Raw genomic sequence first — 288,358 nt, forward strand, 5'->3', positions numbered from 1 at the left:
TGCGAGAAATGAGAAATTGTGCGAGAAATGAGAAATTGTGCGAGAAATGAGAAATTAAATATTGTGCGAGAAATGAGAAGTTGTGCGAGAAATGAGAAATGAGAAATTGTGTGAGAAATGAGAAATGAAATATTGTGCGAGAAATGAGAAATTGTGCGAGAAATGAGAAGTTGTGCGAGAAATGAGAAATTGTGCGAGAAATGAGAAATTGTGCGAGAAATGAGAAATTGTGCGAGAAATGCGAAATGAGAAATTGTGCGAGAAATGAGAAATGAAATATTGTGCGAGAAATGACAAATGAGAAATTGTGCGAGAAATGAGAAATTGTGCGAGAAAGGAAATGAGTCCTCTCACTTGAACTGCCAAGTCTATAACCCAACATAAAAGAGCAATGAGAAAGCGAGAAATGAGAAATGGAAAAGCGAGAAATGAGAAATGGAAAAGCGAGAAATGAGAAATGGAAAAGCGAGAAATGGAAAAGCGAGAGGGAAAGCGAGAAAATGGGAAAGCGAGAAATGGGAAAGCGAGAAATGAGAAATAGAAAAGCGAGAAATGGGAAAGTGAGAAATGGAAAAGCGAGAAATGGGAAAGCGAGAAATGAGAAAGCGAGAAATGAGAGAAATGGGAAAGCGAGAAATTAGAAAGCGAGAAATGAGAAATGGAAAAGCGAGAAATGGGAAAGCGAGAAATGAGAAAGCGAGAAATGGGAAAGCGAGAAATGAGAAAGCGAGAAATGAGAAAGCGAGAAATGAGAAATTGTGCGAGAAATGAGAAATTGTGCAAATCTGCAATTTTTTTGAATAGCCAACATATAAATGTTATGTTTGTTTAGGCCTACCTCTGAGTCACTCTCTGCCTGGTCCGAGGCTAGCCATGCAGTGGCTTGACGTGGAAAACACAGCAACAGCTCACAGAACGAGAGTAGTGCAGCAACAAGGAAAATACAAAACAGAGCACAACAAAGAGTTTTGCTATCACTCTGAACAACGGTTGAATATTAAATCTATGTTACTTTTTTTTCCAACAGATTTTTTCTTTCCTGCTTGCTGCATACAGACTGATGTTGACATATCCAGGGAAAGCCAATTAAAAACTAGCCTGTGGCTACAGTAGGTTGTGCCCAATAAAATCCCATAATGTGACACATCCATTCTTCTGCATCAAATCATAATACACCTGTGGAAGTGTGTGTGTGTGTGTGTGTGTGTGTGTGTGTGTGTGTGTGTGTGTGTGTGTGTATATATATATATATATATATATATATATATATATATACACTGTGTGTGTATATATATATATATATATATATTTACACACTGTGTGTATATATATATTTGTGTGTACACACACACATATATATATATATATATATATATATATATATATATATTAAACTGTTATCAGACTAGCACATTATAGGAGGGCGCAAAATTGGCTTGTTTTTGTTGTTTACGCCACTGGCTCACATTGTAGCGGGGAAACAGCTCTCAAAGTCACTCTTTTAGCACATGAACGAACGCAACAAAAGCTGATTCTGACAGTTTATGTGACATCAGGAAAACTCATGCGGTTTTATTTTTAATAAAAAATGTCAACGTTGTCTTGTTTTGACTAATTTGTGTAGAAATAAGATCTGGTAGGTATGCTTACGCCAACCGAATCACTTCTGTTTTCACGTGACGTGGTACTACGATCCGATTGGTCCAACTCTAACTGCAACAACCTGTAACAGCGCACTTCATCCTCCGTTCTAAAAGTATCGTAAACCTACAAACTTATGACTGCTTGCCGTGGGTGTCTGTGTCGGGTACTGCTCGACTGCAGATGGATTGGGTCACGGGTGCTCTCAGCGTACAACACAGGCAGCCAGCGTGCATCCTTGTTTACAAATTAAACCGGAAACGGAAGACCGCATTGCAGCTTCAGTGTCTCTCCAAACAAAATAGTACCTTTATAAATATACGTTAAAACACAAAAATAAAACCGCATGAGTTTTCCTGATGTCATAAACTGTCAGAATCAGCTTTTGTTGCTTTCGTTCATGTGCTAAAAGAGTGACTTTGAGAGCTGTTTCCCCGCTACAATGTAAGTCAATGGGCTCATTGGGCTGGTATTTTTTATAAAGTTATTTTCTATAAACTGCACAATGGAGCGAAATAACTCCTGGACTGGACTAGTTTGACCATAATAAGGTAAGAAAACAACCCAAACCCAAACCTTTTGAGGCACAAAAGATTTGTACACAATTGTGTGTGGGGCAAAAAAATGAAAAAAGAGAGACTTAGGGATTTGGCTGTGGAGACCCCTGGCCTCTACCCCCTAGTCTAAAGTGGCTATACCACTCACACGCTATTAAGCAAAGCTAAATTTGCGCATATCGCACCGGGGATCAGCTGACTGTAAAAGGAAATGGCACCCGCCAAGCTGGAGGTGACGCCCTAAACACACCCATGACTAATTCAGGGCCATTTGTGCAAGCAAAGGTGTCTCCACCATGTCGGAAAGCGCACCTTACCGTGATCATAATTGCAGAATGACATTGGCCACACCTCCATCTCTTAAATCCTGTCATATTACATGGCAGAAAATATGAAGTTCTTAATGGGACTTCTCTTGGTAATTCGACAACGATCAGTATGTGAGTATATGTGAGTATAGGATTGAGTATATTAACGTACGGTACAGCTTTTGGGCCAGCACAAAGACCAGTCCGTTGGCCTTCCGTGTTGGAAGGATGAATCTGTGTTCACCACATGGTACTCGGTCACTCTACTAATAATTTCCTTCTGGAGGGGATGGGATGGGAAGGGTTAGCCATCATAGCCACCAGCTTCTTCATTGTGCTCACCTCCACACCATACTGTTTATAAGCTCCAACAACACATGTCTGCTCCCAGGTGCCCTCAGAGATGCAGGCCCTTGGAGACGCAGAAGTACCACAACCAGTCCCTGTTCCACGTTACTGGGATAGATTGTTTATGTTTTTTGTTGTTTATCCACAACTGCTACAGTATATAGCAGTTTGAAACTTTTATATCCGCTACCTCCACACAGAAATGATTTCCTCTCCATTTCAAGTAGTATCCAGCATGTGAAAAGTCAGCACCCGCAGAACCCAGCTGGGAGAGGCGCCTGTGCAGTCCGTTCTCCAGAGCTCTTTGCCTGCCCATAACAGCTCATGTGTATTACTCGCTTACACCGTCCGTCGCAGCCCAAGAGCTGCAAAAGGACAATAGCACTTTTTTATAATATCAATAAATAAGATTTGAGCAATGCTGGTGTAATTAAATGATTCACTAGGGAATATACATTTTATATACACAGATTAACAATGAAAAGAAAACCATTAAGTGCTTATTTGGTTTTATTTTGGTGCTGTGGAGGGAAGAGAATGTTTCTGCTTGCCTGGAGGGTTGATGTTTCCACAGATAGTTTATACAGGATAAATGGGCGCAGGACATTACAAATTCAATAATAATGCATAATTTGTGTCATCATTTATTTATTTTTAGCTACATTTTCTTTCCCTAAACAACTACTTAGTAGTACACACAGCATCGCTACTTGAACCTCTAAAAGAAACAACAACGATATAAAAACATTTTCCTCAAAATAGAAAATCTCCTTGCTTGCTGCGTATGCTGGCTGATGTTACAGTACATGTCCTGGGAAAGCCAATTAAAAGCTAGCCTGTGGCTAGGTTGCACACAATAAAGGAACATAACTGACACATCCTGCATATTCCTCTGCACTCTTTGACTTATGATACACATTTAGAACTCATAATCAGCAGATCAGATGGTAGGCCTATTGGAGCCTTGGAGTCTGTGTTTCCACATGTTTCTTCAGAGGGCTTCAGAAACATGGCATCAACTGCTGAAGAGCTAAAGGGCTGCATTTACCCTTATGGTCAGATATAGATATGCAGAAGTAGATCATCAGCCATTTTATCAGGTAAGACACACACACACATGCATTGCACAACGCATACGTGCATGGAAGCTGCCTTGAAGTCTCACTTGTGCTTCCCCCCCCCCCCCCCCTCCAAGCCAAGAACACTCGTCTTTTCATTGAGTCACAACTCGCTCAGATCTAGCTCGTTTTTTTAATTTCAAACTACTATGTAAACTACGAAATGGAAAGTTCGGGAAAACGGATTAAACCCCATTTGCTGCACTATGGGGTGATGAAACTGAATGAGCAAATGGAATCACGCACGCCGCACAATGCCTGGCACAAACTAAATAACTTATTTGACTAGACAATTAAACACAATTGACACAAGGAAGTGACAGGCACTCACCTCTGCTGATTAGCCTATAGGACAATTACAAAGAGATGCGTAGGAGAATAAGGAGAGATGACCGCAGCCTAGACATCTCCATGCAGGCGCGCGCCGCTCTTTATCAAACTAATTTGGCATACAGTTTACGGGTGCTTTTAAACTCCACTATCGCCTTCCCAAATGTTTGTGACCAAAATAGCAATTTAGGGGAAAGCGTGCCAGCACGCCCATGACCACAGCTCTAAGTGCAAATACCGGTGTCTGCAAAATAGATAGCGGGTGATGCTGGACCAAAATAACATTAAGGGACAGAGCAAGCTCCTATATTCGTAATTTCCGGGCAGCGGCTGACTTGCGGGCCGTGTCGCAGGTAAAGGCGGCGACAAAAATGGAACTTCAAGTCTTTTGGACTCTCTCTCTCTCACACACACACCCTGCATTGTAATGCATCGTCTGACGTGGGAATGCTGCCATGATTGTTTAAAGACGCAAATTTGCCATTCACTTTACAGTTCCACAGCATCGACCTGACTTCTACAGTATCTAACTTTCGAGGAAGCCATATCTGCTGACAATATGCAGTACACGCTTCTTGAGCATCTGTTCAACAGAAATTCTATTTTGCATGGCCTCATAGAAAATCATTTGTCAAAACACTTTGTTTCAAACCCCTGTGGACATTCGGCACTGTGACGAGAAAGTAAACACTCCATTTCCCCAACACTGGCTTGTTCCGTCTGTCAGACTCTATCATACTCACTCACTCTCACATGGACACACACACACACACACACACACACACACACACACACACACACACACACACACACACACACACACACACACACACACACACACACACACACACACACACACACACACACACACACACACACACACACACACACACACACACACACACACACACACACACACTCACTCACTCACTTACTTGCCTAAGGTAGTCCATCCTCCAGGTGTCTCGGGATGATGACTTCTTCTACTATTTGTGGGTCCTTTAATTGATGACTGTACAGTGCGATGCGGGATGCACACTGTCTGCCACAGACAGGGCAGGTGAAAACCTGACCTGGTGGGGCAGGTGCAGACTGGGCCAACTTCCACTTTTGCTTCCTCTTTTGCCAGGCAGGAGGAGCGATCCACAGCGGCATCTTCAAGGGAGGCAGGCTTAATGCCACACTTCTTTAGAGAGGTCTTCAGTTGGTCCTTCAACCTCTTTTTCTGTCCCCCCGCGGAGCGTTGGCCTAGCTGGAGTTGGCCATATAGGGTCTTGAGAGGCAGGCGACTGGCTGGCATCCTGATGACATGTCCAAGCCATCTCGGCTGGTGGTGCATGATGGTGGCCTCTATGCTCCTGCAGCTGGTTCTCTGGATGACTTCAGAGTGTGGCATGCTGTCTCGCCAGGTGACTTTTAGGACGTGTTGGAGGCATTTGATGTGGAATGCCTCGAGCATCTTCAGATGGCGGGAAAAGATTGACTCACAGCCGTATAGAAGGGTGGACATGTTGCCTGAGACTGCTATTTTCGTGTGGAGGTTGCTGAAAACCCTTTTTTCTCAGCCGTCCGAAGGAGGATGTGGCCTGCTTGATCCCATTTTGGATGTCCTTGTCGATACTGCAGTCTTCTGACAGGATGCTTCCAAGGTACTTGAAGTGTGGAACAACGGTAAGTGGGGAATCTGCGACGGAGAAGACTGGTGGTGTTTGTGGGGGTTCTGTAGACCACTGGCAGAGGACTACTGTCTTTGAGATGTTTATAGACCAATTTTGCTGTAGGTGTGTGTGTGGCACAAGGGCATAATCATCAGCATACTGGAGCTCAAGAACACATCGCTGTCTTACACCAGTACCTACTCCAAAGGAGGCAGATTCAAGTCACCTTGGCCCTCATCTCATCATGGAACTGCCGGAGGATGTTAACAAACTTCAGCGGGCAGCCATATTGCAGGAGTACTCGCCACAGAAGGTCACGGTGGGCGGCGTCGAATGCCTTGGAGAGGTCTTGTTTTTGTTCACGACATTTTTCCTGCAGCTGCCGTGAGGTGAAGATCATGTCCACTGTGCTTCTGGTTGTCCGGAATCCACACTGGGACTCCGGCATCAGATCTTCAGTGATGGTCTTGATAAGCCTGTGGAGCATGACTTTCGAGAGGACTTTCCCTGCAACAGAGATAAGTGCTATGCCCCGGCTATTTCCACGCCCCTATTTACAGTAAACACCCTCACACTCAGTCTCTCTCACACACACGCACACACTTTTAAGCAACCATGTTCCTTGATGTATAAACGCACATTAATAATGGAGAGCTCCTGGATGTGCATTGTCTATCTTTATGCATACGCTCTTCTCTACTGTACTTTCACTAGGACAGTTTTCAGCACAGTAGCACTTATGCAGTGACACCAGTGGCAGTTTTCAACTTAATTGTAAAACGATTCATAAGTATTCAATGTAGTCAGACTTTTGGAGTAATGGAAACAGACTACAGAGGGAGACAGGTGAATCACCTATAACTCATAATGTGTTGTGGTGGTGCTTAATTAACAGTTTGGCACAAGCCTCAATAAGATGCACAGAATGTTAGGGAGATCACTTAATTTACAAAACCACTAAAGCAGTGGCTTCCCAATTCAGCGAAGTACAATACTATCTCATGCAAATATAAAGTAGTAAAACTCCACTTGCTGGTTGAATAAGTCACTTTTTTCTCCTTTTTTTGGCGACTAGTGGTACTGGTACTAGTACCAGCTGTTTGGGAACCCCTGCACTAGGCAATGCGTGTGTGTGTGTGTGTGTGTGTGTGTGTGTGTGTGTGTGTGTGTGTGTGTGTTTAGTTAAATTTAGTTTATTTGATCATCCTTCAGTTTCAAATACAATATTAAAAGACAATGAATGGAAGCTGTTACAAAAACAAAACAAAACATGAAGGTGATCAAAAGGAATAGGCAGAAGCTAAAAGCTTATAAATGCCTATCCTACTTACAACAGAACACGATTCGTAATACTCATTACATTAACAGATTCACAAAACAAAAGTCAGATACTGTGTGTGTGTGTATGTGTGTGTGTGTGTGTGTGTGTGTGTGTGTGTGTGTGTGTGTGTGTGTGTGTGTGTGTGTGTGTGTGTGTGTGTGTGTGTGTGTGTGTGTCACTGCTTGCCCATGTTGTTAGAAAGGGTTACAGGTGAAAGAGAGTGTGAAGGCAATTGAAAAAAAGGATTGAAATGGGCCAAAGGCCGGATAAATTACCCTTTCAAAAAAGTCACATTTATGGAAAGCACAAGTGTGGACACGAGCACGTCACTGTGTAGATGAGGTGAGGTTAAATTAGCAGGATTGAAAAAGAGACTAGAGATTAGAGAGAACATGGGACAACTAAAATAAATAAAATGAAATATGCAAGTGGAGAAGAGAGAGAGAGATAGAGAACAACATTCCCTTAATTTCCTTCCAGTCTAGAGGGACAAGAGAGCAAGATGAAAAACAGAAAGCAGAGTTTCAGAGCAAGAAGACGATGGAGAGGTAACAAGGGGCATGCACTGATGAGTGAAGAAGTCAATGTCTCGTCAGTCCATCTGTGACACTGACGTCTATCCTTTACTTTCTTTCCACTTAGAGTATTTGTCTCTCTATCTGTCTTCCATTCTCCAGTGCCTACAGGATAACAACATGACTACAATAAGCTTCGGAATGTGAACTAATCTTATTGATCTGAAAAAAAAAAAACAGTTCGACACTTGACCTCGCGCATGAAAGATGGGTTTAAAGGAAACACAGCTATTGATAAATACAAATTGCGATCACCTTGCCACATTCCTCCACAGCCGCATCGGACCTCAGCAGATGCTGAGATAGACTGATTGTCTATCTTTTACTTTCTTTGCACTTATTTGTCTCTTATCTGTCTTCCATTCTCCAGTTCCTGCAGAATAACAACAGCCACGAGGGGATAAGATTTGGAATGTGAAGCAATCCTATTGATCTGAAAAAACACTTCCAACACTTGACCTCGCGCATGAGTGACGAGTTTAAAGGAGAAGCAGCGATTGATTTCCAAATTGCAATCACCTTGCCACATTCTTCCATGGCAGCATTGGGACTCAGCGGATGCTGGCTCCAGAACCCTAAACCCTGTAATGTTGGAGTTTTCCTCTTTTTTTTCTCTTAATCAGTAAATATGAGAGAATGTGCTGAATGTATATTTCTGAATCTGAGGGTCTGCAAATATTTATTTTTCACCAGGCTGTATACTACTTTGTCACCTTCTTCTTAATATCCTCCCCTACAGTATACTGTCTGCCATGCAGTGACTTATGTGCAGTTCATGAAGTTCTTCACAGGGAAGGGAAATTAAGTTTGTTCAATACTGGATCGAATTGAGATGTCCTGGATTTGGAGTACAGTACTGGATGTTGCAATAACATTCCATCCTCTTTGGGAAAAGTCAATACTATCTCAGCGAAACTCTCTTGTGTTGGTGACAAATTGATTATTTTTCCTGCAGTATTTATATTTGACTTCCCCTATTGGCCGCAATATAAGACTACGTTTTTTTTCCAATGGAAATATCCCAAAAAAGGGGTTGTTTTATAATCGAGGACTAGACTATTTGACATTCAATGTTCTTTTTCCATAAATGAGTCTTGACAAATGGGGGTATATTCTATTCTCATTGGTTTTGTTTTTGTGATTATGCTTAATTATGTATGCAGATACATAGTTGTTTTTTAAATGATAACGCAATGTAAACTGTAAGAAATGTGCAATATACAGTAGAGTTTATCTATCCGGTTTACCCGTACGTGATCTCCCCTTCGTACCTTTTCACGACAACACTTGCCATTCCTTGGACATTTCAAGGTTGTACGTCAACAAAGCAGCAGCAGAGGGAAGAACACATGTATGCCACTGCTGGTGGAACCTGCACTTCCCAACAACGCAGTCATGCTGAAGCGTGTCATCCAAACTTTATTTGAACCCAGAGTTGTTGCCTCCACCTCTCCTCACTCAGTCTTCTCTTTTCCTTGTGTTACAGTCAAGGTTACAGGGAGCTCAGACACAAACACAGCCATAATGTTGTGTCATCAGCATTATCTGAGGATGAATACACACTGTTTGGTATTGGTTTCACACTCAAGTGCTCTGATCTGATTTAACAACCACCTGCCGATAACAGGCATCGCCTACTGCAGGGGTCGGCAACCGGCGGCTCTAGAGCCGCATGCGGCTCTTGAGCACTCCCCTGGTGGCTCTCTGTAGCATTACAAAAAAATCGATGAAAATGTATAAAGTTTATTTTTTCACATTTTTATTTTTCATTTATGGTTTCTGTAGGAGGCAAAACGTGACAGAAACATTCTTAAGTTTCCCAAATTTGTAAAAATGTGTAGAATAAATATTAAGTTTCAATAATGTCAACTAAAATTCGCGTCATAGCATGCGACGCATGCTGCGCGCCAGACACTATTATAAACAAACCGGTGGGTGTGTGAGGCTGGTGCCAGCTGCTACGCTATGGCTTCTACAGGGAGAAAAAGAAAGATAGCAGACGAAAACAGAGGATTTAACAATTCGTGGACAGACGCTTATGCCTTCACAGCCAATGCAGATGGATTTCCTGTATGCTTGATCTGCAGTAGCCCATGACGCAACAGCAGCCTGTTTTCGCAATCGCAGTCCAAACGTGTATATAAACATTCCGATTTCAAATATAAGGTCCTCGCCACATGTGCCACGGGGGTTAGAAATTTGCTGGTACAGTGATTAGCATTGCTGCATCCCGCGTTGTTTAATAAAAAGCATTTTTATCCGAGCGCCCCGGCTACTTTTCTCAAACGGGGTTGGGAAATCCACAGTTGCACACCGGTTGGGGGCGCGTAGTTGAAAGCCAATGGCAAAATAACAGCTCGGATAAAAATGCTTTTTATTAAACAACGCGGGATGCAGCAATGCTAATCGCTGTACCAGCAACATTTTAACACCAGTGGCACACGTGGCGAGTACTTTATATTTGGAATCTGAATGTTTATGTACACGTTTACAATGTAAATGTAGCGATTGCGTAAAACAGGCTGCAGTTGCCATGACGCACCATGGCTAAATCTGCAGTGACAAACTTATCAAACAATAAATAAAACGTGGCAAGCCGTTCAGACGGTGACTACAGTATATGAAGGAGTCATATAGACGTTGAAGGAGTCATATAGACGTATTATCTCCCGTGTTGCAACGAAACTATAGCAGCAGCCAGCATGAGTGGTGGAGTTTAAAGCTGGATCCACTTCTTAAAAGTTAGTTTGCTGACTTTGCTCCCTTCTGCTTTCTTCAGCAGTTCTGCGACTGCAACAGCCCTCTTTCTCTCATTCATGCAAACTTAGCATGCTTTCCCTGGAAATGTCTTTCAACGTTACTTTTTTATTGTTTGATAGTTTGTCACTGCAGATTAATAAGCATACAGGCAAATACCGATATTGTAAACCTCCCAAAACACGACACACTTGTGTGGAAAACATGGAATGCTCTTCCAGACAATTACGGAAGCGCACTCGCCTATATTAGTTTGCATTGCACAGTGCGCTCAGTGCGCTATTTCCGAACGTGCCCGTAATGAAAGTTAAACCATAGCGCACTTTTTATTTTGATAGATAGGCTAATATCCACTTGCAGCCCTTTTGTCTTCATTATATAAGCATTTTAAGGCTTAATTTTTTTTGCGGCTCCAGATAGATTTTGAATTATTTTTTTTGGTCGAAAATGGCTCATTCAACATCTTGGGTTGCCGACCCCTGGCCTACTGTATGCAGCATGCAGCCAATGTTATCTCCCCGACTTAAGTAATTGATTCTACGGGCGGAGGCATGGCACAGAAAATCTGACACGGTGACATTTTTAAAGCTTATTGATATATTTTACATCCGCTGGATGCATGCATACACAACTTGTTGTTTTGGGGTGACTGTGATGAGTTGTCAACCAGAACCACGTCTGATCAATGCTGTCTTTTTATAACCTCTTACAGCACCTCTTGAGGTTAGATGTTCTTATCCCTTGAATGTAGCATGCAAATGAAGCAGTTGGATAGAACTTTGTAAGCAACACAGTTGAACTAGTAATTTAATAATGGGCGTTATATTTTCCAATATGCAAGCATTGATTATTGTCATGATCACATTGGCACATATAAATCACACCCATGATTTACTAGAGCTGCCGTGTCTCCAAATCTGAGGCCATGGTTCTCAGCAGGAAACCAGTGGATTGTGCAGTCCAGGTAGAGAATGAGGCATTACCCCAGGACAGGTGAAGGAGTTTAAGTATCTTGTTCATGAGTGAGGGGAGGACGGAGGAGTAGATCAGCCGGTTAACGTAGCGGCAGGGGCGGTATTGCAGTCGCTGTACCGCACTGTTGTGACGAAAAGAGAGTTGAGCCAGAAGGCAAAGCTCTATGTCTTCCGAGCAATCTTCGTTCCTACTCTCACCTACGTATGGTCATGAAGTGTGGGTCATGACCGAATACAAGCGGCCGAAATTAGTTTTCTTCGACGGGTGGCTGGCATCTCCCTTAGAGATAGGGTGAGAAGTTCAGTCACACGAGAGAGACTCGGAGTAGAGTTGTTGATTCTTCGCCTGGAAAGGAGACAGCTTAGGTGGTTCTGGCATCTGGTTAGGATGCCTCTCGGACGTCTCCCTAGGGAGGTCCTCGAGGCACGTCCCACTGGGAGGAGACCCCGGGGCAGACCAAGGCGCAGTTGGAGGATATACATCGACTCACTGGCCTTGGAATGTCTCGGGATCCCCCATTCACTAATGTTGATCTGGAGAAGGAAGTCTGGAGTGCTCTGGTGGAGCTGCTGCCCCCGCGACACGACTACGGATAAGTGGTTGAATATGGATGGATGGATTGATGTTGTGTTGCTTACATAATTGATATCACTGTGCTCGAAGGTCAGCCTAGCCCTTTCAATATTTGTTTTACCTTCGGATAGCAGCACACTCACAAACTTTGCTTAGGGTTTAGTTCCTCTTTTAATACTAAGACAAACAATAAGGTCAGTCTCGTCAGAATGAAATCTGTCACACAGAGTTCATGGCATAAACCAATGAGCATCATCTGCCTCCTAAATTGTCCTACTTCAGCAGGATGCAATATTTCTCTGGGTTCTTTTGGTCAGTGCATCATCCCATTTATTAGACCATCAGTCACTCTCCACACACAAAACAGGATGTATGAGCTTATTTTTCTCTGCCATCTGGGCTGTCTGCAAGAAAACTCCTATTGTGACCTATTATCTTTGTATCAGACCGATCAGGAGAGTGCTGTTGCATTACAATCTCAGTCAATTAAGAAGCCAGAGTTGTGTAATTTCATGCCCTCAATGTTATTTGTGCATTTACAAATGGACTCCATACACTGTAAAAGTCCAGTGTTCATTTAACTCAGAAGAGAGCGTACCATAATTTCTCTTTGGAGTTACATTAATCACTAAGTGGCCTTGGGAACCAATGGCACCCAAGTCATGTGACCGATAGGGCAGGAGCCCAGGGCTTAAGGATTGTCCTGTTATCTGGGACAATAATAAATCTGTCCGGTGTGCATTAAAATTATCAGTCAGTCCTATCCATTTAAACCTTTGTGTGTACTCACCCAGAAATGAATTACTAAAACGTGTGTTAAGTAAAATATCCCCACTTTTCCATGAGGAAAAGCTGGACTGAAAATGTGAAAACATCCTTTGGGAACAATCGATTTTTGGGAGGCACAAACATATGGGGCACACAATTGATGGGTGTGTTGCGATTAGTGTGGGTAATGATCACATCACCTATTTTGTGTGCCCCAGGCCCATACATTTGTGCTCCCTAAAGAAAGCTTTGATATGTTCAGTCCTGCACTCATTTCGGGCTCATCTAACTATAAATGCACAAATGTGGTTGTAATCCACGTAACTCGAAAACCGTTTGCCCCACCGACTTCAAATTTGACACACATTCCACACCACCACATGGAGTGCAGTGCCCGGCCTTGAGTCAGTGGGATTCACTGTTGTCCAGAAACACCACAAAAGGCTCTGGTCAGGCTCTGCCAGTGGACCTAATGAGCCTAAGTCCCCTCACCTGTACAATACCCAGCCTCAGCCAATTGATTGCCATGGCAACACCACACCTGCCATTTGATTACTTAACCAGTCCACTTTTTTGTGGTCAGTTTGCACATCTTCAGACACAGGCAGACAGACCGATACAGAGATCTCCATATGGGACACAAACTGGCTATTAACTTGTTATTAACTAGTAATCTGAGAATATTCATCTAATATTCAAACATGTATTCACCAAAATAAACGTACTTGATTTAAAATGCATTTGTGTGTGCTCGTGTTCCAGCACAAAGTGTGCTGGTCAAATGTATTTTCCATTTCCTGTGGTCCATAAAATGTTTGTCTGAATTTGTATTAAATTATTGTAGCTTAACTTTCATTCCTGTTTGGAACTATCCGCTTCTGCTTTGCACATAATGGATGAGACTTGACTTATTCCTGTAGGCTCCTAGGTGGAGCATAGGGCCGCAATCACAACCCGCCATCGGACTCTGTTTTGAGCAGTTTTCTTCAGCTGGGCCCACGATAATCCGGTCGACTTTGCCTCACTCTCCACTGATCTTCTCCAGGTTTGTTTTGGCCTCCCCACTTTTTTCACTAATGGATGAGATGAGGGAAGTAATCGCCGGATCAAACATTTTCTTCTAATCTTCCACTGCCATGACTGGCTTTTGATTTGTGAGTGTGTTACGTATATGATTGTGTGAATGTGTGAACTAGATTGTCAAATAGCAGATCTGCAAACTCACAGCACTGTCAGCTTGTACTGTAGATTGGCTATTTTCAGTGCACGACACCCAAGTGATACTAACTCAGGCTTTACATTAGCATGCATTTGTATTACTCTTACTGTAATAATCCTGGCCATATTGACACAGTGATGGGCTGAATTGAGTTCATGATCGAGGCCGCTCATGTGCAAGAGATACTAGCACACACCTCTGTTTGAGTCAGCAGAATAGCATCAAAACTAATCACATTGTAATGGATCTCTCACTGTCAAGGTCAGAGAGTTGTGAATAAAGCATGGCTCCGAGCAGTCACCTCTGATGAGCTCAACCTGCTTACTGGTTTGGCCACAAGTGGACTCGGTACCCCCTGGGCCTGAATTAAATATTTAACTTCTCAGCAGGCACCCCTTCAGTAATATCCATATATGTGAAGACCTGCCAAGCCCTAAACATTCCATTTAAAGCCTCACCACACCTCAACAGCAAAAAACCTATATACTAAAATATACAGTGTATGTGTATGTATGTATTAACTGATTCATTTTGATTAATTAATTACAGAAACAATAACATGATTAAATATTTTTACAAATTCCAGGTGTACTGATCATAAGCAATGTGAGAATAAGCCGTTCAGACCACTTTGCTTGGCCCAGTGGACGGGGAATTTATATTTAAATTCCGTTTTAATTGAAGAAAAATGCTTCTCAGGTCAAGTAGGCCGGGCAGGCCCTAGAGTAAAATAGTTTGTGTGTTCTTCAAGGCCAGCCTTTGCACAAGCAAGCACGAAGCTCCCCACGTTAAAATATTGATATCCAGGATTTAGCCGGTCAATTTTGTATTGGAGAATTTTATACTATAGAGACTACTACTTCTTCTACCTTTTCTACCTAATCGCAATTATTTGAGATAATCGCAATTATCTTTTTGCATAATCGTCATCATCATTTCCGTGTGGAAAAGGTTCATGTAACATTTCAAATAGAAAATGTGGAAATAACAGATCTACAAGTTCAAAACGCATCACAACAGGAACAATTACATTTTTTATAGAAATTATTTGAGTGACAATAATAGTCAAGTAAAAATCATAATTATAATCATGACAACCCTAGTTATGATAGAGAGAAGGTCAAGCATCAGAGTTATTTCACTCCACTAAACAAAAAACTAAGATAAAATATTAATGCATTGGCATTTCAATAACCTTTTGTTTGCATTTACAGTACCAATTTACACTGTAATTTTCCCTGCTGAAATCACAAAGATTATCCCTTGGCAATTTATTTAATATTAAAGCTGAACTATGTAACTTTCATCTTCTATCCGGGATTTGACACTGGTTCCCTGCGCAAGTCCTGAAATGTTTACCATTGAGCTAATAGAGGCCGAAGTCCTGAAGTAATTTCTCTATGGAGAATAACATTAGCCTGGTAGAACCACTCCCCCTGCTGGACAACATTTGCATTGGGAACTTGGGAACTCAGTAGTGCCGCAATCTGGCGGAGTCAGGTTAGAATAACATGGGGTCATCTTAAAATCCTTTCATATGCATTGTGGTCCAAACATAAACAAGCTGTCTCGCTGTTATTGTCAGGGAGGTGTCTCTGTATCGTTTGCGACAGTCAGTCACTCATATAGTCGGTTTCTAGCAAAAATGTAACTAATTCAGTAGCAAGTAACAATAGAGTTTTCTCTCAGTCAGTTGATTCTTCATATCCATATGAGTGAAACAGCCGGGATGACATGTTTATTTTTCAAACAGTTATTATATGAGGCGATCTAAAATCCCCCTATGTAAATTATAATGCAAATAAAAAGTACATGAACCCGTGAATTTGCGCCCTCTACCGATATTGAGGTCAGACTTCGGTGCTCTATAGAGCCTGCCTGCTTGCTCAGGGGATACATTTAATTGTGACTATCAGGTCAGAATTCGTGTCAGATCCTGTGTCCAGGTGAGACATGACCATGCCACAATCTGGGAGACAAAATAAAACCACCCTAATTGTAGTCTAATTCTAGTTATTACTTATTGTACTAACATACTCTACCATACAGATTGGACAACATTAAAATGTATTCATAAGTGACAGTGCCGCTGAAATGCATTGGCTTTCAATATAAAAAACCTTTTGTCTGCATTTACCAATTTTCACTGCAAATTTCTCCTCTGAAATCACAAAGTTTTCCCCTTTTTAATGTTATAAACAGAACCTTTAGTCCCAGACAGTATTGGTATATTGCACCCAGAGTAATCTAGTAAGAGAGTGGCACATTCCATTGTTACAATGGGAGTCAACGCTAATGTCGCCACTCTCCTACTAGATTACTCTGATTGCACCTAGCCGTGGTATTTATTTGTATCAGATCAAAAGGAAAAACTGTGGCATATCGCAATATTGAGTCTTTGTTACAGGTAACAATGTCTCCTCTACAGAGGACTGAATGTGGGTGGAAATCACATTATGGGATTGCTGACAATTCCCTCATTAAATGAGGGAATTGGACACATTTTGTCTAAGAAATAATCCAAAAAAAGAAAATAGGAAAAAAGCAAACGTCTTGAGTGAAGTGAGAGCATTCCTATTTGTCTTTCTTTCATTTCCTCTTTCTGTTCTGCCCACAAATTGGAGCGATATGTTACAAGCGTTTTGTTTTGTAGGGCTGTAAACTGTAAACGGTAACATTCTACACTGCTCTAAGCTTTGCAGAGGCAGACAGTAATGTATCCATCTCACATAATGAATTAAAGTCTGGCTCTGGGTAATTAATCAAGGACAAAACAAGTTAAATGCAGTTCATATGCTACTGAGAGACAGAGTACTTTTGTTTTTTGTTTTATTCTCTCACAGTATTGGGTATTCAATCAATTCTCAATGAGGACTATAAGACGCACACATACTGTACATGCAGTATATAAATGTAATACATTATGCAAGTATCACTACTTTTATCCTGCTGTGTTAAAAGCTAATAGCACCTTGATGGTTATTATGGGATTCAATGACAGTGACATAATGCAACTCTGGCTGCTCTGCTTTATGCATGAAAATAATGTATTGGTCTACAGAGCCGTGTTTCCCCCATTCGCTGTAGCTTTGCCTCAGGACAAATACATTAACAAGATTACCATGCTTACCTTGGCCAGACCTGAAATCAAAATGTCTGTGGGGAAAGTTGTTTTAAAATTGTATTTATTTATTCATTCGGGGGTCCTGCTTTGTGATTTTAAAATGACCGTAGCACAAAACCACTCGGACTGCTATGTTTTTAATTTGAATAATGCGATTGCCAAAAACGTTCCACTGCCTTGAGCCAACGCCAACTCAGGACACCTGATCCGCTGCCCACCACACACTCCTGTCTAGCATCAGGGTCTAGAGCTCTTCAGTGTTAAGGTAGTATTTTACCAAGAACTGGTGGCAAGCAAACCGACACTGTGGGAGCTAACCCAAGGCACAGCCAAGGAAGGGAAAGAGGCGCACACCTACGTAGCAGACACAGTATCAGTCTGATCAGTGTATAGCAAAGGTTCTCCTCAAACTCTTTCATGCCAAGGACCCCCAAACTTATATATATTTGACCACAGACCCCCATCTGAAAATATTTTGTGCCAGGGACCCAATAAGAGAAGATTTGTGTTTAAAAACTGTGAATATCCTTAGTATAAAATAGGGTTAAAATGGGTTAGTGTTCCTTATTTTGCTGGTGACCCCCTGGAACTCCCTCAAGGTCCCCCACTTTGAGAACCACTGGTCTAATAGCAACAATTCCCAACCTGTAATTGTTTTATTACACAAATGAAGCACACACTTCATTCCAACTCCACACAGTGTTGTAGTTCCTTCAACTACTTTTTCTTTTGCACCCCCACCTTCCATCCCTCCAACCAGTGCCGTCGCTACCTATACGCACAATACGCACTGAGAGTAGGGCAACACGCCAAGGGGGGCAACAAAATGTGCCAAAAAGTGCCAAGCCGACCCTCAAAATAACAAATTTCTCTGTAGCTCTGCCGCGTAACAACGAGCGGCCGTGTGTGCGTCCTCACAAACAGCGAAAATAGCCGATCTGGATGAGGAATAGCAGCGTTCTTATCGGGAGGGGGGGCACCACAAATATCCTACGAGTAGGGCAACCAAATGGTCAGCTACATCCCTGCCTCCAACCGACCCTGAAATAAGTCGTTAGCCCAGTCGTCTCGCAGACCTGATCCACAAACAGGGCCCCTTCCCTCCTGCTTGCTGCACAAACAACAAGACGGCCAGGTGGCAATCAACTGGCAAATTGATATTTCCAAAGTCTAACAGACACATTGCAGGTTGTCATGCTTGTTACATTCAGTAAAACACAGCGTAAGTTTCTTATGTGTGAGTTTCCTCTACTGGGTTGTCTTTTCTTTTAATTACTATGCTTCAGTGTCAGTTGTGGAATTTACTTAAACATTGAAATATAATACATTATACTAGTGGGTAGATGGTCATCATTCTCATACTGTCATAGTTAACACAACAGTTGGGTTCGTTCTCTTTTAAAGATGTAGGACAGGCGATGAGCATATTTTGACTGCTCCATTTCAGTTGTGCTAATCCTGCAAAAAGTAACTGCAACCCGGGACACAGTCAGGTCAGGACTTTATTAATACAGAGGTTATTACTCCCAACACCCACTCACATGCAGACAAGTTTGAAGACTACACAATATACAGTATGTATGTAATACAACAAGCAGAAAATTTGCTTGCCCAGCATTGCTGGAGTTATTGCACAGGCCACACGTCGATCAGTGTGTTAAGATTTTTGAACCCAGCATTGGCCGGGTTATTGCGTGGGTGAAATAGGCTCTCTCTCTCTCTGGGTTATTAGGCTCTCTCTCCCTCCCCTGTCCTGTTTCCTCTCACTCTTCTTTCTCCCTGATCAAGCTCTGGTCAGACAAACCACAAGAGCTTTTATGCAAATGACATGATCGCTTCTTGTCTGGATGGGAAGCCAATCCAAGAATCTACAGATTCTTGGATTGGCTGATTTCTTTCTAGTTATGTTGAGAATGCATGAGAATCATTTGGACATTTTAATTGACTGTAGTCACTGCACAGATTATTTTGGGAGGCTGATGGAAAGAACATTACACTAGTAGGATTCATTTTCCAGAGTCTGATTTTGCCTTAGAATACAATCAAATGACCCAGACCCGAGCTTTTTGTGATAGTGTATGCCTGTAGGTCTAGACTACATTCCTTCGTTAGGCATCACAAAAACCCCTCAAATCCCCTCAAATCCTCAAAAAGAATCCTGAAGACACAACCTTGTGCCCTCAACAGGGATGACTGCAGTTGTTCCATTGAAAAAGAACAATGTTGCACAGTAAGTAAGTCTGTGTTTGTTTGCACAAACACTACATTGGTGACCCCGACGCTCTTGGATGGTTCCTCTCCGGGTGCATAAATAAATAACAAATCCCTCGGCAGATATAGATTGGTTTTCCCCACACTGCGGAACAGCTCGCCCTATGAGGACTATCAGCGAGGTTGACATGAAGTACTATACACTTCATTCAACAGCTCCGCTGCAGCCAGGTCACCTCTGACATCTGTGTTTCTCCCAGTCCATGAAAGCCAGCCTCAAGGACAATGGATGTTTCTTAATGTCTGGTACGCGGCCCACCAGGGGTCCAAATGGACTCGGAGTATGTACAAATGGAAATTTGAGAACCAGTGGTTGGTACGATCCACTTCCATAGGTGCTGCTGGGGCTCAGGACAGCACTGAAGGAAGATCTACATGCCTCTTCCACACAGCTGGTGTACATATAAACAATCAAGGGGCCCTGTGAATCTATCCTAGACTGTTCCCTGGCCTAAACCCCTCCAGAGCTCCACCCATCTGAACAATGCACAACCTACTGTAAAACAATAAAGGTCTGCACAACAGCATTGCTCCTTAAATGTTTACCGATTAGTTTACTTTATAGCACAAAGAACATGAATTTTAAAACTGCTTTTAATATATTGTCTATGTCCCTCAAAGTTATTTCTAATGGTTTGAGCCTCAATCACCACACTGATATAACCAGTCCTTGTCATTTCTTTCTGGACTTTGAAAGCAGTTTTAGCTGCAGTACCACAATGTCCTGAGGTGGTGGGGGTGCCGATATGCAGATTATTTCATATTTGAGTCATTATAATACTGATGCTTGATAAAACCAGGCTTGTTTCCATTCAATGCCAGCTTGGAAAATCAACAATGGTGGACATTGTAAACAAGGTGGAAATGCAAATTTGGAACAGAAGACTGAAGAAGAGGAGGAATTATACAAAGTAGGGTGACATTGATGACATCATGATGAGGACAAAATCAGTTGAGCTGTTCCTGAGAGCAATTTCCATTAAAGCACCCATATGATGTGAAAGCCTGATTGTTCAAAATTGGTAATTTGTGGGGATAGAAAAGAAATATGGGAGCCCCAAAAACACAAAACACAAAAAATGTTATGGTATATGTCCCTAGTTTAAAGCACATGGTACAATGTCATGGTACAATGTTTCGACCACAGTTGGACTTTGTACAGACTTGTATTCTTTTGACCTGTCACTTTGTGTCCAGCACCAGCAACGAACTGGATGTACGGTACGCAACACAGTTTTGAACAACCTTAAATGTATTGTATGTATTGTGAGCTTCTTGCCGGTTTGTCATACTACATCCCTTGGTACTATAATCTCTGCTCACAATATATCCTATCACTGCTATGCCGATGACACACAACTGACCGTTTCTATCCTCCTCCCCCCCCCCCCCCCCCCCCCCCCCCCCTGCCACTCAAGTGGAAGAGCGCATCACTGCATGCCTGGCTGACATCTCACAGTGGAGGTCTTCCAACCACCTCAAGCTGAGCCCAGAAAAGATTGAGCTTCTCTTCTTCCCACCTAAGTCCTGCCCTATGCGGGAGCTAACTATTTCCGTAGACAACGCCCTGGTAACGTCTGTCCCAACAGCCAGGAACCTTGGTGTTGTCCTGGACAGTCAGCTCTCGTTCAAAACACACATCACAGCTGTCACTCGATCCTGTAGATTCACACTATAACATACGACGAATTAGACCGTTCCTCACCCAGGAGTCAGCTCAGCTCAATCCAGACAACAGTCTTGTCACTTGACTATTGTAACTCCCTCCTTACTGGCCTACCGTGCACTTAAGCCTCTCCAACTGATCCAAAATGATGCAGCTTGCTTGGTCTCCCCCCTTCTCCGCTCCCTCCACTGGCTCCCAGTCGTTGCCCGCGCAGAATACAAAACTCTGATGCTGGCATTCAAAGCAACCAAAGGTATGGCTCTCCAATATCTTGCAAGTATGATTGAACCCTACAAACCGCGCACTCAGATCAGCCAACGCAGGGAAGCTGTAAGTACCCTCACTAAAAACGCTGGGACAACGCTCCACACGTCCCAAACTCTTCTCCCTTCTGGCTCCAAAACTGTGGAACTGTGGAAGCAGCATCACTCCCAATCTTCTGTCGTAGTCTGAAAACCCACATTTTCAGACTCCATCATGACCCGTAGCACTTACCCTACCCCCTTAGATAGCACTTTTTGTAGACTTGGATAGCATTTGATACAGACTTATATGCATGTTATGTAGACACCACTAAAATTGCATTGTATATAGCACTTCAGTACAGTATATGTATAGCATAGTATAGTATATGTATAGTTTATATGTATAGTTTCATTATATAGATATCCCACTATTACGTTCTTAGCTTACGCATGCTTCATAACTACTTTTTTATGTATGTGATGTATTGCCATGCTTTTTGTTCTTGCTTAATGTAAATCGCTCTGGATTAAGAGCGTCTGCTAAATGCCTAAATTGTAAATTCCTCTTCAATAAGGTCACCTCGATCCACCCTCCTTCTGTTACCTTACTAAAAGTTAGTCTGACTGCAGCTTCTTAGAAGAAACATTTTAGATGCCATTTAAAAGCTTAGTGGTAGTATCTTTAAAACATTGTGCTTGAGGATGTTTGATAAAGTTGGCCGGTACAGTACGCCATCTCTCAGGAACTGTGCCACACAGACACCAAGGCTGGCATTTCTCCTTTTTTACTCCTTCATAGAAAATTCGTTAACGTCTTGACTATTTCAATGTCATTATGTCTAGTCTTCTCTCTCTCTCTCGGTGTGTGTGTGTGTGTGTGTGTGTGTGTGTGTGTGTGTGTGTGTGTGTGTGTGTGTGTGTGTGTGTGTGTGTGTGTGTGTGTGTGTGTGTTTCCAGATGTGCAGTAGTAAACCTCAATTTATTCTATATATTACCTTAATTTATGCAAAGCCGCTTCCCCAATGACTACATCATCATTATTGCTTAGACTGATGTCTCTTGGTAGAATGAGGCAATACAGCAAGGCATCACACTTAAAAGGGATACCGCAACATTTGAAGTCATTTCATTTCACCAGGCGCAAGGTCTTATTTTGGAAAAGAATATGCGCACCTGCTGCACAATAAAGCCTAATTTATACTTGGTTGCATGCCACTGTATACATGCCGAACATAGCCCATCTATAAGCGAGCAACATATTATGATGATAGTATGAACATAGTATAATCCTAGTATGATTTTGTACTAGTGCTGAGGGTTATTTCAAACTTCTGCCTCAATTAGGATTAATTGCTGGGTCTTAGAGGGTTAATGCAATTATGATTAAAATAAATTTAACTATTGTGAGCTTGTAGATCTGATATTTTAACTTTCTTTGCTTCTAGATCTATTATTTAAAGTTTTCTGTACACTACCATTTACATCAAAGTATTATACAGGGTGGATAATCAGACTAATCGATTTAATCAATTATAAAAACAATTTTTGAATTTTATTGTGACGATTCGTTGGTATCCTAATATAAATGCACCACATCTCTGTGTGTTCGTATGTAATCCACATAACTCGAGAACCGTTCGCCCCACCGACTTCAAATTTGACATGCGCGTTCCACACCACCACAGGGAGTGCAATCACTGCAGTGCCCGGTGTCACCACAACCAGAACCAGAACCAGGACTAAAGCATCTGCCCGGGCTCTGGACAGGACCCCTGCCCAGACTCTGGACATCTCCATATATGGAGCTAGCCTGTTATGACATCACAATGTTGTTCTGACATCTGCATAATACTCCATATTTTGGAATGCCTGCCAAATAACTCCATATATGGCCATAAAAGGGACACAGATGTAATAACTGGGTGGGGCATGCATTTCCAATTTGCATCATTCCAAGTAGGCCAGTGCCCAACGGGCGCCGCTCTAGTACACACGAACATGCACAGAAGACAAAATGTGCAGTTGAAACACAGGACAGCAGGATGGCAGCAGCACTAATTGCTCAAACTAATCAATACATATCTAGTTCAAAGATGCTTAGTGGCATTTTTCTCCTGCCATGTAGCCATTCCTCCAGTTTACAGTCCCTATGACAAGATAAACGGAGCCATTCAGAATAATGAGAGCCCAAATCCCAAATAACGTAGTTCAAAAGCCTGATTTGTATTGAGTGACAGTCACAGGTTTTAAGTCAATTGAAGGGTGGAATTTGCATGCAGCCATGTAATTTAGGATCATGACACTACTGGAATTGGACCGATACTCATAACCTAAATTAGGGAAATTAGAACTATTTGCTATGTAAATGGCCTGCCTGATATGGCCTGCAGAGAGTAGGGTGACAACATATGGTAGAAAGAAACACTGAGACAATGATCAGTTCATTCTCTAGACTGGCAGATATTAACATTCTAATTGGCTCCATGTGGACAATCCACTTTGAATATCGTTGCCGTCAGGCAGAAACCTTGTATCTTAATTTCATATATCAATGTCCTATTTTATAATTCGTCATAATGACAATATCACACAAAAGAAGCAAAAATAGCCGGTCTACAACCTCACACAACACATTGCATCATGCCATGCCCCAAAATATACTAATGCCAGATTGAAAGTGTCAAAAACCTTGTGACAATTAAAGGGGGAATGTCACGGCCCGAGATTAACATTGCTGATAAGGTACATCACGTGGTCTGAATGAAAACGATTTCAAACGGCACGTAACTATATCTCAGGCTCTGACGTGACCTAGCATCTAGGCAAGCTGAGTGGCTAGCGCACTAAAGGCTACTAGTTTTGAGGTAACTTTTTGCGTCATACTAGGTCAGTGGTAACCGACCTTTTCAAGCCCAAGAGCCCATTTTATTTCCAATTGTAAGCCATGATCTACCACTAAAATGTGTTAAAAAAAACACGATTTCTGACAGGCTCAATTCATGTGCACACATCCAGAGACTATAGTTTAGCCTAATCATTATGATTGACTAGTACTATTGGTATGTCTGTAAACCTCGTCCTTCCAGTCACTTTGTAGCAAAGAGTAGCGAGCACTGGTTTGTTTTGGGAAACAGCAAAACGCAAAATGTCTTTTTCAAGGCAAAGATAAAATAATTCAGAAGAAGAAGCTGTGAGTCGGCTGTCAGAACTCAGCACCAGCACCAGTGCCCGCACGGTTCACAGTTCACACCACTGCAGCAACACTGACACGTTCAGCGGAGTGACTGCTGTCTCTGTGCCGTCTGTGAAGAGCCATGAGCCGCGACTCCCGGAGGGGCAGCAACACCGTCGGGTAATCTGCACTGACTGACTCGAGACTTGAGAAAAAGACGTCCAAAAGTCGTTCTGTGTATAGGCTAATTCATTGGTAAAAGTATGCTAAATAACTCCTTTTTAGACAGACCATCTGGGAAATAAATAAATCCGAGTCCCCCCCAACGCAATTATATTATAGCCTACCCAAAGGTAAAACGCACCCGCCGCCTTTGCGCCCCCCCATATCGGTGTGAGAGAGAGAGAGAGAGAGAGAGAGAGAGAGAGAGAGAGAGAGAGAGAGAGAGAGAGAGAGAGAGAGAGAGAGAGAGAGAGAGAGAGAGAGAGAGAGAGAGAGAGAGAGAGAGAGAGAGTGAGTGAGTGAGTGTGTGTGTGTGAGAGAGAGAGAGGAGAGAGAGAGAGAGAGAGAGGGCTCAGGTTAGCCCGGCGCTGTGGCGCTAGACAGGCAGTGGTAACCTGTGAAGCTCCAGGGCTCCGCAGCACGGAGCCCTGTTCAGCACTTAGCCGTGTTTGAGGCCATGTCAGCGGGGGGAGGACGGAGAACATGGAAATCGTCACGCGAAATTGCGATTATGCAACAGTTTACCCTAAAACTTACACGTCAACTCAATGTCATTGTAACGAAGATTTCTGAGCGAAAAATAATATTTTTGGTTGACACTTTCAACCATTATGAAGCTAAGTCTGACACCAAAACCACTAGCATGAGTTGATAGCCACCAGGAATGCTAACTCGCAGAGCCCAGAGGCGCTCTGCCCTTAGCCCAGATAAAATATCAATTTCATTGGTCAAATTGTGCGATCCCGATCTGACGTCATAATCCAAGATGCTAATTTTAATAGCCTTATTACCTCCCGAGGGCCGTGTCATCCCCCCTTTAACTACATCGAAACACAGGTTTCCAATTCCTGAAAATGAAAATGAAATTTTGGACGTATACCAGGTTTCCTGCAGACAGTGAAGATATGCTACACCTACAGACTCCTATATTTAGTGTGAAAAATTAATTCAGAATAATCCATTTCAGAGAACCAAAGGAGGTTCCAGCACAGGGGAAGAACATTTGCGTATTACAGGAGCTTTGTCAAACTCCTGCAGTAAGGATGGAGAGAGCTCTTGTTCGTGGCCTATGCCCAAGGTTGGACGATAGGCGTAAGTAAGTAAGGATGGAGGGAGATACTACGGTGGTCTTTTGTCAGCATGAAAAAGAAAAATCCTACAGAACTAATGTGCTGCGTCATAATGGACAGAAATGGAGCATTAGTTTCACTGATAAGGACGTAAAGCTGTGGCATTCAGATACAGGCCTCTCTGACACACGGCACCCGATGGTATACACAGGCGAGCGTTCTATCCTAAGAATATATTGGTGTCAAGGCCGGCTGATTGGATCAGAAGGCTGTACTGATGCGATAGGTCGGGTTGGGAGTTAAATTATGATAACCTTGTCGTCACTTGTCAGGTCTGTAAAACTTCTCCCTGTGTTTATATTTCATCGATATACTGGAATTCCCCCTAGTAGCAATATTTCATATATACTGTATGATGTGAAAAATGTACAATCTTTCACTATCCTCAGGCTGCTAAGAGCACTCCCACCCACTGTTTAAATGCTGTAAATAAAAATATAAAAATAAACTCTCATTACCAAAACACAAGCCATGCATCAGTATCTGATTACTGACAGACAGTTGTATGGTGTTAAGGACGTAGCCATGGCAACAGCAAATCTAAACCACACGTACAGAACATTATGCATATATGCAAACCACACACACACACACACACACACACACACACACACACACACACACACACACACACACACCTAGCAAAACTCACATAGGGCTGTTTTCTGCTGCTGCAGTAAAATTACATAAACATTGTTATGCCACTCACGAATTAAGATAATCCATCTCAGGGGTTTTTGCATTTTGCTGATGGATGGTCACATTGATATTGCTAAAAACGAGTTTAGATGCAAGCATGTCATTTGAACTACTTGATGATTCAGCCGGTGTGATTTAATCTATGTGATTTAATCAACATTAATTGATTCAACATACTGCACTATTGATCGAGTCTACACACTTTAATAACTTAGCCATTAGCTGAGCCTTGGTTACCCATAACATCATGGCAATCATTTCTGTTCTGCCAGAGAAAGTTTTCAGCATTCAAGACTAAAATATTGGCAGCCTTTCAAGAGACATCTATCTTTAATTTATACAGTGTCTCTCTACCCGTCTTGGAAGAAGAAAATGACTTGGCACTTTTTGGAACACCTGAGACCTTAGACTTCACAGAGAGCCTTATTTGCAAGCAAAAGAAACCCAGTCCTTGTTTGGGATATTTCAACAGTGTGCTGCTAATAGTTTTTAAAAGAGCAAAATTAGCAAGTGAAATCCAGAAGGACAACAGCAACATTACATTACCCAACTTAATGGAAACTGTGTCCATATCTGTCTTTGATAATCACCTCATTATCTTGCTATCAATCACCATCACAGGTCGACAAATTATATGAATTCCCCAAATGCGTACAAGAGTACATTGCAGATCTTGCATTATTCACAAACGCTCGTCGACTGATTGCTGAATACAGCAGCCAACTGGAGTGATGGATCTTTAGGAAGTGGCTGCCAGTGTCACTCCATCATGGGTAATGGGCTAGACAGAGGAGCGAGTCAACAGGGACTGAGGTAGTGCTCATGGCGGGCAACAACAAGGCCAAGGTTGCATTCAATATCATTTATTTAAGTTTATATGGAGCGGAAATATTTTGTGATGGTGCCGGACAGGAGTCATTGACTTCTTTGCTTCTCATGTTTAAATCAATGGAGCTACACATAGACTGGGATAGTGTTATAGAGGTGTAATATATCAACTCGCAATGCTTTTGTCGTCATGGATATATTATGCTGACATAAACTAGGACTACTCAGTGTCCTACAAATTTTAATCTGGAGCTCCTCTTTGTACACACGACACCGAATTTGTTTGCAGAAGCACACAAAAAGCTTGTTTATACATATGGATCAGGAGAATATATTGAAATCCCAGGCTACAACAGTGAAACATCTACAATTCTTCCGAAGGACCATTACGACCATACCTACCCTCCCTCTGTGCCCATCTCCGCTCCTATGTTTGTGTTTTAGATGTGTGTGGCCCTCGAGGCGATGTGTTTGTTTTGCATGTGTTTCTTTGTCCTGTCCCCGGTGTGGGTCCTTTATCTTACTATGGCACAGTTTACAGAGGCTCACAGGGGAGGGACACAAATCTGTGGAGAAGGGGCTGTGATGAATGACGTGCAATCTCTCCCTCTCACCCGCTGTCTGCGTGCACAAGGCATTGAAGACTGCCTTCATGCCTAATTTATGCTCCGTCGTACGACGGCATCGTGCGCAAAATAGCAGATCTACAAGCTCACGTTGTGGAAGCGACGCGTTGAGTAAGGATGTACCGATGAGCCATTTTGGTCGATATGGATATGGATATATGGATATGATTAATTGCCGTTATGGCTGATATAACCAATATAACCGATGTGGATTATGATCTTAAAATATAATAATTTAATTTTGTCCATTCTGAAAAAAGGCTACTAAGAAAGCAATGCCTCTTTATTCCAAAACTAGGGATGCACTGTTATTGAAATGTTGGCCCATATCACAACATAAACAGCTTGAGTTTTTTATTTAAAAATGTTCCAACTTGTTGACTCCTTTGAAAGCTTCCCCAGAAAACACTGCTAGAATTTGCAGCCTTCATCATCACAAAAGGCTTTTTTAGACTTTTTAATTTATTTTTTTGTATAATTATTATAAAATATGATATCTTCTAAAACCGATATATTATTTTTATATCAGTTCAATACCGATATATTACTTTAGGCCAATATCGTCCGATACCAATATGATGACCGATTAATTCCCCACCCCTAGTTGTGAGCATGTGGATCGCCTATGATTTGGCAGGCGTCAAAATCAGGCATTCATCTGACGGGCATTCACCAGTTTAATAACGCAGCCTCTGTGATGCTGGCAGACAGAGAGAGGGGCCATGTAGACACAGCTTCAAGACTGTGTCAGTCTCTGCCATTTAACTCAAGGACTGAGGGGGTGTTCAAGGCCAAGGAGCTGTGGTGAATATAAACACACAGGTAACAAATGAAAGGTAAAACCTGACTAAAGTAGCAGAGAAACATATCAAATGCTGATGCTTCCATATAGGGGTACATGTGTGGTACAATCCGATCAGGCTCTGTTGCATGTACAGTATGGCGAAAGAAAAACATCCAAGTGACCTTGACAGGTTTGTTAGTGGGTAGTCTCACGTTACCAGACTGTTGCCTCCGCAATTTCCAAATGCTTCATCATACAGTCTGGGCTAAACTATAAAGCGAAAGGGGAGCCTCCTCACCACTTCCGTTTCGCCTTTACAGTCGCGCACATTTATCCTAATATATATAGAAAACATCTAAGCATATATAGCTTGTTGCTTAGGAAATAAAAAAATAAGCTCTAAAGATATTTTAAAATATAACGGGAAATGGCAGCTTCCGTTGCTCAGCTCATGGGGGCTATACAGGTCCAGACTCTATATAGCATTCGGAGATTGTGGAATAGTTGTCTGGCTACGCGAGACTAGTTAGTGGGGCACGGAACAAATGGCATGAGATTCACTCAAAAGACTGCTTAACTGCAATGTGTTGCATACACCAAGACAAATGGTACACTACAGGCCTGACTGTTTAAAGCTTACAGTGAGGTGGTCTGATGGCTGTTATGCTGCTGAGTGCCGAGTCCTTTTCTTGGCATGGTTTGGGTCCACTTGTCCCTTAGAGCAGGGGTTCTCAACCCGTGGGTCGCGACCCCTCGGGGGGTCACCAAATGATTTTGGGGGGTCCCCAATTAATTTAAAATAAAATAAAATGGAAATTAAGAGTTTACATACACATAGGTGGATGCATAAACTTTCTTTAATGATTATATCTGGTTTCAGTATTCATTTATGATATATTTTCTCTATTATTAAGGCTATTTTTGCAGTCAGTTTGGTGGTGGGGAGGGGGAGGGGGTCGCGATACATGGCCAAAGCATTTCTGGGAGTCCCCAGCCAAAAACGTTGAGAACCCCTGCCTTAGAGGAAAGGGGAGGCTATGCAAATCAATAGATATTTATTTATCCTGTTATAATGGCGTTTAACCCTCCAGTAGAGTTAAAGAGTTGTAGAATCTTCTGTATGCCAATGTGCACTTCAATATGACTTAAATAGCTAGACATCTGTGAATGTTGGACTGAAGCCATCTAGGAGATGTGTATAATTGTTGGTCATTGTTGGTCAAGTTAGTCATTTGTGTGTGTGTGTGTGTGTGTGTGTGTGTCACGTGTGTGTGTGTGTGTGTGTGTGTGTGTGTGTGTGTGTGTGTGTGTGTGTGTGTGATGTGACTGTGTGTGTCTGTCCCTACATGCGTGCTAACCTGTGCTAGGCTGTGTGCCCGTCTACATGTCGTGATTAGGACATTGGGTGTGTTGTGTGTCGCTGTTCTCCCTGGGAGTGTTTTCAACTCTTATACCTGAATATAAAAAGGATATTTCCAATGTGCTTCTGTGGATCAAGCACTCAGGACTGCCACCGATTGGAATGTTAATAAAAACAAGTCCCCCATGGGAGACCCCGAGCGGATGGCGCCACCAGTGTGGCATGCATACTGAGCATCGGTGCTAAGACGGGAGAGGGCACAGTTTTAGGTTTGACTTGCTCACGCTCCGTGAAAGCTCTACTCACTTCTCTGCTGACTCACGGCAGCTCACCACCTCAGTTCAGGGATGTCAAGCACGACATGTCTGTCTGTGTCTACATCCAATGAACCCTGCAGCTTCTCAACACTGACAAACCATGCATACTCACTGTGGTTGCACTAAATAACCAAATGCAGGGGAATGTCAGATGAAGCTCAATGAATGGAGTGCATAGCAGACATTAGTTTGAAGGGAATTCAGTGAAAATGTGATTCATGGTAGTTTGTTAAGAACACCTTAAACTCATTCCACAGGCAAATTCAGGTTGTTACTCCTAAACGGTTACGATTTATGGAGGGTAAGTTGATCCGGGATAGACCATTGAGGGCTGCCTCTCTCCTTTTCCCATAGCTGCTTTAAGCTAATGGCATAGCCTCCACTATTAGCACTCGTGTCATGATCCCCTCAACAGCAAAGGGGAGGGAATGAGGGAAGGGAGGTAGAGTGAAGGAGACAGTGGGGTAGCGTTGGGAGGTGTGCGGCCAAAGAGAGAGAGAGATCACTCTACAGTGCCGGAGTTGTGTAGTTAAGCAAATACAAATAAGACTGAACTGAATTTCGGGGTCCCCCTTCAAAGAGTACCCACTGAGAAACTGATCACGTTCGGATGCTGTTCATCGACTTCAGTTCAGCATTCAACACCATCATCCCATCCAAACTCATCACTAAGCTTGGTGACCTTGTGGCAACCAAGGACCTGGACATCACTCCCTCCATCTGCAACTGGATCCTCGACTTCCTCACTGACAGGCCTCAGTCTGTTAGGATAGGCAACCTCACCTCCTCCACCCTAACCCTGAGCACTGGTGTTCCACAAGGCTGTGTGCTGAGCCCCCTTCTCTACTCTCTCTTCACCCACGACTGCACCCCTATGCACGGCACCAACACCATCATCAAATTTGCAGATGACACAACGGTGGTGGGTCTCATCAAAGACAACGATGAGACGGCCTACAGTGAGGAGATCCTGCATCTGGCGTCGTGGTGTGCCGACAACAACCTGGCGTTGAACACCAAGAAGACCAAGGAGCTCATAGTGGACTTCAGGAGGACTAGGGCTGTCACTCACGCTCCAATTCACATCAACGGAGCGGAGGTCGAACGGGTCCCCAGCTTTAAATTCCTGGGGGTCCACATCTCTGAGGACCTCTCCTGGACCCTCAACACCGCGGCTCTGGTCAAGAAGGCCCACCAGCGTATCTTCTTTCTGAGGAGACTGAGGAAAGAAAACCTATCTCCTCAGATCCTGGGGAATTTCTACCGCTGTGCCATCGAGAGCATCCTCACATACTGCACCACGGTGTGGTACGGAAACTGCACAGCCGCTGACCGGAAGGCACTGCAAAGGGTGGTGAAAACTGCCCAACGCATCACCGGAACATCTCTCCCTGTCATTAAGGCCATCTATGACAGTCGGTGCCTGAGGAAGGCCCATGAAATCATAAAGGACCCCTCTCACCCCAACCACAGTCTGTTCGCCCTCCTCCCCTCTGGGAGACGTTTTAGGAGCCTTGGTTCCAAGTCCAGCAGACTTAGGAACAGCTTCTTCCCCTCCACTGTCATCTACCTAAACTCATCCACTGCTTTCCCTCCTCCAGTGCCAGCCCCCCCTCCCCCCAACCCATCCACCATCCCTGTCGTATCCGAGACTCTGGACACATCCTAGTCTACAAACACTATGTGGACTTGTGTGATATGGCCACTGGACTTGTGGAACATGGTCTCTGGACCTTAGTTTAGCACACTGTGCACTGGGCCATGTGCAATAAGGGCTACTTGCAATATGGACAGATCATGTTTTTCTTCTGCTCTCATATCATTATTTATTTATTTATTTAAATGACTACTGCTACTGTTACTACTGTACTACTGTAAATAATGTATCCTCCTTACTGACATGTTTGCACCATTGGTGAGATGCGAAAATACTTTTCGCTGTGCTGTACTTGTACTGTACATTGACAATAAATTGAATCTCATCTCATCTCATCTCATCTCATGGCTTGGCTCTGTAAGTGTGCGAGTGTGACTGAGTCAGAAGGAAAGACGAGACAAGAGAATGCAATGGGAAGGTTTCACTGTCTGCACGCAAAAGCATCTTCTTTCTCGCTCGTGTCACCGTCTAGGCTACATGCACCCAACGCGCGCACACACACACACACACAATGACAGCCTATTCCCACGGGATAATCTGTCATTATATCACACTTCAGTCATACATTTTTAATGGAACTTACAGCGGGGCTGAAAAGCCTGCATCATCCTAACCAACCCCATACTCCACTGCCACACCTGAGAATGAACAAGTCCTCCTTCAAGGTTTTTCACTACTTAGAGCATCCAAGCCTTAAAGAAATAAAACAGATTATGGATACACTTGCTCCATTTTGAAATCTTAGCATAAAGGAAACCTTCCCAAGATCATTTGTGACACTTTTGCAACTTCTCTATGCGTATTTATCTTTCACATCCATAGCTTATAAGATACATTTTCTGCCTGCCTGATCTTTTATCCAGCCTCACACCCCGCCACATTTTTTCCCCTCTCTCTCCATCCGACACATTTTTCATCCAGTGTGGCGCAATTCTGCCCCCTGCTGTGCAACTGCTGTAATAAAATTGATTTTATGCACCCTTTCAGTATTTCCCACTGGTCCAACAAAGACAAGGGTTGATTTAACATTATGGTACATCGAGTCAAATCTATTCTAACTTTATTTTTCAGGTTTGCTTATAGTCCCATTTATGAGAGAAATCTTTCATGAGACGTTAGTAATGAACACACATGACAGAGTACACTTGGAAGTCAATTAAGACGCATTGAATAACAGCCACCCTACAGATATTGTACAGTTTGTACCACGCACTGGACTGCCTTCTATCCAGTTTCAAGTAGAACAGTATTTTTTGATCATCATTATCTCAATGGAGGGCTGCCAAATACCACTTACTAAATCCTCTGTGGAACAAATCTGAGACTATCTGCCGCCAAATAGCAAGCTTACATGTATATGTCAAGTCTGTAGCAGTAATCAAAAAAGCTCTTAAGTTCTAAGGCGTTGCTATTCCCATCTCTGTTCCAAAGATGAAGCCCCATTTCATTTTTAGATTATGTCAAAAAGAGAAGGACTGTAGGGAAATAACATTACAACACCAGGACCCATTACAACACCAGGACATCTACAGTATGAAGTCTTGGATCAGCTCATAAAAAGGATAAACAATACAGATCTACAGTACTGTGGGTAGATCTATACCTGTGTAACTCAATTGTGTGACATGAACTCAGGACAGCACAAGGATACGTGCCCCATCTTCCATTATAGCAATATACTAGCTATAGCTATTCAACAACAGACATGATGTTTAAATTATTGACGAATTCAACATTAAAGAGAATTGCGTCTGGCAAATAATGATACAACAAATCAGGTACATACAATATCTTATATATGAGACAACGTTTTCTGTGAGCCTCCATGGCAGCGGTGACATTGAATTAAATCATCCAATGTACATTTGCTCGCTCTTGCGTTTAATTCAACACCTTTTTCCACATGTGAGGCCTGTTGCCATAAGCTACTCTCCGTATGCAGGCCCGGCCTAGAGTGAGACATGTTGCTCATCTCTTAAAAGGGATAGTTCTGAATTTTTTAACTTAAGCTGTATGAAATACTTGCCATTAATATAGTGGTTGCAACTGTATTAATTGATTGCCCGAGTCCCGTGGTGAGAGTTCTGCTCTGGTTTTGGTGAAAAATGAAGTTGCGTTCATTTTGTGGGGTGCACAGGGGACCACACAGTAAAAGTAAATTAATTCACAAAACTAGCATCATTTGTATTGTTTTTTTTTTTTTTTAAGAATTTTTTTTGCGGCTTACGCCTTTTATTGATTTTTGAAGGGACAGACAGTAGGCTGACAGGAAACGGGAGAGAGATGGGGGGATGACATGCAGTAAAGGCCGTGTCGGGCTCGGGAGTCGAACCCGCGGCACACTGCGACTGGATTACCAGTCAGGTGCCCAGACCGTTACGCCACGGCCTGGGCCTTCATTTGTATTGTTGACTTATTATTTCTACCATAGTGCAACTTTCTGAACCCTCTGTCATACAGAACTGTTTTTTGTGTCCATATGACTACGCCCAAAAAATTGTTCCATGTGATAGAGGGGTCAAAGTTGAAGGAAAGTTGCGCTAATATTTTAGAAATAGGTCAATACAAATGACGCTAGTTTTGTGGATTAATTTACTTTTAATGCGTGGCCCCAGTGGCCCCATCCAAATGACCAAACTACTAAATATTCACCAAAACCAGAGAAGAACTCCCACCACGGGACTCAATTAATACAGTTGCAACCACTATAAGGCTATGGCAAGTATTTCATAGAACTTAAGTTCAAAATGTGTGAACCATCCCTTTTAAGCCCATTTAACGGCTCGTTTCCCATCACTCTTTCCTCTGTTCCAGGCCCTCGCGTCACTTCTTGGTCAGATTTAATTTAGCTAATGCATTGGAAATGAGCCGTGGGCATTGCAAAGCCAAGCAGAGACAGTGGCAGTGTTTTCCACTGCACACTGTGAGAGCACACACGTTGTTGGAGACACAAGACAAGACAGAATGATATGGAAAGCATAAGGGCTGGCCACAAGTAACCGAGTCCTATAGGGGTTAACCACTAACCCTATTTTGGTCATGTTATTATAGGCAAAGATGTAGCAGTAGCAGAAGCAGATATACAAGCTCACAACGTGTCGCTTGGCGTGCATTGTTAGAAATATTTTGGGGTTAAGTGATTCACAACTGTGAGATGATGCGTTTTGCCTCAAATAATAGCTACTTGAAAAAACACTTCAGTTAGCCTTCAGTTATTAACAAGGATAAATCACTGTGCAAACAGAAATAATCCTTTAATTTGTTAGAGTTAATCATCGTAATTAATCCTCCTAACAACATGAATGTGACCTTAAATTGTGCACGATTTGAACATAATCCTACATTGCACGTAGAAAATTGAATTACTAAAAATAATGAACATGACAGGGAAGAATCACAATTTCTCAAATGAAATGGCAAAACTTTTTTAAAACACTTGAATAAAATTATTTAAACTGATAAAGCAACCATTCACCAATATGAATCAGTGTGGTTACTGAGATACTCAAGAACGTTCAAGGGAATTCCGATATGTGACGTCACATGTTGGAATCCAGCGCGTGCTGAGGATCTGATGACGTCATCATCAGAAAGAGACGCTTGGAAAGCTCAGGCCCAACCCGGCGTGTCGTGGAGGTCACGCCCGCACCGCGGCGAATCAGGAGCTCTGACAGCAAAGAGGCCTTTTCACGGTCCGTCTTGCATCGCCGGTAAGCCTGAGGCCGACATTATAGAGACCATGTAAGTAGTATGCCACGCTTGAAGACGCACTGTGAACATTTATACTCGGTAACTAAGCAGCGATTCAGTATTCAGAGCGCTCTGTTTTCGAAAGAATTTGAACAATAATGAAAAATTATGTTTAGGAATTATCATTTTGATCTAAAGCACTTCTAAACCTATGTTCCACTTCCTGCAGTACTACAGAGTACAGACCCACTTTGACATATTACGTTTCTCTGAAATATGGAAGCTGCTGAGAAAGCATTCCATTGCAATTTTGACAAATTCAAATACTAAATAGAGCTCATCCACATGATGCAGCAGTGAAAAGGGTGATTTGAACGTGTGGTGTTGAGGACCAAAAATAGCCGATGTAGAAGATCACAACACATCTCACTGCAATGTTATGTGTTGTGAGCATTAATGTGCTCACACACAAATCAGGCAATCAAGTTGCAAGTACAGACTCTATGGAATCCAAATGACTGAAGAGTTCTGGCAGTAATCAATGTACATTACATTCACACATCGACCGTGGACGCAACAAGCAACCATGCAAGACACCAACCTGTGCATCGGTAGCAGTTAGCTAGGGTTCAGTTCAATCTTCTTCTTTTATTCATGTCAGAAAGACTGACTGACATTATCTGGCTGGTGTATGATTGAACCCTTTCATGGTTTATATTGTTTATAATAGTTTTAAATCGTAATACCGAATCGCAACAACCGCATTGCAATATAACTCAAATAGGCACCCTCGTCCCACCCTTTCCTGCCCGTCCATTCATAGAAGGAAAGTCCCACAACGTGTGCGTGTGTTTGTTGACAGTGATTACCTGATTCAGGAGCTGTGGTGATGGGTAGGCAGCCAGGATGGTCGAGGCCATATCGGGGCTGACTCTGTTCAACTGTTGGATCTGTCTCTTCCACACCTGCAGTAGCCCCTTCCCAGCTCTGTCCACCCGCTGGCCTCCGGCCCACTCACTCTCCAAGTAGAAAGAAAAGACCGTGTTCTCCCTCTCTCGTCTGCAATGCATCACACATTTAGTTTGAATGTTATAATTTGTGAGAGAATGTGAGAGTGACTGTATATTAAAAGACAAGACAAGACCGGGTATAATAACAGTGTGGGTCTGAGACTCCATGTCCATCATGTATGCAGTCAGTGCCATGTCTTCTGGCCAGTGGAGTCATTGACTTAAATTATACATTAAGTTATAAAAGGAAATTACGGTAAGTGTAAGTTTCTTACTGACAGCGGAAAACGTTCTTGTGACCACCGCACTCTGACTGAAGAGGTCGCACACACCAAGAATACATTTTCAACAGGTTTATTTCTCTACATCAGGACAAACGTTTCAGCTATCCAGCCTTCATCAGTGTCCAGTGTACTGGCAGCACCCACAAGACATTTGGCAGCTATTTGTCCAGCCGTTTAGCAAAATCACCCCCGGACAGACAGATAGAATCACAGATATTCAGACCTTATTGTAGATGAATCGCCCCCGAGGAGCCACCCTGTAAAAACATTATTTTCTGATGCCTTTGAGAGTGAGACACATGAGTGAGACACATGGCACATTGGCAGAATAGGATTCTAGCAACAAATCTGCAGTTGCCCTTTAACCTAATTAAGCACATTTTGTACACATTTTCTAATAGCACTTTGGTCAACTTTGTTGTTTTTAAATGTGCTTTATAAATAAAGTTGGATTGGATAATATATATTTAGTCATTCTTAATTTGTTTTTATAAATAAATCCAAAATAGCAAGAATATCCAATTGACTATTTTTGCTATTTGTCGCATAACAAAATACTATATAGGACTTAAGTTGTTAAAGAGAAAAATACTTGCTTACTTGAAAGGAGCTTCTGCAACTGCTTTGGTTGACATGGCAATGTGATCTGAAAACTCTTTCCAGGACGTCAAGGAACGGACGGAGACTCCAGTATGAAGCTGGAGGTGCACCACAGCCTGAGTGGACATTGAAAGACAATTGAACACAAGCTCGCATTGCAAGCTTGCCGTCTATTTTCTCTAAAGTCTCAAAGGTAGGCTCTGGACAGTTCAGAAACCTGTCTACCAGTGACATCGGCAGGCAATGTATGATTTGTAAATTCAAATACAATTTAAAACGTTTTTTTAGCGATGCAAGTGTACTGTAGCAGAGTGGCTCACAACCTCAGCCTGATGGCCTAAAAATCTCCCGAGTCATAGAGATATCCCTTAGTGATCAAAATGTTGGCTTTCCATGCAGGAGACCCGGGTATGATTCCCGGGTGTTACACAAGAACAATGGCTTCTATTTCAGTGTGCCATCTTTCTAGGTAGAGAAAGGCTGTGGTTTCCATTAGCCCCCATGTTTCTGTCCACCGCCCACACCCACCTCTGACACATAAATGGTGTCATCTTATAATGAGCATTAGTGAGGAGGACCAATTATATGGAGATAAGGTTGAAAAGTGCTCTTTAAGTGTTTAACAGAGAAACAAAGAAAAGACTCAAGGAACAATTTCCTGGGTTATTAGTGGTAGGAGAGGCCATGGAAAAGATACTGTAGTAGTAGTGTCACAGCTACTGTATATTGGTAGAACACAAATGTTGTGCCGGTTAGCAATGAATAAATCGTCACACTGCAGAGAAACTTGTAATATCTAAATAGTGTGAATGGACTGCCTCCCTAGTTTACACCGCACACACTACAGCAAGTCCTACCAAGAAAGATGATGAATTATGGTGGATATTTATTTTCCTATGCATACATTTCGACTAGTCAACCTACCTCCTCCACTTCAACTCGTGACACTTCAGGTAATGTCATCTTTCCATCCTTCTTCCCCTTCTTTCTCACTGCTCCTTTTCCTGCACCTTGCTCCTCCCTCAGGACTGCTTCTCGAAACTTCTTCTGGGTTTGGGACTTGTGAGATCTGGAGTAAAATAAGGTCCTGTTTAAGAATCTACTACACACATACTTTTTCCCCCCTCTCTCAATTAGATTTTTTTTCTTTTGTTTCCCTTTGTTAGTGGAGTGATATACAGTATATAAGAAATAACATTTATAATCATTAATAACAATTTACATCGTTACAATCGTTATTTTACATAATCTAATTTAGTTCCATTGGAACACAGGTTATTCTTTCCATTTCCTGAAACGTAACAAGCAAGGTTCTGTATTCTTTTTTTTTTGTAAAAGAAGCTACTTGCATTGACCCATCAGTGTGCTGCTCAGAGTGAGCACAAAGGGAGGGGGGGGGCAGTTGGAGGTAGCGTGATTTCTTTCTACGTCCGAGCATAGACATGGTAACGCCCCGCCTGCCTCTGATTGGCCTACCGACACTGCCGACGTCTTGCCTGTCCTCCGAGATGTAAGGCTACTCCGTGGTGGGAAATAATACAAGTTACAGTACAAGAGAATGGCAACACGCGACAGTAACTTGTAATTTTGTAGAAGAGGCAAACTAATATTGTTTGTGCCGTTTGCTTTGATTAAATAATTGATTGAACAACTATGATTTGATTTGGCTGTGTTCTAAATGAAAGTGCTAGTGTTGATTATCGTGTATTAATCTAATTATAGTAAACTACCGTTAATACTAAAAAGATATTCATTTATTTCCCACCACGGAGTAACCTCGTAGCCTCGGTCCCATCCCATGCTTACTTATCTGCAAAAAGAAAACCTCTCGGCAGACTATCCAGCATGTAACCTCGCCTCACCAGGCTTTCCACCACCTCGGAGGAAAGCCTGGTCTCTGCTTCAAAAGTCTGTATGATCCGGTCGGGAGCTCTTCTACAAAAATTTAAGTTACTTCTCTTGTATTATTTCCCACCACGGGATGCTCGGAGGTAGAAAGAAATCACGCGTTGGAGGTAAGTGTCTTGCTCAGGGGCACTTAAAAGGTGAGGTGCGATGAAGCTGGAGAGGCCAAGAGTCGAATGGTGAATCTTCTGATTCACAGACGGCTGCTCTTCCTCCTTAGCCCCATTATGTTTCCAGACTTTGTGTAATGGGTTGATTATGCAATGTACCGAGTCATTGCACAGTTACACAGACAGCCTCAGCCCTCATTACAATAATTGTACAATCTTCCTAAGTTGTATAATTATTAGTAGGCTACGATAGTTGAGTTTGCTTAACTTCATTCCTATACTACTTTACCATCACTCTTACAGTACGTTTTAACAGCGGGAGACCAACGGCGAGCATCGCTTGAATTTCATTGGATATCGACCAATCGCCAACTATCGCCGGACGACGTCGCCCAAAGATGAATTATTTTTATCTTTTCGGCTGACGTTCCTCCACCCACTTTTCGACCATCGCCTGCTATCGCCTCTATCGCCAGTAGTTGCCGGGTCCCATTGACAAATAATGCACTTCCGGAAAATTCGTCTGGCTGTCGCCTGCTGTTAAAACGTACTGTAACAGCTGTTTTAACCACTTGAACTCTATATGCTTCGTTGAAGCATTGCAGCTGCAATTGGTCACTTCCTTAAATTGCCGATCTGCAATCACGTGTTTCAACATGACGCATTGTGAGCTTGAAAATCTGCTATTTTCTCTAAATGTTCAGCCATTAAGACATGCCCAGAATAAATATGCTATGGTTCAAGTGGCATCTGTGAATATTACAGATTACACTCTTAACTATTCTGTTCAAACATGGATAAAGAAATCATGATCAACTGCAGTCTTCTCTTAAGACACAACAGGGAAACACATTTTTTCTTTTGCTCTCATTTTGTTGTAACAGTGTTGTTAATTTGTTGGGAGTCCAATAAGACATCAGAATTGTGCTGCATCAGCCATAACCTGCTGTGGGCGCTAATGGAATATAGAGCACAAATGCTCACTTTATTATGTGAAATGTTGATGTTTGTTTTGCTCATTTCACAGTTCGTAAAGGAAAAGTACTACACAATTATAATTACTTACCGTATATGAGATTATTTTTTCAACACTACTGCAGTACTGCCATGCTTTCACTTCACTCGACATATTTTTAAATGTTTGCTTACCAGGAATTCCTTTGTATTCAAACTTAATGAAGCAACTAATTTTAAAGCATCTCTGCCATCTCCCCAGTTCATATTGTAAAGCAGAATTCCAGAACACACCTGTAATAGTTCTCCAAATCAATAACCACCAAGCTAAGGATCCTTCCAGGGTTATTGGTCTGCAGAGTCCGGACCCAGGAAGTGAGAGTAGGACTACAAGCTGCCGCTCCACACTTCTGTTCCTGGGTTAGGTAAGGGTGAAGGCAGAGACAAAAAGTGGAAAAGATACTATTCAAATATAAAAAAAACATTATATAGAAGTTGTTTTCCTTTTCATATCAAGGCCCATTATGTATAAAGATTGAGTGCCTTTCAAAAACGTGTACAGTATTTGTTAAAATGTTGTTATGTGGGCACGCCCACCAGTTCATTAAGTATGCCTGGTTTGCCTGATGGGTGGCAAGGTTAATTAAATAAGGTTAGGAAGCGAAGACCGTACGGTGTACTCCATGTTGCTCCCTGGAAGGAAAGAAACATGCGCAATTGAGACCAGGAAGTTGTACATGCCCAAATTTGTGCATGTACCAACTCTCCATCATTTAGCTGGGGACCACCTGGAACGTCCTAAAAGACCACTGATGGTCCCCGGACCACCGGTTGAGAACCACTGTTATATAGTACAGACTCTATACTGTAAATGTCAGGAGGACATTGTACAGATATTCTGTTATGATCCTTTATGACTATTTCTATGTATTTGGTGTATCACCATGTGTTGTTTTGCTTACTGTAAATTGCTCTGGATTAAGATAGTCTGCAAATTGTAAATTGGAGGAGATGGACCATTAGATAGATTATACGTAGTGCAGGATATTTCAAACAGACAGTCAAACAGAGGCCAGGTTATAAGTCAGTATCACAACATACAGAAGCAATAAGGCCAATCGGATGTGTGCATAACTGTATTCCCAGTTTTCGGAAGGTGGCATACTTGTTTCCTGGTCCAGTTCTGTATCCCATAGCTTTGTTTGATTGGCTCAGCAGCAGCGGGTTTGAGCTGGACACACACATCACCTTCACCTGAGGTTCAAGTTCAAATCTGCTGCTGATGTATGCCACGTTCTAAAAATTGGGATTTAAGTTATGTACAGAGCCGTTTATGTTATGTATGTTATGTAGCATCACCACCAACCTGAGTGTAGCTGTGGATCAGACTTATGAAGTCATCAACTGTTATCTGCATTACAACCTGAGCTTCTGGTGCACAGACCACATCATCTGACTGAGAGAGACAGACAGAGAGAAGGATATTAGTAATTAGTTACAGCATGTAATATTTATAAACTACTGAATTTATACAGAACTTTCACAAAACAAGGGTTACAGAGTGCTAAAATACAATAAGACAGAGGCAGTAAAATAACATACTGTAAGTCTGTAAGAGATAATAAGATCACACCCGTGTGAACTGAGTGGTGCAACTCCGTGTGGGGGTCCCAGGAACTTCTAGACCGACAGGAACACGCCCAGGGTACCGGCCCGGTTCCGGCGAGCTACCCCGTGTCCGAAAGGGTCGAGAAATTACAGTTACCATGTGGGGGTCCCCAGGGGGTCCCTCAACTGTACTGTCACTGTCCTGTCACACCCGAAATCACGTAATGGCTGCTAAAAACTCGGCTTCCCGTCATGCACCTGTGCATACTGCACAGTGTGAAGCTCAACAGCGCCACTTTGTCACCTGTCTGAACACGCACGTAAGCATACAAACAAAGGGACACACATTGCTGTTCATGGAGTGGTTGCACCACTCAAAAAGAAAGCGAGAAAAAGCTAGTCTAAAAAAGAGAGAAAAAATCACACCCGTGTGAAGTGAGGCGTGCTCTTATCATCATACATCATGTTGTAAAATGCTCAGACACTATGACATAAAATTCTCCATTCATTGTCAATGGGAATTTTGTCAATGATTTGTTCAGATTACGTTTGTGGACGGTAACGCAAAGCTGGATGTAGAAGGATGTAGGAGTGAAATGAACTGCCAATATGATCTCCTCACCAGCTCTTCTTGTGGTTAGAGTGTCCGCTTTGAGTCTGTGAGGTCGGGGTTCGATCCCCGGCCGGGTCATACCAAAGACTATAAAAATGGGACCCAATGGCCCTTTCTGAAACCAGTCTTGACTTGAAGTGCTCTCGGTAGGTTCCCTCGTCAGGAAGTGCCCCTCCAACTGAATCAAGTTCCCTTGATTAGGGTGCTGGGTATAAATAAGAAATTGGAAATACACTCGCCCTCCTTGTGCAGAAACAGGAAACAGACACCATTCGTTGCCATGGTTACCATCATGCAATTGTGTTACCTGTTATTTTGTTTGTAGTTATATTGCATTGCATCGTGTATGTTTGTGTGACATGTGGATTTCAAGGAAATACAGCGTGACTGTCAAAAATGACATGTCATATACATCCATGGTGTTTATAAATCATTGTGTTAAAAGTTGTTTTGTTTGTGGTTTCATTTATAGTTTTTTCACGGTGGGGTAAATAAAGAGCCCTTGTGAACATCAGTTGGAGCGTTGTCTATTCTGCATCAGATGAAGATTGTTTAGGAGGAGTTTATTTATCATTTATTTGTGGTGGTACTTTCATTTGTAGGTCGCGGTTCCCATGCGGACAGAGAGCAGGGCTGCACAAGGCAATCGAGTCTAGATCGGCACAGACTCGCTCTTGAGGGCTTTATAAGCTACTTCCACTCAAGGCTGAGTGACATACTAGCCCAGGGGGTTTACTTGTACATGAAGCTGCCTCACGCTACAGAAACATAGCAAAGGCTAGATCGGAGTATGTGGTTACCTGTGCAGAGGGAGATCTCCTAACCCAGGTCACACTGCGTGGAAGTGGTTGTTTCTCTATAGCACAGCTACAGCCCAAAGCCTGCAATGATGCCAGCAAAGTCCCCCCTCCTTCCAACTGTAACAAGGCTGGAAAATAAACAGTTACACAGTCAAACATCAGCCTACAAAACTCCATTACAATCCTTAACGAGCATACACTTCCTGCAAGGCATGTAATGAGATAAGTAAACACTCACAGGGTATAATTCACATTTTAATTATTTATGATGTGTCCATAAACAGACCCAAGTACCGTAAGCATTTGAGTTAATTTAACCTGTGCTTTTACTCACTGCTGCTCAACTTACCTGGGTCCACAACCACTACAATGTGTTTGATGCACTCCTCTGGCCTCAGGGCTTTGACCGTCTCTGCCAGGGCTTTCCGCTCGGCTTTCTCCCTGTCTTGCTCCTGTCTGCGCACCTCCTTGTCCGCTTGCTGAAGCTGCCTGGCATCCTTCCTCCTTAGGGCCTCCTCTCTGGAAGCCAAGATCTCCTCTGCTGTCCTCTTGGACGTCTTTCTCTTCTTGGTAGGGGACGTGTCTGCGCTTGCTGCCCAGGAGGAAGTCGTCTGAGGCAGCCAGTGTCCGGGTAAAGCTGCCGCAGCTGCGTCTTCTTCTTGCTCATCCAAATCCCCCACTTCATCCGCCCCCCGCTGAGCATGAAGGGACCTGAACAGGGGCTCTGACTTTGAAAAGACACCATGCACTGATTGATCTGGCCTGGGTGGATCTGCATGGTGCAGCTGATTATGTTTGCCATTAGTGACAGCAGAGGGCATACAAGCCACACTTTCTTGTCTCATTTTGAGTCTCAGTGCAAGAGGAATGTAGGGCGCATCGTCTTCAGAGTCGCTGCTGACCATCATGACATGGGCTGAAGTAATGGGCTGTGTACTTAAACACTGGTCGACCTCAGCTATCAGCTTAACAGATGTGACAGGGGAGTGGGAGACAGCTACATCTGTATCACAGCTTGCTACCTCTGTATCACTTAGTACATCTGTATCAGAGGCTTCAGAGCTGTCCAGGACCACTACATCTGGTTTCTGTGTGTTGCTGCTGGAGTCTTTTCTACCTTGACGGAGCAGGTCAAACAATGACCTCGGAAACTCTTCGTCCAGGTCACTGGAATCACTGCAACCGGCCATCGTATGTCAGATACAGATCTACATTTAAATACAGAATGAAACATACGATAATCTGATATGAATACCACGGTAAAACATTGCAGCATCGGTTAAAACGTGTGGTTTGTTGTTGTTAGCACCGCGTCACTTACTGCAGCCATGCCAGCCGTGTCGCAAGCACAAGAACTTTGTACAACACCCGGGGCGTCAAACTATAAATGTCGTTTAAAAAACATACGTTACGTTATTGGTGAAAAAACATGGGTGTATAATTCCAAAAACTACGTTGCTACAAGAAAGTAAACGGACTAATAATTGGTTATTTAGCCTAGTTGCTGCAGTGTGAGTGCAGACCTACGACTACTTTACTTTTTATATTTCCCCGCGTCCGATGGGAAGTATTTAGATGTTACACAGCTGACGCGCCGCGCGCGCAGTGTCACATGATCCAAGATGGCGGCGCTTACGTCCTTGATATTAAAGTCGAGAGCAGGTATAAGCATCTAAAATATGTATTTTCTTTCATGAGACTATGCGTGATTGTTAAATTTACCACGGGCTCAATTATTCTATAATGTATTCTGCACGTATAATTGACCAGAAGTTAGCAGCGTTACGTTATGCTATAGCATGAAGTGTTTCATGTCCCAGCAACACAATATATGTTGTGCCAATGTTTGTATTGTCATGAATCGGTTTCCTTTTTTAATATATTGATTGGTCATTGGCGTATATACACCCTGTACACGTTACCACGTAGACGTAGCTCAGTGAGAGCAACGACGTATAGATTAAATACGCGATACAGTTTGTAGTTGAAGTAATGCAATTACGCGATACAGTTTGTAGTTGAAGTAATGCAATTAGATTTTTATAATGGGATAAAATCGAGTGTTGTAAATACATATTGTTCTGAGGGCTCATGACTATTATTTTGATTGAATATTTTATGTATTAAGTATTAACAGTTTTGGGGAGGCAACAGAAGAGTACAGTTGAATACAAATGCAATGCTAAAAATATTTGTTTCCATTGGGGTCCTGAGCATTTAATTAATTTAAACATTTAGCACAATTTAACCTTTGAAATGTAGGGGGAAACTAAAGTACACAATGCCCTCCAACTTTAATTTCAGTGCATATCTTCAATGTAAGTTCAACACTATAGTAGTTTAGGCTGAGGTGGAATTGAACTTGACCTGTCGGTAGTTTCAGGTTTGCTGGTACCTTGCCAGTTATCTGCCTGTGAGTCACTGAGGTTTGCCTCCAAGAAGTCGGGTGGTAGCAGCAAAAACCTTGGAGGAAAGAGCCCTGGAAAGAGATACGGATTCAAGAAAGTGGATGGTAATAGTGTGAGTGTGTGTGTGTGTGTGTGTGTGTGTGTGTGTGTGTGTGTGTGTGTGTGTGTGTGTGTGTGTGTGTGTGTGTGTGTGTGTGTGTGTGTGTGTGTGTGTGTGTGTGTGTGTGTGTGTGTGTGTGTGTGTGTGTGTGTGTGTGTGTGTGTGTGTGTGAGAGAGAGAGAGAGAGAGTTCAAATAATTGTAGGGAAAAGTACAATATTTGCCTCTCTGCCTTTACTCTGTGGAGTAAAAGTATCAAAATAATGGAAACAAGTAAAGTAAAAGTACATCAAATTGTCATTAAGTAGAGTTCATAAGTAAATGTACTTTGTAATGTGCATTACTTTCAACATGCAACATCAAGTGCTACACAAAGAACACTTGAACCCTAGCATGCCTGTTCTGGGGGGAGCATTCACCAAAAATTGTTGATCTACAAGCTTGTCGCAAAACAACAAGACGCATTATGAGCTTGTAGATTGGCTATTTTTGGTGAAGAGATTTGATGTAACTAAAGTCTGTTTAACGTGGTTAAACTTATTGGCCACATTAGTGGTTTGCGTTTCATTCTACCCTATAATCAGTCAAAGTAAAACAAAACATTGTTGTCATCACTGAACATTTAATATCTTTTCACAATATATTATGATTTTAGACCTGTCATCTCGAATATAATAAAGCAATATAAGGTTTTCATTCTTTTGCATACACATACTGTATACATTGGGTAGTGATATTTTGTTTGAAAACGTGGATCTAATTTTGACCACCTGGACAAATGAGACTGTAGAGATCAATACATAGGTTATCTTCACACTATGACCCCTTTTCCACCGCTTGGTTCCCAATGGGAACCGGTTCAGTTCTTTTTGGTTTTTAGTCCATGAGCCAGAGCTCCAAAATTGGTGGGCAAACTATACCCTATATTAAATTGTTTAAAGGATCAATACAGGTAAATTATTACATGATAACCCTTCCACAGTAGTAGCTTTTTCATATTTTTGATTATTTTGCATATTTTCCTACATAATGCCTCATTTGCATATTTAAACATGTAAAATGTGTAATACAATAAATCATTGTCTTCGTGTAAGTACTCAATTGGGGAAATTTAATGGTGATAACAATCTAATATAGGTATGGTTTTGCTCCACTCAATTCATAATTAACGTTCCAATTTTGGAGCTCTGGCTCATGGACTAAAAACCACAAAGAACTGAACCGGTTCACACTGGGAACCAACCGGTGGAAAAGGGACCTATGTGCTGAAGGGTTGCCCTATGAAAAAGGGACACCTGTTATTTCACATTTAACAGATGGTTTACCAATAGTTTATGTTGACAGTGACACTGGGATAGGTCCTGGACAGTGGTGTCATGGTGTTTTTTTTACTGGTTCCACCGCGTTTTAATGACGCCACGTGCACGCATATCGCATCGCAGAACACAGTTACACATACTGTAGAACAGCTGATATAGCCTAAGCCTATTGTTAAATCGTGTATGAGAGTTTTAGACACAAACACAAAAGTAGACTTAAAATAGTCAGACAAACATCTTTACTGCACACTAGCAAAACTAAAAAGTTTGCTTTGGACGAATGAATCTGTTCCGGAGGAGGCATTATTTTTGTGTGCAGAACACCACACAGCAGTAGCCTACTGGAGCCATAGCCTACTGCTGTAAGTGTGCATGCTTACCGTGCGCTCGGATATAAACAGTTAAAGCTGTCCTGTTATGCAAAGTAGTATATATCCATTTGATTCGGCACGGTACTTGACACAGCGTGAAAATAGGGGGGGGGGGGGGGGGGAAGTCTGGTGACACGAGGTTGATTTAGGTGCGTCTTATCTTGAATCTAGGGGGACGCGTTTTATTCTAGCGTCCGTTCCGTCCCTGCACGTCAAAAACGTACTGGTACCATGGCATGGTACTGCGTTCTACGAGCATGACACCACTGGTCCTGGAGTTAATGTCAATCACATCAGACATCTGCACGCTTAAAAAAAAAAAAGATTTTAGTTTAGTTTACAGACAGTAATGTGTTCAATGTTTTGGAGTAGAAATGACAGGAAACACTGAAATTAAATAACTGATTTTTTTCTTGGATTCTTAGTTTTTTACAGCCTCAGTCATTGTTTCATTATCATACAATGAATGAGGTGATGTAATTTATTAAAGCTATAAACATGTGAGCACTAGATTTCCCCAAGATCACATTTAGATTTCCCGAAGATAACATTTGCGCTAATCATCTTTTCAAAGCCCAATAGAAATCATATGCGAGTAATGTGTATCACTGTACAAAATGATATAAGTTAAATAAATCAAATGAACATATCAGATATTAAAGGTGGAGAGTACATGCACATAACCCAATAATTAAACAGCAGGAGCCGGACAAAAATAAAATTGAAACCAAATTAAACGAGAGCCTGCACACTGCAAACTGATCCCTTATGAATTTTCTTTTCATCATGAAGTGCACAATAAATGTGGCCTAAGGGAGCAATTTTCAGCATGAACTCATCACACCTAATTTAATTCTACACATGTTGCCATGGTTGGTATATGAGCTTCTTGATATAAGCAAATGTCTGCTGCAAAAGAGGTGTCACTAATCAAATAGCAGTTGTTCATAATGAAACAGTCACATTCGGTGAGCCGAGTTTGTGTCATTTGAGAAAATACAATAATACTTGTTAATTAAGTCATGCTGTACATTACCATGATTGCCTCCAGAAAACCTGTTAAGTCATTGGCTAACTCGCCCTTTTTTTTCTCTCAAGGACATTTTGCCCATGCTGGCAACATCCTTGCGACCCAGCGCCTGATGAGGTATCACCCAGGAGCACATGTAAGTGTTGATAATTGAAAACGACAATTAGAAATACATTTCAGAACGAAAATACATTGCATGGATGCAACTCCTTACCAGTTTCTGCCTTGTAATTCCTCCTCCTTGAAGGTGGGGATGGGAACAAACAAGACGCTCTATGCCCTGGAGGATGGTATAATAAGATTCACTAAAGAAGTCTACATCCCTCCACCACGCAGCCCAGAGACCTGGAAGGTGATCACCAAGCTGCCAAAAGGTGCCGTAATCTACAAGACCTTCGTCAACGTCGTGCCCGTCAAACAGGAGGGCAAGTTCAAACTGGTGGATATGGTCTAAACCTGAGCGGACTGCAATATAATCCCCCAATTCTGTGGACTTGTGTTGGGATGGAGAACATTTTGATTAGATGTCAGTAGACTATGAATGTGTGGGCCTATAACTGCATTGTCACTCACAGGACCAGTGAGGATGTTTGACCTTTCCTCTGAAGAGACGTAATGACTGAGCAGTGTAACTTGTTGAACTGCAAAATTATTGTTTTTAATTAGTTGACATTACATTTTACTTACATGCTGTAACCTGTTACATTACAACATTGTAAGTTGTGTATGTAAATACTGTACATTATTATACAAGCATTCATTTGAATATTTGCAGCACATGTGAACAGTGATTGAGGAACCTTACTCCTTGAAGACCCAGATTAAAGTACAGTACATGTCTGCTGTATGTCCGAGGCATGATTCCAGACTGATCTTGACTCATCTTTTGGATTTAAATTAGTCAAGATTTAGGGCAGCTTACTTCTGCACGTCTGAGTGAATGCCATTACAGCATCGCTTGGCTGACCCTGCCTTTACTGCTTTTGGGATCGGCACAGTGAAAAGTGCAATTCTTTAACCAACCACTGGATGTCTCGTGTGTGTGTGTGCTCCAGTCTGACAATGAGTGTGACTCATGGTTGAAACAAACTCATTGCTATTGTCTTGATAATAATTACTTGCATCTGCATGCATACAGTTGAATGGAATAGCTGCTTACTATTTCATCAGTAAGCAACGCATTAAAACTATATACTGTATGGTGAAATTTAACCATGTTTCACACTGATTGTGTATATTCTGGGGACTATTGTTGGTCATGTATTTACATTGTAGTTTAATCAAGTCCTAAAGTGAAGATGAAAGAATAGGCTGTAATGTACCAAATGTGTATACCAAATTTGGTATGCATGCACCTTAAAGCAGTGGTTCACAAAGTGGGGCCCAGGGATGGCCAAGTAATTGAGCGACTTTGACCCGGTTTTATAATTAGGCTATTCAAAAATAAAAAGTAAATATACTGGCCCAGGCCGTAGCGTAACGGTCTGGGCACCGGACTGGTGATCCAGTCGCGGTGTGCCGCGGGTTCGACTCCCGAACCCGACACAGCCTTTACCGCATGTCATCCCCCCATCTTTCTCCCGTTTCCTGTCAGCCTACTATCTGTCCCTTAAAAAATCAATAAAAGGCGTAAGCCGCAAAAAAATATCTTAAAAAAAAAAAAAAAAAAAAGTTAATATACTGATTCACAAGCTTGTAACCTTGTAGAGCTGCTATTTTTGAAACATTTAGAAAAATCTTAAATTGTGAACTTTTTAATATTTGTACATTTAACAATACAACTCTTCACTTATAGGGTGTCCTTGGCACAGCATCATTTCAGATGTGGGTCCATGGGCAAAGAGTCAAATACATGTCTGAAAATGTCTGAGAACCGCTTGCCTGAAACATTCTCAACAGGAATCACGGAAGGGAAAGGGAACCATGGTATTTCAGTGGCTTGAGGTATGCAAGGGAGTGTGGACAGCGCCTGGTACACTTCATATGGGAGTTAGAAGGCTGTCATGAGGGGGAACAGCTGATAAATGTGAGGCGTTCGGGCAGGTTTAGAACCACTGTGTGCACATAGTTGGAATCCTGATTTAGGCAGGGAGGAGGTAGATGCTGTGTGGAGGTCCTGTTAAGCTCATCACCACTACCCTGATGGGCTAAAGAAATGTTCCAGGGATAACTGGTACATTGAGAACGCAGGGCAGGGAACCGGTGTGTCAGAACTGTTCCTTTTTCTTATAATGAGTATAAGAGGGTTCTCAAAGTGGTGTCTGGGGACCCCACTTGTTCATAAGGTTCTCAAATAGCCACTACATGCCTGTGCAGTACATCTTCAAACTATAATGAAACAAACATCGATTTTTAGACAAGTTTAGCTCAGTACACAGTTCAAGTAAGGTTCTGTGGTTAGTGTTTAACAAACTTGGGTTAAACACTAACCACAGAACCTTACTTGAACCGTGTCAAGCTAAAGCGAGAATGGCAGTAATACATGTATTGCTGCCATTCTCTCTTGCATTCAAAGCAATAAATGTTGGTGACGCGTATTTCCTTGACAGAAATGGATCTTGACTTTTAATTAAGGTATGGTATGATTTTTTTCTATGGCAATATAATCATTGCTATAGTGTTTGTTAAGAAACAGGGTCTGTCCAGGAGAGAGTACTCCTTATCAGTTTCAATTGTTTATAGCGTTTCAGTTCATTGTATATATCATGTATGTATCCTGTATTAATTCACTATCCTTATTGGATACAATTTATATCCCGGCCTGAATATGTATTTTTTGTTTATTATAGAGCAATGATTTCTATCAAAATATAGATGTATTTATTACACTTATTTTAAGGGTTAGGTTACAAGAAAATATCCCTTACCCTACCTTTAATGGGTTTGTTTTAGAAGTTTAAATGTAGTAGAATGTCAATACTAATATTACTTAATTGACTTCCTTGAATATACACTTCCAATAACATAGATGCCAGGAACACGTATACAAACAAAGAAATGACAGTGGCAGAGTTCAGCCATGGTTGAGATTTCCACATTCATTCTGACCCTCATTAACGAGTGAGTAATGAGTGCCTCAAAGCTGAATCACAGATCTATCAATAGTAGGCCTACCCTCTCAATGGAGTAATTCCTGGAACTCGTTCCTTACCTCCTGATGACATCATTGGTTCAGCTCAAATTAAGTTCTCTTGTTAAGTCTTTGGTCTGTCAGTCAGACAGATGGTGGCTGCTGGCCCTGTTGGTCTGTACTTTGTTCATTGGCATGGGTGTCCTGATTCAGGTGGGACACAGGAATGTTAGGGTTGATGTCCATGTCCATAGAATGCAAATCGACAGTAGAAATGTCAACGGAGTGACGAAGGGTCTCCTCATACGATGGTGGAGGCTGTAGGATACCACAAAGCAATCACACTGGTTAAAAGTTTTAAGGTTGGGCATAGTTTTACTGAGGTTAAGTTTGGGAATAGGGTTAGGTTTTGGCACCGTTTTACTGAGGTTAAGGTTCGGAATAAGGTTAGGTTTAACCGTTTAGGCATAGTTTACTGAGGTCACGTTAAGAGTACCAGGTACCAGTACCAGGTACCAGTACTGTTCTACCATTCCGCCGGCTGTACGTCCGAGGTGTTTTGAGGCGAGCGTTCTGGTATTCATTGGAACTCATCTAAACTTGTATTACAAGTAGATACATTATGCATTATTTTGGTTTCATTATTCGGTACAATATATTACAAAGGTGGAATGTAACTATAAGTATGAGTTAATTATATTTCCATTTCTTACTTCTTAATAATTCTACTCAACTACATATATTTGACAGTAGCCTATAGTCACTTTTCAAATTACTACAAATTATGAATCAATTAATACATGATTATATATTTTAGAGATTAAGCTATGCAGCAGTATATAAAGTAATTTAATCAAGCGCCAACTTTTCCAGGTGCAACTTTACAGTGATTAATCCATTAAAGTCGGCCATATCAGCCTGCCAAAAAAGATAGTCATTGTCTCCACCAGGCTGAAGGCATGGGGAGATGTATGTTTTGCACTCTGTCCATCCGTGTGTGAGTGTGTGTGCGTCCGTCTTTTACCAGCTAATATCCGGCACCGTTAAACCCGGTCGATGCCAAATTTTGCACACACACTCCCTGGATGCCAACACCTCTGCCACAAATATTCCAGAACGGCCTGTTATAGCGCCACCAGGAGGCCTACTACACATTTTTTTATATTACTCCTCCAGATTCTGTCCAAAAATACCGCAAATCGTTACCCGCTATCTCTATAGTCATGTTTTCAAGACGGATCTGTCCGATATTTCATATTCCATCCTAATTGGCTAACATTGGCTTCCAAAGTTTGCAGGATTGGCCCGATTTGAACAAAAAGCCTCAAATCATGAACGCAGCGTGCAATTACGTGACATTTTTCACAGACTTTCCTACTAGGCTGAGGAATATATCCCACCCTTTTCACATTGGCCTGTTATAGCGCCAGGAGGCCACAACCTGACCTGTCCTGGTGGAGCCCTGAGCCCTGAGTGGCACTTTATCTAGTTTTGTATTTTAATTGCTGAATTTGCTGTAATTGCTGTATTTTAATGATTCTCAGATGGGAATTATTTTACTTTCGCTGCTTTAAGTACATTCTGATGCAAATACCTTTGTACTTTTGTATTTTGAATACAGGACCTGGTAGAACTACTTTTACTACATATCTAGAAACAAAGTCACCTGGGGTTTGTGTGGTCAAAATCATTAATTTATCGTAGAAGAGCATACAAATGGACCAGTGAGGCTATATTTATACTACTCTTCTGAGTTAACGTAACAAGGATTTGTGTGCTGATGTGGTATGATCAGCATGTCTCTAGTTAGTGGTAGGCTACTCAACTCCTATACTTGAGTTAAAGTATAGATCCTGGTCAAATAATATTACCCAACAACAAGTGAAACCTGCAATATGTACTTGAGTTAAAGTACTTGCTTTAAAAAAATGCTTAAAAAGTATTAAAAAGTGCATGCTTTTCGTTACTGTACGCCAGTTCAACATAATGACTCACCTCACACTCAGTGTGGGATCTGTCGAGACCAAAGCGCTGTGCAATCATCCAGTGGATCCGTCTCTGTCTGTCCTTTTTACGGACACTCTCGTAGGAAGGGAGCCGCGGAGGAGGTCCGTCCAGGTGGTAGTGGTTTGGCTTTCCAATGAGAAACGGCCTACCTGGAAGCTGCATTATGTACATAGGCTACATCATTCCACTCCCTCAAGTTCTGACACTAACTTTTCACATGAAAATGTGAATGTCAAGTGTGAACACTGAACATCAACGGGATATAGCCTATAATGCTATAATGAATGAGTGCATGCCTATTTTTGGCTAAACATATTTACTGTAGATAGTGTGGTAAAGAAGTTAACTGTTTACCTGAGTTCCAGGTGTGACCTGGTGAATGGCAGCACTATGCTCATCATATGGACAGCCCACCAAAGAATGCCTGCTGTGATACTGTGGAGGAGAATCCTACACAGTGAAATCCCAGTGTTAATCAAACGCAGATGGATCCCTTGCATTCCATCTGCACACTCTGAGTGAAATGAACACTAGCCTAATGATTGTACTATGTATAAGTGCAATGACTGACTGGCCAAAGCAATTGTTCAAACTTAAACTGCTGAAAATCAAATGGCTTCATCCATTTCCATTTGTCATTGGGAACAGCACATGTGAATAGAGAAGGCTCAATACTATTCATATTTTTATTATCCAAGGTTTGGGGATAATTACATTAATAACATTGATAAATGTCAAATATTTAATTATTGTGTAAATATAAACAAGCACGTTCAAAGGCTGACTTGTTCATATTGGTTCGAACAAACAACGCTTTCCGCATGCATGCTTCTGTTTATATTTACAAAATGTTTAACATTTGACATTGCCTTTTATCAATGTAATTAAATGCTGTGAATCATTGTTATCATACATGTTCATATAAATTTGACACGTCACTGTGGTAAATGGTGCATTTATATAGCGCCTTTATCCAAGGCGCTCGGCTTTACATAGATAGGAAACCATGCAAGGCACCAACCAGCACATCAGGAGCAATTAGGGCTTCAGCGTCTTGCTCAAGGACACTTTGACACCAACTCTGGGGGAGCCCAGGATCGAACTGGCAACCTTGCGGTTGCCATCCAGCCACTCTACCCCTGAGCCACCGCCTACTGTGCTACGTTACATATTTATTATTATATATTTAATCAAATCACACTTTCTATAGGATATATTTGTGTGAATACTATTCAAGCATGCATAAGCTGCATATTAATAATTAATAATCCCATATTAAACAATAAGCCTGTGAAGATAGCTTTATTTTATTTGGTGTCTTGGTGGTTTTTCTTACTGTACAGTGAGAGCCACGGAAGAGTCCATCTCTGCAGCAGAAAGGTTCCTTTCTATAAAGGGCCACCAGCAGCATTAGAATCACTATGAAGAAGACCATGCACGACACTGGAGGAGGAGAGCAACAGTGCAAACTTGTAAAAGAAAGAAAGAAAAAAACAACGAATAAAAAAGTTTAGGCTAGGCCTATTTCCTTTCAAATTAATGAAAAGAAATTGTACAAATAAATCACAAATGTTAATACCGATAACTAAGATCATGTTTAATTGGATTTCCCTGGTAGCCTAGCTATGTGCAAACTGACACAAAAGGCAATTTATCACATTTCACTCACCTGAAGTCACAATGATCGTAAGTTGATCTGCTGTCAGTGGAGGCTCCGTGACTGTTGAAGACATTTTTCTAATTCACCACGCTACAGACATCTCTGTTTCCCTTAAAGAAATAAGTCGTTATTTCACTGTTATGTTGACACAAACTTGAGATAGGCCCCCACAGAAACGCCCATGAGCACTGTGCAGGTGCGTCTTCGTCATGCACCAGGCCTACTCAATAAATATTTTAATTAATATAGCCTATAGTTACCAAATCTTGACTGCTGGTCAAATATTACCATGTCATCTCAAAGAAAGCCGTTGTCTTGACAAACAAACATTTAACTAATTTAAAACCATGTCATCACATTTCGCCTTCCCCTTGGTCCCTATACATTGTATGTGTGCACCCTCTGGTGGATGTTATTGGAGACGCAGAAATATGAAGTTGGCCAAGAAACCTCATTCATTATCAAGGGGCCAGTTGAACCCCACACAGTAAAGTGGCAGAGTAAATATATTGCTAAGAAAGCAATAATAAATATTCATGCCAAGAGAACATATAACATGTTTCCAAATTAATTTAATAAAACTGTTATATACGGTTAAATATATTAATTCTGTGCCAGTCGAATGGAATATCTCTAGCCGGCCTCCAACAAGATGCAGCTAATACCCTCGCCCTGGCAGAAACATGGGTGTGGAACATGCAGTGCGGTGAGGTTGAACAAACTGCCAACCACATAAAATCACCACCACCTGTCCCCTGTAAAGCTGGCTTTGAAAGACTAAAGTGACACATAAACAGGCTGGTAAAATGTTAAAGACATGTAGTAAGAGCAGGTGAGTAATAGAGTGGCCTGTAGCCAATCTATACTTGACTAGGGTGTCAATAAAGACATTTAAAAAATGTGTCATACACCCGGCCTCAGCCAAGAGTTTGGATATGCACCATCTGGGCATGGATGCAGATTCCAAATTCCAAAAATAACAAGGAGAGCTATCAGCATGGTAGGCTATTGTGAATACCTACATTGCAAAACAAATGTCCTCTTCTGAAGACATCAACATTTTCCACCTAGGGCTGCCGCAGCTCAGCTGCACCTTCCTCACAAGCGTCTCACCAAGCTGCTTCTAGTTAAACTTAGTTAAATCAACCAAGGCTCCTGTTCTGTCACTGGTCTGAAACACCCTCTTTCCCGAATCCCTTCTCTGTCCCTTATTCTCCATAAATATAAGGCTTCTTTAGACTGTGACAAGCACCGCTTTCATTTGTCAGACTCAGATTGTATTAAGATCCAAACAGCATGACTACTTGCATATGTATCTGCCCCCAATAAGGTACTGTACTGTACTCAAATCTGGCATTTTCACTGTGCTGTCAAGAGACCAAAAATAATACTAGAGATGTCCCGATACTGTATCGGTATCGGAAAAGTATCGGATCGGCCCTTATTTGGTCATATATTATCGGGTCATACTGGTATCGGCGAATATGCCAGTCTAACCACAGATCCGACACAGGAGTAAGCGGGTGACACTATGGCAGCTAAATAAAATGTTGGGGCATGTGGAGTTTGCTTTGTAGTTGCCCAAACATATAAACAACACGAGATATATAGCTAGATAGCTATAAACATTATTCCCGGTCGGTGGACTTCAAAATAAGATTTATTTTCTTTTTGTATTATTATAAATATAATATATATAATATATTATTCTCTGGTATCGGTATCGGCTAACACAGAAATTGTGGTATTGGGATCGGAAATGAAAAAAGGGACATCCCTAAATACTACATATTAAAACAAAACCTATTGGTGTACTATTTAGTACCATCTGCCACCAATGAGGTAATCAAATAAAATACACAAACATAGCAACCATTGGTGGGCACTATAAGCTACATTATGGCTGCTTTGGAGTATACTGCAGAGAGCTGGCAGAGCCTTAATGCTTCCTGAAGCAAACCCCCCCCCCCCCCCCCCCCCCCCCCAAATAACCATATTTGAAAACTGGGGAACTTCTTCACCACATTGGCTGTGCTAGGCATCAGCGCATGGGCATCAGCTGCAACATGTTCACCACCAACATACAAAAAAGACCATTCACATTCCCTACTAGTAATGTAACTGTTTTATTCTAACAACATAAGGTATTTGTTAATAAAATGATTTATATACAATATAGAGAAGGGAAAAAAAGTAGTAAAGAAGTAAAACTTGAACAAAATGTACAATGTATGTACAGGCAAAATTGATTGTGGGTGTAACAGACCAGTGAAGCATTGTGTGACTCGCCAGATAAAAAAAAAGGTAAACAAGGTGCATATTGTCATTTACATGATCGTACTGCAGCACTGACAATCTCAAGTAGAATCTCTTTGGGTCTCAAACACTTTGATAGGAATAACAGCCATTTTATGGCATCATAAGACAAAGAGAGCCCTTGCAGTTGATACATTCTTCTTTTTGTTTTCCAGGAATTTGCACAGAGTGAAACACACAAACAAGGTAGGCTATGCAAGTAGGCATACTCTATTGTGTTTCAGTCTGAAAGGTCATAACCCATGTACATGAATATACATAAGATCTATACAACTGTGAAAGTGCTTATGCCGTTCACTTGTATTTTGCAAGGTAAGACATTTAAACAATTTAAGACTTGCACAACAGTAAAATAGCTTTTCATTCAAGAAACAGACTTGAAATTCTAGCTCCAATATCCTATAGCAGTGGTTCTCAAAGTGAGGTCAGGGGACCCCGAAGTGTTCCTGAACCCTTCAGTGATACACAGCCTGGTGACCAGACTGTGTATTGACTATTCAAATTCTCCACTGTGATCTCCTCACCTACAGTAGACGGTTGTAGAATAAGAATTCTGTTGTATACTACAGAATACTCTTTTATGGGAGTCCTTGGCACAAAATCTTTCCAATTGGGGTCTGCGGCCTAGTATCTATCAATCCGGGTGTCCTTGACATGAAAACTTTGAGAACCAATGGACTATAGGCAATGGTTAATGAGAGAGTGGTAAGGGTCCTATAATAATAAGAGTTAAACCTTTGTGGTATATTTCAACATTATACAGTTTAGGTAAATGTGTTGCAAACATGAAATGGTACAAACATTATTCTATAGACAAAACATTTTGGACAGACATCCGCTAGGCGCTAGCTTACTTATTCTGTCACACAAATATGCTAATGTAAACATAACATAATAGAGTTTGACAGTTACAGACAACCCTTAAACCTGAAAATGAAAACAAGAAGAGACTGCTCGCTTTGCGGAAGTGGATATTGATGTGTGATCCATGATTTTGAGTTTGCATGACAAAGTAACCACAAATAGGATATTGTATTGGTCATACACAGACATTAAATCAAGTTAGAGCTGGTAAAGACTAAAGCGTATCAATTACAAACTGTTTGAAAGTGACCTGTAGGTGGATATTACTAGTGCAATTTAAACTGGGTTTTTCAGAGTTAGCATAGCCTGCTCTGTCAATAAAGGCGTTGACTTTAAGGTTTTGTCGGGTAAATAGAGATCAGGGATTCATTGGTGGACTGGGATAATACATTAGTACTAGCATATACTTCAGATAAAATTGTATATACACTACTAAATTAATACTTTTATAGAAGAAAACAATATAACATTTTCTATGCGATATCCTCTACATGTGATTCCATATAAAAGTGACTTTAAGTAGGCAGGAATTTGCTTCCTTTTATTAAAAAAACGTTTTAAAGTGACTCAGAATTTTCAACTGGGTATTTACGTATGTGGTGAAGTGTTTAATCATTACAAAATTTAGTTGAAAAAGAAGACGGCATTAAAAGCTAATTCGTGTTTTTTTCCCCCGTGTGATACTATGGCAGAATATATGCTGAATGAATGGGAATCGGGATGGCATCTATCAAACAAGACATTGTAATGTGTCCGCTCGTGCACACACACACACACACACACACACACACACACACACACACACACACACACACACACACACACACACACACACACACACACACACACACATACACACACACACACACACACACACACACACACACACACACACACACACACACACACACACACACACACACACAGGATATTCCCATACAGCAGGTAATGCAGACTTGCAAGCATTTACTAGCAGCTAGCCAGAAAACAAACACACACACTCACACAAAGCTAATGTCCGGGTATAGCTCAGTCGGTGGAGTATGGTCAGTCGGTCAGTGGATGCTTTAAACCACAAGGTTCTGGGTTCAATCCCTGACACCCCCCACTCAGCACATGAGTAGCATAGCTGGGGTATCTACAACATGCGTTAAGTACTGCAAGCTGATGGGGCTCCACCTCAACAATGACACCCTCCTTGGGCTGATAAAGACAAAAGTCACTCTGACCTACTTAATCAAGATGAATGCTGCTTCTACCAGTCCCATCCATTCACATTTGGCGGTGGATATATTGTGATAATATTTACATTGTAATTAGGAGAGAAGAAAATTCTGTGCATACATTGTGATAATTTTGACATTGTAATTAGGAGAGAAGAAAATTACAGTTATAATTAGATTTTTACACTTCTCTCAGGCCAATTAATAATTTCTGGATCACTTGGGGGAAGAACAAAACAGGAATTATTGAAGTTTCTTCAAACAGAGGGATACACAGTGAATTTCCTTGTACTGTGTGTTATACAACCGTTTCTCGCAAGGTGGAGAGCTGTAGGTGGGGGGCAGAGTGTAGCATGACCTCATTGGTGACCTCTACAGGCACAACCATGAGATTCGGCCCAAACGGTTCTGCCCCGTTCGGGGACCCAGTATCATGTGACAGAGTCTCTGGATCAACATGGCCCGGGCACTGTGGCCCTCGTAACGAAGCCTGATCCATCTCTTCTGCAAGGTCCGCCTTGCTCCCATAGAACATTTCCATTTTCCGTGCCAGCAGGCCCTCTGTTTCCGGCGCATCCTCATCCATCCTCTTCAACCTCTTGGAGCGGCGAATGAAGGAGGCATGACGTATGGAGCGTTTGAGCAGACGCTTGCGGTAGGCCCTCTGGATGACCACGGCAGCCCACTCCTGCTCTTTGTGGCGTAGAGTCGTGGTGATGGGCGCAAATGAGTCTGAGGTGGGGTTGTTCAAGATGAAAGAGACCTGGATGCTCTCCCTCATCGCTGCCATCTCCACCGTGTCTCCCAGGACCATCTGACAGACGGCCGCCAAGATGTCCAGGCAGTGAATCCTGTCCCCGATCACAAGGGGCATGTCCATTGTGATCAGACGGAGCCGGTTGGGCTTGGCCACCCTCAGCGGCGCCTGCAGCGCGTCGCAGAAATTGGAAATCTGCAAGTAGTGGATGAACTGGGTGCCCTCCAGGTCAAACTTTTCCCAGGTCTCGTAGAACATGTCGAAGTCTTCCTCGCACAGTGCGTCACCGCTCTCCTCCTGGGCCACATTGAAGTTCTCCAAGATGATGGCGATATACATGTTAACCACCACCAAGAAGGAGATGATGAGGTAGCTGCAGAAGAACATCATGCCCATCCCTGGGTTGCCGCAATTTCCCTTCACGTCCGAGCCAGGGTTCTCAAAGTCTGGATCACAGTCGGGATATTCCGTGTTCATGATGGGGAGCAAAAGGCCGTCCCATCCCGCTGATGTCGTAACTTGAAACAGGCAGACGAGGCTGCCGCCAAACGTCTCAAAATTAAACATGTCGTCTATGCCGGCCTGCTTCTTGACATAGGCAAAGTTGGACATGCCAAAAATGGACCAGATAAACATGATCAAGAATAGTAGGAGGCCGATATTGAATAAGGCAGGAAGAGACATCATCAGAGCAAACATCAGTGTCCGAATACCCTTGGCTCCTTTGATGAGGCGCAGAATCCTGCCTATTCTGGCCAGTCGGATCACTCTGAACAGAGTGGGAGACACAAAATACTTCTCTATGATATCAGCAAGCAATAACCCTGAAATGAAATGAAAAGCACAGAAGTTAGGAACTGTATGTATTTTCCTCCTTACCATGATTAAAGTAGAATTCTAAAATTCTAAACTGTATTCTCTGAAACATACCGCATATAGACAAGATGACCACGACAAAGTCAAAAACGTTCCATCCAATGGTAAAGAAGTATTGTCGCAGGGCAAACATCTTTAATACGCACTCTCCGGTGAAGACAATGATGAAGGCAAGGTTGATTTTAAAGAGGAACTCATCTGTCTCTGCACTTTGGTTGTCCGTCTCCACCATCATGGTCACCATGTTGAGGCAAATGAGGACCATGATGAAGATGTCAAACATCTGCAGACTGATGAAGTCATAAACGACTCCCAGGATTGGGTTCTTCAGACGTGAGAGAGAAACACATTCATGTTATTGACTTTCAAAATGGACTAAAGTCAAAGTCTAAAGTGTTTGAGACACACATTGTAGCAATGTGTGTTTCATACACAACTGAGCTAGAGCTCAGGTGTGAAAATATAATTATATATTATTATTATTATTATTATTACCGGTACATATACTAGTCCTTACCCGTTGTGAGATATTGCCCCCTCATAAATATCTTTAATTGCCGTTCATTTTAACTTGTATAATATATTTGTGTGTTTTTTTAATGAATAAAAACAGCACTATAACATGAAAGTATTCGTACAAATGCATGGTAGGGAAATATGTTCATGGCAAGGACCGCAACATTTACACTTATTAGCCCACAGACCCCCATTTGAAAAGTATGAAGGCCCCCCAGTTTGACATGCAGCACAGAAACTATAGACAGTCGCACAGGTACTCCCAAATGTATTTTGTGAGTCGCACAGATCAAATTGTAGGTGCATTTGCGTCCAAAATGTGCACAATTCTGAGCTCTGGCTTGAGAAAACTCATGGCTTTTGCAACCTGTGATGTTGTGAGCTTGTAGATTAGCTGCTTTCGCCAGAAGCGTGCGCTTTATCACCCCAAAAGCATGTTTTTGCAACAAACGTTTAGCGCTTTATCTCCCCAAAAGCATGTTTTTGCAACAAACTTTTGAAATTTCTGAATTTGCGGCGCCCCCTATGGCTGAAATGTGGGGTGGATTGGACATTCCGTTGGTGATTTGTGTCATTTTTGGTAAAACAGGCCCCTTTGGACGCCGATTACAGCCGAACGATACGGACTATGGCTGTGACGTTTTCATCGGATAGGTCCAGAGATCGTGTGTACCGATTATTGTGAGATTTGCACAAAAGCTGTAGGTGGAAGAGCAAAATGTGTGTTTTAAAGAAATTTCTAAATGGCTGAAAATCTATCCTGTGATATAATTTTAGATTTTACGACCTACGATTCAAGAGTTATAAGGCGAAATGTAAAGTGGGCTGTTATAGCGCCACCATGACGCCGACTGATTATATTCATTACATTACTTTTAATAATTATTATGAACAAGTGTTGTAACTGTAGCTCAGGCGGTTTCTGAGAGAAAAATACTATCCACTTACATTTTCTCATGTAAGTGGATGGGAATATTTAATTCACTAATAAATTCATATTCACTAATACCTCCATATTATTATGGTCAATGCCTGTGTGAAAAGTGGGAGCGATTGGTGCAGGCAGTGAGGAGCTATGGCAGTGTTTCTGACACACAGACATTCATTCAGACAGACATTGAGTTAATTATAGTATGATGATGATGATAATTATTATGTGTTGACAGTGTGCCCTGGTTTAAGACAACATGATGAACAGGAGCTATGCGATTAGCCAATCACAGTGATGGGGGCAGAGTCGGAATATACAGAGTATTCCAGTCTACCTCTGAATTCCATGTCTTTTATCTGGCTATAAACACTGATTTGGTGCATTGCCATATAAAACAAGTGCTGAATCAAGTGTCTGTTGCTTTGAGAAACACATTTTTGTGTACTTTTAAAGGTATATTCAGTGATTTCACTTAATTCAAATATCACTTATTTTTTTGTTTTGTTGTGATAATCCTCCCTACTATAGAGTGTGCTGACCATATAAGGAGTTCCTCCCTGTCCCCAGTTAACCCCTGGGGGTCAAAAAACCTTAGGTTTCGTTTTTGACTCTCTATCCTGATTGGACGAAAGGCTGGGTCCCACAGCCAAAAACGGTTTTTTGACGGTTTTTTGAGTGAAATCACTGAATATACCTTTAAACCTTAGTGTCTAGCATAATGAATCATAACTCTGTATGGGCTGTGCCCATGCAAGTACCTGTATAATTGGATTTGAGGTATTCTGTGATCTGTGTTATTTGGATGACAAATCACTATTCTGCCTCTGTTGATTGATCTGACCGCAGGCATTTTGTTTTCAAAAGAAAATAAATGCATGCATATACTTGAATGGACAGTCCTTCCTAAAATGTTGATAATCGTAAGCAAATAAATAAATGTGGGACAATGCAGTAGCCTGACTCTGCATTGTTGCAAAGTCACATTGGTCCTGCATCATCTGGGTTTATTATGCAATAATGGCCGACTCACTGTACTTTATCTCTACAGAATGAGGCTGTAACCTACTGTTGGTCGTGGGATGGGTTTCACTGGCTTCTTGGAACCAAGTTTCTTCATGGCATCATAGTATTTCTTTTGTTCCTCAGTCATGAAGAGGTCTTTATCTCCGTGAAGGGATAACCCAAAGAAATGTATAGTCATTATATGCAGTCAGTATTTAAAATTGAATTATGGGTGTAATGTACACAGCAACATGATATTGCTAGGTCTTCAAGGGTCCACCCGAACCAAAAACCTGAGGTTCTGTAATAATATCCCATAATCAATTGGATCTCGGAACGAATTTCAGAGGTCCATTAGGGTTCAGGTCCATCATTTCGGACCCATGAAGACCTCAAAATAATGTAATTCTTAATTCAAACAGTATATGGCACTCATCTTTTTCTTCTGCTGGTTGAAATTGTCAATTATGACACCGATGAAGAGATTTAGTGTGAAGAACGAGCCAAAGATGATGAAGATGACAAAGTACATGTACATGTAAAGGTTGATCTCATATGAAGGCTGCTCCCCCACCTAAAGTTTTTAAAAAAAGTTGTCACTTTTGGGTAAATTTATTAATTTATGTATTATGTACAGTAGCAATTTAATAAGCGGGATAATGAAGCCACCGCCACTCCGCGTCGGTGGCTAATCACGCTGTCAGTGATATACAACAATGACCACCTAGCTATTCATTATCCATTGCATAATGTATAATATATCAAATCCATTTAGATACAAATACACTAATATGCTGACACTCACTAAACACTCACCTCTCGCGAGTCCACAGCAGCGTACATTATATCCATCCAGCCTTTGAATGTTGACTGCAAATAAAAAACACATTTAAATGAAAATGTATCTACAGTACACATAAATGTTACTAAATGGATACATTGAGGACTTAACTGTGTAGGTCTATCTCAAGTTACATTTTATTGTCATACATGAATTTGCTGTTTAGAACATAATAACAAGAAAGGGATGCTCCACAGAGTGAACATACATTGTGTTCAGCACAGGTATATATTGGTGAAAACAGTCTTCCTCACCACTTGAAGTAAAGATAGGTACCCCAATCCAACGTTGTCATAGTTGACCTTGACGTTGGTCCAGTGGGCCTGCTGTGTGGCCTCTTTGAGGGCCATGCAGTCACTGAAGTTGTTCACCTCACTCATGGGGAACAGCTCATCTGTCGTGGTGTTGACGCAGCGATAGAACTTTCCAGCAAACAGGTTGACCCCCATGATGCTGAAGATGAGCCAGAAGATGAGACACACCAGCAGCACGTTGAAGATGGAGGGAATGGCTCCAACGAGAGCGTTCACCACCACCTGCACAGCAGACAACAGTTTTCATTTACCAGTAGTCAACTGTGTCCACAGGGTGGCACTAACTGAAGGGAGCTGCATACTGGGATAGAGTAGCATACTGGGAAAACCTAAATGTCCCACTTTCATCAAAAGTCCATAATTACCGGTATTATCATTTGTATTGCTCCTTATATGCTGTCTAAAAAAACCATTTATCATTTAGCAGTTTTGGACAGTTTTGGAAGTTATGAACATTTCATTATATTTTCTCCAGGGACTATTGTTTTATTACCTTTTCAAATCAATCCATCCTTTATAATTGCATTAAAACACAATGCCATGGCAATGTAACTTTGACAAAAACACAATTTTCTAAATAGATTATCAAATCATATCATATCATATCATATACTGAAATGAATGGAATCCAATGGCTCAACAAATCATGGTTTGGTTTGGAAACTTTGATCAGTCAGCAGTAATGTCAAGTATACATTGTGAGCCATAGTCAGTGACAACCATGGCCACCAGTTAACAGTCTGTTCCTTCAAAACATCAAAGTGTCCTTACCTCAGCCAAATGTTATATTCCACCCAGCCAGGTGTAAGCATGCAGTCTGCAATCATGGTAAGGAAAAGCCAGTCGAGTTAGTATAATAATGCAATCATTGTTGGCATTCGTAGAACAATGTTAGGTATGCAGATTATACACGTTTTATGGCACAGTACTCAGTAGTACTGTGTGTGCATAATATTATGGCAAATTTGGGTTTATAGCCTATTACTTACCCTCATTCCTTCAAATCTTGAAAGTGCTCGGAGAGGTCTTAGGGCCCTTAGCGTTCTGAGAGATTTGATTGGTCCAAGGTCAGAGTAGCCTATCCAGCTGGCAACCAAACTAATAATGGATATCTGTAGAAGAATGAAAACATGTCTTATTTAAGGGCTGTAAAGGTCTTTAAAATGAACTATAGTCGCATGTCTCAGGATGTAGACTAGGCTGCTTGGGAAAGCATCACGGTTCCATCCCCAGCTCCCCCTGGGTTACTGTGGTTTCCTCCACTGTCAGTATGTGAATGTACAGTATGTGTGATTGGGTGAATGTAATGCATGTGCCCCCCTTTTTGGGATGTTTTTTTAACCTTATTGTATGCCTGTATGAGCTATGGGAATCCTCTGAATTTCCCCTCAGGGATCAATAAAGTATCTATCTATCTTGTGAAGTGATTTGAATAAATGTGCTATATAAATGCAGTAATGCACCATTTGCTATTTACCACTGGCCTCTACTGGTTGAAACCTTTAACCAGGTTGCATTGCTGGCAGCAGCACAATTGCGATGTAAGTACAGTAACCATTTAACCACTGACACTTGAGGTATAACAGATGCTAACATCACGATTGGTGATGTTTCAAATCATTATTCTACTACACGTGACTTGGGTTAAACTGAATATGTATACAAAATTCCATGCAAAACTGAAAGCATTTGTATTTAAACCAATGAACCAAGGTAAAGTTAAACAGCATCGTGTCAATTTTACATGAATGTGTGTAACAAAAGCTCGGCATAAAAACTTACACCCACAATGAAGAAGTCCAACCAGCACCAGGCATTGGTGAAGTAGGTCTTGTAGCCATACGCCAGCCACTTAAGGAGCATCTCAATGATAAAGACATAGGTGAAAACTTTATCGGCGTACTCAAGGATAATTTTGATAGTTCGCCGTCTCTCGATGTGTATGTCTTCAAACGCCTGTGAAAGGTAGTAGATGTTAAACACTAGATGTAAAAGACTAAAAAACTAATCTCAATGTATGGGAAAACAAAGATGAATAAATGCTCATTACTGATTCATGATTCGCTGACAGCACTCACAAGAGCTCCACTGCTGAGGAGGATCATGAAGATGATGAAAGTCTCAAAGTAGTCGTGCTCTACGATGGTGAAGCACGTCCGTCTGAGGTTCCACCATTTCTTGCCAGGACCCTGAGTGATGTCCGCAGTTAGACAAGGCCAGCGCCTCACGCAGTCTGAGGGGAGAGGGACGTTGTCCACATTAGTCTCAATAAAAGTCTGTCCATAATGCGCTCAAAATCTCACATAACTATTAGGGCTGCAAATAACTGTTATTTTCATAATCACAATGTTCAACTATTTGATAAATGTATGTGATTAAATTAGACCACAAAATAACTGTAGATGAGGTAATAAAGTACAAAATGGTGGTAAATGACATCACAAGGCCCGGGCCGCAGCTGAGCAGTCCAGGCACCTAGGCCGGTAATCCAGCCTGACAGCATGTTCGAGTCCCTTTGCCGCATGTCTTCCCCCATCTCTCTCCCCCTTTCCTGTCTAATTACTGTACCCTATCAATAAAGGTTATCCGAATCCAAACAGACATCTCGAAATTGCTTAATACCCAGCAGTCAAATATAACTTTTTTGATTTTGGAACACTGGTAAGCATTCACGTTTGGTGAAATTATTGGAAACATTATCGGACATAATTACTTTCATCGATACATAAATCAAATAGTTTCTATAAAGCTTTAGTTTTCACTTCACAATATTACCTAGTGCGGTTAACCACTCCCCCATGTGATTTCAAGGGGGAGTGGTTAACCACAGACACTGTGGACAAAATAACTTGTGTCTGTTGTATTGTAGCCTCGGAAACCCAGACGTTTTTATTTCCAGGGAGGGAAAAAAAAGTCTGGGTCCGAGTCCACTTCAATTCGGCATAGAGTAGCGCAAACGTCGATCACTCTCTGCTGATTTTGGATTGTCTGCATCTTTGTTAAATTGACGCACACACGCACACATGTACACACACACACACACACACACACACACACTCCTCTCTCTCTCTCTCTCTGTCGCTCTAATTAATCAGTCTCATGTCGCGCAGCTGTGTCTAGATTCTCCCGGCGGATCCGGCCGGGAGCTGCCTGCCTATGCCATAGAAAGCATAGGTGGACCCCAGGCTAGTTGTATTGTGGTTCTGCTCATACTGTCAGTGAAGCAGGACTCTGGTTCCACCGGCTCAGCCTCTTCCTCTTCCTCTGGTTCAGGCTCAGGCTCAGGCGGCTGGTAGTCCACTGTGCTACATACCGAAGAATCATCATCATCATCCAATGCAGCCATCAGCTAGAAAGAAAGAAAGAAAGAAAGAAAGAAAGAAAGAAAGAAAGAAAGAAAGAAAGAAAGAAAGAAAGAAAGAAAGAAAGAAAGAAAAGAACTGAGCATTCATAAATAAATGAATGAATGAATGCAGTGTGGCTATTTTCAGCAAATTCTTTCTCACATAAACTTGCCTTAATTGCCATAATGATTTTACATAGACCACCTTGCATTGTTTTTTAAAGGTTGCCAATGGTCAGGTTCATCTCAACTCCAGGTGCATGAGACGCTTCAATATAATTGTCCTTCAAAAGGACAGAATCAATTAAGGAGCAAACTTAAATACATTCTCATTAACAGCAAGGTGTCTAATGTGGAATACTATAAACCTAGCAGTGAAGTAGAGTAGGAAAGTGGAGAGGAAGACACTGTAGGCAGGGAAAGCATTGAAGGAAGACTGGTAACATATCCCCCGGACCCCCACTAGCAAGGGTATGCTGTACCTGACTTGAACTCTGTGTCATACAGTATATTGTGATGTCACAGTTTGATAATATGGAGTTATTGTTTTATTTTACCTTTATTTCTGATGGTAGTGAGACAGGAAACAGTAGCTTATGGGAGTGACATGCAGCGAATGGTCCGTCCGGCAGGGAATTGACTCTCTGTCAGGCATTAGAGCTCTGTGATATGCACCCGAACCACTCAGCTATCGGGTCGCCCCAGTGTCACAGTTAAATTAATACATTTCCTCTTGGCAGAGATAGTTTGGTCATCGGACCAGGGTCATGTGGGCTAACTAACCTGACTGAAATTGACTAAAGTCATAGGAGTGGCTGATTTGGAGAAATGGGATTCAGCTGCTCACAAATAGCAGAGATGAATGCAGAAAAGGATCAAAGCTGAGATAAAGCCAGAAGGCTTAATTGTTTCTATTGTGGTCCTTTTGGGGAAGGGATGTACTGTAAGAACTAAGAAGGCAACAACACAATAACAAAAAAACAGACTGAACAATAAGAGACAAACATTACTAGGAAAAGGACAGCACTGGACATGAAAACTGACACAGAGGGTGAGGAATGCAAAAGTTTGGATATCTGCAACTCTGAGAACCGAGCCTGACACTCCTGAATTTTCATTTCGTTTCACTTCATTATCCAGAACATATTTTCTTAATGGGCGTGGCTAGCGATTCAGGGCTGGAGCCAGGCTACTGAGAACCTGGCAAGTAACTCACACATGACACCTCTGCCTGTATCTGATTTTCCACTCCGATTATGACCACCGCCAAATTGTGAAAGTCCGAATTCTGCAAGTTCTGAAAAATTGTGCAATATGTAGCCATTACAGATAAACACAGGGAACTGTATTGTTGTATTTTAAAACAAGAGAGACCATGACAGCCACAGAGAGGCACACTAACTACCGACTACTGGTAATACAGTATGCCACTGGATAATCCGCCATAGTGGGAAACATGGGTATGGGGAGGGGTGAGCAGCAAGGGAGTTTCTCCTGAGGTGTTTCAACAGATCAGGGGGCAGCTTGGTGTGGGGAGCTTGAAATCCTAGTAGGAGCTTAGAGTCTGGGTGACTTTTGACAACATGCTTTAGGAAGGAGGGGAAAGTGCAAAAGCATGTGTACAAACTGGTAGTGTTATCTTCCAGTGAAACCCTCATTCAGCTACTATTGCATTGTAGATCATTCTTAGCAGACAGCTCTTTGCTTTGTCATGGTCCTCATGATAAATTACAGTTCAGGTTCTCTCTGGTTTCTAGCTTCAAGAAATAACAAGCCATAAACCATAACACAAAAGAAAACAAAAGCTTCTTATCAGTGAACTAGAAAAAGTGCCCTTCCGGGCACAGGTCTCCACCAGGTTATCCACAGATCCGTGCAGTTAGAGGTAAAAACACTTTTCGGCCAGTTATAGCGCCACCTTGAGGCTGAGTTGAAATTGTTCATGTGGCATTTCGTCCTCGGCCTAGTGGGAATGTGGGTGCACAATTTCACGGAAATCACGCGATGTGTTCATGATTTGCAGCATTTTGTTTGAAACTGAGCACTCCTGTGAACTGTGGAAGCCAATCTTAACCAATCAGGATGGAGTGTGATAAATCTGAAAAACCCGTTTCGTTGAATGGCTCTAGAGAGACTGTGTACCAATTTGCGTGATGTTTGGACAAAATCTGTAGGTGTACTGTGCAAAAACTTGTTTTGCACAAAGCGGCCTCTTGGTGGCGCTATAACAGGCCGTTGTGGAAAGTTTGGGGCAGAGGTTCATCGTTGGCATCCAGGGAGTGTGTGTGCAAAATTTGGCATCGACCGGGTTAACGGTGAAGTTTTTGCACAAAGCGGCCTCTTGGTGGCGCTATAACAGGCCGTTCTGGAAAGTTTGGGGCAGAGGTTCATCGTTGGCATCCAGGGAGTGTGTGTGCAAAATTTGGCATCGACCGGGTTAACGGTGGCCGAGATTAGCCTGTCACGGACACACGGACGGACGGACGGACACACAAACGGACGGACGGAGTGCAAAACATACTCTCCCCACATGCCTTCGGCCTGGTGGAGACAACTATGTGGTAATATTATTGAGTACCGGTATATCCTACTCACTACCAAAATTAAAGGATAATTCCGGATTAACCATTTCTTACCTTAATCTGATGTTATTATATTCAATAACGAGAGCGCACCATGCCACCACATGCACACTGGGTCTAAAGCTCAAACCACACCAAAGGGTTGGGTCGGGACAAAACGTAAACTGTTTTGTCCCGACCCGACCCTTTGGTGTGGTTTGGGCTTTAGGCTTGTTCGCCTTTTTATGGAAGCCCATTTGGGACAAAATACTGTGCAGCATAGTTGGTCATTACGAAAGAGCAATTAAAATAAGCCATGTCTGGCCCAGCATGCTGCGGTGCGCTCTGGATTGGAGTTATGTCATTTTTCACCTGTACCGTACTCGTTATTGGATATTCTAAAACGGTTAGTCCCAATACTTGATTCTGATTGGCTGGTTTCCGTTCACGATAATCGATAATCCACACCTTCAATTATTTTATAATCGCTGACAGGGTCGGAGACCCTCTGCTACGCCTCTCAGCCATTATAAAATACCCAGTAACCTGAGACCTCTTGTGGCTTATTGCTTTATCATAACACTAGTCACTTGAGTTATTCAATTCAGCTGCTGCTTTGAAATAGAATTTCATTGAGTTTTCATCAAGTACTGTATTGTATGACATGGCATATCGGACCCAAACCACACTAAGGAATCAGGAAGCATGGTTTGTTGTTGCCTAAAGCCTGCACATTTGACATGCACTGTACTATGCCATTCAATTAGATTCAGGTAAAAAGGAATCTGGAGATAACATTGTACTTATGGGTTCAATCATGTAAATTTACATTTCTCTCTTGTCTACTCCTCTTACCTTGTGTTTTTCTTCTTTCTTGTTCTCCTCCTCTGACAATGCAGAGTTCTTATCATCATCATCATCATTATCATCATCATCTTCATCTTCATCCACGTTTTCAAAGTCTGACTCTCCCTGGGCGATCGGAACAGTGAGAACGAACTCCCCATCCACCACAAAATACCCTGAAGACCTGCCTTCAACCAAATAGTTACATATCCCGTCCGCCATTTTTAAATTCTCACCAGTGTCCAAGTGGTTCATTTCAATGGCTTCTGTTTTTGGGTCCATGTCACCCGAGTTGTCCTCCTGTGTGTCTTTGGGCTTTTTGCCCAACAACTGTAGGACCAATCCAATGATGAAGGCTTTAGTCCAGTCGATGCCCCTGGTAATCCGACCGATGGCTATCTGAAGATTGTTCATTTCTCCATCTTCAGCCCCTGCCGAAATGCCGCTGAACGAGCTGAGCAACAAGGCCAGGAAAAGGTTCAATACCTGAAGGAAAAATACAGCACTGAGATGAGATGTTGGCAGCCACCATTTTACATTGATTGTCAATGTGTAAAAATGTACCTGGCGAATACATTTTCATAGTTCTTGTGAATTAAATGACAAAGAAATTATTTTGAGATATAACATAATAAGATAGGGCATGCTTATTTGAAGAAGCATTAAGTATGCAAACTGGCCCAGGCCGTAGCGTAACGGTCTGGGCACCGGACTGGTGATCCAGTCGCGGTGTGCCGCGGGTTCAACTCCCGGACCCGACACAGCCTTTACCGCAAGTCATCCCCCCATCTCTCTCCCGTTTCCTGTCAGCCTACTGTCTGTCCCTTAAAAAATCAATAAAGGCGTAAGCCGCAAAAAAATATATATCTTTAAGTATGCAAACTGATGATAACCGATGCCAGCTCGGAATTAATCTGCCCTGGTCTGCAGGTACATTTTCCAGCACAAAGATTATACTAATCTTGAAGAGTAACTAGTACTGTTCAACACATGAGAAGGTCAACACTAGACTAGAAGGACACATGTGCAATTGATTACTGACTGTTAAAAACGTAGTGGCGACTCCTCTGACAAAGTACAGGCCTGGATCTGCACACAAACTTAAGAGTGGCTCATATACATAACGCATATCAAGTTGGCCGAGTGATGGGACATCAATAAATATTATGTTGTCTGCCGCCTGTTGCAGAGGTAGCTATCTTTAGTGTCTAAAACCTGTTAGTCCATTTCTCGGTTTCTATTTCCCAGGTTTAGAGGGAGATCACCATTACATATGGGCCTGGGTCAGCCCGTGTGAGAGCTGTGAATCAGTATGGGGCAGAGAGACATGGCTGAGGCGGACAAAGACCGAGCCCCAGGAAGTGGTGAGGAGGGTGGGAGTTGGATGGGGGAAGGAAGAAGAAAGAAAGGGTGTCTCAAAGGCATGATTCAATATTACGTGTCGGTGCCCCTCCCGTCGTGGTCTAAAACTATACTTTATCGTCCAAAAAAAAATAGTCTGCGGTTGTTGGAAAAACACTGGCGGCAGCGGGATACATAGTCTAGTGATCAGACCACTATACTAGGCGAGTTGGCTGGGAAAGTTGTTTTGGAGGTTGTATTTGAGGCTGAGAATTCGGGCGCCTAATACTTTTTACTAGTAGTAAGGGAGGGGCCAATCAGAGGCAGGCGGGGGGGCAGGTCTTTACCGGACTGACTAGACAACGTCTAGTATTAGGCGTCTCAAAGGAAAGTCCAGTAGTGATACAGACCAGCCAAGACCAGGACATCAAGAGTGCCCCTCACTTCACACAGGTGTGATTTTTTACTTAACACACAAGTGGTACAACGTTTCGGCTAAACAATATGGCCTTTATCAGGGCCATAATGAAGGCCAAAATGCTTGGCCGAAACGTTGTACCACTTGTGTGTTTAGTCTAATACACTTCTGGAGCAATTATGTTGCTGACTTTTAGCTGGTACTCGTAACGCTCAGACCATCCATCCACCGAGGATTACCAAAGAGGAGGAACTTGCAACACCTGTAAGTAGCTCTAGCAGATTCTGCTTGTAGCAAAGCATCTTCAATGTTTACTTCACCTTTGTGCAGCACAAGCGACAAACTCGATGTACGCTACGCAATCCACTTCTGAGCTCTATTCTATAGCCCCCACGCATGAGGCAATGTGATTAGTCTAACAAAAGATCTGCATATCTTAAAAGCCGATTGGCTTGTCATGGAATTTGTCGTTTGCCTTCATCATGCTCAGGTGGCCACTACCGACTTTGGTGACCCCATTGCCTTTCTTGTACCACCCTTATGCCAAAGTTTCCACTTACAGGGTATCTCAATCTCAAAATCTATAAATAAAACTTTTATATCTCATTTAATATAGAGAATACTGTATGTGCCCTACTAATTTAGTTGACCCTGTAGTACCGTATTTCCTCTAGCAGCACCCTCGTGCCAAAATGTCAACTTTGCAATGTGATTACCTCCCCATCAATTTGAGTTCATTCTGCTACCAATACCATATGGCCTTTCTGAAGACCCTCTGTCCCTCATGTTGCGAACTCTGCTGACTCAGCTTTCACTGCTGTGTTTGTTGAGTCTGTGGCAGCTTGCTCATTTAAACTTGGCACATACACAAGGTCAGAACCACTGTGTGCTGGATTGAGTCACTTGATTTAAATAGTTGCCCGGGCCCTCACTCAATCGCGTAATTTGCCTTGAAGACACACCAGAGTTTGTGTCAGTTTGATTTGACAGAATGTTAGGCATGTATAAATTTTGATATTCAAACCAGCAGTGTCATTTTGCTACCATGTTCTCATTGTTCTGAGAATGTGGAAAAGTCTATGGAGAAAATCCAGATGAAAACAAAGCATTCAAGTTTTAAAAAGCTCTTTGCACTGTGTTCTAAAGTAGGCGTCGAGTAGGCACTCGATACTACACAAATAACCTACAGTACAGAATCAGGCAGAAACCTTGTATCTTCATATTTCAACCTTTTACGTTTTTCCATAAATTAAAACACTACACTACTAGAGAGAGAGAGAGAGAAAACCAGCTGCATGATATTGAGGAATCCATAAAAACTAACAACTTCTGGGAAAACTGGAACAAATTAAACAAACAAAAACATGACGAGCTAACCATCCAAAATGGAGATGTATGGGTAAACCACTTCTCCAAACTCTTCTGCCCCATAGAGGAAAATGAAGAGCAAAAACAGCGAAGAGAAACTACAAAGCCTAGAGTCAATCATAAAAGACTACCAGACCCCTAGCTTCGGAAACCCAGACGTTTTTATTTCCAGGGAGAAAACCAGACCCCAGATTCCCAGATTACACTAGAGGAACTACAGAACAAAATGAAAGCTCCAAAAATGGAGTGCATGCGGCACTGACGGTATTCTAAATGAAATGATAAAATCCACAGACCTAAAGTTCTAATTGGCTCTTTAACTCTTTAACATCGTCCTTAGCTCTGGGACTTTCCCAAACATTTGTAACCTCAAACAAGCTGTAAATGACCTGAGGGACATGGCAAGAAGAGCTTTCTATGCCATCAAAAGAAACATTAAGTTAAACATCCCAATACAAATCTGGCTAAAGATACTAGACTCTGTTATAGAACCCATTTCCCTCTATGGTTGCGAAGTCTGGGACCCACTTGCCGATCAAGAACCGGAAAAATGGGATAAACACCAAATTGAAACTCTGCATACAGAATTCTGCAAATCCATTCTCTGCATCCAACGGAAAACACCAAATAACGCATGCAGAGCAGAATTAGGACGATACCCACTAATTATCAAAACCCAAAAGAGAGCATAGCAATTCTATAAACACCTAAAGGAAAGTGAACCGGACGGACACGCTCCACAAAAAGGCCCTCACACACAGTGAATCCCTGGAAAGATGTCCCCTTTGCAGCCAGCTAGTTCTGGGACTAACACAACCAGCACAACCACCAGACAGAAAACAAACGGGACTACACCAAATCATAAGAAAACAAAAAGAAAGCTATCTCACACACTGGAAAAGACCTACTCAAAACCAGAGCTAAATGGAATTCTATTTAGCTCTAAACGAGGTAGAGAGACTGAGCTACACTTCCTAACCGTCTGCCCACTATACCACCAAGAGACATATACTTTCCACGGAGAGTTTGAAAACATAACTAATGACAAAAAACTCCCATATCTGTTGGGTGAAGTACAACAATGTGCAAACACAGCAGCGAGATTTGTGAGCTGCTGTGACAGGAGAAGGATGTCAAATGGAATACAAGCACCTTAAAGAATACAAACCATTGTGTGTACACTGTTTATCAAAAGTATAACGCTAACGTCTCCTATATGGATGTATATTGTATAGCTATCTTTGAAAATGCACAATCTTTTTTATAGTTTCACAAGATAGTATTACCCAAAGTGCTAATGTAACACAGCTCTGTTTATACCTTTATTTAATTCCTATTTATATCCAATATTTAATTGTAAATACGTTGTTTTATTTTGATTGTCTTGTTCCACAATGTAAACGTACGTTTTCTCATGCCAATAAAGCTCCTTTGAATTGAATTGAATTGAATTGAGAGAGAGAGAGTGAGAGAGAGAAAGGCCACGATCATTTGGCAGCACTTTTGTTAGCTCATCTATTTCGTTTTCATCTCTATAAATAAACCAACAGGATGTGGTTTTGGCTCTCATCGTAAATATGAGACGGAAGTGATCAACTTAATCATCTGCTTGTCCTTGTCCTGTAGGGCCAAGATATGTCAGGGACAGTTCCAAATATTTGCTGTTTGCTGTTGCTTAATGTCAACTGAGATGCACGCTGTTGGAGCAATAGAAATATAGTACAGACATTTATATTCAGCAGTGTGTGGTTACACTGCTGAGCCCCAGGCCCCCCCTCCATGATAACAAGATCCCCTGCAATTATAATGCTATAATCACTAAGATTTAGCGAGATTTGAGATAACAGTTTGCCAGATTTACAACTTAACAGTAGGGACGACTGTTCAGAGATCAGTGTTGAAAGGCTAAGGTCTTTAGAATACGCACATCCTTAAGCAATGTATCCTGATTAAGCACCGGCTATCTTTTTTTAATACTCCAATACACTGTCCTATTTATAGTACCTCAAGTATTCAGCAATTACAGTCATGAAAGACAAGACATGAAACATGTTTTGCATTTGACCTATCGTGCGATACAGGTCAGCTCTGCAACTGTTTTTGTCACTATGTACTGGAAGAAATCAGAGGTGTGATTAAAAGGGTGCACTTTAACCACATAAACCACATATAGTTGAGCGGAGTCACTCTGTATTTTTCTGTTTTTGCGCTACATTAAATAAAAGCATTTTCCCTCAGAATATGGATCCTGGGGTTACAGTGGTTAATATTTCGGACCAGATTATGAGCACTTGAGCAGTGGCTGAATATGGCTGCACTTACCACCAGGTTTCCAATGACCATGACCATCATGAACACGACCAGGCACATCCCGGCTCCAGCCACCTCCATGCAGTCCCACATGGTTTCAATCCACTCACCGCAGAGGATACGGAACACTATGAGGAACGAGTGGAAGAAGTCGTTCATATGCCACCGCGGCAACTCGCAGTCATCTGCGATCTTGCAGACGCATTCTTTGTAGCTTTTGCCGAAGAGCTGCATGCCCACGACGGCAAAGATGAACACGATGATGGCCAGCACCAACGTCAGGTTTCCCAGCGCTCCCACAGAGTTTCCGATGATCTTGATCAGCATGTTGAGTGTGGGCCAGGACTTTGCCAATTTGAAGACACGAAGCTATCTCCATCACAGCATGCAAAGAAACACAATGTTATGTCATTGTCTGATTATACTTCGTCATACATCATCATGCATTGGCAAAAATGGCCGATCTACACGTTTGTAGATCTGCTATTTTTGAAATAATAATAATATATAATATAATAATAATGCCCAAAATATAGCTTGGTTATAGCTCTAAATTCCAATTTGTTCAGTAACAGGGGTCTCTACAAATCTTTAGTAAACAGAAAATACATTTTGGAATACCAATTATATCAGGAAAGAGAACTCATACAGCATACAGGATAAACAAGTGAAATTATTTGGTTGTTACCCCCCTTTTCTCCCCAATGTAGTCGTTATGTCAATTAAATCCTCCCCACACACATTTCTGTGTTTTCACTGCTGTTGTATCCTACTGACGAACATAGGGCCTTCGTCCTACTCCTCCCGCCCAACACTCCCCGCTGACAGGTGCTGCCTCAGCACGTAGGAATACATGCCGTGACAAATATCACCCTCCTGCCCGGCTTCCCACCCCCGAACACGGGACAATTGTGTTAACAGACGCCTGACAAAGCCAGATACACCGCGGTAGATTCAAACCCACAACCTCTGTGGTGGTGGGCAGGGACTTTACCACTGCGCAACCCGAGTGCATTTTCTGTTTACTTGCTGGAGACAGGCACGTGCACACATAGACATTAAAGGGGGCTTCAGCCCCTGCCCTTTTACCCATCTGTAAAACAACTGCCCTCTCCAGACCACGAATGCAGCATTTACTATGGTGAAAGAAATGCAAAGGCCCCTTTAGGCAGAATTCGAGAAAATAGCTGATCTACAAGCTCTCAACGTGTCGTGCTGCGATGCGTTGAGAGCTTGTAGATCTGCTATTTTCACTATTTTTGTTCAAAAGTGTCCTCTTACAAATTACAACCCTGCCCTCTAACACTCTCTGCACGTCCCTGGCTGGAGAGATGGGGAGATCCCCGTTACTGAACAAACACTCTATAAGCAATGATTACTATGGGAATATAGATGGAATAAAATAGGAACAAAAAGCAACTGTTGTAATATGGTATGTTGTAATGCAAATTTCCTATCTTTACCAGACGGAAGGACCGCAGCACAGACAAGCCCTGAACATTTGCCAAACACAACTCCACCAGACTGAGTGTGACAATGATGCTGTCAAAAATGTTCCAGCCGACTTGGAAGTAGTAGTAGGGATCCATGGCGATAAGCTTGAAGAACATTTCCGCCGCAAAGATCCCAGTAAAAACCTAAAAGCAGGAAATACTTTTTAATTTACATAGAGCTGCACAGCAGAATCATTAGTGTTCATTGAATTGGTGGTAAGTGGTGCTACATATTCACCAGGTTCCCCACGGAGAGAGCGTTGTCAAACTCGGGGGTCATAGGATAGTGTTCCATTGCCATGAAGAGGGTGTTGAGCACAATGCAAATGGTGATGCCCAGGTCGACGAAGGGGTCCATCACCACAAAGAGCACCCACTTTTTGAAGACGATCCAATGCACGCAGCAGTCCCACTTCAAGAAGGTCTCAGCAAACTTGTACCAGTTTGGGTGATAGGGCCTCTGAGCCTCCTCCAGGTCTATACCTGGACAAGAGAAACACTTTTACAAATGAGGATATGAAACCCATGATACAGTAGAAAATGATCCATTATCTGTATAACAATTGAGATTGGAATGGTTAGAGTGGCCGGAATTTCAATAACATTATCATATGGGACGAGAGGTGATATAAACATAGGAATCACATGTCTATTCAGAGATTTAAAGAAAAGAAAAGATACAAACTTTTGGAAGGAAGAAACCATGTTTCATTGTTTTTATTGGGTACAAGTGATATTATTTGTAGCCTGGCATGGCCAGACTAATATCACTGCATAGATAATATTAGTCTGGAAGATTTTTTTCCATGGGGCGGTTACAAACAGATTCAAAGTCTCACTTTGAATAGTGGGATCTGATTGGTCAGCGAACTGTAATTCAAACTGAGGAGTGCCAGACCAATGTCCCCAGGGATTTTATTTTCCTGTGGCAGATTTATCTGGTTTCCAGGCTATATTATTTGTGCTAATAACCAGCACAAATAGAAACGCTTTTTCCCCAATAAAAAACAGGTGTTATACAGAACAGCACAGTTAATCTTACATACATACATACATACTTACATTACATCTTACATATATATTATAGTGGGTGACCATTAATTATTTATAAGCATACAGTGTACGATTTATACTTTATATAAAGTGCAATGTACCATTAAAATGAGTGCACCGTCTGTGCCAAGGCAGAGATTAACTGAAATAGCACCAAGTTTAGCACCAAAGATACAGTAACCAACACAATGTGATTAAGGTCCCACTCAGTACCTCTGTATCAGCCTTAATAACGGAGCGCACAATGTTGACAGCTGCACGATAAGCCAAGGAAGTACACCTCACATTATTGCATGGCCAGTTTGTACTGGCAACTAAGCCTGAAGTATTTCTACAATTACTTTAGGGACTTGACACTTTATCCAAGATGCTCATGCTTCGCTGCTCCATCACAAAGCTCTGAATAATAGCGTCAACACTCTTGGCTTGGCTGCGCTATGTCGTACCTACAATCAAATCTGAGGCGGGGGAAAAAAAGCCTTGTGTTCTTCAGGCCCTGATCTTGGAATGACCTACAAACCAGACTCAAACTTCCCCTAGTATTTTTATGGGCACATTTCCCAGACACTGCTCCTGCTTCGACGGAAATGTTTGCTCTAGTCCTATATTCGTTTATATTAGCAAACATTGTCATTTAGTCTTTGTATCAGTTTTATTCATCATTCAGTCATCTTAGATATTCATGTTCTTTCCTTGAGCTTCCTAGTTAGTGGGTACTGTGCTTACAAATGTTATTCATCTGTCCTAAATGTTGTCCTGTATTTGCTGGTACTGGCAGAGCTGTGTAACATCATTTGCCTCTTCTCTTGGCCAGTTTACACTTGTAAAAGAGACGTTAAAAATACTCCTTACACATATATAATCAGAAATATAATCGACTGGATAAAAACCAGACCTGTGAAGGCACATTTTTACACTCTCATGCAATGTTAATTTAACACAGAGGCTTTTATTCTGTACAAAGGTACCGTTTTTACTTGTCTGTACCTTCAATGGCGGCCACAGAAAACACAGTCTGAGCACTAGCGGTTCTTTGTTTCAGACTTTGCCCCTCCACGTGAAGCATGCTGTGAATGGAGCCTAGTGACTTCAGTTCATCATCGGATGGAGGCTGAAAGAAATATGTTGAAAAGCAGTTACAGCCCATTTGGACAATGCTTAGCTCAGAACAGGTTAGATGGGAATAATTGTTGTTAAAAAAAATCAAACACTTGTGTGAAGTGAGGGGCGCGAAGAAAAAATAAAGAGTAAAGTATGAATATCTACAGGCCCAACTGGGTGCTTGCTATAGGTACATGAACAATAGTCAAATTGTTTCGGGTGCTCTTGATTTGAGTCTTCATTGGCCAGTCCGGGTGAATGTAAAGGTGAATGAGGTGCTCACAAAGAAACCCTTACTGTAGGTTACCTCCAAGCACACCGAGTCAAGGATATAGTTAACATGTACTGTTATATTGTATTCTAGGGAATAATAATATTACAATTTCTAAGGTTATATAAAGGGCACTCGCAAACGTATCATCTTTGCTGGTTTAAAAGATGGTTGCTACGTGGTGGAAACCTCCTCACACATTAACCTTTTGGCAATGGGCCCTAACCTTTTTAGATATTGTCTAGAGACATCTAGAGATGTCAACGGCAAGGATACGCATGCAAAAGAAGAAAATGTTAATATTTGGTCTAACATTGCAGATAAAATTAAGGATATGATCTAGTCCTTTTTTCCTTTTTCGTATTTCGTATTTCCTATTTTGGTGACATTGGTGGTCCTGGGAGGGAGGGGTAGGTGGGTGGATTTGTTTGTTTGTTTTTATGTTTCTTATTTTTCTTTTACTATGTTTATACATTTTTATTTTTTTATTCATAATGCCAGAATACAATTGTTCTGTTTTTGTCATGAATAAAAAAACAATTGATAACAAAAAAAGGCCATATAAAAAGGATGCCTCTAACATTTGGCCATGGTTGCAACTCCATCCACCTGCTTAAAGATTAATATTTCAAATATAAAATGTGAAACTGGGTACTTATTCATCTACTGTAGTTCTTAACTTTATTGTTATTTTATTGTCATTATTCTTTATTTAATATTTCACCTCAAAACTTTGGCATGCTCTAGCTCCAACATACTATCACCTGGAAAAAGCTCTATTCAGCCTTCAACATTATTTTCATCTCCTTCGGGAATAGCCAATAATACATTTTGAAATATGTACCGGTAACCTTTTTCTAACTTTATTTTAGGCTATACTGTAACGTCTGGGTCATGTCAGATGCTACAACTGCCACAACAACAAACCAACTTGGGAGTTTGTGTCATCTGTTGTTGCAGAGTTATAATATATCTACAGTAGAGGATGGACTGCCCCACCCCAGCTATTAATTTCAAAGAAAGTTGGCGTTGGCGTTTGAAGCACCCAGGAGAAGGCTCTACTTCCGCATTTGGGTACCTATTTTGGGTGCCAAAATGTGGAAGTCTTGAGCACCAAGCAGGCGCACTAGGGTTTCAAACGGTAGACGCACGCACAGTAGCATTATAATGCGGAAGTGTTGCTATTCCAGATTGGACCACCAGGCCACTGGTGGCCTCTTCACTGATCTATCTGGGGTTTGGTTTTTACATGGAACATCCTGTGTCTGACATCAGGAAAACCATTTCTCCAGGAACAGTAGTACTAGTTATCCTCTTTATTCTCTTCAAAACTTCTGGCACACTTTCACCTCAGACGTCAAGAAATCATGCCCACACCGTTTCCTAGGAATCAACAGTACCTGCCTGTTTTTTTTTATGGAAGTCAATGATACTCAAATGGGGTGGAATGCGAAACCTTGCCTCTCACAGATGTGTCAAAGATGACTGAGATCATAGACTTGACCAAATATGGAGTTCCACCAAGCCTAGTGGAGATACACGTTCCACCCAGGCAACCTGTCAGTCTTTCCCTGACAATGTGGGTGGTGTGATCAAAGGTCAGTCTTTCCAGGGAGAGGAAAGCTCAGCCACCCCCTAACCCCAATTTCTCCTGTTATTATCATGTTCTTCACATTTTCTTCACAGCAAATAATACACTGAGGGCTAGTCCAGCCACACCCAGGCCAATTCCTCCAACGATTGCCATGCCGACCAAGCCATCCTTCTTCAAAGCCTCATCTATGCACTTCTCCAACTCCAAAGCCTGCTGGTTCATTGGCTCATTCCTCAGCAGAGTCCTGATGAACTTTGAGGCCGTTTCATACTTTTTTAGCCTGTAGTTGGCAACTGACAGGTAGAACAGGATGTCTCTGGAGTCATCCTTCATTCCATCCTGAAACAGCTCATGCAACAGGTCGATTCCCTTCTCGATGTGATCGGATTTGCTCCCAATTAGACAACAGGCATATTTGAACGTGGTGTCATTGGACACAGAGCCTTTCACCAACTCAGCGTTGTATTTGTCCTCGACTTGTACAAGATCCTCAAAGGCTACCACGTCAGCTATAACAGACTCCATGTTTCTGGAAACATGACCAGGTCTTTCTAGTTTTATATTAGCTAATCTATGACGTCAGTCATCTCATCTGTGACGTCATATAGGACGAAAACATACCGGTAATCGACAGCCCCAGCATTCAGCGGGGAATATAGAAATGTACCGTATGGAATTGTGGCTCCCTTGTGTGTATTACTTTTGTGACGTTTGTTACACAATAGAAATGTTTTTCTCTAGATTACCGGTAAAAGTGTACTATGCTTTTAAATACTAGTTCTCTCTTAAAGGAGTTTTTATTTTTAGGGGACCCTCCTATACACAGCTTTTGTCCCCTCATGTCTCGTATTTGCCATTGACAATGAAAGGAAAGAATTAGGTCATATGTGCCTCAAATATGACGTAAATTTGTGGCAACACAAACATTAAATGCCATTGACAATGAAGGGAAGATTTACGTCATATGTACTGTAGACGAGCAAATCGGCTAACCAATCACATAAATTCAGTTGTTCATGCGATGATGTATGATGATGTATAATGATGAGAGGTAGTTTAGAGTAGTCCTACAACCTATCTCAAACCCTCACCCTAACCTGCCACGGGGCAGCACACCTAAACCTAACCTTAACCCTCTCCCAACCCTGAACGCACCCCTCGCCAACCTTATGTCTAACCAATGCTATGTCTAACCAAAGGATACCTCCCGATAAGAGCGCCCCTCACTTCATACGGGTGTGATAAAAAAATTTTTTTATAACATTTATTATGTATTGTGAATTTGTGTTGTCTTTTAACCACTGCACAAAATAAGTTTCCGAAAGAAAAAATATAGTAATTTGAAGTTGAAGTAGGTAGTATTCTCAAAATAATCCAAGTGCAAAATAAAGCCATCTGCAAAACAAAATCTTTTTTTTTATATGGCAGGAAAATTACAGACTAACCTCTTCCAGGAAGATGGTGGGCGATCTGATGATCAGGCGCGGTATGACCCTCTTGCTGCAGTCCTTGGTATCTTCATCTTCATCATCCTCTCCAAAGCTCCTCTCATCGTCAGCCGTGTGATGGCTGAGGGTCTTCTCACTGGTAAGAGTTGCCCGGCTCTCAGATACTTGGCCCTGTCAAATTACATACGGTACCTCTCTTACATTCTCACTTCCAGTCTCAATTCCAACTGGTGTACTATGAACTATAACAAGCTATAACAAGCTACATTTGATAAGCACAGAGAAGCAGTTTGTTGTCCAACAATAGATAAGTCTCATCTCTTGGCAATATCAGCACTCTGTGTCAACCTCATGAGTCATTAGCAAGAAACGTTCCTGCCTGTGTCTTTGCACTTAGTTTTGTTTCCTTGCTGCATATAAGGATGTAGTACCTGCTCCTGGTTCTTCAGCTGTTCTAACAACCGTTGGTACTCTTCCTCTTTCTCCCTGGCCTCTCTCAGCGTTGTCTCGTTCTGCTCATCATAAGCCATGGCTACCACAGCCAGGATGAGGTTGATGATATAGAAGGAGCCCAGAAAGATGATCACCACAAAGAAGATCATGTATGTCTTTCCAGCTGCCCGGAGGATCTGAGTTTTTAAAGAAAACATAGCCAGGAAAACTGAGGAGGTCTAAGGTAATATTCTGAAAAGGCATTCCTGAACCAGCAGTATCAAAATGTGATGCCTTGGAAGTGAGAACCGGTTACAGTATAATACATTCAGGTAAAATGTTAAAATGGTTGTGTTTAGGCAAAATTATCGAGATGTTTTTTTAATAATTTTTTTATGGTTAAGTTTAAGTATGGGTTTGGTGAGTGGTTATAACTATAAGCTCAGGGTAAGGATCTGGGAGGACGGGCCGCCAATGACACTGTGTAACCTCCAAACTTCTTGTAGAAATATGCTGTACGGTTTCAGGAGCCACAACCTTTTGATATGAATGTATGCAAATGACCACAAAAGTAGAAAACAAATGAAAGAAGTGCCAACCAGCTGAAAGACGTTTTCCCAATAATCCTGAGTCATGAGTCTGAAGAGGGCGAGGAAGGCCCAGCCAAAGGAGTCGAAGCTGGTGTAGCCATAATTGGGGTTCCGTCCAGCCTTCATGCATGTGAATCCTTCTGGGCACTTTCTATCAACATTGTAGGGGTGAAAATTCAGTTTGCACATCAACCATCCCTACTCACTCACACATCACCAAGCTCTCCATTATTTAACCTCAAACATTAACAATGTATTTGAATAGAACATTTATAAAAAATATCATTCATGTAAGGACACAAAGGGAGGATGTCAGCCGAATTGCAGATATCACTAAAATGTGATATTCAAAACCTGCAGTACAATTGAAATAAAATAACATACCCAGCATCGGAGCTGTTTCCACAAAGAAGCGCATCCAAACTGCCTTCCAAAAAATAGTGATTCTCTACAACCAAAAGAGAAGATAAGCTTAATTAAATCCATTATGTAATTGCCAAAAATAAATAAATAAAAGCACATGATGCAGCCTATTCTTTTAAACTTACCGCTATTGTCAATGTATTCCTCAAAATCAAAAGTGCTGTTGGAATATGTGGTATTATTGAAATCCATCGTATTGTTGAACGCCATGGTGTCATTGAGGATGAAGGTGGAGTTTGTTGAGATGGGCCATCGAATACACTTGTGCTTTAGGTTTCCCATGAAAAGCTGAAGGCCAATGAGGGCAAAGACCGCAAGGGAAAATACAGTAAGAATCATCACATCCACCATTTTCTTCACTGACTGGATCAAGGCAGCCACAATGGTTTTCAAACCTGCAAAAAAACAATTGAAACTGCTTTAAAAACCAAATGGTTTTAATTGAAAACATCCAATGCACAAAGTGCACAATTAACAACGAATCGGAATAACACATGGGAGGATTCTACATCTTATTACAAAAATAAATAAATCAGACAATTTAAATATTTACCAGCTCATGAATACTCACCAGGAATCACAGTGATTGTTTTAAGGGCTCGAAGTACACGAAATGTCCTGAGGGCTGACACATTGCCAAGGTCGACAAACTCAGTGACGTACCTGGGGATAGACATCCACAAGAGATCCAAGTCATTAGTCAGAGGAAGCATATTGTAAATAGGCTGTGTGCAAGGTCTGAGTAATTGCTTAAGCCACTGAGGAGAACCAAGCAAGACAGACAGTGTGTGACTGACTGACTTTCCTTAATTATATGTACTGTAGGTTAAATTAGAAATAGACTTTGGTTTAACTGCATAAATAATCAGTTTTGGATCGGTACCCATCTTTTATTTTTTTAATATGCTTGAGAGGTCTGGCATGTGTGATGATAATAAACTATTTGAATAACATGCAGTGCTTGATAAACATATAAGCTCTGCATCATACACATGGGTTAAATTCCAAGATGAGAAAAACAGCTGTTGAAATAGAAAGCATATATAATCATTTATTTTAATCAGTTAAAACCGATATGAGAGGTTGGATAACCTGTCAGTGTGCCTTAATACTTACGCCATGCTGATCACCATGAAATCCAGCCAATTCCATGGATCTCGAAGGAATGTAAAAGACCCAATACAGAAACCTCTCGACAACACTTTGATTGTTGCCTCAAAGGTATATATACCAGTAAAAACATACCTGGAGAAACAGTTAACCATCAGTTCAACAATGTCAAATAAAGTACAAAGTAAAATTGAGCGCACGTGCGCACCCACACCCACACCCACACCCACACCCACACACACACACACACACACACACACACACACACACACACACACACACACACACACACACACACACACACACACACACACACACACACACACACACAAGGTATACTCACTCAGCAGTTTTACTCCATGCTGGTGGATTGCTCATCGTCATAAATACACAGTTCGCTAGAATAGTTAGCATTATGAACATGCTAAATAATTTGATTGGGGGTTAAGGAAAATGTTTCACTTATCGTTCAACAGAAATGTCTTTCTAACTGGATCTTTATCATGTCCCATCCATGGCACCACACCGCATGGCACAACACATCATATTGTTAAACAATGTCAAGCTGGCTGCAAAATTGTCCACCAGGCACCAGGTACTGCAAATGCCATATACAAATGCCTATACTACACCTCTATGTTGTCTTGTTATGTTAATGTTGATCCAGAACAGTTTTGTAAATATATAATATCAGAGTCAGAGTGATTGAACATGCTAAAAAAAAGAGTGCATTCAACACGCAGAAATAGTAGTAGCCGTTAGTAGAACCTCTTATCAACCAGGCCCATTATCATTGCCACTGCCCACTAAATTAATACATAATAATAATAATAAATCACAGAGAAAGATTTTTTTTAAGGCAAGAAAAAACAATGACTTGGAGTAACTCATTAAAAAATGAAGATATGGATGTGACTAGTTAATTTCTTGGGATTGTGACCTTTGAGAACTATGAACATTATTCATAGTTAATTTTCACCCTGCACAAATAATTTGTGGTAGCTCTTGTAAAGTGTGAACTTGGAGAACACGGTACTTCTGATTAATCCCTCACCCCACCCTTTGCTTTGCATAAGAACACCAACAAAAAGGATATGAATGTATGAGAATTTTAATGGATCCTCTTCTAACTAAATTAAACGGGGTCAGGCAGTAGCAAGCCGATTCAGCGTTGAACCTGTAGATTGTGTTTCCTTTCGTGATCACAATGAATGTCTGAAAAACACAAAGAGACATACAGTATGTGCTTGCACTCATGTAATTTAGCTATCAAAATAAAAATGTTATGTTACAATAAATTATTGATAATCACCTGGAAATACTATACTGGTTCTCAAACTGTGAGACATGCATGTCAGTTATGCCAGCGGTTCCCAAACCATTCCATGCCAAGGACCCACAAATAGCCATAGCCTCTGTCTGTCTGTCTGCGGCCCCCATATTGTGAAATGGCTAAAGAAGAAATACATGAAAATAGCTAAAATAGCCGATCTATACGCTAATTACATGTCCAGAATTGGGTTGAAAGTGGAATTTATTTAATTTAAATGTAATTTAATATTCATTCATTCATTTATTCTTCTCTTTTCCAATTGTCCCCCCTATGCAATCATAACCACTGCATGAGGGATAATGCAGGCAGCCGTGATAACTAACGGAAAGTAAACAATCTATCTTTCTGTGTTAGGGTATGCACTATGCAGGCAGTAAAGAATAGCAAGCTAGTTGTGCACAAAAATGTGCACTGTGTCCAAGTGTTTGAACTGGGGTTTCGTTGTCTATCTGTGTCTGTAGATGGGTAGTGCTTCATGTCTCTCAGGCGTTGCCACCTCAAGTCCTGTAAAAATCCTGTAAACACCTGATCGATGACAAAAGATAAATACATGGAGGTAGTCCTATATATTATAATTGGCTTACGGGAGGACAGACAGACGGACCTCTGCAATCACACTTATGTCAGCCATAACCATATAAGGAATTCCCAATGCAGCTACGCTCAAATATGGAGTGTGTTGTCCAGCGTGATCTAGTATGAGAGTGACGATACTAGCGTTGACTCCCGCGGAAGTGCTCATTCTATCTCAATAGTTCCGCACCACGCTTTGCGGCGAGATCAAAGCGTGTTGCCACTCTCTTCTTCTACGGCTCTGGTGTTGTCTAAAAAAGGGACACAACAGGGAGACTGACAGGTACAACAGGTACTCTGATAAAGCCCCCGCACTATGACTCAGATATATTGGTTGGATTGGCGGTGCGACGTAGGTGTGAGGGTCGCATAACAACCAAAATCTAGAGAACAATCCAGGAAACGGGTGGCAACCTTACCTTTAGACTTAGGCTATCAATATATTCTTGTGCCATGTACCTCTACCATAATATGTGATAATATAATACCTCCGATTTATATAGCACTTTTCTAAGTCGTGATCATTTACTGTAAGATCACATTGTCCAAGATTATTGTCCAAGAGCTACGTGTCCTTACTATTATCGTTTGTAATGTTGGTAAAGCAATGGAAACCAAACTGTATAATTAAGCCTCAGCCAAATATGAACAAATAATGTAGATGTAAACTAGGAGGTGTTGGTGTCCAGCTGGGGACTGACCTTCTGTGCTTTATAGAAGGGGTCTAAGTCCTCCAGGGGTGTGTTGAGCAGCTCCGGGGGAGGGTCTCCAAAGATCATGGGCAGACCTTTGCCCGCCTCCAGATCACCTTTTGGGGCCTCCTTGTCATGGTCACCTATTTCTGCTGCCCCTTTCCTTTCCTCCGCGAGCCTTTCGATCTCCGCCAGTGATTCCGGGGTGAAGAGGCGGAAAGCGGTGCCTGGAAGAGAGAGCAGCAGGGTGGCCATCTTCGCATTGCGAAGGGATAGCACCACACCGGGGTCTCTCTAGAGGGCACTGGAGAGAGAGAGAGAGAGAGAGAGAGAGAGAGAGACAGAGTGAGGTGGATAGGATAATTGACTCTTTTTTTATGCTAAAAGATTAAGGACCCCATCTTGCGCCCACCTCACCACTTATCCCTAAACGTATTTGTCATTTTTTACTATTTTGAAACATAATTTAAAATAGTTCAACTAGCCGATCTACATCGACATGTTGTGAGCTTGTAGATCGGCTATTTGAACCATTTTAAAAGGTTTTTCAAAATTGTAAAAAATGGCAAATAAGTCTAGGGCGGTGCAAGATATAGCCCTAAGAATTTGGAAAATGGTCTGTAGTAATGTAAAGTATACATGATTTTAACATGGTACATCATTGTCAGACCAAATTGTAGTGCGGTTTCCAAATACAACGACCTATGGATATCTACACTAATAAATGGTGTCCAGAATATAGCTCGAGTTTGTCACCTATTAAGATATTAAGTACAAAATAATATATAGTATGTCTAACGGTCAATCTAATAACATTACTACCCTTTAATACAGTACAGTTGCACAACCTATGGTTCAAGAGCTATGGGCCATAGGATGATTTGAAAAATGTGGGGTGGAGGCTCTTTCTTGGCCTACAGGGCAAAAGTTTACAAGGCAAAGTTTCATGCCACTCGGTCTGGCTGTGCCTGAGATTAGCTGTTCACAGACACACAAACATTCAGAGTCAGACGGACAGGGGTGATTAACATAATCTCTGCCTCCTGGCCGCTCCGGCAGCACAGTAGTAGTGTTATGGGAACAATGTAATGTTGCGATGTAAGCATAGATGACAGGAGTTAAAGGATGTAGGATAGGCCTCCTACGACCTACATAACATAACAGGCCTCATATGAAGGTAAAGTGGCCACCTGGAAAACGGAAGGTTCCTGGTTCGATTGGCGGCTCCCGCCGAGTCCGTTGTGAAGTGTCCTTGAGAAAGACACTAACCCTTAACTGCTCCCAGTGAGCAAGTTGGTGCCTTGCATGGTTTCATCTGCTGTGAATGTGTGTGTGAAATGAATGTTATGCACGTTGTATAAAGGTGCTATTAATGCACTGTTTGCATTTACTCACATATCATTTCTACAGTTTGTAGAAGTGATATAGTCAAATGATAATTTAGACATTTAGAAAAAGTTGATCCAGCCAATACTGACAACCACCCACACACACACACACACACACACACACACACACACACGCAGGCCATCCTCATCCAGCCCATACCCCACCCTAGTGGCAGCCACATCATGTACAGACACCTACTACACAGGGCAGGCATTATAAAAACATACAAGTCAGTGGCATGCAAACATCTTCTCAATGGATATGAGCAGGCCATAAACCCTGGCATTAAGTTATTAATACAGGTATGTATTGGAATTGCACTGGAAGCACTATGCACATGGTAATGAGAGTATGTGAGATATGGAATTTGTGCCACGTGTTTGTCTGTGAGCATGTTTGAGTGTCATTAACCACCGTCGGCTTAGCTGCCTTGTTCTATGTCCAGGTCCCCAACCCCAAACCGCAAGCTCCACCCTATATGCCTCACCCGCTACCCTGAGAGCAGGATGAAGGTGACCCACATAAAAATGTCACGGTAATGACAAAGTGACAAGCCACACTTGGGACCATGCAGTGCTGGAGCTCCAAACAGGGTACTTTCCACAGAACCAAAGGGACCCTAACATTACTCGTGTACATCAGATTACACATATTAGCTTAGCAGACGCTACATGCCCAGGCCAAGTTGCACTGCTTCCTTCCAAGCGGCCTCTATCAATGCGTTTAGCAACTAGACAGGAGCAGCTAAGGTTAGGGGTTTCGATGTCATGTTCAGAAGAGTTTGATTCCCTTGTTTCTCTTTGTATGCAATCTACCATCACGTGTAACTAATAAATTAAGTCATTTCAACCAGACAGACCTTGGATGTCATTGATATCTAAAAGTATATAATCTCACTTATTCATTGATAGAGAACTATTTGCAAAGAATTATTTGCATACTGAGCATCACAGTTTTCAATGCCATATGCTTCACAGTGTGTGACTGTGTGTGTGTATATATATATATATATATATATATATATATAAGAAAAATAAGACAAAACTGCAATCAGATAGTATTTATCGCTCATTATTTGTTTTCATCATATTCATGCTTATTTCAACAGTGAACTTGTAAAAGGTTGTTGCTGTTTGTGTAATAAACAACTTATTTAATGTACTATAATTCATCATTCATTTTCTCTATTCCCATTCTCATACCAGCTGGTCACAGATTTGTACCCTGGTCCTTCTCGACTTCACAGTATGTTTAGTATAAACCATTTTAAAAATCAATTTGATTAGGCCTGGGACGTGGCTCAGCATGTCACTCCTCCATCTCTCTCCCCCATTTCCTGTCAGCCTACTGTCTGTCCCTCTATAAAGAAATATAGAATAAAGGCAAAATCCGCAAAAAAAAAAGAAAATCTATTTGGTTAGTCAATCCTTCAGTGAATATTATTTGTAGAGAAGACTAGGACTAAGGGATAACAATATTCTAACTAAAGAGTTAACTGAACACAGATTCCACCTGCTGTTGACACATGTCGTCACAGATATGACAGTCAGCAGTACTGATGTCTTCATTTGGAGGATTATGTAGTGGGAACACTGGGAAGACTGCCTGTTTTCCCACAGATGTGGGAACTTGCAGGAGGAACTTTCCAAGGCACAATGCACAGACTGATGCACGTGATAGCCAGTAGCCAATACAGAGATACGCACATACACAACAACCCAACTTACAGATAATAATTACACATCTTCACACATATGAGGACACGCACACATTTGCACAGATACGATAGCTCCCCAGCTGCTACGGGCAATCAAGGCGAGGCCTCGGGTTACAGAGGGCCGATGACTCTGCTCATTCCATCTTGGCTGAGCCCTGACTTTCTGCTTCACATCCCTCCGATAAACAGGCCGGCATGCCAAACGCACTTACTGTGGCTAACTCACCGTTCTACCATCTATTTTACAAGGCTCCCTAATATGCAGAGTTTCCACCTCAGCACCCTGCCTCCCATTTTTTATTTTGAAATTCCGCTAGAGGATAGTCCCTTGAGTTGCAGCAACTCGTTCTCAAGGGGGTCCCATGTTCTAAACAACGCCAATACTGCTAGTCTAAACCACGTTTCAGACGTCATCATTCCCACCATCACAAAGACTGGCAATAGCAACCCCCAAAACAAAAGCATGCACATGCACACACACACACACACACACACCTCAAATTTCTGTTTTGTGTAAATAAAAAATCACACCTGTGTGAAGTGAGGGGCGCTAGTATATTAACGTCTAACTGTGTAAAACAAACGGTGCAAACACAAACATTAAACGCCATTAACAATAAAGAGACAATATGACGTAAATGGCATATTATGATTCCCTTTATTGTCATTGAACTAAAGACAAACATTAAACCTGTGTAAAAAAGGGGGAAAAAAAATATATATATATATATATAGATATATATAGTGACCCAGACATCCAGTCATTCTGTTCACTCTCGATCCCGCATCCCCCTCATCATCCCATTTCATGGCCTCCGTTCTGGGAGTAAAGGGGCCTCAGTGGGCTCACTAGGCTTAAAATACACTAGACGATGATGGATTTGTTTCATCATGGCCCACAGGATACTTTTCCTGATTACATTGTCACGTCATTAATTGTGAGAAGACGAAAACCCATCCCTTGAAAAGCAGGGGCCATGTTTCGGAAAGCTTGTCAATCTTGACAATGGGAGAAAACTCTTATAATAAGATGGAGAAGGCTTGAGATGATGGTGCCTTGTTTTTTAGTGAATTTAGTGAATAATGCATTTTGGCGCCATTTTAACATTTGTATGTTTGAGACAAAATGTTGAAACCCTAAACTTAGTGATATTGAATTTCTATTAAAATCAGGGGGGCAGTCAGACAGATATTTTGTGAAGCCACTAAGAAAATCGGGACTTCCTGAAAGTTCATATAATGGCCTGTTGAAAAAAAAGAAAATCTCCATAGAGGTCCATGTATTTGGGCCCAACTTCACCTAGACTGTATTACCTTAATAAACATGGTCATGAATACTTTCTGCTTCCAGACACTAGTTTAAAGTCTCATTTCTCATGTCATAATATTCTTTTTGGAATATTATGGTCCCATTTATTTAAAAAAAAGTCGCGTATGTTCTGAGGGGCGTGGCTACCGTTACAGTCTATGATCGGGAGCCACCCCCCGTTCAAACAAACGAAGAAGAAGGGGGGGAAGTCCCGCCTCGTTGTCTGGGCCAGCCAATGGCCAGCTGGGCCCAAACGGATCTAGAAAGATGGCGATTTACAATTCAAGGACTGACTGGCTTCATCTTACGTCCATATCAGACCCGGAGAACGCTTTGTCCATATATTTTTTTACAGTCTATGATTAAAATAGACAAACTGGGATCACACTCATGACGGAATATGTTTAACTACAACTATTTATTTCAGGTAAATATAGAGCCCTTAGCCCTATCTCAATTTCACATTCATTGCCCACAAGCAAGTAGACACTAACTATTTCTGTACCATCTGAAGAAATAAATGAACACAGGATTTCATTATCTCCACCAGGCAGAAGCTAGCTTGTCTGTCTGTCTGTCTGTATCATCTTGCAACTACTAGACTGATAGTGATCAGTTTAAAATAGCATTTTTTTTATTTAATAGCAGCCAGGAGAATGAGACATCAAAAGCTGGTAGCCAGCAAATTGGCACTATAGGAACCAACAATACTGACACTTGACATCTTATGGACTTACTGTGCAATATGATTGTTACGAGTGAGTACGGATGAGGACCCAAATGCAGGCGACAGTAGGCAGAGCAATAAACTTAGAAGGATTTATTAAAACAAACTGAGGTTCTTCCATAAACAGGGCAAAGAAGGAAGGACAAAAACACAGAAACCATACAGGAACTCACACCACAGGGAACTACGAACCAACAAGAACATAATGCAAACACAGGACTTAAATACACACAGGATAACAGGGCACAGGTGGAACCAAAATACAATCAACATTAGGATAGGCTGGGGGACTAAAAGGACACAGGTGGAAACACTGACAATTACAAGGCAGGATAGACAAGGTAACTAACAGTAACAAGGAAGACAGGAACACTAGGCACAATACTACAAAATAAGAAACACAAAACCAAGGCAACAACAGAGTAACAGAAAACCAAAACCAAAGAGAAACAGTCAGGAACACATGAGCAAAAACATACAAATACTACTACTAGACATGATACTGAGATGATACTAGACAAGATACTACCGACATGATTCTGCTGACATGATACGGACATGTTACTAGACATGATACTATACAAAGATACTGACATTATACTGTCCATGATATTGACAAGATGACCATGATACTGACATGATATTGACATGATACTCAAAGTTCACAGTCCGAGGAGCGGACCGTGACAGTACCTCCCTCCCAACGGACGGCTCCAAGACGTCCAACAAGGACCACCAAACAAGGGTGGGCGGTGGGGGTCAGGAGGAGGGAGCCAGATGCAGGGAAACAAGGGCAGAACAAGGGGCAGAGTGGGGCAGAACCAGGGCAAGGAAGAAAACAGAACTGGCAGGGTCAGGGCAAAAATACTGGGCCAATAGAACTGGACAGAACAGGACAGGACCGGGAAGGGCAAAAAAACACGTGACTCAAGGCTAAAAGACTAGGAGCAGACGAACAGTTAATACACACATAGGAAAGGACAAATACAAAGACAAGCACAAACAAACCAGACAGACAAAAAACACAGCCAACAGACATCACAGACTAGCCGACGGCAGACAGCTAGGTGTAATTCTGAACCGGACAGAGACACAAGAAAACACTGACAGAGAGACAGAGGACAGAGCGAAAACGTACAGACTCACACAGATAGACAGGAGGGCAGACACACAGACAGACATGCAGAAAGGCACATAGACAAACACATAGGCACCAACTGAGACATACCAACAGACAAACAGATTACCTGACAAACTGCCAGGCAAGCAGACAAACAGGTGACTTGACACATCAACAGGCGGGAAAACAAGTCGGAGGAAAAACTGGACTGGGGAGTAAACAGGCGGACAAGCTGACTGGCAGACAGACTAGCAGACAAACACAAGGGGAGACAAGCTGACAGACAGAAGGGGAGATCGGTAGACGGGCTGGGTAGTGGACTAGCTAAACTTCTTTCTGTAGGGCCGGCCCTAACAGGATGGAACAGAGGGGGCTGAGAAGAGGCAGCAGTTTGGGGAAAATGAGGGACAGGGAGGCGGGGAACAAATGTCCTGCTGGAAGGGAAAACAGTGGAGTTGGACTGGGGAACTGGAGACGGAGGGCTATCTACAAGAGGGACAGAACTACAGACTGGGCCAAGGCCTGGGCTACAGACAGGGCTGGAGACAGGGCTGGGGACAGGGTTACAGACAGGGCTGGAGACAGGGCTACAGACAGGGCTACAGACAGGGCTGGAGACAGCTGACACAGACACGGGCAGGGTGTCGGCGGGGACAGCCGACCAGAGTTCATACGGGATGTCGGCAGGTTTGGCCGACCAGAGTTCGGGCAGAACATCGGCGGGGCAAGCCGATGCAGGTTCCAACAGGGTGTTGGCAGGGACAGCCAATGCAGGCTCGGACAGGGTGTCGGTCGGCAACAGAAGTACCTCGGCGTTGCTGGGTAGCAGCAGCGGAGACTCACTGTCACCGTTGCTGGACAGCTGAGGAGGTTCACTGTCGCTGGGCGGTGGTGCACGCTGGTCGCCGGACGGTGTTGCACGCTGGTTGCTGGGCGGTGGTGCACGCTGGTCGCCGGACGGTGGTGCACGCTGGTCACCGGACAGTGGTGCACGCTGGTCGTTGAGCTGCAGTGGAGACTCACCGACACTGGACAGCAGCAGAGACTTTCGGTCACTGCCGCTGGACAGGAGTGGAGCCTTCACGTGGCTGGGCAGCAGTAGGGGCTCACCGCCTTTGACTCTGGGCTGCTCTGTGGCATTGGGCAGCGGAGAGTGCTGACGGCGTCTGGAGGAGGAACCACGCCTTTTCCTGGCGGGGCCCCGGTTCCCCACACAAAGGGCCAGACGAGAACCCTCAAACGGGTCTAGAGCTGGAGACAGTTCATGACAAACGGGTTCAGGAAAGGCAGGAACAGAGCAGGTAGATAGCGGGCTAGTGGGCGCAGGACTGGCAGGCTGGAGGTTCACAAACCCAATTCTGATGGTCTGGCATGCAGACTGGGCACTAGCAGGCTGAGGGCTGGCATGTAGGTGGCTTGCATCTGCCAGGCTGGCTGGCTGAGAAGACTGCAGGCGATCTCTTTAATCAGACCTGCAAGCTCGCCGGCCAGCTTAGGCCTGCAATAAGCCACCCGGAGGGCCCTTTTCAAATTCTCAACCTTTTGCTCAAGGCTAATGGAGGGCTGGAGGCTATACACAACAATGGACTCAATGTAGCTCATCACCTCTCTTAGTCCAAAATCTGCAATGTCGTCCGCTGGGTCCATACTGGTTGGTTCGTACTGTTACAAGTGAGTACGGATGAGGACCCACATGCAGGCGACAGTAGGCAGAGCAATAAACTTAGAAGGATTTATTAAAACAAACTGAGGTTCTTCCATAAACAGGGCAAAGAAGGAAGGACAAAAACACAGAAACCATACAGGAACTCACACCACAGGGAACTACGAACCAACAAGAACATAATGCAAACACAGGACTTAAATACACACAGGATAACAGGGCACAGGTGGAACCAAAATACAATCAACATTAGGATAGGCTGGGGGACTAAAAGGACACAGGTGGAAACACTGACAATTACAAGGCAGGATAGACAAGGTAACTAACAGTAACAAGGAAGACATACTACAAAATAAGAAACACAAAACCAAGGCAACAACAGAGTAACAGAAAACCAAAACCAAAGAGAAACAGTCAGGAACACATGAGCAAAAACATACAAATACTACTACTAGACATGATACTGAGATGATACTAGACAAGATACTACCGACATGATTCTGCTGACATGATACGGACATGTTACTAGACATGATACTATACAAAGATACTGACATTATACTGACCATGATATTGACAAGATGACCATGATACTGACATGATATTGACATGATACTCAAAGTTCACAGTCCGAGGAGCGGACCGTGACATTAATGTATGTTTGTTTATAGATTTGTTTGAGTATTTAAGTATTGAGTATATTAATGCACTGAGCTGGATTGCCAATCAATTTCATTGTCTTGTACAATGACAATAACGATTTTCAGATTCTGATCACTCACGCCCCTGCCCTTTTGCCTCAAAGTGCCCTTTCTCTAAAAATAAAAAATTCTGTCCAATATGTCCTTAGATATAGGGCAGGATAAATGTTTTCCGGGGCCATTGCTTGGGGGCTCCAGGGGGCCAGGGTCAATGTGGCCAATAAGAGCTTACCGGTATGTGGGGGGCCAATAAGGGCTAATTGGTCCTTCAAGACGAACATTTGACAAGTAATGATAATTCCACTATCATAATTATTATTTATAATTTTAATGTGCTGGCTGCCATCAGTCAGTTTTACCTGATGCAGAGCTGTCAAGTGCCCTGACTGCCCTACCACCATGTTGTCATGACCTCGTTAACCTAATGAGAGTGAGACAGGCAGCAAGCATGTTAAGTTTACCCCCCCTGGTCCCCCATCAATACATTGTTGCTTTTAGTAACTTCATTTTGTCATATAAGACATCCAATGTAGGCCCACTACATTTCTGGTATGTAATGGCACAAGGGACAGACCCCACAAAAAGACCACCCCCCAAAAGTTGGCGTGTGCCACGTGCGCGCGCGTTTGACCCCCTGCCCCCTCAGTGCTCTCTGCACGGCCCTGTGTCCCACACTAGGATACGTGGATTTACTCAAGAATGATGCAGGAGTGCAAAGTACCAACAAACTGGCCACGTGTATAGAGACCCGGGAATCCGGGATGACAGGAAACGACGATGGAGGGCTCATCTAAGGACGACTTAAGAGAGAGAGAAAATGGCTACACATGATATCTAGAGTCACATGATAAAAATGTATCATACAGATTTTTGATATTACATTGTACATCGTTTGTTTTTTTAGGGGTAAATATGCCCCTTCAGTGTGTATTTGACAAGACATCCAATCAATCAATCATTTCCATAGGTAAGCAACTAGGCCTGGCAGAGATCTGAGGGAGTGCACCTTTCTTTCTTTTTTCACATCAATTTGGAGACATTGCAACTTCTGTCATTTTCATTACCGCCCTAATTTGTGTTCTCAGTCTGACCTTTTACAAAACAGAATTGACAAAAGATAAGCATGCTTCATCGTACGCAAGTTAACGCAACCAATCAAAAAAACTGTTGGGACCGATCACCATCAAACTATACAAAAACAATCCCAGTGGGGAATATGCTGGAATTGGAATTGCATCTGGTGGAAAAACTGAGGAAGAGGCAGGGTTAACTAAGGGTTTCTAAATCATCCATAGAGATACGCTGTCATATACTTGTCACAACACATTAAGTCCACCACACGTCTATACATTTGACGTGACATTCCGGTTGAGGCTACTGAAATAGAGACACCCATGCATATGTTACACTAGCTGGTGTTGGAATGTGGAAGCTATATTCCTATCCGGAAATCATATGAAGTTACTTAGTTTTTGTTTTGTTGACACAAATACAACATGAACTCAAAAGAGATGCTGCACCCCTGAATACTACATTGAAATCTTTCATTCCCAGTGTCTTGGGGGTGTTTAGTCAAATAGCAAAATGTAGTGCAGTGACATTTGAGAGGCACCAGGAGCTGATGGCACTTCCATTGGAAATGCAAACATAGAAGCATCAAATATTGTGCCACAACCTTTTCCTAGTTCATTTGGATTTAATATTAGCATAACAATGTCATCATTGTTTCCTCATTGTTCCAAAATGGGATTATACTGAGCGATTGAAATGACAGCCTGTCTTTGCAATGCCAGTGCATATAGTATTTAACCAATTTACAATTTATGTAACCTCATTAACTGGATTAATTGTTTGGATTTTATTTTATAAGTATGGAATTTACAATATGGAAAAGCCACGCATAATAAACCTATTCTTATACACTATGATGTCATGCCTGGAATGTACAGTAGTTAAGTTGTAAACGAAATATCTACAAAGTAAACAACGGCTTTTATCCATACGTCGTTTGACATTTGCTGTGCCCTCATTGGTCCATTTTCTCACGGGGTCAAATCTCATGCTGCCGCTGCCTTGCACTCTACTCTCTTCAACACCCTGTCACCCACCATTTAACCTTGTGTTTGAAACCCTACGGGGGACCCACAGACATCCTTTACACCTGTCATGTTATATAATATAAGTAACTCTCGCATTATGGTGTGGTTTATGATTAACGCTAAGAACACATCTTCAACCTATGGTACCAATGCCAAAACTAGCACAGGTCACTGGCATAAGTGTGAGGGAGAGGAGTTTTCTTTTCAAATAAAAGTATAAAAGAAACTAGATGAACTTGTGTGCCTCTGGGCACAGGTCTCCACCAGGGCAGGTCAGGTTATGGCCTCCTGATGGCCAATGTGAAAGGGGTGCCATTTCTTCTTACACCTTGGATGGCAATTGAATGATTTGAGGTATTTTTTTCCAAAAATGTTTTTTGCAAAAATCCACCTGTTGGTGGTGCTATAACAGGCCAATGTGGGATATATGGTGGGATATAATCCTCAGCCTAGTATGAAAGTCTGTGAAAGATGTCACGTAAATTGCATGCTGTGTTCATGATTTGAGGGTTTTTGTTAAAAACGGGCCAATCCTGCAAACTTTTGCATCGACCGGAGATTAGCTGTATACAGACAGACAGACGGACGGACGGACACACCTGTGTTTGTGTTGGGACAAAAATTAGGTTACATACACTAAAAGCTGGATATAGGATTGACCCTAAAAAATGAAGGACAATTAAGTCCTCTGTACATCCTGCACATAATTCTGCATTCATTCAATCTCAGAACTCTGACTTGGGAGTCATAATTGCATGTTGATATGGCACACTCACTATCAAGAAAATAAGAACATGGCACTTCATGCCAAAAAGGTTGCCGATAACAGGAAACTGTATAAAACTGTAAATTGAAAACCGTACTGAAAAATCTATTCATGGTGATAATGTCATTAATTGCTATTATTATAATGTCTAATACGGTAAATGGTTATGTAGTGCTAATTAAAATCAAAACGTTTAAGCCAGTTATACTTTAGTTGTGCGCAGGTGTCGCAGATTTAGACACATGTTCATGGGCTCAAGGATCATGTTGGTGCCTTTATGTTAGTTTGTTTTTACTTTTCATTATGATAACCAAGTAGGGTGCCATAAAAACAGTGAGCACGGTATTCCAGGCCAGCATGCATTATATGAATGCTGAGAGGATTGCTGCCGTCGTTTTTGTGACATGCTTCTCTCAATGCATACCAACAAGCTGTGAGGACTTAAAGTAAGCCCCCTGCTTTTCTTTAATGCACGGCAAAATCCTGAGTGGTAATTTAACTCAGTGTAAAATTGGTCAAAGAAGCTCATAGAATTACATTTCAGAGTCATTGCCATAAAAGGCACAAAGAAGATCTGCACAATATACTGTAGCTCCCATTTAATAGTACATTTAATAGTACTTCCGTAGTCACTACATCAGTCAGTAGGCTACTATTACCAGTAAGACGCCCTGAAGGCGAAAAGCAATGGCGCTTTGGCATGGGGGGTCAGATCAACATATGAACAGGCCAGCTCCATATATGGAGATCTGCGGGTGGCAGCGGGGGCAGTGTCTTGAGTGTACAGGGTTTGTTGAGGGCCCAGGTACTAGATAGGGCCGGGCCTTGTTTTCAGGCCTGTTGAGAAGTTTTCGCCGGCTGCGCTAATAACTTTGGGGCGTCTAGAGTTTGAATGGACAGGTATTAGTCAAAAGGGAGACATCGAAGAGGAAGGAATTTTGGTTGAATTTGGCAACCCACCTGCAAATGTATTTTCTGTTTTAAAGAGCTGGAGAAACTGGGAGTTCCCAGCAGCATACCTTGGGCTGAAGAGTGCCTCAAGTCAGAATTGTATTAGCCTCAGAGACCACAGGCATTTTGTTGTATTGGATCAACTTGAACTCTACTGACTTAAGGCTTGATTTTATTCGACTTATTTTCTTCTTTTTTTCCTTTATATTAACCACATTCAACCTGGCATCTCTATTTTGGACATGTCATCATCATTATAGGCAAAGGTTTCCCAAGAAATGTCAGTGAATTTCAAAGATCTTTAGAAATAGCGAGAAAAACAAATGTTGTTCTACAAGCTCGCATCACGATATATTGTGGGCGTGTAAAGTCTGTAGACTGACTTGAGCTAAGTTGACATCATCACTCTCTGCTACCAACCAAATTCTATGGTTTCTTCTGTCCATGAGCACAATTTGGCTATGTTCACAGGAAGGAGGCCGGGCAGGGAGGTCAATCTTTGTCACTGCACCAGCAACTCCTGGTGTGTGTGTGTGTGTGTGTGTGGGGGGGGGGGGGGGGGGGGTGTTTAATGGTGAGGAGTAGGGTGGAGGCGCTGTGTCCTCCCTGTGGGGGCTGGTTACTGGCAGGTGAGCTATGTAGGGGCAGCAGTGACAAGACTACACAGAAATGTGTGAAGTCTGGAAAGCTGGTGGAAAGCTAGGAGACAAATGAAACAAATACCAGCACAACAATACCTGTATAACTCCATGGCATTTTTTACTAAAAGCAGGCCATTTCAGTCCATGTTATCCACAGCCAGAAACAACAGAACTAGTAATAGAGAATGATGGGGAGTTGATTTGGGTAAAGTATCTTCCGAATAGGGTAAAATGTTGAAAAATATTAAAACTATTTTGTATATCCTAACTTTTCATGGTGTTAATAAAAAATACAACAATTATACATCCATCCAGCACCTGTGACTAGACTGAGCTATTGTCATATTAATTACAGTCCCTTGAAAAAAACATGTGGCATCCAGTCTGATATGTCAACTACAACTAAGGAGTAAGAAAAGGGCCTGCAGGCCTGCTTATGAAACTCAAACCAGCAAAACAGATGCTATATAGCCAGTGAAGATCGCCACAGGAGTAAAATTCGACCAGAGACAAACACTGAAACACTCCGCTAACATGATATGATTCATGTGGTATATGATCTTCTCATGGGTTCAAACACGACTAAGCTTGGAGAGAATTGTGGTGATGATGAATCAGAAAACTCTACAGTTGGGTTTGAGGAAGAAAATATAAAGAATGTGTTATCTTTAACCTTACTTCACCTCTTGACTACTACAGAAATGACAGGGACCCTGCCAAGCAGTCACATGGCTTCCCTTGGTGAAAGAAACCCAAAACCAACACCTCCGGTGTCCAAGAGCATGTGATGCCTACGCTCACGCACGCACGCACACGCGCGCACGCGCACACACACACACACACACACACACACACACACACACACACACACACACACACACACACACACACACACACACACACACACACACACAGTGTTTTTTTTGTCATCTAGAACATATTTTGTGGAGGGAGGAATATGCCTGTATTCCCCTTGAACAACCAGCAATGGAAGACTCACTTTGTGCAAAGCAGAAAACCTGTACTTCTTGACTTCATTACAGGCCCTTATAACAGCTCCATTGGAAGGAGCACATCCATTTAAAGAGTGAGTGGCACAGGCATACTGCTGAAATGTTCTAATAGGAACTTCCTTTGTCCAGGAAGCCACAGCACCTGGGGCCTGGCTGTCTCCCAGAGTCCTACACCTCTGATTTGGGCAACATGGATTAGCAGTGGAGAAATGGTTGCATATGAGCATCCACAGCATCACATAATCTTGCCCATCTGCCAGGAAGACATGGGCTAAAAATAAAACACTTGCCCCCAGGGAGGGTACATAGTGGGAATAGAGAGTTGGGAGTGTCCAAACTGGCTATAGCACATTGGCACTTAATATATATATACTGCATATGATTGCATTGCGCCTGAGCAGGTATGTTCAGATGGCCACATCCTGCACTTCTCCCACCACAGTTGGTTCTTGGAGGCACCTGTGTGGCAACACATAGGCCACAAGGCCAGGTTCCACAAACATGACCACAAACGATGACCTGTGCAAGTGCATGCACAACACACACACACACACACACACACACACACAGTCACACATACATAGGCGGGTATAAATCCTAACTTTGACCACGCTCAATTATACTTTTACTGTGTGTCCAGTTGTCCACACAATCACATTGTTAATTAACATAGACCTAGTATGTTATTTAGCCTTGTACGAGACCAGTTATTTCATGTGCCAAATAAATGTGACAAGCTACCTAATTTTAACAACTGCATGCTTGTGCAAACAAAACAATGGGTATCAAATATGTTGATTTAAAAATATTAAGTCATAGCAGCATGCGTACACAATACAAGAGTAAAGGTATATTTGGCCAGGTACAACTTAAATAAATAACTTAAATTAAGTCAAACTACTTTCCACTAGAACTCAACACAACCTCACTTCAGTCAATCCACACAACTCAACACAGAAAAGCATGTAAACACTTACCTTGCACACTGTCAAATAAATTCCAATGAATTCAAGTAACTTTAGAAAAATAAGAATCCAAGTCTTCTCGTCAAGTCTTTTTTTTACTGGAGACTTAATTATCTCCCTCTGTCAGCCAAGGCTTGCTCCAGGACAGCTGTTGCTGTTGGCGTCCTGAATGAAACCTGAGAGTTGCTTCAGGTAGGATCAACGGAACTTCATGACACTCCAGAGAAGCTTTTTCACAGCGCGACCGCGTTGGTCCATGTTAGAGTTTGTAATCAATAATCATATCAGTCAACACCTAAGTTGAGTAGGCTACTACTGCGGTATCAATAGTTTTCTTCATCAATCAATGATATTCTTTGAATGATCAATTAGCTACACCTCTATCTACGTGTAGAATAGATTAAACTAGGCCTACTGCAACATTTCTGGTGCGCATTGGGCGCAACCTGCGACGCGCACAGTAAAGTAACCAACCAGACCAGCCTACTTTGAAATAGAGTGTAAGGTTAATATGCCATGCTTATACAGGTATATGTTGAAGGCAAATGTAATGTTTGCTCGTGGTGGAAATGGGACGCACAAGAATTGCCAGCGCGCAATCCGCGCATGCACCACCCAAGATATCGAATACTAAATCCAGTCCTGAGCCTAAACCACCTGATTCTCAGCAGCGGAGAAAAGCAGAGGACAGCATCAGTGAGTATCGTGGGCTGTGCAGTGCACTGTGCAGTGATGTCCCGCGTGTGTCAATGCATAAGGCTATATCTGGCTTCAAGGTGCCGGTGCGTGGTATGATTATACAAGGAAAATGATATCTGCGATTACAAATGTTTAACTGGTTGTCATCCGTTTCTTGGAACTGGAGACCTCTGCGTGTCCATTTTCCCACGTCCCCCTCTTCCTCATGTCTGCAGAATGTCTGGTTCTAAACGGGATCAGACATAAAACTACAGAAGGCGCTGCTAATCCATTCACAACTCAGCAGAAACTTAAACCCGATTCCTGGTTTTCAACGCTATGGACCAGGGCTACTTTTCAACCAACTTCGTCTATGCAGCAATAGCATAGCCTACTGGTGATAGACCTAGGACGGTAACTCATTCAAGAGAGAAGAGACCAGATATAAAAATACAGTGATCGTGTATGGCTTCTCAGAAGCCGCGACCCTCTTTCTCTCAACCTTGTCTTCATTGTAGTTACTTACTGGCTGTCCTGTCCTGTCCTCTGGTGTTGTGATGTGACGACTGATGCGCAGAAATCCAATCCAGGTGGTACTGGTCCTAGTGGCGATGGGCCGGCTCTAAGGTTGACTCCCATCTGTAACAATGGAATGCGGATGGATGGATGGAAGTGCTCATTCTATCTCAATGGGATAGTTTCAATGTTTGGAACTATATAGCACATAAGAAGATTCACCCCGGTGCGTGTCCGTTTTTCCTCCCGGAATTTTCCCCAGTGAGGGGGGATAACTTTGTAATATGCTATTGGCTGTTTGTATTCTTTTTGGAAAAATATAAAAAGATACTCCTGTGGAAAGGATATATTATTTTACTTATATTGACCCTATAAACAATTTAGTATTATTTAGTATATGTAAGGTTTTGCCCAGTCAAATACTGGTACCCCACATATCCTACAACAACTTCTGTGAACAGACTTCACTGTAGTAGCTTTTCATAAATTATATTTGTACTTGGGCTGTCTGTCATGAAAGTTTATAGTTAGAGAAATTCAAATATGAACACTCATTAGTGACAAAGACGCCGTCGCCAACATTATAGAATATAGTCAGATCACATAAATCATACAATGTGCCAAGTGCTAATAGTTTAGCTCTGGTGTAGCTTTTTAATTTAATGATTAATCTCTCAAACATGATTCAACTTTGTTACAAGATTTGTTCTGTTGGGTTAAGTTTCAGTAAAGCAGTTAATTTCTTTAAAATGTATAGATAGTTCCATTTTACTGTACTCTCAAAAAGACTAAGACCTACAAATAGAATTACAAAAGTTTATTTTCTCTTCACAAACAAGACATAAAAAATGGACAGGACTTACATTTTGTTCTTAAATTAAAGAATGTGCAAAATATGTACTTTTCAGGAGATGGAAGAAAATAAAAGTAGCCGTGGATCCAATACAATCATCTAATTCTAAGCTCTCAGATCAAGTTGTGAGCTTGCCTTGTAGCCATTTTGTTAACTGTGCGACACAGTACTGTACTATGACAAAATAGTGAGATTACCCATTCTTGTCCTACCAAAATATTTCGAATTACTAATTAACACCAATTCTGTAAGATGTCAACACCGTCAGCTATGCCATCTTATTAAAACAGTGGGAAATTGCCATTAGATGGTTAGTTAACACTTTCATCTTCTAAAATAAAATGTCCTGGCCTAATTGCAGAAATAATAAAATGTCCTGGCCTAAAGTGTCACAATTCTCAAGAATGGGAAATATACAAGGTTTCTGACAGGCAATAAAATTAGTTTAAATGTAATGTTATTGGCTGGTTTCATAAGTCCATGTCATCATCAGAAGCAGATTCTGCATTAGTGGCATCAATCCACTCAGTGCCTTCACTGTCCTCATCTGCCTCAATCTCCTCCTTGGAGTCTTCACGGTCCTTTCTTGTGCTGCTCTCTTCTTCTTCTTCATCATCCTCCACATCTTCACGGTCCTCTCTTGTGCTGCTCTCGTCTTCATCATCACTGTCCTCTCCCTCCACATCTTCACTGTCCTCTCTTGTGCTGCTCTCGTCTTCATCATCCTCCACATCTTCCACCAATGATCTAATCAGAGAGCGCCTAGAGGCCACAGAGGCGTTCCCTGCAGAGCTCATCCTGGACCTTGAGCCGAGTGGGGCGGATCTGAGTGGAGTGGAACTGGAAGCTCCCAGTTCTGGAGCAAACGATTCATCCAACGGGCCAATAACGGGCTGGTGGACGTGGTCATCTTCCTCCTCTTCACTGTCGTCACTGTAAAGAATGGCTGCCTTCTTCTTAGTCGTTATAAACGAGTCTGCAGATTGATCTGTCTCAGAGACACAGGAGCCATTGACACTCGCATGCCCTCTTCCCACCGATGACCTAATCAGAGAGCGCATAGAGGCTACAGAGTCATTCCCTCCACAGCTCATCCTGGACCTTGAGCCGAGTGGGGCGGATCTGAGTGGAGTGGAACTGGAAGGCGAAGCTACCAGTTCTGGAGTAAACGATTCATCCATCAGGCCAATAATGGGCTGGTGGATAGGGTCATCTTCCTCCTCGTCGCTGTCTATCACAGCTGCCTTCTTCTTGGTCGTTATAAACGAGACTGCAGATTGATCCATCTCAGAGACACAGGAGGCATTGACACTCGCATGCCCTCTTCCCAGATTGAGTGACTTATCCACATCGAAACTGCCCTCTAACTGAAGACGGGAGAGCAACTTCCTCTCCTGGGCTTCAACTTTCTCTTCGTCCAGGTCTTCACCCTCGAACATGTCGCCATCGCTGTCCTCCAGCTGAAGGACGAAGTCACCATGTTGGGGGGACTCATTGTATGAGTTCATTTCACTGTCTTCATTCATACTCAACACTGCAGACAACTGCAGGACAGACAGTCTTTTATTCTTCAGAGAGATGCCAGTGTCCTTAGTTATCGACGAGTCCATGACCTCACTAATGGCGGCATCGCTTTCCTCTAACCCACTTGGAACCCCATTGAAAGACACATCCCTGGCTGAAGCACCGCCAAGGCTGGCATCCTTCATTGAAGTGTCCATGACCTCACTAAAGGGCGCATCCTGTGCCTTGACCCCACACAGAACTCCATTCAAGGACACATCTCTGGGTGAGTCATGTTTCTCTTCAGCCTGGTTCTCTGCAACACTATCATCCAAAGTGATGTTGACCATCTGCACGCCGTCATGGTGCTCCCCCGCAGGACCAGACTGAAATGCCACATCTCTCAGTGATGGTTTGCCTTCTTCCACCGATCCAACAGCCGGAATCTCGTCAACACTTGCATCCATGCTGTCATCGATAATCTGTATACTCTCACTTTGGGCACCATCTTCTTGCTCTTCATAAGCTCCAGACTGGTCGAGGTCCACTACAACAGGCGAGTGTCCGAGTTCGTCATCATACTTATAGCGAGGGGAGGGCGGGGACTTTGCAATCTCTCGTTGTTCATTTAACTTTGCCGCTCCATTCTGACCCATTTGTCTCAGCCAGGCTGGCTCTGTGCTTGCACCCATGCTCTCCGCCAGCTGAGCATGCAGCTCGGACTCAACCCTCATACGTTCCTGTGCCTTCTGGACCCTTGTCTCGATGTACTGAGCCTGTTCATCCTCGGGGTCCTCGTCATCGCAGTTGGCCACCTCAAGAATCAAGATAAATAAGGTTTATTGTCAGTACCTTTACAGGTTCAAGCAGTGCAAGTGTGGATGTCCGCGAGACACTGTTAAACAAATTAGGGATGCACCGAATGGGAAATTCTTGTCCGAAACCGAATATAGGAAACAGTTGGCCGAAAACAGATATATATATATATATATACACACACACATAATGTTTACCAGTTTTTGTATCACTGCCGTCATGGCCATACCTTTGTTGTAGAGCTACATAATGGCAACAGACATGATTACAATTTCATCACATCACCAAAACAGTAAGTTACGAAAGGTAACCCCGGTTGACATTTGACTATTCAGTTTTGGCTCTGAAAATCTACCGAACCGAACACAGAATATGCATTTTTGCCACTATACGGCCGAATAGTATTCGGTGCATCCCTACATAATAAATAAGAGTGTAAAAGTGTCCAAAATGAAAAACGATGAACCCTTTTCATATCACAGTAAATTAAGAAATTTTGGTTACCAACTACTTCATTTAGACGAGAACCACCTGGAACTACCTCAAGGACCACTGGTGGTCCCTAGAACACTGGTTGAAAACCACTGTCAACCTTTTTCCATGTCAAGGATCCCCAGAAACATCAAGAACTACCTGCGAGAACATGAGATCGTGGTCAGTGATGCCAAACATCTCCATGGAGTGCAGGTGAGCTATGTGCTCATCCAGCTCGGGGTCCGTCATGCGGTGCCTGGAGTGGAGTTCCTGCAGCAGAATCTGAGTGTTGGAGGACCGTGTCTCCTCCAGGCTGAAGAGCTCCTTCAGTTCCTGCTTGCTGAAGTACCTGTGAAGATAAATGTATGCATTCTTATCTTACAGTGTCATTAAAATGAAACTGGTCACACTCTGGACGTGGCTCTGTTCAGTCATATATTCCAATAGGAACGGGAGGAACTAAAGGCCTATTCACAGTCTGGATTTTCGGTGGTGAGGTGACCACCGCTCCGGTGGTGAGCTGACCACCGGAGCTGAAATAACGTTGAGCGGTGGTGAGTAAAAACAGAGAGAAGGGCTGGAGCGGTGGCGGTGGTTTGCTCTTCACCGCGGCTCGTGACGTCATGTTGTAGTTCGGTGGTCACCTAACCACCGAAAATCCAGACTATGTATGAGCCTTAAGTCTAAGTAAGGTCACACTCTGCTCTGCACTCTGTCTCTGCTCGGCAAATTGTCTTGATACAACTTGTGACTAGAAACTCGACCGGCCTTTGGCCGGTCTCGATTCTAGTTCCACACGTTGTTGTCACCCTTGCAATGTTGTACTGGCAATTGTAGTGAGCAAGGAAGGTGTTGGTGTGAGTAATGAGTGTGATTGATGCACACAATAGTGTAAATGCAGATGGGAAGTACCGTAGATGGAAATAAGATAGCATTTGTTGTGTATTGTCATGTAATGTATGACAGTGTTTGTAGCAAAGAGTACTGTATTTAACTGTACCGTACCATAATACTGTATGCAGTAGCACACTGTATTGTACCGTACCATATGCTGTACTTTACCGTAATGTACCATACCATACTGTGCTGTATTATACTGTATGGTACAGTATGAAACGGTACAGTATGAAATAGTACACTGGTACAGTATGGTACCGTACGAGTATAGTACATTCCAGTACGGTATGAAACTGTACTGTGCCAGACTGTTCTGTACCATGGTGTACTGTAGCGCACAGTACCATATTGTACTGTGCTTGTCTGTTCTGTACTGTGCACACTGCACTGCAGCCTGGTGTGTGTGTGGTCCAATCGGTGTTGGGGAGAAAAGGGGGAGGGATGTGGTGATGATTATGACAGTCACCACTTAAGTGAGTAGGCCACTTCCTGGATTGTGCAATAAGGCAATGTATGCTATTGCTTACTGGACAAAATGTGAAGATGTTGCGGGCAGACTACTTATCAATGGTGGTGAAAGTGTGGAGGCATTTGAACGTGCGTGGGCTGAGAGAAGAGGTCCCAAAGCTGTGGCTCCATCCATGGAGTGGGGTTTCAATTGTGTAGCAAGAGATTGGCACTATAATAAAATTGAATATAAAATGTATAATCCCATAGCCTACCTGAAAGGGTTCTTCTTGTCACCTGTGGTTTGTCTGATCAGGGAGTCTTTGAAGACCTGACGCCTATAGATCTTCTCCTCCACTGTGCCACAGGTGATGAGCCGGTAGATCACCACATTTTGCTTTTGCCCAATGCGGTACGCGCGATCCACTGCCTGGGCGTCGGTGGCAGGGTTCCAGCTGGGGTCATAAATCACCACGCGGTTGGCAGAGGTCAGCGTGATGCCGACACCGCCCACTTGGGTGGTCAGCAGGAAGACAGAGTAGCGTCCATCTTTCTGGAACCTCTGGATGAGCCTCTCCCTCTCATCCATCTTGTTGATCGTGCCATCCAGCCTCATAACCTTACAACCAACAACATTACCGTTTAATCATTCTGCAGGCTACAGTACATATACAAGCTCACAGCATCGCAACATATTGTGCGCTTTTAGAACAAAATAATCACACCTGTGTGAAGTGAGGGGCGCTCTTATCATACAGTCAGTCAACAGGAATTTAATCTTTGCGCAGGACAACATAAGCCGACTTGCTCATCTACATATAGGAATTTTAATGTTTGTGTAAGACAAAAATCTACACCTACATCTTTGCAAATTGGTACCCATGGCCAAATGCATATCAATTCTTGACATGAAAATGTTTGAGAACCACTGAATTAGAGTACCAAGAAACCAACTAGGCTAGACATGAAATCTATGGTGAACAAACAGCATACCTAGTACTCAACATGAAAATTACAGTTATTTATCAATAATCATATGTGATTTTTGGTGGATTGGATATGGTCCAGTTTGCAATTAGTTTTTACATTATTGTTACAACACAATATCATCACTACAATACAGATGGATGTATTTCGGCAAATATAATCAATCATATTTGATTTAATCCAGCAAAAAGGCCAGCAAAAAGAAACAAAATAAAAATAGTGCACACCTTGAATCCCCTGTTAGTAAGGACTCGCTGGAGAATGTCCAGCACCTTCCGGAAACGTGCAAAGACGAGGGTCCGGTGACCTTCTTCCCTGAGCCTCTGGAGGAGCTGCAGGAGGAACATCATCTTCCCAGACTCAGAGATGAGTGTTTCGTCTGAGATGCCCTCAATGCTGCTTCCTCCAGTTTCCTGCTGGTAGGGTCGTCATGACATTCAGTTGACTATTCATTTTAGCATTGAAACTTAACATTTCCATTTGCTTTGTAAACAAAAGATTCCACAGGGAAGATATAGTATGAAAATAACAACAAAGCCCAATATGAAATGACCGACGATACAATAAATCAAAATAAATAATGCACTATGGAAAAAAAATTAAGTTTTATCCGAAATGCCCAACGAAGGGATGCCAGTTTGAAAATGGTTGCAAGAGCGTGAACAAAGATGTTGAAATAATGATAGCAAATACAGTATAACAATTGAATTCTAATGATTGTGCAAAAAGTATAGGGACCTACCTGCTGGTCCACAGACAAGCATTCCTCCAGGCCCAGCTCAGCAACAGCTTTAGTAGAGAGCAACCTTGGGTGGTCACACACCTTCTTCAGGACAGTAAGTTCAGCCAGAGGTGACCTGTTAGTAGGGTTGTCGAGATTAGCCACTTAGTAAAAGCTATATACTTAGTTTGACCAATGTACCCCAAGGGATGGTGTCAACTGTGACACCATAAAAGTACTAAAGTAGCATAAAGATGTGTGTTGACAGGCCTACCTGGTTGTTGTGAGCAGCTCTTTGATGTGGTCAAGGGATAAGAACTGGTTGTATATGTCTTCCTGTATCTTGCTCAGGTATGTCCACACAACAAGGTCATTCTTTCTCGTCAATTTAGGCATGACTGCACCGCCTGATTTGGTTTTAGCATTTGTGGTTTGGCTGTTGTTGGGGTCTATGTGTTCTTCTTCATTCATGGCTTCTTTAGCGGCCTGTTTCTTCTGGACCTCTGCTTTGGTCCTCCTTAGAAAATATGGTCTGATGGTCGTCATGAGGTTCTCAGACATTTTAGCTCCCAGGGCTTTCTCTCCTGGAGTGGCATCCTTCTCCCTGGCCCTGGTGATGGGGTTCTCGTACTCTGATTTGAAGGTTTTTGCCGCGCCAAGGAGAGAGCCCTGTAAGGCAAAATCAAACAGAGCCCACAGCTCTCGCAGGTTGTTCTGCACAGGGGTTCCTGTGAGCAGAATGCGGTTTTTCGCCGGTACAGCATGGGCACTTTTGGCGGTTTTTGTGGAGGAGCACTTTATCTTATGTGCCTCATCCAGGATCATGTAGTCCCACTTGAACTCCCGGCCGTAGTGAGATGCCAGCTGCTCCCAGTTGTTTATCAGCATATTGTACGTGGTGATGATCACGCCGTCACGTCTCTGGACCTTCTCCAAATTCCTGTTTCGCTCCGTTTTGCTACTGCCATGGAACTCCTTCACTCTCATTCCAGGGGTCCACTTGTTGAACTCCTTTGTCCAATTGGTGATCAGGGAAGTGGGCATGACGAGGAGGGTATGTTTGACATGCCCATCATCGTACATGCCCGATAAGAATGAGATGATCTGGATGTAGGGGTGAAAGATTAAAGATTTGATTTCAGTAATTGAATAATCAGTTTAGTGATGTATCATGTCAACATTTCTGGTAAGCCTATGTAAACAGAGCCAACAGCATTGGTGAGTTGAAAAGCCTATGGTGAAAAACTTGAATTTGACTAATACCGTAAGTGGCATGGTCATCGGGGGAAAAATTTAAAAAATGCAGCGCTAAACTTTGGCCGTTCCCTGCAGCACAGGATATACGGATAAACTGAACCAATATACGATTGCTTGGTGAGTTTTTGCCAGGAACACACATTCAAGGGGTTCAGATAACTTGAGCATTTTGAGTTATCAGCATATTAGTATTAAAAATGAAATGCATAGATGAATTGATTGAATAATAAAAGATTATATCGAGAGATTAATCAACGAAAATAATCATTCGTTGCAGCCGTACCTGGATGGTTTTGCCAAGACCCATGTCATCAGCCAGGATACCGCCTTTATGCCCATCCCGGTACAGACCATAGAGGAATGATACACCATCTCTCTGATAGTCGTACAGTTTGTCATGCAGGTCCTTGTACAGTGAAAGGCCATTGATTGTCACAAACTCTTCATCTTCACTATCATCCGCTTGTTCTGCCAGGATGTCCTCTATTCTATTCATTCTCCCCTTGAGTTTTTCACTGGGAAGTATTTTGTAGGCCTTCTTGAACTCCTCCAGGCATTTGGACATATCTCCCACTTTGGCAGCGGCTTTCCCGTCCTTCATATGCCTGGAAAATCAAAGCATTACAGTTATGTATTCACCAGCATGTTGCATGACTCAGTGGTTCCCATCACATACACAAAATAGCTACTGTATTATGTTATAGGGTAATTGATTCTATATGACAAGTTGGACTGATATCACATTTTAGAATATACAGGCAGACAGTGGATAAATGCAAGTCATGATTTGTGCAACCCATTTAAATCAACGCAACTCTAGATAAGATGAATGGGTGTACTACCTCAAACAGACACGGCCACATTCCCCCTTAGTCCCCATAGACGGCACCCCAGGATGAGAAACACTGAAACCTTAGGACAGTGTGGCCCCTATCTGCCAACTCCCTCATTGTAAATTAACTTATTTAAGGGTTAAACACTGCAATGAATTAAAGATGAATAAAGATAAACAGATCCAACAACAATACAACATTTTGGATACATAAGATGGTTTTAGCAGGGCCAGGCGGATATTAGCCTTTTACATTTTATTGGATTGGCAATTATGCAGTTGATGCGTCCCGATTTTTAAACACTTTCAACCTGACGTGCCAGAATTTGGGCACGTTATAGGGCAGGCAAACATTTCAATTTTTTCAAAAGCTTTCTAAAATAGAAGATACAAGCTCAGAATGCATCATAACACGTAAGCTTGTATATAAACTATTTTTCAAAAATCTTTGAAGGATTGGGTGGTTAAATAAAGTTGTTCATTTATATTATTTGTTAACCGTTTTCAAGTATGGGTTTTTAAATCACTTTAGGACTTTACAAAATATTAGTAAAAACATTGGCAAGCAACAGCAGTGGTCTAGTAGACTAGGACTCTCCTAAATAGAGATCGGACCAGAAATCTGGCATCGGTTGGGCTCTAGCCTTAAGTTCACAGCTCTTTATGGACAACTATTTTCTTCCTAGGTCAGGCATTCATTTCTAGATCAGAAATTGATTGCATAGCTACCGATGATAGGCCTCCGTTTTCTCATCGAAGTCCAAAGTCAATGACCTGTCAAAAACAAAGAAAAGAACAATGTCAATGTCGGTAATACAGTTGAACACAAAGAACCATCTGATTCTGAATACTGTGTTGCATCCCTGAGATTTTCTTTCAAGTCTTTTCAAGGCTGTAAAGGTAAAAACATTTAAAAGAAAAAAAGAAGAAACAGCCAAACTTTAGAATGATTGCGACCCATGTAAAATAATTCCAGGAAAATATCACCAGACGTGCCGTCTAGTTTTTCACTGTGCACACTATATAACTTAATTGAGACTTCTAAAAAACACAGATTACGTTTCTAACTGTGCATTAAGTATAGTCGATACTCGATGACAGCCCATATACTACCCAGTCAGCCCATAGACACCCGATAAAAAAAAATTGTATATAGTATAGCATGCATATGAAAAGTTAAGATTACAATACTACGTGTGAAGTCTTTTATTTTCCTGAACTTACTCTGAAAAGGTCAGAATCATTAAGAAATATTGTTTACTCACAACATTGCCCACATGGCACTCATTGACTTCAATGCATTCCATTAAGCTCCACTTTGCCACCCGCTGCGTCGATGGTGCAGCTATGGCATACTTCTGTACATAACCTTGCTACTGATGAGCCATGGCAGGCATGCCATGCATATGGTATGCAGGCATATGATGACTCCAGAGGCATGGTTGCCTCTGGAGTCAGTGTGAGTGTGTGAACAATATCAATGTAAAATGGTAAATGGTGCATTTATATAGCGCCTTTATCCAAGGCGCTTTACATAGATTGTGCATTGCATTACATTCACCCATTCACACACACATTCATACACCGATGGCAGCGAAAACCATGCATGCAAGGCACCAACAACCACATCTGGAGCAATTAGGGGTTCAGTGTCTTGCTCAAGGACACTTCGACAGTAACTCTGGGGGAGCCCGGGTTCGAACTAGCAACCTTGCGGTTCCCATCCAGGCACTCTACCCCTGAGCCACCGCTCAGCACACGTTAAGTGGTTTTAATAATGGTGGCTCAATTCAGTCAGACAACTCTTAGAATGAATTTAGCATACATTTCATTGAGCATAGATGTATGAAGCATAGATTGGTGTCAGGCTCTGTCCCCATTCATTCCCTGTGTATGAATATACATTTTGATGAGATATAAGCCAAATAGAATTACGCTGTAGGGAATGAATTAAGACCCCATGCCGTGGGACCTAGAAACAGAGCCTACAGGTGGATGATGGTGAGGCAGTGGGATTTGCAAAGCAACTTCATGAGCAGCACAGCAGATAGGCAGCGAGGCAGAGCGGAGAGGCAGCAGCAGCAACCGCACAGCAGGAGAGAGAAGCCAGGAATGTCAGAGCGGCAGTTTAAATGAGCCACCCTGATCAGGTAGAGAGTGCACATGACTAGTCACCTGATCAGGTAGGCACGTTCACAAGTTGTCTGCCTGAACTAGCTACGGAGGCTTCGCATCACCAATGGTAAAAAATGTCAGCACTCGTGCAGGAAACCGGGTTCAAATCCAGGGCAGAAAGTTACATAGTGCAGCTTTAAGTGGCTAAATTATTCAGTACTTACTTCTCCAGTTTGGTAGAAATGCCATTGATGTATGGATCCATCTCGCTGTCCGCTGTTCTATGCATCTCGTCTTCTTTCTGTAAACAGAGGAGGCAATAGCTCTACAGTTACTTTATGATGCGTGTTTACATTAACACTTCAGGGTGGGAGACCTAGATGTAATTTATTCAACTAACTGCCTGTAGTAACTTCACAGGACTACTTTGAACTCAACTGCCATCCTGTGGGCGGGCAGGGTTAACATTCTAGGTTCACTGAACTGTTCAGTGAACTTTGTTTGTTCAACAAACAAAGTTGGTCTTGGAATGAGTGTGAGGGAAAATAAGTACAATGCATGAAACAACCTCTACAGCAGCACCACATGCGAAGTTGCACTCATTTAGGGTTAGAGTAGCCCTGAAACATGACTGCCATGATGATTATCATGACAGTCATGCAGAAACTTAGCCCTGTTTTTGGCGCTCGCTGCATTTACAAGATTTCCTCCGTATATATAAACATTCAGATTTCAAATATAAAGTACTCACAATTTGTCCCACGGGTGTTAGTAGCAGCGCCAGCGATTAGAATTGCTGCATCCCGCGTAGTTTAATAAAAAGCATTTTTGTCCGAGCTCCCCGGCTACTTTTTTCAAACGGGGTTCGTTTGGGAAATCCACAGTTGCACACCGGGAGCGCACTTGCCTATTAGTCTGTATTGGCAGCGCGGTCAGCGTACCTATATCGAACACACCGAGTGGCACCCTCCTCCCGACCGATAGGGGCGCGTAGTTGAAAGCCAATGGCAAAATAACACCTCGGATAAAAATGCTTTTTATTAAACAACGCGGGATGCAGAAATTCTAATCGCTGGAGCTGCTACTAACTAACACCCGTGGGACAAATTGTGAGTACTTTATATTTGAAATCTGAATGTTTATATATACGGAAATCTTGTAAATGCAGCGAGCGCAAAAAACAGGGTGAATTCTTCATGACTCTCGTATGAATACGAGACAAAAACCCTGACAAAATGTTAGAGAACCACTGGTTTCATATAATAAGCAGTACAATACATAGCCCCAGTGTGTTCCCTCACTACGCGCTGAGGGAACACACAACTACACATGAGTTGCAATAGTTAGTTCAACTTTAAACTACTCTGTGGATTGTGTCGAACAGAGAATAACGTGACAAATTCTAGCAGTTATATAACAAATAAACCCAATACGACAAACGACAAAACAAAAAGGCTTACCTTGAACCTACGACGGGGGGAAAAAAGCTGTTTTGCTTTGCTGAGCTCCAACTAGTAACTACACTACATACACTTCCGCAAGAAAACGAGTGCGAGTAGCCGTTTATTCCCGCCGGGTGACGCATTACGGCTATTTACCGGGTTGTTGTCCAATCAGCGGTAAGGAAAAGGCGCGTTGGGCGGGATCTAGTAACGCAGAACCAATGGGAACATTCCTCCCGCATTCATTATAACTATGGACTGAACATCCTATTTTTGTAATGTTAGATACTGCCATCTTCTGGTAAAAAAAGGGAAGACACCACAATAATTAACCTACTAAATTAGTATATCCTATTAATCCTGTTTTCTGTTACTCTAAATAGACAGATAGCTATATCTTGTGCCACCCCTTACCCCTAAACCTAATTAATTATTTGCCATTTTTTACTATTTTAAAACATTTAGAAATGGTTCAAAATAGCTGATCTACAAGCTCACAAAGTGTCGATGTAGATTGGCTAGTAGTAGAATCAGAATCAGAAAATCTTTATTGTCATTGTAGAAGACAACGAAATTAATTTACAATCCAGCCCAAGTGCATTTAAAACTAGAACTGCACTCTGTCGAGTGCATACTTGCTTGTTGCACACTAGTAGGCCATAAATGGCCAACTAGTGCGCAAGCAGAGCACGCAAGTACTTTCGACCGCTGTAGGTGTAACTATTTGTTACCTACCTACTTTATGCATATAAACACCTAGTATTATTAAGTATGGTTCAAGTTTCTATCTATATAACAAATACAGTTTTATCGATAGATAGGTAGATATATTCTGGATCCCTTTTTAGTTTTTTAAAGAAAAATAAATCATTGATATGTGATGAAAAAAAGGTATATAAATTGAATTAAAATATGTTATACAGTATAATTATTCTGTAAACGGTGGAATCTCAATATCTCTGTGAAGGAACGTTTGAAATGTCTAATTATTAGGTGTAACTATTTGCTACCTATCTACTTTATGCATGTAAACACCTAGAATTATGAAGTATGGTTCAAGTTTCTATCTTTATTTTCAAAGAAAAATAAATCATTGATATGTGATGAAAAAAAGTATATAAACTGAATTAAAATATATTATACAGTATAATTATTGTATTACTTATTGTAAATTGTCAATTGTTTTAAATGTATTTCATGTTGGACTATAGTGATATTAATACTAAATCATGATCAGAGTAATATGTGTCTCTAACTTCAATTTCTGTAATAATACTTTCACATTTGTTAAAATATACATGATCTAAAATACTTCCGTAATCTGTAGTTGGATTTGTATTTAAAGGTATATTCAGTGATTTCACTTAATTCAAATATCACTTATTTTTTTGTTTTGTTGTGATAATCCTCCCTACTATAGAGTGTGCTGGCCATATAAGGAGTTCCTCCCTGTCCCCAGTTAACCCCTGGGGGTCAAAAAACCTTAGGTTTCGTTTTTGACTCTCTATCCTGATTGGACGAAAGGCTGGGTCCCACAGCCAAAAACGAAACCTAAGGTTTTTTGAGTGAAATCACTGAATATACCTTTAATTGTTTAAAGCCTAATCTTGACATGTAGGTCTTTATACTTCTTTCTATCTCAGTATTATGGTCTTCATTGAAATCTCCTATTATCATAATTGCAGAAGTCGGAGATGATAGATACTTTTTTTTTTTTTTTTTTTAAGATATTTTTTTGCGGCTTACGCCTTTTATTGATTTTTTAAGGGACAGATAGTAGGCTGACAGGAAACGGGAGAGAGATGGGGGGATGACATGCGGTAAAGGCCGTGTCGGGTTCGGGAGTCGAACCCGCGGCACACCGCGACTGGATCACCAGTCCGGTGCCCAGACCGTTACGCTACGGCCTGGGCCGATGATAGATACTTTACCATGTTTTCGAGAAATGTGTTTAATTTCGAAAGGTCTGTTTTAGGTGATCTGTACATAAGAATGATATATAGATTTTTATTTTTTACATGTATACATATGTGTTCTACTTTTTCTAATATTCTGCTTTCAGTTTGAATTATTTCAATGGAAATATCTTCTTTTATAGCAAACATAACTCCCCCACCTATATCTTTTTCTCTGTCATTCCTGACTGTATTGTAATTCGTGTTCGTTGTTTTTAATTTAAAAGTAATGTTATTATTTTTCTTTACTGTGGTTACTTTGCGGCAAAAACCGTGACAGCCGTCCCGCCATTTGATGTTTATGCAAGAAAACAGCAAATCTGTGCCTGGTTTGCTGGGACCAGATTACACAAATGACCATATTTCTTACGTCATCATTGAGAGCTAGTCATACATATACACACCACGTACTCTGGTCCCAGCAGATCAGGCACAATTTGCTATTTTATTTTTACTGATTATATATAGTATACGTATGACTAGCTCTAAATGATGACGTAAGAGATATGGTCATTTGTGGTCGTTTGGTCCCAGCAAAACAGGCACAGATTTGATGTTTTTCTGCATAAACATCGAATGGCGGGACAGCTGTCACGGCGGAAGAGACCAGGCGAAATTATTACTTGCGCGCTCTGCTTGCGCAAGTAAAGACATAATACTCTATATAAAAAAAACATACATTAAGACATATTGCACAGTAAGTCCCTTTAGTTTCCTTAAGGATGCTGTTGGCTCTTCTGTTACAGTCAGTGTCTCTTGTAGAGGTCCTCCAGAGATGGAAGAAGACATGCCATGATCCTCTGGGCCGTGTTTATGACCCCCTGAAGTGACTTTCTTTCTGCCACCGTGCAGCTGAAAAACTGTGCAGCTGGAGAGATAGGTCAAAACTGACTCGATGGATCAGCGGTAGAAGGACAGTAGAACATTCTCCATTAGGCCCATTTTCCTCAGAGAAAATGTCTCTGTTGACCTTTTTACTGGAGCGCAGTAGGTAGTGTTTGTTTTCCAGGTCATGTTGTCAGAGATGTTCATGCCCAAGAACCTGAAGTCGGAGACCCTTTCCACCTCCTCTCCCTTGATGCAGATAGGCTGGATAGGCTGAATATTCTTCCTCCTAAAGCTCCTTGGTCTTGGAGGTGTTGAGAATGAGGTTGTTCATCTCACACCATTCTGACAGCGCTTGCACCTCTTCCCTATACGCAGTCTCATCCCCTTTTGCAATGAGTCCCACCACTGTTGTGTCATCCGCAAACTTGATGATGGCATTACTCGGATGGATGGGAGTACAGTCGTGGGTGTAGAGAGAGTGTAGAGTAGAAGGCTCAGCACACAGCCCTGTGGAGCACCAGTGCTGACGCTGAGTGCTGAGGAGAGATGGTGTCCTCACACTCTGAGGGCCGTCTGTCAGAAAGTGAGGCAGTGATGAGAGAGTCCCAACTCCAGCAGCTTGGGGATTAGTCTGCCCGCACAATGGTGTTGAACACAGAGCTAAAGTCTATGAAGAGTAGCCTGGCGTAGCTCCTTATTCTCTCCAAGTGGAGAGAATAATAACAATAATATGCTTCAATATTGCTTATATCGGGTATGTATATTTTACTTAATAGTTCAGGTGAATAGAAATAAATGTACTTTAAAATAACAGAGTGAAATAGCCAGACCATGAATGAAACAACTAGGATGATAAAAGATAATAAACTCTGGTTTAATTGTTATTTTGAATAATGCCAGTGCACGCCAACTTTCACGCCTCTCAGCAGAGTTTAAAGTGCAATTTGGTGTCACTGATACTAGTCAAGTCAAGTCAATTGTATTTATATAGCTCATTTAAAAACAACAGCAGTTTACCCAAAGTGCTTTACAGAACAAATATTCATAGTGCAGATATAGTAAAAACAATAGCAATAGTACAAACATGACTCAATAATTAAACAGGCTAAGCAAAACAAAATAACAACAAAACAGCAAACAGCAACATACGTACAAAAAAACCCATCAAGCTAGGTTAAAGGCCAGACTAGCCTGAGCTAACGTGTTAGGTTTCTGGTCTAGAGGGGCGGGTCGCGGCTCAGATTTGCGCACGCTCTGATTGGATCTCATCGATCTGTCCGTCACCCCCGGCCCCTCCTCTCCCCCTAGTGCAGCGCTACGTCACATCATTTGGAGCGACGCCCACCCGGAAGGGTTGACTCTCACTTTTAGACCAGAGCGGCCAATGCGTTCCTCCAGGCTTTCAATTTTTGCACCAACAAAAATGAAAGCCTGGTACCGAGGCTAAAGGCCAGACTAAAAAGATAGGTTTGTATTTGGATTTAAAAATCTAAAGCAGGGGTACTCAACTGGCGGACCGCGGTCCACGACCGGACCGCGGACCACCTCTCTGCGGACCCTAGGCAAAAAAATAATAATCTCTCTCCTAAGCTCAGGCCAGGCCAGCCACAGTCAATTTCAATTCAATTCAGGCAGTGTTGCTGCAGCACAACTACATTGTGTGTCTTATGTTAATGGAGGGAAGAAGTTAATAATATAAATAACATCAGATGGTACATTTCTCATGTGAAATTGCTGCAAAGGCCCCCAAAATGTCCCCCAAGGGCCCCCAAAATTATGGCGCGCGCTATGCGCGCGCGCAGTGTGATTTGGATTTGGAGTTCCACTCCGGGCCTGCACTCTGCACCCCATTATTGGTTGGTTGGAAGGGGATCTGATTTGTATAAGCTTGGCTTGACCATACTAAACGGGCATAGAGCCCCGCTCTCCGATGGACGCAGCGCATGAGGCCGGACCTCGGTCTTATTCAAAGAAATATTTGTGGACCTTCATAATTTCTAGTTGAGGACCCCTGATCTAAAGGGTGGGGCTAGCTTTAATGTGAAAAAGAAGAAAGAACTAAACATTAAGAAATTGTTGTTTTTCAGATAGCAGAGAGTGACAGGAAACAGGGAGAGAGACAGGGAATGACATGTTGCAAAAGTCGTCAGGATCAGGAATCAAACCTGCGGCTCACTGTCAGGCTACATTAGTGCCTATACGTGTATATGTGGTAGGCACCTTAACCACTAGACCAAGTACACTCCAGGTCTTACAAGCACAGAGAGTAGAATGGCAGTTTGGATAATCCACAGAGATGCTCTGCCCTCCAGAGGCAGCTGGCCAACAACTCCCTCCATCCCATTCCATCTCACAACCTGACAATCAAACAAACAACAAGTTAATCTAATCTTGCAATACAAGATAATGCCAGCTACTCATGTACCCACAAATCTACATGTATACAGGCTACATGTAAATTTGTACGTCTACGTACACTACACACACAACACACATGCACACACTATCTTGTGCTGTCGATTTGCATTCGAGCAGCCTACTTTACTCTACTTCAAACTCAGTTTCCCCATATGCCTTTTGATTCTTGCATATACAGTATTCTTAGATAAAATCATATTCTATACTTGAAAATGCGCCATGAAGCCTTCATAATTAATTCTCACTATAGTGGATCCGCCATCCTCAGAGAGTGTACAAATTAAACAAAATGTACGCGCCTGCGGTAAGGGCCATTTGGTTACATTTGTGCACTCTGTGTTAAATTAGACCAGACACAGACCCCACCCTACAACATCCTTCTATATGGGTTGCTATCCAAAGTTGGCCATGTGTGCATGTATGTTTGCATCCATGGATCATACCAAGAACATACATAGAACATAGAGTACAGTACAGTCAAGCACACACACAACCCTTTGTCAGTCCCCAGAGTACATTGGCATGTCAGAGGGGCAGGAGGTGGGGGGCAACATAGGGTATCTTGCACTGTTGGGAGGAGGGGCACTATGAAGCGGGGCTTTAAGCCTGGCATGTGCCTATAATAAGAAATGTTTTCATCCCAGCATGTGTCTACTACAGCCCATCTATTGTTTACCCCGTATCCAAACCCAAATATATGAAACATACACATTCACACATCCACACACACCTGTCAGTAGACGTGCCCAGTCGGTATGGATGTTGCAGATGGTCAAAATGACACACTCAAAGAGGCCCGACAAAAGTAAATGGGTCATAGCAGCCATGGGAATTCTCCATTGTTTCCTTATTAGGTGTGATATGTCATGAGGGGGGGGGGGGGGGGGAGGTGTGGTCAAAGCACGGACCAAGGCTATTTAACACTGAGAGCTTTGCCACCCTGCAGCTTTAATAAAGGTTTTGAGACATTCACATTCTGTGGATTTATATCTTATTTCTTGGTCGTTGATCATGCCTCCTAACGAGCCAGAGATAGAGGAGACAGCAGCACCAGCCACCACTGTACCTCCATCCTCCACAGAGACAGCTGCACCACCATCAGAGCCTACAAAGGATCCTGCACCACCGTCAGAGCCTGCAAAGGATCCTGCACCACCGTCAGAGCCTACAGAAGATCCTGCACCACCATCAGAGCCTGCAGAAGATCCTGCACCACCATCAGAGCCTGCAGAAGATCCTGCCGCTGCACCACCTTCAGAGCCAGCACAAGATCTCGCACCAGATTCTGAACCTGCTGTAGATCCTGCCACTATACCACCATCAGAGCCAACAAAAGATCCTGCACCAGATTCTGATCCTGCTCCTGCCACGGTTGGTACCACCCCTGAACCGCCAGCCCCGGTCCCTGAAACCCCTGTGTCACCTCCAGTGTCAGAGTCCCCCAGCTCAACCTTGGAGAGTCTTGTACCAGCCCCCGAAGGGCCAGATCCATCCCCTGCTCCGGGGCTGGGAACAGGTCCTGCACTACCTACAAAGGCACAACTGTCAGGGAAAACACAGGGAACAGGTCCTGCAGCTCCAGCTAAAGCTCCACCCAAAGATATTGCAGATCCATCCAAAGTCCCTAGTGCTGTCAAGTCACCTGGATCATCTAAGGCTCCATCTCCTGCCCCTCCAAAAGTTATATCCCCTACCCCGCCAAAGGCCACAACTCCTGCCCCACCAAAGCCTAGAACCCCTACCCCACCAAAGGCTGCGACTCTTTCCCCACCAAAGGCTGCGACCCCTTCCCCTCCAAAGGCTGCGACCCCTTCCCCTCCAAAGGCTGCGACTCCTTCCCCACCAAAGGCTGCGACCCCTTCCCCTCCAAAGGCTGCGACCCCTTCCCCTCCAAAGGCTGCGTCCCCTGCCCCTGCCCCAACTACAACCACAAACACAGCTCCAGCTGCAGCACAGGAACCATCAAGGGACCCTAGCACTGACCAGGAAAGGGTGACTGGAAAGGTAAACTAAATGCAGGCCATGGGCTAGTTTTAATTAGGTAAAATGTATAGCAAAAAATAAATACAAATACACCAGGACATAGCATAGGAAAATAAGAACATCTTGGAGCTATTACTGATTCAGAAACAGTAGTTTAGTAGTCGGTCTGAATACATTTAATACTGAATACTGATTTTGAGATTTTAGTTATTGAGCAGTCACATGGATGAATATACTGTATTTTATCAATTCCATAACAGAAATAGTTGTTGATCATTTGTATTCACTTTTGTTTGTTTGTTCAAGTTGTTTTAAAATGTAGATCTTTGCTAAACATGCCCCAGTGTGATATTCCCATATTCATGACATTTATCGTGTTTAGAAGTATTTATAAGTGGTGCATAATATAGGCTACTGTAATTAAAGTACTATACATTGTATGTGTATTTCTGGATATGTGCATCAGAGCATGAGGGATACATTATACATGTGGTTTGTCAACCAGAGCGCATTAAGCAATCCCTTGGTGAAGCTTTATACTGCTGTTTATTTCTGGTCTTAAAATAGCATCCCTACTATCACTATGGGCAGCCGCAGAAGTTAAGCATTTAATACAGTATGTATACTGTGCCATACCATAGAACTGGTGGTCATGGGGCTTGAAATAGCACTCAAGGAAGGGTGTGGTCCAACAGTCTGCAGTACCAAAGGCTATAGGCTATAGTCCACATCTGTCAAGACTCAAGATAACACATATCCCATACTGTCCTCTATTTCATTCTCTGATTGTCCTCACCAAGCTTTATAGAGGTAGAAGAAACACAAAACATAAAAATAAATTGGGTTTTTTTTCCACTTACAGGTGGAATATTCTCCAGAACAAATCGCTGGTACAGTATCATGTCTTGCTTTGCTAATTGCTGTGGTTTGATGGAAACAAACAACTTCTGATTGACCCATCTTGTATCCACAGAGTACAAAGAGGCTTTCTCACTGTTCGACAGGACTCCAACAGGTGAGATGAAGATCACTTATAGCCAGTGTGGGGATGTGTTGCGGGCACTGGGACAGAATCCCACCAACGCAGAGGTGATTGAAATACTGGGAAGGCCCAAACCAGAGGGTAAGTTCAACAAGCTGTCCAGATCAGAAAATACATGTTAGAACATGAATATTTTTGAGCAATGGAAGAAGTTTAACAATTCAACATCTTGTACAGTACCGGGTATATCAAACAGTAGGCTATGTAATAAAGCCACATGTACCACATGATCAAGACATTGCAGCAAAATGTGAACATTTCCAACAACAACTCAATTTTGATCTCTGGTATTAATGGTAACACTAGTGGCATTTATTAGTAGCACAATATGGATTATACCCACTGACTTTGATACATGACAAATGAATGAGACTTGTTCATATACACATGGGGATGTAGTTTGACTAGTTTCCCAAAATAGCCCTGTTGTCTTGGTTTTCCCACAGCTGGACAATAGTGCAACACACTGTAAGGCTGGATTATTTTAAACACCAAAGAGCAGAGCAGTCTAAATGACACATGGGTTCACAAACGCACACGGTGACATAAGTGTGAAGGTGTGAACAGGATTATGGATGTTTCCACTGTATGTGACCGACCCATATCATGTCCCAGGCTGGCTTTGATTCTGTGACAGAGGATTAGTCGAGTGAGAATAATGTTGTGACGTTCTGTTTGATTTGATGGAGTATGACTTACAGAGCAAATCACACTAACAACTGACAAGCCATTTGTTCAGAGATGCTTTGTCAACTGCTAAACATGGCTCCAGTGAAAGCTTGTAAAGGCATTAATGAAACATCCGTCATGGCACACTGATCACAGATGCTTTGTCAACTGCTAAACATGGCTCCAGTGAAAGCTTATAAAGGCATGAAAAATCAGTCATGACCTTTGGCACTGCTACTCATATTATGTGATCTGCAGCATCACTTCAATACTGAATTTGCATACGTGTCATGTTTTAGGAAAGAATCTAAATGTAAGAATATGAAGCCATTCTTTCTTCTTTGGATCCCCATTAGTTTCTAATTGGTCCATAGTCTACCTGGGGTCTATATGAACATGTTGTTGCCTCTAATACGTAAGACCCATTTCAGAGTTGTCGTTATTTCTACAGATATGAGCACAAAGCTGTTAGACTTCGACACATTCCTGCCCATGATGCAGGTAGTGTCCAAGTTCACAGACAGAGGCACCTTTGAAGACCTGGTGGAAGGTCTGCGCGTCTTCGACAAGCAGGGAGACGGCACTATCATGGGAGCAGAGCTTCGTCACGTGCTTGCCACACTAGGTGTTGTATTAATTTGATATAATCAGTCTCACCTTCTCCTCAGTAGTAGTAGTAGTACTAGTAGTAGTAGTACTATTTATTATTATTATTATTATTATTATTATTATTATTATTATTTCACCTCTTGCAAATATTGTGATTATAATCTCTTTCTCATTTAATGCACTGGCCAGTGGCCACACATCACCACTGCTATACATGTATGTGCATCTCTCTGATTATTATAGGACCTGCTTATCACTGCGTTCCCATGGGTTACATTAACATTTTACTGTCTGAATGATAATCCGACTATTAAATTACTAACGTTGTAACCTTTATTTCTTAGAGGTTAATTTAATGTATTGAATGATGAGATAACTGTTTGATCTAGGAGAGCGGATGACTGAAGAAGAAGTGAGCTCATTGCTAACAGGACAAGAAGATGCCAATGGCTACATCAACTGTGAAGGTGAGGATGGTGTTGCAATTGCTCCCTCTAGTGTTTAGTCCTCGTCTAGTGTATTGACATGCCCACAGTCAATTTGTTTGTGTATTCATCCATGTGTTCCTTTGCAGCGTTTGTCAAGCACATCATGACCCGTTGATCAATTGTGTAAGTCCATTCAAGAAGTTCATTTTCTACCAAGGACCTCCATAATGCATAAGAGAAGATTTGTTGACATTCTATGGAAATGGCAGATCTATAAACTCACAATGAGTGTGCAGATAGATCTGCTATTTTTGAATGGCATGTAATAAACATGTTTAAACTGTTCCTCATTTTCCTGGGGACCCCAAGGACGCCTGGGGACCCCACTTTGAGTCAGTAATAAACAACTCTGGTGATTTTCTTGTATTTTGCAGTGACTTAAGTTAAATAAATAATTGCTGAACCAGAATAATAAGAAGATTGGGTACGTTGATTTATAACCTCTGTCTCACTGTCCATCCAGGTGAATGCTGTCATTCCTCTGGAGTCTTGACTCTGCTGATGTTTTCTGTGAATGTAGCCATTTGAATAAATTGTTTGTAAGTTGTACTATGTTGTTGTGAACGCAAGCGTTTCCAAACCTTTCCTGGATCAGGGCCTACTTGGAAATCTAGAAAGTGTTTGCGGCCCACCCGCAATGACAATACTACATAGGTGGTGCGCTTTTTTACTTTCCTGGTTTTGCCCTGAGTTGGCTAGTGTCAGTTAGCTTGCGACTATAGTTCCCTGTGCCACTAGTGCCCTGCCAGCCTCATCCATCTCTCTTGTTATGATTCATACATATTATGTTATCATAATAATAATAATGATAATGGATTTTATTTATAATGCACTTTACATTCCTCGTAGTCATATCAATAAGACTAGGGACCTATCGTGCTCAATGCCCCAGTGTTTTGGTAATTATTTGGGGGCCCACTTGCAGCATGCCTGTGGCCCATTAGTTTTAGGAGTCGCTTTGTATAACAATATGCAAGGTCAGTGGCGGCTACTGTATACTGAAGTAAGGAGAAGAGGAATGGTTTTCCAAAAACAACACATTCAAATTTAGGCTGCTTTGCCATGTGTTAATATCTGGATATGTACATAATCCCTCTCAGATCAACTAATTATTCAGTAAGCACACTGTACCAGAAATAGTCTGTCTCGTGACATGGACTTGATCTGTGACAATTATCCGTTATAAAACCACCTGCCACTGACAGGGGTGAAACACAAAACACTGCAGGCTGAGAAATGTTTAACCACTTTTAAGCCCCATATGGTTGAGCAGCAGAGAGAGAGAGGCAGGGTTACTTAACCCATTTAGGCCTTAAGGCCGATTCTAAAAACGCCTCTAAATCCTGACCTAAGTTTTTTTTACATTTTTGAATACGGTACATACTGTACAGAACCCCAAAATGGGTTCCCGGCCTGAGGGGGTAAAACACCAAAAGGGGTCAGCAGACTCAGCACACATAAATTATATAACTTCAGTTTCCTTTGGATAAAGCAGTCTTATACAACCTTTCTTCCAGAAAGTGTTGGAACAGATGGCAGGTCTGACAGTTCAAAAAAGAAAGAAAGAAAGAAATAATATGTTTGTTCTTACCTTTATTATTCATATACAATTATTAACTCAATCTTTGTTATATACTAACTCTACTTTGTCATATTAAAAATTAGAATTGCAATTCTACAAGATCAAGGCATTGTGCCAATGCTTTGTGAGAATATAGATCTGCTGTTTAAATAAAATACATTTCAACACAGGTTGAATTGAAATTGGTTAAAATCCTATAAAATCCTACAATAAGACATAGCAATAGTTTGCTCACGCCAGCCTTAGAAAACGGCTAAGTGATCGAAAATATTGCCCACCCCTGGATTAGGATAGATCCATCAACGGTATTCTCAAAAATGCAGTATTGATGAATTCCCCCATTGGACAAAGCAATGATTTGGATTGAGTTTTTGGGTTACAGTGAACTATTTTGGTAAGTGGTACCTTTTGTTACTTGGCCTAGATATGTGGCCATCCTACGCCTTATCATAAGAAATATACTTCGAACAAGGTCTCGGCCCAAATTGCCTCATATTATACCCCCCTCCCCTGATGGGGGATAACCTGCATGTTATGCACAAGACCTAAACACTCATGACACCTATTGGTATACACCAGTAGTGCAGCCTGTGCAGCACAAGAATCTGTTATTATTCAGATAGGATCAAGCCCTGTAAACCTACAGCTTAGGCCTCAGCTCAGACTTAAGCCTACAGTTTAGGTTAGTTTATATCTAAGCCCACATCTTAGGTCAGTGAAAACATGTCTGCTGTAATGAAATCCAAATCCAAAATCAGCTACAGTAGCCTACATTTATCAAATACTGGAACTCTATTAGCTCCTGAATAGTAACTGCATATGCCAGATCAGAATCCAACAACTGTGCTAATTAAGAAAGAGAAGCACTGGGTAAATGGACTAACTTAATGCTGCCTGGTTACAGGAGACATAAGGCTCCCCTTTTGTTGGAGGAAACTATATAGCCCTGACCATTCATCGGCATCGCCAGCCGCCCTGAATGGCTGCAATAAGTTAAAGTAATAATAATGAAGAAGGTGCATTCATAGAGCATGTTCAGACAACATGACTCCCAATACACACCAAGTACTTGGCGCATCCAAGTAACCACACCCCAACCCTTCCAGTCCTGTTTAAAGGTTACCCTTGAAGGATAAGATTTTCAAAAGTGTAAGCAATTAGTTGCATTAAAACGATGGCAGTCAAAGTGTTACGTAAGATACTCAATCCTGGCATAGTAAATCAAACATTCAATCAGAAGTCATTGGCATGTCCCATTGTCCTAACTACTGTACAAAGAACTGCCTAGGATAACCTTTAAGAAACCTTAAAGACAAATTGGTAGAATTAAAAAACTTTGATGACAAAAAACAAAGACAAATTGGTAGACTCAGATTTCTTCTCTACAAACCCAACTGGGTGACACCCTTACCTAGCCTGGTTTCCAGCCCATAGAACCTGCCCACTCGACTGAGCGCACTGGTTCAAGAGCAGCTGGAAGCTCTCAGAGTCTGACAATCAGGCTAACCCTTACCAGGAGGTAATTTAATCTTAGGTTGATGCACAGATCTTTAGGGATATGATACTCTGCACCACAAAAGAGAAAGTGGTGTGCGACTGCCTATTCCCTTAAGTCATGCAGGGATCTCATTGGCCTATACTTAAGAACTTGTGAAATATCCCACATAAAATAATCATCATCATCGTCAGCAACTTTAGTAGAGGGATAATGACTTATTAAATATATTGTGTACAGACTTCATTGTCCAGACAACATTCTCATACAGATCCAGTTCAGTATAAAATTTGTCTTGGGGTGGGAATGGGATACTGTTAGGACACGTAACCATGCAGGTGTTGTTGTTGTTCTGCATAGTGCAGGATAGTTGGGGAGGCATACTATCATCATTCAGAGGAGGTAGGTAGGGAAAGTTAGCGAAATGTGTGGCAAATCTGCAAAACAAATGCTAATCACTATAGCTTTCTTCACAAATGTGTTCATAAAGGTGTCTAATATAACCTCTTAATTTGTTCCAAGCCACAGCTGCTGAAAGTTGCCATGTTTTAAGTAGCATGTGGTAGCAGAGGTTTTTCATGATTCTGAATCCATTGCAATCCTTATTGCACGAAAAACACTCCTTGGGCTAAAAACTGCCATAGCCGTCATCACAAATGTGATGAGGTCAGCACATTTGGAAACATTTGGGCAAGTGGCTATGGCCGATTTTAGCCCAAGGAGTGCTTTGAATGGATCCAGAGTCATGAAAACACCCTAGTTTGACATGTCACATGCTAATTAAAGCATAATGAAATTTTGAACATTTTGCCTCATATAGGTTGTAAACTTTCAGCAGTTGTCATTGTCACAAAGTTTCCCAAGGGAGTTGGGTTGGAACAAATTGATCAGGTGATAGTAGACATTATGAACACATTTGTGAGTAAAGCTAGTGGTAAGCATTTTTTTATTTTGCAGATTTGCCACACATTTTGATAACTTTTCTTAACTAAACAGCACTTTCCTTCTGTACTCTGTGTTCTTGAGAACCATGCAGTGTGCCTGAGGTGGTGCATGTCAGCCTGCTACCAGACAGGGATTAGGAAGGTGGCCTTGTCTGACCCTCATTGAACTCACAGGACGTGATAAGTCCCATGCAGTGGTGGAAAGTATACCCAAGTACATTTACTTAAGTACTGTACTTAAGTATAATTTTGAGGTATTTGTACTTCACTTGAGGATTTCCAATTTCCAGTACTACATTTCAGAGGCAAATATTGTACTCCACTCCATTTATTTGAAAACTTTAGTTACTAGTTACCATGCTGTAGATGTTGATTATTATTACAAAACACACTGCATAGTGAGTAGGCTACTTTATACTTTTGGTACTTTAAGTACATTTTGATGCCAATACCAATGTACTTCAGTAAAAGTACAAAAACCTTTACTGAAGTACATTTTGAATTCCAGACTTTTACTTGTAGTACAAAAGTAGTACTCAAGTACAAAATATGATTACTTTTCCCACCACTGCTGAATGATGATAAGTCCAAATCATTGTCAACAACAAGCATACAAACTCACTGGCTCCATACTGGCAGCTGTTGTCCTGGGGGAATATTCAAGAGATGAGAGAGAGAGAGAGAGAGAGAGAGAGAGAGAGAGAGGAAAAATGAAATGAAGTTTATGGGGATTGGAGAGTCCTGCCTTGCCACGACGTCATCCCTTCAACATTCCCATAGAAATGTTGACCGTCAATAATTCCCCCTCCTGTTTTCCGGAGCTGAATGGTTTCTCGGTCCAGTGTGAAAGTTGGCAGGGTGTGTGATAGTAAAAGGCCACAGGGAGGCCAGTGAAAGAGCAGCAACACAAGGGTGCACTGTTTATTAGGGCTGTGGGCCTCTGCTGTTTTATTTTATGCATGTCTCGACCTTTGTGTCATTGTGTGCCTCACTGCCTAGTCTACTCTCTCTCTCTCTCTCTCTCTCTCTCTCTCTCTCTCTCTCTCTCTCTCTCTCTCTCTCTCTATTTCATTTAGCCACCCACACAGTAGCCTCGGAAATCCACACGTTGTATTAAACCCACACTGTATAACTCATAATCTTTGTTTTATCTAAGGATAGGCCTACATTAAATGATTCACACACACACACACACACACACACACACACACACACACACACACACACACACACACACACACACACACACACACACACACACACACACACACACACACACACACACACACACACACACACACACACACACACACAATAATATAATATAATATAATATAATATAATATAATATAATATAATATAATATAATATAATATAATATAATACACACACACACACACACACACACACACACACACAATAATATAATATAATATAATATAATATAATATAATATAATATAATATAATATAATATAATATAATATAATATAATACACACACACACACACACACACACACACACACACACACACACACACACACACACACACACACACACACACACACACATATGCTGTGCATGAAGTCTTTTGAATGTCTAGGGCGCTTAGTTTAAGCCTCTCCTCGTTTATGTCTGGTGGCTACAGTCACTGAGGCTAAATTGTTTCAGCACTTGTTTCCAGACTGTCAGAATATGCCGGGGAATGGATGGAGATGTGCAGACAGGTTGCATTTAGCAGGAGACGGCATCAGAATGTTGCTCAATAGCGCCGCCTCTCAGGCTGTGGCATTCCGCTGAACTGCGAGGAGGACTGACCGACTGTCCGTGCGCTCGGTGAGCGAGTGCGTGCCGCTGAAGAGACACAACACCGCTGTCTGTCTGCACACAGGTAAGAAAATACTACAATTATACTATTGAAGTCATCTCGAGTCAACGTCGTCACATATATTGCCATCGCTCTTGTTAAATGACGAGCGTGCATGCACGGGCCAAGATGCGTGCCTATAAAGGACCGTCGTAATTCTTAATCGGCATTCGTCTTGTCAGTTACATTTTTTCCATGAGGTGGGAGAGGTTGGGCCTGTTTGCGTTACATACACGTATAGATATTTTCATCATGCACATTGCTGAGCAATGCTATAGTCGATTAAAACCCTGCGATTAAAATAACCCACAAGAATAACCTGCAGAGCTTTACTCCTAAACCTCTATTGTGATGGAATAAACATGCGCTATGGGCATTTGCGTGCGATGTTCATCATGCGCAACAATAAACACTGGAACATGTTTTTGTTGCTGCCATTGATGTCCGTCTCTTTGAACAGGGTACATGCCACTGACAACCCCACATTATTCCACCTTCTATTGATTTATTTGGGGAGAAAAAACCGCCTCCGGAGTCGCACCCTCCCTAGGAGAAGAACATTGTAGGGGACAATTGAGCACATTGTAACAAGCCTGATCAGTGATCAGTCATTACTCATTACATTGATAATAATTTAATGGGAGCATTGGGGGGGGGACAAGAATACGGTAACATTTGATGACATTTGCTCCAATATGAACAACACAGGCGCTTAATTCCCAGTCTTTGTGTCATGACACGTCTCTTTTCAACGCAACATGAGCGTGTGTGTGGCAGCAGCGATGCTTTTTCCCTCCTTCCCTTCCCGTTATTCTGGATCATTCCCTCTTTTCTTGTATTCGAAGGCCTAGGGGCTGATGTCATGGCTGTGCCACACTACACATGTTAAGCTATCATTTCCCGAATGATTCCTGCTCTAATTGCACAATGTCCTAAGCTTGAGCGCGCGATTAGCACGGAATCGGATACACCCGACACTTTACATTTTCACATTTGTATTTTAAAACTAGTTTAATGGATGGACATGGATGCGGCGCACTGTGCGCAAATGCCAAGCCCATTTCTCATGTGATAAATAGTGGCGGCTGTTGCATGCAATATGCAGTCGTCTCTCCGGAGTGGTCTCCGTGCACAGCCATTGCACGGTGCACCGGTGCTGTTGTAAGTGTTGTTACCATGACAGAATGATTCTGAATGACACACCATTGATAGAATATAGTTTATAGCCTATATCAATAATCTGTTTCGGTGGAACGTGCACGTTTGCTATAACCCATTGACCATCCGATTATTTTTGCTGCATAGCCTAAGCCTAGTCTAGACTACATTCAATAATGAAAGGTCGCAATAAATTGCTTGTGCTGATAGGCTATTGGTGGTTTACCATGGAATAGTTGCATTGGTTTATCTTTCTTAATTTATTTTCTAAGTATTATTTATTTTTACGGATAAGCAAAGGCAAAGCCAAGCCTGCAGCCCTGCATGGTCTCCATGTCCTTACCATGGACACACCTCTCTCTCTCCCTTCTCCTGTGTTGAGAAAGCAGTGCACTGGGACATTGCATACTTAGCTTGATTGATTTTATTTGTATTCTTTTCTCAAAGAAGGGTGTAAAAGTCATCAACGCTAAGAGTGTAAAAATGTAACCAAATTGACCTACAAGTTCATTTGTGTGTAGCCTACTCATATCAGACTATTCCCCGGCCCTCATGAGATGGTTTAATGTTTTGATAGACAGCCCTGCAAGTTTCTACACTGCTTCTGGTATGTGCTGGCCTTAGAATAATTCTCTGGTATGCACATGTAGACTATGAGGTGGGCTCCTCCCTCACTATTATGCTGACAAGAGGAGTACCACTTAATTGAACTTGAATAGTTCCAGGTTAATTGCAGCTACTAGAATAGCACGCCTTAGTTGGAGTGAATAAATGTAATTTTCATTTAAAATATTTGTGGAGAACAGACTTTCCTTAAAAAGCTAAAATCTGTATCCTAATACTTAGTTTGAGGACTCTCTTTATTCATTGTACTGGACAAAATTCTGCCAATATATTGTACGTGTCTTGAATCACTATAAGTAGACTAAAAACCCTTGGTAATATGAACTGAATCCAGGCTAAAGGTCAAAGGTCTTCACTATCTAGGCCCTAGGGCGTTTCAACACCATGCCTTGCGGAGATTAGATTAGCAAAATAATCTTTTAAATAACTTCTACACATTATTACAGCCAGGCTTTTATATATAATATTTATTTTATTTCCTGTATATTCGTTCAATTGCATGTCTAATCCTGTTTACAGTTTTATTTTTGCAAAGTTACAATTGATTTAAAAAATATATATATTCTTGACTTTTGTGATTATATTAAACAAATCTATCCAATTATAACCAAAAATCTGTGTTTGTGTTGCACGCCTGTTTGGTTGTCATTGCGGGGGCCTTTGATAGAACTGCACTATACCTAGACGCTGCCCTCAAGACTTAGCCAGAAGATTCAGCTCAGAAAGGCTGATTGCGCACTCTCATTAAGTGGAAGAAGAAATGCCACAATGGGTTTTAAACAGTATTATTTAATGTACTTAATTGGCACCATGCTGCTGATAGAGGAGTTTGGCCCATTGCACCAACTAGGCTTCATTACAGTGCAAGACAAGGGTGTGTTGCGGATCAGATTGTAGCTGCAGGCCTTGTGTACATATTGGAACATGCAGCTGCTGCAGTGTCTGCGGGGCCATTACTTAGCAGGATGTGCCATGGCAACGCAGGAAGAATTCCTCATATGTGGCTTGCATGCACCTCAAGATTTTACACCCAAGAATGTGTTCATTGTGTGGGATGTTCTAGCTGGAGAGTGTCCCACAAATGCCTGCAAATCCCAAATAACTATATTCTATTGGGCCGATACATCCTTGTGTTTAGTGTCAGTATAGGGGCGTGGCTGTATATCCCGAAGTTGTGAAAACAAAGATGGAAGATATTCAACCAATGTAAACACCAGGCCTGACAGTTATTGAGAAAACATGTTTTTGAAATACAGACACTGTCAACTATAGCCATCAGCGCTGAGCAAGCCACACGCAATCCACACTGGAGGTTGTTTTTCTCCGAGGTCTCGAAAATGGAGGCCCATTTCACTGTTCATCCTCAGCCCACTCTGACTGCTTGCGCACACACGCACGCACGCACGCACGCACGCACGCACGCACGCACGCACACACACACACACACACACACACACACACACACACACACACACACACACACACACACACACACACACACACACACACACACACACACACACACACACACACACACACACACACACACACACACACACACACACACAAAAAGGTAGAACGAGTATGAGCCACTTTTCTGGCTCTCCCTGCCTGAGGATGGGAGGCAGGGAGTGTGCAGAGAGGAGGGAGTCGGTGAGGAAAGTAGGTCATAAATACAGAAGCAGTCAAGCATGAGGGCAGCATCCCGTCTCTACTAAACTAGTGACACTAGCAAGCATGCTATCCGATGGGGCCAAACCATTTAAAATTAGAATGTTTCACTTTATTGCAACAGCAAGAAATATGCTTGCCTGATAGCACCCCCCATTGGGATTTTAGCGAATTATTGTGTTATTACTTCACTTAATCCATTTAGGTCCCGATCATCTGAGTGGTCACTCACTGACTCATTGCTGTTTCTGCTCCATGCACATGTAGTCACTTGGTGACGTGTGCCAGAAACCTCTTGTGGTTGCTCTTAGGGGTAGGTTTATTTGTCAGTGCCCTCATTGTATTGCGTTACAACTTGCATTCAGGGGTTTCCTTTAAAAAATAAAACCTCAGGGAAATTCAGTATCTTATTGCATGCTGGTTCTGCTGGAACTATGTCACTACTCTCCGTGTTGACCGCATTCCTTCCAGAGCCATCTGAGCAGTTTGTTTGAGAGTCGAAGGTCTGTGCCAAAACAATATTTTCACACGCTCCTCAGAGCCACAAGCCACATCAACAAAACCTTTGAGCCCCCTTCTCCCTCATGAGGCAAACAAAGACCACTGTCATGCTCTCGTTCGTTTTTTTTTATAGGGCAGGTGAAACGCATGTGTGTCTGTGCGCATGTGCAGTGTGCACGCGCATGTGTGTGTGTGTGTGTGTGTGTGTGTGTGTGTGTGTGTGTGTGTGCGCGCGCATGTGTGTGTGTTTTTGAGTGTTCAGTGATTCAGCAAACCACTAAAGATTGTCTTCTGATCCAATCTAAGCCTCACCATAATGCATGACACCCAGATATGCTTGTAATTGTAATTGTTTATGTAATAACAGATGAATTGATGGCATGTGGATGTATACATCAAAGCTTTCTGAGCAATTCCCTACAAAACATTCCTGGTGATCAAGCTAAAAGTTTCAGGAGTTTTCTTGGGTTCCATAACATAATCATGATATACATGTGGTTGATCTGATAATGACTGTTATGGCTCTTATCAGCCTTGAGTTTGTTTGCCATCAGCTCTGTGGGTTTCGGTGCTCCTGGACGCAGTGTGTGAGCTTTCTCTTAGAGGGATTGTTTTCTTTGGCATGCGCCCTTCTCTGCTGTTGTTTGGGTTCTGTCATGTGTAATGCTACAATGGGTGGTTTGTCAAGGGGCTCTGTCGACTACTGCGAGATTGGACCATTCATTGGAGTTTCTATGGGACACACAAACATTGTGCTATACCTTTGCCAGTAGAGATCGAGTTATCTGTCTGTCCGTTCGTCCTAATGCCATTATGGATTTATGTTTCTATTGAGAAAAAAGGATGGGCTGTTCAGGAACCGTATTTCAAAAGGTGTGTCTTATGGCGTATTTCTTCCCGGGCATAATAACACTCCCTGGGGTTTCCTAGGAGTTTGCGCGACTGTGCTGGTTGGCATTGTGTGTCCCTCTCATGGTGGCAGATGTGTGTTTGCATGTTGAATGTTGAATGTTTAAACATCCCGGTCAAGGAGATATGCAGGTGCAGCGAGGGAAGGTCACATAGCTGAGTGTTTTTTTCTCACTGTGGGTTTTTGCTGGGAGGGGTAACCACGGTAACAGTTGAGGCAACGTTCACAATGAAGATATAACAGAGGCAGGTGCTGTCATTGTCAGTGAGTGTTACTTTGCAAGCACTACATTCACGGCTGTTTCATAGAATGGGGACACCTTGAATACAGAGCTAACTAAATGCCAATTTAGTCAATTTATGCACATTTAGGTTTTGACTAAACCCCAATGGGTCAATGCTGACTTGATATCGACCGTCTGAGAGTGGAAGCCTGGAAGTGTGTGTGTGTGTGTGTGTGTGTGTGTGTGTGTGTGTGTGTGTGTGTGTGTGTGTGTGTGTGTGTGTGTGTGTGTGTGTGTGTGTGTGTGTGTCGAGACACAGACACAGAGAGAGAGAGTTTATGTGAGAGAGCGACAACAAAATTAAATCTGCTGACCACAGGCTTTGAATGTAATCCTCTTATTTATGAGATTTGAAACCTTTCACATCAAACTAGTTGACTGCACATGTGTTTCACCCTCAGCGTCCAGGAGATACCAGAAAGAAAGTTTAAAGTTTAAATCAGGCCTAAAAATTTGCATCCCAATTTTGGGATACATTCAAAAAAGTACATTATAAAGTTATTTGTCATACACATGGCCTATGTGCAATTTCCATTTACAAAGCCTAAAAGCCAAGCAAACACATTTCTTTACTTTTCATGCCTTTTGATATTTGTGTTAAATATAAAGTTTGTTTCAAATAAAATGTATTATTATTATTAATAATAATAATAATAATAATTCAATCGTTAATTGCAATTATCTGTAAGACAATTAATCATCATTAAAATGTAATGATCATGACACAGCCCTACTAATCACAGCAGGGATGCAGTGACTTGTGCAGTGGGGACTATTTTTGTAGACCTGTAACTTGAAGATCACCCCCACACGTCAACCATATAAATAACTGGCTTTCACAGACACAGTGTCTGTTTACATTTAGCTGCTGGCTAACTGAGTTGTGTAGGTCAGAAGACAAAGGATTAATTTATTATGCAACAATTATTGTGTTGTCCTTAAAACCAGGTACACAATTTTAGAATTATTGTGTAGAACTGCAGCTTTGTGAAGTAGTCCTATTTCAAACCAGCCACCCGACACTCTCTACAGAACACGTGCTGGACTGACCATTTCTAACTGTCTGTCTAACTGCGTTGCGTGGTGGATGTGGTTTATTTACGTCGCTCCGGTTGTGCTTTTTTTGTAGCCTGACTTACGACTGGCAATGGATCAGCACCAGGACCACATGAACAACGCCTCAAACAGCTATAGCCCGGGAGACAGCATGAGCGCGTCCTTAGCAGGCATGACCATCAACGACCTGCACCACCAGGAGAATGGAGTCCAGCCGGTCCATATAAGCCCGGGAGACGGTCCAATGAAAGGTCAGAAATGCATTAAATCTGTGTTGAACTGAAAGGTCAAACAGTGGTATGACCCGCATGGGGGGAGTGTAAGTGCAGTGTACAGACGATGACATGATCTTGATGGGAATACAAATAGCATCATTCATAACCCATCAGTTGTTATATACTTTTGCACCGTGTATACAGTAGCAGCATCATAGCGTTTATGTTGCCAAAAAGAATTAGTCAGCGTTAATTCCGGTAATGCCAAAAAAGTGGATGTCTTTGGGAGCGTTTATCCTTCCACACTGTAGTCCTTCACTGTCTCAGTATAGTCTGTATTGAGTTGGGGAGAATGCTGAGGCCTACTGTGCTTTGTTTTAATCCCTTTTACATAAAGCATACAAGGCATGCTTGACTGGCCCTCATTCCCTGACTGCAGCTGCACTCTCTGCGCTGTAATCCAGTCATCTGGGTCAGGCCCGAGAGTTCACTCTCTCAGCATCCACTGTTCGCTACCAATTCAGCTCACAGACAATTAGGCTTTCAGTACATCATTTTAATAGTTGCAAGGGGTATTCATTGTTTTAAAAACGAAAATGTGTGATGAGGAGTGGTCACAGTCCCAACCCCTTTTATTTTATCTGGTAGGAGCACCGAATGCACAGGAAATGGTCACAGTTAATAGAGAGATGCTTGCAGCTGATACGACAGCAATATATCAATGGGCACTGTTGTATCAAGACATAAATATGACAATGATAACAATCTCTTGTCTCAATCCCTCTTATCCTAATCGTCCATATGGCTAATTAGTACGTAGCTTAGCATTTCCTAGCTTACAGCCTTCACTAGTGCACTCTCCCTCCCCATTGTATCTATTGCTCAGCCCACACTCAAACAGGAAGGCGTGCGCAGGGTCAGGTCCCTCCAAACAAACAGACAGCAGATTTTTCAACGGTGCACCACATAGTGAGTATTATATTAACCTCTCTGATTGAGGCCTTAGAAGATGGGATCTTTGAATTAGAGTTTATTGAATTTGTTTTGTAGTGTAGTCTTTGTGGGTTAGTTGCATAGATCTGAATAATAACATAAATTACAATTAGCTTGAGTTACTTCTGAGCCATGGAGTCCATGTGTGAAATATGGAGTGTTAAAATATTTGTTGCATTCAAATTAAGTTTGAGCGTAGTATGTAATAGTATATAATATGTTTGGTTGAAGTAGTGATCAGTAATTGAAGATTTAGCAATCACCCCAGCTGATGCTCTTCAACAGTTTATTCATGTTATGATTTAAACCGTAATAATACAGAGGTAAAGGTTCACCTTGTTCCCCAAAACAGAGCTGGTCAAAGTATTCACAGTAAGCTCGGATTTGGAGTCTAAATAACAATGGCCATTTGCAAAGTATTAAGTCTTTAATAAAATCATTTTTTTTATTCCATTGTGCACAGCGTCTGTTGGTGGGAATGCTCAATTGGCTATGGTGGGCCGCACCAAAGCCACACCTTTATTTGTCTGGAGGTGTACATGTCTGTCAAGGTTACCCCAAATCCTGACCTGAACCTTACGTTTAATTCACAGCGGAGAGCTCAGCGCTAAATGACGATGTGGTTACAGCAGTGTCTGAGCTCTCGGAACAAGAGAGCGTCCTGCACTGCAGTGAGGAGGTGCCCCCTGACACCTCTGGGGAGAAGGAGGTGCCACCTGGTATGCCCCCCTTCCTCCACTGTTTCCATGCAGCTTCAATGCCAAAGACAATTACTATTTATTTAATAATAACTATTCTTTTCACTTTTAACCATTATTTGGCACATTTCAGTTTGTATGCAATAGATACATCCGATAATGTTTCATCTTTTTTTTCCTCTTCTCTCTTTTAATTTACGGAATAATATTTCTTTATTTCAGAGACAGCTAGAGAAATGTTCGCCTTGGTTTGCATATTTTGTGTTGTCTCAGTTATACTTTTTTTTTTCAGCCTTAAAATTCTAATTCTCATTTGCATGTCTTCCATTGGTGATATCAATGCATTTGTTGACTCATTACAAACGTTTCCCACACAACGTTCAGTATTGGTCTAGTATTCAGGCAACCTTCAAACCTCAATGGGTTCATATTGGAGAAGTACTAGAGATCATGAACTAACACAATGGGTCTCAAAGCTTTCCATGCCAAGACCCCCAAATAGCCTCTGGCTATGGGCCCTCCATTATGAAATGGCTGTAAAACATCAATAACGTGAATAATAATAATGTGAATTTGTGATTTCTCTTGAATATTTTAACAATAATGATAACAATAATGACATGATGAATTTGAATTTATGATTTTATTTCCTCTCATAAAACCTGTGAACAGATGTCTCTCAAGAATCAATAATAGTATAGTTATTGGACATTTTTATTCGTTTTAAATTTTTATTTAGTTTTGACTTCATCTTTTCAAGTTAACTAATAATAACCCTGGTAAGAATTATCTGCGTTAGAGCCAGTGTGAGCCAAACTGGTCATGAATAGGAAGCAGAACAGCCTGTCCTGAGGATGGGAGGGGGGATGCAGTAGGTTGAAAGGGTTGTCTGATGTTTTAAACAGATCCCGAGTCCCTGGACATGAGAAATGCCACAGGAATAGAGAACATGGCTGACCCACCAGAGCAAACACAAGGTTAGGAGACACAGCTGTGATTGCAAACCAAGCTATTTTGGGTAAACTTAACATAGAAATGTCTGTCAAGCTCGTTGGCCAGACTTTTGTAGGATTTCTCAATATTGGCATTTGTTTCTGTGCATAACATTTTAAACTTTAAGTCGTAAGACCAGCTGCAACTGTAGCCTGTGTATCTTCCTTTTCTGCCGTGTCAAAACACTATTCCATTTATCCTACAGAAGAGGCAGTTGAATCACCTGCAGAAGAACTTGGGGCTATTGGGTCTGAGCAATCAGATCTAGAAAGTGTCCCATGTGAAGATGAGATGCAACCTGGTGCCTGTGGTGAGAGTGAGGGTCAACCTGGTATGCCTCTTTCCCAGCACTTGCCTTTTTTCCCACGCTGCTCGAGTTGAAAGTATTCTTTCAGTCATGGAGTAGAATTTATTTGTGGTTTGTTGAATGAATCAATTAATCTTAGATTCCTTTTTGTTTTTATTCGCCTGTTGTTGCTTTTCTGAGTTTTGTTTTTGTGTGCTTTGAGCAGTGAAACCGATCCCAGTCCATTTGAGCACTCTGGTCCTTTCACAATACCACAGTCCACATGCGTAATACCAGGAGGAAGAGGTGCAATTTGTTAGGCTTGGTATTTCAGTATGAAACAAATGCTATTGGGTGACTGATTATCTGTGGGATCTGTTAAACAGATCAAGAGCTCTGAGGCACGGCAATTCCCAGAGTAATGGAAAAGCCAGCTGAGGCACCAAATGAGGCACCAGGTTCGGTGTTGCGCTGGACTACAGTATGTCGGACTTGAAAGCAAACCAGCTCAGTGCCATCTGACTGCAATGTGTCTGCAATGCTTTGCTTTTATGTTTTGGGATGACATTAATTGGACTAACATGTTTGACCTAACATTGATTTGCTGTGGTGTTAATTTGTGCATTAACCATAGACCATGTGTGCGGGACTTTTTTTTTGCAGTGCCATGAGTTTATGAAGCAGTTATGTATGAAAAGTGTTTCATATTAGTAATAACGGAATATCCTCTCTTGTCCCACCCTCCCCCCACATGCACACCCTGCCCTGCCGTGTTTAAGCAGCAACTGGAGGAGCTACTGCAACAGGTACTGTATTAAGAGCTGCCAAGACTGTGTTTACTTATTCTATGCGTTTTATTTGTATTTAATACTTTATTAGTCAGAAATGTAGACATATACTTTAAAAGGATAACACAAAAATGTCCTATTAGTTGATCATGTATACATTTAACACTGAGATATTTTGTGCTTCACATAATTATTTAATTATAATTATTTAATTCATCATATTATTATTTATTTTTAGTTCATTTAATGAAACAACACATGGATCCAAATTTAGCTTTGGTTCATTGCTTGAGATAAAAATGAAACCTGATGATTTGACCATTTATCCCTTATATTGCATGGAGGAAAATCAAACATTTACAATGAAAAAGCATAATTCATTGCTATGACTGCACATTCACTGGCACTGATTAGCATCAAAGTCATTTTCCTCTGTTGTCTTTCATCCATTGGTGATCCATTATGTCCATTAACTTTCACTTTATTTTGAAGGCAGCACATCTCAGTTCATGGCCTTGCATTATCACCTTTTCATCATTCAATCATGATTTGTTTCTGTTCACCTTGATGGAAAACAGTTACATTTTAAAATGACATCAAGTGCAGTTTTGCTATCTTCTTTGCTTCTTGATTTATATTCAAATTGGGGGAGATGGAGGCGAGTGTTGTGAATGTCATCATTAATCTGCTTTACAAAGAAAAGAAGCAAAGCCTGGTACTGGGGGTCTTCAGTGGGTTCCCTTTTGTGGCTGATGGATCAAAGCAGTCCTTAGATAGAGCTCATAGGAGAGATATTGACTTCATAAGCATAGGAGCTTCCTATTCCCCAGAGTCTGGAAATGACACCGCTGCGTGCTTAGATGGGACAGAGGAAGGAGCGTGTGGAAAGATGTTAACTGACTCTTTGTGGAATTCTGAAGACCTTGGTTCTGGGTCAGATATGAGAAGGGACCCTTCGGCCAGCAGGGGGCTCCCAGAATGGACCGGTGGGAGCGACTCCCAGAGGGCAATCAGCCTCGATGCATCCGAGTGCCTGTCGGAAAAAAGTAACATGCCTGCTGCATCTTTAGTCCGTAGCACAGCCTTGGAGGATCTTACATCAATAGGGGACAGAAGCAAGTGGGTTGATCAAGGAGAGGAATCCATCTACAGTGAGCACATGAAAGATGGACTGGCTGTTGAAAACACAATTCATGAGACGGCCCCAAAACCTTGTAGTGCACAGGACTCTGAAACTCAAGAGAGGCACCACTCGGACAGTCAGTCATATTCCCACTTTGATCCCAGCCTTTGTCAACACTCAGTGGATCTTGAGAGGGCGAGTGATTCCCCACATAGCAATGGGAATGTTTCTGAGAGAGAGAGCATTCTTAGAAAGAATCCATATGACATAGTTGCTGAGAACAACGGTGACTCAACATTAGAAGCAGCCAGCCTCTTGACGCCTGACACCGTTGATGATGATTCTGAGATGATCAACAGAGCACAGACCTCCAACACATCTGAAGTCCAGCAAACGCCCCAAAGTTCTCCAGCGAGAAAGTCGCTGGTGCCGATCGCTGTCTTCAAAGGTCTGTTTGCTGTCATATTCACCAGTTGTGAACCAGTCCTCTTCAGTTATCTTTCTCCCACTTGTTTGATTTACCAAGCCAGCTTCTATAATGTTATGCAGCACTCTTGTCTTCCTCCGACATGCTCAGTGGAAATGATCTTTGACTCGAGGAGAAGCTTGTTGTCCTCTCTCCCCACTTTTTGCTTTTATTTTTCATTTCATCTGTCCATCTCGCTCACTATTCTATGAAAGCCCATTTCTGCCACTGAATAAAATGTAAAAGGAGTTTCTTACAAATTCAAAATTCTGAGATAAAAGAAGTACAAGAAAGGAAAATCTGCAGATATAAAGTTCCTATTGTGAGAAGAAATGTAATGGAAAATTGGCAATATATAAAATTGGAGTTGCGAATGAATAAACTCAAAGATTTCTTCATTCAGTGGTGAAAAAGGGTCTTGATTTGTCCATCCACTGTGTACATACAGTACACTGCATGTTGCGTGTTGCGTGCTCCACATCACCGACTGGTGATTTTTATTTGGTCTTCACTTTCCCATGCTGCAAATGTGCACACTGAATAATAAAATACTTGTCTTCTTGTATCGCACAAAAGGAAAAATGGTATAAAATTGGTTTTGGATGCAAATGGAGCACATGCTCAAATCCTTATGCCTTCTTTTTGTCCCTTATTTCCCATAGGTCAAGCAAAGGTTGAAAACGAGGCTATGGAAAAGAAGGTATGTGAATAAACAAATGAGCACACATAATTCACATGTCATTTAGACGGACTGTTGACGCGTCATTTCCATGTAGGCCTAAATCAGTTTCTTTCCTGACATTTTCATTTAGGATATTGTTTCATGATAGGTTGTTATTAGAACCGTTGTTTTTCACTCCATTTTTCCCCTCATGCAAAAAGACACAAACTGCCACAAAAACTAGACCCACCTCTTCCTTTAAAAGACCCTCCCCGATCACCAACACCTGTGCCTCCTCTCGAAACGGGCCCACGTCAATACCCACTAAAGCCACCGACACAGGGCCCCGCGTGAGTATCACCCTGACCTGCCCTGAAAGATGCCTGAGTGTAGATGGCCCTACTGTAGGGCTGTGTTTATCAATGCTCTTTTGTCCTTCACAGATTTGATAGTCTTGTTTGAGAGATCAAACAAATGTACAAATGTACTTAGTCCAGGTGTTTTCCTTTGTTACAACTAAAGCCACATTTATGCTTTGGCGAAAAGTGTTATGATATGTCGCTCAACCACAATCCAACAAATCTTCATTTTTGTCAAGCGACATATATCACATGATAGTTTTTCCGGCAAAGCAGAAAGTGGATTTAACACACTAACCCAAGCCTTGTGCATGCATCAATAACCACGCTTTTATACTACAGTAATTTACTCATCCTGTGTTATTAAGTATAATGTATATGAGACATGGTGTGATGATTGGTGTGAATATTCTATCCACAAGGTAGACCTGTATCTGACCGCCATGCACTTACAAAACAGCAGAAAAAACAACTGCATATTTAACAGATACATAAATATAATTTATTATGTTTTTTTGGAAAGTAATTTGCTATAACTACAGTATGGCAATTTACAGACTTCGGGTGGCGCGAGACCTCAAGCCGCAGGAACCAAAATCCCTGGAATGAATCAGCCAGGTATGCACAGTAACTGTCTTTTGAACATTGTCCTCATACGTTAAATTATTTTTTTAGTATAACATGTCATGTTTTCTGCGACACAGCTAGTGCCAAGAAACCACCCACTCCAAAAAATGACAAAGGTAAAAAACAAACAAACACAGATATGAATGTGAGATACCACTAATAGATAGGCACGCATGGCCTAGAGTAGTTGCTCACCAAAATGCCACAACCACAGTCTGATCAAGAAAGACCTTGATCAAACTTGGTCAGCTTTTTAGCACTAGAATTAGAAGTGCTTTAATTAATTGTTAATAAATATAAATTGTTTGTTATAATTTAATTTCTTATTATTTCGTCCATTTTTTTGCAATGCCCCATTAATGACTCCTGCTTTGCAACCCATTTTAAGATGGCACCAGTGGACAAAGCAGCCCTGGAAACCCTAAGTCTCCGGCCAGCCAAGCCATTTCTGGAAAGTCCGCGATTGAGGTCAATAAAGTGAAAAAGGTGGCTGTGGTTCGTTCTTCGCCCAAGTCTCCTGGATCCCTGAAGAGCAGGGGTTCACCTGCTTCCCTGGTGGCAGCCGCCCCCTTGCCAGACCTGACCAACGTTAGGTCCAAGATCGGATCCACAGCAAATTTAAAACACCAGCCCGGTGGTGGCAAGGTTGGACATGAGTAATTACAGTTTTAGTGAAAATTGTGAAGTTTCTTTCTAAATGTAATATATTACATTATTTGCTAATGTAATTCTAAATTAATATGTTACTTTATAATATTACTGACTGTGTGTAATAATATATTATATATGACTAGGTATTCTTAAACTTATAAATACATTTAACTGAGTGTAACCTGCAGCACACAAGCAGGACCTAGACTTTTCCGAGACTAGGTGGTCAGGGTTCAATCCCTGACCATGTCATACCAAATATATAAATGGTACCCAATGCCTCCCTGCTTGCTACCGAGCATCAAGGGTTGGATTGGCCGTAAGTCCCTGCGACATACTAATTTAATGTCCAAGGGGTATATACAGTACTTCTGCCTCATGCTAAGGTAGATAAGTAGATAGGCTCCTGGGTCCTGGCCTATTAGCCTCATTGCTCGAGTTGGGTGTCGAGTTCCCTACACCCAACCCCAAACTAAAATGCATGTGTAGAAAGAATGTTTATCAGAAATAAAAAGTTTTAGACCTGATAATAATAGCAGCCTAAATAATGTGGTAATTTGTACGGCTCATAAAATGTGGGTAGCCTACACAGCTGTATATATCGGGGGAAAATAATACAAGTGGACCCAATATCAATCAGTAACAATTTCTCTCCCAGTAATCCCATTATTTCTCATATGTCTCATAAATATTCGCCTCACACCTTCAGTGACTCCCACAGTAATGTTCGCTTCCCTTATACCTCTGAAATTTAAAGGTTAAAATTCTTGAGAAGAAGATTGACGTGAGTAATGTCCAGTCTAAGTGTGGCTCCAAGGCCAACATGAAACATGTACCCGGTGGCGGAAATGTGAGTAACAGAGGGGTAAACGTTTTTTCAGCAACATGCTTGGAAGTTGGAATTACTGGAATATAAACAATTTTTATGTTTTCAAAACAAACTAGTATGTAAACTGTTATTCAGACTCGTCGCTATTTAATTCCTAATGAGTAATGCTGTTCCTTCACATTTTGCAGGTCCAAATCCTTGAGAAGAAGTTGGATTTGTCCACCGTCCAGGCCCGCTGTGGCTCCAAAGACAACTTAAAGCACACACCTGGTGGAGGCAAGGTGAGGAACTCAGAAATAGATGGCAGCTTGAATTAGCATTTCACATGAATATCAAAACACTCGGAAGTATAGTTGATTAATTTGCTTCATCTATAATAAGGTGTTTCTGGGCTCAATAATCACACGTCTTAGGGATGGAATAATGGATAGTTTGGAAACTGGATTGCCAACATCATTACCCGGTTTAATAATAATGAATAAGGCTGAAATACAACCAGCTCAGTGGCCATGAGTGTCTGCTCTGAGACTGGGAGGTTGGGGTTCAATCCCCGGCTGAGTCATACCAAATACACAGTATATATGGTATATGGTGGATTTGGGGGGGGGGGGGGGCATACTACTGTCATGTCCAGAGGGTGTACTTGTACGTCAAGCTGCCAAGGAAGCTGCTATGGAAACAGGAGACCTATGGGCCACATGGCTCAGTAAAAATTAACATTAATCAAAAATTAAAAGTTGTATGTATAATAATAATTTATAACATCAAATGATGTGGTCATTTGCACAGCTCATGAAATGTGTTAGCCTACACAGCTGGATATTGGTGGGAAATAATACAATTATCAGTTCTCTCAATTTCGGAATGTCTCATACACAGTCTCTCCTCATGTTTTCAGTGACTCCTAGGATAATTTTTTCTTCCCTTACTTCTGCAATTTACAGGTTAAAATTGTTGAACAGAAGATTGACTTAAGTAGTGTCCAGTCTAAGTGTGGCTCCAAAGACAATATCAAACATTCACCCGGTGGCGGCAACGTGAGTAACTCATGGGATTAGCTCAACACAGGAATCTTGATTCTTGAATATCTCGTTATGTTAATCTAAAACCAACCCTTGGTAATAAATAAAAACAAATAAATAAATAAATAAATAAATAAATAAGCAACAAATGTCCTCACACCACACCACCCACAATAATCCCGATTTCCTCTCCTCCCTTGAACCTCTTGCACATACTTCTCTACAGCTTCAGTTCCTCTCTAGTATAGGTCCTCATCTGCACTGGTTGGGATAAATAAATAGATAATTAGATAGATAGACCAGTCATCCCCCAATATTCACATTCAGACTCTTCTGAACCCCCCTCCGGCGCCTATGGCTACCATTGGTTTGCTCTGGGATAACAGTCTCTTTCCCTACATTTGCGCTTTCTCCAGGTACAAATTCTTGAAAAGAAGTTGGATTTAAGTGCAGTGCAGTCCCGGTGTGGATCCAAAGATAATATAAAACATGTAGCTGGTGGTGGCAATGTGAGTAACAGCTGCAGTATGAACCCACAGCTACCTGCAGTAGCTCGACAAAGTCCTTCCCTACTGAATGCATCATCAACAAGAAGCAAGATGTCTCACACTACTGCACGAAAAGTCCTGCCTACTCCTGTTCTACCCTCTTTCTGTGACCACTACTCAATTGTCCACTATTAATAACTCCTATTAATATTTACCGGCATAAAGCTTATGAATGTCATGAGCATTTCACACTTTCTCCTATAGGATAGAACTAATACTGTATTTTGTAGCTAGAGGAACGGGTCACTTTCTCTCTGGTATTGTGTTAACACAATTTGTATCTTGGTGTTAAGCATGTTTGTTTGCCCCTTAAAGACATCTGAATATGTCAGTGTTCTGCTGTAGTGACACATGCTCAGTGCAACGATGTATGACGCGTTGCATAATGCTCATGATATAAGCTTGATAACTCATGTCTAAGTTTACACTGGTCAGCTTTGGTGTGACTGGTGGTGGTAAATATTTAACATCCAACTTGCTGCTACCATAACATGCATGACTACTGTGTGTAAGTCTTTGTACCACCCCCCCCCCCCCCCCCCCAACTAGTTATTTGAACTGATATTAATTTTGTCATAACTCCTGTTGACAACTGAACCAAAATCTCAACTCTAATTGGTTTGAGGAGAAGTCTCTTCAGCAGCAACAAAGAGTCTCTGTCATCTGTCTCTTCACTGGGCTATTTTCTATTGTAGTGAACAAGAGAGGGATGACCTCACTTGAGAGAGACTCTGAGAGACAAAGAGTCTTGTGTCAAGAGACCATTCATCACAGGAGACCCTGTGATGAGCTCATTAGGTCTAAGGTTGACGTCCGAGACGGCAGTCAGCAGTCAATACAGATTGATATATTAAAAAATCACACCCGTGTGAACTGAGTGGTGCAACTCCGTGTGGGGGTGCCCGGTTCCCACGAGCTGCCCCGCGTCCGAAACGGTCAAGCAAAAAGATAGCAATGAAACTGGGACTCTAATACTGTTCTCACAAGACAGACAGACAGACGAATTCGAAAAATTGGCGAGGGAGAAGTTTCATTTGAGAAGTTTCATTTTAAAAAGCAATGCCGTTTGCTTTAATTGGTTACGGGCACGGCTGTTATTGAATCAAGTAAGGCTACTACGGCTACTACGCTATGTGTTGTAAGATGCACGGTTGAAATCACATAGTTATATGGGTTTCAATCAAGTACTGTAATCGCACTGCAGTAGGCTACATCTCCTCTGCTCAGAGACGCCTCGTTTTCACTCCTCTGCCCACCCACGCCAATTATGTTGGACCCCAGTTTCAGCGTCATATTAAGTTATTAACTGGTGTGTTTAGGGCGCCATATCATGTCACTGGCGCTCCTACAGCTACAGGGCCTGTAGGTGCCTCCGAGACTCCGAGACATCCACCACTGCAGTTTCTACGTGCAGGCTGCTGCTGGTCAAAGTATGCGAGTGAAGTCCGGACTTCGGCGCTCTATAATAAATACTAACTAGTATAACGCTTTACAAACACATCAACCAGTACTGGACCTGGCTATATGATCTATATTTAAATCCGGTGTCCCACATGGAGATCTGTGTGTGAAGACTGCAAACTAAAATTCTGAAAAGTGTACTTGGCAATCAATTCGGCCCACTGGCAGATCCTGATTGGTTGAGCCTCAATTGGCTGAGGCAGAGGCTGGAAATTGCACAGGTGAAAGGAGTTGGCCTCATTAGGCCGCCCACTGGCAGAACCTGGCCCAGGTGAAAGGTGTTGGCCTCATTAGGCCCACTGGCAGAGCCTGACCAGAGCCTTTTGTTGTGATCTGGAGAACCGTTGGTCCGACCGACTCACTGTACACTGTGCACTGCACTCCCTGCGAGGGTGTGGAACGCATGTGTCGAATGTGAAGTCGGTGGGTCAAACGGTTCTCGAGTTACGTGCATTACAACCGTACACACACTTACGCACGTACGTACACAGAGACGTGGCGCGCCGCATTTAAAGTAGGATGTAATCGCGCAACTCTAACCATCCAAATCTGAACACACCTTTAATGGATTGCCGTTAGAGGTACAGTCTAGGTTTACCCCAAAGTAGGCACGACATTTTCTAACAGAAAAGCACCAATAATGCATTTAGGAATGGGTCTTTTGTCATCTCCGAGATCATTTTCTGGACAAAGTGGTGGCTAATGGCATCATACTGTACGTGGCAGATAAATGAACAAAGATGGCTTCTATTATCAGATCTTTCTCAAACCCATCCTTAATATGTGCTGAGTGAGATTCAGAAGTTGGCTTCTGTCTTGTTGAAGGGTGATGGCTGTATCATCAACAGGAGCAAGCCTGAGGATCTCGAACATGTCTTATATGGGTGGCATAACAGAGAGATCGGGCACAAATCCTTGCTTTCAGTCTTTATCCAGATACGCTTGAAACCAATGATCATTTGCTTTGTTTATGAGTACTAGACCGGTGCCCGGCTGTAGTGTACAGAGTCAGTAACAATGGAAATTGGAGATCTGTGCCCCACCCGGCTATGCACTACCCGAGACAGAGACATGGTGCATTTATAGATAAGATAGAAGATAGATAGATGATATCTATGTTAACATGTCTGTGTCCTACCATGTTAAGTGTTTAATTGTATGTAACCTGTAGAAAACTAACAGGTCCAGTGGCGTGTATGCACTAGTAGTTCCTCTGTGGTTGCATGCAGGGAAGCTTTACCAGATGAAGATAGATCATCTTGACACCTCAGAAAGTAGTCCACTGAAAGGCTCTGTTTCTCCTCTCTCTTTATTTTCCCTGCACAGGTTGCAATAGTTCACAAGAAGATTGACCTGAGCAACGTTCAATCTAAATGTGGCTCAAAAGACAACATTCGTCATAAGCCAGGTAAATAAAGACATTACATTTTCACAGAATTGGAACTTATTACATATCATTGGCATCGGGCAGAAACCTTGTATCGCCACATTCTTTCAGAAATGAACGCACTACTTCATCATTCCACAGTGTCACACAAAAGGTAGCAAAAATAGTATGGCCCTCATTTATCAATTGAGTGTAAAATAAGCCTCAAATTCGAGCGTGGGTTTTGGAGTACACTGACGTCACCACAGCATTTATAAAGTGATCGCAAACAGCTGATCCTTCCTTAATTTCATTCCTAGCAGTGATAAATGTGACGGCTGAAATCAATCTAGCACACCCTATGAAATCAAGCCTCGCCCTCGTTTTCACGACATGATCAACTGCAATACGACCAAACAACGTATGGAAACCATGGTTACATTATGGAAAAAGCCAATAAAAAAAGTTTCCCCCACTTGCCTTGCTGCCCGTGTGTGTATGAGAGGGCGGGGCCCTCTCATACACACAAACACAGACGCACGCACGCACACGCAACTTGCAAGCCCAACTGGTGTGTTGAATCTTAAATAAATAAAGAACGAACACGTTACACCTGCATGAATTAAATAATAGCTGTAGGCCTACCCTACACATGTTTCCCTCTCGCCTCGCTTGTCTGACTGACGGCTGTCATGTCCACGCACGCACACACACACGCACGCACGCACGCACCAAGGCTACATGACACATCACAGTTGCATCGCAATGAATGGAATACGTTTGTAGGCTACTATATTAATATTAACTGTTAAAGCACTTATTTAAATGGGTGAATGATTAAGCCCCTTACACCTATAGGCCTATAGCCTACAATTACAAATAGGCAAGCTATAGGCCTATGCTTGTCATTGTCATTTTTTTAATATCACAGGAATTATAGGCATCTGATGTCACGCTGCTCCCGAATCATCTCACAAGTGCGCTCGCATATATATATGTTTAACAAGGCCAGTAAAGCACTGTTTGATTAAGCATAAACTTGTACATTGTAAACATGTTATATTGTTTTTAATTGCTCGTATGTAAAGTTGGAAATCTCTCTTTTTCTTTTTTACAGTTTTATATTAACATTTTAGGAGTGAATACATATGTTTAGATGCCTATGACAGTCTGTCAGCTGGTCAGTCAATGCTGCTCCGCTTTTCTACGACAGAAAAACAAAGCCTACGATTTCTCTGACGTGATTTTTGTCCTGGCCCACGTTCAAGTTCAAGGTTTCGCGGAAATAATAAATGCCGATTTTTACAGTAATTGCGCGTGCACCCATATTTTGGCGTACGCCACAATGTGATGTTTTGAGCTAGGGATATTTTTTTGCTACTTTTGAATTTGAAACCTGAAAAGTAACAGTTTTGGACATTACTGGACAAACTTTTAAAATTACAGTGCAACGTGATATGTTGAATAATTGCTATGTACCATCTTCTTTCACAATTAGGTGGTGGAAATGTCGAGATCAGGAGTGAGAAAATGGATTTCAAAGTCCAATCCAAGATCGGCTCTCTTGACAATGTTGGTCACACGCCAGGAGGTGGAGGGAAGAGGGTAAGACAACAAAACACTCTCCAGGTTCAAATCAACTGTTATTAGCAGCTGTTATTAGTAGCTTATGTCTTTATTTTATTTTATAATGTTCAGCAAATGTTCTCTTGTAGCATGCCCTAAAGCTTTCCCTCTAGACTACTGTAAGCTGATTTTGGCCATTTTTCTGTGAAAATCTCTCTTGACGATTATGCTCATATAGCATGACAGTAATACCTATACTTGGGTGCGTGCCGCCGCCAAGCAACTATTTATAAAGCAGGCCTAACAGTACAAGTGGAAGAGAGGCTAGTCTTCATCTCACAAATCAAGCTTTGTCTCAGGGGGTTTTGTCGCCTCAGTTTTTACTGAAACGCGATGATTCAATGAAACGTGTGCAACACCCATACGTACGTACGTCGTACGTGCAATGCCAGGTCTGCTAGGTTGCCAGGTCTGCTATGATGCCAGGTCTGCTAGGTTGCTTTGGCTGCCTGATTGCTTGCTCCCCTTCTCTCATCCTTTCCTTTCCCAGAGGTTGTCAATCACTGCATGGTCTCACAACTCTCACCCCTCAATCCCCACTCTGTGTATTTCTTTACATTTTTGTGCTTTCTGTCATTGCCATTACTTAATTAATACATCTTTGTTCATCATTCAGTTATCATTCTTAATTATCTTTTATCATTATTAGTTTTTTATTATTATTATTATTCAGAAAAACCTTATTTTTTACACGTGTTGATTTCTGTTGACTCCATCACATGTATTTTGTTGCATGCTTCTGGGGCTCCTCTGTAGAGAGAGAAGGGGAAAGAGGCAGAAGGGAGCACCTGCGACAGCCCCTCAAGTGGGGACATGTATGACCCTTCCCCTGCTGTAACCCCCCCACAGTCACCCCAGAACCCCCCCACACCCATCCTGATGAACCCCCTCATAAAGATTGAGGACTCCTGTAAGTACTGAAAGAGCTGTGTTCAGTGGTGTGCAGTCAGACAAGTTTGGCCAGTTAGCCAATAACAGGTTTTCATTTCATTTCATTGTGACACTTATTTTACTTACGCCTTACACCCCCTACTGGGGTATAGGCCGTCGACAAGGTACCTCCAGAGTTCACGGTCACTGGCGGTCACTGGTGGTCACTGCTGTCACATATATTGTGACAGCAGCTAAGTTAAGTCGCTGCAGTGGCATGGCATTTCAATATATCTGTGCATTTTAATCTAAATGTACATTAAACACTAAAAGACATACAAAGTCCATAGACTTGCTATGTGGTAAGACATTTTTGAGCAACTGTGACTTTCATTGGCTTGGTTTACAATGTGTGTGTGTGTGTGTGTGTGTGTGTGTGTGTGTGTGTGTGTGTGTGTGTGTGTGTGTGTGTGTGTGTGTGTGTGTGTGTGTGTGCGTGCGTGCGTGCGTGCGTGCGTGCGTGCGTGCGTGTGCGGGTAGTAGTGATGAATCCACATAATAATATGTGGAAAAAAAGATCTCCTGTCAAGATGAGAAAGCAGAAACCATTTTCTATTGTCAAGCACACCAGACATACTGTTTGGCCTACCTTTTCCACCAGAGGGTGCTCTAAGTCTCACAAATGTGTAACATTGTCTTTACTGGTTAACTGCAGTGTCTGCAGAATAAAGAACAGAATAATATCCCCAATCAAAATCTCCTGCCTCCTGTAATGTTCTCAAGGGTGTTACACTGGAATCTGTAAACGAATGCTATGACTCCTGTTTTGCACTTCATACCTCACCTCAAGCCTTGTCCCATGAAAAGTGTTTCCTGTGTGACATTTGTTTTGTTTTCATAGTTTCTGACGCACGCCATCATTTAAAAAACTAAATTCTGGTAGTGTGCCACATCTACATTTCATGTCAAAAAGAGTTTTTTAACCTAACCAAACCATATAACATATAACCGTTTCACTACCAGTGTCAACAGAAATCAGGTCTTACCTGATTTAACACACACACACACACACACACACACACACACACACACACACACACACACACACACACACACACCCACACACACACACACACACACACACACACACACACACACACACACACACACACACACACACACACACACACACACACACACACCAAAAATCTTTCTGCTGATCCCAGGAGTCATGGTATTCACTAAAAGTCCACCATATTCGGTGTTAACACTTGGTCAAACCCCCAGCAGGGCTCCTCAGAACCAGTGTTCATGTCTCATCTATCCATATTCCCCGGCCCGCAGATTGAGAGCCACAAGCTGAGCTTCCGTGAGACGGCCAAGGCCCGCACCGACCACGGCGCTGAGATCGTCTCCCTGGAAGACACGCCCCAACAGCTGAGCACCATGTCTTCCTCTGGAAGCATCAACATCACCGACTCCCCACAACTCGACACACTTGCCGACCAGGTGTCGGCCTCTCTGGCCAAGCAAGGCTTGTGAACGTGCTACGTTTAACTAAAGCGAGGCCCCTCAGGCGCCCCACACCGTCACGTTAGATGAGTTGTGATGCCTTCCTCCTTCATTTCACAGGACCTTTTTTAATTTCGCTTACCCCATCACTGTTTTATCCTTCACTAACAATTTGAAAACTGTTCTTCGAGGTGTTAGAGGAGGCTTTAAAAAAAAGGGTAAAGAAAAAAAAGAAGTAGGTCGAGCTACAGTGTTTCTTCTCTCTCTCTCTGTGGCCCTTGATCACTTATCTGCCATTATTTGTACCTTCATTTTTGTAAGTGTCCCTTTTAAGAGTTGAAGCCTCCTTGTAAGAGCGGAATCCCAAACTTCGTGGTTCTATAATTTCTTTGGACCTGATAAATCTAATGTCCTTTTTAGACTCATGCTACTATCACAGTGACATGCTAACCCCCTTAGGAGACTTGTGTTTTCAGTGTGCAAATTATCTTTGATGGGCACCCCCTGATGGTTTTTTGATACATAGAAAACGACATGGGAAACAGAGGGTGCATATTAAAGTGGTTTGCGATTTGTATTGAACATGAAACAAAGCTACAGGGTATGAAGAGGAGGGTATGTGATGAATAGATGGATTAAGGTAGCGTTATCATGCTTTCTGACCTCACTGCTGTTGTGCACTGAGGTATTTCATCTTGTCTGGACTAAAAGCAGTTGAACATATAGAATGACTGAAATAGAAAATATCGGTTTGCGTTGGGCAGTTTTATAATTGTATTCTGTGGATATGCCATGTATTTGATATGGAGAAAGCATTTGTAACGTGCCTGCTGCTGTCAAGTGTTAATTTATTTGTTATGTTACTGCTCTACTGTAAATGCGCTAAAGCTTGACTTAAGAGGTGGAAAGAATATATATACTTAGGCACTGCAAGTGAAAATGTCATGGCCAAAATATCAAATATTTAAAATTAATAAGGAAGAGTTAAGGTTTGGTGTGCGATATTCACAATTTTGGATTGTATCCATTATTAGTGATAGTGACAGTATTAAAAGTCAGGGCAGGATGACAAAAGTATGCTGTTCACTGCAACAGATCTGGTTACATTTATAATCTACATCCTGACAAACATATTAATAGATATAAATTATTCAACTTGCATGAATGTGGATGTGTTGAGAAGAGGTGGAATTGGGCACATTCATTGAAAAAGGATTAGAATCTTTGCAGGAAGAATTGGGCACATGTATTGATAAAGGATTTGGAATTTTGCAGTAGGAAAGTCTCCCTTGGGTATAGGAGTACACTGAATTATTCATGACAGTGAGTATTATACATGAAACAACGCTCATTTATTAATCTTAATTGCCTGTAGGCTGCGTAAGACCAAACAACATTTCACATGGTTTATGAACTGTATTGCAGAACATAGTTTATAACCATGTACAGTATATATACAGTATATGTAGCTCTGGTAAAATTGATACAGCTAACTCTGAATGAGTAAGTCTTTTTCTTTTTAGGAATGTCACAAGGGCCTGGATTTATAATGGCCCTGGGCAGAAACTAAAAGATGTGCTCGTTAATAGAAACACTACAAATATACTTCATATGAACAAAAGCATAACCCCAGTGTTGGTCTTCCCTTATGGTGATTCACCACTATTAATAATAAATCCTTTAATAGTTATCACAATACAAACTTCTTGCATGCACCTCATGTGAGAGGATTCACTCTGCCAAATCACTGTATATCCTATCAATATCTACTTTGTAAATGTCTGAGGTTGGACATAATGAATATTATATTTCATAGACCTAGGTACCATTAGTATGTGGTGGGAGCAGATGGGAGATAACCGTAACCACTAAAACCCTCTATCGTTAGTAAAGACGGACCTGAGTTAACTGTATTTGGACCGCTGTTGCCCGTCTACACCACATTTGCCAAAACTAGCCGATCTACAAGCTACTCTGGCGAATGTTCCCCCAAAATAGGCATGCTGGTGTTCAAGTGGTTAATGGTCACCTCTTTTCCTATAGGTGGCAAGAAAGACAAAGTGGCAAAATAAAATGACTTGCATCCCACAATTTGCCCCCCCACGTGTATGTTTTACATTTGGCCAAGATGTTAATATTCTGCCGAGGGATCAGTAAAGAGCAGGCACAAAATGATATATAAGGGTCTGTTTGCAACACAATAATCTGCATGCTAAGTTCATGGTTGTTTTTTTCCCCACCCCATCACTAATAAAACGTTCACCTTAGAATGCAAGATGGATACGAGAGCTACAGTATGTTGTACGAGGGAGGTTAGTCCCAATGCCGTTATTCAGTGACATGGTGTAAGGATGTTGCTATGGGATGGGCTGTGGTTGTGATTTATTAGTTCTCTAATAGTGCAGTACTATTGGGAGAGGGTTTTGGGCAGTAACAAATCTTCCATCACCTTTTGGTTATTTTCTTTATTTGATGCTGTACAGTTGTGGAAATGTGATTGTTCTCGTTATTGTGGATTTGATCAATAACTGGTTTATGATGATTCTTGTTGCTGTATATGTGTATTTGAAAATAAACGCTATCAAATCACCCTCTGTACAAGCTGAAAGAGTTGTCAAAATATGTACATTATATACAAAAAGTTGAGTCTGAAACAATTGTGCCAAGTTAAACATAAATGTTTTAATGGTACTATTTACAAAAAACAATTCTGCTTTTGATTAGGTTAACTGCTGCAACAATCGAACAGGTACATTGACATCTTGCTTAACTAGAAAAGAAAGAAAGAAAACTGATTGAATGACTGTGGCATAAAAACACAGGTGTAAAATTATACAACCATAGATTTTGCATAGCAATTAGTTACTTAAGGGGGCAATAGTGTGGTTATGACATTGTGGGGTGGCAAAAACAAAATCTTGCAACAAAGCAGTCTCGAGATCAGATCAATCTGACCCGTTGAAAATATTCTCAGCATCAGAAAATATTCCCTTAATTTGTAAAACCTGAGGTTGGGGTGGCTTCTAGCTAAGTAAGAGCTGCTACATGTTTGCAAGAGAACACTTCTTATTCTTGTCAAGTTGAGCCAGAAAAAAAAAACCCTAAAAAAAAAACAACAAAACAAAAACACAGTCCACTGTTAACGTGCACAATAATTGCAAATATTGTCAGCTGTGTGCACTCACACTGTGGCGCCATGGGGAGGGAGGAACCCTAAATTATTTAAATATTTTGCCATGATTTTTTATTATATTAACAAGGGGGAAAGGGAGTGAAAAATAGCAGATGCTAGAATCCTTCCGTTGCCAAGTATTCCTGCCCATGGAAATCTTCTTGTGTGCTGTTTTACTATGACTAGCAATAGCATGTTTGGGGCATGCAGCAGCGCTGTGTGTGGGTGGAGGGAGGGGGGGGGGGGGGGGGGGGGCAAGTGCTGTATAGACATTAGACACCCAGGTCCTCTGTGACACTCCTCCCTGACAGCCAACACCTGGGAGAAGAGGAGCTGGATGCTCTCCAAAGAGATTCCAAAGGAATGATTTATCATTCAAAAGAACAAACAAATATAAACAAACACAAACAATGTGTTGCGTTGGAACAGAACAGACATAGATAGAAATTAAAAAAATGTGTCAGGAATGAAACAAACAAAAGAACGCAAACCAACAAAACTGGACTTGGCAGTTCAAGAAGTGCTCTGGTGATTTCAGGCGACCTCTTAAAGGGGAGAGGAGAGAAGGTTCACCACATCCCAAATGTACCTGTTTTTATTTGGATGGGGGCTAAAGGGGGTGGGGGGTAGGATGTGAGGATATTTTTTATTGTTTTGTTATTTGTCACTCCACTAAAAATGTACATGGGAATTACAAGCAAACTAGTCAATAGAAAACACCCTTTGGCCATACTTTGAGGAGTCCGCTACATAGTGCGCTACCAGTGTACACGCCACGTATGAAACACCACTAAGCCCCCATGTACATTGTTTAGCCTACTACAGAAATCATTTTTTGTAACACATTGTTTTATACTTTTTTTCTTTTTTTAACATTTATTATTTTTTACTTCCTGTGACAAAACGAGGTGTAGGGAAAGGCTTCTATCTCCATAATATTCACTAAAAACTGTGAAAAGTATTAGACTGATGTTTGAATATCAAACAACAGGAACCCTTTAACATCTTAACTTCGGTTTGAGGTTCTGCTTGTTAATGCCAGAGAGGAGAGAGGCCCAGGGGTTTGGGGGGTGTGACCAGGATGGGGGTGAGAGTTGTGACCGGGGGAAAGATGAAGGGGACCTCAGCTTGCAAGTCATTCATCGGTGAGTAGAGGCCTTAAGTTTGAGCCCATCGTCTTCGCAAGGCAAGTCCATGTCATCAGAATCCATCCTGCTGAAGCTTGGGCCTCTGCAGCCAGAGATGCTGCGCATACTGTGCCTGTGTTCGCTGTCCGCCTCGGGGGGCTCTGGCTCGGGGTCTTCTGACATGGGGAAGTTTCGACGCTCAAATGGTGCCACCGTCTAAAAATGGACAAATGAAAAACGAATACAGAACGTTAGACATGTTGTAGTTCGGACATTGCCTTTGGCTAGAAGACATTGCAATGAATGTGGGGAGAGAGAAAACCCACAGAATGTAGCTTTAAGGCCTGTAAAACACGTACCCTTTCCTCAAAGGTGAAGTCTGGCGTGGAACAGCGCGTGTCCTCATTGGACAGCAGGCGGTGAGAGTCCCTGGAGCAGGGTGTGTGGGGGTTGGAGGTGGCATCGGGGCTCGGGGGGCTCATGGGTGACGGCACATAGCTGTAGCTGTAGTCGTGGAGCAGGGGGCAGTGACCAGGGTCCGGAGAGGCCGGCTGGGGCGTGGGTGGGTTGGTCCCGCACAGCAACGGAGTGGTCCGCCCATCAATGGATTTGTATGACCTGTGGCGGAGTGAGTGACCGCAAGAGGGACGTGAGGAGGGGGAACGAACGGACGGACGGACATGTCCTCATGGTATTTTTGGACATGCGTCGTTATGAGATAGGACTCTGAATTGACATTCATCATATTGATGAAGTCAGACTTCTATATTGACAACGGAACAGTTACTGATTAAGCTTGTAAATAACTTGCCAAAAACGAAAAATAAGGGCATTTTGTCTATCATTTCAGTTCGTTTTAGTTAGTTTTGTAATTTGTAAACATAATACAGTTAGTGTGGTTGACTATTGTAATTGTAACACTATTATTATTCCTGTAGTTAGTTTTTCTTTTCCTTTTCTAGTTTTTATTTAGTTTCAGTTAAGAAACGTTTTATTTATTTATTTTAGTTTTTTGTTAGTTTTAGTTAACTATAATAACTTTGGTTCACACGGACACATAAGTAAAAGATGCAGTCTACCATTCATTGGCAATGGTAGCCAGCGACATGACGTTGCAAAGACTCAATGATGCATGTAGCTGCTCCAAATTAACTCACAACGCGTCTTTGCGTCTGCCCGTGTGAACTGTGAACGCACCATTAGGAGTCATCCATATTTTTATTTTGTGGTGTGCGAGTCTTTCACCTCTTAAGTTCCTCTTAGGATAATTTTAGAAGCATGCCATAAAATGAGGGCCATTTCACAACTTTCTTGTGGTTGATTTATTAGCAGCATTTGTGCAGACATACCTGCTGCCCCTCCTCTTAGCAGGGGCCAGGGCCATCCAGGTCCAGCGGGATCGCTCCTGGTCCTCACACGGCTGGTGGAGCCCGATGAAGGCTGCATCGGTCAGGTCCTCCACCTGCGGGGGCGCAGACAAACACACACACACTTTGTAAAATATACTGTGGAACCTATTGACTAATTTATACTTAGTTGCAGTAGCGCTGGTGTTGTGCATCCGAAAATATTGAAGACAATCTAAAAGTTGTAGATAGTCTTCAGTTGCGCAAAACCGTCCTAACCGGTCACAAGCATAAATCAAGCTCAACCCTTCCATGTACGTAGTCCACAGTCATTACCTAACCTCACCACTATATGCCTTACATTGGATTGCAATGTCAGTCATACTAAAATGATATAAAACAAAAAGACACCATTTATTGAATATTAAACGTAAATCAAGCAAGACATAAACCGCATTTGTCATCTATTGTCTATGTCTCTTCCTCGTTCACAGCACTCATGTCGCGGACCTGTTGCTATAGAAACCTGGGCAGATTAATAGTCTTATTAGTTTTCTTTTCAATCTAAATAAATGAGCCACTCAAAAAGGAAAATCTGTGGTTGTGTGTATATACACGGTACTTAAAAAGGAGCACAATCCACTCTCTACAACCACCATGAACGTCACCATGAAATCATTTAGCAACGAAGGACAAAAAAACATCACAAAATCCCAGCTGCCAGACCACACATACCTCAACAACTAACAAGGCAAACAAGTGCAGCGCCAAATCCGCCAAGAGTCAAGACAAACCTTAATAACGCAATAGAGTGCATAATAGAGTGCATATCTATATCTATGAGCTTTTACACAAAAACAGGTGATATATAATGGTCAATTACTCCAGAATGGAAGATGGTAAAATCTAAATAATTGAGTGGTGCAACCAGCTGCGTGTGTGTCTGGGTCCCTGTGTCCGAGCACGTAAATGTGACCGAGCACGTAAATAGCGTTATAGCGTTTGTTCACCACCAAGTGTCAATGTGGCACAGCCTAACACAGTCAGACACACACAGGCCAGGGAGGGCTTGTAAAGTACAGTACAGTACAGTACCACTCACTTCAGACGGGTCCTTGAAAAGGTCCTTAGTTTGAATCAAATCCCTCAGCAACCTCAAACTCCATTATTCTGAAGGGCCCAGCACTCAGTGTTAAAATCTTTTAGAGATACTATGCCTTCTCATGTTGCATTGCCTTCTGTCTGTTAACAACAGTCGAGACAGAACTGTAAAAAGCATGATTTATACTCTGGTATACGATCGCATATATGATTGCCGAATCACCGAAGTCTTCATCTTGACAAATGACATGGGGGAAACTATGTGACATTAGCTAATTTTACCGTAAATCAGAGTAGCATTCAGGGTAATGTCAAAGTTCGAATGATTACAATTTTGAATGTCACGAGTCACGACTCAGCAGTATGCCGTGTATGGTGCTACTGAAGTCGGGGGTCATGACGCTGGCCATGTGAAATCAGAACAAAATGCTCACCTCTCTCTCATTCTCTTCCTCGGTAATGGGCAGGACAAAGATGTTCTCTTCTCGCCAACTAACAAGGAAAACAAAAACAAAATAAGCATAGGGAATTGACCATCTCCAGTATTGTATGCCATAATAGTTTATGGGAGTCACAGTCCACACCACTGACTCTTGATCTAAAAAACAAGGGACTCACATACTCCATTGCACAGTATTATATAGTATTGAGTATTACACTGCCCTGTTCACTTTAGCCACTAAAGCAACCATGTTATTATTTACAGTGTTGTCAAAGTTACTCTTAAAACAGTAATTTATTACTCCATGCCAAACTAGTTACTTTACTTATTACTTTTTTCTCTCGCCCCCAGTAATTGCATCTTTTGTCTTACTTTACATTTTCAACATTAGCAGTCCCCCCCCTCCCTATTCTGCAGTGTTTATCTAACTCTGAAAAGTGTACTGTATAGTGTACACATGATGGGTCCATTTGGTTCCATTGGTACACTCATTTGAATTAAATGAACACTAAGACTTTTACTGTGTATGAATTCATAAATTACAGTCTAAATGAAAACCACACCTGGGCTCAAAAAGATAATGAAACAATCTTTGAACAACTTCTGTGGTTTATTTAAAGCAAACAAATGCTATAGCTGCTTTAAAAAAATATATAAGTTGGTCACAAAAAATAAACGGAGCAATAAAGGCCCTGCAGTGCATGTCACACAGGATTAAAATTTTGCCGCGGAATATAGCTTCTTCCCTATGCACAACTTGCAGCGTTCCGGACGGTTTAAGGCCCGCCCTTCTGCATCCGATACTTCACACATACACAGACGAGTGCGCATCGTTTCAGTATCCGCCCTAGAGTCTAGATCTAGAGCAGATCAGCAGCCTGCAAAGCAACTCCCCCCCAACCCAGTCTCCCATTATAAATAAACACTCAAACCCACAGTTCCACCAAGGCGCGTGAAAATAGTAATAATGTTACTTTTGGAAAAAAGTTAATGTAATATTACTCAAAATGTGAAAATAACTAGTAACTTTACTAGTTACTGGAAAAATGTTATATTACTGAAAGTAATAAATTACTTAAGTTACTTGACAACACTGATTATGTATGATGCCATATACAGTATAAACTGTACAAGGATATAGCATCACAAATCTACAGCTGTAGATTGTATTTTATGCTATTTTACAATATACTAGAGCAGTGCCTGTTGGGCACTGGCCTACTTGGAACGATGCAAGTTGGAAATACACGACCAACCAGTTAACTTTCATGCCCATACGAGTTCTTTATCAGGCATGCCCAATTGTGGAGTCTATGCAGATGTCAGAACATCATTGTGAATTTCTAGGCTAATTGTGTCGTTTATTTTCCGAAATGGATGCGGCCCCCACATCTCCAGGTCAACGATATCGGAAACACTGAACTACGTACAATAAATGCAGCCTCATGAGGTTAGAGGGGAAGCAGCTGCTAAAAGCAAAATGCCATGACAATGTTTTATATAAACATTTAACCTTAACATAAATCATTATTAATGCCACAATCTCATGGTAAGTCGGTCATATATAAAGTAACAACACTCCACCAGTCTGATGGTCAATGAGAGAGGACTTACCTAGGCGTGAGGATTTCTTTGTACTGAAGTTTCTCCACCCGAGTGGTGGCGGCCACAGACATGGGGATCACAATGTTGTTGATGTCAAAGGAACTCTCACCTCGCCTCCTCTTGATGGGCAGCTGTTGATAAGACATTTCAAACAGTTGAGTCGGAGCACATCACACATTGTTAAAGCTTGACTAACAACCCTCAACTATAAATGTCCAATTACGCTTTTTCCTCACAAATTACCTCTAAAATAATTATTCTCTAGCAATCATAATCATACGCTCTCAAATAGATTTTGATGACAAAGCACCATTTTGTAATTTATATAACTTTTATATAATCTTTTTCATAATTACAGTGTATCCCACATAACATTTCTATGGGACATATTTGTTCGGCTGCAATATTGGGAAGTTTCATGCATCAGTCAGACGTGCAAAAGTCATGATTTCATATTTGTACGGTATCGCAGTAATTTGACACATTTAGAATACCATCATAAAATATATTTATGTGCAAAAGTATCTACAGAAGACATTGTCTTCCATTGAAGTTCTTCATGGTACATAATGTACCGCATGCGCGAGAGAAACCATTTGGGAAGTACAAATATCTAAACGGTATAGTTTATTGAACATTAAGCGAGACACAAAGAGTTTCTAAAGGAGCTATATGGGGCAAATATGGACATTCCCTACTCAAGCAGAAATTGTGAGGTAGGGGGGTATTTTTCTTTTTCTGTGTATGCATAGATGTATTATTCGTTGTCGTTCCGTTTATTGTATTCTTTGTATATCTGTGATGAAAAACACCTCCAACACAATATGATGCATCTCAAGGGGTTTATCTATCTGATAAAGGCACATTATTATATTAGCACACTAAGCTGTGAATTATGAAACTACAAGACAAAAACACCACAATGCGCTGAAACATGTTGATATTTTAGGGGAACTTCCTCAAATAAACAACGCTGCGTGTCGCCTTACAGGTGTATTGGAGACACTTTGACTGTTGGGTCCGAGCGGCGTGGAGTTCTCAGACGAGGTGGACAGCTGGCGAGTGAGGGGGCTGTGGAGGGATGAGTGCATGTTGGCCAGTGAAGCGCAAGGGCTGCCCGAGTCCAGGAACAGCTTGGGGGAGGCTAGAAGACAAAGGCAAATCAAATTGCAATAAGACCGGGAATTTAAGATAACAATACAATCTTTTGGATAGGTGTGTTTTTCTCCCCAGACAGTTGACCGTGGAAAAAGGTCAGGGCTTCAGCCAGGACTTTTACATGGAAAAGCATCACTCACGATCAGCCCTCTCCAGAGAGTGCTCTCGTAGTCTTTTGCGGCTGAAGCTTTTGTCGTAGGGTCCCGAGGGGGAGGGCAGGGCATGCAGGCGTTCGGTTTTGCACAGGGCGGGGCTGTCCAGCCTGGCTGTGCTCAGGACAGCACTGCTGCTACTGTCCAGCGACCTGGGCTTCTCGGATCGGTTCTTGTAGTGGCCCAGCCCTGCAGAGAAGACAACAGTCAGGTCATGAGAGCAAACTAACCAGATTATGTGAAAATGTCGAGACTCGAGAGGCACAAATTTGGGACAGATATTAACTGTGTATAAATGCACAGTCTATGTCAAATTACATTTGTTTTTCTACCAGTGATGATGAAAGTGGCGCTTAACCCATTTAGTACGGGAACCCCTTTTGGGGTTCTTGTTGCTATGTACAGTATATAAAAACATAATGTAATTTTGGAGCAAATATTTGAAGTTTTTCTGAAAACATGGAAGGAGTTTTTAGTATCGGCCTCACTCCTAAATGGGTTAAGATATTCCCTTCCCTCTAACTAGAGGGACTTTTGACCCTGTTTGACCCTGTTTATTTGAGCTGCTGCCTGTTAGTATGTCGAAGGAAATGAGCGGGTAATGACCACTTAAGATGAAATCTCTGGTGTGGAACGGGTCAAGAGCTGTGCTGTTGCAGACAGCAGTGTACTTACGGACTGCCATGAGCGAGTTGGTGAACTTGTGCTTCTCTTTGGAGGAGGACAGCTTGTGTTTGAGGGAGAGCTTCTTCAGTGGCTTACTCCGCTCCAAGGACTTGCTCTGCCACTGGGTCTTCAAGACCTGCTGAAGTCGCAGACCTACACACACATCTATGGAACACACACACACACACACACACACACACAAACATTTATTACTCATTTACAGTGATTTTAAACCCTTTTCATATCAAGTCCCATTATATATTCTGCATTTGAGCCACGGACCACCATTTGCGCACATGCACTCCGGCACCTAATAATTTACAAATTAAGCACTGGACACACCCACAATTGTTGTCGAAATGTCTGCTGTAAAAAAATATTTCATACTTGCTCTACTTGAAACCATACCAGAGATGTATTGTTAAAACAAGTTGGCTCTGCATATGGGGGCATCCTGCCCAAGTGCTATGCATCCTACCACTCAGCTATCGGGTTGCCCGTACATAAAAAAAAAAAAACTTAAATTAAAAAAAAAGAAATTGTAAGTGAAAACTTAAGTGGTTTATTTTGACTTTACACGTGGCAAAGTAAGGCATAAAAAAAGAACACAGTTCTGGTTTCAGAAGTGAATCTGAAGTGTCACTACAGATAAACATCAGTGCCACACCTTTTTTTATTCTCTTTTAGAAATAAGAGGAAAGAACCGTTTGAACTTTGGTGAGAGAGAATGCAACACTGACCGTCAGGGAAAGAAAGGATGGGGTGAACGCCTGAGTCCAGTCTAGACAGGCGCTCCAGAGTGGGAAGATCGTACTGGACGTCCTCCTTGGAGGTGGACCGGCCACCACACATGACACAGCTGGAGTTGACCCTGCAGTTACACTGGAGGCAGCTGCTCCGCTGGGCCTATAGGGGGCAGTAGAGTAGAGGACAAGTGGTAAGAGAAAGGTAGAGTACCATATCACAATAATAAGACCCTACATAATACAGAATCACAACAATTGCTAGAGTCGCCCAATCGCTTTCATGGACCAAATGCCAATACAAAATAATTGATGTGGCATCTTGTCCAAACTTTAATGACACATTTTCAGAACTGTACATCCAAAAATCGAAACAAAAAGCGGGGGTGGATGGCCGTAGCCATTTAGATTTGATGATCATCGCCCTGTTTACATCGTGCTAGCATTCCAGACATGTGGCTTAGGATCGCACACACACATATATATACACACACACACCGGTATATATATATATATATATATATATATATATATATATGCGCTTGTTTCCCTCCATCATCCCCTGTAAAATGATGCTGTGATGTTTTCCTGCAGACAGATTCCCCTTTGGCTCCCTCTGGGTGTTTCTTTGTTGTTGTGACAAGCGACGTATAGGGAGAAGTGTGAGGGAGGAGGGGGTTAGTGGGGCGGAGTTTTAGCCAATAACAGCGCTGCGTGAGGGTGTCAACTGTAGCAGTTTTATAATGAAAACGCAATGCAATATAAAATATATATTTCCCCTTCAAACATCTTAGTTTTACCATCATTCATGTGGAATAGTTAGTTTATTTATTGAAATAATGAGAATCTCTATGTAGCGCCTGGTCTGGGTGTGGAATCCAGGCAGCAGTAGCCAGCAGCAGCCCTCACACACAACGCTGGCTCACTGGCCGCACACCAGAGACTCCCGTCTCCCGGGGAGGATTCGGAGGAGGGGAGGGATCCGAGGGAACGTCAGATCCCCCACCAAATCTCCTGGTTACATCAATATCGTTCATGTGAAGTGGTTTATTTGTGCTTATTTGTTGAAATGGTGGAAGTCGCTATTGTGAGTCACAACAGATTACAAATGAAAAGTCAATTCATGTTGAAAGCCACTTCCTCATTTTCAAGTTTGATAGGCGTGGCAAAGGGGAATTCAGAGCATCTCCGGGGCTTGCAGACCATGGGGCTCAAGTGGTATTGCGATTAATGAAACAATTTCCCTTAAAAGAAACATGCAGTAGATCTAGGAAACCACAAGGCAGTGGAAAACATTTCCAGTAAGACAAATGGCTCACTTGACTGCATTTAAGTGCCAACATCAGTTGCAGTACATACAGTACGATATGGCTGCTTGGTACGGTGGCTACTGATATGCACTAGCTGTGTACCAGTGGCAGTACCAGTGGTTAAACATGACATGTGTAACCACTCACACTCCCAAGTGGCCACATATACCAAAACTGTCCAAATGACCCTCCATAATCAGCATGTACACTCCTGCCTTGATCACCTCTAGTCTAATGGAAGTCCATTTACTATAAATAAGTCAGTTATGGTGCTGTATCTTCATTGGGGCAATCATGGTTGCAATAAAATAGTATATTGTAACTAGGGATGCCAAACGACTCATATTTGGCCAATCGACGAATCGAGGCCAAAAATCGACGTGTAGAACGACTTTTTTCCTTTTTTTCTTCATTATTTTTATATTTTTGTTGTTGCTGCGCAGCAGTTGAGGAGAACGCAACTATGCATTCCTTTAAGCAACACAACTTCTGCAGCTGCATCCATATGTTTAGAATTTGCATCAATGATCAAATCCCAATAATAAAAAATAAACTTTATTTTGTAAACAACGAAACTGAAGGAGCAGCGGCGCTATCGGCTAGCCGCTATAGTCCCAACTCTCAAGTGTCTGCAGCCTGTCACGAGTAATGAACCAATACGGGACGCACATTGTTCCGTATTTTAATGTCGGGTCGGATAATAAATACAGTATAAATGACGGCGGGATTTATTTGACAACTCTGTCCTGCTTTCTTCACGAGAAGAGAAGAGCGCTCACCGCTCAGAACAGAGCAGACCTGTGGTGTCAGCTCACTTTACGGCATGTGTAGATGAGCTGGGTCTGGGAAGCTCAGAGCTGCAGCCATTGGCTCATGATACGAGCACACGACCAATGGGACTGATCATTCAGTGTTGCTAAGATACCACCCCCCACCACACACACACACCCTTGGACGATGGGGTCCACAGCGCTCTGCTCAAAGTCAACTTGCATGCGACGAGCGGCACTGACTGACTGAAAAAATAATAATACAAATAAAAACGATTTTTCGACTCATACGTTTTGAGTCGCGGGAGGCATGAGTCGATAATCGAGTCGATTTTCAACTTTTTTCAACATCCCTAATTGTAACACCAATCATTTCAACCAAGCAAAACTCTCGGCTGCCTAGTTAATTATGTACAGAATTGAGCTCATTCATGTTGCAGAGTCATTCTTTCAATCATACATAAAATGACATCCCATTTCCATTCCTAACCATATTTCTGAATCATGATGAAAAATGATGCAAGTTCAAGGAAAACCATTAAAAGGGTCTGGTTTTGTAGTTTGTTTTTCACTTCAGGTTTAAAACTACAGCAGAGGCCCAGGCCGTAGCGTAACGGTCTGGGCACCGGACTGGTGATCCAGTCGCGGTGTGCCGCGGGTTCGACTCCCGAACCCGACACGGCCTTTACCGCATGTCATCCCCCCATCTCTCTCCCGTTTCCTGTCAGCCTACTATCTGTCCCTTAAAAAATCAATAAAAGGCGTAAGCCGCAAAAAAATATCTTAAAAAAAAAAAAAAAAACTACAGCAGGGTAAACTAAAAACAAGGCAGGCTGCATAACTCTGACCCTATAATACAGTGATGTAAGCAACACAGCTGAAGCTAATCAAATGAATAATAGAGCACCGAAGTCTGACGTCAATAATGGTAGAGCAAATCCACGGGTTCATGTACTTTATATTTGCATTGTAATCCCCATAGGGGGATTTTAGACGGCCTCATATAAGAACTGTTTGAAAAACAAACAAATTATCCAGGCCGTTTCACTCATGGATATTAAGAATCAACTGACAGAGAAAATGCTAATGTTACTGCTACTGAATTGGTTTACATTTTCGCTAGAAACAGACTATCATATGAGTGACTGACGGTCGAAAAACGATAGAGACACCACCCTGACAGTAACGCAGAGACAGCTTGTTTATTTTTGGACCACAGATTTTAAGATGACCCCATGTTATTCTCCATAGAGAAATTACTTCCGTGAACCAGGGGAATCGAGGGGACGAGCGAGTGACATCAGGACTTCGGCGCTCTATGGGTGTGTCAATACAGTCTTCATGCTTGCACATTGGCATGCTTGTGTCTCTGGACACACCTATGAAAAGCTAACACTCATTTATGTTTGGTGCAGCTGTGTTGCTTACAAGTCTGCCATCTGTAGTTTTTTTTTTTTAATCCCACGATTTTTGCAACCCATTTCTTTCACCCAGTGTCAATTATCTAATGTAATCCTGGGTGCTACACTTCCTCTGCCAACCTGGGAAGGACAGTGGACTGACCTCATGCTTCCGTCTATACATGAGGAGTCCAAGCTACTTCTTTTCACCTGACAAGGGGAAGTTTCCCCAGCCGGACAGGAAAGAACAGGTAGTTAATCTGTAGTTTTTAACCTGAACTGAACAGCCAGGGGTTTCATGCCCCTTAAGAAAATGTGGGCTACGTAATCATGTGACGCAAGGTGCAACTTGTGTTCTTTTCTTCTTCAAGGCTCTGATGACAGACATTCTGTCTGGCCAACTAGAATGTATTTTCTGTCCATCATTTTCCCAACACAAAAATAGTACACACCCACACTATCCATCTCTCTCTCTTCTAATGAATTTGTTCTTCTTCTGCATCATGTGTGCTCCCATAGTTTCCCTAGTGCATTATTTATCATTTCATGAAGGTTATAGGTGGCCAACCCATTCGCAAATTAGAAGCAATAAGAAGTACTGTACAGTTCTCTGAAATAAAGTGTTATATACACTCGACACCACAGACTACCATGAAGGAAGTTATGATAATAAATAGTTCAACACAGGGCTCAACGCTTAGCATTTTTCCAAGTAGCACGTGTGCTACTAAGTTGAAAAATCTAGTAGCACAATAATGTATTTTTGAGCGGCGCTAGCCCCTCCTATATACAGCTTTAGTCCCCAAACATCCAGTATGAGATGATTCATGATAATGTATGATGATAAGAGTGCCCCTCACTTCACACAGGTGTGATTTTTCTTTAATAAAGTGATATGAGGTAGGGGCGGGCAATATGGCAAAATATTACATCACTATCTTTTCAGAAATTATCAAAATATTGATATTCATCAGGATATCATTTTTATGTTTGTTTATAACCAATTAGTTTTTATGCCAATAGACTAATTGTTTTTATGCTAATAGACTATTTGTTTTTTATGCTAATAGACTTTGTTTTTATGCAGATAGATAGATAGTCAATTCATTTTTATGTTGCTCATGGATGGATGGATGGACAGACAGCCATACTATCAGTTTTATCCTGCTGCTCTATCATGTGATATTCAGTGAAGGGCAGGATGCTCGATTGTGAATTAAATTGTAACATTCTCCTTGGTTTTGACTGCTTCAGACAACATCTGTCACACAGCTACAGTAGACTTACTAAGCAGGTGGTGGTGGGGCCCAGTCCCTTGGGTGTTGGGTGAGATCACCCCTCGACTGCCTACCGTTGCAACTTGCTCATTATATTAAGCTGGTTACACAATGGATGGACCACTGATATTTATCCAGCCAGGTCAGTGATTACTAATATCATTCACGCTGTGCAACACATGCTTTTGTAAGCGATGTGCTAAGGATTTTTTTTGATCGATATGAATCCATCATGCAGCTTGCACGCTGTTTCTCAGAGTCCCGCGTTTGGTTATAGGTATTCAGCGTGTTGGGGACAAGAAGCATTTCCTTCCGTAATGCGTTCGCTCTGAGGCTCTGTGCTGCCAGCGAGGGGAGAACAGACACACAGCACAGCGTGCTAAAAGGGGGAGGGCGGGGCGGTGCGGTGAAAGCAAGGGGAACAGATCTTCAAGCTAAGGATGCATCGAGCCTCGACACGTTGTTAGCTTGTAGATCTGCTCTTTTTGTTGAACGACACCGCCGTACTACAAATATAAATGTAGGTATAGAACTGAAACTAATATAATGTGCACTTGCGGTATCGGGGCGATTGAACGGTCAAATTCTGTAGTCGCACCAGTGCTACAAATTTAATTCTACAACTCGCACAGTGCTATTTTTTGTAGCAAATGCGACTACCTAGTCGCACTGTCAAGCCCTGGTTCAACAGTCTACTCGTAGTATATTCCATGTCAACTAGCAGGACCAGCACTGGCTGTTAAATAGACAATTTGATGTGCACATACATATCTATTACCAACTGTCCTCTTCCTTCCGTTTACTTGAGCACTAATTGCAGTTAACGGCGCCAGTGTCTCAGTAATGCAACTACCGTAATTTCCGGACTATAAGCCGCACCTGAATATAAGCCGCACCAGCCAAATTTAGGGAAAATCCAATATACAAGCCGCACCGGACTATAAGCCGCACCGGACTATAAGCCGCAGCTACGTTAGCTCAGAGCCTGAGATGGCTCTGCGTTAGCTGTAAAAATCCATAGATTAGCCGCACCGTTGTATAAGCCGCAGGGTTCAAATCATGGGTAAAAAGCCGCGGCTTATAGTCCGGAAATTACGGGTAACTAAAATCTCAATCTCGACACTGGATTCTCAGTTAAATGAACATGATCACCCATAGCAGAGAATCCAAGTGATCAATAAAGTTCTGCATTTAGGGCCTGAGTTGCAGTGCGGGATTCCCACAAAAGTAGCACTTAAACGTGGGAGATTCCCCACACATTCACAGGGACATTCATATAATCATTAATGTGAATGTGGAAGGACTGGTTTGGAAACACCGTCTTCGGTGAACTCTCTACCCCTTTCTCTATAAGGCTACAAGCCCCGCCCTACTTCCGCTGGCTAATGCTTATTTATACTTTGTCGTATGTTGTGTTGTGCACCAAAAATAGCAGATATAAGGCTGCGACACATTTGAGGTGGAATGTCTCCTATTTTCGGCATACAACACCTTCGTACAACAAAGCATTATCAGTTAAAATGTTGACGCAGACGTTACAACTCATCAACTAGTGAGGTTCAAGGCTTTTATTCACATCCACCATGCAGGTACAATGAATGGAGTGAAAGACGATTTTGCTTATAGGAGATTTATATTGATCAAAAACATTTGTGATAATAATTGTGGCCATGATCAAGTCTTGAGAGACTTGAGTTATGACGTGCCAGCTGACCATTTTTAAGCCAACATTTTAGGAAAAACTACACACCTCGGGTTCTGGGTGACAGCTTTGTCTTTTAATTTTAGAAATGCCTCAACTGTGTGCCGTCTTTCAAAGCTATTATTTTAAAGGATAAAACGTTATTGTAACCATTCCGTATTGTAGAGTATGTTAACTTACTAGTTAGAGGTGGTTTCCCTACTCTTTCACAGAGACATTTCGACCCCGGTGTCAGGTAGGACACATACTGGTTGACAATGTCAATAAAGTTATTGTCCAATTGCGCTGCCATCTTTATTGTAGTCCAGAGGACTCTGGGCATCAGTGCAAATATCTCTCTCTACAGGGAGAGGGAGACAACGGACATAAAAAATAATGGATTGTACCATTAAATATTGCTGGAGTGAGAAATTGTGGACAGGATATCCATTTTCCTTATTACAATACATATAGTTAATTAATGTATCGTTTATAATATGCTAAACGAGATAAGACATTAAATCACTGAAGCACTTTAGCAATAATAGAGTTCAACCAGTCATGGCTGCTGCTGATATATGTCCAAGACATTTTACTATGTTAGGATCAATCCTAACAAATAAATGAAAAGTCTATTTGACCACAGCCTTTGTGATTTTCCAATAGCAATAGCATGCGATTAACCAAATCAACATGCTCAATCACTTCCTGTCCAGGTTGTTTGGAGCCCAGTACACAACGTTATACTTATAGAGGCAAATTAAATACATGCATTTCATTGGAAATTATTAAAGATTGAGTGCTGTGATTTCCCCCCCAGTTTTTCATGCGTTTATGAGGTGACAGTACTTCATTAGACCCCTTGGTGTGTTGTCACGTGCAATGATATCTTCCCTTTGTATTAGGGTTTCTTCCTGGAGGCTGAAACCTTGACAGTCAAAAATGAAAAAAACCCAGTGATATAGTGACACTACAATATCATCACCTCCCCTAACCCCCTCCCCCCTTTTGATACAATAACAGCTGTGGGTGCGGCTTCAGTTCAGGTGGATCACCACCCATCAGGCAAACCAGGCCAAAATGTCCTTTTAACAAATACTCTACACTTTTTAGAAAAACTTCTTCCGCCTTATATAATAATATTAATACCTGATGATCATGTTTCGGGTGGAAGGAAAGAAATCACGGCACTCCATCTTTAAGAGAACATTAGAACACATACATCCCACTCACTCACACACACACACCCAACTGACCTTGCCATTGAGGTTGGGCACAGTGTTGGGCTGAATGAGGCGTCGCCGTCGACAGCCCATGAGAGGTCGTGTGCGAGCAGCAACACACGTGCTGTCGTAGCCGGAGGGTTGTTGGTGCTTGGTGTCAGTGCCATCTGCCATTCTGATGGAAGAACCAATAAGACAGTTTCAGCCACAGTAGTCGGTCTTAAAATGTCCCAATAAAATTATGTTCAAGGAATTATGCTTCCAATAACTTTCACAGTGGAGAAGAAATTTTGCTAAACTCATTCATATACGTTTTGGCGAGCAGTTGTGCATAGTGTATACTGCACTCAGATGTCACATCAGGACAGAATAAAATGGCGGGGGGGAAAAAGGAAAAACACACAATTCAAAAACCTCAAGAATTTAAACAGCAAAGTGGTATACGTAGTCTCACACAAGTACAAAACCTTTCCTTCTATTCGTTAAAGGCCAATCTCTTTTTAAACCATAGTCAGGCAACAGCTGAGAGATTTTAGCATTAACAGTGTCACCTGTTGAGGACACCGTTGACTGGGCGGCCATTCTGACCCCTCCAGGGGCCAAGCTCTGTTGTGGTGACGTGGCCAGTTACTGTGTGCTCCAGACGCTCTGAACTACCATCCTGGACAAAGAGATAAGACCTGCCGGTTAGACTACACCCAGGGACAACCAGTGACAATGTGGGCTGACAAACAGCACATCACAAAACCTGCCCGTTTGAAAAGGGCAATAGCACACAAAGAAAGGTCTAATTTTGTCAGCCCCAGTATTTATATGAGCAAATCTCTGTGGTTAAAAGATAAAGGCATTCCGAATGAGCCACAATCAGACATCAACAGGCTCCTCCATGCATATGCTTGGGAAGAAATGAGAAAACATGTACAGCATCTACAGTAGCCCCGCCCAGAAACAGGTTTTAGCAAAGAGGTTCTACCATTATCACAGACTTACAAGTTGGATGCTTGAAATCTTTACTATAGGGTTTGTCTATGTATCATACAAAAGTAGACCAATCACAGCCCATGTCGCCACAAACAAGTAAATAAGATTATTAATAACTTAGGTATTTGTAACAAACGTGAATATAAATTTGTAACAAACACCGCCTATTCAGCCTTGAATCCTGTGAAAATGGGATTTAGCATTTAGCTTTTTGCAAGCCAAAAGACATGGGGTACATCTAAATATATCCTATAACAAGAGATAAGACGCCTCCTAATGAATTACATTCCAATGATTCAAGTCTGATCTAATCCTTTGATGTTGACAGCAACACTGTACACTGTACAGAAATCTGATAACAAATGAGGAAGCCTACAAGGAAGTCCACAACCTGGGCATACAATGCCAGTAATAAAAATGTCAGTGATCTACTGTCTTAAGGCACAAACTAAGGCAGTGTCCAGAGATCTCCTTCACTTTGTTCACAGTACAAATACAACACTTAGTAACTTAATTTCACCAGTCAATGAAAATCTAGTTTTCAAAATTAGTTGTGAAGGGATAATAAGATAGATATTATTATAAAAGAATAGATAAAATCGAAAGAAGAGCTAATGCAGGGCCTTATGGTAAACAGTCTGGGGTTAAACCTGATCTCTGTGCTTGCTTAGGCCCAATTAGCCTCTCCCAATAACCACAAGGGCGTTCCCACTTTTAGACAGAATATCTCTGCAAATGACAATACAATGACAGCCGGCTTGTAGAATTATGACAACACTATAATGATGAACACTTATTTAACAAGCATTCATTCACGACAAGCTGTGTCTGACTGTCCGCTTCCTTATTTATTTGCTCCAAAGTCATGTTGGATCATTAACCCATTTTGGGCGGGAACCCCTGTTGGTGTTTTAAGCATTATGTTATGCTTTAGCTGTTGAAAAATAGCAGACCTACAAGTACATGAACTTGAAAAATCGTGAAAATGTGGTGCAAATCTTTGAATAAATATTCTTTCAGAGCAAACGTTTTAAACTCAAATTTTTGCTTCTGGGGGGATCCCTGGAACAACATATTTTCAGATGGGGGTCGGCAGCCAAAACTTTTCTGGGGACCTTGACATGAAATAGTTTGAGAACCACTGACATAGAAACAGTTTTTTTCAGAAAACCGTCATGATTTAGAAGACATTTGTAGAAATCATCCTCAGGTCTAAAAGTGTGTGATGCTTCAGCCATGACCAATAGTCTTGTGTGCACATTGTGATGACAGTATTGAAATCTGTCATTATATGAGGGGATGCTCCGATAGGCGCCAAGTATTACCTGAGTGTTTACAGCCTCTGGCAGAGCGGTATGCAGTGTGCTGGGAGCCATGCCGCCCAACTCCACCGAGCCCTGTGGAGAAGATGACCCTGGGTTAAGACTTTAATCCACACGCTGACAGAAGTTACCTTCACATACATAACCGACCACAAACATTCACATTTCTGCCCTGGTTCCTTGCTTGTGTTGAACAGGCCACTGACCTTGCTGGCACGGATCTGTCTGTAGATGTCCGTCTGCTGTCGGATGCGGTACTCCAGGTCCGAGATGTGGGCCTGGAGCCAGTTCCAGTGGCTTATGATGGCAGCCCTCTCCACTGTGTAGCGGCTCTCCGCCCGCTTCCATCTGGTCAACACACAATGGACAAAAATCACACACTTAATGGGTGAACAGATTATGTGTCTGCAATGGAACTGAATAAGTGAACTGGCATATGAGCCGATATTATGCATTCAGAATAACCATAGAAATAATATAGGTTTTTCATAGTACTGCTGTACTTCCGTAGTAATGAATCAGTGGGGGCCTCTGGGATGTTTCAGTATGACAGCACTAGGATTACACAATTGTATAAGTATGATACATGATAAATCCTCTATCAAATAATCTTTCAAACTAAGAGACCCTCTCTTTCACACCGCATTATCAATCGCAAAACGATTGGATTCTTGGTCTATTCGTGGCAAACTATGACCAGAATAACTCCAGGCCTTTCCCCTGGTGGACTGCAGGTCAGTGACTAAGAAAAGTGTCCAGGAAACAACACCACTGCAGCCAGCCTGAAAGCTAATAAAATCACAAACTACGACAGAACAGTATATTATGCACAGAACGCAACGATTACAAAACGAGATGGATTTCCATGAGGTGGATATTTTACAGGTCAAGTAACACAGCCCAGCTAGAGCAGAACACTCCATTTTACCAGTATAACACACTGAATGGGCATTTCAAAGGCAGACAGGAGGAAAATGTCTGCTCATGCATTATGGAGCCATGCCCGCAGAGGGCGCCATTTCATCAAAATATGGGGCTGCACTGGCTGTGTAGGAACAATGAAAATAATGAGTCAGATGGCAGACAAAGATAGAACTTGCATACAACGCCTCCTTCCCCTTCTCTCTGTTTTCAATTTCAAGAGCTCCACCAGGATGGAGGAAGTGAAAAGGGCTGCAAGAGGAGGATGGAGCGTTAAGAAAGAATGGAAGAATGGGAGGAGAAAGGAGACAGGAAGAGTCTGCCGGCCCAGAGAGCCGCAGACTGGCTTTAAGAGCGATCTATAGGCCGCAGGGCTCTGAACGAGGGAGGTGGGGGTGGGGCTGGAGAAACTGGAGCAGTATGACAGTCACTGGGATGACTCCAATAATCCAACTAGGAATCCTGCCTTACTGCCTCAGAAGGGGCATTTTACGGTTTGCTTTGTTACAGGCGGCATCGAGGCACCAAAGAGCAATTACTTGCATGAAAACCAGTGATTCTTGTTGGGTTTCATTTCTATTCAGTCACACATTATAAAATTGTTTAGCTCATGCCTTGGTCACACGGGAACACAATCAAGGACGGCTATATAACCAAACTGGATCCAGCAGTGTGGTGTATTTCTTTATTTCCAATCTAAACAGACTCTAGCGTGTCTCACCAAACATACATAGGGAGTGAATGCTGACAGATGTCGCAACCTTCTTGGTCACGCCTCTTGGCAATCAACTGGATCAATGCATCTGCATCTCATTTGAGTGTGTAATGTCCATAGAGGGCTCCTTCTCTGTACAGGGGTTTTATACAGGATTGATTCATGTAATATGGAGGGGGTGGGGTCACATGAACCTGCAGGAGCCTAAATACATCGCTGTCTGAGGCATGGACAGACTCAGTATTGGCCCGTTGACCAGGCTATGATGTGGTGGAGGTTACAGACAGACAAAGGACACAGTAGTCGTGAGGAAAAATGCTCATTGAAAGTAGCATAATTGTGATTTAAGGGTAAAAAAAAGGCACTTGAGACTAAAGGACAGATATGAGTCCAGTCCAGTGACTTAAAACAGAATGGTGGGCGACAGTAACGCAGGGAGAATCTCCCTCCTTGCACAAGGGCCTAGCTCCCACACACAGACACCCCCACCCACTCCAGCGCACATTACCTCCCAATACCCAGCACAGACTATCTAGTATCTACCCCCTTACTCGCATACACAAAGCACCAGCAGCAGTCCCTATGGCCTCAGAAAAACTGTTCGTCAGCACATTCCCCATTGTGGCGCTTCTCTGGACACAGCACATATGTTCGGCAGTACCAGGCGTTCCTATACCATACCAAGCTGGCTAAAATCAACAATGGCTATAGCCCAGCACTCCTACAAAAAGCCAACAGGCCCTTGGGGTTGAAAACAAGCCAAGGGAGCTGACCGAGTAAACACCTGATATACAAGGACCAGCTTTCCAGTGGAAATCTACTACGCTGAATAAAGAGGAGTTCTCCCAGTAAACGCCCCTGGAAGTAGTTCTGTGATAACAGGAAGCTAACATAATGTGTACCTTTTGTCATATATCTTACTCTTAAGGTTCCCAAACCTTTTTGGCCATGCACCCCCTGTTACCTCCCGACCTAGCTGATACACCCCCCACATGGAAATATAAATTGCATAAGCTAAATAGAGACATATTTCCACACATATATGAACCTGAATATGGCATATATATGCAGCATAGGCTATATTCTGCATATACTTGCCATATATTGGCATAATATGTGCATATATTTAAAATAAAACCATAGCACCACCTTTTCATGTCCCTGACACACCACAAGGGGTGCACGCACCCCAGTTCACCACTGCTCTAACTGGTGATGCATTTTGCCGCCCACAGGTCACTGCTAGGCCTATTTAGACATTTGAATTAGGGATGCAACAAAAACTTGGCCACCAATATTATACAGCCAAGTGCCGAATGAGTGAAAAATGTACATTCCTTAACATGATGTAGTTAGGCTGCAATAGTATTTTTTACTCATAACGCCATACATAAACACTGCATATTGACAGTATTTTAAACAATGGTGTGTACCAGAGCCATGGTAGCCTGGTTTCTAGCCTGATTCGCTGTGTTCGTAATTCGTTTTGTCATTTCGCTACTCAGTCTGGAAAGTCTCCCATCTCCAAGGTTGGCGGGACATGTCAAAACGGAGAAATTGCCCAGAGGCATCTGATTGGTCTGTGGTGCAGGTTGGGACAAAAACACCAGTTTGACTTCATATCAATGCACAGCTACTGCCGTTGCCCTTGCCATTCACTAAACTCAGCCCACACAGCCGGCAGTTTTTTTGTACTACTGAATGACAATGACAGTGGACTACTGAATCAAAGTAGTTTTTACTTTTTACCGTAGGTTTTACTCTTGAGTCTTGAATTGGCTGTATTTTTTTTCAATAGTTAAAGTGGCGCTGGCTGATGTGTCAGCAACAACGTCGCTATGTTAACGTACGTAGTGAGATAACGTAGCGTTATGAAGTACGAGTCAAACAGGAGGATGGCAAGACTTGGTAGCGCATTGACAAATCATGGAACGCAGCGAATCAGGCTGGAATCCAGGCTAGAGCCATGGGTCTGTGTGTAGCCCAATGTTGAGTGCACATGGTCACCCTAGCCTCTCATCAAACAAAACAAGCCAAAACACATTCCACACGTTCTTTGAAATGCAGATGTCTAGCCATGGGTCTGTGTGTGTAGTATACGTGAGTCACGTTAGCCTCTCGTCTAACAAGCTACAAATCTGTGAATCGTACCTCTGGATACTTAGAAACACATTCCACATTCATATGACCAAAAATCATTGGTTCAAATTATGATTTGTATCCATCCAGTCAGTGTGAATGTTAAAACAATTCAACACCAGACAAACATTAACAAAGCATGAGGGATATGGACAGGTGGACAACTATGCTCTATTGCAGAGTTCAAGTGACATTGATGGGTGAACAGCAGAGTGACCATTAGGTTAAACACAAAGAGGACTCACAGGCATGATGACTAAACAATAAAAATCACCAATCACAAACCAATCACATTCAGTGGTTCGGTATTCGGTTTCCGGCCATAGGTTTCCTCATTTTCATTTTGGTGCAGCCCTAATTTGAATTTGTTCCAGGTCAAATTCTGCATCCTCTGCAAGAGTCTGCATGACATCCAGCTTTCTGATGATTCGTTATGCATGTGCCAATTAGGGGAATAAGTTCAGCGATCAATACATCTACTTGCATAATATGTATTAACCATTTAATACCTTAGCTCAGTGTTTCCCAACCTTTTTTGTCCCAGGGCACACTTTTCATAGCCTAAAAATCTCAGCCTGCATATTTCCACTAGCTGAAAATAGCTGATCGACAAGCTCACAACGGCTTGCGTCTGCAACGCGTTGTGAACTTGTAGATCAGCCATTTTCAGCATGCAACACGTATGACGAAGAATAAATCAGGCATCACTGCGATTCTGTGGAGGGAGGGAGATATATTTTGTTGGCCGAAGTTGCCGAACGAGGCAATCATGTATGGACACTATTTTGGACAGCTATGTTTCGTGGCACATTATGTTTAATCACAACAACGTCACGTTTACTTTACCTCCTCAGTGTTTGGGTCGGGACATGTAGGACTGTATGTGTCTGCTGTCTACGTGCATATGCGCTCTGCGCGCTCCAGTCTTTCTGGAGGGAGCGAAATATAGCGTCATCTGGATGCATCTCTTTAGCATTAACATTTCAATGGCCGAGGATTGTTAAGAGTCTATTGTTCCGATCGCACGTCTAATGGTTAGACGTGTGACAACAACAACGACGCAACAATAGGAAGCCTGCAGACCAGTAGCTATAATATTGCTTTCGGGGGAGGGTTAGTGTTACTTTCTGTCAAATCAGGCGGCACACCTGGACATATCAAACGGCACACTAAAGTGCCACGGCACACAGGTTGGGAATCACTGCCTTAGTTGATCAGAGATCCCCAGGGGTTTAACTAGGCCCCCTCCAATTTCCCTCTACACAAAATGTCTGACAAAATGAGCTGATCTACAAGCTTGAAATGTGTCACGAAACGTGAGCTTGTAGATCACTCCAGCATACAGACGCAAGGGTTCATGTCGTTAAGAAAACCATAATAGATTTGAATCACTAACAAATCCATGCCTGAACAGTCAACTGTAGTGGTAGTAAGGATGGGAGCATTAGGATTTTATTCATTTCGATTCTGCTTCCCAGGTTCTTATCGATTGCCTGTTTCAGTACCAATTTTTTTTCCAAATTTCAGCTAATCAGGACGCCAGCTCCAATTGAGTCTGTTCACTTCTTTGCGTCATCATCACTTCTAATTTCACTTTTGTTTACCCTGTATGACAGCATTAGGCAACAGGCGGCCCTATGGCCAGTCAACCCCCATCCGCCTGCTCCAGTAAGATTATATTGGGAAAACATGACACTCTCTCTCTCTCTCATTAGCAGGCAACAGTGCAGCACTCTCTCTCCGTTTCTGGCAAACAGCGCCCCTACTGTTTCCAATAGTCATTATCGTGCTCATGGCCACATAGTTAGGTACACACAGACATTGCTGTTCCTTGGAGTGGTTGCACCACTCAAAAATCTTGGCCGCTAAAATTTGTAGAATGTCTGAGAGCACAGTGGCCAATATTCGCCGGTGTCTCACTCAACCGGTGCCTGAGAATGAAGTACCTCATCTCGAAGCTATATAGCGGGGTACCAGGGAGAGGTTCTAAATGGGGCTTCCCCCACCTGAATATTTTTTTGATTTCTTGATGACCATGTTTAGAGTGAACAGGCAGCTGTTTCATACAGCTTCTCCCATATCTAAGAGACTACTATAGTATGAAATAGCTTGTTTATCTACCTTCTGTATCTCCAGATATTTTTGAAGCTTTTAATAAACTAGCCTAATTATAACATTCAAGGATGAGGCCAGCACAAAATGATTAACCCACACATTTCTACCTGCACCTGTAACATTTGGTTTCTCAGGCAGTTCCATCAGTATGCAGTTATACCACACAACTCTTTATTAACTTCTATAGCAACAGCATTTGCATAAGATGGTCAGTCAAAATTCCAGTTCCCACCATCTAATAACTGTCCCGATGCCAAATGTTTGAAAATTGAGAGCTTGAGAGACAGGGAGGTGCGTTACTTAAACACTCTAGTCTAATACTAATGATTGCTGTCAGAAATTCAGAATAGAGCGCGATTTAACACTTATTTTACCAAATAAATGTTACTTACTGCTTAGCCTGAGCTAACGTGTTAGGTTTCTGGTCTAGAGGGGCGGGTCGCGGCTCAGATTTGCGCACGCACTGATTGGATCTCATCGATCTGTCCGTCACCCCCGGCCCCTCCTCTCCCCCCTAGTGCAGCGCTACGTCACATCATTTGGAGCTTTTAGACCAGAGCGGCCAATGCGTTCCTCCAGGCTCTCAATTTTTGCACCAACAAAAATGAAAGCCTGGTACCGAGGCTACTTACTGCTTAACCAAACATAATTGTCTCTAAACTAATCAATATTGTCAACTTTAAGAACAAGAATTAATATAACCTCTCATACATATAATTTAAATAACACAGTGGGAAGCAGCTGATCCATCTGGGCTTACATTAACCCATTCTGACCCGAGATCAGATTCTAAAAATGTCTTCTACATCCTGACAGTTTTCTGAAAAAGCTATGTTTCTATGTCAGTCGTTCTTTGATGTTTTTCACCGAGTGGCGCGCTACGAGCTTGTAGGTCTGCTATTTTTCAATAGCTAAAGCATAACATAATGCTAACACCAAAAGGGGTTCCCGCCCAAAATGGGTTAATACATTTTGAGCTTCTGGTTGTACATCTTATTTAGGGAAACGACTGCACTCAACACAGTGGAGGACAACTCAGAGCTTTGTAAACAAATGGCTCAATCAACTACAAGTGTCCTGAAAGCAACCAAAAGATGGAGCTTGCACAAAAACAAATTTCACCCACTGATTTACACCTGTAATGTGACAAAATGGATTCCGATTTTAATAAAGAGAAAGCTGACAAAAGACTACAGTGTGTCCCTGGTGCCTGCAACATGGTGGCTCAAACAGATGCACAGGATATCTGTGTTGTTGATGCATGACAGTCACTGACAGGCACGACGGATCGCTACATACATCCGGTTATTACCACCGATATTATTATCTATTATTTCGGTACCTACCTAACACCAAGTGGTAGATATTGGGATAGATGAATGACTGCACCTAATGAACCACTCACTCAACATGAGATTCTCAGAGAGCTTCAAGTCAACAATCCAGAGAGGAAAAGACAAAGGGATTTCTTCCCCCTCCCCCAAATAAAAGCAAGGAAGGACAAAAGCCTGCAGATGTTCAGTTGAACCTTTTAAACCACCAAATACAAAATAATAAATGATCACCTTCTGAATACACTTCAAATATCGTGCAGGCTTCGAGTCATGCTTAGACTACAAGAGGAATTACAAAGAGAATTATGCGTTTCTCCTCAAGAGTCAAGGGGTTGGCCCAGGCCGTAGCGTAACGGTCTGGGCACCGGACTGGTGATCCAGTCGCGGTGTGCCGCGGGTTCGACTCCCGGACCCGACACGGCCTTTACCGCATGTCATCCCCCTATCTCTCTCCCGTTTCCTGTCAGCCTACTTTCTATCCCTTAAAAAATCAATAAAGGCGTAAGCCGCAAAAAAATATCTTAAAAAAAAAAGAAAAAGAGTCAAGGGGTTTGCTGAGAGAGGTCAAAGCATGGGTACAATTTGAGGGCAAAGATGAAATGATTATGCAGGTTCGTTCCAACTATGCCATGAAGGTTAACTGATGTTTCACAAGACGGACGGTCGAAGTCCTTAGCACACAAGGAAGTGGAAGACAGAAGCGTCAGCCTCTGGAACAAGTCATACCGTGAGGGGGTGGGGCAGGAAAAACTAGAGGGTCAAATTCAGCCAGAGCTGCAGCAGTCATTACATAAAAGATGGGGTTATGTAACGCCTGTGGGTTCATGCTGAGGAACTGAGCTAAACACATCCAGATGTGTGAAACAGAATAAAACCCCATACACAGACACACACACACAGACCTATACACACATACAAAGGAAATGGAGAGAGGGAGAAAAAAGAAAATGCAACGTAATGCTGAAGCCTAAGCATGAAAGGCATGCCGTAGTCTCTGCCAACCCAGTTACCCTAATTCATACAATCATAAGGCATTGAACACGCTGAAACTAACATTACCAGAAAGGTAACGCACACAAGTTTGACATCCTGGCATCATTTAGTCATCTAGTGCTGTAATATCACTGTTCCAGACTGATGTAGGGATGGAAATAAGGGATAGTTTCACAACTATTGGAAACATAAGGTTAATTAATGGTTCGTAACCTTTCAAACAGCAATATTCAACATGACAAATAAGTAGGAGGCATACTAATAATAAAGCCTAAATTGTGTCATAATCTGCAGCGCTTGTAAAATACATACAGCTTGGATATGTATTTTTACACATCACTTTGCCCCTTGCATAAACATTTGCTGTTGCCTGTTAAAAATGCTTGGATGAACAGGTGCTGTGATTTAACGTTTAATGTTCATGAATCATGACATGGTCCACATGTTTGTGAGAATTCATATCCTAACAAATAAAACTGTGGACTGCAGGGTCATACGAATAACAGTTTAAGTCCACACTAATTATCCACAATGTATAAATGATGGATAAGGGGTCAGGACAACAAGGCCTTTTCGTGGAGGGGTCAGAATAATACTTTTCTAATAATAAAAATCTGACAATTCATATCCTAACAAATAAAACCGTGGACTGCCTTTTCGTGGAGGGGTCAGAATAATATTTGGACTTAAACTGTTATTAGTCTATAGTACTCAGTAAGTTCTGCCATGTTCTAGAAGACCACATTTCATGTCCAGAAATCGACCATGCTCGTCACCTTGTGACTGCAAGTGCAAAGCTCACCATTAGTCATTTTGGCTAACTCTCGCTAGCGTGCCATGTCCGAACTCGCATCGACATGATTTATAAATGACACATCTTTCACTGGAAGCGCTTTTAAAATCACGCGTCAGAGCAGTTTTGGTTACCTGGATTGGTTGGAATCCGTTGTCGCTATGTGTTGCACACATAGCTTAGCTGGGAGAGAGCACACATACCCGCAGAGTGTCTAAGGACCCCTGCAAACCATTCGCTTGGGGTCCCCAACTTCTGTCTGTGAATTACGTGTGAAGCTGCCCTGTGTGTTGTCACCAGTCAGACATCAACTCATAGGAGCACACGCCTTTCCCACACAACTAAAAGTATGCAAGTGCATCCTCTGTTGTTGCGTCACATTTGTCATTAAATATGTAGCACAATAATTGTAATATTATATATAGTTTATATTGTAGGGCCAGGCTACTATGCAAGGGGCACAAAGCGGCCCAAACCAAAACGGTTTGCAGTCAACAAGGGACAGGGACAGTTCAACCTTATTTCTGTCACTGTGGAGGCCCGACTGCCTTTTTGGCCTGGACCAGGGTTTGAAGGGCTTGCTTTTCTGCTTTGCTGCATTCTTCAGCAGAAGCTCACTGTATTATTCAACAGTTGAGGATAATAGTGAGCTTCTCTTACTATGGACAACACTAAAATAAATGTCAAATGTTTATGGAACAAAAAGCTTTACTTCAAAAGGGTAACATCGTCTCCTTTATTCAACAGTTGAGCTGCACGTTTTCTTTTTTATCAACAAGATAATCTTGTGAATAGCTATTGTATCCACCTGTGCCAATCATGAGATTTGATAAAATAAAATAAAATACAACATGCACGTGATGTGGATGCGCACGCTTATTCATAGTTTTTCTGCTCAAAATGAGACTATCTGGTATGTTTAGGACCTTATAAAACAAGCTAAACTAATGATAATGATACCGCCGGTCGCCAATATTGTATTCATAGGAGACCATAACAACCAAGCCCCCATGGAGGCTCTCCAAAGTTGAAGCGCTCGGCCTTACTGGTCAGACCTGGGACTGCCTGTGGATTTATGCAGCTGAGGTTTAACATTGAATGCTCGTTTGTACTTCCGCAATTTGGGCACCAATTTCGGTGCCTAAATCGGAAAAAGTAGACCGTTCCTCCAGGTGTCAAAACGCCACTGAGCAACTTCAATCGAAATGAATAGCAGGCATCTGTTAATATATCCATTCTGTATTTACCGTATGTAGGCCTACAAGTTTCTAAGTATCAAAGGTTTTACACACACACACACACACATACACAAGCATGAAGTGCTTGCTAATGTTGCTACTTGCTGCTGGGGTTGACTGGCAAGCCCCAGTGTGTCTACGGTTTATGGTGACCACTAGGGCTGACCTTCAATTACGTTTTTGATGATCGATGCTTCGATATAAATTTGTTTCGATCGTCGACGCTTCGAAACCCAACGGGGGGGGGGGGGTACGATGCAAGGTGCAAGGTGCGCGATGCGAGGCGCGCACCTTAAACAATAGCGGAGAGAAAGGCATGATTGGATTGGTTTCATTTATTTAAAACGATAAGCATTGAAGCAACAACTGTTGCAGCCTTCATGAAAGCAGTGACACACAAATAATTAGGCTTAATAAAACATCCGAACGTAACAAGTCAACTGCCTGACGCAGGCATTACCTCTCAAAAAAATAATATATATAGCCTATAATCCAGAAAATGTAGGGATTTAGCTTCTCTTCCGATTGAAACTCAGATGTGAAAACACCAAAAAAAAGCACCAGTCCTGGAGCTACAGGCGCGCTAATTTGCGCCGCGGTCTACGCCGCTCTCAGACCCTTCCGACGAGGCCCTTTCTTGGGGTAGAAAAGTGTGGATGACAGCGGCTCAAATTAGCGCGCCTGGAACCCAGGACTGGTGCTTTTTCCCCTGTCCCATGCGTGAAATTTCGCCGCAGATTTTTCGGGGGGAGGAGGCGCAGCGGTGCTGCGAGGCGCGAGCATGGCTCGCGGACCAAATGGGGCCGTCTCGCGGACCAAAATAATAATGACTATTCGATTAAAAATTTAAAAATCGATTCCCGTGCGTATCGATTGAACATCGATTAATCGATTTTTTTGGGTCAGCCCTAGAGACCACCCAGTCCCGAAATTGGACCATCTGTTCCACATCCCACACAAACAGAACAATGTCCCGCGAGTCAAGTCAGAAACAGTTTTTTTTCTGTGGAGCGGCCAGCGGCGGGGCGCATGCAGATGCAGGCCAGCGGCGGTGCACATGCAGATGCCTATTGTTGTTTGCTGCACAACACAAGCGTTCAACTCAGCATATTCACAAACTTACATTGTAGCGCAAACAAGATAGCGTTATGACCCTACTCCCTGGCGGTAGATAAGGTTATGTGCCTGGCGGTAGAAGGAAGGATGTACCGGTATTTTTGAGTGGTGCAACCTTAGAGTATATTATGAATAGAGACGGCACCCGGAGGAAACCCTGAGGCGAAATGGACATGGTGGCCGAATTTGGTATTGCAGCTCGAGCCAGCTCTGGTCCGTTGACTATCATTGCGCACGTTTGTTATTGGGGCCATGACACGTGAACGAATGTTTCATACGTGAACGCGCACAAACGGCACAATGATAGTCAACGACCAGGGCGTTCTTGTTATTGGGGCAATCCATCCCAGAATGCACATGTTCCTAGGAGTGAAATCGCCTCATGCGCTTTTGAGCAACTTAATGCAAGTGAATGGGAGGAGGAATCCAGTGCCGTCTCTATTCATACATACTCTAAGGGTGCAACCACTCCAAAGAACAGCAATGTCCCTATGGGACTATGTCCCAATGTTTAGAGTACCAGTAGGGGCAAAAGTGGCTGTTGTGCCAGAAACAGAGAGTTGCATTGTTGCCTGTGAGAGAGAGCCACTCAGTTCACACGAGTGTGATTGTTTTTAATCCTAAAAGACAAGACCAAACTCTGTCTGAATTTTACCTGGAGTACAATGTTTAAGGAGATTTGGATATTTTATTACTGAATATAGCATTTCCCAACGTTGGATTTCACCCTTTTTGGGGGAGAATATAGCTGCTGCATTAATTGTACATCTTCTGACATCTTGATTGGGCCCGTCACAATTGCAGTCTACAATCTAATCGCAATTATTTGAGATAAGTTTTTGCATAATCTTCAAATTGTTACCACGTTGAAATATGCCCATACATTTTCAAACATTTTTCAGAAATAGAAATTAGAAAGACAGTACAAACTTTACAACCTGTGATTACGAAGCCTAGAAGACAAATCGTAACGTTCCCAATGTTCAATGGAATAAATAAATAAATAAAATCATTACTTAAATTTCTAATAGTGACAGCCCAATTCATGTGGAAAGCATGGCTTCTTTCTCGTCCACGCTGTAATATGGATTAGGCTTGTCAACTTAATATGAACGTGTCTTAGTTTACCTAAGATCAGCAGCTCAACATAATAGCAATAACACTGGCACCGGGTACACAGCCGGTTCTACCACTGGCACCGGGTACACAGCCGGTTCTACCACTGGCACCGGGTACACAGCCGGTTCTACAACTGGCACCGGGTACACAGCCGGTTCTACCACTGGCACCGGGTACACAGCCGGTTCTACAACTGGCACCGGGTACACAGCCGGTTCTACCACTGGCACCGGGTACACAGCCGGTTCTACCACTGGCACCGGGTACACAGCCGGTTCTACCACTGGCACCGGGTACACAGCCGGTTCTACCACTGGCACCGGGTACACAGCCGGTTCTACCACTGGCACCGGGTACACAGCCGGTTCTACAACTGGCACCGGGTACACAGCCGGTTCTACCACTGGCACCGGGTACACAGCCGGTTCTACAACTGGCACCGGGTACACAGCCGGTTCTACAACTGGCACCGGGTACACAGCCGGTTCTACAACTGGCACCGGGTACACAGCCGGTTCTACCACTGGCACCGGGTACACAGACGGTTCTACCACTGGCACCGGGTACACAGACGGTTCTACCACTGGCACCGGGTACACAGCCGGTTCTACCACTGGCACACAGACGGTTCTACCACTGGCACCGGGTACACAGCCGGTTCTCTATGGCACTGCCATCAATCCTATCTCAAATATGGGTACCTATTAGGGGTGCAGCGGTTTTAAGTTTAAAACCAAACCGTTCGGTGTGCCCTACACGGTTCAATACGCCTTTAGGGCCGATTCATACTCCTATTTTAGAGCCGAATAAATGTCGGTTCGGCGCTGTAGAGCCTACAATGTGACGTCATTTGAGGTTCGGGGGGGGGGGGCGGGTACCGTGCTAAAGTCGGCTCTTCGGTGCTACTGATCATTTCTGACGAGCCGAAATCATATCGGCACTAAAGCGCAGAAACAGCGGTAAAATAGGAGTATGAATCAGCCCTTATGGAGTACCCTTCGACCCGTGAGTGAATCCACCTGGTGTTTGGCAACAGTTGATCCACAAGCATCAATACACATTGGGAGCCTGTAGATCGTCTATATTTGTCAGGCGACACCATCGGATTATTAATACATGATCATATTGATTAGCGATTAGCCTACATGACGTTGTGCTCGCAGCAGCTCATTGAAAGTATTTTCCGTCAGATAAAAAAACAAAAATACTATACATAGGAACTCTTCTTGTAAGCATATCCTTAAATCCTTGTTATGCAGAGATTAAATGTGGATCTTTAATTTATAGTAAACTAACTTTTCTTCCCTGCAGCTGTGTGTGAGTGCATAGGGTGATTGCTTTTCCCTTGAGTATAATATTGAAAGGCACAGTATATGGTTGGTGACATAAGATTGTTTTTCCTTGAAAATAATGAAAAGGCAGAAAATAGTCAATGCTGAAGTGTATCTGGATAGAGGGAAAATACATTAAAAATACATTTATTTCTTATTGCCATTTATTTATTGGGTTTTTTCTGTACGAAACCGAACCTTTAAAGTGGCCCCCATACAGAGGTATGAACCGAACCTCGGGCTAAGTGAACCGTTGCACCCAAACGCCTATTACGAGAGTGAGTGAAATGCACTTTCCTTCTGCCCATTACATTACACCCGCCACATTACTCCCTGGAACTGTATTCGGTGCTGTCCACACACACACACACACACACACACACACGTATGCAGCATTGCCTAGTGCCTACAGATGTTTCCGTACCCTTTGATTCTCTCTATGGCCGGATATGCAACCTGGCAAAGCAAATAGACTTAATAAAATATTGTGATAATTACAGTACTCTGAAATAAACTTATCGTGATAAATGCTAATCGTATATCCATATATCCCATGCCTACGCTGTTCCAACTGGAGTTGAGAATCCCCATTCCACTCTGTGAGGCCGCCTAGAGGCCAGGTCAGAGGAAAATCCAGACCCTTTCAATTAAGGTTAACTTCACTTACTTGAAGCTAGAACAGGTAAAAGCAATATGGCAGAAACTGAAGAATGGCAGAATCAAATCAGTCGTGATTTAAGATGACATGCTCGGTGCAGGACTCTACACTGACACAGTACTGTTCCTTTGACTTCACTTTGCCTGCAAATGACAATCTGCACAACCTTGCACATCTACAAGCAAGCAAGGCATCACATGGATATGCATATCTGTTTGCGGATGTGTGCACGCTGTATCCCTGCACACTACCAGATCAAATGAAATGCAAGAAACACATGCAAGGCAATTCAACTGAATTAAAAAAAACTATTAAAATAATGGATATGTTTGTCTATGTGCACCAGCGATTCAATTCAGAAAATTGCCGTAGCCTACATGGGACGTCCTAAGAATCCAGGGAAAACATTTTGTATGATGAAGGGTCCAGTTATAGCACTACCATTGGGCAGATTGAAATTTCTGGTTTCCCGAGATTAGCTGCTCACAGACAGAGCGAAAACACAATCCCCGGCCCCAGGCATGATGGAGATGAAAAATGATGGTACTTGTGTGGCCTACTACTGGCAGTGTGCTGTGCACCAGTAATGTGGCACTGATCAGTCCAGCAATTTTCAAGATTAACTCCAGACCCTCAAATACAACCGTAAAACAATATGCAGTCAATCTAACCCATCAACTAATTACAGGCGTGCGTGGCCGTGATGTATTGTTGAGACAGGTCACATTTACTATGAAAACCTGCATCTCCTCTGTCTGTTAGTTAGTCACCCCACGCCTCCATATATGGTCACGTCTCGTGACATCACATCTCTATGAGGACACACCTTGTGACATCACGTCTCCATATATGATCACACCTCGTGACACGTCACGCCACCATATATGGCCATCTCCATATATGAAGATCACGAAACTGACCTCATATAACCCTGGATAACCATACATGGAGAAGACTGGATTTGGACCGACATTTTCTAACAGATGTGGACCGACTGACATCCCTAGTTTGATGCCTTGCTCATCTACAAGCCATCATGTAGGATCTGACATTTCCTGATGCGTTGTTGCCTCAGAAACCAAAGGCTGTGCTCTGCCTCTCTCTGTTCTCAAACAGAGGCCTAAATAAACAATACTTCCAAAACACATCTCCAATTTGTAGTCATTTTCTGTATACGGTATGTGAAATCCAGACATCACATTAGTCAGTCTTACAGCTAGTCAGCTACCACCACCCGTGCCCTGCTAGATGCGATTACAGACGTCACATCTATTCCACACACACACACACACACACACACAGGCATCCTGGCTGGAACAGAGTGGCCCTGCAGCATGAGCATGGCAACAGATGTTGGCTGACTACCAATTCTCTGGGTTACGGGAAACCATGTCTACGGTATAGGCCAGTGTGAGAAGATTACTGGAACGCAATACATCGCCAGGTAAATGTGCAGCCCCAAATAGGTGTTGTAGCTTGAATAATTGAAGTGCTGCTACGTGAAGACGACATTAAATTGTCTTCCTTGTTGCCTGCCGAGCCCTGTAAGCCGTTAATTGGTGACTGAGACAGAAACGTCAGCTGTTGAAGATGAGATATTATGGTCATCTACACACCCTGCCTTTCTGAAAGAAGGCCTTGTTCACAAGGATATCAAATCCCATCTCTGTGTAGGGTTGGTAACCAACAACCAGTTCCCAATGGTTTACAATTGTGGGACTGACTAAAAGAAAAGCACAACAGGCTTTGAATTCTGTTTAAGATTGAGACAGTAATATATGTGATTAGCAATATAATAAATGTTTTACAGCACTTTTATCGAAACATCAGCAATGTCCATTATGCCTTTGAGTAAGTTTGAATAAGTTTGCCACACAGAACTACATGCATTTCTTGTTTCACTTTCCTCTGTGTGGGGATTTCCCATGCCAGGTGTTGTGTAAATACATTTTCCTGATTTAGACAATGCTGTCGAAATGTTGGGTTTTATACTTCATACATGCAGGTTTACATACATCTGAACAAAAACTGAGGAATGGGATACTGCACCATCAAAGCAAATTAGTAATTAGTAAAAAATTATTTCATTTCAAATCTGATCTCCATTGTAAAGACCGGCATTCAAATCTGCAATATCCATGCTGGTTTTACCAATACTGAACCACCTCCCCAGCTCCACTGCATGGGAAGCAACAATGAGTCATGCTCCCTCCACCCTGCAACTTTTAGAAAAACATAGCTGCGTGCAAACTGACATACAAGCACTTCATAACATTTCTCAACACGACACCTGTGGAAGTCATTTCCTGCACAAGAGGCAGTAGCTCAAATATGAGCGTAGCCGTAGTGCAATATAAAATAATGCTATGTTTGACAGGATTCTGTCTCCTAGTCCGAACAATGCGCAGAAAGCCACTTTCAGGTGGACTAAATGGCCATGACACCAATTCACTCTCACTATGTATGACTAAATTAAAAAGAATACATTCTTCCAGCGGAGAGCCGTTTCCTAGATGAACATATTCCAGTACACCCACCTCAACGTCTCTTTTAGGAAATACAAACCAACTAGAAAAATAATGCTATGAAGTTCAAGATAAGGGAATTTTGTACCAAAAAGATTACCTAGTATGAACTTTAATCTACACAATGTGGTGAAATGCTGGTACAGGCACTCTCTCCCTTACAAGTTATGACTTCCTTTGGGAGTAAACAAATGGATTTGGTTTGGTACTGGTAGAACACTTGTAGTCATGACGGTGGTGCATACTTTGTGCATCTGTCTAGCAGTATGACAAAAGGGCATGACAGCACTATCACAACAGTGATAAGGTTCTGGGTTCAAATCCCATGGGGACTGCGTAGTTCTTCTAATGTGACATGTGTTCTTCTAATGTGCACATTGGTTATCTCACACTAAAGCATGTTAGATACACAACATGCTCCTTCCTGCCCTACCAAAAGGCACTGGCAATAGTGCTGGAGCTGTTCTCTAGCCACCTGTGACTGCCCACTGACTGCTCCAAATGTTTAGAGTGGGTTAAATGCAGATAACACTGTACTAGCAACAAACATGTTTTAGTTTACAGTTTTGTACAGAGGCTGTACCCTGCATAAACCAATTTGTCAACTTTACTTTAGTGAAGGGAATCTACCACAGCTTCCTACCCTCATACAGTTGGGGATTATACTGATTTGTTATCGACTCCACTTCATTATGACTTTTGACATAAAGAAAGTTGGAGACGTTCCTAAAGATTTGCGGCTGCCTCAGTAGGGAGGCAGATGAGTTCAGCCAAACCTTTCCAGCTTGGCCAACAATGGTAACCCATGGTAACATAAACCTACTTGAGCAGACCAGCAAAGCATGCAATGGTGATCTTCAGTAGGGGTGCTTCATATAGAGCGTTGCAGTCCCGCCCCCTTTCATGACGACACCAGGCCCAGGAAATAAATCCCAATGCATTTTTCCCATAGACATTTCAAAACATATTTATTTAAAGACCTTTCAAGCGTAGCCAACTCTTGTCGTGACAAATGAAGACAACACACACAATATTTTGGACCAAACAAATAATTACAAAGAAGAAAAACAACAAAGTGTTGTAACCTGCCGTTTTTTTCTACTTTCTAATTCTTTGTTTTGCCCGAAAAATTGTGTTTGTTGTCATGATTTGTCACGGCAAGAGTTGGCTTTGTCCACGGCGTAAACGTCTTTAAATACTTTCTGAAAAGTCTATGAGGAAAATGAACGGGGATTTATTTTCTCGGTCTCTCGAGGGGGGCGCGACTGCGACGCTCTATAGGCAATCAATATAATAATTTATAATATGGAGTAACAATTATAATTCACTAACATTTAAATTCTTGCAAAGTCTAACATGTGCAACTGTACATTTAGTGTTAAGAATTCATTTGTTCTTAAACGATTGTAATAAATCCTACAGATCAGAAGAAATGAAATTTAGGATTATATATATATATATATATATATAGTGTAAATGCATGTCGCTGTGAATTTGTTATAGGGCCGAGTAACGTTTCATTTAGATTGTTCAAACATATTATGCCCAATTGTTTCATATTAAATAGTTCTATTGCTTTTGATTATTTTTCCACTTTTCAGAAGAATACAATACAGAAAGTATCTCTCATTACTGATCGTTTCATTTCAATAGTCATGCATATAGAACTTTGATTAAAAGTTAACGAATCCAATCCAATCAAATTGACAAAGTACTGAAGGAAGTGAAGACAAAGATTCATACCCCTAGTTTCCTACACAGACAACCTGTATTCTCCCAACAAATACATGTGATTTCTTTTTTCCCCCTCAAATAGGATGCGTCACAATTATAAATCTGGCATCAAAGCCAGGATTATAATTCCCTGATCGAAAACAGCCAGTTTCTCTGCCTTTGGGTCATGTGCTGCACAACCAATACAGACCTGTTTAGTGACAAAGATATTTAGGTCAAAGGTCCAAAGACAACAGGATAGGGCTGTTGAAAAAAATAAAAAGAATCTATGTTCTTAACTGCTTTTGTTAATAATCAACCTAGTCTTACACAGGTCAGTAAGTCCATTAATGCTGCTGACCCAACTAGATGTCTATTTTCGCTTTCCAGTGCCTTAATGGTAGAACTGCCAGTGCTCTGATTCGAACTTCCCATGGAATACATTTGCAAGCCCCTGCTGAGGTAAAACCCAAAAGCTCACCAGGCAGCACATGAAAACACGAAACCCACACCTTCTGCATTACCTGACACCCAACCAACGGTTCTTCCTGGTTTCAGTCCATATCAAAACATTCTGCTGCTTTGGGGGTGCTCACTTTGCTCTGCATATAAACAATGTTTAGTTTCAGCTTTGGACCGCTTAATTTGAATCCATTGGGGTCTGTGCATGCTTCCCTGTGTGGTGCCATCCACATCACTACTTTGTTTCTGCCCTCAGGAAAGAGTGGTATCTCTGCCCTTCCCTGGAATTTGACCCAGGCACCTGCACCACAGATGCAGAAATGAGGCCGTTCTAATTGTCATTAGCACTTTCCAAGTAACAGATTGCAGCGACTGGAATGGCAGGGACTTTTTTTTCTGACAGCTTCGGGGTGGGGCTTCGTACAGCAAAGAATAAGACACTTAATTATCAGCTAGATAATTAGCGGGAAATACCTACACCCCACATCTACCGTAGGCCGGCTTTGCTGCCGTTGTCTGGGAATTAGTGGGAAACATTTAGGGCAGAGCTTGAGTGGATGGGTGTAAGCTCCAAAGAGATGCACATATCACAATTAGTACCTTACTTAAAATACAATAACTGCATACAAAACAAAAGACATTTTGCAGATGCCTCCCTGAATTTGAGTAGCTCATCTTGCGCTTGCTGTAATCTCATCAAAATCATCAAGTATCGATTTGGACTTCAGGGAAGATTCATTGCAGGTCTCTGTGATACTTACATTTTAACGTGTCTCTGCTCGATATCCACTCTGGCAAGTTCCTCCTCCTCCAGGTCAGAATCACCCCCTGAACTGCTTTCTGTCACATCTGAGTCAAAAGCACTCTCAGCCGAGTGCAAGTTTGCTGTCCCGCTCAGGTAAAGCCTTTCCAGCTCCGAAGGCATAGCGCCGCTTTTTAGGAAGCGACCTAAGCTGTATCTGCTGCCCGAAGACGAGTGGCGGCCGGCCCTCCACGTGGCTGTGGGGGTCACCACCTCCGACTTGCGGTTACTGGCCAACAGTCGACTAAGAGCCGAGTCTAAGAAGCCACCCAGTTGTTGCTGTACATGGCGCTCCACTTGCTTGGCCTGCACCACCTGGAGACGCTTACGAAGCCGCCGCAGGCGGTTTTCGATCTCACCTTGACGGTTGCTGTTGAGTATGGTGCGCTCCCTCACCTGGGCATCAAGACTGTCCAATGAGAAAGAAGAGGAAGAAGGCAGCGCTGCAGGTGAACAAGCTGGGGAACCTTGCTGGCTGCTTCCTGGTCTACCCCCGTCTGACCACTGTAGCTGATTGTTGGGCGTGTTTGAACTTGCCTCTTCTAAGTTTATCTGGTCATTAGGCTGAGAGTTACCATGGGCAAAGGGAGAAGGTGCGGCAGACTGGACCGGTGGTGGTTCAAGGTTATTTCCATCTGTGTTTCGAGAGACCCCTGAGGAATGCTTTTGCTTAAGGGCTCCTTTCACTGGGTCATGCCCAGTTATGGTGTCCGTCAAGATCTCAGAAGCCATAGGTTGGCTCTGGAGCTGGGTGTCCGTGGTGGTCGCAGAGGGCTTGCCGCCATTCACTGCCATGACGCAGCCAGAGCCAGGCATGGCAGCCAGCTTTTTCGCCAGTCCATTGACAGGCGCCATGGGCTGGCCGCTGCCGTTGGTGTTGCCACTCATGAGGCTCTTGAGCTTTCCACCAGAGAGTTCAATTGTCTGCCTTTTCCTCAGCAGGAAGTCTCCTCCGCCGTTGAGCAGGGAGCTAGGCAGGATGCCGTGGCTCTTCAGCACAGACTGTTTGATGAGGACGCCTTGCAGTTTGATTGACTCTTTACTTGAAGAGACAGACGTCACATCAGAGCATAGGTAAGAAGCCACCAATGGCTGGAGCTTGCCCAGGGCCGATGTCTGGGATGGGGAGCCGGTTTGTGGCTGTTGCTGCTGGGGCTCCGTCTCCTGGTCAGCACTGCAGAAGTCGAGGGGACACTCTTGGGAGGCGGCCTTGCGCTTAGTGGGGCCACTGGTGTGGATGAGGATGTTACTGGCGTTTCCGTTGTTCTCTGCACTGCCTGGGGAGAGACTGGAGGACGGGGCAGCCAGTTTGAAGCGGATGTGGTGAGCTTCGGCTGGGGCGTCTGTGAGAGCGGGCGCCATCGCAGCCATGCAGTGCAGAGGGACGGGCACCGCGGCCTGCTCCACACCACCCGCTTACTGCCCCGCCAGAGGACAGCCTGGAGAAGAGAGGAAAGGGGGAAACAAGAGATGAAAAGTCAAATAAGCAGGTGAGGTGAAATGACACAAAAGGAACAGAGTCTAATTTAGACAATAATTACCATTAATTAATAATTCAAGAGAGTTCCAAGACTTAAATGAAAAGTAAAAGAGAATGCTTGCAAACTGTGGGCTCCAGATTTCTTTTTGATTGCACTAGAGTGGTGCTGTGAGTGCTGTTGCAGGCTCTCACCCTTTCTCAGGCTGCCCACTTTTGGGTGTGGGTGTCTCTCTTCCCTTTATAGTTCAAGATTTCAAACCAGAAGAACGCAACTACATTTGGAAATAAGGTGTATGGTTTATAGGGGTGCTCAGATTAGGTTTTTTGGGACCGATCCCGATTCTTTTCCTCACGTTCGACCGATACCGATAACCCCACGTCAAAACTGTGTGTGCGGGGGGGAAGGGGGATGTTTAGGCCTGTCACAAAGATGCAAAGTGATATTATACTATATATCTGATCGACCTTTATGCCACTTATATGGTATAAAAGCCATTATATTTTATACAATCTAGAAACAAGGAAAATACACTACTGCCACTCTTGAAGCTTTACGTGGATAATAATAGTGCATTACAATTACAAAACGTAAGTGATTGTCTGACAATCCATTTCTAAATCTAGTTCAAAGCCTAATCTAATGAACTGGTGACTCACTGACATTTTGTTGACCTGCTGTTGCTAAAACTGATACTGCAAGAGGACCAGGCAAAACACTGCAGGAGAATGGGGGGCACATCTGTGGCAACCAATTTCAATTGCACCTACAAAACTGCTAACTTAACAATTCCAGACAGGACGTAAACATTTTATTGAATGACTTGCGCCACATCTGTATTTTGGTCTGTGTGTACGCTTTCCCAAGACTACTTTATTTCCCCCCCTCCCCTTTTTTATACATAAAAGGGAATTAATGAGGTGCAATGACCTTGGGGGTGGGGTTCTGAAGCTAGAGACAGGATGTCAGTTAGCACAGCAGTGTAGCTAAATCCCAGGCCAATAAATGATTTTGCTGCATGTGTGTAGTCACCTTCACCTGTGTGAAGTTGCCCACTGCCATTCACCAAAAAAGGGGCTCATATAGTCTAATGAGCTGTTTAATTTGGGACTAGTTGATGAGGGCAGAAACAGGCAAAGCTCATGCAAATTATTCAAACCTACTGGCCTACATGTGCCCTGGTAAGTCAGGGTTTCACATAAGGGCGTGTAAGTAGGTGGATTTAGGCCTTAGCATTAGTCCAAAGCACATGATGTCACCCTACCTCGCTTCCTGTCATTTTCACATGAAAAACTCAAAGCTTGGTTAATCTTCTAAAATGTTGCAATTGTCTAACATAGGACAGAAAAAAATGTGTTTTGCAAATATTATTTACAATAATAGTGCCATGGAAGAACTGTTTGTGTGTGTGTGTGTGTGTGTGTGTGTGTGTGTGTGTGTGTGTGTGTGTGTGTGTGTGAGAGAGAGAGATCCAAATGTTGACTGCTTATAACAAAATACTACATAAAAAGCAGGCTATATGACCGTATGGTCTTGTCAGGCCAGATGAATGGGGGGGCTTCAGTATTCCACCGCAGTTTCCAGTCAGCACACACTACGCCATGTTGGTATTTCAGAAGGAGATTATGCAATGCAATTCATCCAACTAAAACCGCCCATTCCGCACCAACAAATGCACCCAATTTATCCACAAATACTGCCGTAATTAGTGCGATCGTCGCTTAGACCGTGATTGCCTTTGAATTGACTATCTTCCGGTAAACCATCCTGTCACAACATCCGTTTCACCTACAGATTAAATCTTAATGACTAGAGGCGTGGGACCGTCTACACCCCCCACCCCCCCAAATGTATATGAAAACTGGTGCCTCTGTAAATGTCTTCCAGTCACGCGTGGCTCAGAGGCTCCGCAACATTTTGACGAGCTTGTAAGTCCGATAGCTGTCGCCGAATATCATCCAGAATTCACCGTGGTCTTGCGTTACCAAGACCAGCCATTGAATGGAGGGGTATAAACTATAAAGCAGAATATACGCACGCGAGCGATCAGATGGGGATATCCAGCTAAACCATGTCACTCAATACACTGCGTGCAAATTAATGCGCCTGGTTTCTGGCTAGGGTTATAGCCCAGCAGAGCTGCTGATGCAAGAAACAGCCTGCTAACGTAGCAGGCTAGCATGCAGGACTAGTAAGCCAATTGCAGTATAATGTTACCTACTCACATCACATAACCATATAGTAGCCTACGTGAAGACCATAGAACTCGGTGTTTTTCTCTGCGTCGCAAAGGCGTAACGTTATTGTAGCCCCTTTAGTCTCGGTAGCCATACTAAATGTAATTACTCTGATCGCCTGCCAAATCCTACACTGGTTTGCAAATGTTAACGATTAACACAGTGGCGAGAGATGATTACTTGAGGAATAACGTTACTGAAAACATAACGTTGAAAGCTTGAGAACTGGCGAAATAGGCAACCAAGAATCCCAGTGGATCACAACTTATTTACGTCAAATCAACGCATTAAAGCAGCAGATCGGATGGTCGCTGCAGGGTGAGATCTTCAGATAAGTCATTACGCAGTTCTGTGATGATGTGGATTCAGTATCGTCCTTGTCACATAATGCTCATGTTAATGAAGATAATGTCACACAAGTAAGTTGGGAGTAGACCTGCCTGTTCAGGCTCGCTAACTGGCTAGACTAGAGGCTTAAATTATGACCAATGTCGCCCGACAAAAGTGACGTATTTTCAGCAAAAATGACGTTATTTTCCCCTGGCCAAAGTGTCGACGTGAGACGAGACAGTACTTTTCGCAGTTGAAAATAGCGTCATTATTGCCTGAGCCACACGCTCGCGCGACAAGTATACATTAGCCCTAACAAAGAAAAAGGAGGAACCTACCACGTGACGAGGTTGCACTATCCGAGGGAATTTCGGCCAACAAATCCCCCAGTTTAGACGAAAATAATAAACCGTGTTTATCACAAAGCACTCCACTTGGCAAGATAACTATGCCATCGAGCAGTCCAAAAACAAACCAACCGGGTTAGCTGGAGAGCCCGGGTTCCAGAGCCGCCTCGGATCCGTTCCGGAATCAGGCAAATGGGCGAATCAACCCAACTACACCTTGCTGCTGCTCGCCCTGCTAGCGCGCTAGGCTAGTCCGCCTCGCCGCCTACACAGAATGTTACACAAGGCCGGATAATGCCCCGTTCCGTTCCAAATATCTTCAAATCTATGTGTTCACACGATAATCCCGTGTCAAAACGTCCGATTCTTGTTGCGTTAAGGTGGTCCGAACGCCGCGTTACAGCGAGCCTTTTCCCCCAGTTTCAGGGAGAGACGCTCAGAAAATGGCGGCTAGCTCCTCTCCCTCGGATTTGAGTCTGACAAACAGAAGTGCTGTGTGTGTGTAGTGTGTGCGCGTGTGGTGTGTCTCTGTGTGAGTGTGTGCGTGTTGCTCGCGGGTAGGCGGGAGACATTTCTCATACTCGCCACTAGAAGGGCAAGATAAGAAACGACATGAAAAGCTCTCCGGCAGATACACCACAGGAGGGCATTGTCTTTCAATGTATATTCTGCACTATGTTATGATGAGATTAGACATAATAGACAACAAAGTAGTGGACAAAGGACAATAGGCCCAAATAAACTAACGTGGGCAGTGCTTAAATAGCGAGTATACTGTGAACAAGAGTTTAAAAGTCACTTTTCTATTTCCCTCTTTTACAAAAAACACTTTTTTAACTGATATTACTTAATAACTTATGCATCTCATTATATACAGTATTAGACAAGCTGTAGAATGAAAAGCAAATGTAACTATTTAATTAATTGTGTCAACAGTAACATTTTGCACAGTTCCTATTGGGAATATAACAGACAACCCCAAGGGAAAAGGGAGGAGTCGTGTATGACTGCAGTTCAATGGAATTGTACACAGGAACTGGACTGGCCACTATTACCACAGCTATATGCTATACAACCAATGGCCACTTGAAGGAGCTTTTTCACAACCAAGAACAAAAGACCTAATGTTGCCATTTCCCTCTAGGAAATTGAAATGTACTCACATTAGGGGGAAAAATCTCTCTTATAATTCAAGTCAAAGCTAAAATGTTAGACATTGCACATGACTTGTTTACTTGAGAATGTTTGGCCTTGGGCCTACAATAATGTTACTATGTAAAGTGCCTTACTGACTGCTGTGTTTTTGGTTTTGTTTGCAAGGACCTTAAGTCAAGTCTCTCTCTCATGTGTAATGCATGCAGTTGAACAATTTTAGGAGAAAAACAAATGCAGATACTGGAGTGTAACTCTGTACAACATTTTTGTAAATCATACAAGTCTCCAAAAGATGCAGTAACATCTAATGTGTTATCAACTATTAGGCTTAAGCTAGGATTGCTTAAAAATTCGTGATTGAAGGACTGAGTTTTGTGCAGCTGCAATAACCAGGGAGTGACACTTGAAATGTGTAGTTTATAACTACTACATTCTGTCAATGTATAGAATGACAGTTAGAGTGACAGTTACTGTTTACACTGTATCTTTGGCATGTCATGTATCTGTCACCACCAATTGTGAAATTAGAATAGGCTCAGTATCCCTGACCAGCAGGTGTTTGCCAGTGACAAATTACAATGACAAAGCGCACCAATATTCAGGGTTTGCACATACAGTTTCCACATTCTGTAGGTCCTCAGATGTAAATGTATGTCTGTATGTCTACCTCAATGTGAATAATTATGGTTTTATGTAATTTTAATATGTATCATGGCAAAACATAGCTCTTTAATTGATTAAAAAAATATCAATGTATGATTTAATAATATACCAGAGGTTCGGTCTAGGCAGCAGTCACATCTAGAGTTCGGGTCGATACGCAGCCCTCACACCTATGTTATGGTGATCTGATGTCTGAGTCATAATGTCGGGGCTTAGTTAGCCGCAACTTGCAACACTACATTTAATACGTTGAATCTAGAGTTGAAACACCAACCATTGGCAGCTCATACATCCAAACAGAAAAGTCCTATCTGATTGTATTAAACATTAAACTTGCAGCTGTACAGAAAGCTTGAATTATCCTCTATCTGCAAAGTGTTTGTTTCATAAAAACATGTTATGAGCTACTTTCTGTCAATAAATTCTGTGCAGATGATAATTTGAGTTTGGAAGTGCTTGTTTTCAACAACACAACATCCTCCTGCATTATGTGCAATTTCTAAAGAGGTGGTACCAGGTACCGATGGCATGGGTGATTTCCAACAAGCACTTCCAATCTCCAACACTTTTATTGACAGAAAGTAGCTCATAACGGTCTGCGGTGGATTTTTATTAAACAAACCGTACAGCTGCAATGTTGTCGAGTTTAATGTTGTTTAATACAATGAGATAGGACATTTTGGCAACTCTAGATTCAACATAAAAAAAATAAAAAATAAAGTGTTGCAAGTTGCGTCTAGGTCATAGTAACCGTTATACCCATCTGTCTGTGTCCCTTTTGTGCCCATATAGTTAAATCTCTGTAGCTGTCTGTTTAACTGTGTCCCCTAATTATACCCATATCTGAAGAGTGGAGATCATTGATGTCATTGCCCATATATGGGCCTATTGGTTGGATTAGTGGTTTTGGACAAAGGGATATCCATTATGGACATATGGATCAGATTGGCAGTTCTGGACAACCGGATCTCCATACAGTATATGTCTATATATGGGGATTTCACATTTGTTTATAGTTATGTCTGAGTCATAGTGACATGACTATACGCAGGCGTGTCAGGTTTGTTTATGTCATTGACAAAGTTTATGATTATGTCTGAGTCAGTGACGTCAGAGTTCTGTCGATTATTACTTGCGCAAGCAGAGCGTGCAAGTACTGCAATCGGCTGGGTATGTATGTATGCATGTATGTCAGGGTATATGTCGGTGTGATGGTGTCTTCTCTTGTTTAAGATTATTACGTCACCATCAACAGTTAATAAGGGACTTATTAACTCTTATTACGGACTTATTCTTGGTGCTACTTCATGGTCCTAAGGTACGTTTTAAGATTGGTATAAGATGGGTCTAAACTTTAGACTCTAAAGGATTTAGAACAGCAGTTGCATTAGACATTAGTTAGTAGCTCTATATATATATATATATATCACACACACAAACCGATATATATATGTGGTTATAGCAGTGACTGAGACAGCGTGAGCACACGTTGTGGCCCACATAAAGTGACCTTTTTTGACCAATGTGGCCCTCACCCCAAGTTGAGTTCGACAGGCCTGCTCTAGGACCTCATGTATGGCCTACTTGTGCGCAAGGCACAAGTTGGCATCTCGAGAGAGTGCATTTCTAGTTAATCCTATTTTGGGCTGGTAATTAAAAAGGTGAACATTTTCATCCCAAATTCCCAAACTCAAAAATAGAGCTATATATCTACAAGCTCACAACACGTCATGAGTTTGTAGATCAGTTATTTACTATTTTTGCATGACACCATTGTGTGACGAAAATGGGACATAAGTGGTTAATCGATTCTTTGATGTACTTGTACTTAAGTGGTTAACCGATTTGTTGAACTAAAAGAAATTGGAATAGAATAAAATAACCGCATAGAAAATATATAGTTGCAGCCCTAAACAGCAGGTTTGTTATTAAGCAGGTCTTACATGTCAAATTGCAGTTATTGACAGCTACGCTAATCCACTACTACACTGTCATGAATAACTGGCACAAAATCAAAATACATGGGGCGCCCGCTGGCCTAGTGGTCCAGGCGCATGCCACATATAGGCTCTGGCCTGACAGCGCGTTGCGTGTCCCGTTCATGACGACCATTGCTGCATGTCTCTCCCTGTCTCTTCCTCCCTCTTTCCTGTAACTATCAATAAAAGGCACAAAAGCAAAAAAGCAAAAAAACAAACGGCATAACAAAATAAACAAATACCTTGAACTCCATTTCAGAGAATCTCCTTGCTAATATCTCTGCAGCCATAACTGGTATTTCCACATGAGTAAATGGAATAACACCTAAAAGAAAAAGAAAATAATCATTAAATAAATGTACATGTTATTATTCCAGCACCATGCTAGATTAATTAAAGTAATTGAGTGACTGAATACAATGTCACTGAATGTCTTTTTAGAAAAAAGTATTTAAAAATTAGAAGCCAATACAAAACCATGTTTTTAAATAGAAATTGGAATAGAATCATGAATGATGACAAATATACTTAGCAGTCCATGTTACAAAGGCTTAACAGATTTTTTGCCCCCTTATAGGGTCATTCTTGTAAATTATTACATAAAACTACAATGGTCTAGCCAGCAGAGTTTGTTTTGAGCTAATGTAATGGCAGCAGCCAGCAGTAGTATAAGACAAGAAGAAATTGCTTACGAACGCAAGCAACATCATGCACTTAAGTTGAGAAAAATAAATAAACAAGCTTTAAAACCAAAAAAGTATATAACACCCTTTTCAACCTGAATAAAATGTCAATGAGTTAATTTCCCATGTAATTCAATTAATAGTAACGTTACTTTCTCCATAAGCTAGCTGAGCTGGCTACATTGGCTAACGCTGGCCATACGGAGATCATATGGTATAAGTTTTGTCTTAAAAGCAAACGTTTTCTGTCCATGCATTTCATATAATTAATTAACTTGAATGTAATTTTGAATTCCTAACGCAGTGGGTAAAATTAGCAGTTCTCGCAAAAGTAAGTGAGCTCAGTTCAAGCCCTCTACACAGTTAAAATGTGCTTTGAGATTTGTTATGGTCATTGGCCAGGGAAAAAGTAAACCCTATGCAATCCAGGCACAGCTAGCCAGCATGCTAACGCTTGTTAGCTTCCCAATCCCATACTGACTTACGATGAATAGTGTGCCGTTTTGTTTGTCAGAAAAATGTGCAAAAAATCTAAACGCGTTAAAGCTGTCCTCATACGACTCAATTAAACGAGTTTCTTTTTTTCTGTCACTGGAAACATTCAATAATTTTTGCAAGATTAATAAGACAAAATCTTACTTACCTGCTTGTCCTGTTACTAACCGTTGACGACTTGATAACAACCCGCCCTCTGCTCGGCGATTGGTCCAGGTTTTGAATCGGCGCTTTTTACTGGCTGTCACCGCTGTCAACCAATGCAAATACCCCGTACAGCGGAAATGTCTACCCGAAGTTCAAGAAACTTCATTATACCAAAATATTTTCCTTCTGAAATATCGAATTGCTTGTTTCCCAATAACACCATTAGTTGTATATTAGTGCATTGGCTGTATTCTCAAATGTATGTGGTCAACTCATAACGCTCGCTATCTATTCATAATCCAGTTCGGCCTATAGCTATATCTATAAAATGCATTATTTTAAATGCATGGCCATTAGCATTATACACAGACGAGTTGCTCAGCTCATCTGGGCCAATTTGTTTGACAATTTAGAGATCCAGCCAGCCACCATATTTTACTTAAACGTTGACCAAATAAATGTATTGTTTTTTTGTTGTAGCCTATGTCAAAATTTGCCTGAAGTCATTCCTTCCCCGTTTAGCTATTATTATCATGTTTTCCACATCAACAATTTCTATTTTTCAGTAACACCCAAGCACAAACATTGCCTGGCTAAACTAGATTCAAGCAAACATGCTTTACGAGAAAGCATGTGCATTACGATGTGGGTTGAGTGATATCTGGAAGGAACAATAAGGATGCTGAGCTCAGTGAGCAAAGGCAGAGATAGAAGCGTCAAGTGACATCAGTGGGAAGCTTTAGGGTTGAAGGCCAGATGACCAGACTGTGGTGCTACTGATGGTGTTTTGGTCTTGGCATTAAGATGGTAATACACAGAATGTGTCCTTCGTAGTTTGTATTTAGCATCTTAACTATTAGGAGCAATATTGCTATCAGTGTCAGTGTCTTATGCTCATATACTACGCTTGTACTAAATGTCAGGAGGAGTCATGCCGAACCAGAAACATTCCAGTTAGTTTGCAGTGTACTGACTCCCACGTCTTGACCTCTTGAATTAGGCTACAGACCCATTTGAGTGTTTGTGAAGCTGCTGTTGTTTACCTACAAGTTATTTTTTCTCTTGATTGATAATTTTATTAGACAATAAAATGAAAACAGTACATCGTACCGTTTTGACGTACAAATAGAGACTTCTATATAGTCAAAGAACAGAACAGAAATTCATCATAAAGGAGGTAAAAAGGGAAAAGAAACATATACAGTGAGGGGAAAAGGGGGGGGGATTCAGATTTTATGGGGGCCAGTTTCGAATTGCAGCCGTCCGTAGGTGCCCTTTGAGAGCGGTTTTGAAGGAGTCAAGGGATTTGCATGTCTGCATGACTGTTGGTAGGGCGTTCCACATTTTGGTGGCATAGGAGCGAATATAATTTAGTCCCTTGTTTGTGCCGAATCTGGGTTGTACATGGTTCGTTGCTTGCACTCCCTCTGGTGTTGTGGGTGTGGACTTCGTTAACATTAAGGAAGTATATCTAGACAGGTACATGGGTATCTTGGTGGTGTATCGAATCTTGTGGATCAGACCAATTGCAAGATGCTGTACTCTGTCGTCAACCCTAAGCCATTCCAACCTGTCAAAGTGGGCAGGGGTGAGGTGGGTTCGGGGGGTGAGGCCAAGTAGGAGCCTGACCAGTTTGTTTTGGGAAGTCTGGAGCCTAGTTTTAAGGGCCTTTGAGGTGCCGTGGTACCAGGAAGTGCATGCATAGTCAAAGAAACCTTGTAAGAGGGCTCCTGTTAAGGTCTTCAAGGTGTTTTTGTTGACCAGTGAGGAGATCCTGTAAAGGAATCTTGTTCTTTGGTTGACTTTTAGAATTTACCCATATTTGTTCTAAAGGTGGGTGGCACCAGATCATTATTCACACTCCCTCTAGTGTTGTGGTTGTGGGAGTTGCTCACCTTTTGGAGGTACTAATCAGTCAAGTGTACGGGCACTGATGGCATGGAGGGCATGGAGAGCTGCATTTTGAATGTCAGTTCCATTTTCAATTCACTTGACTCTGTCTTCTACCCAGAGCCATCCAAAGTTTTTGATTTTCTGTTTTACACACCATTATGATGTTCTTATTTTGATCATAAGACCCAATTACTGTATGTCAATCTCCAGGTTTTCTTCAGAATATATGGCAATTATTTATTATGACACTATGGCGTCCAAATACTAGTGGTTCTCAAAGACCCCTGTAAGTGTTCAAATGGAACCAAATGGACCCATAAGGGTCTGTTTGAGCACTCACAGTTACAGACCTGTTATTCAGGGATATCTATTTATGTGTTTCTGGTAATGTTATTTGTCCACTCATTTTGTATGTCCGTGGCAAAAATGTTCACAAAAATGTCCACCACAAGCCAACATGACGATGACCTATGCTATGCATCCTATGCTACCAAAATGTAGTTAAAAAAGGTGGGTCATGGTTCAGGTACGATCAGTAATTGTACGTATTTAAATGCATGCACAAAGGGGCTCTCATGATCTATCACGTGGTGATCCTCACAAAACAACCCCAGATGTTCATGGGCAGATGTCCAACCAACTTAGGACAGTTGCTTGGTACAAAGTGCTGACCACAAATAAACACTTTGGTGTTGACCGCTATCATTTTTAGAGGGTCTTTTCTTACCTGAATGAAGTGATTCTTTCTATATTCTGATGGTAATCATTGCATCATGTTGGTCCAGTAACAAGTCTTCCCATATAGCTCAGGTTGGGATACCAATTTGATCAGTCGAGAGAACTTTCAGTTTCAAGTAATGAAATTGAACTGAAATGAGCAGACAAAATCAACTGGAATAAAAAAATTGAAACTGATAGCCATACTCTCCTGATTGGATGAAATTGGGCAATGACTACAATCAGAACATGGAACATATAGTGCACCTATAAATTATGTTTATGGAATTATGCTATTCATTTGTATAGGTCTACGCCCTACGTAGGCCTATATTTTGTAGCACATTTATTTATTTATTATTTAAACATTATTGTTAAATTAACAGTTAATTGTGTAAATGAATATAGGGTAACTAATATGCTTACATTTCGGTCAGCTTAAATATGAGCACAGTTTAATTTTCTTGACCAATTGGCATGCTATGATTTAGCGGTCAGTGTTGCAATTCAAAATTGTATTTATTTTTATGTATTAATTACAGGCCCACAATATGCAACAAAAATCTCTACCCATCTTGATTTGTTTCCCTGGATATATTGTCTTTCGTTGCAAGATTGACATTGACACAGCTGTGTGGATATAAATCTTGCAGTCAGTTACTTGCCGTGCACCTCTATAACCCCCACCAAAGTAATGGTCAGAACACCACGTCCCATACATTTGCCATAACTGACTTTCTTTGCACTATAAATTATTGAATTTCTTGGCAGCTGAAGAGTTTCATCTAGCCAGCCATGCAGGGCTTCATCAAAGAAGGCTCAGTTCACCACTGGATAACACAACTACAATCTGGCCTTTATTACTAGCTTAAAGCTGTTCTAGACCCACCCTTTCGAGAGATAAATCCCACCATTAACTATTTCCCAATATTTGTCTTTTCAACCATCACCCAACTGTTGCTTCCTTGGAATCCACACTTGCTGTCTTGTTCATAGTTGTTCATGGAGGATATAGGTAAGACTGTGGTGTCGATAGGGCAGACTGCAGGCCTTTATTATCCACATTTATCGGAAGGATGGGTGTTCTGCTTACTTCTCAAGCTGTCCACAATTCAGTGTTTTCCCTAACATTTCTGTAAGTGAATTTGGTTGGGGTTTGCCCACCTAGCCTCATTACCCAGGCTTTTATTTAGGGTTTGCCCTAACCAAATGTAGTGGCCACAGTGGCCACTAGATGGAGCGGTGACTCCACAGTGTACACTACTACACTCCACAGCTTCCCCAGCATTCTGTCAGCCTGACTGCAGGCTTCCAACAGTTTGATTTGTTTAATGGGATCCGCAGTGTCTTGGCCAGCATGGATGGGACTCATGGGAGTTTACACGTATCATGGAACACATGACATGCTCTCTAGTAGTGTGCCACAAATATCTCGAATGTAACAGACATGCAACCGATAAAGCATTAGGATTCAGTTCTCCAACTACAGCTTTTGCCTTTTTGCAGACTCATGTGATTTGGTGAAATCACAGTCTGCAAAAAGGCAAAAGTCTGGACGTTGGACTAACTGACAATGTGTAGATGGAACTGAGGAACAACAGAAATTCATTTTTTAAGGAATTGACATCACTACATCATATCATATTACTATTTACAGTAATATTATCCTTATAGATATTATTATTATTACGGGTACACAAGCAGAGTGCGCAAGTACTGTGGTCGGCTGCATATGTCTGGTATGTATGGTACTGTATGTGTATGGTATGTATGGTATGTTGGCGTGTCCTTGGTGGTCCCTTATTGGTTGTTGATGTTGACGTAACTAAGTCAATGTTGGGAGGGTAAAAGGTACTGCGATCGGCAGTGTTGTTCACAAATATTAATGAGGTAACTAGAGTAGGTTACAAAGTTGATATAAGGTATGTAAGTGTGTACAGTATGTCAGGATTATAATGGCATTATTGGTTGTTGATGTTGGGTACATTTCAGGGTTGGTATACCGTATAAGGTCTAAAGCATGCATGTCTCAGGTAAAGATTTAGAACAGCAGTTTTACTTTACTCACGTATTTACATGCTATTATGCTGAATATATATCGAATATGTATATATTATAAGGGATTACCAATTCTTGATGATGTAACTCGTTGATGACCAATATAGGGAGATACGTATGTACAGTAGCTGTTCTCCACCGGTCAATAGGAGACCATCGTCCTCTCCGAGGACTCCTCGGTGATGTAACTAATCATTTATAGTGAGTTCAATTGGAGACCATCGTCCTCGGTGATGTAACTAATGTTTTGAAAATAATTTATAGTGAGTTCTAGTATTTAGAAAAGCAGTCGTATTCAGAAGATCATTCAAATTCAGAAAGAGGACAGCCGTGCGGCATCGACAAAGATAGGAAGGGGATTTAGGAGAACAGAGACTCAGTCTTAAAGTCTGGACAGAGACGAATAAAGGATTTACAGAGAAGTTAAAGCAGTAGTTGTGCAGGCATTCCACGAGGACAGGAAAGGGATTCAAGGGGACGGAGAAGAAAGATAAACCAAAATGAAAAAGACTTGACGGTTTCAAGGTTGGAATAAGGGGGAATAACGGGTCAATAACGGGGTAGAACAGCAGTTGTAATAGACATTAGTTAGTAGCAGTACTTGCGTGCTCTGCTTGCGCACAAGTAGGCACAAGTGATTGATTGATTGAAAACTTTATTGAAAATTAATTCAAAAGGATACAGACACAAGAAAGCCGTCAGGCTTGTTTCCGTTGTGGTCCTTTTGGGGAAAGGGGACATGGGGAGTAACAAAACAAAACAGACAAAAACAAAATACCATTTGTATTTTGCCCTGACCCTGTTCCTTTTGGGGAAGGGGGGCAGGAGACAAAGACATAACAAGAAACAAAAACACAGAAAAAGTACAAAAACCCAACCAATAACCAATAAAAACTAAAAAAAAATTGTTTTATTTTTTAACCTATTCTAATCTAAAAGGTCAATATGGATTTAAAAGATGTAGGTCATGTTATCAGCCAACCATCTTTTTAATGTGCATTTTAAGTTTTCGAAAGAACTGATCAGCTTAAGGCTGGAAGGCAAGTCATTCCACTGAACTGCTGCAGAATATAGGAAATATTGCTGCAAAAATGGCAGTAGGGCAACCTCTGGTGTAGTGCCTGTGAGTATCACTAAACTTTGAAGTAGTCACTGAAATACTTTGGTGCTACATTATTTCTAATCATGTGAACAAGGCACATTTTAAACTGGGATACTCTCTCCTCCACTTTAAGCCACCCCAGACTGGTGAAGTGGGCAGGGAGACGATGAGTTCTAGGGTGCAACTTACATGTAAGGATCACTCTAACCAATTTATTTTGGGAGGTCTGAAGTTTCTTCTTAAGGGTCATAAAAATGCCTGTGTACCAAGATGTATAGGCATAGTCAAAGTGGCATTGTACAAGAGCCCCAGCAAGGGTTTTTAGGGTGTTTTTATCTAAAATGCTGGATATTCTAGCTAGAAATGTTGTTCTTTGACTTACCTTTGAAATGACTTTTTGAGCCATGCTTTCTCCTGAAGGCTTGTTATCGAAGATACACCCGAGGTATGTAATGGATTCCTTGGCTGTCACTTCAAAGTCACCTACCCTAATTTTAAGACCCAGTTTGTTGTCTGATAGCCAGACACTGACCTTAAGAAGTTCAGCACTAAGTAGCTTTTCCACCTCTGTCCACCTCTGGGGGGAAAGAAGGAAAAAACAACCCTGGATAGCCTACATACATAATGTTCAAAAAGAGAAAACAAAATGTTGACATGAGGGTGTCCTGATGGTACAACAGTGCAGGTTTGTCTGCATCATCATGTGTCTGGTCCTCGCTCATGGCCTGCAAAGCTGCATGGCATTTTGTTTCCTCGCTCTCTGACCCCTCTTTCATGTACAATTCAAAGTGAAAGAAATGCCTGAGGTTATGGCCACCAGGTCTGGTGGCCATTGGCCAACCTTTACAAAACAATGAAATTCATTGGAAATGTCATCAGTAATGAACCTGAAAACCCTTATCCCAACCAGATCATTGTGGACATAATTTCTTGTCCTGATTTATCTCCAGTTCTTTGTCTTTAGATATCTGCAGTGATCTGAATTTACAAATAGAAATTCCTTTTTGTCTCTGACTGTGGAAGAAAATGTCCAATGTTTGTCGGGGTATAAACACTTAAGTTCAGTGTTACTGCCCCTTGAGCCACATACATGGAATTTAAAAGGATCACACAATACTCAAAATGTATTTTGTGTGTTCTCAGTCTCAAGGGCTTGAAGGCCAACATAGTCATAGAAATGTCATTCAGAGTGCAGCCTTCCACTCTGCACCTAGTAACACTCATTTCAAATGTGCCCCAAGCCTGCTGATTATTTTTAACTCCTCTTCAATCAAAGCCAACAATACATTATTGTCTTAACCCTATAGCAATAGCATCCGTATTCTGGGACGAACATTCTGCAATCTTCAAGCTCTGCAATGTAGATCAGCCATGTATTTTCTTTGCAAATAAATTCTATTGTCCAAACTGTATGGTGGAGTATGTTAATAAAATATAACTTATACAAATTTAGACCTGAGTATCAAAGTTTTATTTCTACAACTAGAAAAAGTGCCCTTCTGGGCACAGGTCTCCACCAGGTTATCCACAGATCCGTGCAGTTAGAGGTAAAAACACTTTTCGGCCAGTTATAGCGCCACCTTGAGGCTGAGTTGAAATTGTTCATGTGGCATTTCGTCCTCGGCCTAGTGGGAATGTGGGTGCACAATTTCACGGAAATCACGCGATGTGTTCATGATTTGCAGCATTTTGTTTGAAACTGAGCACTCCTGTGAACTTTGGAAGCCAATGTTAACCAATCAGGATGGAGTGTGAGAAATCTGAAAGACCCGTTTCGTTGAATGGCTCTAGAGAGACTGTGTACCAATTTGCGTGATGTTTGGACAAAATGTGTAGGTGTACTGTGCAAAAACTTGTTTTGCACAAAGCGGCCTCCTGGTGGCGCTATAACAGGCCGTTCTGGAAAGTTTGGGGCAGAGGTTCATCGTTGGCATCCAGGGAGTGTGTGTGCAAAATTTGGCATCGACCGGGTTAACGGTGGCCGAGATTAGCTGGTCACGGACGGACGGACACACGGACACACGGACGGACGGACGCAGTGCAAAACATACTCTCCCCACATGCCTTCGGCCTGGTGGAGACAATGAGCAAGCAGGCATGTGCTGTTAGTTGAGTGTTAAAATATTCAGCCCTTGTGCAGGAGAGGAAACCATGGTTCAATTCCAAGGTAGAACAGGGAACATAGTCCACATTCTTGCTTTGTGTTGATGCAGTAGCTGTCTGTCATCCCAAAGTCCACTGGACTACCTAACCTATCACACAATCATGTCAAAGTTTGTGTCCCTAATTGTCATCAACACCCTGTTCACTATCTCTATATATGTACAGTATCTGGTAAATGGTGCATTTATATTGTGCCTTTATCCAAAGTGCTTTACAATGCACACATACATTACAAATTATACTCCATTCTTACCGATGGAGGAGGTAACCATACTAGACACCAACCTGCTCATCGGGAGCAGTTTGGGATACAGTGTCTTGCTCAAGGACACTTCAACTCAGGGGGAGCTGCGGATCGAACCGGGAACCTTACTTACGTTTCCCAGGCAGCCACTCTCCCTCCTGAGCCAAGTGTGTGTTGAATAACAATGTGAGATTTATTTATATCACAAGCATCTAATGCTTACTGTACAGTACACTATGTATGTTAGTGAAGACCCCTTTAACTCTACTAATCTAAAAACAGACTACAAAAGTATGACCATTTATTTTGTTGCTCTAAGTTAAATGAACATTGAGCCATATGGAAATGAAGTAATTGATACTCAGTAGCAGGGCAGGCCATGTCCGCCTTTTCCCCTCAGTTTGGCCTTCTGCCCATCAAAAAAGTATATTCTGTCAGTCTTTTCCACATATTCTGGTCTTGCCCAAGTCTCTCAACATTTTTGATCCTCCATATTTGAGGTAAATTCATATATCACAGGTCTAACAGTTGAACCTTGCCCTATGCTTGGTCTTTTCCATGTACCGTCAGATAATAGTGGCTTGTGTGGGATACTTGGACAGCAAAGGCTACTCTGCCATGTCTTAAATTGGACATATAGTCGTCCTTTGGTAGAGAAAGTGGATCTGTGAGGTCATGTACTGTATATATACCCTGTGCACACTGCTCCAGCTGATTGTGCCATTTTCTCCTCTACCCCTTCCCTTTCTTGTATATCATTTTTAGATGTCTTTTTGAGATTCTGAATTCTTAACTATTGTATTGTATGTATCAAGTATTACTGAGGAATTGAGTACAATGGAAACAAATGGCTTTTCATGTTATCCTTTTAGCATAACCTTTGACTGTACTACCTCCACTGTTAACAATCTTGTTAAAAGTGATAAAAGCCGTCTGGCATCCAGTACATAGTTAGATCAAACTCGTCTTAACGGCTTCGGCACTTAAGCTTAAAAGTATTGAATCCCCATCCTCAGTAGTCGACAGCAGTTTGTACATTTTGTGAAATAAACAGCTTTATTATTTACATAGATAGTAATAATATGTATTGAAGAATTATCAATTAATTTATTTTCTGTGAACTGTTAAATAATCATTGTTTTATTTGATGGCCTTCATGCCCTGGCATACATTTGGCCTTTGTGCCCTCAAAAATGTACATGTATGACTGTATGCGACCTTACCCCTAAAATGAGTACCTCACAAAGGATCTTTATGACTACTTATCATCAAGTATAATTTATAAAACACAAGGCATTGGGAAAATTCACCAACATCACAGTACATTTTATTATATATATATATATATTACATTGCCATTTGAAATTCTACTAATAAATACATCTCTTTTATTTCATATTTAACAACCACAGCGCACGTATAGTAGGCCTATACAGTAACTCGAAAGGCATGATAATGATCGATAACAATTGACATCATAATTTGTTTGTGTGAGAAAGATGAGGTACATATACTGCACAATGTTCAATCAATCAAAAATCAAAAACACAAGCGTGTAATGTTGGCAATGCAGGAATGTATGGTTGTAGTGCTGATCACAAGAATAATACGCTAATATGATTTACAGTGTGTGGTTTTCGTAATTTGGTTAAATTCATAGTGTAACGACCCTGCAAAAGACCCGGCCGTAACTTGCTCCTCCAAGCGAGCTATCTCTCTTGGCACGGCTTGTTGCTTGCCTTGTCTACTGAGTTGGAGATCGGGGTTCGACTCCAGCTCAGGGTGCTAAACGTTACATTGGTGTCAGAAGTGGGATGAGGACCGCTGGAGCGTGCCCTTGCGCGATGGACATGAGGGACTCAAGGAGTGAAGCGAGAAGTGCGGGGGTGCACTTCAGAAAGGAGGGGGTAGTGTAACGACACTGCGAAAGACCCGGCCGTAACTTGCTCTTCCAAGCGAGCTAGCTCTCTTGGCGTGTCTTGTTGCTTGCCTTGTCTACTGAGTTGGAGATCGGGGTTCGACTCCAGCTCAGGGTGCTAAACGTTACAATATTAAAACTTTGTATAATACAATACACAGAATGCTGCCTTAGACTCTACTGGCTTTCTATAGCCTCTGCAGTCTTGTTGTGTGTACCACAAAATCAGTATTTGGAAATCATGCAGCAAACAAACAACTATGTAGCCCACTAAAATCAGATGCTTCTAAACTTAATTCCACTGATATAGATTGTAAATGGAAGGAAAGTAGATGATGGCTTGTAGGCTACCCTTCTCAGTGAATTATGGTCCTCCAGAATTGGCATGTTGTAAGGGGGACAGCAAAAGCGAGGTCTACAATAGTGCATGGAATGTGTTCGACCTTTCTGGCAAGAAAATTAACACTGCATGGGGCCGAGGACGATGGAGAAAGACAGCACATCACCAAATAAATGAACACTGTTTGAACTCACAATTGTTTGTGATAAAAATAACATTTAGAAAAGTTCATTATAATAACTTCACTGCCCCTGTAACAAGAGAGCATTCAAGTTCAGTGTCAATTGGGGATTTTGTCAGTTGAGTTCAGTGCAGTCCAGCGGCACTAGTTACAAACTCACATTGATGCAAAATAGCAACAAAACAATAACACAGTACAAGCAGGAATATAGAACAATATGTCTATGGCAGGCAAAACTTACAAGGTATCAGAAGCTTTTCTATTGCAAGCTCTCAAAATACTCTCTCTCACAAGCCCAAAGTCATCTTGGTCATTTGTGTCTTTTGATCTACCAAGCTCTTGTTTCACAGAGTCTGCATTGTCCTCCACCCTTGTCCCCTATCCATCTTTACCTCTGTAAGTCCTCATAACGTCCTTCCTGAGTTCCTGGAAAGTGGTGCAGTGTGTCTCTCTCCCTCTCTCCTTTCTCCCTCTCTCTAGCCATGCCCCAGTCAGGATGAAACCAGGACAGCAGACCGGTTTCTGCCCCAAAGTAAACATTTAGGTCCAGGGCAAGGCTTATTCCCTGTCTCATAACGATGTTGACTGCTTGATGCTGTGAAAGCTGACTCGTGAAGGTGAGGTGGGGATGGACATGGCTTGGGTCATCCGGTTTCGAATTGAGTGCTGCTCTTGCCACCTGTGAAAACGCTTCCTCGTAGCTGACCGCACCTGACATGGAAAGCACAGCTAATCAGGAATCAGGGAAACCGGCCAATCTGTTGAATAAGTTACCATCAGCGCCATCACTACGTATGCGCGCAATACGCACTGCGTGAAGGGAAACGCAACACGCCGAGGGGTCAACAAAATGTGCCAAAAAGTGCCAAGAATACCCTCATAATAACAAATGTATCTGCGGCTCCGCCGTGTAATAACACACGCCCATGTGTGTGCGTCCTCAGAAACGGCGAAAGTAGCCGATCTGCATGAGATAAAGCAGCGCTCTCGTCAGGAGGGGGGGGGGCAGCACAAATATATGCGAGTAGGGCAACCAAATCATCAGCAACGTCCCTGGTTGCCATCCTCACCTCAGCATTCTGAACCACATACAGTAAACATTAAACAATGACTATAGATGCAATAGGACACATACAGTATGTGCATGACAGCCTGGATAATGCCAGTATAATTCATGATCAGGATAATATAACATCCACATTATATAATGTTCTAGAGGATAGATACATCCTGGAATATTCTCAGTACTATATTTGTGTGTATGTAAACATACTAATATAATTTATATAACACATGCAAATTTCATTGCATGAACTTTGCATCACTTTTTGTGAGGAATCAATACACTCTAATCTTATAGGCTCTGCAGCCCCAAAGTGCATTCATGCCGTTAATTAATCACATTACATAAATATTTAATTGAACCTATTATTCAAGCAGGTAGCAAACATTAACGTAACATTACACACAGACTTACAACATTCTTATTTCCCAAGAGACTAGCTGTAGGCTCTTTTCGTGTGAACATTAGCAATTCACTGGCACAGGTTAGTAAACACAACTGACTGGTGCATCCAAATCATGTAATCACACACCTTAAAGGGGAATGCACCTACTCATGTGAGTATGTTAATTATGTCTGATTACTACCCACGACCCACTACAACATAACACTTCCCAATGCTTTGTGTTGTTGAGAGCTCACTCTCTTAGCACAGAAAAACCTCCACGAGTCCTTTAATATTTAAGTGCCAGTGGGGCTGACAATGATGTTGTACTGATGTCTTGTGCAATGGTACACAGCAACATTTGGCTTAGGCCTTAAATTGGTTCCCTTCCCAAGCATCATCTCCCACCACTCAGCACTAAGACATGGCAGCAGCAACTTAACAGGGACACTGAAATCCGCCTAAAGTCGGGGGATATAAATAACACATCTGCGACTGCGGCTGGGGGGGAATAAAACGTTCGATCAATACAGGATGCGGATTTGCTTACCTCACTATTTAGGAAGCAGTAAAACACTGACACGAAGAACCCCTGTGAGCAAGACAGAGAGTGAATGGGGTAAGGAAAAATACAACATGAAGGGCATTCAATACAGCGACTTTGAGCCTGCTTTGAGGGCACAATGTTTAACACACTGTAAATACTGCTCATTACACACTCAACATGCATTCAGTGATTTCCTGAGAGCAGTTAAGCATTTCTTCTACACAGTAATTTCACTCACAGAGTTAAAGGAACACTTCGCCCATTTTCAACCTTATCTTATACCGTATTTTGTCCTTACTAATGCTCATTATTTGGCACAAATTCCGTCTAATCACTCTATGAGTCTCATTGGTGGACTGTGAACATTTTCGAAATCTGCCAACCTACCAATAACATCATTGATGGGTATTTACAAAGTATAGCCTTTCTCTTCCTGGAAAGTTAGCATGCTGAAATAAAAGCCTTTGTGATGATGTGGTAGGCAGGTTTCTGAACTGTCCAAAGCCCCCTCTGAGATGCAAAGTGATTACACAGAAATGGTGCCATCTTAATTAGTTAGTTAGTGAAGACCCGGTCTACAGTATAAAGATAGGTTAAAAATGTGTGAAATGGTAATGCCAAATAAACACTCAAGATTGTATTGTGTACTACTACTGTGCAATTTCATGAAATAATAATAATAATAATATTAATAATAACTAGAAAGTTTGGTTGCCGCAGTCGCTTACATAGGCCCCTCCCACTAATATTGTCAGCCAATTACAATGTCACATTTTGGTATGGACAAAAGGGCCATTAAAATGACATTTTGGACAGGTGTATTTAATACCTTTTCATACAAGGTTATTGATCCTAAACCACTGATTGCATTGTATGGTGTAATCCTACAGGAGTCACCAATAACAACTCCAAGCCAATGCAATTACTACGCAATTATTAATCCCACAGGGTAAATTCTGTGACATATCTCGTGTTTAGAGCTTTACTACAGTGTGCCAAACACGAGAAACATGAGATTCTATTAATTCGTTTTTCTTTTTATGTCTTATTATGTCTTTATAAACTATTGTAAAACATAGATTGGTTACGTAACCAACAACAGCCAATTAGCTACATCAAATATTATGCAAAGCTCGGCCAATCACAGCGGAAGTTAGATTACGCCGGAAATAGTAGTTTAGACTTTAGAGCTTTACTACAGTGTGCCAAACACGAGAAACATGAGATTCTATTAATTAGTTTATCTTTTTATGTCTTATTATGTCTTTATAAACGATTGTAAAACATAGATTGGTTACGTAACCAACAACAGCCAATTAGCTACTACAAATATTATACAAAGCTCGGCCAATCACAGCAGAAGTTAGATTACTCCGGAATAGCCAATAAGCTACTACAAACATTGTGCAAAGCTCGGCCAATCACAGCAGAAGTTAGATTACTCCGGAATAGTCTGGTTGCCCTTTGGGCAAACAGACTATTCCGGAGTAAGTAGTAGAACACATTTTAATCGAGAGCACTTTTGTTTGTCCAATGCTATAAAACATACATTTAAAATGTAATGTAATTTAATAAAATGTATATGATATGTTTTAGAGAAATTTGATTGAATTATTAAATTCATAGGCTAAAAAATACTATTGGTCCATTGAAGGAGGAGGAAGAAATGCCTCTTGACATTTTTTCAAATCAGCCTTATGCATGGTGGCGCAATAACAGGCAGAGTCGTGCCTTCACCTATAACTGCACCAATCTGCATAAAATGTTGTAAATTGTATGCACACTCTCTAGAGGCCAAGGGAAAACCTCTGGTCTGCATTTTTATAGCGCCATTATGTGAAACACATTTGTTTTTACATTAGCCCGTCAGATTTTATCCAAATATCATGCAAATTAGTACCCATTATAATGTGTGATCAAGATGGGTGTCTGATGTTTTTATATTCTATCGTGGTTGGCTAAGATTGACAGACATCAAATCATGAACGCAGCGTCCAATTGCTGTGAAACGTTTAACATAGCCCTATCCTATACTGTCTATTGGCTAATAACTGCTACTTCTATGATCACTCAATACCAAACAATGCACGGCCATAACAAACCTTCCTGACCTGGTGGAGACCTGTGCTCTGAGGAGCACTTTTTCTAGTTGCTGTCTGATATTTTTGTTTGTTTTTTTGGTGAAAGTTGTTAAAGTCGTTGTTAAATCTGTTAAAGATGGAGTGCCGTGATTTTTTTCCACACTTAAACATGATCATCAGGTGTATTTAGGTGTATATGAGGTATAATTCTTTCAGAAAAGTGTACAGTATTTGTTAAAATGATGGTTTTATGTGGACACACCCACCAGTTCATTAGGTATGCGTGAGTTTAACCATAGCACCACCCACCTAATCCAGTCCCTCCGCCTCCTCCTTTAAGACCACCCACTTGTCCTAGTCCCTCCCCCTCCTTATAAAAGGACAGCCCATGGCTCTGCCCTTTTGTTTACAAAATGGCAAATTGGTGTCTGTAATGTAACAAAAACTCATGTTTTTGTGAATGTTAGAAGTGAACACTTCCAATATTTCTGAGATATCGTATAGGCACCATTATGCACTTATACTGCCACCATCCATGTATAGGCATATAATCCATGCATCCATACCATATCAGATCTGTTTTTTCTGATTTTTTATAATCATTTATTTATTTCCTCCAATTATATTGACCCTATTGTCGCAATCAGCTCAGCTCATCATCCAATTCGATCATAGTTTAACAGCAGAAACAATTAGTTTGATAGATCATTTAGCCTACAATATATTGTAGGCATTAAAACTGTCCTTTATCTGACTGCGTTGAGTTTCAGCAAAAGTCGCCAGATTTAAAGAAACAAGCGGCCAGGTCCACAAAAATAAGTCACAGAAATTGCCGTGAATATTTATGAAAACGTTTCAACAACACCAATCCTTTTAACAACATATTAATCTGAGGGTCCTTCACATGAATCATTGGTCAAGTCAACCACATCTCCCCTGAAAGTTACTTATATGAAAACAAGCCCAAGTCGCTTGTAATAGCCAGACATGGCAACATGACATCCAGCGCGACACAACATACTTCTAATTCTTGACTTTACAGCCTCGTATAAGTATTAGGACCTACATACATATTGACTACAACAGCCAACAAGAATGCACACTGTGACACTACACTCTGTATCAAAGCCCGACCACTGTGATTATAAAAGAAACAACCTACTCCTTGAGAACAACAAGAGCAACTATACAGCAGAGCAGGTAGGCTATAAGACTGGTTTGTTGTGGTTTCCTTCCTGAGGACCCGACGTGAACATTTACTTGCTTCCAATCTAACGAAAAACAGTCTGCTCTGCTGTGAACTGGTAATGTGTGAAATGACTGTTTGAAAATCTGCCACACAGTTAGACACACACAGAGCAGCAAAAGCAAACTGGCTGCGCTGTTCAGTTCACACGTGTGTATGTGGCAGGCAGCTCCGCCCACAGAGGTTGTCTTATTTAAAAAATATGTATAGAGGGGGAGGTGCGTGTGTGCGTGCAATATTTTTACGTCACACTATCCGTGTTTACTTCATTGGCCCGTTTGACCGTCAAGGGTTCAGCCTCCAGGAAGAAACCCTAAATACAAAGTTATTACACCATTGGACATAAAAACGACTCCAGGGTGTCTAATGAAGTACTGTCACCCCATAGACACATGAAAAGCTGGAAAAATACAAAAATTGTGGCACTCCATCTTTAAGCTTGTGACTAGCTACATTGGATCCATTGGAAAGTTGCCTTTTAAAGAGAGCTTGTGACTAAATATTAACTATGTTGGATCCATTAGAACACAGGTTCTTTTGTCCATCTCCTGGAATGTAACGGTTTTGGACGTACAATCTTTCCACACAACAAGCAATGAAATATATCCTGTTTTTCTCAATTTATTTCTGCCATTTGTCAAAAGCCTTGCTTTTTATTTCTGCATTTATAAAAAACAAAAGAAATGATAAACAGAACATTAAAAAGATCAGATTTGTAAATGGTGCATTTATATAGCGCCTTTATCCAAGGCGCTTTACAAAGATTGTGCAGTACATTCACCCATACATTCACACACCGATGCCGGAGGAAACCATGCAAGGCACCAACCTGCACATCTGGAGCAATTAGGGGTTCAGAGTCTTGCTCATGGACACTTCGACACTAACTCTGGGGGAGCCTGGGTTCGAACTGGGATCCAGACACTCTACCCCTGAGCCACTTGCCACCCCAACAGATTACTCTATTATTGAGATCTCTGAAGATTTGTTTTGGTCACAAGCCGCCATACCCCATAGATACACACTGATACAAAATAAATACAATAAACAACACAGATGGGTGGAGTATAACTGTCTACCGGACATACCTGGAAGGACTCTAAGAAGGAGTTGAAATATATGAAGACGATTTGAGATATCTCGTCTTCTCCGGGGTTCACGAAGAACAGCATGTAGGTGATACCCAGGAGTGGAAGGAGCACCAGGGTGGCCTTCACAGCTTTCCTGTGGACGAGGGTACAAGATGGTGAACAGACGGTCGGGGTCGACAGCGCTTTGTCCTATTCTACTGAGATGTTGTCCTTGATATTCCATTTCAATCGTGCCATGTTGGTCAGAAAAGGCGCTCTCATGCCCCCCACACACACCTCAGAAAGAGGTGAAAGACGGTCGAGCAGTGAGGCAGCAGACAGACTGATATGCTGAGTAAAACAGACAGAACAGACACACACTGTCTCACACAATGGTCCAAGTGTAAATACAATTTGTATCTGTATTTTCCTCATTTGAAGGTAGTGCATACAATGGTGTAAATGAGCCTTATTCTGCATGCCTTTTCAGACCAGGTGGGGCCCCATAGAATGCACGGCCCAATCGGCCCATTGTGCGTCCTGCGTGCGAGCAAGAATCGTAAGAATCAACCATGATAGCGATTATAATTAGAATAGCCTCCTAAAAAATAATAATCCTCGCCAGTCAGGGGGGCCTTCCTTGTGCTGAAATCCTGCGTATGGGGTTACATCACCCTTGTTAAATTACGCCACTGTGCATTTGCAGTAGAGGCAATTTAATCAATTCATTTTAATAGGATTTTGGGGTGGACTTTTTTTCAAAAGGATTCACACCGTAAACATTGTGAGCTTGTAGATTGGTTATTTTCCGCATTTTTGTGTGACAACGTTATACAAGTATAAATTATGGTTTCAGTGATTAAACAAACTAATTGAATCAATTTGTTGATATATTAAAAAATAAAAAACATTGAACTTAAAAAATAGAAAAGGTTATTGATCGAATAATCACTAAGAAAATAATCGATAAATGCAGCCCTAATGATCAGTTATATTATTATTGACTTTACCTGTATTGAATAGTCTCAGACGTGGTGGAGGCTCGCAGTTTGGTCATGAGGATTCTCACTATATTGAAGAGGAAAATGAAGTTTATCTGTGGGGGAAACAGAAACAGACACATCATAGGGATGGTTAAGACTCTCATGGAATCATGAATGAGGGTCAAAGGCTTTGACCCCTTGAATGACCCTGTTAGCTTTGACTCAAAGGTGCCCTTCCATTTGGGAGAATATCCCCCGCTATGCGCTGCCATTTCATTTCCTTCACATAATGTACATCAAATAACAGAGCAGCCACTTAAAAGGAACCCATGGTTATACTGTAAGCCTTGTATGCACTAGATACACTAGAATTAGTAATAATTGCCATTCCCATCTCAGATAAAACATACATAAGATTGTCTAGATCTATGGGATGTAGCATATGTGAGTGCTATAAATATTTTAAATATTGTCTCGAATCGATGCTAATTTTAACTGGAAGAATTATCAAGTTGTTCTTGGTGACCTTTAGGTTAAGTGCTTTTAAACATAACACATTACTATGTGGGAACAATTTGACTCCCTCCACATGCCACACTGGAATAAACCATCAATTATCCAATAAACCAGTGTGTATTTGCGGCATTGAACAAACTCAAAATCTCCTTAAACATAAAGACTTAAGAAGACAGGTAATTGCATAAACGTATTATCAGTGACGAATCAATGCATTCTTCTCTATCAATATTGACTACGGCGGCCCAGGCCGTAGCGTAACGGTCTGGGCACCGGACTGGTGATCCAGTCGCGGTGTGCCGCGGGTTCGACTCCCGAACCCGACACGGCCTTTACCGCATGTCATCCCCCCATCTCTCTCCCGTTTCCTGTCAGCCTACTATCTGTCCCTTAAAAAATCAATAAAAGGCGTAAGCCGCAAAAAAAAAAAAAAAAAAAAAAAAAATATTGACTACGGCTAGTCTCTTGAGAAAGAAGAATGTTGTAAGTCTGCACATGTATACGGTAATATCACATAAATGTTTGCGACTATTAAATAATAGGTTAATCAAAAAAACGAAATATGGACGGCGATGAAATATTTATGTAATGTGATTTAGACTTAGAGCCTAGATGAGAGTAGAGTGCATTCACCAATAATGTGTCTTCTCTCTTCTGTATGTAAGATTATGTCTGACATTTACTTATTGCCCACTCAGTCAGCAGTGCAGGTTATATTAAAGCCATAGCCTAGCCTGTGTCTAAGCTTAATGTAAAAATCACACCCGTGTGAAGTGAGGGGCACTAATATAATAAAGTCTAACTCATGTTGATTAGGTGATGTAAAAAAAACATTAAACGCCATTAACAATAGAGACAATATGACGTAATGAGGCACATTATGACGTACATTTTCCCTTCATTGTCAATGGCATTTACAAAACAAACATTGAACTAAAGACAAACATTAAACCTGTGTATAGGAGGAGCTAGCGCCCCTCAAAATATATTAGGATAAACTGCAATTAATGTCTCCACTCCGTCCGTCTGTCCGTCCGTGTGTGTGTCCGTCCATCAGTCATGCCAATAACTAATCCCAATTTCCAGTGTATTCCCAGTGTATGCCGATTCCCAGTGTATTCTAGTCCTAGAGAAGAGCATCCTAGGGAGAGGACACTATGAGTAAGTCACAAATGTGTAAGGATAACGGTGCATTCATAGTCTGGATTTTCGGTGGTGAGGTGACCACCGGAGCTGAAATAACGTTGAGCGGTGGTGAGTAAAAACAGGAGGATTCAAACTAGTCTCCACGGTGGTGGGAAGGCAACCCAAGCACCCGAATAAACTCATTCATGAGTGGCAGGAGGCTGTTACGTTTCAGTTAAGCACACACCATATGTCCTTAAAAATAACAAGGATTTCAATGTAACTTTCAACCTTTTGAGGATCATAAAACATGTGTAAGTAAGCCTTGCCGAGCCATGAGGCCTCTGTAGCGTGAGGCCCTGTGAGGAAGCTTGATGCACAAGTACACCCCCTGGACATGACACTAGTCGCAGGGACTTACCCCAATCCAACCCCTGATGCAGGGAGGCATTAGGTCCCATTTTTGGTAGAAATTGAACCCCAATCTCCCAGTCTCAGGGCGGACACTCTAATCAGGCCACTGAGCTGGTAAAAAGTCAGCTGACTGATTCAGTTGATAGCCTACTTGTTTCTAGGTCCTTGCTACCTCCTTCTTGCTGGAGTAGTGAGGTAATAAGTATTCCAAGGTTGATGACTCCCAACACACCTTTCAATTAAAAGAGAGTATTGCTCCTCATGCTCAAGGCAGGGTCTCTGTCCTCACCCCATATTGGGCACAGAAACAGCTGAAGAGCAATACTTCTAGTACAAAGCCTATCAGACTGCCATGACAACAAATACTACTGTGCCTTTGTCTCAACAGTTTTCAACACGGATTGTCAACAATGCTTTATTGAACAACTGAAGCACTATATGCTGTGGCAATTTCCCATGTGACGAGTACTTGATGAAGAATAGTGTCCAAATGAAAAATGTCAAGCATTGCTTTTAACAACAGAGTGAAGTGCATGATGAAACATGGGAAGGTAAAATTGCTGAATGGGTATTTTCCGGCTCCACTAGAACTAACCTTGGCCTTAACAGATGCCTAACAATGGTTCAGTGATGTATCATACTTGACACTGGAGATTCATGCTTATGTTACAGTTTTAATAGCTTCATTTATGGTTGTCTAGTGAGAAAGATAATGACTATTTTTTAATATATGATAAATGAGATGGAAAAAGACAATGCTACCGCTACCATAAGACTATTATTATTATAACTAGTCCTTACCCGTTATGAGATGTTGCCTCCCCATAAGGGGACATTTTAATGCACTAATAAAGTAATTATTAATTTGTAATGTGGTAAATGGGAAGACCTCCATATTATTATGGCCAATGCCTGTGTGAAAAGTGAGGAGCTATGACAGTGTTTCTGACACACATTCAGACATTCAGACAGACATTGAGTTAATTATAGTATGATATGATATGATATGATATGATATGATATGATATGATATGATATGATATGATTATAGTATGATGATGATGATGATATGATAGGATGATGATGATGTGATATGAAATTATATGATTATTATATGTATGACCTTTTAGATTAATCAGATGTGAACAGACATATTAGAAATAAGAGCTAAAGAAAACAAACCCACAAACAAGAAAACAAGACAAAGAGGGTGATAATTAAGGGGGGATGATAGCCTGGCCCCAGCCATGAATCGCTAGCCACGCCCATTAAGAAAATGTGTTCTGGTGATTCAGGTCTGGTGACTCTGCCCACGACCGCGTCAGTCTCGGTCGAAAATCTGTTCACAGCAGCTGATTGGCCATCAGCCCCCTCACTCGACAGCGTCAGACAACAAACATGGCTGCCCCCACTATTAAATCGACGTATGATAAATAGGTTTTATAAACATCATCATCCGACATATTTTACCTATTTTGTTTACATGCTAGTAGCGCTCGTTGGCTGTTTGTTTGGTTAGCAAACGGGTTTATGAGGCCATAGCCTCATGATTGACAACAACGTCATCTGCATTCCTACTATTCTGATTGGTTGATATGAACCAATCGCCGATGACTGCCGCTTTGACAACCCCCATCCATAGAATATTAAAAGGATAGAGACTGAACTGGCGCGAAGCTCCGCCCCCTCCGCTATTCATGTCAGTGGAAGTTGCTCAGTGGCGTTTTGAAGCACCCGGAAGGCTGCCGGAAGGACCGTCTATTTCCGCATTTTTTCGCTGATTCAGCATTTGGACACCAAAGCTGGGCTTTAACATTGGGCGCTCGGTTGCACGGGTTTCCTCGTCAAGAATCCACGGGTCCGCCTGCAGTCCTTCCTCTTACCACTAGGGCCCAGCGCTTCAACATTGGAGTGCATAGCTGGCCCCTTGCCCCCATCCCAGAAACTGCTGCCGTGGGGAGGGCTTTCAGTCTGAATAATGACGTGAAGCACCTATAGCAATAGCAGAATGTCTGTGGTGTGGAGTGGAGTGTCTTCTCAATATGACTGTCAGAGCCGATCTAGTTCAGGAACCTTGGTGGGAGGATGCTACAGTATTACAGAAGAGAGAAGATCAGGGCTCTTCAACATTTTTCAGGTCAAGGCCCCTTTAGCTGAGAGAGACTACATATTGTAGGATGTTGTTTTCCGATTGAACATTTTCATAATTTCATAGTTCGCTTCATGGACGTGTTTGACAGCACTATATATCAGTCTTGTGTGAATTCATGTTTTTTTTATTTTGGCTGGTTTACACATTATCTTTTCTATTAGTCTAAGTGACTCAATTGTTGTGTTAAGTTTGGTAACGTGCTAACGGCTAATGACTATGCAGAATATTTAAACAAATGTGGTATAAGACGAAACAATTAACAGGACATGGTCTGTGTTTATTAATTATGGCATATGAAAGCTGTGAATAAACAATAACATCGACAGTATTGAGAGTGCTATGGTCCTTTAAGGATTGGAATTGGAGTGGTGAAAGTCTCGCACGCCACAAAACAAATTAAGGATGAATAGTCTAAACATATTTCTTTATTCTTTCACACTCAACCACATGCTAAAGTGATGAGGACAAATGTTCAATCATAAGATCATCATCAGTGCCATCTGACCACACTTATGATAGTCTCATGACCTGCAGGAAACATTTGTCCTCATAACAATTGTGCACTTTGGGCACTTTAGCATGTGGTGAGCACGTGCAAAAATAACGAAACAAGGTTATTTTTGTATTCTCTGTCTGAGAGGACATCCTTAATTTTTTTTGGTGGTGTGAAAGTCTTTCATCACACTAGTGCCCCTTAGCTTTTTGAGACAACCGCATCTGAAATCAACCTTACTAAGGAACGGTATAATAGTGAGTGGCTCTGTACACTGACCACGTAACTGCAAAATCCTGGGTTTTATTACAACCTCAGGACCTAGGCTTTACTTTCCTGTCTCTTCTTCCTGTCTTGCCGCAGAGGAGAAAAGTATACAGCACATAGAGTTATGATAGTGGGGAAGAATAAAGCCTTGAATAGCTCTAATTCACATAAGGATACAGTTTCCTGATATGTCAAAAAGATAGGACTCCTTGTACATGATTCAGTTGAAATAAAAGTCTGTCAGTTTGATTTTGTAGTTGCCATAATACCAACAATTTAATTAAATGGAGAGGCTACATTTTGAAAATTTGCAAACTAAAACAACCCCAATTGTATCATATTTATCCCATTGAATGTTTTGAGATGTCCAAAACCGATTGTAATGTGATATTTACAAGCAAATAAAACCATGTCTGAATGAAAAAATATATAATGTATAGTAGTTCAGTGGTAAATGTTAAATGGACTGCATTTATATAGCACATTTATATAGCATTAAAGCGCTTTGGAGATGGTGTGAACACACTGATGGCGAAGTAAACCATGCAAGGCTCATCTGGAGCAATTAGGCGTTCAGTGTTTTGCGAAGGACACATAGCCAGGAGGAGCCGGGAATTGAACTTTGGATCCTTCAGATTCCAAGACGGCAGCTCTACCCCAGGAATTTACTAAACCATGCAAAACCATCCTAACTGGGAGAATATCTCTCACTTAATGCTGTACTGTATCACTGAATGCCAATTGGCCCATTATTAATTAATACCTTTGACAAATGCATTAAAGATGGAGTGCCGTGATTTGTTTCGCCCCTAAAACATGATCATCATCAGGTACTATGATTATACTAGGAGGAAGATTTCTTTCAAAAAAAGTGTACAGAAAGTGTTAAAATTAGCTTTCAGGAAGAAACCAAAAATGCACAGGGAAGACATATTTGAATATTATAACCACTCCTGGGGGTCTATTAGACTTATTGGAGTAATGTTAACTCCATAGACACATGCAAAACAGGAAAAGTACAAAAATCATGGCACTCCATCTTTAACTAGATAAAATGCCCCTCGGGGCACAGGTCTCCACCAGGCCAGGTCAGGTTGTGGCCTCCTGGTGGCGCTATAATATACCAATGTGAGAAGGGTGCCATTTCTTCTTACACCTTGGATGGCAATTGGATGATTTGAGGCATTTTGTTCCAAAAATGTGTTATGCAAAAACTGTTAAACTGATAAAAGCGCCCCTCACTTCACACACGTGTGTTTTTTTGAGGGGCGCCTATATACAGATTTTGTCCCCACACGTATCAATATTTGCCATTGACAATGAAAGGATAAATTGGGTCAAAATGAAAAATGTAGAATTGCAAATGAAGGATCATCCCTTCAAAAGTTACAATGGTAAGACTGCAAGACTGCAATGGTACTGTGTCAGCTTCATTGAAAAAGACAACACGGATGTTTCCTGTCATTCATTGTCTAGAAATATATTCCATTTTTGGTAAGCCCTGCCAACAGAGATTATAAGTGGAGCTAGGGGCTTGCTTCCTTCCAAGCTGTGTTGGAATGTAGTAAAATATAGGATAAGACATCCCATAAACCAAGGTGGATTAAGATTTAGTTGTGTAACACCCAGCTGCGATCTTTTTCATATCTTTGACATTTGAGAAATAAAGCAAACTACACCAGGAGGCAGGAACCAGAGGATCTCATAATATCTGTGAGACATGAATAGGATTGTATTATGTAAACCAATTAAGAAGCATGTTTATTATTGCAACAGAAGCAACAAATATAAAGGACAACCAGATGGAACGGTTGGAATTTGTCTCGAAGCTTGCACAAAACATGGAGGCCTGGTGGAGGCTTCACTGTTTCATCAGTTGTGGGGGAAAGTTCTGCAGTAGTTAAATAGTTAAATCCAGAGCCAATGACACAGAAAGAGTCACGTCCGTGAGGGGTCAGACACACAACAGGTTGCGCGGTTCATATATTGTGCATACTTAATCAACACCCATTATGTGTTTGGAACTATACAGAAAATGATTGAATAATACTGAATATTTTATGAATACATCATTCGTTTAGAGCCCTTGCTGTATAATAAGTGTCCTGATGGAGTGAATGGACATGACACAAATCTCAATGGCTCTGGGGAAATCTATATACAGTAGGTGCATTATAATCTGATGATAACACAGTGTAATAATAGTTATAAGCGACCATAATGCCGTCAGTCAGTCAGTCAGTCAGTCAGTCAGTCAGTCAGTCAGTCAGTCAGTCAGTCTGTCTGTCTGTCTGTCTATCTGCGACACATTTATGCCCATATACCGTATGGAGATTTCTGTATCTGTCTGTCTGTGCCCCTTTTATGCCCATAAATGGTGTTCTGTGTCAGTCTCAGCCATGTCTATGACATCAGATTGATGACGTCAGCATACTCCATTATGGGGATTTGCGTTTTTTCTAAAAATAAACAAATCTGCTGACCCGACCGACCTGACACCAAAGCCCCATCCACACGTAGCCGACAATTTTTGAGGGGTGTGATCCACTCCTATTATCCAGCTTTGTGTGTCTGTGTGTACCCCATAGCGACGATTTGATTGGCTGAGCAATGTGTGTACCCCATAGGGCCGATTCATACTCCTATTTTACCGCTGTTTCAGCGCTGTAGTGCCGAAATGATTTCGGCTCGTCAGAAATTTTCAGTAGCACCGAAGAGCCGACTTTAGGACGGTACCCGCCCCCCCCGAACCTCAAATGACGTCAAATTGTAGGCTCTACAGCGCCTAACCGACTTTTATTCGGCTCTAAAATAGGAGTATGAATCGGCCCATAGCGTTGATTTGATTGGCTGAGCAATGTGTGTACCCCATAGCGTTGATTTGATTTTCTGATCAATGTGTGTACCCCATAGCGTTGATTTGATTTTCTGATCAATGTGTGTACCCCATAGCGTTGATTTGATTGGCTGAGCAATGTGTGTACCCCATAGCGTTGATTTGATTTGCTGAGCAATGTGTGTACCCCATAGCGTTGATTTGATTTGCTGATCAATGTGTGTACCCCATAGCGTTGATTTGATTTGCTGATCAATGTGTGTACCCCATAGCGACGATTTGATTGGCTGAGCAATGTGTGTACCCCATAGCGTTGATTTGATTTGCTGATCAATGTGTGTACCCCATAGCGTTGATTTGATTGTGATGTATGATGATGTATGATGATAAGATCGCCCCTCACTTTTCACACGAGTGTGATTGTTTATAAACGTAGGTTTTTATATGCGTTTTTTGGGGGGCCACTCCGACCACAGTGTAGATGTAAGATTTTTAAACTCTGTTTATGCGTCCCCATGTGGACAAGATAGTTCACACTGGAAGAGTAGGGCGATCACCTCCAACCTTTGCAAATATATGCTAGTTATATTGTGTTAACATACTAAAACAGATATACAAACAAACTAAACTAAAAACTAAACTAAAACTAAAGACAACATTTTCATTATGCAGTTATCGGAATGCATGTGCAAAATACAACAAAGACAATATTCCACTCACCACTAACACAAATATCATGGGCCCTTGATAGATGTAATCTGTGTAGACTCCAGATCGCTTGCCAAACCAGCATCTGAAAAGGGGTAGAGCAGTCTCATTTTTAAACAGTAAATTCAGAGTGCTTTGTGTTGTCTTTTAATAGTCAGAGGTGGGAAACTTTGATGATGGAGAGGACCACATTATTCCCAAACTCATTCCTGGGCGCCACATTGGATATTGGAATCCTGAATTATCTTTTAATTGGAATGGTGAAAAAGCACACATTTGAAATGTGATTTCAAGGGGGAGTGTTTAAACCAGACTACAAAAAATTCTTCAGCCGAACAAGCACATAAATCACATTGATCTGCGAATTGGTCATTTGCTCAAAACCTGACTTATGAACATCATCAGGCCTCATTCACACGTATCAAACACCAATCAAACAAATGTTTGGTCATTTGTTTTTGTTTTTTAGGCCACCACAATGCTTTTCCAATGGGAGTCACATGGTTTGACCAAACGTTTTTGTTTGATCGGGGGGGAGGGGCAGAACACCACCAGCAATCAGCAAGCAAACACAAATGTTTTTTTTTCCCATTGGAAAAGCATTGTGGTGGCCTAAAAAAAACAAAAAAACATTTGTTTGATTGGTGTTTGATACGTGTGAATGAGGCCTCACAACTCATATTTAGTCAAGAAGTGATTCACTCCATCAGAATGACACATTACATTGAATAAGCCAAATGTACACTGTACAGTAATCCACTTATAGTAGTGATATTGGCTGGGTTATCACCCATATAATTGGCTCTTAATATCAATCATTGTGAACACTGACAATTAAACTAGCTGGTGTGTAATTAAGAATCATCTGTAGGCTAATGTAAATGCAATTACAGTGGGATATTAAAGGTCACTCGTCTCTTTAATCCAATACAGTTTGACTTTGCCGCCATCCTTAATTATGAAGGCTTGCAATGTGCATCACTCTTAGAATCGGTTTGCATGTCAAAGAAACACATCAAACACACTTACTTCTCATTGTCGTAGTACAGTTTTCCAATCGCCCACGCCACAATTATGGGAAACGGAATACCTGTAAAGGGGGGTTGACAAAGAGAGAGAGAAAGAGAAAGTGACAAACGCCCAAGGACAGAAATTGCATAATGGCACTAACTTTTTGTCCTGTCAAACACAATTGTTAGTTTGAGAGTTGTGATCCGCAGATGCGAGGCAGGACGTGTCAATTAACGGTTGAACATTTTTGTGCAAATGAATGAAACGCAGACTCTGGTTGAAGATAATGCGGACTGATTTTCTGTTTTGCTTAATTGTTTATGGGTACAATGAAGCCTGAGTCATACTTCATTCCACAACGGTATCTCATGCTTATCTCATGCAAAATAGCCGACATACAAGTACACAACGCGTAACATTTGTGACATGTTGTGAGCTTCCAGCTTGGCTATTTTTGGCGTGCAACACCGTTAGAGCATAAATTTGGCATTAGGCAGCTAAACTGCCAGGAAGACCTTGCCATCCCCTCCTTGTCAGCCAACTGTTTTTGGATGCTAGGAGCGATGTGTTGCATTGCCTGTGTTAGATACTGTACTGTCAAACCTCTGGGAAATGTAATCGCACTGCCGCAGACTGCTTCAATTGGTTGGGGATGATGTGTTTGAAGAAAATAAATAAATAAAGCAAAATTGTATATCTCCATAGTGTTCAAATCTCTGTTTCTTTCATGTTGCCTATTTCTGCCATATGGTCCACAAACTCCACATACATACAGTACCAGTCGGTGGCTGAAGCTAAGCGAGGAAAATGGAAATTGATCATGTTCTCTCTCTCCTTTCACACCAATGCCAAAGAAATCTGCCATCTTCCGCTCACATCTGTCATTTTGCTAGCAGAGTTCACACTGCCTTGAGGGGGGGACTGTAACCCAGCTGGCACAATACACTAATCTCAGCACAGCATAGTTTAATCTGACAGAGTGAAAAGGGGTATTAGCAAACGCCGCACTAATACGTTTCAGTGCTGTCAAAGGAAATCCTCGTAGCTCCGGAAAAGTCTGCTTTTGGGCAGAGTTGAGTGGGTCCTCATGGGGTCCTATGGTCATGACATGTCATCAATGCACCAAGATCATGAAAAAGATAGGTCGGGTTCAGTTCAAAAGTTCAAATATAGAAAACCTTTCTAGATGGTATGAGAGGTGTCATATCTCATATACAATTACAATATGATAATAATATGTCATAATAAATGCGTCTCATTGTCATGCAAATCTCAGCTTGCTCTCACATTTTGAACAGAGTGAGCGGTCATAGTAAGTGAATAAGACTCCAACCACAAAAGGAAGTTATGCCGAGCTCACACAGCAGCGAGTGGAGAGGGAGAGCGTACGTACACCAGCCAATGCAGATGAACATCCACTTGCGCAGCTTGTCGGTGGAGTAGGTGAGCACAATGGCAGTGTGAAGGTAGCAACCCTCGCCAAACATCCAGAAGAAATTGGTGGAGTGGAAATAGTTGAAGGCGGCTGTGACGAGACGGCACCAAACCTAGGGAGTGAATCGATTTGTGAATTATGCGTGCATTCATTCTAACACCTCATAATTAGGTTAGCGCTTAATTTGTTCAACGGCATGCCTATTGCGTCAAACAATGCCCGGTGGCAAATGGAAGATGAAAGCCTTATGCTCCTTATTCTTAATCAGATGGAAACTGGGTCAGATTACTGGTGAAGCGTCTGATAGGATGATCGATGGGAAATAATCCACTCTAGATAATTGAAACTCGGATACAAAATACAGCTTTTGTTCGTTGCTTTGTAGCTGTAAAATGCAGCGAGGATGATTCCATTTGTGTGAAAGGATATGCTTTTAGCTCCATTCACAAATAATTCAACCTCGGTATCTCTAATCTGACACAGACTAGTAATACTACTATCTCTATGGTCTGGCCAACAATGTGGGTATTGGATGGAGCCCACACACCACAGGTATAAGAAAGACGTTCTTTATTGAAATACTGACAACGTTTCGATCTATTTGATCTTCATCAGGTCATGTGAACATACACAAAAGTTTGTACTTTTATACTAAGGGAGTGCCCCCATTAACCAATCAAAACACCACATTTTGGTGCCCCTCCCGTCACTGCAGGTGTGACACGTCAACCCTGAGTGAGTAGGTGGGGACCCAGACATATTGATGTAAATATAGTCTGTTCAGAATTTTGCACTAATTAAAAACATTTTAAAACTATTAAAAAAAAAAAGTATATCTATACTCATTTCACCGGTACATCAAATAAAGATCTCACACGTCCTATCTACTAGGTCTGTGGGCTTCATTTACATTTCCAATGTTATTCCTTTTGTTGTATTGTTTTCCTTTTGTAAGGTAAACTCTAGCAACTAAACTGAAAAACAGAAAAAATACTGATGTAAGATAGATAAAGAACAATCAAGATAACAAAAGGAACTACATAAAGAAACCAAAAATATATATAATACACACCAAAAGATATACATGAAACACCAACAATGTGACAATATGTCAGTGGTCAGGACAGAGGGCCGTGCTTGTAGTTAGAAGGCTACAGGAAACATCCGGGCAGGGATGAGCAACATTCAAGCCCTCCCTCAAAAAGTGCCTTACTCAAGTGCCCTTGAGCAAGGCCACTTATCCCCAACTGCTTAAGTGGGAGAAGCACCTGGGCGGGGAAGTGGATCAGCAAAACTCAACCCCTCCCTCATTAACTCATTTACTGGAAGCATTGATTCAGACTGTAGTCACTTCCCTGCCACCGGATTCAGACGGGACTTTTAATTACCGGTAACCAATTAACCAATTAACCAGAAGCAAAATTGGCTAAAGCTAATTTGGCATTAATATTGTAAACGCGAGGTAGCGGCAATTTAGTAATGAGCCGCTAACATCCCGGTTTTGATCAAACACCTCAATCTGAGAAAGGATTCAGAGAAAAAGGGGTTTTACCTAGCGACGGGACGCTGCTAGACGATCAGCGATTCTGAATTAATAAAATTTAAAAAACACATAAAAGATGTCATTGGCAGGTAAAGCCGTTGGGATAAGTGCCTTGCTCAAGGGCATTAGAGCAAGACAACTCATTTACTGCCAATCAAGTCTTTTACTGTATGTGTTTTCCCCGCTAACTGCTTCAGTGGAACAGCTCAGTGGCCAACAGTGGTTGTACAGGCAGCTTCCAGGCATGAATGTGTGTGTAACTGTGTAAGTGTGGCTGCCACTTACCACATTGCTTTCATGTACATCAGGGCTCATGGTCATTTGGACAACAAACCAAGTGGCGTTTCTCAAGATGAAGGCTGTGATGAGGTTCCAGTGGATGATGTTCCTCAAACAGCGAATGCTCCTGTGTAACACACGAGGAACACAGCACTCATTCATTTTCATTAATTTCCTCCACACTAGTTGTTGTCACCCCCCCCCCCCCCCACGATGTAGACAAACACAAGTTTGTCTACTTGTGTTTGACGTACATGACAAACACAAGTTTGTCTACTTGTGTTTGACGTACATGACAAACACAAGTTTGTCTACTCCAAGACCTGAGGCTGATTCTACAAAGACAAATGCCTTGTAAATCACTAGTTTGTCTAACCTCGCATCACCAGACTTTACACCGCAGAGGAAAGCCTGGTATTTGTTCTAAATGGGCCTGTGTGATCCAGTATAGGCCACGCGTACTGAAAAAACTAAAACAAAGGAAACCCACGGTGTTTACGGTTGCTGTTTCCAGTTTTCGGCAGCGCTTTCTTTTGAAATAAAACATATATATACCAAACTAATTATTCCTATAAGCTAAACTATGCCACATCAAAGGTTTTAATGGGTACGCTCGAAGTTATTATGCCCTTGATCGCTGGAATTATTTTGGTTCCAGGCGTTGGTTCCGGTCGCATGGACTACAACCAGACTACAACATGACGTAAAGTAATTTCCACTCCGGAATGGTATTGGGCCAGTCTAGTAGTTCTCACACTTATAGCAGATGTACCAGTAAGACGCCCTAAAGGGCAAGGTCGCGTGCACGCACCCGCCTGGGTGACGGCAGACTGCTGGGCGAGCACTGGCACTTTGGCATGGGGGGTCAGATCAACATATATGGAATGAATTCTGTACTAGCCATATATGGAGCGTGTCTTGATACAGGGTTTGATGAGGTCAGATCAACATAATATAGGATGTCAGAACAGGTCAGCTCCATATATGGAGATCTAAGGGTGGCAGCAGGGGCAGTGTCTTGAGTGTACAGGGTTTTATGAGGACCCAGGTAGGACCGGGCCTTCATTTTTGGGTCTGTTGACATATGGTCATGCCTGGGGGTGACGGACTAACTAACTAACGGGAAATGCGCATTTTCATAGTAAATGCGACCTGTGGTCGCAACAAGCTCGCAGTGAGATTGTATATACTGTATCTGCTATTTTTGAAAAGTCAACGCTAAAGTCTTATATGAGGTGGCTCAGGGGTAGAGTGGCAGGTAGAGAAGCCGGATGGGAACCGTGAGGTTCACAGTTCGAACCCAGGCTCCCCAGAGTTAGCGTCGAAGTGTCCTTGAGCAAGACTCTGAACCCCTAATTGCTTCCGATGTGCAGGTTAGTGCCTTGCATATGAATGCACCATTTAGCATTTTAAATGTCTGCACACTGGTTTAAAGCTCCCAAACAATTGTAATGATAGTGCAAGGTTTTGACTCTTTTGACCTTATAGCTCTTCTTCAGGCAAACATTGCGCCATTAATACAATTGTTTTTAGCTTTAAACCAGTGTGTGGATGTTGAACTGACACATGTATGACTTAAGTTAAAAATGTGCACACAATCTCCTCTTTGAACATTTCATCTAATGTTAACACAGCAAATAAGTGGGTGACCTACATTGCTGTATTTGTTGTATTTATTTATTTATTCCATAGAGTGTAGAGAAGGAGATTAGTTATGAGGATATTACTAAGAGGAGACCGTTAAGGGAAATACAGGAGGGAGAAAGTGTTGTATTGGGAGGTCCCAACCACTGGGACACCAATGGAGACAGGTGTTGTTGGCTCATATCCAGCAGGGATCCTGCCAGTTCAATCTTCACTCTGGCTGGGAACATTTGAGCTGAACATTCCATGCAAATCGTTTTTGGCCGTCCTGCCTTTATCAGTGTCATCGCACACTGATGAAGGCTAGACGGCCTAAAATGTGTTGTATGGAATGGCATAGGGCCTATATGATGAACAATTACATTAAGTAAACAGACCTTGTCTGAAGGTGACCCTTTCCTTTTATAAATATGAACTCAATAGGCGGTCAGAGAGCAGAGAAATACAAACAAATTGAATATTTGGGCTTAAGAAATTATATGGACAGTCGGTGACATTGAAATCCTATATGATATATATTTACACCTGTAAACTTTTGATGTTCCCTCTACACCCAAATCTCTTTATGGAAATAGCCAATTTACAAGCTCACAACGTGTCACGTGGCGATGAGTTGTGAGCTTGTAAATCAGGTATTTTGCCAAAAGTTTGCCTATTAAGCCTAGAATCGGGGTGCAAACGTACAAATGGTTAAATATCATTTTTTACACAGTACAGTACTCTCACAAAACCATCAAATCACACCAAAGAAATCCCCGGAAGAGATGGAGAGAAAATATAAAAGACAAATACAATACAGCCTATAAATAAACGTGTTAGTGTTGTAGTGGTGTAGAGGCTATGATGTTTTCTAACACCGTGCATAAATTGACCTTAGGGTATAATTAAAATCCAGCCCATCTGCCTCAAAGCCAGTGGTCAAAAATAGAAACACGTATTCTAACCTAACGGATAGAACAAACCCACAGTGGTGGAGACCGCCTCATTCTTATTTTATTGTCACCAGCTGAAGGCATTATCAGCAAGCACAGGACTGGCTCTTCCCGTGCCAGGCAGAGACACGTGATTTATTTTTGAACAATATTTTCTTCTTTTACCCCAAACAAGACCCATTCTTCAATGGTCTATGTCTGACCTGTTTTTATGGGTCACAAGTAAATATATATATATATATATATATATATATATATTAGGGCTGTCAAAGTTAACGCACTATTAACTAGTTAACTCACAATCCTTTTAACGGCACTATTTTTTTAATGCGCGATTAACGCACTTTGACAGAATGGTTGAGAGACGCATGGCAATTTTACACTGAAGAGTTGAATAATTGTTAAACAGTCTACACAATTAGAAAACTTAGAAAACATGTTATTTTGATCAACATGGCCTGTTATCTCTAGTAATGGTACCATTGGCCAACATCAATACAGTTCTTTAGTTTGGGTGTGGAAGGCTAAATGTCATCAAATGGTGGTCCGTGGCTCAAATGCAGAATAAATAATGGGCCTTGATAAGAAAAATCTTGAAAACCACTGATTTAAGGTATATTTAGAACGGAAAAAAAATATGCGATTAATTTGCGATTAATCACAGTTAACTATGGACAATCATGTGATTAATCAGATTAAATATTTTAATCGATTGACAGCCCTAATATATATATATATATATTATTATTTTTAATTTCCGTAATAGGTCTGTTTGGGTCCTGGCGTGGCAAGACACCAGATTTCTATTTTGGGTCATATGCTAAAAAGGTGTGGGAAGTTGGGAACCCTGTGCATAGAGAGATAGGAAACCAAGTGCGGTGACAGAGGCAAAACAGGTGTTGGATTTGAACCCTAGTCCTCAAACTCACAAGGTCTGTGTATTAACAGGCTGAGCCACCAGGCACCGCAGCATGCATCAATTCTTAATAAGTATCAAATGCACAGGCTTTGTGCTAACCATGCAGACACACAAGCAACTGGGGGTTCTCCTACCTAGATAATAACGGCCTAATTAACACAACTTAATGGAGATTTCATTTCTCACACGAGACCACAGTGCCATTGTGACACATTATAATTGCACAAAGGGAAAACACAAAAGCAGTGCTTGTGGTTATCACAAGGTTGTACACAAACTCAGAGCGCCTCACAAACCACTGGTGTCCTGTAAACTAATTTAGCCACTCTTGCTTAGTTAGATAGTTAATTAGTTTTCTATCTCGCTACTATGCCAGCAATGCGGCGAGGGATGTTTCAGAAACCACCGTATTGAAATATGCAGTGTGACCTCACTTCCCTTGGAAGTTGACACACTGCCAGTGGGGCCAGCACATTAATTAAGAAAAAGCGGAGTACTTCTCCAAACAGGCCTTTGTGATGAGATGGGCTCCACGCCATGGAAGATGGATCCAACACTCTCTCTCCTCTCTGTCCCTTGCTTTCAAAATTGACCCCATGAGAAACTGACGCTGTAAGGCCTCCTTTGTCTTACCATCTTTCAGAGTTCCTTACAGCTGAGAGCTGTTTTCTTTTTTTTGTGGGGTGGGATGTGTGAACGCAAATGTCCGACTAATTAGTAACTGACTTGATGATGCCAGACTAGTGCTGTAGTGTGTTTTTTGTTTGAGATGTTTGAAGGTATTATGTTAAAGAGGAGTTAGGAGGAGAGTTTATATCTTTATCATAGTTAGTTAGCAGTTGCAAGTTACACACATGAACACTCTTCATGCCTAAATGTACTCCCCATTCTATTTTCAAATAGACCCCCTATAGCTCCCCTTTTTATTATAAACATTTGAGAAATCTTTACGAATTCAATAAATGTTTGATTGATATTCAAAGTCCTAACGTTTTGTTGTGCATGGGTGTGCCATAGTACTATATGTCAAGCAATTCAATTAATGTTCTGTGGGAGCAAAGCAATTGCATTTGATCCTCGCATTTCCTTCACACTGTTAAGTTAGGGTGACCATATTATTCGTTTTCAACATTTACTACCAAATTGTTTTCATATGTTGAAAACCGGGACATTTTTGTGTGATTTCTTAAACCTAATGGGTTCCCAGATTGCCATATTTAAAGTTGGATGAGCTAACACGTGCACCTACCCAGACGTCACCTCTCACCTAAACGGACTATTTACAGTTATGTGAGAACGCGTCTGAGACATTCTCCTGTTGTGCTACATGTGTGAAAGGGCAACACCGAACTAGACCTGACATGACAGTGATAGGCCAGATCACTGACAACCATGAGACAGAAAGTCACCAACCTCACCCAGCGGTTCCAGGTGAATAACCTGTCTCTAGACACAAGACCAAGGACATTGGCGTAGTGGAGTGACGGCGAGCCCTAATGCAGGTAATTGGGACGGGCCCCCGATCGCCAAGTGCACGCTACTATACAGTACCTAGGTACTACTATTTGTCATTGACAGGAAATGTAGTCTTATTCGTCACGGTAACAGCCTACGAGAGAGAGAGAGAGAGGTGTGGTTTACCACCACGGGTATGAGCAGGGCGCCCTGATGCGACTACAGAGCCTGCGGGCTGTATTTTGCGTGTCTTAAGTAATAAGTACCAGGTCTTATTCCCTAACTTGAGTAAACTAAAGACCTGGAGGCGTGATCAATGATCAATGCCACTCAGAATAGCCAAATGGCATTGATCACGCCTCCAGGTCTTTAGTTTACTCAAGTTAGGGAATAAGACCTGGTAGACACGCAAAATACAGCCCACATATGTATCTCCTATTCCTACGCCGCCGACCAAGGCCAAGCTTTTTGTAGAGGACGAGAGGAGGGAGGCCGAATTACCATCAAAGGACAGACAATGGACACCGCCGGCCTGTTGCCTGCCTGCCACCCACGCACCCACACACACTCAGAAGCAGCTGTGCATACACTCACATCACATGGACAGGGAGACAACCACATGGGCCGGACTGTGAGCAGAGTTTTCCCTGACACAACTTACTACATTCTGTATAGTGGGCCACTCTCCCTCCAGTCATCACAGTCTCACTGCCTACTGGTCACTGGACTAGACAAGCTGCCTGCCTCCAGTCATCAAACTCTACACTGCTGACAGAGGCAACATATAACTATCTTGTATTTCTTAATGCACACTTTGGTAGAGGTTTGGGTTGTGTAGTTGTCACGTCATGAGCTAGTCCAGTTGGCAATATATCTTGCTCCAAAAAAAGTCTTCCTATTGACTTACATTGTAATATTATTTATTAAACAGCTCTCAATGCCACTCTTTTAGCACAAACGAATGCAAACACAGCTGATTCTGTCAATATGACAAAACCCCATTCTGCATTTCATTAAAAAAAAAGAAAAGAAGAAGAAGTCAAATTCCTGTTGATTTAGCCATTTTTATTTGGCATGGACTGGATCTGCGGATCTGGGTATGGAACTTCAAATAGTAAAATGACACAGTAATTCCACAACCCAACCGTCTGATAGTTTTCTATTTCTAAGAAATGTTCCATACAATATATAGTACAAGGGGGAGTACAGAGCTGCAGTTTGACGAATGTGAGGTGGAGCATATGAGGAAGAGTTCGAAGCCGTTATCTCACTTCTTCCAGAGATAGAAAGGAGAGAATAGAATATTGAAAGGCTTCTCTACCAGGCATTGCAAGGTCATTTTGACAATGACTTAATGACTGGGATTTACTGTTGAGGGTGGAGGTTAACGAGCTTAAAGACGATTTGTACAGAATTATACTCTGACATTACATCATACTTTGAGACTGATTAGTTTGTCCCAAATGCACTTGTATCGTATCTTCCTTTTCTGTTCAATAAAACTCATATAGTCCGGAATGTGACACAACCTACTACATCAACGCTGCCTCCAGGCACCACTGTACTGTATCAAACCACCCTGTCTGCAAAGGATCACACTGAATCCCAAATAATTATCACGCCAAATCTATAATCCGTGGATTGTTGAGGCCCCCGGTCATGCAAGAGCTCTTGAACTCCAACTATGTACCCCCTCCTTTTCTCTATCCATCCCTTCATCTCTCTATCCATCCTATCCTCCCACTGCAAACCACTGTGGCCCACAAACACAAGTTATTCGTAAATGTTGTCCTTCGCAGCTCCCATTCCTGACGTTGCTCTGTGGCCTTTCACGCTTTTAGCACCCCCAGGGGTGTCTCGAGGATCAATAATGGCAACGGCTGCCATTGAGGGTGCTAAGACCTCTCTCTCCTTAACGCTCAGCTTATTTCAGGTTTGTCAGAGAAACCCATTGCACCCGTCCCAATGGGGCAGCTTTTGGTTTTTGCTGCTTTGCAAGACTGGTCTGTTACTGAAGTTAACTGAACAGGCTGCATTTGTGTGTGTGTGTGTGTGTGTGTGTGTGTGTGTGTGTGTGTGTGTGTGTGTGTGTGTGTGTGTGTGTGTGTGTGTGTGTGTGTGTGTGTGTGTGTGTGTGTGTGTGTGTGTGTGTGTTCGCGTGCGCGTGTGCGTGCACCCCAGATTTTAGGGGTTTCTGAACCCTTTTAAATCTGTGGAGTAGAGATAGGGAAGGTTTATCCCATGACCAAATGGTTGTTGAATAGAAATGTAAAAATCACTTTGAAATGAGTGATCTCTCCTCACGCTACTGACATCTCCATCACTACACGGCTACAGGATCACCAGTGGAATGATCATGACTTACCTCAAACACAAGAAGAGGAAGAATGCAATGAGGAGAGCCACCAGGGAGATGCAATGCCCCAGGAAGTTTATAATGACAGCTATTTGGTAGTGCATCTTGCCTTTTTTCTGGAAACAATCACAGAGAGAGAGAGAGGGGGGGGGGGGGGGGGGGGACAGGGACAGGGACGGGGGTTGCATGAGTTTTTAGGTCATTTCTTGTCTGTTGCTTCACTGTCATACATACTTTTATTTTAAGATTTACCAGTAAGACGCCTGGGGGCGTGCATGCATCTGCCTGGGTGACAGCCAGGGCAGGAATTTCACAGCGGCCAAGGCGGCCATGGCCGTCGTTGCCCCTCTCTTTGGCCGTGTGCCCCTCGAAAATGTATATGCCCATACGGCCACAGTGGCCGTGGTGCCCCGCCCGACGGGCTCCCACAGAAGTTCATTTTACCACTTTTCCTCTGCGCAATTTTCCAGTCATTACGGTAACCAATGTTCCCCTCACGTCCCGCGCAGAACAAATCTGTGTTGTAGTTGTGTTGCCATTTGCAAAGTGGTTTGATTCTTTTGTAACTACCCCTGCTGGTCGTCATGACACACGCGCACACACACCCGCGGACCTCCTCCTCCGCGCCACACATACACGCACTGACAGAGTAAACAGAGAGCATTTAGCCCACACGGCATGCTGCCTACTACTACTAGTGTAGCTACTAGCTATCCGGTCAAAGTGCAACTATCACCCAAAACAAAATAATGTTTTCTACCGTTGCGACCGTAACGCAAAACAGCGTGGCTGTCCATAGTCCATACAAGGAGGAGGAGAGATGTTCTACCAAAAGGGAGACATCGAAGAGGAATTATGGATGGGGAAGGATCAACATATGGAATGTCACAACAGGTCAGCTCCATATATGGAAATCTAAGGGTTTTAGGTTTGAGGTGAGATGTAGATCTGTTGGCCAATATTGATGACATCAGGGATCTCCATATATGGGCTTAATATTGATGACATCACGTGATGTCATGAGGCATGACCATATGGGGCGTGACCAACTGACTGACGGGAAATGCACAATTTCATAGTTAAAGGTATTACCAGTAGAACAAGGTCACATCTATGTCCAAATCAATGCCGAAGATCATTGTCTGTGAATCTGATATCCACTGTAATTGGATTTCCCCCTCCACCATCACACTAATCTGTGCTGTGTGTATCTATGTAACCCTCCCATGGCTATGCCCAGATTAAACATGTGCACCTTTAATTCCACTGTTCCAGTGAAAGCCCCTCATGTGTCCCATTCATTAAATGCTGCGGCTGTACTGTAGCTCTCGGCTCTGTTCTCGGGATTCTGGGAGCTTGACAGACCAAAAGCGCATTGCATCTCAATGCCAACAATTTTACTGTTCGGGTGTTGGGACCACTGTACTGTGGTTATCTGCCTGCCAGCCTGGTATGTCAAACAAATAAATGGCAGTTGTGCAATTGTGCAAGACTGTCTGAAAATAAGTCTCTTGAGCCACATGGGCTCTCAAATCTCTCCTGCTGGATATCTCCCTGCTGCTAATCCGTCTAAAAACATCCAATAAAAATCCAAGATTCAAGGTTGATTTAATATTTATGGGTATAAATAGGATGGGGATATTTAACACCCTGAGCAGCAAGGACGGAGTTCTCCGTTCAATCAATTAGTAACGCCCAGTGCTCAGAACGGAGATTGATCAAAAGGACAGAGATTATTGATATCAAAACCGATCGCATCGCTCCACAGGCTGGGACTCTGGGAGCGTCTGTTGCACAACATTTGATGTTATTTTCCCGTGGGACGTCATCGAAAATGTTCCGACAAGACAGAAAATCTTAAAACGTGAATAACTCTTGATCTAAATCATTCCGTGTTAGACGGTCCATCGCGGTCCCGTTGCTAGTCACGTTAGAATGAATCATACCTCCTGTTGTTGTCAATCGCATCGATAGTGTTTTGGCTACATCAAGCTACTTCAGCCACATCCGGGATAGCATCCGGTCCGTCCCTCAATGTGCTCCACTGCTATAAATCGCTGGGCGCTCTAATTTAATGGATTAAATAACCCCTAATGTCGTACTTCTTAGTATCTTATTTGGGGGCTTCGGTGCGGGATTGTCATGAGGTAAGCGCATTGAAACGGGGAAAGACTTCTAAGTTAGCTTGGCTGATGCCGACAATAACGATATACTCGCAAAATACACCGCAGCCCACCAGTGGTCCCCAGCTCAACAGTTGAACATCGCTGTGTGAGAAAACTAGGTCACTTACTTGGACTGTTGGAAGTGGAGGTCACTAAACCTTGTGCTAAACAGTGCAACCAACCATACCCACACAGGAGTGGATAAGGAGGGGACATCAGATCAGAGGTCTCTCCCAGGCAGTAAAATCCTCTGTGTTTATTCATCTATTTGTAATTCAAACCAGAATCGACCCGTAAGAGACAAGTGCATTTGTACACTCGCAGATTTAAATAAACACTGAGGATTTTAAAGTGCATTGGCCTCAGGCAACATTCGTTGTGTGGGTCACAATCAAATGGATCTAAGCGGACTAAAGAAATGTAAAAAATAAAATACAATCTTCCATTGTATCTCCCTGAAAACAACACAAAGCCACAGCTCAATAAAATAGTTTTCTTTTTTTCTTTTCTGTAAACAAACTTTCCAGGAGATGTTTGATTTGCTCGGGTGCTTGTCCCAGGTGTCATGGTAGAAAATCCAGTTCAATACAAGCTCAACTTAAAAGAGAAACTCAGTGAGTGTGAAATCCCTCCCACTCAGGATCTCCACTACAACCCGCCCACATACATCTAAAAAACAACAACAAAGGTACACTATCCGTCATCCAGAGAGATGATTTCAGTTGAATGAACTTTAAATATGCTCCTTGTTGCCCATAGGCGTCTAGAACAGGGATTGCATGTGTGTATGTACGTCCCATAGTGTAAAAATACTTTCATAAAGTATGTGTTTACGGTTCAAATCTGCTGCCGAGCCAATCAAACCTTTGGCAAACCCTGATCTACAGTTATGAACAGAAGAATTATACTGGCTCGTTAAAGTCAGCCACTAGCCCAGCCTCATTGGGTCTTGCTGCTTGCCATGCATCGATACCAGATATGTCTGTAATTACGTGCTATCAGCCAGTTTAATCTCTGCTGGCGTCTTCATGTTTTGTTTGCGGGTGTGGCCACAAGCCCAGGTCTAGCCAGCTAATAGGAGAGAAGAGTACAATCAATTAAGCGGTAACACCTGCCGATTAACTAACCCTGGCTCTTGCACCCGTGGGCCGTGAGTCACTCCCAACTATCTCCACACTGCAACAAAGCCCAAAACCACACTAGAGTTCTCAACGGGCCTGGAAATTAAAGCCTGCGCCTACTGGGCCCGAACTGGTCCAGCCAGATAGGCTCAACGCTACCCGAAACAATACACGGAAAATCACAGATTCTTTTCACGAATTTGGGAAGGGGGCAGCAATTGAGAACTCTGAACCACACACCCACACCTACACACCTACACACCGGTAGCTAAAGATGCCTCACCATTATAACACTGTATGACTTGTATTGTATTTGAGCCTTGGTGTCACGTTTGACAGTAACCTCAAATTGGACAAGCACATTAGCTCTGTGGTCAATGCTATTCTTTCAGTTAAGGCTTCTGGCTAGGTTAAAGGCCTATCTGCCCCGTACTGACCTAGAGAGAGTCATTCACGCTTTTATTTCAACAAGACTAGACTACTGTGTAATGCTGTTTATGCAGGCATCGATCAGTCAGCTATTAGACGTCTACAGCTTGTGCAGAACGCTGCCGCTCGCCTCCTCACTGGCACAAATAGGCGTGACCATATCACCCCAGTCCTCGCCTCCCTCCACTGGCTCCCAGTCCACTTTATAATTGATTTAAAGATTTTATTGTTTGTTTTCAAAGCCCAAAATGACCTGTCCCCTTGGCGGAATTGATCAATCCTTATGTCCCAACAAGAGCCCTAAGATCGGCTAATCAGTCTCTCCTGATTGTGCCCGACACACATTTCAGGACCAGAGATCGCGCTTTCGCTGTGGCCGGACCTAGCCTCTGGAACGCCCTGCCACTCCATGTACACTCTGCTCGGTCGTTGGCGGCTTTCAAATCCTTATTAAAGGAGAATTCCATGCTAGAATGCTTTCTTATCTTTCTTACCTTTCTTTGTAGTCGTTACGTCCCCACCAAAGAGGTCCAGGTGTTTTTTTGTGCAAAAACTCCTTATTGGCTATTTTCCCTACCATAAGCCCTAAATGAATTGCATTGCATTGAATGGGAATTGAATGGGGCTATGGGGTGTTATGCTAGTTCGCTTATTTCCATCGAAAGAAGTAGTAAAGTGTGCCGCTTGGGATATTATTTACATTATGAAGAGAGGATATATACAAAGAAATTATAATTTTGAGTGATGGAAATAAGCGAATTAGCACAACACCCCATATCCCCATTCAATTCAATGCAATTCATTGAGGGCTTATGGTAGGGGAAATAGCCAATAAGGAGCTTTTTTTTTTTTTAAGATATTTCTTTGCGGCTTACGCCTTTTATTGATTTTTGAAGGGACAGACAGTAGGCTGACAGGAAACGGGAGAGAGATGGGGGGATGACATGCAGTAAAGGCCGTGTCGGGTCCGGGAGTCGAACCCGCGGCACACTGCGACTGGATTACCAGTCCGGTGCCCAGACCGTTACGCTACGGCCTGGGCCAATAAGGAGCTTTTGCACAAAATAACACCTGGACCTCTTTGGTGGGGACGTAACAACTACAAAGAAAGGTAAGAAAGCCTTTTAGTATGGAATTCTCCTTTAAAGACTCATTTTTACTCAATCGCTTTTAATGTCTATTAAATTGACCCTGGCCCCAGCCTGCCCATGTACTATGTACCCATGTACTGCTTATTATATTTTTATATGTGGCTCTCTGACACTTTGAGTTAATGCTTTTCTTTCCTCTTTGCTTTATCTATATTGTATCCTCTTCTTCTCTTTTTGCCTCTGTGTATGCTACTATGCTCTGTAATGTGAAGCACTTTGGTTCGACCTCGGTCGTTAGAAATGTGCTATACAAATAAAGTTTGATTTGTTTTGATTTGATTTGTCTCTATTTAAGTCTCTATTTAATTTTGTATTCTTATTATTTTTGGAGTGGGTATGCAGGGTTTATTCATAGAGGACTCGACTGGTGAATCACCCTACCTGGGAACAATGCATGTCAGTTATGCAAATCGACCAATGACAATGCTTCTAGGAAAATCTTTGAATGCAGATTGCGGCCCTTAAATGTGTCACAGAGACTAAATTCTTTTTGAGAGTGTTCTACCCATTGCTGGCTGTCTGAAGACAAAAAAAACGTCATTAAAATTTGCAATATTATACAAGAGGGTGTGCGTTAATGTGATTATTGGCATGACAGTGATGCAGTCAGGAACGAGGCAGGAACGAGTTCCGCATGCTTCACTGAATTGCCTAATCACGATGTCACCCTCAAGTGTAATATTGCAGTTACCATAAAAATAAAACATAGAAATGTATAACAATGCTCTGATGAAGACTCTTAGCCGAAACGCGCAAGCGTTCATTTATTGGTGTGTGGCGTGCTAATAAAAAAGAAAGTCCTTTTTGAGTACTTTGATATCCATTGATTTAGAGAATAAGAATAAAGTGACACTTGCACAATAGGAATACTTTTAGGAACACTTTGATTCAAGCGGCTTGAATATAAGTGCTCCTATTGTCGTTGATCCCTGCCTACACACCCATCCCTGAGGCGATCAAGTGTGCATAAAACTTCATTGATTTGAGGATTTTTGATAAACAAATGTGTTCATGGAGCGCCGATGGCCAAGTGGTAAAGGTGCATGCATACCCCCCCCCCCCCCCCCCCCTCTCGCTCTCTCTCTCTCTCTCTCTCTCATTAGAGACACAGCACTACCCCTCTCTCTGTTTCTGGCGCCTCCTACTGGTATAAATAAGTCACATACTCGTGCTCATACACACAAACAGGTACACGGACATACAGACAAACAAACAGGTACACGGACATTGCTGGTTGCACCACAAAAAAAAAAAAAAGATATTGTGGGGCATTTTGCTTTCAAAATATCCTTTCTGCGAGTGTTATCTCTGTTATCTTATCCTGGAAATACATGGGGTCTGAGTCCCTGTTTACTCAGCTCAGCCAGTCCAGACCCAACATTGAGATTGCTGTGCGCTTTTCCCAAACTACTGAACACACAGAAACAAAAAGTAACTGTTAACTCACTCACTGTAATGGATTTCCGTTTTCTGTTTTAATGACAGATCTACTACATCTGCAGACCTCCCATACAAACTGTTAGCCTTGCCAGTTGCCACTTAGGCTCAGCTCTGTGAGACTGCAGCACAGCCGGTTTTTATATTTTGAATTAGTTATGTTGTCATTCTCGTTTGAGCACAGGTAGAGAGCCTATCTCAACCAATCAGGTTGCTTGGTCGGAGACTCGGAACTACCTGTTGTATAATCACCCAATCACTACCTCAAGCTGTGTCTTTCAATGAAAACTATTCCCGTTTTCTATTCAATAGCAAATGTATTTCTTGTCGCCAATCCTGCAGATTGATTCTGGGTCACAATATTCTGTTGGTTCGTGACCATTTTGTTGGTGTACTGTCCGTCCTAATCAAAATGATGACGGCCGGAGCACAGCAAGGGACCGCACATCAGAGCACATCAGGTGGACGCTGAGTGCATGCAGGAGAGAGTGACATGCTTTACCGTGTCAAAGAATAAAGGTCTATCTGGAGTTCCTCAGGGACACACGACAACAACATGCTGTTCTTTTCAGCCTCAAACCAAATGTGCCCTCCTCATCTCTGCAGCTCTTCCTGTGCGTGCGTGCATGCTGCCTCAGTGCCAGGGGACAATGCTGTTGAGAAGGGGCTTGGTAGTGAATCCTATTAGGAATCTGCTAATTTAAACACTTTGTTGTGTGAAGCCGTAGGTGGGTAAACACACTAAGGAATAACAGTTCGCTCAGTTGGGGGCGTGGGGGTGCAGGGGCAGGGTTGGGGGTCTGAGGTTTGAGAGCTCAGCAGCCCTCCCCCCGCCACACCACAGCCAGTTGGTATTGGATTAACGTCACATAGCAGATGGCACTGTTTGCCTGCAAGTCCACCCCACTCCCATGCACTATACATGCACGCACACATAAGCACACGCACACATAAGCACACACACACACACACACACACACACACTGACACACACACACGCACACATAAGCACACACACACGCACACACACACACACACACACACACACACACACACACACACACACACACACACACACACACACACACACACACACACACACACACACACACACACACACACACACACACACACACACACACACACACCAAACCAAACCAAATTAATGGCTGTATTTTGTACTGCTGTACTTTATTACCTACAGTAACTTGAGTAAACTAAAGACCTGGAGGCGTGATCAATGCTCTTTGGCCACTCAGAATAGCCAAATGGCATTGATCACGCCTCCAGGTCTTTAGTTTACTCAAGTTAGGTAATACGACCTGGTACTTAACTTGTGCGCAATGACAAAAACGACCATAGTAGGTCCTGTATGAATTCAGCCCATTCTTCCACAAAAAGCATTTCTGTTTGATTGAACATTGCAGGGAAACTCTCCCCCCCAAAAGAAAACAGAGACAACAGAGTACTAAGCAAATTCAAGCTAATTCATCACACCCAGCATATCTTTTTTTTTTTTGGCTTAACCCTAACAACTGCAATTACACTAAGCGTTCACGCGATGGTAGTTATCAACATGGAAAGTCAACCCAGGTTTCTAGACATGAGTGCATTCACATTAAAGGGCCAGCATTTCAATGTATACTGTATGACCAGTTGCAAATATGGACAATTAAACTGGCAGCAGAGTTGCATATTTCACAACTGAAGAGCAAATATAACATTAGACAAATATGAACAATTCTAACACATAATTCCGGCTAAAGGCAACACAGTTGCAGCTGCCAAATGCAGAATGGACAGACTGTGTGAATGCATAAGTTAATGGGCTTATTACAGTATACTGTATCACTGCTCCATCATTAGGGCACAAGCCGATTTGACTCTCCCTCCTCCTCCTCCTCGATGATGGAGTAGGAGGAGTCCTCCTCCTCCTCCATCATCCTTCTTCTTCTTGTGTATTGTAAAATGTGTTAAGTTTCTGTTATTCACTAGTCTAGTAGTTATAGAATGAAATTGATGCGGCTTGATGCAACGCTGTTGGTTGCGTAAGTCTTAATGTGAAGCCACCTCTGTTTTTGAAGTGTGTGTAGTGTAGTGCTTTGTGTCATTAATCAGCATTGGATATAACATAATTGCCAAAGGGACCCTGGCCTGTTTCATGTGTACAGTATGTGGTGTGCTTTATGATAAGTAATGAGTGGGAGTCTAAAGAGGAGTGAGTGTGTGAGAGTTAAAAGATGTATATTGTACATAAAGGAGTGTGCACTTATTATTGAGAGAGGAATCTACAAGACTAGATCACTGTACGTCCTACCAATTCTAAAGAAAACCAGAGATATCTGGGTGGACTGGCAAGTCTATTCTGTGTTTGGCATTTCAATAACTGGATCTTATCAGTACAGTCATTGCTAGTGCAGGAAGCTATCCGATATCTAGAAGGAAAGGGAAAATGCAACAAACTCACGATTTATACCCCATTATAGAAGACACACATTTTTTGAGTCAGGTAATAGCTGCATCTTGCAAATTGGCAGCCATAATGGAATTAAATTCCAACACCATTGAGTTCTTCCAGTCAGAATACATGAATTTTAATGTTTGGATCATTAACACATTTAAATTTTGTTGTTTTGTTTTTTGCATTTCACAAGGCCGCCATCTTGAAGACTGGCAGCCATCTTGGATTTTCAGCTGGTATAGGAAATGTATACTGAATGTATCTATATATTTGATGTTTTATATTGTATGTACCAAGTATCCCAGAGAGGATGTGATCTATTTGTTGTCGAATATAGATAGGCCTTGTGCATGTATAATTAACTTATTAGGATGTACACATTAATATAACTCAATTAAGAGTGACGCAAACATGTCAGACTAATTGGCCACACATGCATACACACACACACACACACACACACACACACACACACACACACACACACACATGCACGCACATGCACACACACACACACACACACACACACGCACACGCACACGCACACGCACACGCACACACACACACACACACACACACACACACACACACACACACACACACACACACACACTGGATAACATAACAACATCCTGGACAGCAATTGTGCCACATTTGGTGCTTGTACCACCAAGTGAAAGATTCTTATGGAATATTGACTTAATCTGCCCCACCTTTGTTTAATTCCCATTGTATCATCATAATATTCAATCATTTTGATTTGCTAAATGCAGAATTGAATTTCTCAAAATAGGATTGTATAGCTCAATATAGCTCAAACACTGTTTAAAACCACCTCGAAAAATTGTGTCCATTTTGTGGACAACGTACTTTTCTGAGAGAGTAGGTTCCGAAGCACTTGTGTGCCAATTTTGGTGCTTGTTGTACCATCAAGTGATTCTCATTCTCATTAAATATTGACTTATTCTGCTGCACTATCCAGGAGAAGAAGCAGCGACTCTACTCCGAGACTCTCTCGCGTGACTGAACTTCTCACCCTATCTCTAAGGGAGATGCCAGCCACCCGTTGAAGAAAACTCATTTCGTCCGCTTGTATTCGCAACCTTATTCTTTCGGTCATGACCCCCACTTCAAATCATGACCATAAAGAGTAGGAACGAAAATAGCTCGGTAGAGCTTTGTCTTCTGGCACACCTCTCTTATTGGAAGGGACTGATGTGCTTGTACCCCTGAAGGAGTGGAGGTGACAACGAGACCCCAGCCTGACTTATTTAATGCCCTAAAACAGTGGTTCTCAACCTTTTGTGGATCAGGGCCCACTGGAAAATCTACAAATTGTTCTAGACCCACCCTGACCAGTAAACACACCCATACAGAGGGCTTGGCCTGGCCGTTTTTTTTTTTTTTTTAAGTCAATTAATGTTGCTCAGAAAGCTCTCAGAATGCTCCACTACTGATTTTCCTGTGCCATGTATACATATACATAGTATTACATACGTATGTTTTTACAATTCTGAAATATTTTTCTGCAAACGAAATTTGATCAATACCAAAACTAATGTGAATTTATGGTTTCACCGACAGGTCTCTCTATCCCCTAAGTCGACATGACTTCACACTTCGGAGTTCTTTTGTAATCGTATGAGCACATTTTGCAGTCATTATGCCTAGCTGCTGACCGAGGAACCCTTGTTCATAATAGTATGGAACAGATGGTGACATATGGCAGCGCTTCTGTAGAGCTGCATATAATACTAGAGGTCTGTTTGTGGCGGTGAGCTATGCTAACAAAATGGAAAAGAAAACATGCAGTTTCATAAATGTTATAACGTATCATTAAAGAGGATTATATCAACTTCAACTAATAACTGAATTATTTAATTATCTCCCCCGGTGTCAATAAAGGTATCTTAACCCTAGAACACTAAATATATTTTTGTCACACTAAACACATCACTAAACACAGGTATATTTTACCCAATGTAAAATATTCCATGAAACATATTGCTATATTGAAGTACAGCAACACATGGCAACTTGAGGTACTTAATATTTAATATTTAAGAAGGGGGCATCATAGGGGGCCAAAATCTGTGAAAAACATGCATATTATATATATTCCTAAAAAAAGAAATGGAGCTGGGAACTTCTCCTTTGGTCCAGCCATCCCTGGGACATTTGAGAATGTTTTGCCAATTGTCTGGGGCCCACTTATATCGTCATATCATTACATTGTCCAGTGTAGTGTACACACACACACACACACACACACACACACACACACACACCAGATGAACGATATGAGAAAGTGTGGGACAGAGATAGGCCAGAGAAATGTCAATGTATATGTTTAGATTGTGCTGCCTGATTCCTCTCAAGCAAAGTTATTCAAGGAAGTAAGAATCAATCTCTCTCAAACATATTGAGTCCATCCTAGCCAAAACCTAAGACTGTTACATAACAACAGCACGACTGGGTGCTGTAGGCAGGGGTTCTCAACATTTTGGGCTGGGGAGTGGGGACCCCGGAAATGCTTTGGCCATGTCTTGCGACCCCCGCCCCGCCCCCACTCCCCACCCCCAATACAAACTGTCCTTAATAAAATAACCTTAATAATAGAGAAAATATATCATAAACTAGAACTGCACTCTGTCGAGTAAAAATGGCCAACTAGTGCGCAAGCAGAGCGCGCAAGTACTTTTGACCGCTGTAAACAGTGAAATCTCAGTATCTCTGTGAAGGAACGTTTGAAATGTCTAATTATTAGGTGTAACTATTTGCTACCTACCTACTTTATGCATGTAAACACCTAGTATTATTACGTATGGTTCAAGTTTCTATCTATATAAGAAATACAGTTTTATCAATTTAGAAATATTCTGGATCTCTTTTTAGTTTTTCAAAGAAAATTTTAAATCATTGATATGTTTTTTTTTGTGATCAAAATTTTTATTTAATTTTTTGTTAAAAGAAAGAAAAATCATTGATATGTGATGAAAAAAAGGTATATAAACTGAATTAACCCATTCTGACCTGAGATCAGATTCATACGAGGTTTCCAATGGACACACACTGGTCTGATTAACCCATTCTGACCTGAGATCAGATTTAAAAAATGTCAGTCGTTCTTAGATTTTTCAAAAATAGCAGACCTACAAGCTCGTATCGCGCCACCGAGTGGCGCGATATGAGCTTGTAGATCTGCTATTTTTCAATAGCTAAAGTATAACATGATGCCAACACCAAAATGGGTGCCCGGTCAGAATGGGTTAAAATATGTTATACAGTATAATTATTCTATTATTTATTCTAAATTGTCAACTGTTTTAAATGTATTTCATCTTGGACTATAGTGATATTAATACTAAATCATGATCAGAGTAATATGTGTCTCTAACTTCAAGACGCTGCCCGTCTCAAAAGGACCTTTAGGTCAGTGGTTCCTGTCAGTCGCTGCCCGTCTGACTCAGGATGTCTATATCTTCTCTTTCTTATTTGTTTATAATATTTGTTTTATTTGGAAAGAGCAGAACATTACAGATAACATTTTCACATACGACACACGAGCAATTCCCAAGATTTTTTCTTTTTTTTCCCCACCCCTCTTCCCTCCCTCATCCCCCCTCCATGTGGCTCCAACTCCAATGTCTCTGTATAGTCCCTTTTCATATGACATCAAGTCCACACTTAAACAGGGACAAACAGGGCAATATCACTTCGGATTGAAACATTTCAGGAGGACAAAAAGAAAAGAGTGGGCAGAAAAAGACAGACAGAAAAACAACAACAACCAACAAAAAAAACGAAAGTATATACACTATTGCTGAGGGGGACAAAAACAATACAGCTTTGGTCTTCGACCATGAGAGAAAGAGAGGTGTCTTGAACATTTTCTACAATCATAAAGCAGGCGAGGTTCCAGTGAGATCACACAAAGTCCGCTCTCAGAGGGGCAATGTGCACTATCCAGTTGTTCCAAATTTGGTAGAAATTGTCTAATCTAGTTCTATTGCCAATCTATTCCATGCCAATCGTCCATTGTGGGTGTGATTGGGGATAGCCATCTTCTTGTTATTGACTTTTTGCTGGCTGCCAAGAGCACCTGCAGTAGCTTTGTGTATCTCGACTGGTTAAGACATTCAATGTGGCCCAGGTACAAGGTTGTGAAGTTAAAAGGTATTGGAGTATTAAATACTGAACACAGTGATTTGTGAATATTGTTCCAAAACACCCCCAACTTGGGGCACCCCCAGAAAATGTGGAAGTGGTTGGCTTTCTTTGCCCCACACTGCCTCCAGCACGGCCTATCATCCCCTTTGTATTTTTCCTGATACAGGGTCTTAAAATATCTAATAATATTTTTCCAACAATTCTCTCTTCAGTCCATAGAACAAGTTGAGGTAGACTGGAACTCCCAGATCCCTTCCCACACTTCCTCCGAGAGTTCAATTCCTGCATCCCTCTCCCTCTTTGATGTACAACGTGCTTTCATTTTTAGCATCTGAAATGGCGCCATATAACTCAGAGATGGACTTACTTGGCTCCACTGTGAGAGCTGACTTCAATATGGAAAAGAACTCTGATTCAACTGCAGAAAACTCTCTGAGTTTACATTCTTGATTGATATAGTGCCGCACCTGGAGATATCTGTAAAAGTCAGCCTGTTCGAAACCATGTTTGACTTGTATTGATCTGAAACTATCGACTTCACTTCTTTGTATAAATTACATATAAGTTGTGACACCTTTCTCTATCCATGACTTAAATCTAATGTCACCTCTATTTGGGGCAAAATCTGTATCGAAGGCACACCATCTGAAAAGTTTCAATTTTTTTTTTAAACCACATGATCTCACAACCTTTTGCCACACAGTTAACGTATGGTTTATCCATGGATTATTGATCCTCTCTAATCGGTCCGCCAGACCCTCCAGACCCTTGTCACCTAATACAGCCTGCAGAGGGAAGTCAGCAACGAGACCAAGCTCCAACTCCTTCCATCTTGCTTTATACCCCCTGTTACTCCAGTATAGCAGAGGAGTTATCTGCGCTGCGTAATAGTAGTTTCTTAAACAGGGAAGAGCCATGCCCCCTTTGTCCTTTCTCAGTTGTAGGGTGCTATATTTAATTCTTGGTTTTTTCCCTTGCCATATGAACCTAGAAATCCATTTATCCCATTCTATATCTTCTCTTTCTAGAATAAAACTGAATGACTTAGTTTTTGCACACTACTTTTTGATAATGTTGAATGAAACTAACTTAAAGCTTTATGATTTACTTTTTGACACTACCGTTATTTTGATACACTCCAGAAACATAATGTTGTAATGAATACTACGTAAGTGACGACTTTGGATTGTTACGTATATGTCAATCAGTGCCTCCCAACACTAAAACATATCGTCATTACGTCACCATCGAAAACCAATTACACTCTGGCATTGGGTCCTTTAATCCACATATTTCTTCATTGAGAGCTAGTTATACATATACTATATATATATGTAATTTGTAAGTTGATTAGCAGTATACTGTGGTTACTTTGCGCCAAAAACCGTCCCAGCCAACCCGCCACTTTTGATGCGTATGCAAATAAAACAGCAAATTGTGCCTGATTTGCTGGGACCAGATTACATACATGACCATATTTCTTACGTCATCATTGAGAGCTAGTCATACAGATACTATATATATTTTATTGTTTAAGTTGATTAGCGGTATACTGTGGTTACTTTGCACCCAAAACCGTCACAGCCAACCCGCCACTTTTGATGCGTATGCAAATAAAACAGCAAATTGTGCCTGATTTGCTGGGACCAGGTTACATACATGTATACACAGGAACATTACCTTTAATCCTCCCAACACTAAAACATATCGTCATTACGTCACAATCGAAGACCAATTACACTCTGGCATTGGGTCCTTTAATCCACATATTTCTTACATCATCATTGAGAGCTAGTTATACATATAGTACACACAATGTACTCTGGTCCCAGCAAATCAGGCACAATTTGCTATTTTATTTTACAAATTACATATATATGTATGACTATCTCTCAATGATGTTGTAAGACATATGGTCATGTATGTATCTGGTCCCAGCAAATCAGGCACAATTTGCTGTTTTATTTGCATACGCATCAAAAGTGGCGGGTTGGCTGGGACGGTGCATACGGACCGGGCAAAACTATTACTTGCGCGCTCTGCTTGCGCAAGTAATGAATACTGAAACCAGATATGAATACTAAGGCAAGTTTATGCATGTACTATGTGTACTATGTAAACTCTTCATTTCCATTTTCCAGCCATTTAGTTGAAAATAATTTGGGGACCCCACAAAATAATTTGGCGACCCCTCGAGGGGTTGCGACCCACGGGTTGAGAACCCCTGCTGTAGAGCGTAGACCAGTGGTTCTCAAAGTGGGGTCCTTGAGGGGGTTGCAGGGGAGGCCCAGCAAAATGAGTTAATTTACAGTAGCATCAAAATGTAACCACTTTAATCCTATATCATACTATATCATCATATCATACTATCATACTTCATATACTATACTGTAACTGTACTATACTATACTATACTATACTATACTATACTATACTATAATACTTATACTTACTATACTATAATTAACCAAATGTCTGAATGTTTTTCTGTGCGTCAGAAACACTGCCGTAGCTACTCACTGCCTGCACCAATCACTCCCACTCCCACTTTTCACGCAGGCATTGACCATAATAATATGGAGGTCTTAACGAAGCCCTTTTTTCAATTTAACAAATTATAGATTAATAATTAATGTATTAGTGAATTAAAAATGCCACCCAGGGCGCAGTACCCCCCACGGCCACAGGGCAATACCCCCTGCAAGTATTTCACAACGGGTAAGGGCTAAAGGCATTGTGGGCTTGTAGATCTACTATTTAAATCAAATCATGAAAAAATTTGCTTGGGGACACAACACAAGCGTTGTATGTGTCCCTGGGCACAAAATATTTTCAGCCAAAACGCCCAGCGTTCAGATGTAAACAGTGATTTCTGATCGTATCGCGCCAGCCATGTTACCGCTTGTTGTGAAAAAGCTTTTGCCCCTCCTCTCGTTGTATTGGGCTGTATTGATGGTAATAGAATTGCGCCTATATAGGATATAGCTGGCTCCCTGCGGTCATTTCAAATGAACAGCAGGGGGCGCTGAAAGTGTTAATGTACCCCTCAGTCCAAACCATCTCAACCTATACCTTATCTTGTTTCATCCCCAAACCTTCTAACCAGGGCCTAGGTGCTCTAATGTATAGTCATTTCCGATCTTGTCCCTCTTGGACATTCGTAATGAGAATCATCCTCAATTCTGCCACATCCAGCTCAACTCATTTCATCAGTGCCTGTGCCACCGTTTCAGAGAGGTACAGGCTGGCCTTAATTCAATTCAATTTCAATTAAAAAGTGCCTGAGGAAGTGCCTGAGGAAGCCTGAGGAAGGTCGCAAGACCGAAACGTTGCTCAATTAATAAAATTGCTCTGAACTAGCAAGTGGCAGTGTGCGGATGTCCCTTCTTCCACATTGTATACTCTTTGTCATCATCGCACCTGCTCCAAATTGCCTGCCGGGTGTGCAGAAGTCTTCTCTCTATAATTAAAAAGTGCCACAATAGACCAGACATTTTCCCACCTTGAGCAAGCAATTTTGCGACTGTGGCAACAAAAAACTCCCCCTTAACTGGACAAAACGTCAGGCAGACCAAGGCTCTAGAGTGGGCGGGCAACTGCCTCGACTGTGTCAGGGGGAAAGAGAGAGAGTGAGAGAGAGATAGTGTCTCACTACAGTCTTATACTGTACATCTTCCCTCTCACAGCTCTTGCTGATACCGTCACAAATCACTCCTCTTACTCCTTCACCTTCACCACTGTTACTCCTTGCATCTTCACCGTTCCACTGTCCTCCCTCTTGTCATGCACACAAATTCTGTCTTACTCCTCCCGACTTTCATTCCTCCTCTTTCCAGTTCATACTGTTACTGGAATAAAACAACTTTTATAGGTTCATAACAACAACATAACAAGTTTATTCTCTGGCACTCTCAACTGAACCTTAACCACACAGTATCAACATCCTGTTCCCCCTTCCGGTCTCCCCTTCACAATCAAGTATCCCCATTGCCTCACAGTGCAACACATTTACACTGGCCATAGAGAACAGGAAACAGTATTACACACAAAAAGCGAAACTTTGGCACAATTTGCACAACCTTCACTTCGCATGTACCTAATCACTCGGGTCAATTTGATACTACTTCACACTCCCTAATCGCTAATCGGCATTAGACTCTTTCCTTCTTTACACTCTGATGTCAACTACACAGCACCTTGTTTTCCACACATTACACACACTATTCAGTTGTTGCACACACTTCTCATGTAAAATGTTAAAGCATCAACCTACAAAACACAAATATTCAAATTTCGAAACATTCAGGTCTGGCGAGCAATTTGCTGTCTGGGACAATTATGAGCTTCCACTAGGCTGCTCAAGTGCGTGAGTGGTTCCAGGACCACAATCTCCTTTCCTGAATCCCATTGAGGGGTTATTTTCAGCTTGGAGGTGGAAGGTATATGAACGGAACGCACAGCGCCGGGTCCACTGCTCCAGTGTTGAGGCCTGTCAGGCCTTCATGATCCACTCCAGCTGTTTCCTCCAACGCTGCCTGGAGAGGGAGCCTGTTATGTGGAGGAGGCCCTCTGACCAGACAGAAACTGGAGGCCGGCGTGATGCCCTAAATCTTTTGTGAATATTTGTGTTCCGTTTTATGTTTGACTATATGAAAAAAGTAGGTCTACACTGAGTCATTTTACAAAAGGAGAAATGGCTCATTCTCCAGAGTCATTGTCATTATATGGTGTGTTCTATGATTGTATTTTCAATTTTGCACTTCATTGTGCTGAAAATGCTTGGTACAGCAAATGCTTTTTTGTGTACTCAATGACTGGTAAATATGCCTGTGTGTACCAAATGAAAAAACGAGTTCCATTTTGTGAACAGTTAGAGATTTGATGGCAAAGAGTCATCTTGCAAAATAAGTGTTCAGTTTTCAGTTTTGTGTATGCGAGTATTGAGAAACGTGTGTTAACAATAACAATCGTGAAAAACTGTAACTTAACAAACTCAGGGGTTGATTTAGGACTTCTATTTTACTTACTTCTATATTACTAATCTAATTACAGTATTATGATCTGGGGGCGTGTGGTATGTCATATTGCAATTTTGGGCATGTTAAGAAGCGCTTTTGACACCCTGCGGAGTGCGCAAAACGGCCTTGAATTAGTCATGGGTGTGTTTAAGGCGTGTTTGAGACGTACCCAATCAACATGTCCGTACTATTCTATTTACCAGTCAGCTGATGTCACATACGGAATGCGCACTTTGGGGATCGTGGTATTACATTTCTTCAGGCTGGCACCATAGAAGACATGACATGCCTTTGTCACATTTGGGTTAATTATTCCTATTGCACTGCATGCTGTCACCTTTATGCCTCAAAATAACAGACCCACCTATACCTTTCAGATCGGAATGGAACTGCGAGTAGATAGCAGCATATTGGCAATCCATGCGTAATGTTCCCAGAATCGTCTAACCCCCGAATTTGCAAGTTCGTTTGATATTGTTTAATTCGATAACGATAGAACCATGTACCATACAGCGAATGAAAGCAAGATTCCTAAGGAATATGGAGATTTTTACATTTAATAAAACGGTTGAGAAATGAGAGAACCATGAGTGTTTATAGGCTAATATCAACGTTTTTTTCTGAAAGACAAACGGGCTGTGAACTTGAAGAGCTCAATCACCATCCCGACACGGAAGAAATATAGCCTAGTGCATGCATATATATGCACTGTTGCACTTGCACACAGTAGCCTACACACGCTCTTTATTTGTTTCTATTGAAAAAAAAACAGTAAAATAACGTTTATTATATTTTATTTCATTCAAATCACGAGGAAGGAATGAGTTGAATGCGTGCTGCGTAATGCTGTGGCCCCGATGGTATGGTCTTCGCTGAGTTCGCTCGTAGCATTTTATTTAAGAAGACTTGAATCGGGTGTGATACAGCGTATGAAAGCAAAGTTCCCAAGGATTATGGAGATGTTTTTATTTTTTTTAAAGGTTGAGAAATGTAAGAATTATGGCCGTTTCTAATCTCAACATTTTTACCAAAGAAAGCCTCTCTCTTTGCCCAGCAGAGAGCAGCTGTTGCAGTGTTGCCATGTCCCATAGAAACAACTAAATAGGTCTATAAAAATAATCCAAAAAGAAGCGCATATAACAGGGGTCTGTAACCTATTTTAAATGAAGTGCCATGTTTTTATTTTCTAAATAGTGAGTCTGCCATATCCAGATTAATTTGAATGACACCACATTAAAATAAAAAAACATATTTTGATTGTCCACAAATATAAAGTTCTTCCTTCTTTTTAAATATGTTCTTGCACATTGTTATAATGATCATTATATATCCCCCTGCAGTCAGAGTTCATAGTTTTAATGAATGAATGTGATGCATTGTGAGCTGGTATAGATCTGCTATTTTCAAAAGTAATCTTTTTATTTAATTTTTGGATTAGCCGTCCTTAGTTGGGCAAATGCATTCATCTGGGGATCCTTGACATGGGAATGTGCTGTGTGAGGATCACTGGTTTAAACAACATTAGGAGAAAAGCCCAAATAACCACTTTAGAAACAAGAAAAGCAACCACACAGAAAACAACTTTACAGAAAAATAAGCCGCTTATAATAAACAGACATGGCAACACTCTAGCAGCCTCACAGAGCCGCTCAAGTGTCAAATCAAACAGTGCTTTTTGCGTTTATGAGGTGGTCAGACCCACGTCTAATCGTTATGCGCTGAGTGTCTTTAGGTCAAGGGGCTTAATAGCAAATTGCGCAAAGCAAAAATAATTAACATATGGACACTCCCACAATGCTAAAATATTCAGCAACGCGGTAAGCCATAATGTGTGTGCGTTCAACACGGGCCAGTGCGTTCAACACGGGCCGATATGCCTTTCATAATACGAATGTGCGCAGAGCGAGGCCAATTTATGTATTTCCATTGGTAAAACGCACCTTCAAAATCTACCCATCACTGTCTTATAACCCATTGCAACAAATTCCTAAAATAGCTTGTGACTGTAGAACATAAATAATAAAGGAATAATATGTCATGTGACTTACAACTTGTGAGCAAAATACTTTCTTTGTGGACTTCATGTTCCTCATGTCCAATTGGGGATGCAGATCTGAGCTGTGGTATCACTACCACATGTGGTGGAGAAATGTTGTGTGCCTCCCCATGTGAAGTCATCCACATGGCAGGCTGGAACCCATCACAGAACATGCAGTCCTTATCTAGCCAGTAGAAAAAGGCTGGAGATCTTTCCTCCTGTTGTCAACACTATTTCCATACGTCTTTTGTTTCAAAGACATCCTTACAAAAATATGGTACATCATTAGTTACAAATGCATCATCACATAAGTCTGTGGTATTGTCAGCAACTCTCCTTAGTGGCGTGCACAGATAGACACTAGGGGGTGCTACAGCATGTCTGTGCACACCACTGACTTTCCTCAATCTGAGCCGATGCACTCTAATGCATGTTCCTCCGTGTCTGAAAAAACCCACAATCTCCACTTTCAAATGTTTCATCAGGGTGGCGTATTTGTGGGGATTTACAGGGATCTCCGCATCTTTCTGAACACTCTGTAAAAGCCCTTCTTGCTGCATACAAAGCAGTGTCTTGCCACCGATTCACTTGTTCCATCAATTATTTTAACACAATAATGACCAGAACTTGTATAGTCAAGTTTGACAGGTTTATTGAACTTCACCGCCGTGTCATGGAGGCTTTGCTTAAACTACACCTGGTGACACCTGGTCTGTCCAATCTTTTGCAGGAATTCTCCAATGTTTAGTGGAATACACCAGTTTTCCATCATCAAACTTGAATACGGCTGCATTTTTCTGTTTTTCTGAAATCACTAAACTCTTTCTGGCTCAGTTCAGTTATGTACCCCTGTGGAGTGTGGAGTGGACCCCCATAAATTTTGTACTCCATTACAGGTCTCTTTAGTGTACAGAGCAATGTTGCACTCTACTGCATCTGTATAACTTTCAGTTTCCTCATTTAGCTTGACTTGCTCACTTTTATGCAGACAGTCTTTGGCCCAATGAAATGTTGATCAACAGAACGCACACTTTGATCTGCATTCGTACCTATCCAAATGATTTGTGCCAGCCTGGCGTCTTCTGTTTTGAATTTCCTTGGCCGTTTCTCTTGCACTCCCCGATAGGGCCAAAACCAAAAAAAGGGCTTGTTTCTATTTTTGCAAGTTCCGTGACTCTGCTCCAGATTGTGATCTCATTCTTCCAACTTTCATATGGCTTCCCTTCGTCGAAGCCTGATGGGACTCATCAACCATCCTTTGCTACCAATGTTACTGGAATAAAACAACCCCCTCCAGGTCTCCCCTTCACAATCAAGTATCCCCATTGCCTCACAGTGCAACACATTTACACTGGTCATAGAGAACAGGAAACAGTATTAACTTAACACATATATACCTCCACCTTTCCAGACTCTCTTCAACCTGTTCAATGTTCCAAGTACATCCGCAACCTAAGATCTACGTTAGTGGGTAGAGCCTAAATGGCACTGAATTCTCAATGTAACAGCTAATAGTGTTTACCTGAGCTTAGGTGACACAGCAGTTCAACAAGTTAACTTCGCACTGTGTGTGTGTGTGTGTGTGTGTGTGTGTGTGTGTGTGTGTGTGTGTGTGTGTGTGTGCAAATGCCATGCCTCGCAGCTTAAAAGCACCTAGCCACGGCCTACACATACACTAGTGTGTTGTTCAAAATAAGCAATTTTGCAGCAAAATCCTTGAGGACCAGTGACTATTTCCTACACACAGTAAATGTGCATAGGAAAAAAAATGCGTATATCTTTTCTACGTCCGAGCATAGACATGGTAACGCCCTGCCTGCCTCTGATTGGCCTACCGACACAGCCGGTGTCTCCGAGGTGGAAGATACATGCTGGATAGTCTGTTGCGCGGGGTTACTACGTGGTGGGAAATAAATAAATAATACAAGTACGATATAATACAAGAGAATGACAGCTTGGCACACGTGGCATTTTTGTAGAAGAGTCAAACTATACTGTTTATGCCGTTGGCCTGTTTATTTGTATACATGTTTAAACTTAAACATTATTGTACTGTAAAAAGGTCTCTTTTCCCTTGATATTTATCTTTTTTAGTATAATAGTATTAGTTAACTATAATTAGATGAATAGCATAAATGAAGGCGGAGATCACCAAGGACAGGTGAGTTACAGTTTAACCACATAGAACCTCTTTACTAAGTAAAACTAAGTAAAACAGACCTGAGTTGACATTGCAGGTGGCTTTGGGTTGAGTTGTTAAAATCAGTCTGAACGCACAGATCGGATCTGGTCACTTGCAAACGGTAGTGTGAATGGTCTAAATCGGGCCTTAGGAGAGAGCCTCTCTGGCGTGTACCATCTTTTCTACAATAAATGTATTTCAAATTCAAACCATCAACTTGTGACCGTGTGTCAGAGGAACTATAAGCCCCAGGTGGCTAGTAGCAATTGTCTTGTCATACATCCCTCTACCCATTAAATCTCTTTGCAAAAAATAGCCGATCTGCAAGCTCCAAATGCTGTTGTTCGTCCCAGAATAGGAATGCTCATGCAGGGGTTCAAGTGGTTAAACAGCAACAGATGAGAAGAAGGCAAGGATAGAGGAAGAGGGAGAGATATTGAGAGAACAGTTCCTTTACCTCTTCATGTAATATGGCTCGACACATGGAGTAGTTCCCCTTCAGAGCCCAGGTTCCATTGGCTAGGCACCTTCTGTAAACATTATCTGCAGAGTAGAGATTTGGGAGGAGAGGGGGGGGGGGGGGGGAGAGGGGACAAGCATGGTGATGGTGTGATTATTTTCTAAATTTCAGAGGTTAACCTCTAACTCCCAATTACTGGGTGAAAACGAGACATTTGAGGTCAATTAATTGTGGAAATGTGACTGCGGAAATGTGACTGCTCCAGAAGCTCACAAGGAACGTCATTAGATCTCACACATTTTTGCCAGTTTACCGCACTCTACAAGTACCCTGATTATTTTTGTTTGACTCCTTTCACATGAGGACGCTGAGGAAGGCCCATATTCTGTCCCAGTTAGGATGACCGATATCAAACTTGACAGTAGCCAAACCTCAGGATTAGCCTCTTGCTCCTTTTATTTGTATAGGTCTACAGGTGAAAATAGAGTGAAAACTGGAACGATATAAACATACAATCACTGATATGCACATACATTGGAACATTACCTATTTAACATACAACATAATGCACAAACATGAATCTTACTTACAGGCATTGCATCGAAGGAACTCAAAGAAATAAGAATGAAAAATCTCATTAGGAGACAATAAAAACTTGTGTACACTCTAAAAGAAACATGTAGCTTCTGCCCAGTCTCTGCTAAAGTAACGACACCTGTGTTGATTAGTGTTTTAGCTGCACCTGCTTAGGTTATGTAAGTAGTGCTACACATAACCTGTCAATACCTTTTCCTCCCAGGTGGAAAGCCTGGTGACGCGAGGTTAGTCAATATCTGTCACTGTTTTACTTAAGCAATATTACACGAGAGGGTGTTGTTTAACGTGATTATTGCCACGACAGGGATGCGGTCAGGAACGAGACGAAGTCGAGTTCCGCAAGCATCACTGAAGTGGCAATAATCACGTTAAACAACACCCTCGAGTGTAATATTGCAATTCTACAACAGTTACCCTTAAAACAAAGAAAATCGCTGAAAAAATATATTTTTTTAATGACAGATGTAGTCACTACGACCACAAATGTCCAAAGAAACTAGCTAGCCTAGCCACCGAGTTTGCTAGCGCTCTGGGAAAACAGAGCGGCTGAATTCTTTGTTTTGATTAGGTGGTGAACAGTAGTGGTTTGATCAACGGCTAGAAACCGTTTCAACCAATCAGATTGCTTCCTCTTAACGACCTGTTGTAGAATAATAAATCTGCCCTGAGGGCAGAACACTCCCCGCCATACACTGACACGAAACAAGACAGGAACGCCCAAAAACGTCACAGCCGGTTTTTTAACAAGACAGGAACGCCCAAAAACATCACATCCGGTGTTTTACCCCGGGCAGAATTTTCTATGGCTGCCAATGCAACTTTTTCCAATCCTTAATCACATACGGCAAACACCTATGCCGATAATATCTAACTTGCGGAGGTAACGTGCCTTGTCCGCGGGCAACAGATCTTTCAACGTATGGCATTGCAAATACGTTAGATAATCGCTACTCTGCGCAATATTGTTTTGAAAATGCCGCAAATTGCATTGCAGTGAACGAGAGCAAATCACAAATCACAAATCTTACCCCGGGGGGTGGGCGGAGCCGCGGAGTCGCAGCTGACGCCCCTCCCTCCGCTCTGATGACGCGTTGTTATGTCAATGTATGGCGTGACAGGCGTCCTTGACGCCACTTAAATCAAATGAAACATACTTGTAAAGTTTCTTTCACTTTAAGCTTCTTGTGGCAACAGAAAAAAGACCTCTGAAATAGGTCTCAGAAAACTCTTTACAGTACCCTGCGATATCACTTTCAGCTCCACCTTGCGCACTTGGGATGGGTGTTCACAACAAGAGATAACTTTTCTTGTGACCACCACGCTCTGACTTATGGTGCGTTACCCGTTCAAATCACATTATAGAAATAAAAGTAATGGGTAGTTTCCTGAGGAAACACTCTTACGAGACATATTTTGGCACATGACTTTGTTGACTGGTTGTCGCCACAAACCACTGTGCATTGACTGCTCACATCAGGCGGATTGGGGTGGACTTCATCTCTCTCCTAGGCCGAAACACGTCCGTTGTCCATCAGAGGTAGATAAACCATGTGAAAAGCCAAAAGGACATTTCTTGTGTGTTGGCTATTCCTTCATTCTCCTACTTTCACACAAAATAGCTTTGTTAAACATTCACCAGTCACGTCGTGTAGACATCTTGTACAGATATCTCCATATTTCAACTTTTTACCTTTTTATCTTTTCATATTAGTTTAATTGGCTCAGCACCCACCGTCGATGTGCATGTAAATAAGTATAGTCTCGAAATGGCGAGACTGTGCCAAGAGAATGGTTGCTTTTATTTTTGAGTGGTGCTAGCCACTCCTACAGACAGCTATGTGTGTCCATCTGTATGCATGTCCCTGTACGTGTCTGTCCGAGTACGGAAATAGTGTTTGTTGACCACCAAATGTCATTGTTTGTGCAGCCTTACACACACACACACACACACACACACACACACACACACACACACACACACACACACACACACACACACACACACACACACACACACACACACACACACACACACACACACACAGAGAGAGCACGAGTACAGTACAGCACCACTCATAACCCAGTCAAATGTACTGGGTTAATTTATTGAAACCAAGTACTGTATGAAGGTTACAGATGGTCACTCACTGGTCATTTCCAGCAGAAACGAGAACGCGCCGCTCTCGGACCCATCCAGACGATACCAGACGGTACCAGTCCCACCTCCAGGGCCAGGGGGGGATTAGCAGCGGGGGAGATGGCCCCAGACCTGCCGGCCCGCCAACATTTTCCACTTTTCCTCTTCGACACCAATGATGACCGTAGAGCCCTCCGCCGCCTCTGGGCAACACACCGTTCCGGAGCAATGGCTGTTTATAGCCGAAAAGCACAGATCTACAAGCCCGGGAAAACACACTTATCTGCACCACGGTTGCCTCCGGGCGACCCGTCCGGTTCTAGCGGCCCCACATGTGACGTTATCATTGGTTCCATATACGGAAGTATAAAGACAGGGGCGAGTCACGGGGTATCCTAGTAAATACCGCCCTCGAGGCTTGTATGAAAATCGGCTTATAACTGCTTGTTTCAACGTCGCCCCCGGTCATTATAGAGGGCCCACTTTTAATTGAATAGAGGTCCCTATTAGAGGATTTATGTATGCGCTGAGCATTGCACAGGGCTTTTAGGTTGTGTTGTATGACATTAAGGACCCCACACACCCCCATACCGTTTTTTTAGGCTGCTGCCCTCGGGGAAGAGGTACCAGAGTATCAAAGCCAACACAAGCAGACTGAAGAACAGTTTTCTCCCCCAGGCTGTAAGACTGCTTAACAAGCCTAAATAAACTTTTTAAAACTTTTATACTTAGTATCGTTATTTATTTATTTACTGTTTTACTTTACGTATTGTGGAGCATCACCCAACCTAAGTTTTTCACGATGCTGTATCTGTGTGACAATAAACACCTTGAACCTTGAACCCAACCTGGGGCCTATTTCACGAAACTTGGATTAGAGATTAAGCCGGGCTTTAACACATATCCTGGCTTAATATATCCTGGATCAGTGCTTAACCGGTTTCATGAAAGCTGGTTGATCTTGCCAGATTAACTTAACCAGTTAACCTGGATATGTTGAGGCTTGATTCGGTTTCATGAAAGTAATGCTACATAAGTTACCATGGAAACTAATGCTTTGGATTTAGCCTGCTCCGGACCAGGCTAACAGCCAGGTTTAACCTAATCCTGATGTCTTTACTGTTCATTAAGCAGTCAAACTGATCACAAACCAATTATGTTTTCCAGATTTATTAAATTATTATGGGTTTATGTTGCCTTATTTGTATCGGTCTGCATTAAAGGACTAATTTAAGCACTATATAAAATCAAATAACCAAAATATATAGGCTGCACAACATCATGACAGCTTGTAGATCAGATGCTTTTGGTGAATGTTCCCCATGAATAGGTTTGCTGTCGTGCAAGTGCAGTGCACGGTTAAGAAGAATTATTATATTATATTATTATTATTATTATTTGTAAAAGTGAAAACCACTAAATATTACCATTACTCATTGTTTTACAACATATTACCATTGTAACGTTTCACCCACTACTAGTCCTACATACTTACACCTAGAAACCCCATTCAAACCTATTTAGGTTCATCCTACGGTGGACATGTGTGCCTGAGAAGGAATCTTTGAAATGTTTCATAGTTTTAGAAATATAGTGCTTTCAAATTTGAGACATTTATAGGCAGATAGTGGCACTTCAAAAAATCACTTTCACCTAGAAACTCCATTCACACTTTGTAAAATTCAGCTTACTGTGGAGACACATGCTGGAACGTTTTACTTTGAAATGTTTTGTAGTTTCTGAGTTATTTAACTTAAACGCCCAATGCATTCTCAATGGCAATAGCACAAACTTTGGCATGCTCCCATGACCCTCACCAGTCTGGCCCCTGTCTGGACAACAACCCCCTTCCCCAAAGGTAGCTCCCTCAGAGGAGGGAGTTATGGCCAAATATCACAATGCGACAATATCATTATGCTTACAATATTAAGAATTCTGTTTTAAGTTAATAGTAGTGGTAAAATGTAAACTATATTTTTGGGGTAAAAAAACTGCCTTAATACCCCATGAAGAAGAAGGATCAGTAAATCTGTGTTCTACAGAATGGGTCTAGAGACAAAAAGCCAGACTGTCTATTAAGCCAGGCTTGCTGATCCCGGCTCACCAAATCCTCCAATTCTGAGCCTCGCTTGGCTTTAGTGGAACGGAATAAACCAGGCTGTAAAGATCAGGATTTTAAAAGCCTGGTTTTGGCCTAAATCCTGGATTAGTTAATCCAAGTTTCGTGAAACAGGCCCCTGATTGTGGGAATGTTTGTGTTCTGGATGTTAGAGTTTGATCCATTCCGGCACAGGCAGCGCTTTCAATTCATTCTTTAGTACATAAAGAAGAATATGGCAATGCTAGCAAGCGAACAGCATCATCTCTCATAAACACCATGTTTAGAATGTATTAAATTCATGGGAGAGCAGCAGGGCCTCCACAGAGATAAACAGTCAGATAAAAATGTAGCTCACGTTGATTCTGAGATGTGTCACCTGATGGGTGTTTAGGCCATTGATAATAACTGCAGAAGCCAAGCATTTCACCCTATTTGTTTACACCTGCAACCGTGTGCTGTGACAATAAGAGGCCAGTGTAGGCAACATGTCAGTGTTGTTTACTGTCTACGTGGCCTGCAAGTTAAATTAAACAGATTTGCCTTGTGATAGAGACTTTGAAAAGGTCTGTTTATTTATTTTATTTTATTTTTTGAAAGATGGTTAAATGGATAAAAAGAATGCCTTTCTGTGTAATATGTGCAACAACATGTAGGTAATCTGGGAGAAAGGTTTGAGGACGCAGATTTACAAATCAAAGACTTCATTAAAGAAAACAAGTCCACTGCTGCTGCAACTTGCAAGTGTAAGAAAACAACAGCCTGTGACAGTGTTTCCAAATGTTGATCTAGCACTCTATAGTACTATTTATGACTTTGCATGTAATCAATGCCAGCAGGGAGTATTATTTTTCTAAACTGGGACTACTTAAAAATAGATGGGCCAAAAGTAACTGAATCACCTTTCTCTGGTGTCTATTGAAAGTGATATTGTGCACAACTTCAATTTTACCAGTCTCATTAAGTTGAAAAAACATCAAAGAAAAACTTCTAAGGGTAGGAATATTTATTTATGATTGTGCTGCTGTTGCATTATTGATGATATATTGCTGCTGCTGTTTATTGCATTTTTATGGCTTAAATTTGTTATTCGAGCATTGCACAGCGATTAAATTTGTGCCTCTGACTCTGTAAAGATGTTGTGTTCTCTATGGCTGCAGATGTTAATTACCTGAAGCTAAACGCTGTTTCCAGCTTGCAGATGCACTGTGAATGCCATTCCTCAATTTCTCTGTAGCTTTCATGTTTAAAATGAAAGCTGTCTTTGTGTCATGGTAGCTCAGTCGGTAGAGCTCCTGCCTTTGGACAACAAGTTCATGGGTTTGATCCTGGGCACTGCCAACTCAGCGAATGAGTTAACTTTAACTCAGGTAAATTCAGGTTATAATAATATCCGAATATTAAATATTTCAGCTGTTCCAAATGCATGAATATGACCCACTTGAATTACTTCAGTCTCAATTAGTAGCTTAATGAGTAGTATAAAAATATAATTGTCTTTTTTATGTCCAATGTATTTGTATTTAGTTCTTAAAGTTAACATAAATATAATTAAAGGCATTTGAAAGGCATTTGGAATTAATAAAGTATTTTCAGGATTCCAATTCAAATATATAAAAAATAAGTGATTGTAGATCTGCTATTTTTGCTACGACAGTAATATGCAGTCCAGATGTGGCCCTCTGGACTGAGTGTGGTACAGTGGTCCTCTCCTTCGTCAAAGTTGCCCACCCTTGGTCTAGCACATTGTAAAGGCTCATACATAGTCGGATTTTCGGTGGTTAGGTGACCACCGAACTACAACATGACGTTACGAGCCGCGGTGAAGAGCAAACCACCGCCACCGCTCCAGCCCTTCTCTCTGTTTTTACTCACCACCGCTCAACGTTATTTCAGCTCCGGTGGTCAGCTCACCACCGGAGCGGTGGTCACCTAACCACCGAAAATCCAGACTATGAATAGGCCTGACATAAAGATATTTTTCAAAAGACTGTTCTCTATGGTAGCAATGGTCTCACATTTTAACACAAATTCTACCATTGTACCGTAGAAAAACATTTTATATTGAATAATACAAATTTAAATAATGATGGTGATAATTCATTCAATGGTGATGAAATTGTGGTGCATGATATTAGACCCTGTCCTTGAACCCATCTCCCTCTATGGAGCTATGTACATAATTAACGACGCAATGTGACATAGCTCTTACAATGCTGTACCCCCTCCAACTGTATTCACTGTCTTATATTTTGACACTTTGTCAATGTAAACGTATGTTTTCTCATGCCAATAAATAAAGCTCCTTTGAATTGCATGCAAAATCTATCATAAACTGCCAACTTGGAACAAAAGCTGTGTTTCCACTCAAATAACAGTACATTGCTGGATACAAAATGTGCATAAACAACTGGCATATGGAGTGTGATAGTCCTTCCAACATTGCCCTCCTAAATTGTTAAATACCGTCATGTGACTGTAGGCAAGTTAGAGGCATGTATATTAATGATCTCGCAAGAGGTGTCTAAGCATGCAAGACTAGGCATCTGGGGATGATAAAATATGTACAGTATTTGGGACGAAGAGAAACAATATCCATTTGCAAGCTGGCAGAATGTCTAATTTACAAAAGTATGTCAAGTCAAGTCAAGTTTATTTATATAGCACTTTATATATCTCACCCCAATCGGATGCTGCGTTCATGTTTTGCAGCATTTTGTACAAAACGGGCCACTCCTCTAAACTTTGGAAGCCAATCTTAGCCAATCAGGATGGAATATGAGAAATCAAACAGACCAATCTTGATCATTATAGAGATCATGTGTACCGATTAGCGTGAAATTTGGATAAAATCTGAAAAAAATTGTTTTACATAAGTCAGCCTCCTGGTGGCGCTATAAAGAGCAGATGTGAAAAATACAGGGCAAAGGTTTGTCCATGCCCTCAAGGGAGTGTGCATACATAGTCTTACACAGATTAGTGCAGTTAACTCTGCCTAGTGGGAATGTGCATACATAGTTTTACACAGATTAGTGCAGTTAACTCTGCCTAGTGGGAATGTGCATACAAAATCTCAGGAAAATCACACGATGTGTTCATGAAGACTGAACTACCACCGCAAGCGCAGACATTTTGAAGCAAAGGCAGCTTAAGGAGCACTAAAACTGTGAATTGTGCCTGTGAAGCGTACATTTTTTGTGCTGTACATGTTTACCCTAACAACAATAGTTTCTCCAATGCCATACCTTGAAATCACCTTGTACTCGTGCAGACATTCATCTTCAACCTATACTAGGTTTTCTACTTAAAAAACATATATTTTAGATATAGGGACAGTCCTACAATCCTCCACGAGGTTCCATTCTTGACCTCTCAGTGGAACAGCAAATGGAGGCACAAAATGAGATTAAATCATGATGGTTTGATGATGAACAGCAAACCTGTACAAAATGAGATTAACTCATGATGGTTCGATGATAAACAGCAAACCTGTACAAAATGAGATTAAATCATGATGGTTTGATGATGAACTGCAAACCTGTTCATGTAAATGAAAACTTCTGAGGCCTAAGTGATAATGTAATTTATTCAATGTGATGGGACCTTTTTTTAGCTATATTCTCTGTAAAGAAGTATTTGACTCACACATGTATTGTTAGGCACTGTATAGGCTATATTTAACTTTTAAATGTATTTTTGCTAAATGTTTCATTCTAAAATATGCTCAATGAAATGTACTGGCAGCAATTTCAAGTTCCCTTGGTATAGAATATATACAGTATTGTGGCCGTTCAAACAAACAAATAAAGCCACTGTTGGTCCGATGGTGTTGCAGTCTATTTAGTACTCGCGTCTTGTTTACAAAGTCAATAACGGAGATATGAAAGTTGCGTCAAACTAATTTATTTCTAAATTCTTAGAGTTACTACTTCACATAAACATAAACTTTAATTCCATAAAACAAAAGATAGCCTGCACGGTCAACAAACTGTGACGCTTCCCCGTCTGTGTGACATTCTCTCCTTGCCAGGAGGGTGTCACCCATTACTTATCAGGATTACAAATCAGGTGCCTTGCTCCCACAAATCATTCAATCCCAAAAGGGGGGGAGGAAACTGCTATTCAAAACCATCAAATTCATAGGATAATTAAATAACAGAGAAAATATACGATTCATATACCGTAGCAGGCAATAATAGCATAATATTTTTATTTTTATTATAATTTACATTATTATTATGTTATTTTATTTTATTCATACTGTGAAAGTGTCATACGCTTTCTTTTTATACGCTTGTGAATGCCCTTTCATTGACATTTTAGCTGCTTAATAGGAGTAAAAGAACTAACCAGGATAAAGGCATAAAGAAAAAAGAAACGATCCGGGCACTCAAGGTTAGAATGAGGAGGAAAGCCTTTAATAAATTAAAGTTGCAACTGCCAACATGTTTCGACCTAACTGGTGTCTTCATCATTCTTGCCCTGATGAAGACTGGTTAGGTGAAACATGTTGACAGTTTCCTTTTTAATTTAATAAATGCTTTCCTCCTCATTTTACCCTTGAGTGCCTGGATCGTTTCTTCTTTTTTCTTTAAGCCCTCACTGCTTGTTGTTGTCTCGCATCGCGACGGTGGAATATTCTTCAAGCCATGGAACTATCTTCAGGGGGATTTTCATGGATCAAAGGCGCAAATACTTCGGCGTATGATCCAAAGGTAATTAAACAATCTCGGCAGCCTCTGTATATGTCACCTTTTAATCTAAAGCCTTCAACATGTTAAAGGAGAGTTCCGCACAAGCTGTTTTTGGGTAACCCCCTTATGGCCACCCTAATTAACAGTGGATTGTGCCTTCTACCTGCACTATTCATATTTTAAATTTATAATGTTAATGCAATAGAAAAATCTGTGATATACACAATATATCTCATTTTAACGGGGCAAGCATATACTGTAGTATAGACACCCAGTCCTGATGGTGGTGGTTGCAAGCGGAAAAGCAATGTTTCATCGGCCGACTGGTTTGTGTTAAACTTAAATGCTACAGTAGTTTGTTGAAGCGGTGGCCGAACGGTTTGCGGAGCGGTCTTGATACTTGATACTTTGCTTTGCACTCTGTTGGAGTTGGAAGCTGAAAGAAAACATCAAGCGAAATGGCTGCCAAGAGAGGTCAACCACAGTGCTGCCTTCCTATTGGTTGTGTTTGACGCCTGGTCAAAGTTCACAAATATTAAACTCGTGGACTTCACACTCTTCAATGGCCTCAACGCGACGCAATGGGACGCTCCTTTGCTGCCATAGAATGGAAGTGAAGAGGGAAGCTGATGCTTCTGATGTGTATGATGAAGTGACATGGGAACTATGCACCAAAACGTTTTTTTTTACTTGTAAAACTGTGATGTGACAATAAACCTGATTCTGATTCATGTGTGACCATGATCTACCGTAATAAGTCTTGTGACTCCCAGGATGCCTGTCCTTGTCCATGCATGCAAATGAAAAGTATTCAAAATAATATAATATTTAGAATATTTCTTTATCAATGTATTTTTCAAGAGACTGCAGGCTGTAAATGAGAGTATCTCTTCTTGTTTACTGACGTACGTCCTGCTCCATATACACTGGCGTATTTGAGGCTCCGCAAGCGACGCATCGCGCGGGGGGGGGGGGGCTCCAGCAGAAGGGGGCCTCACTCGCCCAAAGCTATAGCCAAACTCTGCAATAGATCTTGGTTGGCCACCCATTTTACATTTAACATCATCGCTGTCCGGTGTTGTCCATGTGCTTCAATGTTTACATCTGGATTCACGGCAGGGTAGAGCAATGCTGAATGGGCTATTTTCCAAATCGCAGAGAAGATGGTAAGTCTTCGCCTTCGATGATGTTATAGGATATACTGTGGTGAAAGGGCCCCACCCGGATCATTGCAGGGGGGCCAAGGGATTTTCAGCTACGCTACTGTCCATATCCAGGAGGAACTGATTTAATGAAGAATCTGTGTTTGTGTGTGTGTGTGTGTGTGTGTGTGTGTGTGTGTGTGTGTGTGTGTGTGTGTGTGTGTGTGTGTGTGTGTGTGTGTGTGTGTGTGTGTGTGCGCGCGCGCGCGCGAGCGTGTGTGCGTGCGTGCGTGCGTGTGTGCGTGTGTGTGTGTGTGTGTGTGTGTCAGTCATACACAAAGTCTTTCCAGACCACCCTTATGAGCTGAACAGCAGTTCAACTCATGTCAGGAGTCAGGAAGCAAACTTGAGGCGACAGAAACAACATTTCACGATAAGGAGAAGAGTCACCTTAGCTCCGCAGATGCACCAGAGGGGTTAGAGTCTGGCACATAAAAGTACAGATCCTCCCTGGGCACATTTGCAAAGTTCTAAAAAGGGTACTCATCCACATCTCTGTCAAGGTTGGGGCGAGCAAGGATTCACATCCACATAAATAAATAATGAGGTGAGGTCCACATTATTATAATTCTACATAGACCATCTCAGTGGCCTTGTGGTTCCAGTTTCCGCCCTGAGATTGGAAGGTCAGGGTTCAATCCCATCAGTCGTAACAAAGACAAGGGTTGGATTGGGGGAAAGTTCCTGCCACATAGTAGCATCAAGTTCAGGGGGTGTACTGTATAGTACTTTTACATAACGCCGCCTCAGAAACAGGAGATATGCTGACCATTGATTCCCAAGGCTACAGTACTTACTCATCACAGTGAGTATTCTGACTCGTTGCATATAGTATTCTGACTCGTTGCACTCGTTGCGTAGTATGGGAACAACCACAAAGCAGTGAAGAGTAGACAGCTCAGTGACAGTGCATCAGTGGACACAAGCAATAAGGCCAAGAGCAGTAGGCTCTGAAGAAAACTAATCCCCTCGGCTTACAAATTGTTTACAAAGATTTACAAATGATTGGTGTTCTAGGCCTGTTGCCTGTCAGCCTACTACTACTACTACATACAGACACACAGAGGCGCACACACAATCACACATAGCAACCCTCACACCCCTACTATGAACACAGCCCACACAAACAGGCACCTGCCATTTTATATTAACATTAAATGTTAATGTACGCCGAAATCTTTTTTTGGCGTGACTTTGAACTTTGATGTACGCCACGCCAAAACTCACGTCTGGTCTTGAGCTGGCGTACGCCCGTTTTCTGTCATATAGACCCTTAGAGTATATATTAATAGAGACGTCATCGGATTTCTCCTCCCATCCACTTGCATTAAGTTGCTCAAAAGTGCATGAGGCGATTTCACTCCTTCTTGGGTAGGAACAGAGTGCATTCTGGGATGGTTCGTGAACGCACTGGCCGCTGACTATCATTGTGCCATTTGCATGCGTTCACGTATGAAATTGCCCCAATAACATGAACATGCGCAATGATAGTCAACGGCCCAGTTCTGGCTCGAGCTGCAATATCAAATTCGGCCACTATGTCCATTTCGCCTCAGGGTTTTCTCTCGGTGACGTCTCTATTATATTTATAGTATAGACCAGGGGTTCTCAACGTTTTTGGCTGGGGACCCCCGGAAATGCTTTGGCCATGTCTCACGACCCCCACCCCGCCCCTCTCCCCCCCAATACAAATTGACTGCTACAATAACCATTTCCATTATCCAGCCATTCAGTTGCAATGGGGGCCCCCCAAATTTATTTGGCGACCCCCCACGGGTTGAGAACCCCTCTTATAGACAAGCGGAGCAACATTGTCTGACCAGCTGACAGGCTGTCACAGGCATCTAAACATAATGTAAAATGTTTAACTATAATAAAACGAATACATAATATATGTGATAAATATATATTTTGTAAAGGCATGTCATATGAAATTGGTAGGATATAGCAATTAAAACAATGTTACAAGTTAGTTAGATTAACTTGCTACATTGAAACAGTGCTTTGCATGTGCGCATATACAGTACATGTGAGGATTTCATTTGGAATGGCGTGCTGCCTGTGCTGGAATATTTTCATGACAGAGACATTGGAGACTGCTGGAGGTGGAGAGTGAAGTCTCCCTTGCCGTACTAGCCTACAGTAACAGTACAGTAGGCCTCCTCGTTTAAGGATAAATCAGACGCGATGCGCAAGGGTCAACTGTGCCAATCGGCAGACTGCATCGGGAGATATAGGTAACCCACCCAGCCCACCACACACCAGTTTACTCATCACTCCATAAACGTTCATATAATTGACAGCCACCACTGGCTATCTATCTGTCATGACTCATAAACGTGGTGTCACGGACCACAGTAACAGAGGAGAGAGGACACAGTGACAGGAGGAGATGCACTCCTTTATTTTATTTTTTGCAAAACAGGTTTTATGACATTAATTTTCATTAATTTTTATTTTTATTTTTTATTTTAGGTTTTATGACCTCAATTACACTCAAAAAACCTGAACTTTGAACATTCAGTGGATTTTCTGTGGTCTGAAGTTTTCCTTGGGATTTTTTGGGCCTTTTGAGCTACAATGAAAACAGGCAACACAGTGAAACAGTCACATCTGCTGGCAAATCCCATTGACATAATATGGGATTTGCAGTAAGTGATGTCACTTACTGCCGGCAAATCAGAGCACCTGTTTGAGCCAGAAAACCCCAGATCACAGAAAATCTACTGAATGTTAAAAGTTCATGTTTTTTGGGTGCAATTGAGATTAGAAAACCTAAAAAAAACAAGAACAATTCCAAAACCTTTTTTTTAATGTCACAATCCCTTTAAGCTATATGAAATACTTAATATAGTGGTTGCAACTGTAATAATTGATTGCCCACCCGCCCAATATATTCCATGTGATAGAGGGGTCAAAGTTGAATGAAAGTTGCGCTAATATTTTAGAAATAGGTCAACAATATTGTCAGACTAACAAATTTAGAGGTATTTCTTGCTGCCGGGCTCCATCCATCTTTTAACCGAACTCTTGTTTACTCTCATAAAAACTGTCTATAGTGGGTTCTGGGAGGCCCGATCCACTGAGCTGTTCACACACATATTTTGGGTGTAAAGGAATTTTGCAAACTTCCCACATTAGTAGTCTGATCCAGTAATATTTTTTTGCGCAGGGCCGCTCAAGTCTGCTTGAATGCAGACTACATGGGACCAAAGCTGGCTGTATGTCATTAGAATGCAGACTACTAGACGACTAGTAACGTGGGAAGTTTGGAAAATTCCTTTACACCCAAAATATGGGTGTAAACAGCTTATTGAATCTGGCCCAATATTGAGTGCGTGATGTTGATTGTGCACACTGATTAGTTAGTTTATTAGAGTTGTGGATGAATTGCTCATTTGAGTTGTGGGAGATACAGGAAGCATTAAGATTTGATCCAGGGTTGGATTGTTAACTTTAGTACCATGTAGAGTGGATTCATTGTTTCATTCATTGTTTACAGAGATGTGTTGTGGCCAGGGTCTTACTGCAGGTTTTCTCAATGTGGTGTGGTTGCCTGCCACAGAATACTATTTTTTCAATTTAAATGTCAAGTTCAAAGTTATTTTCAATCAGTTCTACCTGAAATGGATATTCCCTCAACGTTTCTGTCAAGGGGAGTAGAGGGGGAATTTCAATTTTATTTATTTGTAAAGATCTAATAAGAAACCATAAAATTGTCTTTATGGGGGATTACCGGTATGTGTAAATTAAATTGCCACAAGACCATCAAAGCCGTAATTTCTTCCAGGTTGGTAAGTGAATCACCCAAAGCGTTTTATGTCTCAAATTTATAATATTATATATTTCAATTGGACTACATTTGCAAAGATTTAATTTAAAAAGAAATTTGTCTTTATAGGGAGGTATGTACAAAGTGACTGGAGTAATTTCCAGAGCCACATATTTCTTCCAGGTTGGTAAGTGAATCAGCAAATGCGTTTCATGTCAAATGACATTTCTTTATAATATTATATTTTTCACATTCTAACATTCTCCAGACATTCCAAGCAGAGCCTGACAGCAACTTGTGATGCTATTTCTGGGACATTCAGTCAAAGTATAGTGTTGTTGACTTTGTCAAAACAAAATTTCATATTTGAAATTGTCTGAAATGTTTTGTTCATGACCCATGCTATACTGTATGAGAATCATACATTTTTGCAATGCAGTGCAATTTACATTACATTGGAAATATGTTTGACGTTCTGTTTCCCCACAGTCAATATGAGCCACTGACATCATAACGTACAGGATACAGGGTCCCAAAAACAACCACTGATTTCATGTAGCATTATCCATTACATATCCATGTAACCGTTGCCAGAAGGTTTATTTTTTACCGTACATTGGTGTGGTGACTTTGGACATTTTTCACTTGGGTATTGGCTGGCTACAAATTGAGTTGGATTTAAGGCAGCGACGACAGAAAATTGTGCCTGGTGGGACTATGGGGGTGTGGCTATGGGGGGCTGACTATGGGGGGCTGGCTATGGGGGGCTGACTATGGGGGGTTGGCTATGGGGCGCTGGCTATGGGGGGCTGACTATGGGGGGCTGACTATGGGGGGCTGACTATGGGGGGATGGCTATGGGGGGCTGACTATGGGGGGCTGGCTATGGGGGGCTGACTATGGGGGGATGGCTATGGGGGGCTGGCTATGGGGGGCTGACTATGGGGGGCTGACTATGGGGGGATGGCTATGGGGGGCTGACTATGGGGGGCTGGCTATGGGGGGCTGACTATGGGGGGATGGCTATGGGGCGCTGGCTATGGGGGGCTGACTATGGGGGGCTGGCTATGGGGGGCTGACTATGGGGGGCTGGCTATGGGGGGCTGACTATGGGGGGATGGCTATGGGGGGCTGACTATGGGGGGTTGGCTATGGGGGGCTGGCTATGGGGGGCTGACTATGGGGGGATGGCTATGGGGGGCTGACTATGGGGGGCTGGCTATGGGGGGCTGACTATGGGGGGATGGCTATGGGGGGCTGACTATGGGGGGATGGCTATGGGGGGCTGGCTATTTAGAGCGGGGGATAATTAATTTTGGTTTACATAATAATTATGTACAAGCCCAAGGTAAATGGTTTGCCCCCTTTTTTCATTTCAAATCACAACAAAAGAGACCATGGCATGCAAATACAGTTCTATTAGGCCTATAGCAGCATGTCATTCTTGAAGAGTACTTTTGTGTAGCTCAAACACTATAAATACCAAAGTAGCGACACATGAAAATTGTAAGCCTACAAATATTCTTCCGTCAAAATGTAATCACACTTGATTAACAGTTCAACACTTCAAAAAGAAAAATCCCCAATCTCATGAGCACCAAATGAGATTCACAAAAAACTGTATCTCACATAGCGAGCAAGACAAATGGAATAAATCCATGCAGCCGGTTGACTGAAACCGATCAGCCATGGTTCTTGGAAGGGGAGCATCTGTGTGAGTAAAGTCTGTGTGAGAAGGTATTATGTGAGCTCTGTAGCTGATAACTCAATCTGCTGCTCAAAGCCAGCCCACCAACAACACATAAAATCCCAATGACTAATCTTGTCTGTTCAACCAGACAGTGGCTTTGTGCTGTGACCATAGCACTGCATGAAATAAGTCGAGGTAGTTTAGTTACTATTAACACCAATGTTACTCATAATTTTTAAGCACTTGGCTGCAAAGTGGAGTTCATGGCAACTGAAGAGGACAGGCAGAAAAGTAAGCACAAGTTACAGTACAGCATAAACTATTACTGTCACATGTTTTACTGACAGGACACAATTAATGTATTTATTTTGCAATTGTATTTTATTTTACTTTTTATATCGCTATTTGATATTGTTTTACACTTTTGTCTTAGTTATTTGTCCATTGTTGTGTATTTTTGGAGTTGGATATGTTGCATCTAGGTACAGAATTGAATAGAAACAATTCATGGCATTCTGTAGCCTACTGCTCTGCTTCCCTGGCCAAAATATTAGACGAGACGAGATGAGACAAGACTGGGTCAGACTAAGTAGCGATGAGACAAAATAAGATAAGATAAGGACAAAAGCAGTGCTATGACAACTGAATTTCACTTGCAGGATCAATAAAGATTGATACTACAGTACCTGTCTGTCTGTCTGTCTGTCTGTCTGTCTGTCTGTCTGTCTGTCTGTCTGTCTGTCTGTCTGTCTGTCTGTCTGTCTGTCTGTCAGCATGTCACTTCAGTGACCCTGTTCCAATACAGGCAAAGTGCACAAAAGGTGAAACTACAGCACAAGCTGTACTTTGATCCAAAAAGACATGCAGGGAAATTGAGAGAATTAACCCAGAGGATGAAGCTGACTGACCTGAGCTGTCTCCAAAGTATCTACTGTAGGTGTTCTGTTAACCACTTAAACCCTCTTGACTTAGTGAACTGGACCTGAGTTGGTTCTGTACTTGGGGCTCCTTTTTCTAGTCTTCTTGGCCTTCACCATGCATGTCTCTTTGCCACAGATCGCCGACCTACAAGCTTGTACATCAGCTACTCTCGTCTAAGCCAGGCCGACAAGGCGACGTGGCCGAGACAGATATGTTTTTGCCCCTGTCTATCTGTCCTTGTGTGTGCGTGTGTGTGTGTGTGTCTGTCTGTCTGTCTGTCTGTCTGTCTGTCTGTCTGAGAGCACTGAAATAAACTGAAACTGTATTGTGTGTTTACAAAACTAACTAAAACAAACTAAGATTATAGAGATAATTTACTTAATTTCACTACAATATTTCATATAAGCCTTGTATTTTGGGTGGATATGAGCTGTGCATGTTTTAATTGTGAATGCATTTTAACACCTTAATTGCCTGGGGTTGTTTAATCCATTAATAAAATGAGCTCAGCGATTTATAGCAGTGGAGCACATTTAGGGACGGACCGGATGTTATCCCGGATGTGGATGTAGCAGCTAAATGTAGCCAAAACACTCTCGATGCGATCGACAACAACAGGAGGTAAGTTGTTAAATCTAAGTAATTAAATCTAACGCAACTAGCGACTGGACAGCGGTGGGCTGTCTAACACATTAGAATTAGACGGGATAGAATGGCAGTCATTGCTCCAGAACACCCAAACAACTTTAACAAATACCATACACAATTTAATATATTACACAGAATTTATCACACACCTCACAGATTATATCAATTTAGCCACGAGACATCATCCAATTGTCTTCGATGTCAACACGTTAAAGGAGATCTAATCCAAATGTATATTTGAACAACTATCTAAAATTATTGGAAAAACTGTGACTCCTGATGCACGAATAGCTATTTTGGGTGATGTCTCTATGCTGAGTAATCTTGACGCCTTTGAAAATAAATGTATTCTGTTAGCAATGTCTGCTGCAAAAAAGTGTATTCTTTGTCATTGGAACGGAGATTGTTGATGCTCATTGTTGTTACCATTGTCATTCTTCTTGTTGTCATGTTTTTGAGTGGTGCAACTACTCCTACAACCAGCAATGTCCGTATGCGCCTATGTGGCCATGAGCACGAGTATATGACTATAGGGTACCAGTAGGGGGCACCAGAAAAAGAGAGAGGGATAGTGCTGCAATGTTGCCTGCTAATGAGAGAGAGAGAGAGAGAGAGAGAGAGAGAGAGAGAGAGAGAGAGAGAGAGAGGTGGGGGGGGGGGAGCTGCACCACTCAGTTCACACATGATATAGTCTAAGGCTGTCCCCGAACATTCGGGGTTCGAACCTCGTTAGGGTTGGCACTCAAATCTTAATTAATGGGCTTGAACTGTTCGAGACAAAAGAAACCAAATATGAACTTAGAAATGCTGGCATGTTTGATACAACTTTTGCAAGAACAAATACAAAGCAACACTGTGTATCTGTGAAAGGGGTATGTCTGTGGAAATGCTGTGACAAGGAACTTGGAATGTAGTTCAATCCATGTGTTTAAAAAAATGTTTAAAAACAAGATGATAAATAAGTATAGACACATCTTATGATCTCTCTCACGCACACATGCAGTGAAGCATCAACCCCTCTGAGGGGGGTTAACTTTTATTGTATTTTATATATTTAGTTCTATATTTAGTTCTGTGACCCACAACATGGCTTATATTAAGCAAGTAAGCATCAATAATGATAGCATCAGTCGTCTGCTTTTCTGTGCAAAACCCCTAACAAATGCATCCTCAAATGCATCCTCTTAACACATTTGGATTGTACCAGAAAGATAACACCATAAATCACTCACAGTGAGTGATAGACTTCAACACTTGTCAGTCACTTGGCATAGCAGCATACAGCAATGACAGCATGCATGCATGCATTTTCAGGGAGCGTGTGACATACACAAATTTGTATAGTCACATTGTTGGTTCATTTATGTTTCTTTTAGAGCCTTGTGTCTTAAAATGAGCAGGGAATTTATATTTTAGGAACAGAC

At 42.0% G+C, this 288,358-nt stretch overlaps 9 protein-coding genes across 31 annotated transcripts in view; 3 read left to right on the plus strand and 6 right to left on the minus strand.

Annotated features, from left to right (window-relative positions):
* Positions 1 to 35,380: 35,380 nt before the first annotated feature.
* eme1 (essential meiotic structure-specific endonuclease 1) lies at positions 35,381 to 45,369 on the minus strand. The gene is made up of 9 exons (XM_083787267.1): positions 45,145 to 45,369; positions 44,173 to 45,031; positions 43,824 to 43,951; positions 42,169 to 42,258; positions 41,097 to 41,218; positions 38,758 to 38,902; positions 37,834 to 37,949; positions 36,809 to 36,998; positions 35,381 to 35,965 (listed from the first exon to the last, which is right to left on the minus strand). The coding sequence occupies exons 2-9, from the start codon at positions 45,011 to 45,013 to the stop codon at positions 35,789 to 35,791; spliced, it is 1,809 nt and encodes a 602-aa protein (XP_083643393.1). The 5' UTR covers positions 45,014 to 45,031; positions 45,145 to 45,369; the 3' UTR covers positions 35,381 to 35,788.
* A 63-nt stretch (positions 45,370 to 45,432) lies between these two features.
* Positions 45,433 to 50,813, plus strand: mrpl27 (mitochondrial ribosomal protein L27). The gene is made up of 5 exons (XM_083788107.1): positions 45,433 to 45,485; positions 46,207 to 46,335; positions 49,119 to 49,186; positions 49,298 to 50,521; positions 50,743 to 50,813. The coding sequence occupies exons 1-4, from the start codon at positions 45,446 to 45,448 to the stop codon at positions 49,502 to 49,504; spliced, it is 444 nt and encodes a 147-aa protein (XP_083644233.1). The 5' UTR covers positions 45,433 to 45,445; the 3' UTR covers positions 49,505 to 50,521; positions 50,743 to 50,813.
* A 7,081-nt stretch (positions 50,814 to 57,894) lies between these two features.
* Positions 57,895 to 105,498, minus strand: LOC310874285 (sodium channel protein type 4 subunit alpha A-like). Of its 3 annotated transcripts, none has more exons than XM_083787022.1 (26): positions 104,801 to 105,498; positions 89,737 to 90,031; positions 88,224 to 88,344; positions 87,473 to 87,560; positions 87,136 to 87,264; positions 86,591 to 86,682; positions 86,145 to 86,414; positions 85,981 to 86,044; positions 85,606 to 85,747; positions 85,006 to 85,203; positions 84,572 to 84,745; positions 81,148 to 81,271; positions 79,346 to 79,590; positions 79,078 to 79,251; positions 77,627 to 77,983; positions 72,187 to 72,663; positions 68,641 to 68,776; positions 67,506 to 67,660; positions 67,210 to 67,383; positions 66,417 to 66,539; positions 65,368 to 65,649; positions 65,089 to 65,142; positions 64,709 to 64,846; positions 64,337 to 64,438; positions 61,878 to 62,148; positions 57,895 to 61,771 (listed from the first exon to the last, which is right to left on the minus strand). In XM_083787022.1, exons 2-26 carry the CDS (start codon positions 89,980 to 89,982, stop codon positions 60,489 to 60,491), a joined length of 5,619 nt encoding a protein of 1,872 aa, XP_083643148.1. In that variant the 5' UTR covers positions 89,983 to 90,031; positions 104,801 to 105,498; the 3' UTR covers positions 57,895 to 60,488. The 3 variants fall into 3 exon arrangements, with proteins under 3 accessions (XP_083643148.1, XP_083643147.1, XP_083643149.1); XM_083787021.1 differs by having other exon boundaries at positions 64,337 to 64,434; positions 64,705 to 64,846; XM_083787023.1 differs by lacking the exons at positions 86,591 to 86,682; positions 88,224 to 88,344; positions 89,737 to 90,031; positions 104,801 to 105,498 and having other exon boundaries at positions 64,337 to 64,434; positions 64,705 to 64,846; positions 86,145 to 86,307; positions 87,473 to 87,557.
* Positions 83,202 to 83,651, minus strand: LOC310874076 (mitochondrial fission 1 protein-like; the record flags this gene model as incomplete). The annotated part of the gene is made up of 1 exon (XM_083786751.1): positions 83,202 to 83,651. The coding sequence occupies one exon, from the start codon at positions 83,649 to 83,651 to the stop codon at positions 83,202 to 83,204; it is 450 nt and encodes a 149-aa protein (XP_083642877.1).
* Positions 105,499 to 107,224: 1,726 nt separating the features above from the next.
* LOC310874119 (DNA excision repair protein ERCC-6-like) lies at positions 107,225 to 117,198 on the minus strand. 2 transcript variants are annotated; one of them, XM_083786799.1, is made up of 10 exons: positions 117,109 to 117,198; positions 115,499 to 115,543; positions 114,221 to 114,542; positions 112,955 to 113,784; positions 112,702 to 112,816; positions 112,187 to 112,372; positions 111,248 to 111,591; positions 109,788 to 109,977; positions 107,519 to 109,153; positions 107,225 to 107,470 (listed from the first exon to the last, which is right to left on the minus strand). In XM_083786799.1, the coding sequence occupies exons 1-10, from the start codon at positions 117,171 to 117,173 to the stop codon at positions 107,306 to 107,308; spliced, it is 3,897 nt and encodes a 1,298-aa protein (XP_083642925.1). In that variant the 5' UTR covers positions 117,174 to 117,198; the 3' UTR covers positions 107,225 to 107,305. The 2 variants fall into 2 exon arrangements, with proteins under 2 accessions (XP_083642925.1, XP_083642924.1); XM_083786798.1 differs by having other exon boundaries at positions 112,187 to 112,375.
* Positions 117,199 to 124,451: 7,253 nt separating this feature from the next.
* Positions 124,452 to 128,865, plus strand: LOC310874311 (uncharacterized protein). 2 transcript variants are annotated; one of them, XM_083787068.1, is made up of 7 exons: positions 124,452 to 125,531; positions 126,373 to 126,400; positions 126,484 to 126,633; positions 127,673 to 127,846; positions 128,220 to 128,297; positions 128,405 to 128,441; positions 128,782 to 128,865. In XM_083787068.1, exons 1-6 carry the CDS (start codon positions 124,539 to 124,541, stop codon positions 128,431 to 128,433), a joined length of 1,452 nt encoding a protein of 483 aa, XP_083643194.1. In that variant the 5' UTR covers positions 124,452 to 124,538; the 3' UTR covers positions 128,434 to 128,441; positions 128,782 to 128,865. The 2 variants fall into 2 exon arrangements, with proteins under 2 accessions (XP_083643194.1, XP_083643193.1); XM_083787067.1 differs by lacking the exon at positions 128,782 to 128,865 and having other exon boundaries at positions 124,453 to 125,531; positions 128,405 to 128,753.
* Positions 128,866 to 134,125: 5,260 nt separating this feature from the next.
* Positions 134,126 to 157,477, plus strand: LOC310875109 (uncharacterized protein). Of its 16 annotated transcripts, none has more exons than XM_083788196.1 (19): positions 134,126 to 134,230; positions 140,483 to 140,660; positions 142,211 to 142,336; positions 143,221 to 143,292; positions 143,514 to 143,639; positions 144,374 to 144,400; positions 146,634 to 146,671; positions 146,854 to 146,982; positions 147,549 to 147,609; positions 147,696 to 147,734; positions 148,007 to 148,263; positions 149,027 to 149,119; positions 149,287 to 149,379; positions 150,043 to 150,135; positions 150,537 to 150,629; positions 153,456 to 153,537; positions 154,994 to 155,100; positions 155,878 to 156,031; positions 157,336 to 157,477. In XM_083788196.1, the coding sequence occupies exons 2-19, from the start codon at positions 140,501 to 140,503 to the stop codon at positions 157,338 to 157,340; spliced, it is 1,755 nt and encodes a 584-aa protein (XP_083644322.1). In that variant the 5' UTR covers positions 134,126 to 134,230; positions 140,483 to 140,500; the 3' UTR covers positions 157,341 to 157,477. The 16 variants fall into 16 exon arrangements, with proteins under 16 accessions (XP_083644322.1, XP_083644321.1, XP_083644323.1 ...); XM_083788195.1 differs by lacking the exon at positions 134,126 to 134,230 and adding an exon at positions 140,190 to 140,301; XM_083788197.1 differs by lacking the exon at positions 134,126 to 134,230 and adding an exon at positions 140,190 to 140,301 and having other exon boundaries at positions 144,377 to 144,400.
* Positions 157,478 to 160,144: 2,667 nt separating this feature from the next.
* Positions 160,145 to 208,477, minus strand: LOC310875108 (KAT8 regulatory NSL complex subunit 1-like). Of its 4 annotated transcripts, none has more exons than XM_083788180.1 (15): positions 207,385 to 208,477; positions 198,913 to 200,392; positions 179,186 to 179,327; positions 178,983 to 179,054; positions 177,228 to 177,337; positions 176,701 to 176,851; positions 169,013 to 169,178; positions 168,282 to 168,437; positions 167,595 to 167,795; positions 167,286 to 167,440; positions 166,306 to 166,427; positions 164,684 to 164,741; positions 163,152 to 163,264; positions 162,162 to 162,420; positions 160,145 to 162,018 (listed from the first exon to the last, which is right to left on the minus strand). In XM_083788180.1, the coding sequence occupies exons 2-15, from the start codon at positions 200,322 to 200,324 to the stop codon at positions 161,815 to 161,817; spliced, it is 3,321 nt and encodes a 1,106-aa protein (XP_083644306.1). In that variant the 5' UTR covers positions 200,325 to 200,392; positions 207,385 to 208,477; the 3' UTR covers positions 160,145 to 161,814. The 4 variants fall into 4 exon arrangements, with proteins under 4 accessions (XP_083644306.1, XP_083644307.1, XP_083644308.1 ...); XM_083788181.1 differs by lacking the exon at positions 207,385 to 208,477 and adding an exon at positions 203,478 to 203,813; XM_083788182.1 differs by lacking the exon at positions 207,385 to 208,477 and adding an exon at positions 203,337 to 203,813 and having other exon boundaries at positions 176,710 to 176,851.
* Positions 208,478 to 219,622: 11,145 nt separating this feature from the next.
* Positions 219,623 to 288,358, minus strand: part of crhr1 (corticotropin releasing hormone receptor 1) — a 102,683-nt gene continuing 33,947 nt past the window's right edge. Inside the window, exons 5-14 of the mRNA XM_083787225.1 lie at positions 269,173 to 269,258; positions 246,553 to 246,659; positions 239,244 to 239,364; positions 237,374 to 237,527; positions 235,999 to 236,059; positions 234,982 to 235,054; positions 226,486 to 226,571; positions 225,494 to 225,629; positions 221,082 to 221,123; positions 219,623 to 219,794 (exon numbers count right to left, since the gene is read on the minus strand). Of these exons, the coding sequence (XP_083643351.1) occupies positions 219,654 to 219,794; positions 221,082 to 221,123; positions 225,494 to 225,629; positions 226,486 to 226,571; positions 234,982 to 235,054; positions 235,999 to 236,059; positions 237,374 to 237,527; positions 239,244 to 239,364; positions 246,553 to 246,659; positions 269,173 to 269,258 (1,007 nt within the window). The 3' untranslated portion in view covers positions 219,623 to 219,653. The remainder of the gene's footprint in view (positions 219,795 to 221,081; positions 221,124 to 225,493; positions 225,630 to 226,485; positions 226,572 to 234,981; positions 235,055 to 235,998; positions 236,060 to 237,373; positions 237,528 to 239,243; positions 239,365 to 246,552; positions 246,660 to 269,172; positions 269,259 to 288,358) is intronic.

This window comes from Protomyctophum parallelum, assembly GCF_964188405.1.
Source record: "Protomyctophum parallelum genome assembly, chromosome: 17".
NCBI classification, from domain to species: domain Eukaryota; kingdom Metazoa; phylum Chordata; class Actinopteri; order Myctophiformes; family Myctophidae; genus Protomyctophum; species Protomyctophum parallelum.

What these genes read in the sequence shown, in the direction of transcription:
- LOC310875109 (XM_083788183.1), top strand. Translation starts at nt 145,272, where the DNA reads ATGTTAACTGACTCTTTGTGGAATTCTGAAGACCTTGGTTCTGGGTCA. An exon ending in ATGTAGCTGGTGGTGGCAAT is followed by an intron (nt 150,630 to 153,455) that starts GTGAGTAACAGC and finishes TTCCCTGCACAG; the next exon opens with GTTGCAATAGTTCACAAGAA. An exon ending in CAACATTCGTCATAAGCCAG is followed by an intron (nt 153,538 to 154,993) that starts GTAAATAAAGAC and finishes TTTCACAATTAG; the next exon opens with GTGGTGGAAATGTCGAGATC.
- LOC310874119 (XM_083786798.1), bottom strand. Translation starts at nt 117,173, where the DNA reads ATGCATAGAACAGCGGACAGCGAGATGGATCCATACATCAATGGCATT. An exon ending in AAAACGGAGGCCTATCATCG is followed by an intron (nt 114,543 to 115,498) that starts GTAGCTATGCAA and finishes TTGATTTTCCAG; the next exon opens with GCATATGAAGGACGGGAAAG. An exon ending in GAGCTGCTCACAACAACCAG is followed by an intron (nt 112,817 to 112,954) that starts GTAGGCCTGTCA and finishes CCCTACTAACAG; the next exon opens with GTCACCTCTGGCTGAACTTA.
- eme1 (XM_083787267.1), bottom strand. Translation starts at nt 45,013, where the DNA reads ATGGCCGGTTGCAGTGATTCCAGTGACCTGGACGAAGAGTTTCCGAGG. An exon ending in TGATCCACAGCTACACTCAG is followed by an intron (nt 41,219 to 42,168) that starts GTTGGTGGTGAT and finishes TACCTAACCCAG; the next exon opens with GAACAGAAGTGTGGAGCGGC. An exon ending in CACCACAGCTCCTGAATCAG is followed by an intron (nt 35,966 to 36,808) that starts GTAATCACTGTC and finishes TGTCGGCCTCAG; the next exon opens with GCTTACCGGCGATGCAAGAC.
- mrpl27 (XM_083788107.1), top strand. Translation starts at nt 45,446, where the DNA reads ATGGCGGCGCTTACGTCCTTGATATTAAAGTCGAGAGCAG. An exon ending in GATATTAAAGTCGAGAGCAG is followed by an intron (nt 45,486 to 46,206) that starts GTATAAGCATCT and finishes CGGTAGTTTCAG; the next exon opens with GTTTGCTGGTACCTTGCCAG. An exon ending in GGTATCACCCAGGAGCACAT is followed by an intron (nt 49,187 to 49,297) that starts GTAAGTGTTGAT and finishes TCCTCCTTGAAG; the next exon opens with GTGGGGATGGGAACAAACAA.
- LOC310874311 (XM_083787068.1), top strand. Translation starts at nt 124,539, where the DNA reads ATGCCTCCTAACGAGCCAGAGATAGAGGAGACAGCAGCACCAGCCACC. An exon ending in AGGAAAGGGTGACTGGAAAG is followed by an intron (nt 125,532 to 126,372) that starts GTAAACTAAATG and finishes TTCCACTTACAG; the next exon opens with GTGGAATATTCTCCAGAACA. An exon ending in TCACGTGCTTGCCACACTAG is followed by an intron (nt 127,847 to 128,219) that starts GTGTTGTATTAA and finishes TGTTTGATCTAG; the next exon opens with GAGAGCGGATGACTGAAGAA.
- LOC310874285 (XM_083787022.1), bottom strand. Translation starts at nt 89,982, where the DNA reads ATGGCCACCCTGCTGCTCTCTCTTCCAGGCACCGCTTTCCGCCTCTTC. An exon ending in AACAATCACTGTGATTCCTG is followed by an intron (nt 86,415 to 86,590) that starts GTGAGTATTCAT and finishes GTTTTTTTGCAG; the next exon opens with GTTTGAAAACCATTGTGGCT. An exon ending in TTCTGTGGCCGCCATTGAAG is followed by an intron (nt 79,591 to 81,147) that starts GTACAGACAAGT and finishes TCTCTTGTCCAG; the next exon opens with GTATAGACCTGGAGGAGGCT.
- LOC310875108 (XM_083788180.1), bottom strand. Translation starts at nt 200,324, where the DNA reads ATGGCTGCGATGGCGCCCGCTCTCACAGACGCCCCAGCCGAAGCTCAC. An exon ending in GTCAACGGTGTCCTCAACAG is followed by an intron (nt 176,852 to 177,227) that starts GTGACACTGTTA and finishes TTCTTCCATCAG; the next exon opens with AATGGCAGATGGCACTGACA. An exon ending in AGGAAGAGAATGAGAGAGAG is followed by an intron (nt 163,265 to 164,683) that starts GTGAGCATTTTG and finishes GCGCCCCCGCAG; the next exon opens with GTGGAGGACCTGACCGATGC.